This window comes from Ischnura elegans, chromosome 2 (genome assembly GCF_921293095.1).
Source record: "Ischnura elegans chromosome 2, ioIscEleg1.1, whole genome shotgun sequence".
Lineage (NCBI taxonomy): Eukaryota > Metazoa > Arthropoda > Insecta > Odonata > Coenagrionidae > Ischnura > Ischnura elegans.
Window position 1 is genome coordinate 132,794,582 of NC_060247.1, and position 288,358 is coordinate 133,082,939.

The 288,358-nt window shown below is 36.8% G+C and overlaps 2 protein-coding genes and 2 long non-coding RNA genes across 6 annotated transcripts; 3 read left to right on the forward strand and 1 right to left on the reverse strand.

Annotated features, from left to right (window-relative positions):
- Positions 1–4,589: 4,589 nt before the first annotated feature.
- On the reverse strand, positions 4,590–108,185 carry LOC124154652 (sortilin-related receptor-like). Of its 2 annotated transcripts, XM_046528505.1 has the most exons (34): positions 107,782–108,185; positions 107,328–107,570; positions 106,886–107,047; positions 106,552–106,803; positions 106,182–106,441; positions 98,978–99,185; positions 97,987–98,172; positions 97,503–97,776; positions 92,445–92,637; positions 90,533–90,736; positions 90,276–90,450; positions 89,957–90,195; positions 85,464–85,689; positions 84,943–85,095; positions 81,326–81,515; positions 78,149–78,255; positions 75,589–75,715; positions 71,025–71,168; positions 67,709–67,842; positions 65,834–65,968; positions 65,102–65,300; positions 63,811–64,026; positions 61,554–61,705; positions 47,488–47,773; positions 46,783–47,000; positions 39,045–39,279; positions 34,833–34,931; positions 34,584–34,739; positions 30,428–30,687; positions 26,308–26,612; positions 20,635–20,831; positions 19,508–19,708; positions 9,172–9,186; positions 4,590–5,405 (listed from the first exon to the last, which is right to left on the reverse strand). In XM_046528505.1, exons 1-34 carry the CDS (start codon positions 108,031–108,033, stop codon positions 5,344–5,346), a joined length of 6,465 nt encoding a protein of 2,154 aa, XP_046384461.1. In that variant the 5' UTR covers positions 108,034–108,185; the 3' UTR covers positions 4,590–5,343. The 2 variants fall into 2 exon arrangements, with proteins under 2 accessions (XP_046384461.1, XP_046384462.1); XM_046528506.1 differs by lacking the exon at positions 9,172–9,186.
- LOC124154654 lies at positions 51,614–55,006 on the forward strand. Its single transcript, XR_006863979.1, has 4 exons — positions 51,614–51,882; positions 51,969–52,150; positions 53,856–53,980; positions 54,077–55,006. It is a non-coding gene; the product is annotated as an uncharacterized LOC124154654 (long non-coding RNA).
- Positions 108,175–144,667, forward strand: LOC124154653 (thyroid adenoma-associated protein homolog). 2 transcript variants are annotated; one of them, XM_046528507.1, is made up of 10 exons: positions 108,175–108,257; positions 129,257–129,352; positions 129,455–130,243; positions 130,367–130,539; positions 132,482–133,644; positions 135,516–135,658; positions 136,148–136,486; positions 142,308–142,531; positions 142,628–144,378; positions 144,460–144,667. In XM_046528507.1, the coding sequence occupies exons 2-10, from the start codon at positions 129,260–129,262 to the stop codon at positions 144,627–144,629; spliced, it is 4,845 nt and encodes a 1,614-aa protein (XP_046384463.1). In that variant the 5' UTR covers positions 108,175–108,257; positions 129,257–129,259; the 3' UTR covers positions 144,630–144,667. The 2 variants fall into 2 exon arrangements, with proteins under 2 accessions (XP_046384463.1, XP_046384464.1); XM_046528508.1 differs by lacking the exons at positions 108,175–108,257; positions 129,257–129,352 and having other exon boundaries at positions 129,499–129,580; positions 130,117–130,243.
- Positions 144,668–180,159: 35,492 nt separating this feature from the next.
- Positions 180,160–181,934, forward strand: LOC124174148. Its single transcript, XR_006868884.1, has 3 exons — positions 180,160–180,264; positions 180,429–180,571; positions 181,578–181,934. It is a non-coding gene; the product is annotated as an uncharacterized LOC124174148 (long non-coding RNA).
- The last annotated feature ends 106,424 nt before the right edge of the window (positions 181,935–288,358 follow it).

Genomic DNA, 288,358 nt, shown 5'->3' on the forward strand with positions numbered 1-288,358 from the left:
AAAGATGAGCAGTGGGCTACCCACGAAAAGTGCCACGTGCTCCCTTTGACCTGCCAAATGTGCGATGAGCCTCACATGGAAAATGTTTGTGAAAGGTTGTGTGCAAATGGAATCCGACTTCCAGGGCTCACGACTCCAACACGCACAGTGTGCGCGAAAGGAGTTGTGAGCACAGGGAATCTTGACTTCGCCTCACACAATTCCAGCGCACATTGTGCGGGAATGGAGTCGGGTGTGGTCTGCGGAGGGGGAGTCCCAACTCACCAAATAAGACTCTCTCGCCTAACAGCTCCATCTGCTGAGTTGCACATTTGAACTGACTCACTTGCACGGTGCCAATCACCAGACGGTACTCTTCGTCCTAGCAACGGAGTATAAGGACCTATTGGGGCACTTCAGGTAGCATAAATTTAGGCGTTTTACAGTACTTTCCATCGGTAATATCTCGAAAAGTATTGAGCATTGGCAGCAGAAACAAAAACTACACCTCACGGGTATCCATTTCCTATCACCCAGCAAAATTTCAACACGAGACCTGGTGGTGACACTTGCGGTACATTCCTTGTTAGATACATATTTTATCCATACAGATTGGTACCAACAATTCATCGATAAATATGGCTCTCCTCCATCCCTGTCTCTTTGAGTTTCTCATCCCTCACTTCTCCTGCTGCCAATGCACCTCCATCCCCACTACCCAGCCCCTGAAAACAAAGCAATTGTTCCCCCCCCACAGCAGAGCAGCCTTTAGACTCCATCACCATCTCCCCGAATCACCTTACTTCCTCTTGCCAATACACCCCCTATCACTACTACCCACCTCCTATACAATCCACCCCCTAAAAAATTATTCCCCCTCACAGCAGTAACAGCCAATAGACTCGATCCCTGTCTCCTTGAGTCCCCTTCTTTTTCTTCACTTCTCCTCCTGCTAATAGATCCCCATCCCTACTACCCACTTCTGACACCACCCACCCCCTGACAAAACAGAAATTGTTCCCCCTCATACTAGAAACAGCTAGTACACTCTATCCCTGTCCAATTAACAACGAAGGAAAAGTTGATACATATAAACCTCAAAGAGGACGAGCAATGATGGTATAGTCAATGAAAGCCAGAATGTAGTTAGAGATTTGTGGCATTTTGTAGTATATTCCCCTCCCCCCAATATTTGTTGGTAATTTTCCCCAGAAATTTCTCTGACCTTCTCCTGCTAAGGACATTTCGCACTAAGGATTAACGTGCAAAGACCTGCGACTCAAAGGCTCAGAGACTAACACTTGGACCCTCTGCTCCGACACCCTGTCAGCAACCCTGCCATACCAGGAGTTCAACACTTAAATAGCAGTCCTGTGGCGAAATGCTTGGATTAGGAAATCCAGCAGAAAGTTGGTGCTGAGGCATAGTCTGCAGTTTGGAGTGACAGGTAGTCCACTTTTCACCCATCAAAACTCTCTCTCCCTCCGAGACCTCATCCTACCATGTCTTTCCCCTCCTTGGCTACCAATAGAGTGGTTTCCTATTATTTTTTTATTGCCTTAATCGAAAGATTATTACTCCTGGAGTACGTATTTCACGCTTTTAGATTTTTAAATGACGATGTCTATTTTTCGCGATTAAATGAAAAGTGAACATTTTCAAGCGCGCGAAAACGCGACGCGTAAGTAGGAATGATGGGAAAAAGTCCGTGTAACACATTTCTGGTTCCCCCTCCTGCCTTGTGAGGTGACCTTGGGCGACGCTCTGAGCGCTGATACGACGCAGGATGCTAGCGGGTAGCTGAGTACCATGCTATCTGGTAGCGCTTGGCTTAAAAAAGGTTTATTTATACCTTATCAAACGAAGAAAACTTTCGGACCTTAGCCAGTTTTAATAGGTTATTATTAAGACATGTTTCCCTGAGCTATGTGCCTCTTGCATGCATTGGTAACCTCAGACGATGTATAACTCCTATCCTCTCGTGTAGAAACTAGGTCCCTGTGACGTCACGTGGAGTGGCATTGCATGGGCGCCAGTCTGGCCTTTTTCAAATGAGGATAAAATTGACCCTTGCCATTCGTCCGAACTGGGATTTCTAAAACCAAATAATTTGTGTATTATGAATACACTAATGGTGGGTAACAAATCGCAATCAATGCCTTTCGTTTTCTTCGATGAAGGATACTACCCTATTGCCTATCTGAATGTCCCTCACCCCACCTGAGAACTTTGTGGAGACAGATGTCTTCCACACCGAGTATGACGTGTTCCCCTACCATGCTTGGAGGACGAGCACTGTTCTGGATTTTCCTGTCAACCTAGGCACTGCCGGGAAAATTTGAGCATGTATTGGAGTATATGGGCTGACCAGCATTTGGGGCCCCCCCTCACCTCACCTATAAACTACCGCCCCTTGGTTGGCAGTGGATTTCCCCTCCTAGCCCAGCGAACAGTTTGTCTCTATGTGTGCGGGCCCTCCCTCTTGAATTGGCTATCCTCAGAGTAACATCACTCACCCTTTGACAGATATTCTCAATATAGTTTTCAGTGCTGACACATTCACCGTTCTACTTAGGTTTCATGTGGTTGAGCTATATTTTTGGGAATATTAGTTGTTATTTGCTATTGCAGAAATACTTGTTATAACTGACAGATCTATTGAATTTCAAATATTTATGCCTCAAATACTAGGTAAATGAATATGACATATGTATACTTATGATATAATAGTTCTCTCACTTGTTATTATTCTTGTCATTGTGGAGTTTTTCCCTCACTTGATCAGAGGCAGATAAAAGGAGTTCCTGTTGTCTGGGCTTACTTTAAAAATTGCCAAGATGTTGACAATGTAACGCCACAGATTTATGGTAATTTACAAAGGACAAAATAAATTTCCAGCATGAGTTTGGAGCATAGAAAATAACAGAATCTCAAGGAAAGCACATTACAGACCCCCAGGGGAATACGTAGAAGTTGTTTCTGCAAAGAGATGGGGAACCTCACCAGGTGGGAAACCCGAAACAACTTCAACTTCATCATACGCAGGGAAAACCTCAGGTCTTTCTCCCCTGGGGAATACATAGAGACAGCCCATTTCTTTACCATAGAAAGTTGATTTACATCACCACTTTGGTCAATTTTTAATCAGTTTAAAAAAATGCAGTGGTGAGGGCAGAGTGATGCAATTTTTTCCTTATTCCACAGGATAGTATTTGCAATAGTAAGGAATAGCATAGAAATTTATCAATTTGTTAACTCATGCAATTACAAATATAAATTTTAGCTAACAACCCAAATAATACCTTATTTCTCTGAGAAATTAGGGTTCTCATTGCTTGTCAGTGATGCGAGAAGCAACTTTTGCCTACCCATTTATTTCAGATAGCATCTTTTGAAAAACCAGGCCCTTTGCATTATGGAAATTACTCAGCAAGACAGATGCTGACTATTAACCAGATATTGTCCTTTAAAACTATGTGTTTCTCTAAGTTTGATATGCAATTACTATATTCAGTATAAATGCTGCAGGATGCCCACTTGTAGCAGTAAATTTAGCACACCCTCTGGAGTGAAAAACCCCGCATGATCTTTACCATATACACCGCTGAGGTACTGACGTGATGGCGTGGTGCTCATGAGTAAGAAACGCAAACAGGAGCATCGTAAAAGTAAGTCACTATGGGAGAAACTCCCCTGCCAGCCATTTGTTTTTGACCAAGGGTTTAAGATGACTGACTCACACTGAAAACCAAGACCACTCAGTTCCCATTGGGCTTGCGACTGGGTATGGGGGGACGATAAGAAATTCGTGTATGAGACACACCCCCATTTTAAGCTGCAATTTCTGGAAAAAAAGGTATGTATCTTACACGCATTTATACGGTATATTCTAGATTCTTTAAACAAAACCTGTGCAACCGTTGGACTTTTTTAACTGGTGCATTTAAGATGCTAGATAATCGGAAATTGATTACAAAATTAGATAGTACTAGTCGATAGGATGGACTCACATATTAGTTTCGACAATTTTTTATCCATGCATTAAGGTTTGTCATGCTGTTTCTTGTTAATCACAATGTGGATTCTTCTATCAGGCTGCAGCCACTCCTCAGTCGTTTTTTTTTTTGGAAATATCAAATGTTAATTGTATGCCAATAACTCCAAATGGCTACTTTCGTTGACAAAGGATGCAATTTTAGAATGTAGGACTCCTTGCAATATGGCATACTCTTTACATGAATGCCTTTTTCTGTAAGGTGGGAGAAAACTGATTAGGTCAGGGTAAACATAAATTCGATGAGTTTTTGAGAGGCAGATATCCTCTGAAATTTTCCTGATTTTATTCTTCAGGTGATGGTACTTATTTAGCTCATGTGACTTGAATGACGTACTTGATACTATGGGAATTGAGCTCAAAGGTCTCTTAAATGCAATACGAAGTTAAAACTAAAACAGCTGTGGCAAAGAACTAAAAAGAAACAACAAACTTCAACACATACATACCAGGGAACACCAAAGACAAAAGCACTTGATATCCAAAATTGTAATTTGGTCCACAAAACAGTCCCTATGTAACAAAATGAAATAAAATGAAATGATTCAAGCCTGTATTCATAGACAAAATTTAAATTTTCCATAATTTAATTTCACAATGCCGTTGAAAATAAGAGTAAATCAACCATTTTTTACTATCCAGAGAACATAATAGGTATGGGACTGTACATGGGTTGGGAAAGTAATGCAACTGACAAACAACATCAAACATGGAAATTTAGAATACTTTTGCAACATTCACCAATCACAACCGATTCAAATACACATTAGAATATAACATGAAACATAAAGGTAATATATTTTGTACAAAACAAATAGGAACCCAATTTTAGCTTCCTGGACACACAATTAAGCATAAAAACTTTTGCGATTGCCGACTCCTGAAAGCTCGAATGCTCACAATTAAAAGCACATTTCTCAAGATTTAATGAAAAAAAAACAGCCACAGTGTAATAAGTCAACAGAAAAGTGTACAACAGTTAAAATCTTCACTCTAAGAGGATTGAATGGAGTAATAGATTTAAAAATTGATTTCCTGCATGACACAATGGTCACTAGTTGGAAATTGAATATATTACAAAAATCAACACTTAAAATATTTACAAAAATTTATGGCAATCTAGCATCAAACACAAACAAAAGTTTCCTCAATGACGGGCAACACAACACTGATTTTCAGCTCAATGGAATTAGACTGACCATAAGCATAGGAATACATAATATGCAGGAGTGCTGGTGGTCTGCCCAGCTGACCACGACATCCCAGTGCTCATGCACACTTTTATATCACAGTGACCTGGACGACAGCATTCAAGCAATCACCAGGGGCTCATCATCTGAGAATCCTCTGATCACAGGAGAGTCTTCCTCATCTGTAAGAGACAATTATTAATGAAATTTACACAATTGCACTCTCACCGCTCACGCTATTCACCATCGAACACACATTTCTAGAAGATATGCCACTAATGACTAGAGCATCAAGCTTTAGCTGGTGTAACACAATGCAGGATGGGATGCAGGGAGAGACATGGGATAATTGGTGGTGGCTTTGGCCATTTTAGGGTAGCAAAGACGTCTACCCACCACTTTCACCATTGGAATCTGGGAAGAAATTGTTTTAACCTCAATGGAAACTGAGCTCAGGCACTTGTCCAAACCATTTCTTTGCATTTGTTTCACCCATCAAACAGTTGAGCCCAACAACTAGTAAAGCTCCTTGTAATGAAGTGGACAGATATACGAGGGTGGTTTGAAAAGTTCTCGGAATCACCACGAGTCGTCACGGCTAGTGCAACGAACTTTTCACGTGATATCCATAGGACTGTTCACTGTAAACACATGCCACGTCAATGGTCGTGGAAAAGAACTGTGGCGGTGACGTGGTTTTTTTTGTTGTTCTCGCATAGTGATTTGCAAAGATGGAAAAAATTGAGATTCATGCAGTGATTAAGTGCTTCATAAAAATAGGTATGAAAGCAAAGGAAATTCATGCCGATTTCCAGAATACACTAGGGGACTCTGCTCCTCCATAGTCAACTGCTGCCAAGAGGAGAAAAGAATTTAAATTAGGTCGGGGGAGCTTAGATGATGGTCCGCGCAAAGGTTGGCCAAGAAGTGTCACCACTCCAGAAATCATTGCAAAAGTGCACAAAATGGTAATGGAGGATCGCCGATTGAAAGTGGGTGAAATTGGTCTTACTTGCCAGATATCATATAAAAGGATATATTATATTTGAACGCAAAAATTAGAAATGAAAAAATTATCTGCAAGATGAGTGCCGCGACTCTCGACGCTGCATCAAAAACGCATGAGAATGGAAATATCGGAACAATGTTTGACCCATTTTAGGAAAAACGGGCAAGTTTTTTTGCACCGGTTTGTGACCAAAGATGAAACTTGGGTCCATTACTATTCCCCAGAGGCAAAAAAACAGCCAAAGCTGTGGAAACATGATGATTATCCACCACCAAAGAAAGCAAAGACAATTCTTTCGACTGAAAAGGTCATGGCATCAGTGTTCTGGGATGTGAAGGGGATTCTCTTTATAGATTGTCTCCTCACTAGGCAAACAATTACTAGAAAGTACTATGCTAACCTCTTGGACTAATTTCAACAAAATATACACGAAAAAAGGCCAGGTTTAGCAAGGAAGAAAGTCATCTTCCATCAACGCAATGCGCACCTGCACACATGTGCTGTCGCCATGGCAAAATAATACGAACTATGGTATTAATTGTTGCCACTTCCGCTTCATTCACCTGATGTGCCTCCGTCAGACTTCCATCTCTTCCGAAAATTGAAATTTCTTGATGGTGGACCTGGTGCATAAAATGATTTACTTCAAATGAAGAACTGATAGCCGGAGGTGACAACTATTTTGCAGGCCTGGAGAAATCTCATTTTCTAGATGGGATCAAGGCACTAGAATATCGTTGGACCAAATGTAGTAATCTACTAGGAGACTATATTGAAAATAAAATAAGTTTCATTGATGTATGAACATTTTTTCTATTCCATTCCGAGAACTTTTCAAACCACCCTCGTAAGTCACACCTTGTTTGGCACAAGGGCCATGCTGTTTTTTGTGGTGCTTTCTAATTGGGGTCTATTTTAATGTTTCAGTGCCTAGCACACCCTACTCTATATTATCTGCTCCAGTCTATGAAAAAAGGAAAAAGAAATTTCCCTTTGATTTTAATCTAACATCTTTCTACTGGATTAAATTGAGTATGTATTCCATACAGATTAGTCTAGAAAACTAAATAAATACATAATGAAACATGCAATGGCTTTCTTCAATTTGAGTTCTTTGATCTCATTGGATTAACTCTATTGTCTTAATAATAGCTGGGATTAAAGAATTAAAAAATTAATTATTAAAATTAACACTTAAAAGTTAAGGCGAATACTTGAAGTAATCATTAATTTTTATAAAAGTTAAATTATAGCTTTAACTTGTTAAAATTTTACATAAACTGATTTTAAACTAACTTCAGTTTATTTTATTTGTTAAATTTTGGCAAACGACAATTTGTTATACGGGGAAAACGAATACCAGCAAAGCTAGTGCCGTCACTATTGGTCTGCGAGAACATCGTCTTCCTTTCTGATAACCAGTTCATCTCATTCCAAATTTGGACGTGGGAAATACAAACATATCACATTGTCTTCCTTCTTTCACCTAATTTTCTTACAAGTCGGGGGCAGAATACTTAAAGAATGCCTGCCCTGATTGTGACTTGTGATGGTCATCTGAAGATTGGCACCTTAGATAACCTTTATTGGATACCTAAGAAACTTTCAAATGAACACTACTTCCCTGCATATTTCCTCTTCCCTTCTTATACTTTCATACCTAGCATCTTCCCTTGTACATGGCTAAGATCCTATGAGTCACTTGTAACCTGCATAGTCTCATGTGCCATTAATGCAAGTCATGAACATCAACAGTCATCAACCCAAAGATTTCCTATTCGCTACTCTTTTAATATATACCTAAATAATTCTTCTGCTTTACATCCTTCATCACTTTCTAAATTTATTTCATCCAAGGCCTACCTATGCCGTTCTTTCCATCCATCTATCCTTCAACCATAATTTTCATTATTCCTGCGGTCAAAACTTATGAATTCTGACTATAGGTTATTTCCAGTATAAAGAATTGTTACTGATCCTTAATAAAATGAAAGTTATGTACTTGGAAATACAAATTCACTGAAATTTTCGAGAAGATGATGAATCTATCAGCAATGTAGCTCATGTTTTATTACAACATAAATCGCCTCTATGAAGAATTATTCCAGTTTTCTTCTAATACATTTTTTGTGCTTTGCTGCACTGGTCGCACAATGACACTAAGAATGTATAAAAAGTATGGATTGGGTACATTCCAATTCGTACGATGTCAACAAAAACCATTGAATATGTAGTATTAATCCGTGAGAGTACTTATAGTGATATCAATCCTTACCACAATAATAAGAACAAAATCTTTGTGGAAAGGATATTCATGCTACACCTAGGAATACCAGTATTAATAAATTTTCTTTTTAATACTTAATTTTTTTTACTTATTCAATATTAATAAAAGATAAGATGAAGGAAAAACTATTTTTGATTATCATTAAAAATAAATTGAAATTCCAAGCCAACGGCCAGTGTCTGCAGAATGTTAATTGGAATGTGAAAGCAGTCATTTTTGTACAGGGTAGCAGAAGTATACAAAGAGTAAAGTTAGCAGAAATATACAAAGTAGATTGCCCCTGCAATAAAGTGAATGTATCACTAAAGTATAAAAATACTTCTCTTACTCTCAATATTTATGAAAACTTATAGACAGTGGCCCAATCACCTGATGTAAACAATAGTATGTAGCCATATTTGTTCCGTTCTGTTTCCATTGGTTCAAATATAAAAGGCTATAAATTACAATTCCACTGCACATTTACAACAATAATTTTTTGTGATTACAACTGCAAGCTAGAGATGGGGGTCAATACAAACCCTTAGAGCCACCAAGTAACAATGCACACAACCAGTAAACCAAACCAATAACTACATCCCATGCAAGAAACACAAAGGCACACTCAAGTGAAATTTTTAGGGCACATAAGGATAATAGCAACAAAGCTTACCAATGAAATCTCCAACTTCAGGACGAGTGATAGGGATTGATAAAAGAAGCACCATTATTAATGGTTATCTTTACGTAAAATCCTAGGACTTCAAGGAGTCTTAAATGACAAATATTGATGCCAATTAGACCTTTGTTTGATAAAAGTTTAATGACAGCATCATTATTCAAAGTTTCCCATTCAGGTTTCCATTCAATAAAGTCAAAATGTAAAATTTAAGACTAATTCTTAGCATAAAAGGACAAAGTTCAAAAATCTGTCAGGTTATATTATCATGGTATTTACTTTAACTAATGTGACCTTTCAAAAGCTGTGTAAATGCGGTTGAGCACTTCGAATCTGGAGTTCCATAACCCGGAAAACAGCCAAAATCCAGCAATATTCCATATTCATATCCAAGATTCACTTCATAGGATACATAAATTTTTGCTGAATAATTACACTTGTCTCTGCCAGCTGAAACTGCTCACCATTCCAAACAAAAATTCTTTAGGTAGTATCAATCAGGAATACGATGCGCAGCTACTCTTATAAAAATCAATTGCCATGTCGGAGCTGCTATGCACAGAACAACTCCAATGCAGAGATGACTGGACTTGGCCCTTCCACAGGGGTGACAGCAGGTTGTTGCTTATTTTTTTTTTTTTTCGGATTTTTGATATCTACCTCTTAAAATATGCTATGGGGTGCAGAATGGATATCCTAAAAATTTCAGCTCCATTGTTTAACACTTAGATGTGGCTCTTCGAGCATAAATGCAATAACATTTAATTTTTCCGATTTTTACAAATAACATCATTTTCTGGGGTAATGCACAAGTTTGGCAGTTCTTTACGTCCAAAATCACTCCATTTTTATGTTCGCTAAACAGTTTTCCAGGAATATAATACTTTTCCGCGAGCTACTGCTACGCATCACACCCCTGACAGCGAGCTAGCCGCTCGCAGGTCGTATTTGCGGTCAGCGACCGCCATTGTCTTACTTCGTGCCTTCCCTAATGAAAGTCTGTGGAAGAAAGGAGGAGTTGAATACTATATTGTTGTTTTTCATACTGTGTGTTTGCTGTTGCATATCCTTCAAAATTATTACAGCACTGTTCTTCGAACCTAATATATGATTAAAAAAAGGATTTTCAGGTTGGAAATCCCAAAAAATATGATAGACCTAGAACCTAAGATATGAGAAGAGTTATTTACCTTTATGTATGCTTGTCAAATCAATTGAAAATGCTTTAATTATGTTTGCTAATTTCCACACCTCAACTCAGTCATGAACAAACTTAGCAGTGGCCCGCCCACTGGCAGTTCCAGTGAGTTTTGGAATCTATAAAGTTGTTTTTCTTTCATCAAGCGGCCATGAGCTTCATAGAACCATTTAATGATGTAATATGCAAAATAATATTCAAATTACTTGATTCAACGAATGAGTAACTATTTCCTTTGGTAGCCAGTAACCCCTGTTACTAGAACATAGTAGCAACAAGAACCTTTGCCACTCCTCTCACACTAATGCCCAACGCATCAAAGATCAGGGCAATTTGGGATGTAATAAGGATTTTCCTACGAATCTATCTTTTACTTGACGACTCGTTTGGCGTATCATCATTACAATCCGTTGCGGAAACATCCTCACCGCTTTAGATTAAAATATCGTCATTTCTTAAAAGAATAATGTATTATTAACAACAATGTCATTGCATGAAAAAGAAATCAATAGAGATTAAGTTTTACAAGGCCTAATTAGTTTCCTGATTATTCTTTAACTCAGACTTGCTGCGATATTCGTCATATCTTCTCTTCCTCTCCACTTGACACGCCGACTTCTATGCCTCCCCTCTTTCTATAAGTGCTAGATTAACGATCTCATTATTTGGCAAGCCAAAGGGGCATTACAGCTGTCCCGGTAAACTAAGTCCACTCCAACCAGCCAGTTTACATTACATTTCATATTATGTGCATTTGTCGGTGATGTCGGCGAAACATTTTGTTGGTGCTAGCAGAAAATTAAAACTAATAATTTTATAGAAGTCTTTCAGAAAGAAAAACATTTTGAACACTCTCTTTACAAGTGCTGGCTTAGGATCTTTTGAAGTAGGTACTTATACTACCGGGGCATCCCGGTCGCCTCTGTATTTTCAAGAACACTAAATCCACATAATTTTGAATAACTTCTAGAGCATTTACCGTGGGAATATCAAACAACTGATCCAATTTTCCCTTCAATTCCACATCATTCTTTAGCTGTTGCAGGGGTCGCTATCAAAAATTTATCTTGAATTTTAACAGCTCACTGCACAGTGCCTCCTATTTTATATATTCCATGTATTTCTTGAATAATTTGAATTCTCGACAAAATAGCCCGCAATGGGACCACAGACCTCATCGTTAGTCTTGTATTTGCACATACTCCTTGTTTCAGGATGAAGTGGTGGTGACGGAACACAGGCAGCACTTCGCAAATCAAAGGCAGCTTATTTTTCGCGAAACAAGTGGCTATAGTTCATTGGGACGCCAATTAGGAATTTGTACTTCACTAGACTTGCATGCGATAAATGACATTGTTTTTATCAATAGTCGACTCCAAAAATTTATTCTATGTACCGTATAAGCTTGTGTAAGAGGCGCACACGTGTAAGAGGCGCACCCCTATTTTGAGGATCGAAGCTACAAAGAGAAAAAAATTTGCGACATTTTTTTTATCCTATCGTGCGGTGTTGCAGACGTATGCCTGGAATTTCGACAGTTATCGAAATGTCCTCTTTCAGTACTATTTGAAAGAGGAAATTTTGATAACTGCGGCGGCATAAGAGGGAGTAGAAAGAGTTCCGATCCTCTCTTTGCATACGCCATCACTCCACGTTGCTTGTCCTACTCACGAACAATTTTGTTTAAAAGCTCTCGCAGGAGTATTGCAATAGAATTGCAGCCGTGGAAAATTTTAAGGCAAAACACGACAGGCAAATGGCATGAGCTTTGCCAAGAGATTAAACAACAATCGGGGCAATCTCAGCGCCGTAGGATAATAACCACGTCGTAGATTTAAGGCCCCTTGCACACGCACCGATTTTGGACGGCCGGTAAAATATCGGCCGTCCACATTCCAATAGTGAATAATGGGAGAGCATTGGAGCTTGCACACGTACCGACCACACGCCGGCACCGGCAAAATGCCGGTTAGCTGCCGGCTATTGCCACTGTGGATCGCCGACGCCGGCTCAAAAACTTAGCAACGTATCGTTTTACCGGTAAAAATCCGGCGTGTGTGCAAGCATCACTTCGCCGGTAAAATATCGGCCAATATTTTACCGGCCGTCCAAAATCGGTGTGTGTGCAAGGGGCCTAACGGAACTACACTCGGCTCTCCATCAGCTAATGCCTCTGCCGTTTTTTTCCTTTCCGAGACTCCACAGGAAAATATCAAGTTACAGGGGAACAATGGAAACGTGTTTCATCCCTACCCCATTCCACCAACTGACCTTTTTCGGTCTACCAGGTTCAATTCCCCGAGTTTCTGGAGGTCAAATGCTACGTGTGTCACCTTCTGAGCTCGAAGATATCTCGATATCTTTCAGCAATTGTATGACATGCACGAGGTTCTAAAAAGAATTAGACCTAACGAGAAAATTTTAAGGCAAAACACGACAGGCACATAGCATGAACCTTCCCAAGAGCTTGGACAACAATCGGGGCAATCTCAGCGCCGTAGGATAATAACCACGTCGTAGATTTAACGGAACCACACTCGGTCCTCCATCAGCCAATGCCTCTGCCGTTTTTTTTTCCTTTCCGAGACCCCACAGGAAAATAGGAAAACATCAAGTTACAGGGGAACAATGGAAACGTTTTTCATCCCTACCCCGTCTCACCAACTGACCTTGATCAATCTCCCAGTTTATGGAGGCCAAATGCTAGGTGAGTCATATACTGAGCCCGAAGATATCTCGATAGCTTTCAATAATTTTATGACACGCACGAGGTTCAAAAAAAGAAAGAGATCTAACGCGACGCATATCTGACAGAATTTAAGTTTTTTTAAGCTCTAATTGTTTGACACAAAGATTTATAGTTACAACAAGGCTACTAATATTCAAAATAGTCCAAACAGGACAATTTCGGAAGAAACAAGCGTAGCATAAGCGCATTCAGACAAGACGAGACGGACTGGAAACTTTAGGCAACGCAAACTGCGTATATCACATTGCTGCGCCTTCGCCCCTTCGCTTTAAAGGCAACGACGTCACATGCAATATCGGACGTGTTCTTCCCTTGTTCCTTCGCTCGTAGCTTTAAATACGGAGGGGAGGGAGCCCTCTTCCCCTCGACCTCTCCTTCAGCGCTCTTCACTTATAAGCATTTCCGATTTCTTCTACCCACCATTAAGTCCAACAATGAGCACACTCGTTCGAATTTTTTCAACCGCAGGTTTTGACACCAATATTACTATATGCAGTATAAATGCCGCGGGATGCCCACTCGTGGCAATAAATTTAGCGCGCGCTCCGGAGCGAATCACCCCGCGCGATCTTTTCAATGTTCACCTCTGGGGTACCGACGTGACGGCGCGATGCTTGCAAGAAATTCAAACAGGAGCATTTTAAAAATACGTCACTAAGGGAGAAACTCCCCTGCCTGCCGCTTGATTTTGACCCAGGGTTTCAGATGACTGACTCATGCTGAAAACCAAGGCCACTCAGTTCCCCTTGAACTTGCAACCGGTGAAGGGGAGGGGGGGAAGATAAGAAGTTTGTGTAAGAGGCGCACCCCCATTTTCGGCTGCGATATCTGGGAAAAAAGGTGCGCCTCTTACACGCGCTTATACGGTAATTCGAAATCCGACTGCGATGGAGCTAAAGGAGGTGTGACACACGCAAACTTGTGTAATAAGACATACACATGGTTGTCTCTAAACATCATTCTTAATGGTTCCATCTATTCTGGTTAATCGCAACGAAACAGTCTCCTGAATTCAGAAGAAAAATATAATAATGTAAAACAATGCAATTTTTTAAGTAACTCCACTCCTTCTTCCACCGAATCTCATTAGGGAAGGCACAAGGGGGGGCGTAAGACATAGAGGGGTGCAGGAATTATCAGTTGAGCGTGACTGCAACCTACAAGTGACCAGCTTGCCGTCAGGGGTGTGACGCATAGCAGTAGCTCGCAGACAAGTATTGTACTCCTAGAAAACTGTTGAGCGGACGTAAAAAATGGAGCGAATAGAGCTAGAGGGCTGCAAAATTGTGCATTACCCCTGAAAATGATGTTATGTATTTAAAAAAATAGGGAAAATAAAATGTTATTGCATTTATGCTCTTTGAGCGACCTATAAATGTTAAACAATCGAGCTGAAATTTTTAGGATATCCATTCTGCACCCCATAGCATATTTTAGCAACACCCTAGGCTACAGGTGCGGTGCACCACGGAGCAGATGGAAGACTGATATAAGCAACAGAAGGCTTTCTTAATGCTCGTTTTAATTCCTCATTACTTAGCATAAAAAATGATCGAAAGATTGAAAGAAAGCACAATAAAACAGAGATCTCTCCTATACGATTAAAAATGCAGCTCTGAATAGAATACTTCATCTCTGTTAAGACGCGAGAGTGAAGTTGCGGACATGGGCGGTAGAAGGTGAAGCAGTGAAAATGGGGAGAGTATGTTTGCTTGGACACAGCCTGCGTAAATGGATATTTGCATAGATGGAAGCACCCATGTGTCGGCATGTGTTGACGGAGCGGATGACATAGATAGCAGCTCATTGAATTATATGAAGGAAAGTGTATATGCATAGCGATGGACTTTCAAGACAATAAATGTGTTTCATTTTCTTTATTCTTTTTGACAAACAACATTTAATGTTTGATATTCTGCAATATTTTAACACAAAATGTTATTTGAATTCTTTTCACTCTGCCGTTTTGCGATACTACCTACTGGCAGAATAAAACTGTTTGTAAATTTAGAATCAATAAAAAATTATCATAAATTATTAGCAAGTTAAACACATTTCATTTGAATTTGAACTTATCCCATAAAAACTAATCAAATTTCTTCTTGCAAAACATTGCAGATCCCCAAATTATACTGGTTATTACCACAGCACCCAAAATCCCACAAAATTCCAAATCCGGCATCACTCAAGTCCAGGAAGTGTCAGATTCGTGGTGCTCAACTGTACACATTTTTCTGAACCAGATCCATACAAATATATAAATGAAGTGATGAAATAATTGTATAAAATTGGAAAAGAAATAGAATAGCAATTAGAAAATCAATAGCATCTGTAGTCTCTAGGCAATAAGTTTCAAAAAGGAGTTTCAAAGTTTCAAATAAGTTTCAAAGTTACGCCTCAAACAATCAATTTTTTCAAACAGGATTTTTGAACCCATGAGTATGTGCTCACATTATGCTCTGCTGCAAATATAACACTTGATCTGGGGATGGTGTGCTTGTATCATTCAACATTGATTATATTATGTCACAAAGAACTCACCAAAAAAAGCAATGAGCATTCAGGATTATTTTGCACTGGAATCAACCTTGAACAACCAAGCACTGCCCTCATTCATGAGAGAAAATAGACTCAATTACAATGTTAGATGTTTATGAAAGGCCAAAAGTAAAGTTAGATTACATCCAAACAATATAACCTTCTACGCATAATTCAACATTAAAACGCAAGAAAATTTGTCCTATCAGGTGACACTGGGCCCCAATTCTCACAAAGACTGTTAGGCATGGTTACAAAATGCATACATTTGTACATGCAATGTGGATTTCCTGCAAAAAATATTGATCATATTAAACTGTAACTACCGCATAAAAATCGGAAAAACAAAATTGGATCTGTAACACAGCTTATATGCAGCAATAAAACCATTCATGTAAATGTGAAATAATCACTCCTGATCAACAAATTGTACTTTGCCTACTTCCCCAATGTACGGCTAGTTTAAAACTAATGATTTTATGGGTATTTTGAGTAGACCTCTGTCAACATTTTCCAGTATCTGATATGTGAAAATTTATCTCGGGAGTTTGAGCGTAAACAGTATGAAATTCAAGACCTAAAGTAAAATTTTGATAAGAAACAAAAAAAGTAAAAAAAACTACTTTTCCTTGGTAAACGGAATTATCGGATATCATGGAGTGCCATGGAAGTTTAACGCTACACAAACATAAATGTGTGCATGAGAGATGAATACTACCATTCCTGGAAATAATTGTCCTCGCAAAACTCTCAATTGTGCATGGAGGGTGACTCACTACTAGGGGAGTGATATTTAAATTTGCAAAAACCTGAAATCCTAGAAAGGATTCTAGATTTTAAAATTCAAATCTGCGCAATTCTTTCTTTCATAAGAATCTTCCTAATCCTTTATAATGTCCTTTACCAAATCTGGCCTAAGAATTATAAAGGAAAATAATTCATCTACATCTACATCTATATCTACACCAACCAACAACATACTACCCAGCAAGCCGCCTAAAAAGCTGCCGGAATGAGGCAAGGGGTGTTAGGACACCAGCCGTCTACATATAAAATGGGAATGCTATAAAAAAATTAAGATTAGCATTTATTTAAGTCCTTTATGGTTTGGGGGAAAACTAATTGCCATATCTATTTGTTCGGCAAAATATCTCTCTTAATTTATCCATTTTGACGGATTATAATTATATGCAATGAATATACATGAACTCAAAACTGTAAAATATTGAGTTTTATCAGCATAACCAGCATCAAAAGCAGTGAGCAAAAAATGTGATAAGTTCAGTAAAAGTTCACTTTTTGATTGTTAAAAGGTACAGATGATCATAAATTGCATATGTTCTTACCAGGGAATTTGTAAGTAATAAAATAAAAACACAAGTATACACACACATTTTTTATAGATAATACTATTTTTTTTAAATTTAATATGTTTATGATGAGCTTGATTAGAAGAGCTTCATTTATTCCCGCAAGCAGAGATTATCATCCGTAGGTAACAAACGCATTACTCATAACGACCTTCGCGATGACCATTAGGTGACCTCAAGATGTCTGGATTTTCACCACATTGTTACATGTTTGTTGCTGACAGTTTTGCCAGCATCCTCAGGTCAGAAGTGGAGTTTGATGGAAAATGGGCTTGTATACATTAGCCGAAGTGGTGGTATAAGTGGTCATTTTTCAGTTCCGCCACTTCAGAATATATGCCTATTTTGCATGAAATTCCACTCCTGACCAGTAGATGTTGGTCGAACTCTTTCCACCACTCTATTCCGCAAATTTGATGTAGTTCGTCAACTTGCCTAAAACGGCGCTGCATGCACTAAAAGACTAAAGTTCTCTACATTTTTCTGAGTCAACTACCAACGACGTGCGTGCGACAGTGTATGACGTGAAATTCTAAGTATTCAAGATAGTACCTTTACAATAATTATTCGAGACCTCGAATATCAAATAATTCCTAGTATTCGAGGCATTCGAGTATTCGCGGATACTTTTCGCACATCTCTAGAAAAAACCATATGATTGGTTGGTTTCATCCAATTGTATGGAAAGTTAGAATCTGTCCAATCCATTTGGACCAAACTGAGTTTGATACAAACCATAGGACCAAAAGCTAGTTGGATGGAAAGTTGGCCGTGGGAGATGTTGCGTGTCCATTTATCAAAATTTGACAACAAATATTTTGATGAAAATTTGACCGTGGGACACAGCCTATACATATAAATCCTGGCATCACCTATGATTCCTAGAGCCCCATTTTGTTTGCAGCAAGTGAATATCAAAGCTCTCTCTTTCACTCCAGCTCTTGAATTTCAATGCATTCTGAGCACTTTTTTCTGTCATAATTTTCAGGAGCACTTACACAGGTTGCATGGTCTGCCAAGCATACATTGCTGACTGAATCATGATGCCTTACCTCTAAAATGGTCCCTCATGTGCTCACAGTCAATGCAAAAGCACAACTCACAAAGACACCTAAGCAATGGTTACCATGAAAATGACTAAGGAAATTTATACATACAGGGAAAATCCTACACTAAACATACAATTAAGTTTTTTCTGTATCGTCTCCGATAATTTTCTTTCTAAAACATACAGTGAAACCTCGATATAACGACACCCCACGGTGCACTAATAAACACTCGCTATAGCGAATTGTCGCTTTATCGGAGGTGGAGCAAATAATAGCCAATATACCTGTTGCAAACAGATATACAGGAACAGGAGTGGTGCGGCGACAGATAAACATCTATCCGATAACCATAAGCATAAATCCAGGCGAAAGGTGATGTTTTTTTGCATCACTAAATTTCCTTACTCAAATAACGACTAACTATTCAAACAATTTATAAGCGCCGCACTGAATAAAAATCATGCAAAGCATTGTTTCGTCATCATTATATTTATCGAACGACAGTTTACCACATAAATTTGAGACTGAGCACTCCATTAACTTCATTTCTAACAGATCGCTAGCAATTACAGAGGTTGAGGAGTCTTCATGAAAGTCTTCCAGCGGTGAAACCCTCGCTATGGCGAGAGCCAACACCGAAAGGGTCTCGTAAAAACGAATTCTTTAACACGCTTATTATAGGGTCAATTGACGGTGCATCGGCTATCTCTCGTAATAGCGGGGGTGTCGCTATAGCCCGCTTTAACGAGGTTCCACTGTAGATTAGTGTGTATCTAATTCAGCACATAGTAAAATGCACTCTTCACATTCCTGCATTTTCCACTGTTCCTGGTTTTTTACTGCCTTAACTTGTGACTTGCCCGTCTCATTTCATGTTATTTTTTCTTTAATGCTTAAGTTGTTCAACTTACTGAACACAAAGTTAATATTGGAAACCTTTAGGGCAAGCTTCATTTTAGATTTTTATTATATAATGATATTATGAAGATCTCATTATGTTCTGTATCAATACAATCTTTGAGTATGATCTCAGCTGACATATCATCAATTAAAAAAATGCAAGCCTCCACATATTAGTCCAAATGCAAGATCAGCCAGGGAAAAGGGAAGTATGGAGGTATGCAAGAGGAGGTGGAGAGAACAGTGTGCATGTTTGCGTTTGATGCTACTGCACTCGCAACAGCAGAGGAAATGGCATGCCAATTCAAAGGAGCACTAGCTGGCATTGGTAGCAGCAGCCAAGACATTGAAGGCTTCGCACGACCAAGGTAAGAAAGCCATCCTCCAGACATGAGGAGGGTAATAAGTCCCCACAGGGAAAGAGAGAGAGGGAGAGTCTGAATGGGAGAGGCAGGCCATTTAGACACACTTAGAGATGGAGAGAGGCAGTAGGGAACTGGCAGAAGAAAGCACCATGTTAACTCACCCAGGCCATCACCTCCCGAGAACGTGGCTGCTCCCGATCTCGTGTCGTAATGGCTGTTGGCAAAGGAAACAAAAGAGCGCTGCAGTCGTCGGTGACGCAGGGCAAGCAGGGCGATGACAGATGCCAGGACGAGAACAATGCATACAACTGGAACAACAACACTGACTAGGTTCCCAGTCGACAGGACAGCTGACCAAGTACCTGCAACACAATCACAAAAATAATATTTACACTTAAAATATTTAAGTAATACCCGTGTCTCAGATTAACAAAAGGCTGCAGGACTGCATTTCACTATGAAGTGTAGAAGCCACGAAAAATTCAAAATAATTGCATTTCACTTATGCCTGCTGACTATACACACAATATATAACAGCTAAATCAATAATAAACATCACAAAGTTTGTTAATTTCTGTGTTGATTGATAGCACTCTAACTATTTTAATGCTGATGGGAGAAATTTGAGAAGAGAGCTCATATCCTGCTGAAATGACATGGACTGTGGCTTGTTGTAACTATATTGTCTCTATAGTCTGTGATAACAATATAACAAAATTATTCTTATAATTATAATAGCAAGAGTGTAATGCATCTACCAGATAGTGATTTTTCATCACCACCCTTCCGTGATGATGCCCACACACCACCAAAACACCAAAAACATGGTTGAACACACACAGCAATACTCCATGTGTTCAACCATGATTTTCAACTTTTTATTACATCTATTTAAGCTTTTCCTTGACCATAACCTAATATCCCTGACTTCTAGAAACCCTGTAAATGTTACTTTTTAATTGCATCAAAGCATTGTTATGAAAACCCAGATTATATACAATAAAAAACTCTGATGGTCCCAACAGACGACTTTCTGTAACAAGTGATAGGCAAGGAAGCACAACTAAAACCTGAAACGATCCTAGGTGGAGAGATTAGACAATAGAATAATTTGAAATGGCAAAGTAGCAATGGACAGTTCCTCAATCGGTTACCACCCTATAGAGGGTGAGTAGAGTCCTGCAAACTGGTTTGATTAATGCCCGTTTCACTCAGGGAGAATAAGTGGATGAAGTTTGCATGCTTAAATAGATTAAATGCAGCCTGTCACCATCATGTGCACACATACCTGCAGGCATTTCCAAGGAGTTCACCTCCGAGAGTATAGAGTGGTATCCATCCATTGTGACGAGCTGCACAGCCACCGAGTAGATCGTACCCTCTTTCACATTGTTCAGAATGAATGGCGGACCCGAGGAATCATACTGCTTGGCTGTAGACATGTCAACGTTGTGACCCTCTGAGACGTAAACTTTGTATTTGTACCTGAAATGAACAGAGGGATGATATGGTAATGAGAGTTCACACTAAGGTCACAGTTGAATGATTCTCTCACCATCTTCAGCTTTCCAACGAGCTTCACTCTTACTGCTATAATATATGCTAAGGCCAGGCGAGTATTGACTTTTCCAGATTTGAGCAAGATTAAAGTGCTGCTTGACTCCTGCTTGATTTTGAGATTAATAGGCTCGAAAACAGAGTCTCGAGCTTATCCCTAGATGGTTCAACATCTCCATGGTAGAGGAAGTAAATTTTCCTTGCAATATCATGTGACATAGTAAAGTAATATTACTCCCCTTACATTTGTGAGACAATTTCATAATACCACATAATAATGAGAAATTTCTTAGTTCCACGCCTAAACTCGAAAATACAGTAGAATATTGGCCTCAGCATACCTACTAACGATGGACACAGAAAATTCGCAAGTATGTTCATGGGCTATTTCTAGCACACAACCAGTAAGTTAAAAGAAGATATTTACGTCATAATTTAGGCCTATTGTACACAAACGTCATGGGTGTATAACACAATTCCCATGGTTGACATTCTGACGTAAATCAAGGATAACTTGTTTTTGAAGCCAATGCACATTTGACTTCAGTAGACATACTACGGTTATCTCTTGCAATGCAGACGGTCTTCCATTTCCTATAACTTCCCTACTTTTGACATCCTCATATGTGAATGAGCCGCCATATTCAGCAGCATTAAAGCATACAGGAGTAATGAGGATAGAAATGCTTTAAGAGAGTTATCATCCAGTTTTTTTACCAAACTTTTCTTAAAAAAAAAAGGAAATACATTTCATCAATTTTAGGAAAAGATGAAGTAATTATGATAGGATGCCATACCATCTTTCACTGCAAAAACTGAATTCTATTTGTCTAAATTTGCCGTTTTTAAAGATGCGAGTTATACCCATATCATATATTTCATGAAGTCTCAAATTTGCTGAAATGCTTATACTAATTGGCTATTATAAATTTTAGCAAATTAAAAAATGTAGATTTATTTATTTTTTAATCTGTAAATCAAACATATTTAACATAAAAAAATATTGTACAGCAAGACACTGCATGATTACCATTCAATGACAAGCTACAGATAAGAGTTTAAACGAGTTATAGAAAAACAATCACTACTCTTGATGCTGCAATGAATTAAGCTAATTAATTAAATACATTACTGAACTACCTACATGAATGGGATGTGAATGGCCAAGAGTATTCATTTTTATCTAGACACAGTCATGTAATCATGAAAAATCTTACAGATTATGTAGCTGCTGATGCTACTGGAATAATTTAACCTGGATAATCAGTTAATGTAAGGTAATTCATGTGCATGCTTTTGAATGAAGAATAAACAGGCAAGAAGACTGTATCCATGATAAAAACACAAATGGTAATTTCCACACTTTTTAATTCAACACTCAATGACCGACCATGCTTTCAACACATTGTGTCATTTTCAAGGTATTACAAGCAACACACTCTCAGGATTTACAATAATAATATTTTTATCAACAACGTAGGGATACAATTATCCATGGGTTTCGTCAAGATACAGAGAGACATAAAAGAATCACAAAACACAGATTACAAAATATCATAAAAAAAAGAATTCTTGAACACTATAATAACATTTACAAAATATCATTAAAAATTTCTTGAGCACTAAAACATTTACAAATTATCATTAAAAAATTCTTGAACACTATAATAACCTTTGCTATATAGCAAGCTTCTCAATCTATTCTTAAAAACCTTTGATGAGGCAAGGGATTTCAAATCAGAGGGTAGCTTATTGTAGATTGCAGCAATCGAGTGATACGGTCCCTTCTGACATTGGCCAAATGAATACAGATAACTGCGAATGTCCTTTTTTGATCTAGTGTTGTGACTGTGAAAGTCAGAGTTAACTCGGAAGTAATAAGGATAAGACTTCACAAACATGGCACATGAGAGAATGTTATTACATGGAAGTGTGAGGATCCTGAGGGACACAAACAGTGGCTGACCACTTGTTCGGATTGGAACTTTACAGATGGCCTTAATGGCTTGTTTCTGTAAAGAGAAGGCTTTAGCTGCAGTAGGGGAGTTACCCCAAAACATGATACCATATGACAATAGTGAGTGTACTTTGGCAAAGTACACAGCTTTTACAACATATATAGAAACAAGAGGAGAGAGTTCCCTTATCATATAAATACCTACTGAAAGTTTCTTATTAATTTCAAAAATATGAGTTGACCTGTCAAGAGTGTCATCAAGCTGTAGGCCTAATAATTTCACAGTGGAAGAGGTGGAGAAATACGAATGAGGAGGCAGAGTAGGAATCTCATGAGAGAACTTGTTGCGAAAGAGAATACAAGTGGTTTTAGCCTCATTCAGAACCATTCTGTTAAGGTGGCACCACTGTAACATCTCATCTTTTGTAGTCGAGGCCAAATGATTCAAGAGAGGTAGAGTACTAGCGGATAAGAGATTAGAAGTATTGTCAGCATACATAACAGTGGAGCAATATGAGAAGTGTTTAGGAAGATCATTAATGAAGAGGAGAAACAGTAGAGGACCAAGGATAGAACCTTGAGGTACTCCAACCGGTACTTTCAAGGGACTGGATTTAATTTCCATCACTCCTGCAAGTGATTGATGAGTGTAACTCACAAACTGCGATCTGTCACTAAGGAATGAATCCAATTATAAGAGTTATTAGTGATTCCCAAGCACTGAAGTTTGGACTTGAGAACTTCATGATCCACACTGTTAAGAGCGTTTTTGAAGTCAAAAGAGATGCCTAAAATGTGATGTTTATTGTTCAGTCCAAGAGTAACATTATTTAGGAACTCGAAAATAGCAGAATTAGTGGACTGGCCAGCTCTAAAACCATGCTGAGAGTCAGAAATTAAATTAAATCTCAGGAGGTACTTAATTAATCTATGATGGAAGAGTTTTTCAAAGATCTTTGAAAATGTTGATAGAATGGAAATAGGTCTGTAATTAATAGACTCTGAAGGGCAGCCTTTCTTGGGAATTGGAATTACCCTGGCCAGCTTTAGGGCAGAGAGAAAGACACCAGTGCTGAATGAGAGATTGATGATATCAGTCAATGGGGGAGCAATTAAGTTTGATGAAGCGATTATAATACTATGAGGAATGCCATCAGGCCCAGGTGAGGAATTACCAAGGGAGATGATGGTTCATTGAACCTCATGAGGGTCAATGGGATGTAGAAAAATAGAGCGAGGAGAAGTCCTCCACTGCAAAATAGGTCGAGTAGACCAATTGGAAAGAGGCAAATAACAAAATTGCTGGTTAAATTTATCAGCAATATTTTCAGGATTATCTTCCAATATACCTCCAAAATCAATGCTAGTGCTGCCAGGGCAGTTAGAGGAGTTAGTATTCTCCTTAATTACTTTCCAAGTATCTCTAATAATGTTAGTTGATTTACTTAGAAAGTTATCGATGGCAGCCTTCTTCTCGCCAATAACACGGGACTTGAGTTGCTTTAGAGCATCAAGATATTCACTGCGAAATGCATTGTCAACAAATTTACTCCTGTAATGAAGTTCACGTACATGAGCAGATAGGGCTTTCAGCTCAGGGGAATTGAGCTTGAATCCACCATGAGGGTGTTTTTTTTCTAACTTTTCTAATGGGAAAACAAGCTTCAAAATATGACATGAATATATTTAAAAAGGCCTTAAATTTAGCATCAACATCAGAATTCTGTAATACATCCTCCCAAGACTCACTTGATAACTCACAAACAAACTCCTGGATGGCATCAGCAGAGAAAAATCGTCTGGGGACGAATTGAGCAGGCTTATTACAGGTTGAGGTATACCTCAGCAAAACATTAATACCAAGGTGATCCGAGAAACCTGGACATATGGTATCACATTATAGCGTTGCTTGTATTACCTTGAAAATGACACAATGTGTTCAAACCATGGTCGGTCGTTGAGTGTTGAATTAAAAAGTGTGGAAATTACCATTTATGTTTTTATCATGGATATGGCAAACTTCCACAAAATCAAGCCTGAAACCATATTATATGAAGACTGTGCTGGAGTATTGACGTCACATTTTGTCTACTTCAATCTCACTTTATGAGTCTGAACATAGGCGGCACAGAGAAATTACGTGACTATGAAGGGAGGCCCACAAAAGGAGACTCATATTTTAAGGAAAAAGCCTGAGTCGAGAAATTTTGCAGGAATAGTATTCCAGAGACTCACTTATTTCTTTTAAGTGGCCAGCACCCATGAACACCGTAGCAAAGAACGTTAATATTTCTAATATCATTTGATTACACATGCGATTTCCCCATGTTATAGCATTTCTTCTTTTGAGATGGCCCTGTATCCTCACAATCAGCCTCAGCAGTGCCTTCAACACACAAATTGATCACGTGCTCCTCCTTCAAAGAGGTTACAAGAGGATTCGTACACCTGGTGGAGTTAAATTGGCATGAAAAGATAAGCCAACATGCAATAGGGTGGTTTCGTATTATTTTTTTATTGCCTAAATCGAAAGATTATTACTCCTGGATTACGTATTTCCCGCTTTTAGATTTTTAAATGAAAATATCTATTTTTCGTGATTAAATGAAAAGTGAAAATTTTCAAGCGCACGAAAATGCGACGGCTAAGTATGAATGATGGGAACACTCCGTGTGACGTAATTCTGGTTCCCGCTGCCACAAGTGAGGTGACCTTGGGGCGAGGCTTTCAGCGCTGATATGATGCAGGATGCTAGCAGGTAGCAGAGTACCCTGCTAGCTGGTGGCGCTTGGCTTAAATAAGAATTATTAATACCTTATCAAACGAAGAAAAATTTCTGACCTTAGGCAGTTTTAATAGGTGATAATTAAGACATGTTTCCCTGATCTCTGTGCCTCATGCATGCATTGGTAATCTAAGACAATGTAAAACTCCTATCTACTCCTATAGAAACTAGGTCCCTGTGACGTCACGTGGAGTGGCATCGCATGGGTGCCAATCTGGCCTTTTTCAAATGAGGATAAAATTGACCATTGCCATTCGTCTAAACCGGTACATTTCTAAAACCAAATAATTTGTACATTATGAATACACTAATGGTGGGTAACGAATCGCAATCAATGCCTTTTGTTTTCTTTGATGAAGGAAACTACCCTATTGATGATGTGGCCGATACTTTTTGGAGCTCCATTTAATGAGATAAATTAAAAAATTAAATTACACCATGATTTTCAATGGTATTTATTCATGACTAGTTTCACTTCACATTACCAAGTGAGAAAAAACAAATTTCTTTTAAAGTTCTCAAAGTTATAAATACATTTAAAAAAGTTGGTGGAGAAATACCATAGATAACCATAGTGGAATGTTAAGTTTTTAATTAACCTTATATAAGTCAACACAGGAGGAGGTAAGGAGGGCATAACACAAAACTAAATATTTACTCACTTGCCGTCAGGCACTTGTTGAGTGACCGCCTTGTCCTCCTTCCAGTACACTATGTAGCTGCCATTTCGCTCTGGCAGCACTTGGATTTGGTGCGGAGGAAAAATGGGAGGGGCCGTGTATATGTATGGTTTACTTGGCATGGACAATCCAACTGTCTTCTCATCACTGGCCGCAGGCAACGTCTGCACTTTGAACTCATAGTGGCCCCCATAACGGCCCTCTATTCGATGCTCTAGAGCCGTATTTGCACTGGGGGCCAATGATATGTGTGCAGTCCGCTGAAGGCTGAGCTCCGTTACCGTGATCTGAAAAGGAAGATGGCACCATTGACAACAACTCGGTATATAATCTGCAAATAGCCACACTATGTTACAGATATACAGCAGATTCAAATGAAAACTCATTTGTTGCCGTCTTATTTTTAACGATTAGGAAAAGTTATGGTTTCTAAAATGATCGATGAGGAGGACATCTGGTAGAATATATTTTTAATGAAGTTGAAGGTCCCAACAATGCATTTTATAATAACTGCAAAGGTAATACAAGCAACCTCACAATTTTTTACAAACTCACGATCATTTACAAAGTTCTAATTGATGAAGTGACACTATTTTAAGAACTACTCTCTCAGATCCGATCATAGATATAAGGAAAGCTGTGAAACCTCAGAAACCTCCATTTTATTGTGCTATGAAGCACCTACTCAGTTACTTGGAGTGACATCACCTCCATTTCACCAAGTCTAGTGGTTCATCAATTGTCCATGGTAATGGAGGGAGCTGTCCCATTGGAAGATAAAGAGGTGCACGGCAAGATTATCAACATGCACAATGAAATTAGCCATCAATTTCCATCCTTACCTGAATCAAGCACAGGAAATAAATTGGGTTCCTACCCTTATTAAAAATGAATCCAAAGGGCTGAGCCTCAAAATTTTCAAAAGCACGACGTTATGCAAAATATCTAAGGCAGTTTTCAAGTGATGTGACTTTTTCAAGTCTACCACACATTTTGACACATCTCAACTCTACAATAGGAATTCCTTTGGATCTACAAGGTTTGGGCCGGCTAAATCTCTCCAATCCATTGGCTTAACAGTTATAAGGACTTGAGGAATTGAGCCACCAGAATTTAGAACATATTGTCTCACACTTTAAAATTTTAACTCATGTTATACTACCAGGTAGGCAGCGACTGCCCAACTGTAGGTCCAATTAACCCATTGACGTCACGTAGATAAATCAGCCAGATCCAAGATCATCATACCCTTGGCCAAAAGTATAAGAACCTTAGGTATGACCCTCTATACTGGCATATGTTTACTCAGCCACGTTTCTAACTAAAAACTCTAGGCCAGTAGCTACCTCAATTTCCATACACCTACGGGTATGGTGACCTTGGGTGCAGCCCTCTTCCGTGATAATAAGAGATTCCACAATCTTCTGCTCATCTAAATGTATATGTAGTTCTCAAAAATATCAAAGGCACCTTCCTAGTGATGCAACTATTTGCAGTCTGCCACAGACGACTCAGTGCAGCAACCTAACTGTGGGCCTGCCTTAACAGGTGCCCTCAGACATACGTTATTGCATCGTGGATGGTGCTGCCCTGCTGGGTGGATGACCTCAGTGCATGCCGAAGCACCCATCTCCATCTGCCATGGTGCAATGCCATTGTGAACATAAAATGTATAGGGGCTTCAAGTCACCCAGGCAATTGTTGGCAGTTGCTGAAGGACAGCAAACAACCTTCCATCCAAAAGTGACTCTCACACCCTCTTCCTCAGCTACTCAACCCCACTTCCGTGGCAACTCATCACCTCTTTCATGGCAACTCATCAACAGTTCCAGATGCACAACTTATTGTTTCCTGCACTTGAACTATAGTTCAACCATAATGAAGCTCTTTTGGAGCAGAAAGGTATTACTGTTAGCCACAGTGGTGGCATGGAGAAGGGAAAGGTGGCAAGGGAAATTGGGACAAAGGATAGCGGTGTTTTTTTGAGGAAGCCTATGGTCAATTAATTTAATGTAAGATAGTCATTACTGCGATATATTTTAATCAGTTTCATCTTCCATGACTTGGTCAATGCCCACAAGGCTAGTTTCAAATTCAATCTTAGTTGTTCACATTACTGACCCTCTAAATGTATAGGTATGCTGCAAGAAGAACATATTGATTGTATATTTAGGAATTTTGTTCCATAATGCTGTGTAGTGACCACGAATTTGGACACAATATTTTCGTCTAAAATTCGGTCACAGAAGTATTTACACCCACTCTAACGCGTGAGGGAGGCGGAGGGGGAGGATGACTTGAGGCAAGGAAAGCGAAAGCGGAATACGGCAACAGAGATACACTTAGAGAATGCGGGAGAAGAGACAACTCAACAACATGGAGTTATTGTAACAAACACTCTACTTCCTTGGTTACTCCTATAGGTCAACTTGGGGGGGGTAAGACCCAGGAGGCCAAGATTTTGGGTATAAAAACTCTCAAAATCTGAAGGAAGTCAGTTGGTGTTTGGGGAGTGACAACCGGGGCGTGTACCGCGAACGGTGGACAAGCAGTAATCTCCCGTATTCTCCGAGCTGTATTCCGAGACTCTGTCGGCCGAGGTATCTATTGCCTAGGGCGCAACCAGAATAGGAGAAGGCAAAAGAATTTACTACTCAGTTTGAGAATCGCAGCCCTGCCGCAAAGACATCCGCCACTCTGCCTTCGCGAGCATCGCACGAGCTTCTCAAGGAGACCCGAAGGTAAAGTGCCTTTTCACTTTATTCACAAAGTAGAGTTTGAACCAATTCATTGCTTCCTGCACCCAAAGGCAAGAACCCACATGGCAAAGCCGGGTTCGACCCTCCGTCTCACGAGAGAGACCGGGGCGGACACTACAGCTGAAATACTGACAATATAGTGTGAGTGAGGTGGTACTTTTATGGATAATCTCATACTAGGCTGGTGACAAATCCATACAACCCACAACACATAAATACGAACTCCATTTCATAAATCCTCTAATTTAAAAAAATGAAGAAATTTGGCACCCATGAACTTCATAAATGAATGGTTCCACTTCAGATTAAAACCAACCCCTAGATGCTATTGAAGTCTGTCAATATTCTATAAGTGTCTGTTTCAATAACAAAAAAAAATTGGAATATATGAAGCTATTACCCAATCTCATATATTTTACAAAACAGAAGTAAGTGAGGACTCAAAAAAAAAAAAAAAAAAAAAAAAAAAAAAAAAAAAAAAATCTTAAAAAAAGGTTAATAAGTACGGATGGACCAACTTTTAAAATGAACATGGTAAATAAAAAGAGAACTAAAAACCGAGGTAATGAAAGCCGTATATATACGTTTTCTAGCTCTCTCCCTTTTAGGACGGTCGCAGGTTTACATCGTCTTCGTCTCGGGACCCAACGCTGCGGGGCTTAAGATTTACCCTCGGAATCCAGGAGCAGGTACCCGGGACCCCTCGTCTTTTATAACCCCTCTTAGCGGTTAGGGAGAGCGGTCATACAATTGTTTATCCAGTCAGTTTTTGAAATAAATATTTGTTCATTTCTCAATTGTCTTTTGAGCAGCGTTTAAATTTTAAAACTAAATTCTATGATAAATATTAACTTATATCTCGAGTTATGTATAAACAACAACATGGAAATTGTTGCTGCATTAAATGCATTAATATTGACCTTAGAAATTCGTTTAAAATTTGAAAATGCTCAGAAAAAAATGAGGAATTCAATTCAAAGTCTGCAATTTACGTACAAGCAACAATTATCCATATGTTAAATACATATAAGCAATACATAAGTTGACCGCGAACCAATGCCGCAGGTATGGTCGTAAACCCGGAAAGGAGGGAGCACAACTACTCTCGGAGTCCAAGATAATGCGGAGTCCCAGCGGGGAGGGGTCAAAAAAGGTTCAGCGAGACCATTCTTAACGAATGTCCTCCAAAAATGCTCCATACCATGAGAAAGAAGAGTCTCTTGGGGCTTAGTACAGCAGTCATGCTAAGACGAAAACTCCGCCGTCTCGAAAGGGTTAAGAAGATATTCATTTAGCTGCACTGATCCAAAGTAAAAAATAGTGAAAGGAGAAATAGGAATTACCATGTAGCCTATCTTGTCCGTCATCTGGGGACAGGATGAATTCCATGAGACGACCATGACAGTCTCATTGTTGGCATCAGCAACCACTTTAAGATTTTTGGGTGGAGCGTAGACGTCAAAGTGCGTGACAATATTGAGGGGTTGGGTCGAGAGGGGACCCCTGCCAAGGGGACCAACCAGTGCCACATCAAACACATACGACTCGCACGCCTCCAGCCCCTTCACAGTTGCGCTCAGCTCCGATGTGGTGAGCTTGGGACCTGTAATCGCCACGGGATAAAGAGGATATTAGGCCAGGCATTTTCAGTTCAGGAGATAAGAGATGTCCAAACTAATTTAACTATGTACAAAAAGAGTTTCTCGTATTTGGGGCCAAAATTTGTATAATATCCTATACAATAAAATTAAATAAAACACAAATACTTGAGGTTGATTAAAATTGATAATAACTTGTGATGACATTGAAAGATTATTGTAAAAGGTCTCTGTATGTATTGCGTATATTTTGTTTAACTTCATCTGCATTGTACATTTTGCATTGATATTCATTTTACAGTCAAGTTTCCAGTCCATCCAGTTATCCAGTTTCGAAATTTTTAACGCACAAAATAACTTCATTGTTTTTCTCTAGGAAATGAGTATTTTTGGTTTCATGTTTTTTCTAGAGATGTGCGAATAGTATCCGCGAATACTCGAATACCTCGAATAATAGAAAGTATTCGATATTCGAGATCTCGAATAGTTATGCCAAAGGTACCGTCTCGAATACCTCGAATACTTAGAATTTCGCGTCATACACTGTCGCTCGCACGTCGTTGGTAGTTGACTCGGAAAAATGAGAACTCTAGTCGTCTAGTGCATGCAGCGCCGTTTTAGGCAAGCTGACGAAATACATCAAATTCACGGGTTCGAGCGGTGAAAAGAGTTCGACGTGGGGAACCGAAATTGATCGGATGAAAAAAATCTGAAAATCCCAGGTGTCCCCCATCAGGAGAACCTCCGTTCCGTGGGATAGCAACATTGGCGCATTTCCCACGATCCGCTATCCCCATCCATTCAGCGTTCGCCCCACCCCCTCAGACGGTTTCCTCTTCCCCGAAAACAAAAAAAGGTCCCGGCTCGTGCAGGGATCGTATTACGAAGACCTCAGCTTTGAAAAAAATATCAAGTTACCGGAAAATAATAGAATCGTGTTTCACCCTTCCCTCTTTCTCCCCACTGACCATTTTCCCGCATCCATCTTTTGATAAAATGAGAGGAGGTGTTTGCCGTGTGTCCTTTGAGGCTAATAATGACAGGCACTTATTTTGAATCTTCCCCAGGAGATGAAACTACTAGAGGGAGGAACTCAGTGCCGTGGGATAGTGATATTGGCGCATTTCCCACGATCTGCTATCCCCCTCCATTCAGCATTCGCCTCACCCACTCTTGACGATTTCCTCTTCTCCGAAATCAAACAAAAGATCCCAGCTCGCGCAGGGATTGTATTACAAAAACCTTAGCTTCAAAAAATATCAAGTTACGCGAGAAAAATAAAAACGTGTCTCGCACCCACCCCCTTTTCTCACCCACTGACCTTTTTCTACCTACCTGCTTCGAATTTCCCCCTTTCTCGAGGTCAACTGCTGCATGAGTCATCTACTAGCCCGAAAGGTGTCTAACAATGACTTTCGGCAATTGTTATTACACCTTTATTGGATTGAAATAATAGTAATGTGCGCGTAATTTAAAAAAGAATAAGACCAAACACGACATATTTCTGACTTTATTTAAGCATTTTGCGCAGGAAAATAAATACCGGGAAGAAGAAGAAATACAACGGAGGCGTAATGCTCAAATAGGGTGGTTTCCTATTATTTTTTATTGCCTAAATCGAAATATTAATACTCCTGAAGTACGTATTTAACGCTTTTAGAGTTTTATAAGACGATATCTATTTTTCGCGATTAAATTAAAAGTGAAAATTTTCAAGCGCGCGAAAACGCGACGGGTAAGTATGAATGCCGGGAAAAACTCCGCGTGACGTCGTTCTGGTTCCCGCTGCCGCAAGTGAGGTGACCTTGGGGCGAGGCTCTGAGCGCTATTACGACGCAGGATGCTAGCAGGTAGCCGAGTACCATGCTAGCTGGTAGCGCTTGGCTTAAATAAGGATTATTAATACCTTATCAAACAGACTGTGTGATTATAAAGACATGTTTCCCTGAGCTCTGTGCCTCATGCATGCATTAGTAACCTCAGACGATGTAAAACTCCGATCCTCTCGTGTAGAAACTAGGTCCCTGTGATGCCACGTGGAGTGGCATCGCATAGGCGCCAATCTGGCCTTTTTCAAATGAGGTAAAATTGAACATTGCCATTAGTCTAAACCGGTATTTCTGGATTGAAATAATTTGTTTATTATGAATACACTAATGGTGGGTAACGAATCACAATCAATACCTTTCGTTTTCTTTAATGAAGGAAACTACCCTATTGTTTACATAAAATTAAAATATTCCATTAATCAGCTAAATTCCTTGTTTGAATCCTTTAAAGGCAATCACAATTACTCGCCAAAATCTTGGGTTTCCTGCTGCATAGGCGACCTAGTCAAACATTTTCACATTCATCGTTTAGTATTCGAGGTATTCGAAATTCGAGGTATTCGAATATTCGAGCAATGATTTAATATTCGAATTCGATATTCGAATTCGAGAAATCTACTATTCGACCCATCCCTAGTTTTTTCATATCTGCATTTAAGAATTTTGAAGAATTGTCTTTTTCTTCTTAATTTATGTAAAACATTCTTTAAAAATCATCATATACATTAATTAGTTATTTTTTCCATAACCTTTGCTGTTAATTTTGCCTCAATCCAATTACTTATCCCCTCTCGCCTAGAGTCAACAGCATCTCTAAGGAAGGACTTATGTATTTCTCAATGCAAATATGCATAAAAGCATTTTGGAAGTTAGCTTGTCAGCCATAGTAAAGAAAATATGTATGCATTCAAACGAAACTGTATTCAAGTGTATAACTCATCAAATCTTCTAGTCAACTGTCTTTTTCTCTGAGGAAAAAAACTTCCTTCGGTCTTCTGTAGAGTATTTTGAGAAGAAAATCCATTTGGTGTTGTCGCTTGGTGGGGAAATGTGAAGTAGAATTCAAGGCAATGCTTCCGATGTGTACATGATGCCATCTAATGCAGTGGCGCAGCAAGGGTGGAGTTTTGGGGGACAAACCCCTCCAGAGCTCAGAGAAATTAAGCTTAATCCTTTTTACTTAATTGGATAAATATTACTTATAGAATAGTTCAAGTATTAATAAAATATCTTTCAGAAAGACGTAAAACTCACCATTTTGAACCATTTATCTTAAAATTTTTCTGGGGGAGAGCCCCCTAACCTCCTGCTTACCCTGGTGGGTATTCCATACCCCCAGCCCCCCTCATTATTAACTGCGACTAAATACCCTAGCCTTAATTCTTAGCTTCGCCCCTGTACTCTAAGGAGCTGGGGCGCATCAAGAGACACACTCAAGTGGAGGGACAACACTAATCCACCATATATTTAGATGATGAAAAAATGAGAGCTCGAATTTACCTCATATGCCAAAGAATAACAACCTGCAGTAGAACAAGCCTATTTTTCCATTGAGCAGTAGTGGTGGCACAAATTTTGTTGAAATACCTTTTTCCCCATCGTATATTGTCTTTCAGCTTTGCCTAGTTGGGCTCAACCACACTACATATCTCAGATAAGTTAAGTCATGCATCAGCAATGCAGGGGATTCATATCGTAACTTTGCAGAGCAGTAAAGCTTTATTTTACACACATTAATTTGACAAATTTCTTGATTTCAAATATAGGAATTCCCTGCTTAACATGAATTCCCTTAACATGGTATTAACTATAACATGATTTGGCGACAAAGAGCTCATTCTTTTATTCCATTCCCTTATCTTGACCGCAAATATTTATTTAACTAGATATTAAACTTCTTTATATTCAATGGAATATTCATAAATTCAATTGAAAATTTTGATTGAATCACCTATTTCTTCCAATATGGATACGGCCAATACATAAACAGAGACCTTCAGGACAGCAGCAATGTTTTCGACTGCCAGCAGGCATCTAGAGGCATGAGGATAGTGGAGGACACACAAACGTACCTTCAAACAAATCCTTTGGCTTGAGAGCATAGTAAACACCGTAGACCCACTTCTCCTTGCGACTGTCTTTGAGAGGGTCCCAGTTCAATTTTACCGAAGTCCTCTGCATTGTAAGGACACCTGCTTTGATATTTGTGACCGAGGGGAGCGGAGTGCCTGGAAAGCAACAAACAAGTATAAAACACTGGCACTGGTCATAATAGCAAGAGGAGTGTAGGAGGGCATGCACTTTAACACAACTATACGTACCATCTGTCTGGACATTGATTGTCCGAGTAGGTCCCGTGAAATTCTTTCTGAATGCACTGACCTCAAATGTATAGGAGATTCCTGGAGACAAATCTCTGACTGGAAATGAAAAGATATTTAAATCTCAAATTTGTGCACACACACATCTTTGGTTTCTAGGGGCAATCTTTGGAAGAGTAGTAATTTTCAAATATTAAAATAATTGCTGTTTTTGGTTAGTTGGCAATAAGGGATACCGAAGCCATCACTGTTCCCGAGTATGAAAGTTGGACCTTTTCTTAAACGAGCTAAGGTTTTCTTATACATAACAAAGGCACTTCTAGATAATCCTTTATACATAGATAATATTTTCCTTGCCTTGGCAAAGGATCTACTTTTCAAACCTAGGAACATTATTGCAATTGAGCTGCATGTAAATCATAGTCATGTATCTCAGCATGTTAATAAACATCTATTGCTTCTAATGATCTACCCTTTATTGATATTTTAAGCTTATTTGTTGGCCAAAAAATAATTAATTGATGCAGTGGCTAATTGATAAAATTTAATTTTTATAAATCGTTCAATTTATAATTACCAATAACTCAGTAACTAAAAGTACTACTAATAAGTAAAATAGTATATAATTATTATATAGTATATTATTATAATAGTATATAATTATATAATAGCATGTAAGTAAAGTAATATATTATTATTATTATTAATAACTCAGCGGATTAGCTGTGGTGCTTAATGAGAAGGCCAGTGTCTGAGGTTTCTCATTCTTTAGAACCAGTTCATTGGCAGAAAAAGTTGGAATATTCAGATAGGACAAAGTTAGAAGTAGTGTAGGTATTCAGATTACTGTATTCGTGAATAAAAGCACTATAATCAGCGTATGGATACTGGCAGAATAAAAGTTGGAAGCTTCAGTTAGGAAAACTTATAAGTAGTGCTAGTATCGAGGTCATTGGATTTGTGAATTTAAGTACATAGTATAACCAGCATAAAGTATGGATATATGGTATTCACAGATCCAATAACCTCAATACCAGCACTACTTCAAACTTTTTCCTATTTGAAGCTTCCAGCTGTTTCTTTGGTGATGGACTTGGTGGTGGTGTGTCCTTGCCTGCCTAGTCGAAGGTCGCAGGTTCGAGTCCTGCCTGGGTAATCCCTAACCAGGTCATGGGTGTTTGTTTTGTGGATTGTTAGTGGTGGCGCTCTAATTAGGGAAACTTGAATTAAATAAATTTGCAGGTGATGTAAGAAGGTAATTATTCATAATGAAAGGAAATAATAGAGGTCCAAGGGCTGAGCCTTGAGGGACTCAATAATTTGATCTCAAGGGTGCAGAAGGATTAATAGTGATAAAGACACACTGGGATTTTGGATATTGTTGACCGTTTCATACCAAAATTAGGGATGGTTGGATTGGATAACTTGGATCCAAATATCAGCAGAAACTGCCTTTCACCGGATACTTCGGATCCAAATTCGCTGAAGACATTGGATCTGGATCGGAAATTTTAAATTAATGCTTCAGCAAATGCAGCTTCCCATAAGCGGGAGTGGAAAGAGTTCCTATCATCTCTTCGCATGTGTCATCGCACTGCGATGCTTGCCCTACTCAGGAACCATATTGTTTAAAGGCTCTCGTATGGGTTATCCAACAGAATTTCAGCTGTGGAAAATTTTAAAGACAAAAGACGATAAGCAAATAGAGCGACTCCTCCCAAGAGATTGAATCGGGGGAATCTCAGGGCAATAGGGTAATAACCACATCAAAACTAACCACGTTGCAGATGTCAAAAATCCACCTTGGCCCTCAATCAGTCTGTGCCCCTGATAATTTTTTCCTTTTCGAGATCACACAGACCATAAATCATCATCTTTGAAGGAAAATATCAAGTTACACAAGAACAATGAAAACGTGTCTCATTCCTGCCATATCTCACCCACTGACCTTTTTCGTCCTACCAGCCTTTCTAGAGAACAAATGATAGGTGAGTAACTTACTTGGCTCGAGGATATCTTGATAGCTTTCAGCAATTGTATTACGTGAACAAGATTCAACAAGAATGAGACCAAACATAACGCATTTCTGAGAGTACTTTGTTTTTAAGCTCTAATCGATTGACACAAAGTTTTTTAGTTACAACAAGACTATTCCAATATTCAGCATTGTCCAAACAGCACAATTTTCAAAGAAAAGTGTAGCATTATAATCCTCAAACAAGAAGAGACAGAGAGGAAACGTAAATACATAGCTTGCCCAGCTTCGCTTTGAAGGCAACGACGTCATAAAATAGTAAGAACATCACACGTTCGTCCTTGATACCCTCATTCCTAGTCTTGTTTCTTGAAAGACGGAGGGAGCGCACTCCTTCCCCTCCACCTCTCCTTTACATGCTTATGCTGCCCACCCTTTCCTCTTGCTGAGCAGTCACCTCGTTCTGTTCCCGCACCTCTTCTCATGTGACGTCAATGTTGTTCTTAACATTGTTAATGGGGAACTTGCATGAATTTTTTTTATTTCACAGGCGGACAGAAAATTATTTTCTGATTACAACAAAGAAAACCGCATGTAAATCTGAGTTTTCCTTCGCGAGATATTCAATGATAAATATAACGAATTTTAAAGCGCAGGAAAAACTCCCTCACCCCCCAAGCCACTGCCGGCGAAGCCGCGATGACGTCCAAGGTGCCTAAACATCACACGAAGCTATTGTTGTGATTGTTTGTAATAGTTGCCAGCAGTTGTGAGAGCTTCGTTTGTTAGACGTGTTTATTATTTTCTATTTAAAGATAAATATCCAACGATAGAGGCTCGGATGCCCTCATATTTTGTTCTGTTTTTTAATATTAATATCTGAGTAAGGACATAAAATATAAAACTGGAGCAGTTCAACCAAAAATTTTATAATACCTAAATAACGCGATCTCACATGTGGATTGTGTGCAGACTGTTTTGCAGAGAATTCGTCCTAAAAAAAATTTCCTAACACCCCCCGCCACACGCCTTTTAGGCGGCTTGCGGGGTATTATGTAGATGTAGATGAATTTCAGGTGTAGTATTTGAACGAGCGGCAACGTTATCATCCATTTTTCTGATAACTAAAACATACGAAGTGGAACGCTTGAACCTACTTCATAATCCCGATGTCGCATTTTAATATCCCAAGTAAAAATCGTGGCACAATGGCAATAGGAAAACTTGCCCAAGAATAACAGAACAAAATAAAGTGACGATTAGCGGCTAAATACTCCCTCAAAACAAATTTTACATCATGCGCTCAGCGTATTTCCCAACTCCCTACGGTTGTTTAGGCACCTATGACGTCACGCCTGGCCTCGGCAACGCTTGGGTGTCTTCGCGCAGTGATCGGCTCAGAGGAATTTTTCTCGATTTTAAATGCAATTTTTTTATTTCTATTGATGTGGAATCGAGAAACTTAAGGTATTTTTGCGAGCTGATGTATCCATTTTACTTATTCAAAATAGTTTCTAGAGCAATCTACGACCCATGCAAGTTCCTCATTGTATTGCAGATTGCGCTGTTGCAATTTAATTCAATGAAATACAGATAAAAATGTCATTCGTAGTGTTGAAACATTTTTATTGGGATAAGGAGAACTCAATGTATGCCATGTCTGTGCACTGTGGTATGTAACCATCGCAAGGAAGGGAAAAATCCAGCTCACCACAGCTCAAGGATTTCCTTGGGAAACAGTTCAGTGTGTGATGAGAAAGTGATAAATTTTGGGGGAAATGTTTGTGAGGAAAATTAGAATACAGTCGATTGGTTTTTGCACAGATTGAAACCTACTTTCATTGCCAAACACAAGTGTTAAAGTTGAGATCCTGAGTGTGTAAAGATATTATTTTTTTTAATAACTTGAATCGTAAAACTGATTTTTTAATCATTATAAACATTAAAATTTGTAAGACAATCTAAAAAGCATTTTTAATAACTTGAAAGCTCGTAAAACTGATTTTTTAATCATTATAAACATTAAAATTTGTAAGACAATCTAAAAAGCATTACTTTATTCGTATGTACCAAGAAGAAACTTGAATAATTACTTTGCTTTATGGAAGGCAATTAAAAAAGCATTTGGATCAGAAAATATCCAAAGATCTGACACCTGAAATAAAGCATCTGATCTGGATCTGAAAAAATCCTGGATCCATCCATCTCTAGTCAAAATCTAACCTAAGAGATGATACCTGTGGTTTGGTTCTCTCCAGTCTTGGTTTTATTCATTTTCGGGTAAAATGCTGCCACTATGGGATACACATTGTAGCCTTCTACGTTGGAAATCTTCTTCCAACCAAGCGTAACACTTTTTTCACTCTTCTCAATGACTTTCAGATCTTCGACCGCATTGATCATTGCATTCTTGTCAAACGTCAAAATGACTACATTGGAGCTGTTGCTCTCCACAGTATTCATGGCTGAAACCTGCAGAAATAAAACAAAATTAAATTTGGAATGGGAGAATTTTATCAATCAGGACACAGAAGCACATAAACCAAGTAGCGAAGGTGGAAATCCTTACCAAGTTCTTAAAATACATAAATTACTTGTATTAGGGCCGTATTCTCAGTCGACCCTACATATTAGAGGTGGGTTAAACTGTTCATTTTTATGAACCGTTCACTTTGATCCTGTTCAGTAAAAAGAACAGTTCAAAATATCGGTTCATAGTGAACAGGTAGGGTCATTCGGTAGAAAATATTGTTTATCATGCGTTTAGAGTACATGAAAGCTTAGTGTGGTATCGTAAGGTTTGTGGAGAGTGTTATGGTAATTTCAAGCAAGTGCCCCGAGCCTTTACTTGGTTATCCACGCGCAAGAAAATATCTGCTGTCCACTTTAGAATATGCCAGAATTAATATTTACATATCAAGTCAGTGCCAGATGTTATTCGCATATCTAGCGCCAGAAAAGTTTTTATATTAATATTTTGAGTATACAGATCATTTGTGAATCTCTCTTTTAGACTCGTCGGTAAGATATCAATTTTTTCTCCTCGTTACAGCCTGTGCCTGCAAAGAAAGTTACTCGTAGCCTATGATAAGATGGAAAATTGTGCTTGATGTTATATAACAGATAAAACCAAATTAAAAACTTTGTACCTTTAGTAAAATTTGGCCTGCGAAAATGTTTCTATATAGACAGAAACAAGCAGACTATCGGAGATAAACGGAGTATCCTCACGTGTTCCAATATTCGATTTTTCCTACTGAATAGCCCACGAGTATTTGAAGTTACTAAACCTCCTAGTTTAACGATGGATAGAGGGGATCATATTCAACAAAAGTAATATCAACAATTAACTCATTAACTAGTGATTTAATATTTAATTTCACAATTTAAATATAAAGGTGGAAAAGGTGAAATTCTATTAACAAGTATTAAAAAAACGACATTTTACAATATAAAATCAAATACAATTATTGCCATACTTTTTCTGAAATACATGCCGTTATAATGCCACTGCGCAATTAATAGGTTATTACAAGCTTGCCAAAGTTTGCAGATACAAACAAGTAATTTGATGTAATTTGGAGCCAAATATGTTTTTCTCACTATCATCCACATTAAAAAATTTCAATATCCAAAAAGTCCAAATATCAACTTGGTAAAGGGACCAAAAAAAATTTTCCACAATCATGAGTTCAATCGTTTCCTAAGTTCATGAATCGCGTTTTAAACAATATTTTTGGAGATGCATCCACATTACAAAATTTCATCGTAGGCGCCAAAAACTAAGTCCAAATATCAACTTGGTAAAGGGACCGAAAAAAATGTTCCACAATCATGAGTTCAATCGTTTCCTAAGTTCATCAATCGCGTTTTAAACAATATTTTTGGAGATGCATCCACAAATCCACAAATGTTCAAAATACGAAATCAAAATGAACGCCATATCCCAACTGAACGCCCCGAGGATACTAATATTTGAACTAATATTTCGAACGGTTCGAAAGAACTGATATCTTAAATATCAGTTCAAATATTAGTTAGAACGAACCGTTCAATGGCTATCCTGTTCGTTTTCGTCGACGAAGGGGAGTAGTAGAGAAAGAAGGGGAGGGGCTCGGTCGTCTACGACGCACTTCGGCGGCCTTGGATGGCCTCCCTCGTAACCGCCATCTGCTGTACCCACAACGCACTTGCTCGAGTAAGCTGCAGTTCAAAATGCCTCTTGATGATCATACCTACTGTACCGAGTACGCTGCAATTGTGCAGTGCCGACATGAACAGTGAACAGGGTGTTTTAGAGAACGGTTAATTTTCGAACCGGTTCATTTCAGTGAACAGTTCGTTTTGGCAGTTCGGTTCTTTTTGACCCATCTCCACTACATATCCATCCCTATACAACAAGAGGCCCCTACATGCGTTTCTATGTCGACCATAGTGGTGGTGGGGGTGAATCCGTTGTCAAGTTCTCTGATATAATGTTTGTCATATCAGAGAACTTGACGAGAAGATGGCACAGCACCAATTTTCCACTCTGGTTGCATAATGGGACCTAACTATAGAACTAAGAAAAGGCATCCGATAATTTTTGAGCGTATTGTTAGGGCAAAGGCTAAAGGTAAATAAACAATCGGTGCCATCCACCAGGTCGAGTTGGTACATTAATTATCGCTACAAATACTCTCATATTGAGCCAAAAGTAGAACCATATTGCCTATATATTACTTCGAAAGAGGTCTTTACAAGACACTGATCAGTGCAGGGAAAATGTGATAATTGATGTGGGAACTTACATTGCATCATCAATGTCCATAATTCGTTTTTACCTTACGTAGTTCAGTTTATTATGTGGCAAATAGCGGCATGAAAATACATTTTCTATGGTTATACGTAAACAAAGTATTGGTTTCTCAAAAGCATACCAAGTGCCAAATTAGAAATATATTAATATATGTTCCCAAAAACAAGGTGCATGTATACCACTGTATATCTCTCTTTATTTCACTTACCTTTAATGTGCAATGATGAGGATATTTTGGGGAATTATACACATTCATATTATTTTACACTTGCTATAGTCAGCTACATATCACTTTTAAGGAATAGGTTTTTTAAATTTTATCGAGACCACTGGAAAATGTCTAAAAATGAAATCAAGTCCATAGTAATTTTCCGTTTGGGAATGCTTTCAAGTTAATGAATGCTACAATTTTCTTACAATATAATCCACTCATTGCTTTACTTGACTTCCCATTTTTTTAGCTCTTTCCTGAAAAGTGTTTTCCATTCTTCTTAGATGTGATGCCCATAAAGTGTGCTGCATGTCAACGGGTAACCTAAAATTTTGACTCATTTCTGCTGTGGGTTTTGGTTCAAAAACAGAGTGAATAGTAATCAACTGATTTGGGTGTTACTTGGTGGAACGATTAAATGCTCATGTTCATGAACAGAGTGAATAGTACTTTAAACTTATTTTTGGATCTATCAAATACTTTTTTATTACCTTTTAACGATCATTTGGATCTCGACTCCGGCCGATTGGGGAATATTATCTAAGTTCCGCACGGTACGTTGCTAAGTAAATATGTACATAAGATAGATTTTCAGCAATCAATGGATCTATTAAATCTTACCGGGCAATAAATTAAAATAAATATTTAAAAACGTTTGTAACATAATTTTTATTAATCGCCAATATTCATTATACTCCATGCTTCACGGTGGTGACGAAGAAATCACTGTTTTTCAGGAAATCCGTCACCATAAGGGAGTCGACCGAAGGTAAACTGTTGTATTGTGCCTTCTTAAAATACCTCTTAAGTCAATTTGTCCTTTGAGGAACTCCTATAAATCTCAGCAATAATTTTTAATTCGACGTCTTGCAATCAAGGCTATACTGCTCTACTCTTTTAGCAAAGTGAATGGTTTACCATACAAAGACGTCAGAAGTCGCTTCAGGTCACGTGATTTCAAGCGATATTCAAGCACTTTTTATTAGCATTTAATGACGTTCGTGGATTACTGGAGAGTTTTGGCTTATATATTTGGACTTGTGAGAAAATGGGGAACTTGCATGAATTTTTTTTATTTCACAGGCGGACAGAAAATTATTTTCTGAATACAAAAAAGAAAACCGCATGTATATCTGAGTTTTCCTTCGCGAGATATTCAATGATAAATATAACGAATTTTTAAGCGCGGGAAAAACTCTCTCACCCACCAAGCCACTGCCGACGAAGCCTCAATGACGTCAAAGGTGCCTAAACATCACGCGAAGCTATTATTGTGATTGTTTGTAATAGTTGCCAGCAGTTGTGAGAGCTTCGTTTGTTAGACGTGTTGATTATTTTCTATTTAAAGATAAATATCCGATGATAGAGGCTTGGAAGCCCTCATATTTTGCATTATTTATAATATTAATATCTGAGTAAGGGCATAAAATATAAAACTGGAGCAGTTAAACCAAAAATTTTACAATACCCAAATAACATCGATGTAGGAGTCTGAGCCACGGCTGTTGGAAGGGGGATACGTTAATTGTAAGTTGATGTTATCGACGGCATATCATTCATTTAAGTATGTAATTAGAACGATTTTGATGTTTACTAATGTCCGCTATGCTTTTATATACAATAACTTCATCCGTTTATTCGTAGGTACCGGAGAATTCGTCGTTTAGGACTGTCTGTGCCTGTATTATGGGGTGAGTTCCAGTCAATGCAACTTTTGCTCGCTGATTGGAGACATCTAGGAACATTTTTGTGCCAAAATAGTGTTATTTTCAACGTGACATCTCCCGTTAAGCTACTGCTAATAATCACAGTGCCAGTGGTTGTAATGCTCAAAGTTTGACAAGGTTAAAAAATGTCGGCCAAGAGTTATCAGTGTTTCATCGTGATTGATTTGTGAAAAGTGCTATTACGCTATCGATAAATGTCTAACAGTAGTGTAAAAATTGTCAGTGGCGTGTTAACCTCCGTTGTTCACCGTAGATATGACATTTCACGATCAAGCTATTGAAATAAAAACTGTGTGTGAAGTTTGTTATTCCATTATTTCAACGAATAGTAGTGAGAAAAGTCACCTGTGTCACTTGTGTGGGCTAATTTAAGGGTTTAAATTAGTGAATAAATACAGTGGAACTTGGTTAGTACGTTCCTCCTTAGTACGTTTTCCTCCTTAGTACGGCGATTTCCCTCGGTCCCGGTACCATCCGAACAAAATACAGGTAAAAGAATTTGGTTAGTACGTTTGAAAAAATTGCGCTTTCCTGGTTAGTACGCTCAATTTCTTGCCGTGACGCAACCCGCAATTCGTTCTCTAGTGTCTTCTTAAGGGTCGCAAACGTCTGAATTCATGATTTAATTTATTATTATTAGCCATTAACATTCTTCCATTCTTTCCACATCTCTTTCTTCTACCGTAATTTATCCAAATGCATTTCTGAATTCTTGTGACGTGATGAAAAATAAAATGCGCCCATTTTTCGGGAATGTCTGACTACGAAAAACTACAGCCAATAAGAAACCCCAATTTTCCCCACCCCGAGCTCCTCACCTTCTGTTGCCTTTGGAGCGCTTGGGAGTGCCCACTGCTGCGCACAAAGTTCGTGAGTGGGCAATTGTTGCTATTGCACGAGTTATCATGATGAAGGAATGAGTCTTAACGGTATTAGACAATTCCTACATTATCTAAAGCAGTACTGCTCCATAAACTCGACGTCGTGCGTATTTACTTGACTACTGTTGCGGGAGCAGACGGTCCTCTGGATCTCCACGCGAAGCTTAGCTTAAAAATACTTGATCTCGGAACGAAAGCAGACGACATTAGACAAATTTTGAAAGTAAATTTCAACTGTCTAATATAAAATTTTCTTGTAATTACGTCGTAATCTAATAATCTTGCGTGTCATCAGTCGATATATCGATCGATTTTACAATCGAAATGGTATCATTCCAGAAGCGAATGTCTACGGCTGTTGCCGTAATTTGAAAGTCAATATAATTTTGCCCAATTTTTATGATGTTTAAAAAACCAGTTGACTTACTCCGGGTTGTTGTTATATTCTCCGAGTACGCTTTGAGAAATAAAAATGGCTTGTCTGAGCTTCACTCGTCCTCGTTCTGTAAATATATATAGGATAAATCACGGGAGATAGACGCCGTAATCATGGAATCGTCTTCGGAAATCTATGAAAAATTGCGATTTTTATTCACATGGTATTGTTTTTCATGGTAGCGCTCATTTTCTTGATTTTAAATGTGAAAAGAGTTCAGGAAGGCGATCCTATGAGAACTACCGATAGTAATTGTAATTATGACGACTTTTTCACTGATTGCAATAACCCCGACTGCTATTATTTACTTTCCTCGTTAGTACGTTTTCCTGGTTAGTACGTTCATTTTTCGTGGTCCCTTCAGAAACGTACTAACCAAGTTCCACTGTAGTTGTATCCATCATAACGAGCTCTGTTGTTGTAAGTTGTACGTGATGAATATAAGAATGTGACAGTGACCTCCAGTTTTTGATAAGAGTATTTGCCTATTTCCCACTATATGTTATGGTATATGCTAGTATATTTTTTATGAATTTACATATATTATTGAAATAGCTTGTAGCTTGTGTGTGTGTTGGCAGCGGAACCGATTCCCGATCTCACATGTGGATTGTGTGCACACTGTTTTGCTGTGAATTCGTACAGTAGGACGGATAGGACTACCTTCTCCGCTAATTCGGCGTTGCCAAATTCAACAGCACAACTTACTCTAATGTCAACAGCACAGCTTACGATCGTTATCCTCTAGTATTACAAGTTTCTTTTACATCTCGATTTGCCGCCGACGTATAGCAATAATTTGTCTTAACAAATTCTATGGCATCAATTTTTGGTGTCCTAAAAAATAAAAGCTGGTGTCCTAACACCCCACGCCACACGCCTTTTAGGCGGCTTGCGGGGTATTATGTAGATGTAGATAAATTTCAGGTGTACTATTCGAACGAGTGGCCACGTTATCATCCATTTTTCTGATAACTAAAACATACGAAGTGAAACGCTTGTACTTCATCATCCCGATGTCGCATTATTAATATCTCAGGTAATAATCGTGGCACAATAGCAATAGGGAAACTTGCCCAAGAATAACAGAACAAAATAAAGTGACGATGAGCGGCTAAATACTCCCTCAAAACAAATTTTACATCATGCGCTCAGCGTATTTCCCAACTCCCAACGGTTGTTTAGGCACCTACTGTATGACGTCACGCCTGGCCTCGGCAACGCTCTGTGTCTTCGCGCAGTGGTCGGCTCAGAGAAATTTTTCTCGATTTTAAATGCAATTTTTTTATTTCTTTTGATGTTGAATGGAGAAACTGAAGGTATTTTTGCGAGCTAATATATCCATTTTACTCATTCAAAATAGTTTTTAGAGCATTCTACCACCCATGCAAGTTCCTCATTGTCTATTCAATGAGACTAACTAGTAAAATGAACAAATTTCATGCATGTACCCCATTCCTGGTAGGAAACCAGTGAAACCTTCTCAATCACAATAACCTGGGGAAAAGTCATGAATCTTAAAGAGTAATTCATCTCATGCAAAAAAGAGCCAAAAATCATATTTTGGCAGCATATCATACATTTTGTGTACTTAACAATTCATTGGGGTACGCAAACATTCAGTACCTTGAAACATTCATTTCTAATACACAAATCAAATCAACACATAAATCATTAAAACAACAGTCCTGGATAAATGCTCATGAAAAAGAATCTGTAGCGACGACATGTACCATTACTTCCAAAATCTAATTGACACAGATTGCAAACACAATTTCCACTGGAAAAGTGCACCTGCAAAAAAATCAGGAGCAACAACACGTACAACCAAATGTCACAGATCACCATTACATGCTTTCCCCTTTTTGTTTTCTCACGGAATATTTAATAATTAACTGGAGGGAAGAGATTATATGACCTACCCAGAATGAGTAATTGAATCCTCCAACAAACTCCGATGTGATGAGCACTCTATTATGAGCGGCGTGGTCAATATGCTTCTTCAGGGGTGGGATGGGAGGCGTCATGCTCACTACGTAGGCTGTGATCACGCCATTGGGGTGCAGAGGAGGCAGCCACGACACCTCCACCTCAGTGGCGCTCTTCTGCACCACCGTCACGTTCCTGGGCGGTGAGGGGACTGCAAGAAACAATTGTTCCATCACATACCCATCCACACATAGTGACCATACTACTTCAAAAAGCAATTACAAACAGCACATGCAAGTCACCATGAATTGTTGTATGGGGTTCATAAATACATCTGGCATGCACTAAATACATAGGGAGTTACAGAAGGAATCTGCAATACTTCAGGAGGAGCCAGGGGAGACAATTTTAAGTATTTTTTGCCTATAAACATGGGGTCGCAGCTCCTTAGTTACTGAGCCATGGCATTGCAAACAATTTTTGGATGCACTACGCAGTTACCACTAAAACAGTTTTTCTTGGGTATCCAGCCTTTTCAATATTTTTTTCAATACTCAGGATTTTTAAGGGCATTAAATAATTAAGGTTGGATGAAAATGTGTGATTATAATTGTCTGAAACAATCTCACAATAGGTGAGATTGCACAATCGTATGATTGATACTCAAACGCACAACAAATTACTAGAAATGGACTCACCATCTTGGGCAGTGGTGGCCCTGGCATAACTGGCCGGAGGGAACACCTCGTCATTATCCTTGACTTTCACGTACACTGTCATGTTGTAAGATGTGTAAGGAGTAAGATTGTCAAACTTGAATTCTAGCTCTGATATCCATTCAGTGTGATTAACCCACTTGTTGGAATCAAGAACAGAGTATGAAGGTAAGAACTCAAATTTGGTGTCCTTTGGAGTTGAGATCCACCAGAAGAGGAGTAGACTTGTTGGGCTAATGCTGTGTGGATCAACGCCTATTCGAAGAACCTGTAAGGAAGCACAAAGTGTGACTAACTGTTATGCACACAGCACAACAACAACCAGAATAGCACAAAAAAAATGTAATTTAATCCATAAATTACTTAAAACACCCTCAAAAAAATGTCAGTCAAAACAAAGCAATAGAGTTGTTTCAAACTTTTTTAATTGTCTCCATGGAAAATTTATTAGGTTGAAGCACACCATTCAATTTTAAACTGATACAGTAAAACCTCTTTACATCGTAATGGAGGGGACCAATATTTGGGCATTTTGATGTATGGAGGTTCACTATAGAGAGGTTTTAGTGATAGGCACCATTTTATTAATAAACCATAATATTAATATATTTAAACATACATGCATGCATTAGTGAACATATATTTACAATTTAATGATTACACAAATGTAAAAGTAACTTGTTCAAGAGGACTTTTTAGGAAAGAAATTAGTTATTGGGTTTGCTTAAACCTTTTTTAAAACTCTTTCGATATAATGTTTTCAATTCTATTGAATACAATCATATTATGATCTCATTCCTCCATGCTTAATAAAAGCCATTCAATTACGTTCAATGAATCCTAAACCTCTTTTTTGGTGGGAACTGTAACTGATTCCTCATTACCAACATCTTCCTCTAAATCCATCTCTTCCTGTATCCTGCAATATATATATATCTCCTTCACCACTATCTTCCAACTCATGTGGAGAACATATGAATAATTAATTATGAACATTTACAAGGTCTTCAAATGTTGAATTTTTGTCAACTATTTTGTTGATTTTATTGTACTCTGTAGGTTCATTCTCAAATATCTCACTTTCCTCCTGTTTGCTATCACCCGTAATCCCAGCCTTGATGAAGCATTTCTCAAAAATTGAGGACATTAATTCCTTCCACGAAAGGCACAGCCTGTGCATGGTCTGAAGGATGTTCCATGAGCACTTTTAATGTAGTTTTCACTATTCACTCTCCATAAAAATAATTCACTAGCTGCTTTCGATAATGCCTTTTGACCAAAGAAATAATTCCCTGGTCTAAGGGTTGTAATTTACGAGTAGTGTTTGGAGGGAAGTACTCAACTTTTATATTTCTTAACATAATTCCTTCATCCTCTTATTTTACTGCCCACGTTTTTTATTTGTGCAGCCTAGATATACAGTTTCTTCTATTTTTGCTCGGTTGTTTAAAATAGATGTCAGGGTGAATGATGGTATTCCAAAGGTCACTGCTACATCTTTCTTCTGCCTGCCCTCGGTGATGGCTAGGAAAATTCCTCGGAATGTGGTAATGTCAAGCAGCCGCCTTGTTTTATTTGTCGATTCCATCGTCAGCTTATAATTAATTAAGTAATTTTCGTATGTTTTCATATTTTATGGCAAATAATTGAAAATACTCCTTATAATATATTTTAGAAAATTGATTTATCATTCTTAGAACATATGACTTGTTAAAGATTATAAAAAATAAATAAACACGTGACTATTGCAAAAAATAAACAAGAAACTGAGCGTAATTTGGAAATTTCGATGATTCCCTTTCTCTAAAATACGATGCTCGTAGAGTTCCGTAGAAAAACTCTGTCAAGGGCACAAAGAAACGCTCGGTCTGCAAAACGACGTGATTTCCTTGTGAGAATGCTGGGCGAACTACTTCAGAATGCCGCGGCGACGGTAAAAAATTTCATTGCTCTACCGCGTATCAGCTAATTAGCTGTCTCCTTCACCTAACATTGTCGCGCATGGAGTGATGTTCGTTCAGTATTGCTAGAAATTGACGTCCCGGACTCCCAATGGAAGTCAGATTTCGCGGCATAAATACACACGCGAGACATATGACTGTCGCTCAGCGCAATAAATTGTAAACTACGATCGTTCACGAAAAAATTACCAAGGCAGCAGTGAGAAAGTGCTACACCGGGAAATATGGGAATAAAATAATTGCAAAACTGTATTTGATTTATTTCGAGTCGCAGTAAATTCATGAAATATTTTCATTTTAAAAATGGAAGTAGCAATGTGGTTGAGTAATTCTGTCTCCATGAATGGGAGTGAAGTTAGTTGAAATATTTCCGCCGGCAAGGGATTATAGGCTGCGCTGGTCGCCTCTTTTATTAACTGAACATAGTATGTAAGCACTTACAGGAAAATAAAGCCATAAGTAATAGAAAGCGAGTGCTATCGCGCAATTTTTACCATGATTCGAGAGAAAACGATGCGTTCTGTCTTCATTTAGTGTCACTTAAAATGATTAGGATAGTTCGTTGCCTTTTTCTTATTTACTGTTAGGTATGCTCTCATATGGAACAAAATGGACCTAGCTAATGGTAACGTGAAAATTACAGTAAAGGTGTAAAAGAGAAGAATAAGCGTGAAACATTTATTGCTGAAAATGTCATTCCATGTTCGTTATCGCGGCTGCATTAATGGCCTCTAGTTGTCTCGGTACGAAATGCGGAGGTAGTTAGGCCGTCTCGGGGGTCTCTCGTTGCTATGATATGTAGAGGTTTTACGATATAAAGAGGTTCACTATAGAGAGGTTTGCTTATAAATTTACATGTAAATCTGACGGGACCAGAGGGTTGGTACGATGTATAGAGGTTTACAATGTAAAGAGGTTCACTACATAGAGGTTTTACTGTATTTACCACTTTTTATAGCAACTTAAATAATGAAATTTTTTGCCCCGTGAAACACACTAATCTCTTCTGGAGGATTGCAGGTATTAATACATGTAATGAAGATAACAGTTAAATTTTGCTATAGTTGACAGCTTCGTCAGCAAATAAACGTTTTTACTGCTAATTCAGGAGCAGAGGTAATTAATGTATACAGTAAAACCCCTTATTTACAATTTTCTAGGGACCCAAGAAAAAGAGTGTAAATTGCGGGAAAATGCAAATCGTGGGAAATAGAGAATTTTCACTTTTATTCATATACTGGCTTTGGAAATGTTAATTTTTTAATTGTTCACTAAGCATTATTCCATAACACTGTTTCCCTCTGAAGCACAGTGTTTTTGCTGGCAGCAAAAATAAAAAAATAATCCTGTTTTGTCTGCACTGAAAACATCTTATGGGCTGTAACCTTCCAGAACTCTAATATATTCAGATTCTTTCCACTGAGTTGCTGTCTCTATGTTAACATCTTTGCTTTTACCACTCACCATCTTATATACAAGACTGTACCTATTTTTGAATCTGTCCAACCAACCATTATAGATGCCGTGGAATCTTCGATTCCCAATCTTGTGGGGAAATACTTTTTCTCAAGGGCCTTTGGGCCTGTTTACACGATACATTAACATGTACGAGTTAATTTCTGCTTGCATGAATGATTTTTGTGGACCGGAACGGGACATGTATGAATGTAGACAGGGGCAGATCCAGGATTTTTTTCTGGGAGTGGCACAGAGGGCCTGACAGGCAAAAGATCTTGTCTTAAGGTAGTTTGAGCGAGATAGATCCGTAGTCACAACAGCGACTGTATCTTCTCAAACTTTACAAGTATCAAGAGTTTTTAAGGTTTTCGATACAATTTTATAATTTTTTGTCGGGAAAATATTTGCATCAGTTGCTTATTTTTCTCGGTAATGAACAAAATATACGTATTTTAAACTCTATCTTGACTTATTACCAAAGGTACCAACGGTACTTTTAGTAATATAATACTAAGTTTCCTTAATATAGTATGGACTTAATCCCGACTTGGAGTACGATATCCTGGCATCTGAAATGTTCAAACATAAAAATTTAAGGGTTACTTATATTAGAAAGCTATTTTAAAGCATTGTATCGCTAGAAATGACATATGTCAAAGAGACGTTTGACTTGGCAACAACGTCAAATTTCTTAGGTTGGTGCGACTCTCAACTAGCAACTAGAAATTCAGAGAAACAAGTGAATGGCTTGAAGCGTTACAGGAGTGCAGAGATTTCGGTGTTGAAATATACTTTAGAAAGTCGAGTATTTCTCTAACTTTTTAGTGAAATATGCTAGTTTTTCAGCCTTCTCTGCTTTAACGATGAAGTCATCCACTAGTAAAGCGGGGCGGTTTGTGCGGAAGAAGGAATTTACGAAGGGACAGAAGAGTTCTTCTCGAACGTTCAGTGAATATAGGTAAGTGCTCTAGTAAATAACTCATTGCGAATTTAAGAATGGAAGTATGTTATTAGCTGAAAATAATTTTTTTATTTCATTTATAGTGTGCGTCCTGTCATGTGTTGGGAATGAGCAAATGAATCGGGTTTTGGCAACCCTAATTATTCCGTCTGTCGCCAATTCCACTTGGAAAAGGTAGGAGCGATCTGTGGGGTCAAAGGTTGAAGATGCAATCGAGTACGGAAGCTGTGGAGGTGGAGAAGCTTCTCACTTTGGCCTTAACACCGTAAGTTTCACCGCATCAGTTTAAAAAATGAGACTATAAGTAGTAGCGTTATTGGTCCCCCGAAACCCAATGTGAAAGTTAATTCTTTTTTTTAAAATGTGCCTTGTGGTTGCATTACGTTCTTTCATATCTCTTGGAAATATTCAGTCGGTGTGCTTTTTATTTCCATGTACATTGCATTCCAAGAACATTATCAGTAGTAGGTCCAATATATAAACTAAAATTTAGGAAATGCAGAGGCTTTAATTTTTTTGATGATTACTTTGTTCAAGTGTAATTTTAAATTAGTTTCATTTAATTTTTTATTGTCCTTCAATGCAATTTGTTATTGGTTCCTTTGGATGAAATCATTATCGATTAAGTGACTGTTGACTGGAATTTGGTGATGTGAGCTATATAAAGTGTTTGATATTTAGAACCAGAGAATTACCACAGATTTGCTGTTTTTAACATAGAAAATCAATAATTGCTGGATTGTGTTAATGTGGATTATAAGTTGATTAATTATGGTGATCTGTTATCAGGTCATAGGATTAGAAGTCTATCTAACATATATTTTCAACTATAGTATCCATATCTTAAGTATTTATTCAGCAATTGAAGACAATCTAATTTCTCCTTGATTATTATTCCTTAGTCATTGTTTCTTAAGGAGGTAAAGTACTCAGCACAGCCCTTTTACTGGTGTGCTCAGTGTTGCAACTATTACTCTATGTCATAATTTTACATGCTACTTATTTATCTAAGACTTTCAATATTTTTCGTGGATCAAAAACTTTTTCTTGATTTCTTAAAGGGATCACCTGTCTCCTCTAACAGCTATTTGCATGTGCTTGCCAGAAGAGGAGTATTAGTTATAATTCAATCAGCTTTGTTTCCGTGGCCATACCCTTTCCACTTATGATGTTCATCCTTCTCTCACAACCTGTTTTTTTATGCAATGTGAAGAAATGTTTTCTCTGTCGTTAATTTTTTAAAAGGCAAGGCTGTACATACTAATTGCATATGTACCCTTATTCATTTCAAATTCCTAATGTTGCATTGAGTGAATGCTAATGATCACATTGAACTTATCTTTCCAAAAGAATTGCATATAATCATATTTTACTAGTGGAAATAATATTGCAGGAAAATGTTCCTATCCATCGACATCATCTCCCTGTTGTTCTTGATGGTTCTGTCCTGATTGTGGTTGCTTTCCTACATTTATCATAATTACAACCTACTTCACTATATCTGGTATGATGTTGGGCACAATATGGTGGTCTTTAATATTAGTACAATTAAAAAGACATTGCAATATTTCCACTGAGTCTTATTATGACAACAACAATTGATAATGTTGTTTGTAGCAATGAAATGCGTTTTGTCATAATAAAACTCAGTGGAAATATTGCAATTTATAATTTTAGTAATACTTCATTATACATACTGATTAATGTTCTAGTTAGGCTAATGAGTTCCAAAGTGGCAAAATGTATTTGTGTCACATTAACCAATGATAGGGTATAAGTGTCTGACACATATACAATGTCCTCCCTAATGTTGAATCAAGAACATCATAAGTTAAGGGGTAGATTACCTCCAATGTTATCATACTATTTCTATTCCTTAGTTTTAATTCCACCCAGTCGCAGAAATCTAAGTGCAGTGCATTGGCTAATTAATATGTGGCCCCTCATTCAGTATACATAATTTATTTCAGTGGCATGACTCCCAGTGAAGAGTCTCCTATGCAGTGCAATGATGGAGCTGAGGTAGATATCATTGCCTCTTATGATTATGGATGGCAGAAGAAAGGCAATGGGTAATCATACGACAGTAAATCTGGTAAATTCCATCATATTTTCTGGGAAATAAATTATGCATAAATTGTTCCTCTTTATTATGTTAACAGTTAAAATGTCTTTCTTTTTACATTCACAGGGCATGGGTCTGTCAATGATTACCACTCCAAAAAATTACTTGCGTATGATGTATGCAGGACTATCTGTGCAATGTGTAGAAGACACAGAAGGTGGGAATGTTACAAACCCTGTGGAGTGTTATTTCAAGCTTAATGATTTCCCAAATGGCTACAGCTGGCATTAATATGGAGAAGCTGGTGTAAATACTCAGTATATGTGGAACTGAGGGAATAAGATTAAGTACACATGGGAGAGAGTATCAATGGTAAGCCCCATGTTACCATCCAAAGGAGAATAGAGTTTCACAAGTCTATTGAGGCTATTAGTAAATATTTTGAGGAGTTGAGAAAACTTAAAGAGTATGATAAATAAATAAGATGATAAATAAAAAGAGAAAATTAAAAAGAGTAAGACTGATAAATTATCTTATGCCTTATGTATAGCATGGTTTAAATGTACATAGTAGCAATGGTCATACTGTAAAGTCTATTAGAGATTTTTTAGCTTCTTTAAGATTCTCCCCACGTCCTCTGGCTTGTGGTAACAGGTGTCTCCTGAGTATTTTAACTAGTATCTTCAGGTTTGCTGCAAGGGTCTAAAGGTTTGCGTGACATAATATTGGGCAATTTTTCCATGTTTTCTTTTGGGTGATTATCTTGTATACTGGTTAATGCGTCAACGCCTTTGAGTGAGAATGACTCTTTAGAAACTCCCTCCTGAATTGTTAGTGGGATTTTGTCGATAGGGCTGATCAATTTCTTTGCACACCTTGATTGGCAAGAAAATTATGCTGTCCCTCCCAAGGGATTGTTGTTAAAAGGGTAGCAAGGATTTTATTATTATTTGCATCGGTGAAAGTTATTTTAAAGTACTGTTTAACTAATTGCCATCTAATTACTGAAAGACATTGTGTTCCACTCTATGTATATAAATATCTTTATATATAAAATTAACCTGAAAATGTCCACCAGCTTCTCCATATTATGTAGAAATAAGGTTAAGGCAAATCTGGTGGTCTCCATGTTCAATGCTATTGGCTCCTGAAGTTAAGCACAATCAAGATCAGCTTACATAGCTAATATTGGTAACATATTCCCTTTCGTATTATATCTTTTGCTCTTACAATGACTTCGGGAACAACCTAAGTTGCTTCACAGGGACTGTAACTTGCCTCCTTACTGTAGCCTTCATTTTTTCTTCTATTCTGCTAGAGTGAGGCACATGGCATATGCAGTGTTGAATGCTAACAAATAAATGTTTCTTTTTAAGACTAGCCTCTGCCCATTTCTTCAAAATTTACTGTGAATGCCTGAAGTGTATTTTTTTAACACTGATTTGAAGGAAAAAATCCCACTACTACATTGGAAATATGAGGGAACATTATCACAAGCAAGTTAGAGTGATAAGACAGCAGAGAAATACCTCATATACAAACAAACAAAGTATATAGTAGCCAATTTAATGTCTCTTGGGAGCCCTGGCTCTCCTTTTTATGTTCTTAGCCAACACTCAGTGAAACTGAAATGTGTATTGCTACATTTATGTAACACTGTAGAGTGCTTTTCTGAAAATATTTTGTAATTTTTGTTATGTATTAATAATAAATATGTATACCAGAAGTGTAGTAATATATCATTTCTTGTCTGATTCCTTCCTACAAACCCTAAGTTGGTAACTATGTGCATATATTTCCAGAATAGGGCCTTGAGATGAAAAGCAGAATATTGAAATTGTATCCAGTTTAACTAAAGGTAAGGGGTATTGCAGTAGGCATCAAGATGAATGGCAAGCTTCATTTAGAATAGTGTTATGGATATTTTAGTGGTTGAAGCACAATATTGTGATTTTTTAGCTTTTAGTATCTCTGTAATGATGTAAGCAGAAGTCCATTTGGTGTGAATTTCTTGTTCCTAAGGGATTGTCGTAAGGGAATGGCAAGATGCACTTCCTTTGAGACTCAATATGACTGTTATTGGAAGATTAATTTATATTTCGGTAACGTTCTATCTAAAGATTAGATTCGTTTGATTGCTTCGTGGTTAGTAGTCAGCTCTGCATTCATAGGTAATTTAAAATCGATGTCGACCAATGTTAATATATTGGGAGGGCTGGTTATACATTCATTTTTTCGATAGGTTTCCTCAAATTTGGTTAAGGCAACAAGATTTAGTAGGTTTTATGCATTGTGGGATGAATTCTGATTTCCAAAAGGGAGATAATTCAACAGAATTTTACCATAAACGAAATGTGTTGTTTGACTTAAGTGTAAACGCATGACTACACTCATAATATCTCGCCATGAATCCTGTCCTTTCGTTTATGCAAGGTTCGGACTGCGTTGACTTAAATATGAAAAGTACTTGTCAATAACTACCTGTTAACGTTGTTCAATAGGTTTCACGCACGGCTCATACCTAAAAGATGGTTTGAGCCACTCGATTTCATCACAAATAGCAAGTTCATTAATGCGGATGGAGAATCGTACTTGTGAAAGTAAATATGCAGACACCTTTAGTATGCGTAAAATCGGTAATATCTTTCCTCCCAAAGCATGCCAAATAATATTTACGTACACATAAGAAATCTCTTCATTCGAAGTTTACAGAAACCCAAATAGTATCAGGAATCGCGAGTCTCATATTTCACTTCCCAATGTCCACCACGAAGTAATTTTTGTACTTGGAATTTACTGCGACAATATGGAAAGTCAGTACACTAAACTCTTACGCAATCAATTATATCCAGTTATTCCTTTTCCAATTATTCCTTGTATGCGATCATGTTTGTTTACGTTTAATTCTAAAGCAGCGTTGCCAAGCCGAATCTTCCGGCATCCGGTCGTCTGCAGGAAATGCCTGTTCGACGAAAAGTTTTTCTTTTATATTTTAATTATACTACCGGTGACCTATAATTTTAATGCAACCAAAAATTCATAAATGAAGTTTACTACACTCAGTTAGTTTTTCGTCGATTTCTATGAACGGGAAATAATTCTTTTTAAATAAATACTGTCGCCAAAGCGCATGGCTCCTATCTATGCCATGTAAATCAGCTTCTCTTTGCTCACAAATATCTCTGAATTTAGCCCGGTAAGGGGTGTATATTATGATATTACTGGAAAGATCAAGACTTTTTCTTTACAATGAGATAAAAATCATAGAATTCTATGATGATTGATTTTTCGCTCAAACTACCTTAATTGAGATTAAAAACAAGATATAACAATGACTTTACAAAATTCTCTTTATTTTTATATCAAAGTATATAATATATAATTAATAATAATAATTATTATTATGATAAAAATATATAATTTTCATTTTCTCGTCAATTAAAAATGTCCGTTTTTCACCTCGAATTTCCATTTTCAAGCCGGATCAATTCTATTTCCCGTGCGAGTTGAGGGTAACTCGAGTTGCCGATCGGCAACACACGAGTATCTGACCTACTCCTCGGCGATCAAGTGCGTAGTACAAACTGTCATGGGACTTCATAATTTTTGAAAGTTACAATTGTTTGCGATACACTGCTATTTGAATGGGATAATTCAAGTTTAAATAAGTTTTTTTTTTAAGTATTTAATTAACCCATAATTGCTACGCAACTGTTGAATGAAGTCAGCGCAAATGATCCCAGTTATCGGTCAAGTTATATAGTTCCGGCATTTATCACGTCTGGTTCCCTTTCAAACTCTCGTATCAAATTATCGACTACATGATTATTGTCAACATTCCTTCAGGAGTTCTTGCATTATAATTAGAGATGGGTCGAATAGCAGATTTCTCGAATTCGAATATTAAATCATTGCTCGAATATTCGAATACCTCGAATTTCGAATACCTCGAATACTAAATGATGAATGCTGGAATGTTTGACTCGGTTGCCTATGCAGCAGGCAACACAAGATTATGGGGAGTAATTTTGATTTCCTTTAAATGATTCGAACAGGAATTTAGCTGATTAATGAATATTTTAATTTTATGGAAACAATTGGGCTTATAATTAATTCAACTAACATCGCTTTACCCCCACTCCTGCTGCCAAGTGCTAGCTGACAATCTGAGGCATTTGCAAAATACAAGCTCTTTTCCACCGGATTTTCTTAAATTATTTTCAGTCCATCTTTGGGAGTTTTCACAAGATAAGAAGATGAATTGGAATTGCTATCAGGGAGAAACCAAATATTCTGAGAAAATATCCCATTGTCTGGGACTGTAACAATAAATATTTATAGCCTCACTCATAAATTGTAACTTGATACATATATGTTTTCAAAAAAAAATACCACATCAACTTCGGAGAAGCTCTGCTGCTCATATCGAGTTTCGCCAGAATGCTAAGTCACCGTCTTGTTTTGACATTTATTTCTTTGCGTAAAATGCTTAAATAACCTCAGAAATACGTCGTGTTTGGTCTTATTCTTTTTGAAATTACGCGCACATTACTAATATTTCAATTCAATAAAGGTGTAACATCAATTGACGAAAGTCATTCTTAGACACCTTTTGTGCTAATAGATGACTCATGCAGCGGTTGACCTCCACAGAAATGGGGAAATTCGAAGCTGGTAGGAAAAAAAAGGTCAGTGGGGGAGAAAAGGGAGGGCCCGAAACACGTTTCTATTGTTCTCGTGTAACTTGGTATTTTTTCGAAGCTAAGGTCTTCGTAATATGATCCCTGCGCGAGCTGTGACCTTTTTTTTATTTCGAAGAAGAGGAAAGCCTCAGAGGGGGGGCTAGTGCTGAATGGAGAGGGATACCGGATCTTGGGAAATGCGCTAATGTAAGTATCCCACGGTACTCACACAGCAGTTGACCTTCAGAAATGTGGAACTTCGAAGCAGGTAGCCAGAAAAAGGTCAGTGGGTGAGAAAAGGGGGGAGGGCGTGAAACACGTTTTTATTGTTCTCGTAACTCGATATTTTTTTCGAAGCAGGGGTCTTCGTGATGCGATCCCTGCGCGAGCTGGGACCTTTTGTTTGATTTCGGAGAAGAGGAAAGCATCAGAGTGGGTGAGGCGAGTGCTGAATGGAGGGGGATAGCGGATCGTGGGAAATGCCCTAAGGTTGCTATCCCACGGCACTGAGGTTCTCCTGGTGGGGGAATCGGGGATTTTCGGATTTTTTCACCCGACCATTTTCGGTTCCCCTCGACCATTTTCGGTTCCCCTCGTCGAACTCTTTTCACCGCTAAAATCCACGAATTTGATGTAATTCGTCAACTTGCGTAAAACGGCGCTGCGAGCACTAAATGACTACAGTTCTCTACCTTTTCCCGAGTCAACTACCAACGACGAGCGTGCGATAGTGTATGACGCGAAATTCAAAGTATTCGAGGTATTCGAGGCGGTACTTTTCGCATAACTATTCGAAACCTCGAATATCGAATACTTTCTAGTATTCGAGGTATTCGAGTATTCGCGGATACTATTCGCACATCTCTAATTATAATTAATACATAGCTCGATTGCTCAATACACCTACTTTCATATCGTGAATCTTTTCGCCGCTGACAGAAAACGAGATGACGTAGTTCAACTTTCCGACGTTAGTGGCGTTCTGTCCCGCCGCATTCAAATTCTTCCCGAAAATAGTTCTCATTACGTCTTTCTCTCTTAGATTTTTAAATAAAAATGCGCGAAAGGAAGCCAAAAGACAGTTTTAAGGGCTGATATGCGCGATTAATTGTTTTACTACGCAAAAAAATTTTTTTAGTCGGCACGTCGTGATGCACATGGCGGGAAAACGAAAAAAACACGGCGTAAATACAGGGTTCTATTTACATTGGAGAGATAGGAAATATGACGGGACCCAGAAAAAAACTTGCAATTTGCGGGAAAACGCAAATTCCGATAACGCAAATACGGGGTTTTACTGTATAATGAACAAAAGAGTGCCGATTACGCTTCCTTGTGGAACACCTTATGTCACTTTAACTACATCAGAGCTGATTCCGTCAAGAACTACTTTCTATTTACGATCATTCACCAAGTCTTGTATCCAGTTTACCAATGTTTCGTTTGATCTGCATGACTGTAATTTGTATAAATGTTTATTGTGAGGTACTGTGCTGAAAGCTTTCTTAAAATCTAGAAATAATGCATCAACTTGTCTTTTCGATTCCCCAGATTTGAGAATGCCGTGAAGAAAGAGCGCTAGCTGTGCTTCGCATGATCTACCTTCTTGGAATCCGTGCTGACAGCCATGGAGGAAGTTACGACTGTCCAAGAAAGTCATAATACTGCTAACCACGATGTGCTAAAGTATCTTGCCTACAATCGATGTTAATGATATTCGACGATAGTTGCCTGGGTCATGTCTGTTTCCCTTTTTGAATATCGGTGTAATGCTTGCAATTTTCCAGTCTAGTGGTAACTTTCCTTCAGAGGGTGACTGCTTAAATATTATCTCTAAGTAAGGTGCGATCAGTGGAGCTAACTCCTTGAGGACATGCGTGGGTATTCCCTCCGGACCCGGAGATTTACTATTATTTATCGATTGAAGTTGTTTATTTATCCAATCGCTTTATATGGAGATTTCTTGTATAGTTTCCTCTGTTTCCTAAGGTCCCTTTTGACATCACTGTTGTACCAGAGTGGTTCTTAATTATCACTTTTCAGTTTTTGCGGGACATATTCGTTGATTCCTTGGTGCAGAATTAAGCTTAGAATTGGTGTGCTTAAAGCTTGTATCACATAGACTGGACTTATGACTTCCTCTAGGGTTTCTCACACCATGAAGTCCACTTTGCTGCTTAATTTGAACTTCTTTGAAAAAAGTAACCAGCAACTAACACTACTCATCCCAATCACAGTAAACCCTTTCATTTACAACCACGGGTGGGTAAAACTTTCACCACAATATTAGTGAAAAGAAACTGATAGACTATCCCAAACAGGAATAAAATTATGTGAAAAATGAGGTTTTTATTAGAAAGCTATCCAACCCAAGAGCCAAAAATAATGGACGGATCCAGGATTTTTTCGGGTTCGGATCGGATCCTTGATTTTCCGAGCCAGATCTTTCGGGTCGGATACTTTCGGATCCAAATCCATTTTCAAATTCCTGACCCTGAGATTCCCCTGATGATTGTTCAATCTCTTGGGAAGAGTCACACTATGTGCCAGTCGCATTTTGCTATTTTTATTTTCTATGGCTGAAATTCTCTTACGTAACCTCTGCGAGAGCTTTCAAACAAAACGGTTCATGAGTGGGACAAGAATCGCATGCAAAGACGCATTCGAAGATATAATCAGAACTCTTTCCACCCTTATGGGGCATTGCATTCACTGAAGCTATTATTCAAAATTTTGGATCCAGATGCGATGTCTTCCGTCACTTTGGATCCGATGAAGGGCAATATCCACGGATATTTGGATCCGAGGTATCCGATCCGACCATCCCTAAATAATACCAGTCCCAACTGGCTGGCAAATCAACTGGTAATTTTACCCATCCACCCCAATTCACACTGATGAAGAGGATGGCACATGAATACCTGGTAGACAGCAGGGGACTTGCTGCAGTCCAGCTCATCTGAGCCATCGACACAGTCTTGGATCCCATCACAGGATTTGGCCAAAGGAATGCAGCGGCTTCCAAAATCACACTGGAAGAATCCTCGCTGACAAGAGGAGGGTGATGCTGTGGCTGTGGATTGAAGTCAGAAGCATATATGAGTCTTCATTTTCCCTCTTCTCTCAATTCATTTTGATTAAATTGTTTGCCTTTAGGCATTGTGAGAATCAGTGAATGTATGAGTAACATATTAACAAAGTATGCTTCGCTAGTCACCGCCATGATGCACAACAAAGATAATGTCATTAATTAATAACACAGGGTGTGCAGTAGGGCGGATCGGAAAAATCTATTTTTTTCAAATCCATCTGGCCCAATGAAAAAAAGTTGTGGGACCGATCAAAAATAAGACCTGAAAAATTTGAGACCTCAACGAGAACCCCAGAGCTTTGGAATATTTTCTTCGTGGGCGCGGACTCAAATTAGGCATTTTGTGGCTAAAAGGTGGCAGGTACATCAAAATGCACAATATTTTGCCCTACAAGTACAGAAACTCGGCAAAATCTATTGGGAATGACCATTAAATATTACATTTTTAGAATTTTGACCTTCCCCCCCTAAATCACATTTGAGTGAGGGCCAGGGGTTCACCTAGGGGTCTCAAATTTTTCAGGCATTATTTTTGATCGGTCCCACAACTTTTTTTCATTGGGCCAGATGGATTTGAAAAAAATCTATTTTACCGATCCGCCCTACTGTACAGGCCAATCAAAGCTTAAAAAATTCAAGCATAGTAACTCTCAGTTTTCCAGCAAAATTTTGCAAAATTCCAGGTTAATCTTACCTGATTACTGCGATATAATTAAGAACTTTAAATCACCCTAAATTACTTCAATACTATTAAATAATATTAGATTTACAAGGATAATGAAAAGGTTAATTAGCACACATTGTATTTAAAATTAAAATTTATTCCATGCAAGCCAAGATGCTGCTTCAACCTCGAAAGTAGAGGTTGACATCACCTGGCATTCTATTCTTCGTGTTTTTGAGTCTTGATTGAGTCAAGAGTGCTAGAAATTTAGAATCGGTTGTGTTGTCTGAAATTCCACGTTTAAATGTGGCTGTAAAAATTCTACTAAGCTACTGCATTTAAAATTACGACAACCACATATCAGGCTAGAAAATGGGTGTTGAACTGGCAAAATTTTACGTGAAATGAATCAGAAAAAAAAAGATTTTGAAATTCCCCGATGGAGCAAAAAGTCATGAATAATATCGATGCGAAAACAATGCATATTAAATATTAATTATTACACAAACTAAGCAACAATTAATGCTGTTAATCGATAGTAATAGTATTTATGATACAAATATTTTATTGAATTAACTGCATTTCAATCGTAATCATCCCGCATGCAAATACTCTATTCCAGGGACTAAAAAGTCACGCACAGTTCTGAATTTTCCTTGTTTTCCTGGTCACTAGACACCCTGTGATATACGCTCAACAAAAAAAAAATAGAAGGAGCAAAGAAAATATTGTTGCGACAACAACTTTGACAGCTGAGTAGGATGGTAGATGGAATTACGCATCATGGGAAGAGGAATAATGGGATCGTATTCAGGATGATTTAGGGCATGAAATGGATGAATAAGCGTGTAAAATGTATAACCTCCTTCAATTTATGTTCTATGCTTTGTACAAATTTGTATCTTACTACACTGCTTTAATAATATCTTCATCTCCTAAGTGTTTCTCTCATTCTGTTGCTTTGTAATGCAAACGCATATTTATTCATTATTTTCTTTCGTTTCAAAGTATTTGCATGAAATTAAAATATCTCTTTGAAAACAAGATCATGAATATTAATAAACCTTTTCAAATTTAAACTATACTCCTTAAGATGTTTCTAGGCCACATAAATAAATCTTACTAACTAATAAATTAATACTTTTTCATTTGAACATTATTTGACCCCATAACCACATAGCATGACCATATGGTCCCTCCCCAAAACTCATCAATTTTTAGCGCTATGTAGCTAAAACTAGTGATATTTATACTACATTAACCTATATGATCATTGGTGAAAAGCAAGAAGATCAGACAAAAAAAAAATTCCTTGGCATTAAAGGGCTCATTGGAGTGGATACATTCCCATAAATAAGGATAGGCAAATATCACTCAACCAGAGAAAGGCAGAAAATTTGCTGAGGTGATCATAACAACTCACATGGCATGACACTGTCTTCACATCCAGCCTCGTCAGAAAAATCAGGGCAATTACTGATGCCATCACAAACTTGAGAGATGGGCACGCATGAGCGATCCGAGCGACACGTGAATTGACCACTCTTGCATCGCAGGGCATCCTTGCAGTTATCTTCATCCTCGCCATCCCGGCAATCCCTTGTATTGTCGCACACCCACGAGCTCGGAATGCATTCACCTGAAACAATTTTCCACAGGGGCATTAAAGCCAGACACAACTTCCCCCTAATTATAACCCATAACATCATAACCAGAGGTACATTTTCTTACTTCATACCAAACACACATCAACAGTTCCTAGTGTCAAACATTACACAAAGATTATTGATGAAAACTTCTTATGTGCTTAAATCCATTATCGAGTATGAAAATATCTTTCCTGATCATGAAATCCTTTCCACATGAACCCTTTAGCTGTGGGAGTACTTGAATTTAGCCACCAGCCTGTGCAGGAGAGAACCAAGAAATATACTTCCCTCTAGCCTGGCTGAATTTCTCACAAGGAGTGAATCCTTATCATCAGAGGCAACCTTTCTTTCTTACCAAAGGATGGGCTTACATTTGGGCACTTTTTGTAGGCATATTAATGGCATGGAGCGGCAAGGAAACAATACAAAATGGGCAGTGTGATAGGAAATGCCAGGAGGCACCCCCTGCCATGAGGGTTGGCCATGGAGAGTAAAGCATTAGCAATCCCTGCAGTGAGGGAAAGAGCACTTGGGTTCTACCTGGGTAGCAATAAAAATTTTGGGAAACTGGCGAAGGTAGTCGAGCACTGGTCAAACGTTGAAAAATGTTTTTCCTGCAGTCAGCGTACAACTTATTTAAAAACGTTCCCGCAGTCTAAGGGCTAAGTCATTCCTTTGCTGCTCGGACCAAACGTTTCTGAGCAAATGTATGGAATGATGATTTTGATCTTTTGAATAAGTGTTGAATGAAAACTCATGCAGTTGTTCATTATTACCAGGACTACAGTAGACATCAGACCTGCCAGATATTTTATGCATATGACGTAAACGAGGGGAAGAGAGGTAACTAAGTGGTACAAATCTAGCATGTTTAGTCGTCCTGATGACTTAAGTCATTCCCAGAAAATATGCAATTGTATGTTGCCCACCAGTCATCTAATTGTCTGTTGCCCACATCAAAGGTGTCTCTTCTTACATCTGACTAAATACCCCCAATCATAACAATAATACCAATCAATTCGTAGGCCCTCTTTTAAATGTAGGAGTGAGAAGCTGGAGTCTCACCTGATAAGCAACGGAACTGATCCTTGTGGCACACTTTCTGAGGGGTGGTTGCCGCCGTGGTTGATGTTGTGTTCTTCTGCCCATCGCCACAGCCAATCTCATCGCTGTTGTCCCCACAGTCATTGACCATGTCACACTTCCACCAGTATGGGATGCACTTGTGGCTACTGCAGCGAAACATCCATTCTGAGCACGTGTCCTGCAGCAGAAAAAAAGCGCTATGAGTACAAAAACAACAGAGAAGGAAACCCATTATGGATTTTTTTCCAGCTGCATGTACCTGAAGCACATAAATGGACACGGAATATGGCGGTTGACCGCAGCAACAGTGAAAGACAGCTGAAACTTATGCATTCCCTTCTTTCATCCCTACCATACCGAGCCTCTCACTTCAAGGTTTAATTTTTTCCATACCATGATGTAAGGCTCGGACCGTGGATTTTGCAGACTGCACACCCAAAAATGCAGTCTTCTTTTCTATCACTGCTTTAAATCATCATCAGCTGGCACGTTAATAGAAAAAACAAAACCAACTACATACTATTCAATGAATGTTTCCATCATAACACTGCGAAGGCAAAACAATTCCCTCCAAAACAAAAATGCAAATATTTTTTCACTTAGATTATAATTTTTACTGTAATAGAAATTACAAGAAAGCCTGATGACAGCCATAACTCCAAGGACATCCTTTGATATTTGAAATATGAACTTATGAAAATGTGTACATACCGTGGGAAGAAATGGAATGGGGGTTGTGGTCGTCACGTTCGTCGTGTGTTTACAGTTGACTTCATCAGAGTTGTCTTGGCAATCATCTTGGCCATCACACACCCAAGCACGGAATATGCAATGCTTATTTTGGCACTAAAAGAAAATAAAGCAAAGAGAGGTGATAACACCAATTCTTGTAATTTATAAATTGCTTACTCATTAGAGACTAAGACTTGGCAATAGGCATCGCAGTTGCTGATCTGAGACAAAGGAATTGAAGCATGAATAGAGTAAATTGTATAAATTGAGCTATTAAAGAGTTTAAATTGGCTAACAATCAAAGATACTACTTGAAACATATGGTCTGAAAAAAAATTTAAAGCCTGCATTATGAGGTATCACACAGCCTTGTTTAAACATGCCATGGGTTTTTGTCTGCCTTGTGCTTTACATCTGCAAGCAAACAATCCAAGTGAAGCCTGGCATATGTCTCACCAATTATTTGAAACATACATCTAGTCCTGAGATTTGTTCAACAATTCAGATGAAGGAAATTAGCTCTACATTATGCTAATAAAAAAGCCATCCAAGCTTGTAATAAATTAATGCTTTTAAGTGAGTTTGTTTTGGTGAACATAAAAATTTTTTACTATTCCACAGTTACATTCCCCTTAATTTCAACAAGGTAAAAAGATTGATTGAAAATAAAATATAAATCTAACTAAGTTTTTTAGGGTCTCAGGAGTGGAATGGGGGGAGAAAGGTGAAGGTGCACGTGATACCATCATCCTGGAACCTTTCTCTCCCCAGGGCCAAAGAAAGGACCATTTCTACCACAACCTTCAATCTTCCCACTTCCCATAACCCAAACCCCATCCTTCCTCTTACCCCCTCTCCTTTGGCAGTCGTGCATATTTAACAAGGAACTTGGCTGCACATGATGCACTTGAGAAACATTTCTACCTAATATGAATATGTCGTAATGACAACAAAATTTGTAGTGCAAAAATAAATTCAGTAAAAATATTGCAATGTCTTATTTCACTAATGCTTTCAGTGTCCTTCAAGATCTGCTAATCCATTGGAAAACCTCTACCCTTAACCATACATGGCTGCTCAATGAAAAATTCCTTGCTTGCCACGGAATACTAAAATTCTATGATGCTAAGCGTACTACAAATATTTGTGATTTACAGTAAAGTAAACATTTTAGAGCCCTTAGTGGGAGGATCACATTTTGTAACAATGCTATTTCAATGCTGTTGTGACCACAATTTAGGTTTGTAATTTCATAACATCAAAAAATTCATAGTCATTCATTCACAGCCATGTTTTTCTTTACATATGTTAACATATCCCTTTCATTGGGACCATGACTTTAATTCGTAACAACTAAAATTTCATAATAACATTGTTCATATTTAAGTGTGTCTACAGTATGTAAATTGATAGCATACTTGCATTTAAATGTCTTTAAATGGAAAAAATCAATTGTTTAAAGAGTAACATTATAATTGCCTTCAGAATATTATTATCTTAATTTTTTGCAGACAAGAGAAAATAGTTTTGAAAAACTACAAACCATATGTATAATAAGGAGCTGGCTAATTGAGAGTTAACTGAATCAATACTATTTAGTACTATTCCCTAAAGTTAATGAAGAGTGAATATTTGTGATTTTGTAAATAACATACTTGTCTTGACATGGTAAATTAATTTTTTAACATATTCTACAGTTTAGATTACACTCTAGGGTAATGTTCACTCCTCTGGGTGCAATCAATACACTCCTGTGAATAATTTGCCAATGCATTCAGCCACCTTAAACAAATGAACATGCAACACTCAAGCTCACAGCACAAGACAATCAACTACATCTGCATTATGTCTCACCGTGAACTGCCATGATTGGCAGGTGTTGTTCTTGCAGTCTGATTCATCAGAGCCATCAGCGCAGTCTGACTCGCCGTCGCAATGCCATGTCAACGGGATGCAGTGGTTCTGTTTACCACAACTGATCTCATCAGCTTCAAGAAGGAGGGAAGGGGTTATCACACAGAGGCATAGACAAAAATACCACACTTGCACAGGGCAAAATCCACATTGCCTTTTCATCAAATATTTAAAAAAAATGCTAATTTTTTGGCAGATGATTACCACAACTATTCAACCATTAATCCTTATGTGTACCTGAAGTAAAATTGATGTAGAAACTTTACTGTGTATAATTGTTCATGATTTATTTTGACTTTATACTTCAAAGAGCTTTGCAGCAAAGTTATAAAACTCCCTCCTAAACAACATTTACAATCATGAGAAAAGTAGCTAATATCATCAATTCCTACATAACATATATAAGCATTGATTATTATATTTCTGGGGCATGAATTCAATAATTAGCATGGTTAGGCATGAATTTGTGTATTGTTGCCATGATAATAATCAACCAATGCCGAAATGTTGCAGTACTTCGCACTAAAATAGCAGTGCTTTGAACTATAATAGGAAATCAGACATCTTTTTTTAATGTGATATAACTAAGGAAAGACATCCATGTATATTAACAAAGCCATTGATGATAAGAAAAGAATAGGGTAGTTTCCTTCATCAAAGAAAACGAAAGGCATTGATTGCGATTCGTTACCCACCATTAGTGTATTCATAATACACAAATTATTTGGTTTTTGAAATACCTGTTCAGACGAATGGCAAGGGTCAAATTTTATCCTCATTTGAAAAAGGCCAGATTGGCGCCCATGCGATTCCACTCCACGTGATGTCACAGGGACTTAGTTTCTACACGAGAGGATAGGAGTTATACATCGTCTGAGGTTACCAATGCATGCATGAGGCACAGAGCTCAGGGAAACATGTCTTAATAATCACCTATTAAAACTGGCTAAGTTCGGAAAGTTTTCTTCGTTTGATAAGGTATTAATAAACCTTTTTTAAGCCAAGCGCTACCATTCAGCAAGGTACTCAGCTATCCGCTAGCATCCTGCGACGTATCAGCGCTAAGCCTCGCCTCAAGGTCACCTCACCGGGCGGGAGGGGGAACCAGAAATACGACGTATGGAGATATTTCCCGGCATTCATACTTAAGCGTCGCGTTTTCGCGCGCTTGAAAATTTTCACTTTTCATTTAATCGCGAAAAATAGATGTTGTCATTTAAAAATCTAAAAGCGTGAAATACGTACTCCAGGAGTAATAATCTTTCGATTAAAGCAATAAAAAAATAATAGGAAACCACCCTATTGAATACTCATTAAATAGAAAAGAAATTTGCCCATACAACGATACAAACTTGGTTTACCTAATATCTTATGTAAGATATCTTCATGTCATTTGCAGATGGATGAACTTCGTGATTTTATATTTGATTCTGAACTCAAAAAATGCAGTCCCCTTCATTTAGAAATACAGTACACTTTCTTTATTACGAAGTTCACAGGACCGAAAAATGGGAGGTTTGCTATAACGAAGTTCATATGAACGTTACCTTTAGGAATCATCGCAAATAAAAACATATTTTCTCAAAATTTTTTGCATCTTAAATCTCTCGTTCATTAATTGGCACTGCAGATTAGCTTCAAGAATCATCTGTATAATATACACAGTTAAATTATGCACAAATATATAAAAACAAGCACATCTGTTTGTTTCATCAAAAGAAGAATATGGTATGATGCAATCTAAGGTTGATATCTTCCCTAATACAACAAGCTCTCAATATACAAACAAGATGGATTCCGAGACCTTGCTCGTAAGTTGATAAACCTATTCCAAGCATCGAGAAGTACGGTTATCCTGCAGAATGCAACACCACCTTACAAATGTGTGAAAACTCACAATTGTGACGAAATGATCTAGCTGGGTGTGCGACACAGCCAGAGCCGCAAAAAATTGCTGTCCACAGGAAGGAGGAATGGGCAAAACGCTGAACAGTTCCTGACGTTACAACGGATAAAATGATGCTTTGATCAGATTATGCCCAAAGTGGGAGTTCCTTTTAGGCCACACTGCATTGCATTGGCCAACTTTAAAGGCACCACATTTGAAATTTTGGGAGCACTTGAATCTGTCGAATGTTCGTACGTCTGAAAGTTTGTAAATGGAATGTTCGTAAGAAGAGCTCTTAATGTGCATCCAATTTACGAGTGGTAATGAGTGGGTCACCATGATTCCTCAGGAATGAAGCTTACTATAAGATGTTGCATACACACTGAAGTATCTCTTACTGAAGAAAGAACCATAATTGATGTTCTATGCCACAATGCACGAGGAGATCTTAAACGCAATGTTAATTAAGTAGCGTACTGAATATCAACCTAAATGCTGTTACTTATCCGTGGAACTTCGTAATAAAGTTCTTTCTGTAACCGCCAGGATCGGGACTGATATTTGTAATTTTGTAACAACAAAAATTCCGCAATAACGTTAATTTTACTATAGATTGGATTGGCCTTCTCGTCAGGACCAACGATTTGCTTCATAATAGTGAGAACTTCGTAATGACGTTGTTCGTATTAACTAGAGTCTACTATAACACTGCAGCAGCAAAAACCTTATCACCCCCCTTGGCCCCATTCTAGCAAAGGGGATGCATTCTATTCAATGGAGATGCAAGCATTTATGGCCCTAGAACAGGGGCAGTGCTGCCCTGAACTGGGCTCGGCAGGGAACAGAAATGTCCTCCTCCTGCTGGATAATGCCAGCTGGCACATACATTCAGAAAATCTAGAATGTGTGCACTCTTTTACGTCCTCCTAATGCCATAAGTAAAGCTCAATCACTGGATGAGGAAATTATCCACAATTTTTATATCCTATAAAAGAAGAGACTTAAGCATTACTATCTGTGGTGGATAAGTAAGAACACTTTTTTCACTAAAAAGCCAATGTGGAATTATCCTACTTCCCAACGCAAATTCACCACACCTTTCATGTCAAAGATGTAAGACCTCAGCTAGCTTCTTGGCTTGATGGTTAATTTGATTTGTTCATCATGGCAAAAAATTTTCTGAAGTTCATGGAGGCAGTTCCCTAACTTCACCCTGAATTCTCTGATTTCCCTGACTTGTGACAATAATGTGAGGCTTTTGAAAAATGGTCTGGCACACAGACTAGTCTGGTAGCGAGCAAACATATGACATTTAAGCAATAACAAAAACTCTGTGGAGTGATTTTGAGGTTGGGTTGGGTTACTCACCCTTGCAGGTGGATGGGCTGGCAGTGGGGCAGTCCGCTTCGTCTGATCCGTCACGGCAATCGTCCTCCATGTCGCACACCCATTTCTTCGAGATGCACCTCCCGTTGGTACAAGTGAACTGCTGCTCATTGCATGTGACATGCGCTGCAAAGGAGGAGGGAAGCAACAAGAAGGTCATTAACTGCACTTGGAACTTAATTGAGCATCACTCGAAAGAGAAGACTCTCGCCATCGGTTGACTCTTTAGTGATATGTGCTACTTCCTTTACTAAATGCGATACTTATTGACTGAGGTGAGATGAGGACAATTTATGATAAAGAATTAATTGCTTTATATCATTCAGAAAATTTTCTGCATGTCTCAAGTCTACCTCCACACAAATGACATGCTAAGCAACTCCTTGTCAAACTATCTCATTACTTTTACGCCAGTATTTAAAAATGTGAGGAATTTAAGATTTAATACCAATAATTATATTGTTTATTTGCACAAAGGTCTCATGCATCAAAAATAAATAAGGAAAACGGCACGTCAGAATATAAACTACCTAAATATGGTACAACATTACACACGAAATATCTTTACTAGTTAATGCAATTCATTGGGTTTGCTTAAACAGAAAAATATGTCTTAGTCATCAAATGATTCTACAATTTGAGTTTGAACAATTTAATGTTTTTTTTACAGTTTTGATAATGTTGTCAGTTCATTATACCTCAAACCTTATGCTCATTTCATTGGGTCCCTATTCGGCCACTTCAGATCTCATAATATTTTTATAATACCTTTTGTAACAATACTGCGAGGCTTCTGCAAAATGGCCTGACACAGACAGTCTTGTTGTGAGCAGTGTTCTTGTCAAGTGATAATGACAAACACTTTCCACGTTATCTGTTTTCCAAATTATTTTTTTACATGCATCACAGCTAAAAATATATACAGTAGAACTTGTTTAGTATGTTTCTGAAGGGGCCACAAAAACATGCCATCCAGGTAAATGTGCTGACCAGGCAAGTAGATACTAGCGATCGGGGTAATTGCACTCTGAGGAGAAGTCATCATAATTACAATTACTTTCAGAAGTTCTCACATGATCGTCTTACTAAACTCTTTCCACATACAAAATCAAGAAAATGAGCACTGCATTGTAAAAACAATACCATGTGAATAAAAATCACTATGTTTCATAGATTTCCTGAGACAATTACATAAAAACGGCGTCATTCTTTCATGATTTGTCATGTATATGTTTTAAGAGGACCAGTTAAGCTAAGCAATTTCTTCTTCATCACAGCTAACTCTGAGAATATGATGATAACTCTGAGTATGTCATTTGGTTGTTTTAAAACATCATAAAAATTGGCAAAACTTCTTTACTATAAATGCCAGCACCTGCATTATGCATTCGTTCTTTGAATGAAACCATTTCTATTGATAAATCGATATTGAAATGACGATTAATAATGCACTTAAAGATTATTACAAGCATATTTTTATATTTTAAAGTTTCAATTCACTTCAAAATTTGTCCAATGTAGTCTACTTTCTATTTCTTGTGCCGAGATTAAGTATTTTTGCATTAAACTTTGCGTGGAGATCCAAAGCATCGTCTACTCCTGCAAAACTTGTCAACTGATGACGCACGTACCCCTCTCATTGAAAAATGCATCACGGCAGTGGAAAGAGGGATGTGGGATGAAAGTAAGAAGGCCAATGGCTGATAATAATAAAATAACTTATGAATTTGAAGGTTTAAACACCTTCAGAAGATGTAGTAGAAGCCAGGTTTAACAAGTGCTCATAATCCTTCGGGAATTACTTGCTAACCCGAGCGCTCGTTGTATCCGAAGGTGTTGAATAAACCCACTTAAGTTTCATAATCGTTCCTGTTTAGTTTTTCTTTCGTTTCTGCAATATTTAATAAAGTTAAACAGCTTAAGAGTCATTATCTGGCACTAACTAGTTGAGTATCAACATATTTAAAGAAAGAAATGGGAGATTATCAATTTTTTAAAATAATTAATTCCCCTAGCATCGGTGATTTTATTCCCGTTCTTGTATTTTTTGATCGCCAAAGAAAGCTGTAAAAACATCGTAACTAGTCTGAATCAATATGCTTGGTATGCAGTGGAAGTATTTGGACAATTTTGCGAATACATCATGCCGACAATATCAGTTTTGTCGAGTTTTCGAATGTTTAACCAGTACGCCAGTCAGTTCGGAAAATTGGCTGAAAGGTTCACTGCAATATGGCATGATTCGATGGTCGAAGATATTTCTCCCCATTGGAAAAGCAGTCAGCTTTTGCCTTTAACATCACACCATTTATAGGCAGTCCTGCAGACGGTTGACAAAACCACCTGAATATTGCAGATTCCATTTGCAGTCCCATTCCACAAATGTTTTTGACTGCTAGGTGTTCCCAGTTTGTTCACTACTGCACAAATTTTATCTTTATTTAATATTGTGAACAACGTAAATGACGAGACACCAAACAGCCTCCCGATATCAGTCTCTAAAGTTCATCTAATTTCACACAAATCTATTACTTTACTTTTGGTATTAAGACCCAGATATTTATGTTTCCTGGACATGATGCACTTGCGCAAACCACCTGACACTACTACATCCCTGAGACTGAGTACGCTCCGTCCCTCCAAGCGAGTAAACTCCACCCCTTATCCATGATTAAAGCACAAATGGTAATATCCACACTATTTTATTATCACTTAACCGACCATGGTTTCGACACATGGTGTCATTTTCAAAGTAATCCAACAAAAAACTCTCTCGGTATATATACCCAGGCCAAGGTAGGAGGTCGGGGGCATATGGAATTGGAGTGAGGGGAGTGGGAGGGGGAAAAGTTTAGGTGAACAAATGAGTGAAGGCCGAAACCAGAAGACATACAACAAGAGGAGCGTGAAGGTCAGGGTTTTGACGTCATGGGGAAGCTTACCACCCCTTACCCAAACCCCAACTCTCCATTGCTGTGTGATTGGGTGCATCCAGTCGACGGGATGGTAGAAGTTTTTCAATCACTCTCTTCTGCTGAATGCTGAGGTCCCATGAGCCCTCTGCCTTGGATCATGCTCAAAGGATCGGGTGCATTGAGTTCACCCCTTTATCATGTCCAGCCACCGAGAATTGTCTGATGACAGCCAGAAGGGCCTAGTTCAGGGTAGGGGGTAAGGTTGCCAGATAAGAAAGGGAAATGCCCAAGTTATACGTAAACAAAATGCTTCCGTGAGGAGAGGAGCTAGAAGGGACGACGAGCGTGAAGGACCCAAAGGAACAATCCCTTGTTTAGGTGATTCGAAGAAGGGCTTATTTTGGTTTTTCAAGCTTGTTTCTTTGTTTCATATGCATGTGACAACGTAGTATGACTAGGCAAGGGTGCGAGGTGCATTATGGAGGCAGTGATTGGCCGCAATCCGTGCGGGGTTCTCCGCCCCTTCTGTTTGGCTGTCATCGGACAACTCTCACCAGCCGGACTGTTGTCTTGAGGATTTTCTGGAGAGCGATTGCGATGATATAAATATTTTACTCATTGTATAAAATCTTCAGTTCCTCTGAAAAAAAAGCCCTGATGAAACCAGCCAAAGAGGATGGGGGGGGGAACTAACTCCCTCTCCCACTGTCATCTTCCTTCCATTCCCCTCCTCATGATAACTGGGCAAAGAAGGAGGTAAAATGGGAGCATGCGGAGCGTACTCAAGGCCTCAAATCACATAAATGCTTGGATGTAACTGACTTTAGGTGTTGTAGATGTGACAAACATCTTGAATTTTTAGGTTAATAAACAGATAATGCAAAACATAATAGTTACTGCCTGCTCAGCGGATCATCACCCTCGAGAAATATCTGTTGCAATACCGAGCGTACGCTGTGGAAAAAACTTTGTGGCCTCTCTAAATCCAATTTATTATACATGTAAAACATAGGCCACTTGGCAGTACAAACACTATCACTCGCTAAATCATGATTCTCGTAAAATGCCATGCTCGCTAAACCATGCTTCCACAGTACATACAAGGAAATGATTTATGGGTTGCATCATGGCAAGCAATTAAGCATACTACCCAGGAAAGTGCTACTATTTGAAACGTACTAACCAAATAATTTTCCCTTATTTTGTTCGGATGTTACCAGGACCAAGAGAAATCGCCGTGTTAAGGAGGAAAACGTGCTAAGAAGGAACGTACTAACAAACTTCAACTGTATATACAAGAAATTGGAAGAATATTTAACTTTTTATGAATTGCTCAGAGAACTATTGCCTTTTAATACATGGAAGCAGAGATCGCTATGACACAGAATTAACTATGTACACCTTTAAACTGTTGATCTGCCTCTGAATGACAGAGCTTGAACTCAGTTTACATCTGGGGAAGTTGATGTGATCTACCCAGGATATTTCTTTAGTCCATGATTATCTCAAAAAAATTAGTTACTTCAATGAATTTATATTCCACTACCACAACAATGCAATTTCTCACTACCATTGAATTAAATATAATACTAATCACAATGAAAAGGAAATCAAGTATGGGAGTAACTTACTGCAATTTGCTTCATCACTTCCATCCACGCAGTCCTTGTCAAAGTCACACCTCCAGTAAGGAGGAATGCACTTTCCATCAGTGCACTGTATCTGGTTGCTGGGGCAAGTAATTTGGTGACACCCTGCCTGCAAATCAACGCAAACTATGAGTCTCTTCTCCTCCTCACCATGCATCTAGTCACACTAGTGCATGTCTGTCATAAACTGCACACTAAGCAAGTTTGAATCTCTTGAGGTTCACGAGACATATACACTCAAGTGAAGAGCTTTCAGTATGATTTATTTTCAGGTTAATAACTTGAGCTACTAGAGTAATAAAATATTCTAAATTTAAATTTACATTTATCATGTGCATTTATTTTTCTATAACTTCAACTCAATGATTTTGAAGCAAAAAGTAAAGAATAACCTGTTTCATGGTACTCCCAATCCTTTTCCCCCACATAAACTAACACCAGATCAATGTAATAAAACATTCAAAGATAGAGATCACATCAGGGGGAATGGTGCTGAGTTATTAAATGATGACAGCACTTGGACGTGCTGCTTGTACAGAAAGTGCTTCACTCCAACTTGAGCTTGCCTCCAAGGAAAACATGATCATACAACTATTACTTGATACGGTTTTTTAGCAAACCAAAAACTCATTGTTGAAGGCTCAGAACATAGTTGAAAGTTTCAATCAATTCTATTACACTGTAATGACAAAAGCCTGAATGAAACTCTCATGAATATTTTAATTTTTTTACAATATAAACCTGACAATATGCACTTGTAAAAATTTAAAATAGGAGATTTGAAATCTTTTATAGCTGCAGATGCTAGTTTTTTTTTCTTTTAATAGATTCTCTTTTTTGTTGACTCCCTTATTAACATACTTACCTACAAAAATTGGCATCGCAGGGCCATCCCTGGATCAAACTACGAACTTGTGAATTCAACTGGATTTTAACATTATTACTTCAACAGTTTAGGGTCGTATGATTTTTAAAATGATCTTTCACAGCATAAAATCAATAACAAAAAGCATTTTTAAAAATTTTAGCGTAATAACCACCGAAAACGTTTAAAAAAGGCCACCCAAGACAAAATAAATGGCGGTGCGTACAAAAGCAAACATTTTTTCGTGACTTACTGAAAAAGGTTCAAAATTACAAAACTCGATATTACAAAGTGCCAATTTTCCGGTCCAATGACTTTGTATAATTTAGAGTTTACTGTAATGTGTACCGAGTAAAATCAAAATCTTATAAAATGGATTTTAAATTAATGTTTACTTTGCCATGAATTCTACACAGTAGTTCCACACAGTTAAAACTTATACAGTGAGTCCTCGTTTAACGTTGTTGATTCGTTCCTGAAAAAGTCGACGTTAAGCGAAACAACGTTAAGCGATGCAGTATTTCCCATAAGAAACAATGTAAAAAATTTAAATTGGTTCCTAGCCATGTTCCTAACAATCCATTTCTTCGTGAAGAATCCAGAATTTCCCGGGCGAGAATCCAAGGAGGCCAATTATCGGAGCCGTAACTTTAAGGAGACTTCTTGACCAATCGGGAGACACCTGAATCAGGCCAAAATGAAAAAAATCTGAATCTGACACTCGGAAGCACGAGGACGAAGTTCTTTAACCCGGCGGAAATCGCGAGAAACATTCATTACCGATTATTCACTCCAGCATGATAACGATTCATTCGAAACGAATTTTCATAACGAAAAGGTTGGGAAGAAGGCATTATTAAATGAAATATAAAAACTAAAAAGAAAGTATTTTTAATGGCGAAACATCGATATTTTCAGTAACAGAAGAAATTTTAACTGTAAAAACTCGACCTGCAAACCTAAAACTCGACCGATCTCTCCAGAAGTTGCACCTTCTTCAATTCTTTTAATAATACCAAGTTTTTATTCTAATATCGCCGTTTTTTCTTCACGTCTGAAGAACCACCAGGATAGCCACTCTTCTTCGTGGACATTTTTTTCGGTTGGCATCAGAAAAATATACGGATAATGGGTAAATGAGGCGATAATTATTCGCTCAGATGCATAGTTAACATACGCTACCCACGCCAACCTTTTCTGTCGAACGAAAATTACCAATCGCATTAATATGGTAATATTTACTATACATCAGATGCGCTTGCGTTCTATTCGCCATTCATTTTCTTTTCGCCGCGCATAATTTGAACAACGTTATCGCGAAGCAATAACGACGTTAAATGATCAAGGGTTTCAATTTTTGGACAACGTTATCGCGAAACAACGTTAAACGGGACGACGTTAAACGAGGACACACTGTATAGGGATCTCATTGAAGCCCTAATTTCTCAGCCAGTTATTTATCAACTGGACAATTAGATGGAGTTTTGAATTCGAGTATCTAGAGTGATTGAACCAGCTCCTCTCGTACCACCCATCCCTAATACAGATGCAGTGCTCAAAAAAAGAGAATCAAAAGGCTAATATACAAAAAGTGACCCAATAAACACACAGATACATTCTTCACAGCTTTGGAGGCAGCAAACAAAGGGAGATGAAAGACGAAACGATCAAACGTACCTCATCACTGTTGTCTCCACAGTCATTGTCGCCATCACACATCCACAGCCTTGGAACGCACAATCCATTGGCACACTTAAAATATGCATGATCACAGGCATGGGAGGCTGCAAAGGAAATTTCAGACTAATTATTAATTACGCACACATTGAAATACAACAATGGAAAATTTGTAATGTTTTGAATATGTTTTTTGAGACAATAAAAAAAATACAGAGATGATAGAGGATGACGAAACATGAACAATGCAAAAAAAATTGAGGGCCAGATAATGCTTCATTTCCGAGATAAAAATTACCAAAGTTATTGATATTCAGCCAGCAAAAAAAAACCTGCCATTGAAAGGTGGCATGGTCAATTCACGTGTCTGACATCACTGCTGCCTCCATTCCAGCCTCTTCTTAGAGGATTCAGGACAGCCAAAAAGGAGTAAAAGGAGGCTGCAATGCTACGCTCAGGGAGGAGCATTTTAATAATGCTTTTACGAATGCATCTGTGTTGCTATTACTTCTAAAATTGCTACTTCTTTGAATGCTGGCATAACGGTAGCCATAATGCACATAATGCTTATTCTTTGATATTTAAACATGACCAGGTTATGAGCTACCACAACAATCCCTCTTGGACAGTTTCGCATAAGATTTCTAATGTGCAAACATTGGATTCATTCCTGTTTTCATTAAATAGCCGGAAATGAGTACACAGAGCATTATTTATTCCTTCTAGGAAGCTATATTCCCCATGTACACAGTTCCCATTCCTTATTTTCTATGTAACCACTGAAAACTTAAGTTTCCCATCAGATCAGATGTATCACTAATCACTGTTGATAAATCAGTCAGAAATACTGGTGACTAATATTAATTTCCCACTTGATACTCCTTTGGAATAATTCAATGTTAAAAAATTAGACAAACCACAATGCAAAACCACAGGAAGAACTTTGGACAACTCAAAGAACTCAGGTAGTTATCACTGAACGAGCAGCAAACAATGAAATTGGTGCCCAACATCAGCTATGACATATTGCACCTACGTATCTCCCAAAATGGTGCACTGAAGGCTACATTTGACAATATGCCTTGATATTCTTTGCTTTGGTTCGATTAATTTTAATTTTTTATCTTTGATTCTTCAGCTTAATAAATACAGGTCACTAGTTAGGAATGAAAGTATATTTATGGCACAAGCTATAAGATGCATGGGATGAAAAGGCTGTAGAAAAACCTATCAAGTTCTCAATTGATAAGAAATAAAGGCAAGGCTCGCAATGCTGCAGCAAGGACAGAATTGTTACTACAGTAGACTCTCGTTAATACGAACAACGTTTTTACGAAGTTCTCGTTATTACGAAGCAAACCGTTGGTCCCGTCGAAAAGGCCTATCCAAGCTATAGTAAAAGAAACGTTATTACGAAATTTTCGTTTTTACGAAATTACGAACTTAAGTCCCGGTCCCGGCGGTTACAATATGAACTTTATTACGAAGTTGCCCGCACAAGTCACGGCATTTAGGTGGATATTCACTACACTTAAGTTTCAATAATTGCGCCACGTTTAAGTTATTCTCGTTTACTGTGCCTAAGAGCGTCAATTATGGTTCTTTATTCAGTTTACATGCAACATCATATAATTAGCTTCATTCCTGTGTAGTCAGGGTGCCCTACTCATAACAGTTCGTAAATAGGATGTACAGTCAGTCCTCTTCCTATGCACATTCGATTTACGAATTTTCAGAGAAACGAGCATTCAAAATTTTCAAATTTCAAGTTTGGCGCCTTTCGATTTGGCCGATATTACGCTGGGAAACTCTCACTGTGATCATGATCTGAATAAGGTATCGAAGGTATCAATGAAAATGGTGTGAATGTAGGAACTGTTCAAAGTTTCGCCCGTTCGTCACCGCGGGGAGCTATTTTTTCGGCTCCGAATGCATCGCGGGCCCTGCTAGATCAGTTCGCCACAAGCGTGAGTAAGCGCATACGTGTAATGCAGTGTTGCATCCCGCAGGATAACCGTAATCTGCGATAAATTACATACAGTCCGGCTGACGAGGGTTGTCCGATTACGGCACAATAGGATTGGTGGATAATCCTGCGCCAGCACGGTTTAAAGCCAATCGCTGTCCCCCAAACGCACCTCACACTCGCCTAGTCATACAACGTTGTCAAATGCATAAACGAACACCGAAATAAGCCTGATCCACCAAAATAAGCCCATTCTTCGAATCACAGAACAAGTGATTATTCCTCTAGGTCCTTGACGCTCGTCGTCCCTTCCGGATCTTTTCTTCACGGAACACTTTGTAAGCGTTTCCCTTTCTTACCTGGCAGCCTTGCCCCCTCCCCGGACCTAGACCATTTGGTCTGTAATTGGACAACTCTCGGTGGCCGGACTGTAATTTTATCAACCTAGGAACAAGGTCTTGGGACGCATCGAGTTTGAATATCGGAGTTCATGTATTCGGGAAGATATCAACCCTCGATTGCGTCATGGCGCAGTCTTCTGTTGAAAAACTGAAACGAATTATCCTGTTTATATATATTTCCGCGTAATTTAGTCGCGTTTATAATACACTATTCCTTACGACGATCCCTATAAGAAACGTTCTTACGAACTTCGTTATTACGAACCTCCATTTTCTCGGTCCCGTGAACTTCGTAATAACGAGAGTCTACTGTATAGTAATGGGGTCATTCACTCAGACCTGAGATCAACATTCATTAAAATAGTGATTTGGTATGGAAAGATAAAACATGATGATTAAAAAGATCTACCCCTGTCAGCTATTCCCATTGAAGCTTAAAATAATTAAATAACGCAAAAGTTTTCCACCAAAATTCCAGAAATTGGTGTTATCACTTGAGATTCAGTTGATTTACTTGATCATGTAGAACCTTTCGATAAGAGATAGAATCACGGATAAGAGTGTAATCATGTAATCAAAAACAAATCACACAAGACCAATGCACAAGACTGAGGAGAAGCTTAAAAGTGGACGCGTGGCGTCATCAACTTATCAGCAAAATAGCCCAAGAAGTCGGTGATGGATCAAATAAAGGGAAATTGTGGGTCTCATTATTTTCAAAACTCCATCACGATGTACAACAGAAAAAAATGACCCCATTGCTGGGAATGCCCCTTTGGCAAACAGCTGTTGGAGGTGGTGCACACTTACCAGGGCACGTCCCATTCTCATACGGCTTCTCACCACCAGGGCAGAGGCACCCACCATCAGGGCCCTCAACCATGCTGTCAGGGCAGAGGCACCTGTGACCACCCCGTGGCATGCCCACGCAAATGTACGGACATGGAGATGGCTTGCGGGAGCAGGGATTCTCTCCCTCCTGCACACTTTCAGCAAAAATCTGGGAGAGAAGATGAAAATCGTGTTCAAACAATAGTGGCATGTCAGGTGAATAACTGGCAAGCAATTAGTTCACCAATAGGAAAAGAAAAAACCCTTCTATTCGAAGCAACACTGTGGCACATCGAAAACTACCAGTTGGACATAATGTTGTAGTGGCTGTTGTAGCCCTGGAGGTGTTTCAAGAAAGAGATGCTGAATGGATGAGGATGAAATGATGAAGCAGGTGGAATAACTTATCCAAGTAAATATACAACTCAAACACAGATGCAGCTCAAAAGACAACCCAAAATGGGAAAAATGTGGATTACAACTTAGGGTTTGATTGAGGATAGAGAGGATTGATCGTCTCAATTATCATTTTTAAGTAGAGATGGGTCGAATAGCAGATTTATCAAACTCGAATATCAAATCATTGCTCAAATATTCGAATACCTCGAATTTCGAATACCTCGAATACTAGGGTTGCACAGAGCATATTAAACGTACGTTTCTTCTTCTATTTCCCGTGATGAATGTATAAATAAAAAGGTATCCAGTGGAACCTCAATCTATCGTTATTCAAGAGGATGGACAAAAAAAAAACGATGAATGCGGGAATGTTTGACTAGGTTGCCTATGCAGCAGGAAACACAGGATTTTGGCGAGTAATTGTGATATAAAGGATTCAAACACGAATTTAGGTGATTGGTGGAATATTTTAATTTTATGGAAACAATTTGGGCTTATAGTTGATTAAACTAACATCTCTCTCAAACATCCTAAGGGGACACACCACCTCGCAAAAAAATGATTGCATGATGTCTTGGCTTTTACACTGCAACAATGGATTTGTCTGATGTATACATTCTTATCTACCAAACGCCATTTCAGCGGCACGCCCATTGGATACTCGGCTTCATCCAACTTCTTTTATTTTCAACAGGTAGCTCGCTTTACCCTCACTCCTACTGTCAAGTGCTAGCGGACAATCCGAGGCATTTTGCAAAATACACCCGCTTCTCCACCGGATTTTCTTCTTTTTCAATTATTTTCAGTCCACCTAAGGAAGTTCTCATGAGATAAGAAGATGAATTCGAATTGCCATCAGGGAGAAACCAAATATCCTGAGAAAATATCCCTTCGCCTGTGACTTTGACAACAGAGATTTAAAGGACAACTCATAAATTTTAACTTGATATACGTTTTTGGAAAAATATATCAACGTCCGAGAAGCTCAGCTACGAGGATATCGAGTTTCGCCAGAATGCTAAGTCTTCGTCGTATTTTGACATTTATTTCCTAGCGTAAAATGCTTAAATAAAGTCAGAAATACGTTGTGCTTGGTCATATTCTTTTTTACATTACGCGCACATTACTAATATTTAAATCCAATAAAGGTGTAATATCACTTGCCGAAAGTCATTTTTAGACACCTTTTTGGCTAGCGTCGGAGGAGGGGCCGAGGGCTGATGGATGGAGGGGGTAGCGGATTTTGGGAATTGTGCTACGTAGCTACTATCCCAAGGCACTGAGGTTCTCCTGGTGGGGGAAACCGGGGATTTTCGGATTTTTCCGCTCGATCATTTTCGGTTCCCCACGTCAAACTCTTTTCACTCCTCTAATCGGTCAATTACCAACGACGTGCATGTAACAGTGTATGACGCAAAATTCAAAGTATTCGAGATATTTGAAATGGTACCTTTAGCATAATTTTTCGAGATCTCGAATATCGAATACTTTCTAGTATTCGTGGATACTATTCGCACATCTCTATTTTTAAGTTTAAATCCAAGCAAATATCATAAATTTTAGGTAGTGGACAAGGAACAATTGATAAAATATTAATTCTCAGGTCACTGCAAAGACCACTATGCCATCCAGGTTTCTGCATTCCCACAGCAATCATATTTAATACCATGAGTTTTCGGTACAGGTACAATTTCTAAGGGAATTCAGGAACCTGGAAAGTTAAGTGATCTGCACAGGTGGTCCAGAAATTCAAGGCTCCATGGCTTGATTACTACGGAGGTCTGTTTGATAATTTTATTCATGGAAGAAAATCTGTGGGATGTTTGAGTCAAGTATGATAAAATTTCTATTTGTGACATTTTCATAAACTCTTTATAACTGACTGAAGGCAACCTCATTGAATGATTCATTAAAATAAATAGTTCACTCAAGGCTATTCACTAAACTTAACTAAAGCTGGTAGCTGTTGACGATGCTATTATTATTGAAAACAAAAAAGCTAGATCACTATAAAAGAAGCACTTTAGGTAAAAGAGAATGACAGGATATTCACAGGATACACAGAGCTGAAACTGCCAAAGCTTCCAGGATTCCATAAAAAAGGGAGAGATTTTTTACAAAAAAATCGGATTGTGTGGAAAATAATGAGTTAAATGATAATTTTTACCCCATGATAGATGTATGGCAGTGACTATGATCGCACATTTCGCAATATTTTAAGCAAGAACTCATTCGTAAAGCAGTACCAACAGGAATAGAAATTTAAATATAAATATTAGGACAATTGAAACAAGTTTAAACACTCAAAATGATATAATGGCTTGAAGTCATTACTGGAAACAAAAAAGTGTAGAATATACAAAGTTAAGATTCTTCCATTACAAACTCTGAATTAAAGAAATTGCAAATAATGAAAAAAAAACATAAATATATAGACAGGAGATTAAGAGTAAAAAGGAAAAGAAAGAGCCACTTAATTAATTGAAGTAAAATCTGATACTTTCCCGGCGAATATATTCGAAAAAGGCTATTCGGGCTTCCAGCTGGGTGGTCTCCCTCCATTCTGCCGACGTTTTGGAACTCGACTCATGTTCCGAAATGTCAGCAGAATGGAGGAAGACCACCCGGCTGGAAGCCCGAATAGCCTTTTCCACTTAATTAATTGCATGTAAAAAGTAATAATTGCAAACAGAAAAATTTTAGCCTATACAGGGTTGGCCTGAATCTTGAGCTTACATTGATGTAGCATTGTCTTTTGAGGAAACAACCACAGCAGCTATCCCACATGCAACAGCACAGACATGCTTTGATATTCCTACCAGTAGTCCAGAGCTACACTACTGCATTTCACTTGAATGCTTTACCATGTCCTGAGTGACACCAATACCATTGCAAAGCAGAAGGCCAGAAAATCTGTGAACAATGTCCCCAACTCATGGCACACAACTTAAATAGGCCCCAAATTGCAAAGGTGACTGATTTCCATAAAGGAATTTTTTTAGAACAGGCTAACATATGCTAGAAATGTGATCATTACTTCAAAATAGTGTGATAAAAGAGTATTTTCTTTAATTGTGGTAAAAGGCACCCAGTTGTCCAATAAGAGAGTAAAAGTGAAAAATAGAGTCATTGGTATTCCTTCATGAACTAAAAATTAATATTAATCTAGCAGTAAAGGAATATACTATGATACACACCTTGAGGTCCATCAAACCAGGCAACTTCTCAGCAATGGCCGTGATGCCAATGCCCAAGTCCTTGTCAGCCATGTAGATGGCATTCTGCCGCCAATCATCCCAATACATGTTATCCTTGAACACAGCAACAGCAAAAGGATGGGACACTCGACCCTGTGGAAACAAGAGAAGAGGAAACTATAGGGTCTGAATTTCGATAGACAGCAAGAGGAAAAAAAGCACATGCCATCTCTAAACCTGAATGAGAGAGGGGAGACCATATATATTACACAATTGGAAAATTTTTCCTTAATAATAATACTAACTAAGCTTTTTTAATCCAGTCACCTCCAGATGTTCGATAAACTTATGCCACCAAATTTGGTGCAGGGCAACTTTGGCAATTGATTGGTACAATACAGGGGTCTGGTTCCAGCTTAGGAAAGGGTTCACGATTCATCTCTGGTTTGGAGAGCATACACCATATAGTTGCCATCATTGCAATGAAATTAAGCACTACCAAGCAAAAAAAACATACTTACATCATTGGAAATCACTTTTCTGAACTTTTTGCCATCAAAGTCAGAAGAAGAGATGTAGTCCTTACGAGCATCGACCCAGTAAATACGCTCTGCAATGTGATCAATTGTTATGCCATTGGGCCATTCCACCAGGGGCACAGTGAATAACTTGCGAACATCACTGCCGTCCATGTTGGCTCGGCTCACGCTAGCTTCACCGGGAGACCAGTCAGTCCAGAAAATATAGCTGGAAAACAAAGACTTCACATGAGAGGGGGAAATATGTAGAGTCTTAGGAGAATGGGGATGAAGTTAGATAACATTGTCATTCTCCTTGTAGATATGTATACAACACCAGTCATGTAGAAGCACATAAAAAAATTTACGAAAATGCTGTTATTGGATGTAGTGAATCAAGCGCTCCTTCACCAATATTGCGAGAGGAAATGCCTATTTCATATAAACTGTGAAAAATTCTGTAATTTTCATTGCGTTACATGCTAAATATTGAAATAATTACATGGTATACTGATACTGGTAGTGCATGATACAGGTAGCTGACACAATAAGTAAATCTTCAGTTCTATAATAAAGAGTAAGCTTACCCTCTCACAAAGATTTATAGATAGATCATTAAACGCTCACCATTATCTGCTCTTTTCTTTTAATTGACTATTTACCATTAACTTATCATTTTAGTTTTGCCACCACTACCTTATATTTATAAGTTATTGAAGTACATTTTTCAACATCAATACATATTCGTATAAAATAAAATAGGACATAATTATAATGTGAGGGGGAAAATTTTTTACAGTATACCTATTCACCAATTCGAAGCTACTGAAGGTTCTCCTTTTCTTATGGGAGTGAAAATTTAAAACTGCAGGATAGGTAAATAAAGTGTCTTAAAAAGTGCATTGAATACAGACTTTGAAGTCCATGCTAATTGAAAAGTCTTATTACTTGATGAGTTTTTAAATAACGATTCATAATTTTATTACTGCATATTTATGTAATTTTGATGGTGGTATGCTATTAAATGTTTTTAATACAGTAGAAGATAATCCAAAATGCTACAGACCAGAAGCATTCCCGATTAACAATATGTCCAGTGAATAGATCAGTTACCTAAAGATACAGGCAACACTGCAATATGAAACATTTTATTTACAGAATGTGCACTACCAACGGTGAAAATCATGTGCTGTTGAATACTGGGTCGAGTTATAAGAAAATACCAATCAAATTCATAAATTATATGATTGATCATATGTATACCATATCATGTTATCATTAATAATGACCAAATGTGAAATTTAATTCTTAAATTTCACATTAGTAGTCGCAGCTAATCTTTTGAGTGCAGAGATTGTATTTTGGAAAAACTGCTTTACATTAACTTCATAAACAATCTTCAACTAGTTCACATGACGAATATGGAAAGAGGCCCTTCAGGCTGCTGGTTCCGCAGCAGGGGTCACCCGCCTAACAAATAACTTGCAAATGTAATGTACAGTGGCTTTTCACTCCTTTATCGAACCTCCTTCCAGGTTTCAATCATGTGCCATTAGGAAGTGTTAAATATGTTTTGAGATAGTCAACTAGTAAAAAGGGATTGACGTATCTGATATAAAAACTACTGGAAGGCTCCCGTGCTTGCAGCAACTCTCTCTTTCACATTTTCACTTCTGGATTTTCAAAAACAGAACTTCTGATTCGGGAAAAGAGAGCTTTCTCTTAGGAAAACAGCATCTGAAGAAACATGTTAGAACAAAATGCCGATTCTCACTGCTGCAAAATGATGAGAGGATGTACATAAAAATTTCGGTAGAATTCCTCTTTACAATTGTTGGAGCTCAATGAATGATAAAATAGGCAATGGTATTTCAAGGAGGAAAATAAACAATTATCATTCTTGTTCCAAGCATTTTTCATTAAACTGTAGACATGATCAAATAAAATTGATAAAATGGGCAATGGTATTTCAAGGAGGAAAATAAACAATTATCATTCTTGTTCCAAGCATTTTTCATTAAACTGTAGACATGATCAAATAAAATTTCAAGTACAGTGGAACCTTGTTAAAGCGAGTACGGGCTATAGCGACACTCCCGCTATAATGAGAGATAGCTGATGCACCGTCAATTGACCCTACAATAAGCGTGTTAAAAAATTCGTTTTTACGACACCCTTTTGGTGCTGCCTCTCGCCATAGCGAGGGTTTCACCGCCGGAAGACTTTCATCAAGACTCCTTAACCTCTGTAATTTCTAGCGATCTGTTAGATATGAAGTTAATGGAGTGCTCAGTCTCAAATTTATGTGGTAAACTGTCGTTCGATAAATAAGTAGTTAATTTTGGTGAAAATATTGTGGCATTAGCATTCGCGAATGCTTCATCTTCTTTTGTTCCTCGGACGGCAGAAAGCAGTCGGCAGCATACCCGCACGTCCGTGAGTTGCGTGAATAGAAAGCATTTGATGGCAGTCACCATGGCCAAAAAAACACCAAACACGTCTAAGTGAGAAAATAAAAATAAAGGAGTAATATGAGAGTGTCGAAATTAATTTATCTTCCTATTCGCTCTGCAAAATTATAAAAACACAGAAGCACCCAAGGAATGCAGACGATGAATAGCTAATTAAGGAGCTTTGTTCGGGTGGTTTTGCCCATTCCAATCTGCGGGAACTTCTGAGAAAGGGGCTACGCCCAAGCCTAAAGCGGAACATTTCAGGGATAGATTGTGAATCGAAAATTTTAAGAGTGCAGAAGGTTGATTATACTGGCGAAGCACCAAAGCGTTATCTCCCCTCATAATTGCTGGTCATGCCTGCGGTGTAAACTCGAAGTCGTGGAAGAAAGGACTCCGATCGTAAGTATCTTTAGAAGTATTCCCCGCGTCATGTAACATAGACGAAACGGAACTTTTTTACATACAACTCCTCGACAAAACCCTTGCAGTATGAGGTATTTCTTGCAATGATGCCTCTAAAGGTAGGTAGTGCGCCTTAGCGATGATGTAGAATGTACGAAGCAATGATACTCAGCGTGAATTGCCCGGATGGACGTATTTATTCTCCGTTGCGGATTTACAAGGGTGAACTATTCGCGTCAGTGGTCGGAGTCGTACTGGCGCTCTCTTTTGTCACGTGGGTAGCCGAGCATCCCCTGGTGGCCGCTGGAAGAACTCGCAGAACAACTAACTCTCGTTTGCAGTGCCGTGGTAAACTCGGTGTATTACTTCAAATACGTCGCGAGCGTAACACTCAAAAAGAAACTTTTTTTCAACAACGGCAATTTTAATCACATCATTTTTCAAGCTTAGCAAACTTTTTACCGTAGATTATGTAGGTATTACATTATATGATAGAAAAAGTCTTCCAAGGCGGGAACGTTATACTACCTTCCACCGTTTTCGCCTGTAGAAACAAATGTAATGCGTTATTTCACTTCACTGCCGCATAACGTACAGAAACAATAAACATACACCAATGGAAACATTTGAGGCATTAAATAACCGCGATACTGTTTTATCAATTAATTTTTGAATTTTCAGTGGAAAATACCAAAATAATAGAATGATCACGTAAATGAACTAATTAAGTGCATAGAAAAATGGCTTCGTCGGTTGCGCATTGGCATAATGATTGACGAAACAATGCTTTCCATGATTTTTATTCAGTGCGGCGCTTATAAATTGTTTGAATAGTTAGTCATTGTTTGAGTAAGGAAATTTAGTGATGCAAAAAAACATCGCCTTTCGTCTGGATTTATGCTTACGTTTATCGGATAGATGTTTATCTGTCGCCGCACCACTCCTGTTCCTGTATATCTGTTCGCAACAGGTATATTGGCTATTATTTGCTCCACCTCCGGTAAAGCGACAATTCGCTATAGCGAGTGTTTATTAGTACACCGTGGGGTGTCGTTATATCGAGGTTGCATGTAATTTGGACTTGTGGCGTGACCAATGTAAATTTTAACGCATTTCCATTCCTCTCCTCATTAAGTCCAGAAAGTTCACAAATGGATATCATAAATTGATACACTGAAAAACTGGCTTTTGTGGGCTTGGTGTGAAGACAGCAATTAAACCCCTGAGATAGCCTTATTTTCGGCAATGCAACTTTAAACAATAGAAATTTTGAAAAACTCAGGAAATCCTTCTGTTGTTACGATCATTATGCTATTTAGATTTCTGGATTATTGATCATCTACTGCACTTCACTTTTACTTCTATAACAACAAGGACAATTTACATGTAGCAGCAAATGATGCTATCAGCAGCAAAAGTTATGAGCCAAAATATTATAATAATTATTTAACAAAGATGCTCTGCTGTGCTGACCAAGTTAGCCATACCAACTCAATGACAGTAACAACTCCTAAACCAACAACAATGCAAAACAAACTCAAACACACCTTCACTGAGACCATTCACCCATTTGAAGCAGTGGAAGAGACAGAGAGGAAACAAAAGACCACATTTGATTGAGCACAAGATTGTAGTTACCCTTGCATGGGATGGACTGCGATCCCTCGAGGTTTCCTGAGGACGGTGGAATTGAGGATTGTCCTGCGCATCCAGCCGAGCCTATTTGTATCAATTCGGATCACCTCAATCGTGGACCTCATTCCATCGACGAAGAAGAGCAGGTTGCTCACCCAGTCAAGAGCCATGCCCTCAATGGAGTCCAGATCTGTTCCCACTAATTTCTCAGGCAATTCCTTCCCATCTGACAAGCACTGCCTCTGAAAATTGAGATGCAAAGTTAAAACAAAACAAAACAACATCAAAATATCCCTAAATATTCAAATGCTACAATACGTACTCCAATAACATCATCCTTGATATCCGCCCAATACACACAATTGTTTCTCAGGTCAAATTCAACGGCTATCACATTTTTAAGTTTTTCTACAGGAAGGACCTGAAGTTTACCGTCTTCGAGTCCAATGCGTACTATTTTCTCCCTTTGCGCGACAAGAATGAATTCCTTTTTCTTCCTGAAAAATGCAAAGAAATGGTTACAAAATGAAAATCCGAGCTAAAATTTATAGCTTAAACCTTGAAGGCATTTTTGATTACTTGAATGGGCAAGGAAGTTGATCTGGCAGGAAACGTGTTTCATAACCTCCCTCACAACTATCCCCAGGAATTTTGACGTAGCCCTTTGTCCTGTTGTACATTTGCCCTGGGCGGCAGGAGGTCGGAACAGCATATGGATCAAAGGTCAGGGACTTGATCCTGAGGCACTGGTGAAACTCAAGATTACGCTCAAATCCATCGTCACTGAAAGCAAAAATTGACATTTTACAGAAATGGGTCATAAAAAAATTCAGAAATGGCTTGCATAAAAATGTATACCAATCTATTTGAATAAATCTTGATAGTAAAAATTTGGAAAAAAAAACTGTTAAAAAGATAATTCTCAAAAAATAAAGGAAAGATGCTACATTAATTGGATTGGTAGAGCAGAACCATAGAATTCAACCATTAAAAAAAACTTAACAGTCCAGACTAAAAAAAATATGAGTTGTGCTGAAACTGATGGGATAACTTATTCAAGCCTTTACCCTTGTGTTAGGTGGTAAAATTTTGCATGATCACTGCTGTAAATAGTACATCCTATGTCCTCAGGAGATGAGGGGAATACCCAAGAAGGACGAAAAGGTTTTGAGCTATCAACGGATTTTTCCTGAGATTATGGTTGATTGTATTTGATAATCAATTAATTGTATTTTTTACTGGCAACACATTACAATATTTCATAGCCTTCCATGTACTGACAAAGGTATAGGTCAACAAAATTTTGTGCTGATCTTTTGAACATTTTAATTTTTGGAGACATTCTAAGATGGTTTAATTTTTACCTCAGTAACCAAGGGTAACAAAGAAAAATGTTACCCACACAAAGTGGACAATATTTTAGGCACGTGATAATCTTTTGAAAATGGATCGTATGGCTTTTTCACAACAAAACCTGTTAAAAAAAACTCCTACAAAAAACAACCTTTTGCAATATCTCCCACAAAGTGAAGGTAATGGGCACGAAATCACCTCAACATGCAACAGCAGAACTCTATAGGAGACCAGGGGGTCTATTCTCTAACTTGAAGCACGGTAGCTTTCTGGCGGAGAGATGCTTAATTAAGCTACTAGCTCCCACTTGTATTCTCTATTGTTGAGGCTCCGGCAAAAGAGCTAGCAGAAGCTACCGGTAGCTTATTTGGCTCCAACCCGTATCCTCTATGGGCTGTAAAGCTACTTCCGTAGCTTCAAACTAGCTACCATGGTAGCTTCGCGAAGCGTGCCCTCGGGACCCTGCGCTTCAGCTAGCTACCATAGTATGATTGGAAGAAAATTACTTTGCTTTTCTACAAAACACACACTTTATTGCCGACTAGTTTCGGTACACTGTACCATTTTCAAGACTAGTCATGTAGCTACCATAGGGCATTCCTATGAACCGCTGTGAATCAAGTGGCACGTGTCGCTAAATCGCTGAGTGACTGAGTGATAAATTTCATGACTACACATGTATGTTTCGGAGTGAGCTATCTATCTAAGAGGCACAAAGTTAGGAAAAACATACAATGTTTTCTATTAAATCTGAAATCAGACTGCTTTTTTGCAATGATGCATGCAAAATAACCACTACAAAATTACAAGAAAATGTTGATAAATGTATTTGCTTTCTTTAAGAACAACAACCAACCATTTCACATTCGTACTATAAGAGAAATTGAAAAATTAAAAAACCCATTCCGAAAAAGTGAAAAATTTCTGCCATTTTAACTTCATAATAATAGCAGTTGACGCAAACTTTTGGTTTTCAGAATCTGCCTCGACATGATTTTTGGTCTCCACCTTAGTGCCAAATTTCATCCCTCCAGCTCTTCCAGAAGTGTTCGGGGATTGATATGCGTGAGTGAGTCACACGTCTGGTTTTTTATTTAAGGGAGGATTCAGATGACAATATACCTCAGCCTGAGCTTACCACTGGAAATCTTCGGCATCACATTCACAGTTTTCAGTTTTGATAGGGCGGTCAAAGTCCCGACCATTGTAACAGTTGGAACGAGACATCCTCCGCAGGAAGACTTCTTTCTTTCCGAGGAGGCATGACATCTTGGGCCCGTCTTCACTGCTCGGAGACCAGTACTTGTAGTCATCCTTGGTGCATGGTTTACCTATGGCATAAACATTGCCTCATGTAATCAATCCAATCAATTCTATATATTGCACCATTGATAAATCAATCACCAGCCACCTACTGCAAATGTCATTTCAATGGTAATAGGTTTAACTCTAAATAACAAGATAAGATGATGTCTAACACTAGTACCATCACTTCATTAGCAGACACTTCAAAGCTTCACTGCCTATCAACAACTATTGCCTTGGCTGTCACATATTCATGCTTACATACAGTTAACATAAATGCAAAATGAATGCCAAATTGACTAAAGGTTAAACATAACACTACTGTAAATTATACATCTATCATTGTGATAGAAAACGCTACTGTTACACCAGAAGACTAGCAATATTCAAGGGCTCTTATTTACTATTCAACTCGACCCAGTTATGACCTCAATAATTGAACAATCGATCTGGCTGAGTAGTCCAAAGAATCAATCTTCAGAAACAAGGAAGCAGAAGTCCATCCTATGTCTTAACAGCTACTACAACGGAGCTATCCCACAATATCAAAAAGATTACCAACAAGGAACCAAGGGATACATCTGAAGATACAGACACCATCACCCAAAAGAAAACCATCCTTCCCTACATTAAAGTAACGACAGATTAGATCAGCAACATACTAGATTTTTCTATGTCAGCACTAAAAGTTAGTCATGCCATAATTCTACAATAAGTAGTAGTGTGGAAAGTACAAAACAAATACATAACTAATTTCTATTGAAAGTCTGCAGAGAAGAAGAGAGACAATTTTCTAATCGCAGTACCTCACACACAGCAGGTATCAACGGCATTGATGACGGTGGAAAAGTCTTCGATTGAAAAGTTGTCAGGGAGGTAGATGGAGTGCTTTACTCGAACAGACACCCGAGAAGAATTTATTCGATCATTATTTAGTTTTTTCTTTCTCCCTAACGTGGTAATCTTCATTTCCGTTCATGGCATGCCTACATCTTGCGCTAAAACTAAAAAATCTTTTTTTCTATATCAGTGTTACATAGCATCATTTTAAATACAGTGAAGAGTAAGGAGGGCAAGATATTGAGGTTTAATTTTAAAGAGTTTTCAAAAGAAACCAAAATTGCAAAATTTTAAATCTACACGATATTTAGAAATAATCAGACCAAAACACAACTAATTTCAAGCATCATTTAAGTTTGTTGATCATGTTTGTAGTGGATTAAAAAAATAAAAAAAAAGCTCATAATTTCAGAATGACGTCAGGTTTTCACTCAATCTTTTCAAATATTTCGTAGATTTGCTAATTTTTTAATCCCATGAACATAAAATAATGGATTTAAAAAAGTTGGTGTTTTGTTTAGTCAGCCCCAATACACGATTTGTGCTTCCTAACTTGGCGAAAATGACTAGGGTCAAGCGCGGAATTGGCAAGGCAGGTAGCCCAGCCGTATTTTTTTAGTTTTTATTCAGCATGAATCATAAACCCTGCTAAGTTACGCCAGATATCTTCTTATTTGTGAAGAAGCATCTCTTTCTCGATAGGTGTACTTTATAGCTTTAATCAGGCTGTATGAAAATGGTTAGAATTTAATGAATCATTCTAAGATTTATTTTTGTATCTTTGCGTGAACGGAGTGGGAGGGGATGCTAATCTGCCAAGTCTCATGGGAGCAAGTACATACTAAAAATACGTCAGGAAATGATAAACCATGTGTCGTAGCCAATAAAATGAATGTGGATAACAAAGTTTTCCTCTTCATTTCCCCAATAATGAAAAATACTTCTCCAGCCTCTCTCAGGTTAGAAACTTACCCCGGTTGCCAGTAGAGATGAACCATGAACTTCCACAGTCAGAGGGCATTCCAAGGAGGTGGGGTAAATACGAGTGGGATGGGTCCTGCCTGATTGAGGAAGTTAGGGCAGGATATAGAGAGGTGCGGCGGTTGGGAGGAAGAGGGGTGGGTAAAGGCCTTCAGCCTTGCCTGAGACTACATTTGGGGGCTGTGTTTTTTTTATGATGCACTCAAGCTCATAACAGGGAAATGCTAGGGAAGGGGAGAAATGCTAGTGGAGGGAGGCTTGGGGTGCATAAGCTGGGTGTCAGGAAGGTCAACAAAAGGCTGTAGGAGAGAGTAAACAAAGGTTTTGGAAAGAAAGATCTCTCGGAATGATGGAACGGGTAGGAGTGCTACAAGAAAGTTCATCATTAGAGTTGGAAGTGCCTCTTCATTATGATTAGCCTACAAAATTAATTGGTGGTAAACAGAGCCCAATATTTAAGATACTCCTCACTTTCATCTTTGCCTTCACTGCTGTCATGTATGTCCACTGCTTTTACTCCACTTTTTGCTGCTTAAACACTCGCTAGGCATCGACTGAAGCCCTTCGCATATTCTGTCATGAATTTTGTCCAAGCCCATACCTTACTACAATTCAGCGCTTCCAGGATGAAAGACAGCCAGACACAGCCTCTGTCATGGATGGACAGCTAGGTAATTACGCGGACACTTAATGCACAGGATCTTCAAAACCCTGTTTGAATTGGCAATAGAGGAGCCATTTCACCCTCAATATGGGCTTGCGAGAAAAGTACAATTAAATCATCAGTGATATCCTTACTATATCTCCCCAACTAGTCGTTGACAAACACTGTGTTTTCCCCAACCTTTCCCCCCTCCGAAATGTAACTTTGCATCTAAAATGAAACTTTAAAATGAAAATAATTCCTCCATCACTGAGTGTCTTAATTCTCTTAATTTCTCATATATCCTACTGTTGATTTAAAATTTATTGCTTCGAGGTTGTGTATTTACCGGCAAGAATGTTGAAATTTGAGCAATTTTATGGACTTGCACCATTTTCTTGGATATGAATGATTCAATTATGTAGGGTTTAAGTGGGAGTAAGAAATACCCCACCTGACCTTCCTCACATGTTAAATTACGAAGTATTGTTGACGCAATGTTTACGAGCATGCACGTAAATAGGGAAATTGTGTCAGCCAAAATATTTTTGCTGAACTCCTACTTCTCCTTGATTCCTACCATAAGTTTTTAGGCAAACCCTTTCCCTACCAAGTTGCACTATCATTTAAGATTTCACACTTTCATGCACCACAGTCAGAAGCATTGATTTTTTTGCTGCTTTCACCGGAATAACTAGTTTTGTAGACAAAGTTTTTGCTGTAGTTCGTATAAACAAATGCCATTTGCTCCTGGGGACCGAGCCTGAAGTTCGTAATTTCAAAAATTTTTGTATTATCGAAAACTTCGTAATATCCTTCCTCGAATAATCGAGAGTTTACTGTAGAAATTAAAGGACCAGGGAAATATTGAATATGAGCGACAAAATAGTAGATGATATTAGAACACAGCTTCTGAAGCCATAAAGGCACATGCAGCAAATGGGAAAGGATTCCTGAAGAAAATGAAGCAGTAGATCCCAGAGGGAAGGTGATGGAGACTCAGGCAAAAGAAAACATGGGGTGCAGGAAGAAATGGCTGACAGGGGATTAGATGAGGGATGAGGAAGGCATGGAGATTAGGAATTGGAAGACGAAGAATATCTAAACCCCTCAAGCGCGGCAGGCACTTAATTAAATCCCATCTCAGCGGCCGGATGAGATTTAAAAATCTTCGCCTTTTTGGTATACTATCATTCAATAATTTATATCTTTCTTAATATACGATCAGTATCGTTGAAAATTTTTGTAAACTTGCGTACTATAATGCGCTACTATATAATAATTTTTCGAGCGATTGGAAAAAATATTTATTGTTTTATGTATCTCTTTTTATGAACTAATGAATTAATTTTCAATTTTGAAATATTTTTATTTGGTTTCGAATAAGCTACGAGATCTCTAACATTCCATGCATTTAAAAAATACAATTACATGATGTAATTTAGTTATTTGGGGTTGAAAATTTCATAACAGATTGGATACTTTCGATAGGATTGCCCGTTTCGCCTACTTGAAAATTTACCACTTCGCCCACTTCTCTGACTTTGTTCCATTATTACCGTATCATTTCATATAGGTAATCACATGCTAATGTTTCAAACGTCAATATCCAAATATTCAAATCATTTACCTTAGAAAATCTGCTCTGACATGATTTGAAGCAATCCAAACATAATTCCACTGCACATTTTTCACAACAGTACACGCAAACTCTTCATTCCCCATGTTACGCACAAACTGCACACCTCCTTTGAGACTTTGATTTCTTCCCAGCTGCAGGAATTGTCTTTAGGAAATCAATTTTTGTGAGTCTTGGTACTAAATTGTGTAATGAGTGACGGCCAAGTCCAAACAGTTCGTATGACGTTGGATACTTCAAAAATATTATCTCGCCCAATGGCACGCGAAATGATAAGTCAAATTTTTATACGTGTTTTGACGACAAACGACGACGACGGTGACGACAAACAAGGAGAAGACGGAGAGATGGCATTGAGCTTAGAAGATACCGTATCTCAAGCTAAAGTAGCTGACCCTTCTAGACGTCTCTCAAGCAGAATAGGCGGAAGTTTTCATGATAAAACAGCTGAAAGAAGGCGATGAGTTTTTGGACCTAAGTGTCCAGGCGCTGGTTTAAAACGGAATTTTATCGAAGCATTTTTAAAAAATCTTGAAGGCATAAAACCGCTATGAATATTTTATTGGAAAGAAAAAAAATTTCTTCAAAAGATAGAGTAATTAGCTTTAATTTAACATACAATATCTGGCGGAGAAAAAATATTATAAACAGTAGGTCAGGAAGCGTACTGGGTACGCATGACGGCGGCATACGAAATTTAAAGGGCGCGTACTGGGTACGCATGACGGCGTTGAGGGGTTAAACCATAACATTACTTATAGTAGCAACTAAAGGAAATGATGACTCACTGAATGCATTGCGAAGGTCCACCTTGACAATGAGCCACTGGTGATGTCCCTTGGCTGAGCCAAACATCGTGAAGATGGTAGTATTCTCCCCTGGCTCTGTCATCAGTCCATAGACACGAAGGTCATCCCGGTAAAATTCATATGACTTCCACGTCACGCCCTCATCAGTGGAGTACATTAGTTCCCTAGTCTCGTCAAGGGATTTAAAGTACCTGACGGCCACCAGGACTCCTCCGTGATCACCAAAGTTAAAGAAATTATGATCCTTCAACAACTGGAAAGAGAAAATTACACACATGAATGAATGCCAGTATCACTCTGCTCATGAGCAAAGGGTTAGGAGGCAAATGAGCATGTGAGAAGGTCAGGATAACTTTGGCCGGAAAATGAAATAGATCAGGCCGTAGGTATGACATATTACACACATAATAATAAATAATAAAAACATGCATGCCATTTAGGCAGTGTGTGAAAGGGTCCTTACCTGATGCCATGTTAGTCCTGCATCTCTGCTGAGGAACACGCCAGGGTGGCCCTTGAGGGACTTACCGATGATGCCCGTAGCCATGATGAGGCCAGGTGCTGATTTGGACGACAGGATGGGCACCGAGCGAGTCACTGGGTACAGCTGGTTGAAGCGCTGAGACAGATGTAATGAGCACCCATCCGCCTACCACACAAGGAAGGTCAGTAAGGTAGAAGTAGTATGGTCTGACCATTATAATTTGATATTCTGATATTTAACCTACAGCCAATAGGATGTCGGCTTGCACTGGGTCTTAAATTGTGACATACATATTGTAGCCTCCATCCCAGGCTGGCACTGGCAGTACTCAAAGTTATTTTAATTTATCATAATTTTTATGTTTTTTCATACTTGCCATGAAAATAAGCATAAAAACAAGGCTTGAAGCTATGCAGAAAAACCTAAATTGTTTCAGTTTTGGCTTGTTAGAAGCATAAACCGATGGCATGCAAAATACAGTTCATGACACGGTTGATACCAATTAATACAGACAAATAAGTAGTGAGATATTCTATATATGTATTATCCAATCATCTATAATGCTCATAGATGTAAAATTATAATCAGCAGCAAAATAGGGCACATTTAGCAAGACATGTCTTTGATTAAAAATGCGTCTAGCACAAAGTATGATAGATATTTACGTTCATCATCACTCACATTGGAATGCTAAAATTTAACAAGAAATCTTGAAGCAGGGAATTTGCTCAGTAATTTCATAATAAATTGATAATAGATTCACAATAATATGCAAATGATTTAAGGCATTAGATTGATTATTGTCCTCAAAAATAGCTCTAAATATTATCATAGGCAATACATATCACTCAGTGAAAGACACAATACAATATAAAACAAAACAATAAAGAGTGCCCTAGAAGTGAATAGCAAGGAATCTAATAGAGGTGCCGTGAAATCTGTTTTGTTTCACAGTAGAGAAAGCCCTCACCATTGAACACTTAATTGGCTGCCCTTCGTTGTCAACTTTTGGAGGCTTGAGGGGCCTCCACTCACCACCCATGTCAAATGTGATGACGGTTGTCAGGTGCTCAGGTCTTATACCTGTCCCAGATATGTTTGAGATTTGAGAAGCTATATATATGCCCCTTAAACCTTCAACTTTGTGGAAATCAGCAAAAGATTCATCAGTCACACCGCTAGAATGCAATTAAAAAAAGGCATTAGTAAAAATTTCCTATGAAAAAAAAAGACTTAGTTATGGGCGAGGATAATTCGCTAAAAGTGAGACAAAATTATAGTTTTCTAAACTTGCATACATTTAACATTCTATATTAATCTTATTGTTCCAATTTTTGAGAAACAGTACAATTACCTTCACAACACATACATAATGGACTCAACGATTGCGCCGGCAAGTCAGAAGCTTGTCTAGGGAAGTGGGCGGCTGCAAATAAATATATTCTAATTCTTGAAAACCCCAATTCTAACCGCTATGCACTCGCATATTCTGCTATCCGCACTCTTCTATGCCTTTTATGGCTCTTATTAGCTCAAACACTGAAGGGCAACACAAGAAGCGGAGCACCATTAATCCCTATTGTGACCATAAACCTAACCTCGAAGTTATGATTTTTATCTAGTGTTTAAGAAGTTTTGTAATCGATACATAGCTTTTCATTTGTAGAAATGCTGCCTATTACTTCATTGCCTCGGTCTTGGGTTTTTGACTTTTGAGGATCGCTTCTCTTCGACATCAGTACAAGCGGTTTCTACGAAGTAGCCTGTACGGTTTTTTTCCACGAATGCTTCTTCCCAATTGGGTGAAAAATATTCCATTTCACGATTTTACCGACAAAATTAGTCATTTTATCTTCGTGAGTGTGAAAGGATCTCAGTACTTGTGCCACAGAAGTGAAGAACCAGGGTTCATTTTCCCTAGATCTTGAAATTTCAGTGTTGAGGCCAAAACTACCACTACTGGTAGAGAAGAGTATCTTGTAATGATAAAAACGTACATTTTCCACGTTAAATATCTCATTGACACTCTGTATCATCCAGGGAACGTTATTGTAATTTCGATTTACTTGTCAAGTGATTTAAACTGCTGATAATTCAAATGAGAAAAAAATGGAGCGCATGAAAGTAACCCGCAAAGAAATACATGATGTTTTTTGCTGATGAAGTCTCCATGGGAAATCAGCCAGGTAAGGACGGACATTGTTGCCAACGTTTCAATGGCCTTCTCTGCAATCATCTTCAGGGCAAAATTGAAGACGATGGCAGAGAAGGCCGCTGAAATGTTGGCAGTAATGTCCATCCTTACCCGGCTGATTTCCCGTGAAGACTTCATCAACAACATTTGCCGGGAAAGCTCCAAATCATTCTACATGATCTTTTTGTTAATGGAAGGGGAAATTCATAGTATTCAAAGCGTATATTGGCCCTTCAATCTCTTAATTATTAGTTAAACTTGGAAAAAGACGTGAAAACAAAGGAAATTTAAAAGAACGTCACAAAAAAATACTGTTTCCCATGTTTGAACAACATGGGAACATTGCTAGCATTTCTGGTACTAAGATTACTTCTGTTATCCACGAGAAATTTCGGAATGGTGACACTAAATGCTCGCAGAGAAGCTAATTTTCAAAAATATTCTCATTAAAAGCAGTTTTCAGGAAATCTGTTTAACCACCTGCAGACAAACAAAGATTGGAGATTGAAGAAATGAGGTATCTGAGGAAAGTCATCAAAATTAACCCCGTTAACAGGGAGCAAAATTTTGCTAAAACATCACAAAGGCTTTACACCCTGTGAGCCTGGGTTCAAGTCCTGGCAGTAGCAGAAACTTATCAGAGATGGCCCTATCCATAATTGAGTGTAATGTGGAGAGCACTTCCATTATACCACTCAGTCCAGCAGATGGAACGTTAAGTCTTGGTCCCTTTGGAGCCTATCATTACAACCTGGCTAATGACAACATAGGTTTCCTATCCTCCCAGCCCTTACTTCATGGCGCTAATGACCCCAGCTGTCGGTTACCTCCTTCCAAATAGCATACCATAGATAATACGGAGCACACAGGACCCGAAATATTCGGAAATTTAGATTTTTCCGGTGTTTAGATAACTTTTTTAAAGTGAGCTATTTAAATAACCGTGCAACTACCGTCATGCCGCCAGTGGTGAATAAAAAAAATGATTAATAGTCCGGAACAGTTTTCCCTCTATAATTTTTACGTATTAAAGAAGCATTTTCCAATGAAATTTTAGCAGTAGTAGATTGAATCTACCGGGGTATAGCTGTTCTGTCGGCATTCTTCCGCGAATTCAAATTTAAGTATACCGGGACTAGCCACGGTGATAACTTTACGGGAGTCACCCGCAATGCACAATTGTGCGAAAATTCCACAGAGAAAAAATCATTCGCCTTGACCGGGATTCGAACCCGGATCCCTCGATTTCCGGCCGAGTGCTTTAGCCAGTTAAGCTACCGAGGCGTCATTCTTCCCTGTGGAAATTGAAAAGAATGAACAGCGCACATGAAATCAAACGTTTCCAGATCGTAAAGCTCTACACTCCAAAGCCGGGACCTTCGACTTACAAGCCGTTTGACTCATCTTCACGTAATATTTTGCTTCCCCATATCTGATAAAAACACCTGACACTTTTTGTATTTCGATTTAATGGTGCTAAGCCATTCCTGAGTTTAAAGGGACTGCCTTATCACTCGCGTCTTGAATTTGACTTCAATGATTACATCATGATTGACGACGCGAGTTATTCTCCGAGGGCATTAAATTCTGCTCCGTTAAAAATAATCGCTTGCCTCCTAGCGGAGTTAAGCTATTAGCTATTCAAGTTCCAATCATGTTTAATTTAAACCCACTGACAATGAGATACAAGTTGAGTCGGTTCTGATAAGTGCGCCACGCAAGCAACTTTCCCTCGCCTCCATTCGTCCCGCAGATGTGGGGTTAGCCCGCGGAATGAGACAACGCATGCTGCTTTCACCATCGACTTACGTCCATACTAGAAGTACCACTATCTTTTTTGGATCACCTTGGAAGCAAAAATTTTGGCACAGGAGGATTTTTAACGGCTCATTACGCCATTATATTTCACTGGGGCGATGGAAATTCCAGATTAACGACCATCTACTGAAATTACAATAAATATGCTATAAACAGCGTCGATCAATAAGTCGAATTATATACAAAAGGTGATAATGTTAATATCTCCGGCGAGCATCTGTCTTAATCAAAAGTAGTTACACATACATGGCGATTGCCGTAAGTTTTAGGTTCCGATATCCTTCTACAGCAAATTTGAACAAAGAGCGATATTCGCGTTTGTAAAGGAGACTGAAATATTACTGAGAGGGTGCAGGGGGAAGCAATAATTAGATTCGCGATGTTTTTAGTTTCACGCTCAACAGCGCGACGCCATTTCAACCGTTCCTGTATTCATTTTTGCAACTCACTGAGACGAATAAATAACCTACCTTCATATTGCTCCAGTCGGGATTTTCAAAACAAGTCGAAAGACAACTGCGTAAAATCAAGATTAGCGGCATCTTTGGGGCTGGGGTTATGCTGTGCAAAATTGAAAAACTGCGTAAAATCAAGAAAAGATGTAAAATCGAAGTTTCACCATAGCAATTCCCTATGCTTTCCGGCCGGACTTGAGTGTCGCTGCGTAAAAACGAGACTTGATGTAAAATCAAAGTGTGTAAAATCAAAGTTTTACTGTACACCTATTTTCTTGAGAATATCTATTAACTTTACCCAGTTCACTCTATCAAATGCTTTTTAAAAATCCACAAAACAGGCATACTTGTCCTGGTCATATTCTAGGTTCCTCTCCATCAGGGATCTCATTATCACCATTGCATCACGAGTTGACTTCCCTTTTCTACAACCAAACTGATCTTCACCCAAATACTCGTTTGCCCTCACCTCCATTCGTCTGTACAATATCCTCAGTACCACTCTCGCCACGTGAGATATTAGGCTAATAGTCCAGTAATCTCCGCATTCCACAGCTTTCTTCTTTCTCAGTAGCAGAAATAAAACCGTCTTCACAATATCCTCTGGCCGACATCCTTCCTCACAGATCCTGCATACTAATTGGAAAACATGTGCTTACTATCCCTCCCTACACTCTTCAGAAGCTCACACGGGATACTGTCCACGCCCACTGCTTTCCTTGCCTTCATATCACAAAGTGCTCTCTCGATTTCCGAATCTAAGATCACCAGCCCAAAACCATCCTCCTCCACTGCACTTTCCTCCTCTAAAGTTAGTTTCTCTGGCCTGTTCCTTCCGTCACACAGATTTTCCATGTATTCCTTCCCTCTACTCTGCACCTCCTCTCGTTTGGTTAGCATCCTCCTTTCTTTAGCCTTAATTTTAGACATGGCTTGTCCTATTTTACCACCCCATAGCGACTTAACATTGGCATAAAATGCACCTACCCCTCCTTCCTTCGGGAACTTCTCCATTTCCTCACAGCCTTTTCCACCAAGCCTCCCTTGCCCTCTTAGTTTCATGTCGTAATCAATTATTAAGTTCCCTATACTTCCTTTTGCCCTGCTCTGTGTCCACGTTCTTCCACTTCCGCTCTCCTCCATTTGTTTTACCATTGCCTCAGTAACCCAAGGCTTCTTTATCCTTCTGCCGTCAGCGTAGCAAATTGACTTCTCAGCAGCTTTGACGATTCCCATTTTAATATTATCCCACACTTCCTCAACATTATGTGCATATTCAATCTCCTGGATACTTTTTTCCACAAGTTCCTGATGTCAGTGGCGCCAACTCCATGGGGTCTGAGGGGGCCCGAGCCCCCCCAAAAATTCGTTACAGATGTGAGGAAAAAATATGTCAGGCAAGTGAATTTTCCCCGGAGTGTCCAGATATCGAGATTCGAGTAATCAGGGTTCTAATGTTAATCATATGACTGTTATAAATGCTTAAAAAACTTCAAATTCACTCCTTATAAAATTTACCGGGGCAAGGTCCCCGGTTTGGGCCCCCCCAATATTTTTTGTAAGTCGGCACCCCTGCCTGATGTTCCCTCCTCATAGACCCCTTCAAAGCTTCTACATTCCATTTTTCTGCTGTGCTGCGGGGAAGCTGCATGAGTATTTCATACTATTCCTAAACCTTTGTCTTACCATGATGTAGTCCATCAGTTATCTCTCCTCATCCCCTGGATATTTCCAGATGTACCTTTGCCCTTCGTGATGATTGAACCACGTGTTTGAGATGGACAATTTGTTTCTCCTGCAAAATTCTGCTGCTTTCTCTCCCCTGTCGTTCCGCATTCCTAGTCCAAATTCCCCTATTTTGTGTCCATCCCTCCCCTCCCCGACTGAGGCGTTCCAGTCCCCCATCACTACCATAGTTTTCTTACTCAGAGTTTCTCTAATAGTAAGTATTTCCTCAAGATGTTAAAATACCTCATTTAATTTGCCATCTGTGTGATTACTATGGGGCATGTAAACTTGAACCAGAACAAGGTTGGTGGGTCGCGCCTCAATTTCTACCATCGGAATCCTATTGCTTACATGGTCTATACCTAGCACACGCTTTCCCATTTTCCCATTTAATACCAAAGCTACCCCTCACTGACTTTCTTCCCCACCACTTTATACAACCCCATACCCATCACTCCAATAGTCCCCACCATCCTTCCACCTCACTTCGCATAATCCTAAAATATCTATCCTCCCTTTCTTCATTTCATTTTTGATGTTTTCTGGCTTCCCTGCCCTCATCATTGTCCTCACATTCCATGTCCCTACATTTATTGCTGCCTTCTTCTTCTCCATCTTCTTGGTCTTCTTTCTTGATTGCTGCTGGCGATGTAGGGGTCTCTGCAAGGATTTCTCATGTTGACAACCCTGAGGACCTTGCCAACCTTGCTGCCGTGAATGACACCCACCCTTTGTGGAAGGGTCCCATTCAATGAATTTCCGAGGCTCATTTGGTTGTATTCCATGTTTTCAGGGAATAGATAGTTGGTAGGGTTTCCCACTTCCATTCCAGCAGTGTTTTTTTACGTGACACCATCACGTGGGCTACTTTTTGTCTGCCCCTACTCTTCGACCTATCTGGCATGGGTGGCCCTAACGGGAGTAATTTAGCATTAATCCCTACAGTGCAGCTCTAGGGGTCATAGGAACGCTCGAGCCTTTCCACAGCGACAAGGTTGTAGCCCAAGAGAATATTTCTCAACGTAGATTCTAAACATATTATTCTCTAAGTTTGCTAATATCAATCAACCATTAAAGTTTAACATCAAACTCCTATAATGTAAACAATATAATTCTGTTAAAAATTTGGAGATGCTTAGAACTCATATCAAGACTGCAGTTTTTAGCTATACATAATTTTTGATAAATGCAATATCTTTTTCGTTATTTTGGTGACACGTAAACAAAAAATTGACCATGAAAACCCATCTGAGGGGAAATTTTAGTATGGGAAAGTGTCAAGATAATCCCCATCGAACAATTAGGAAGGGTCGGACCTCTTGTGAGATGGAGTCCCTAATGATAACTGGTACCCTTTTGGCGTACATGACTGTAATGCCGTGTTTACATATTACATTCACTGGGAATGAAAAATTCACGCTCTATAAAAACACAATTCGTCCATATGTGACAGACAATTCATGCAGTGTTTAAACAACGTCCGCAAGCAAAGGGTTAAGGATGGGTCGGTCCTAATTTTATTCAAATCCAACTCCAGCTTGGTTCCTGGCATTGGTTCTCTGTTCCCATTTTCATTCATGTTTTTTGTTTTCATTGCTTACTTTTCAAAAGCTGTCAATGATTTTCGTTGGAGTGACATAAAAAACACATGGATCCATAACTTCAAACTATTAAAAGTATTTGATGTAAACTATGCTAAATAAAAGTTATGTAATTGATTTTTGAGCTAAAAATATTGGTACCACGTTTTTTGGCATCTCCTCTCACAGCTCAGGAAACAGTGATATCGAGAACAGAACAGTCATCATCATAATTTTATTTTACTATTCTTTGGAATTTGCAAAACTTTGAATCATGGCTCACTCATTTTCATGAGGAGCCCTAATGATCAGAAATAGCTACACAATAATGACCTCCCCACAGCTGAGATCTTTTGTACAGATAATTGCCCCACAATTCCAGCTGCTTAAGACACTTACTTGAGCCATGAGTCTTTCCAGGTGCTATGGGGGAAGAAGCAGAATATCTTCGGTAGAGAGAGGGTGAACAGCATACCATGCTCAGTGACTCTGTCAGACACATATAAATTGACTTGCCCATCACTATCATGGTCAACTGCCACAAAAACTTGCCCATCTGACACTTCAGCTACGTGATAATTTAAGTTATTCGTTTCAGAGTGAAATACAGCCTTCACAAAAGGTTTCCTCTTATGGGATATATAAAGGTCCAGATTTTTCTGAAAAGTGAAAAATTAACCATCAGCATATATTCGCCAATTTCAATTAGCAATTAACTCAAATAAATAAAATGCCATATTTTAATAATAATATGAATAACAACTCTGACCTCTCCAGCCTTTTTAGTAGCAAACATAAAATCTTCCCGAACTTCAAAGTCCTCCACATCCTTGAGGACAACCTTGGTGAGCTCCTCATCTTGAAAGTATGATGGTGAAGAAAGAACAGTTGAAGAGCCGGTGGGTTCCTCTCTTTCCACATACAAAAGTTGTTTCTCTCCAGGGAGGTTTGACCAAAAGTAGGCTTTCACATATTCTTGAACGAGGGTCCAAGTGCTTCCAAAATCTTTTGTGACCCACAGCTGTAACATAAGATTTTACAGATGTGTTGCAACAGACTCTCTTCCCAGCTTTTGTCAAGAAAACAATAAAGAATAACAATACCTTTTTCTGAGGGTCAATTTTGTCATAAGCCAGAAAAGTGAGTGGTTCTTCTTCATTAAAAGATATATCAGTGGGATGGAATTTCAACTTAACCATTTCAAAGTACTTTCCATGGTTTGTGGTTGAAAATATAACCTTGTTCGTGCTGTCTATAAAAACACACTGCAAATAACAATTTGAAGAACATTACAATTAGAGAATGGATTGGATTCAAATTCACAGTGTATGAACCATAGGGAGTCCTTTAGTGAATGCAAGTCCCATACTTCATAAAGTAGAGTAAGCTCGTATTCCAATACGTAATTGGACAAAACAGAACCTTTACCCTAACTTTTATCCATATGACAACACTGAATGGTTCACACACAGTATGAATTGAATTGGGTCGTACTGGAGAACATTTCTTCATGGCTAAACCTATTTAGATATTCTGTGCACTCACATGCGTATTATACTTGGGATGATTGTAGAATTTATCCAGAGTAGCGTAGTCACCTGACTGGTCTTGTAACGAAAAGAAATGGGTTTTATTTTCAAAATTAGTTCCGTAATCATAAGAAATAAAAACGGACGATGGTTTGCCGCGAACAGGAGTTGGGTCCCTGGCGAGACAAATGATGACATCAGATCCTTCACCAGCCCAATGCACCATTAGCTGCTGGTGACTGTCGTTCAGCTTATTGACCTGAAAACGATGCGGATAAGGGTGCCAATGGTAAATAACGACCAACCACTTCCCTTATGTCCATAATTATACACACACAATATGAAATGTTTGAGTGACAGCTGATCACCACACAACACTACGCCATTAGGAAATCCTATTTCTGGCAATATTCTAAGCATAATATTAGACATTATTATAGAACCTTGAGATACATTTTTAACGAACATACCACTGAATTTATCCCGTCAGAAAAGCTAGACGCTCTTTTAAAGCGCTCTAGCTGTGGCTCGACATTGTCCCCGTTTATGGGGCCACCCTCCGCAGAAGAGTCTCTATTGAAAATAAAACTTCGACCATGAGTGACCTTCGTGTTTTTCACATACAAATGTTTAATCCTCGGTCCTTCTAAATCTGCTACTGCCGACAATAACTCAATTGTCAAGAGGATGAAAATACATATCAACCTCCCGGGGGAAGCCATTTTTCCCGACTAAACACGACTAAATGACTAACGCAGCTCACAACTTCCGCAACAGAAAACTTTTAAACTTCAAGCCGTCGCTACCACTACTTTTTCACCACGCTTATTCATCATACACGCATGGCAGAGGGACAAAGACTGACATGACGATCAAGTTGATGACTAATGTCTGAAGCGCAGTCTGAACTCCAGTGGTCTCGTGACATTGACGTGTTACCATCAAGGTCGGTTGGTTGTTTACAATGTTATGATCGGTGATAATGGGGTGGTACTGGTGAAAAACATTACCCTGTAGCATATAATATTTACTCTAATTATATTGAATTATAATACGTGTTACAATATAGTACGTTTTAATTACTGCGTTGTTTAGGCTTTGTTTATTCATAAATAATCTACCAAATGCCTTCCTCATTTCATTTATAATTGGCATGCTGGATTCCCTCTCAACTTGTCATGCAAGCCAAAATCCAGCTGGAATAAAGCTTTCCGTTCCAACTGGATGAATGAAGGCTGGAATCTTGCATGCATCAAATATAGAGAGTTTTAATAATAATAGTTTTTATTTTCCTGAGGATCTATGCGCATACATGTTCCCTCATATGCTGTACGTAATTGTTCAATTGCTATACACAACATCCATACAAAACATGGTTTTAGTCAAAAATTCATCAATAGAATAAAATTAATGTATTATGTAAATTCCTTCTCTTTAAATTGAAAATTGGACATCTTTTCAACACTCATTGTGTCTTGAGGAAGCTTGTTATACAATATGAATGAATTCCATGTCCTCATGGGAGTAAAACTGGACTTGTTTGATCTTATAAATTTCATATGTAAATTATGACAGGTCCTAGTGTAATGCGGTTGTGGATGCTATCATGGGTAGCATATAAAGCAATATTGTGTTCATCTCAAGCAATTGTACTGAACATGTATACACAGGGAATCAGGGGAACAAAGTTTTATGAAAAGATGGCGAAATGGAGCCCTGAGGTGTACAATGCCCATCAGACTCAGTATCCTCTTTTGGATTTTAAAAACAACATGAGCACAGGGTAAAGGGCACAAAAAAAGGTTGCTAAAAATGAAATGGGCGCAAAACTCCTCAGTAAATTGACCATAGCACTTCATTACTGCCAGCCCTAAGTAGAACAATTTAGTCTTTGATATAAAATGATTGTGCCATTCACTCAACATGGAACTATTAGCTCTCTCATTGACCAATTATTTCTCTTTCTTCTGACTACCATGATTGATACTTGATTTCAAAGTGCTGTTTTCTTCAAAGTTAATAATTATTCAATGTAGATATCCACATTCTTGATAGTGAATCTCCACATTCCTTTCGTGGTGGTGGACCTCCAACACAAGAATTTGGATAACCATAGTCTTGTTGTGGATAACCACTAAAATGTGGATCTATCAATTATTTTTTGTTGGTTCATATACCAATAATCCGCAAAAAATGTGGATAACTATTACTCAAGTTAAGAGGATATGTCTAAGCATCCACTTACAAAGGTGGACATCCACATTCTGTGTAAATTGATCAACAAATGTATGGCAGACATCTGCATTAACTTTAAGTGGATCCACATTTGTATTGTGGACATCCACTATAAGCCATGTGGATATCCTCAAATAATAGTGGATATCCACAATATTTGCTGGATATCCACTAAAATTTGATGTGGACTTTTATCCATGAGTGGCGATTGACACACTCGAAGGTTTTGAAGAAATGCAATGGTAAAACAAGAGATTCTACTTTATTTTATTGGTCTGACAATATTTTGTTTATACTTAGGTATGTAGCTGTGATAGTGGACATGGATTTTCTAAATTCATATTGTGATGATCAATATTTATAATCAATGACTCATTGATTCATGAGTCATGTGACATTAAAACTTTCTCTAGTTAGTACATATACAGTTTACAATTGTCCAGAGGCAAACCTGTGGAAGAGAAAGTTCAGTCATAGATATTGCTTACTACTTAGGGCTCTGAATTTCCCTTTTTTCACATCCATAATATTTATTTCTAAAGTTATTCCTTGACTTAGTTCGTCAAAAGCATCTTTACAAAATTTGCCAAGAATGTGACACAGAGTAATCAAAGTGTAAATTAGATGTGCCATGGTATCGGTAATAGGGTAGTTTCCTTCATCAAAGAAAACGAAAGGCAGTGATTGTGATTCGTTTCCCACCAATAGTATATTCATAATATACAAATTATTTGGTTTTAGAAATCCCAGTTTAGACGAATGGCAATGGTCAATTTTAAGTCTTTGAAAAAGGCCAGATTGGCGCCCATGCGATTCCACTCCACGTGACGTCACAGGGACCTAGTTTCTATATGAGTAGTTAGGAGTTTTACATCATCTGTGGTTACCAATGCATGCATGAGGAAAAGAGCTCAGGGAAACATCTCTTAATAATCACCTATTAAAACTGGCTAAGGTCGGAAAGTTTCCTTTGTTTGATAAGACATTAATAATCCTTATTTAAGCCAGCCATTAAATCCTTATTTGATCACAGAGTGCAGTCGCGCACTGGGAGGCATTGGAAAACGGATACATGGAGTTCCTGTGAATGCAGCAAGCGAGCGATCGCGGCATCGTGCAGCAGCGGTTCTAGAGTATCCATGCCAGCAATTGTCTGGTTATGACTCATGCAATCTCTACTTCCTTCGTCTCTGCTTCCACTTCGCCCGCTGCCTTCACTTTTACAAATCCCTTCCTCTCCAGTCAGACCTTGATTAGTAACGGCGTTAACAAGCCTGAGCGAGACGAGATTTCCGGTTCTCTTGGGTTCTAATCAACAGCATGCGAGACCACGGCAATGATTGCGCATTTGCGATTGAAGCATACATTTAAAGATCATGGATAACATTTTTCTTGACTTACAATCGGTTATCTGTTGAAAATCTTTTCAATTTATCAAGAGTTTTTTCACCCGTCGCTTATCGTAATTTTCAATATTTGAGCAGATGACCAACTAAACTTGAAACATTCCTGGTCAGCAAGTAAATAAAATAATTCCATTATATGAAGGGGATTCTAATGAAAATAATAAGCCCGGTGGAGCCCAGCATTAAAATGCAGTCATTCTGGTGATTTTGCGTCGGATTTTATTTTTCATTAAGATCGCAGAAAACATTAAAAGAGAATGAAAATTGTGTACGGATAAGCTGCACCCAGATAATCAGGAGTCTGCTGTAATTTGAGGCAAAAATGAAAATTTGTTCTAGCACAAACAACTGAGATTAATGGAGAAAAGCATCATGAATAGTTAACATAGTTACAATGGTTAGTTTGTTACAATGAATTTTTTAAATTTGTTGTCATAATTAAGCATAGGAGACGAAATACATTAATGTAAATATTAAATATATTACATAACGTAACGGCAGAGATGGTAAGTTATATCACCTGTTGCGTACATATTGTGATTACAGAATATGTGATTAATACAATATAATACATAGTTATTAATATCGTATTCGTCTGAATATAGTCCCCCCTTTTTTTCCAAAAATACTTGTGGTAAAAGTAAAGGGGGGGACTATATTCAAACGCATTTTTTTAACTTTACCCGAAACTGAAGCCTCAAAATTAGGGGGGGGGGGGGACTACAGTCGGAGAAATACGGTATTTCAAATATTTATCTAGGAAATTTTGTAATTAAAATATCTGTTCAAAAGTACCTCACTCACCACCTTCCCTTACACCTCCCTCTTTCCCCCCACATCCGAGAAACGCTTTGCAGAGTCTCACTGTGCAAGTGGCTCTCCGAGGTGTGCTGTGAGCGGAGAGGCAGCTCACCTAAAATTCATTCATGCCATGACTAATGTTAAGGACTCAATCTATTTTTATTCGCACAGAAAATAAAATATCCAATCCTGATGGATTTTCTTGAATTTCCATTTGCTCAAACCTCTTGAGGGGAACCCCAAAGCATATATCACTCAATCAAGAGTGTATCACGATGATTAAAAAAGTGTTTAAGTGTATTAAAAAGCATCCTGTGACAATACTACGCTGTAGACCATGTCTGGGCAAGTTATTATGGTGCGAACATGTCGTAAGCAAGTTTGAGCCAAGTCGACATGCACACAGAGTAGTCACTCTGAATGCATAACCGATAGAACTTCACATTGAAATGAATAGGGTGGTTTCCTATTATTTTTTTATTGCCTAAATCTGCCTGAAAGATTATTACTCCTGGAGTACGAATTTCACACTTTTAAATTTTTAAATGACGATATCTATTTTTTGTGATTAAATGAAAAGCGAAAATTTGCAAGCACGCGAAAACGCGATCGCTAGGTATGAATGCTGGGAAAATCCCGCGTGACGTCATTCTGGTTCCCGCTGTCGGCGAGTTAGGTGACCTTGGGGCGAGTATGTGTGCACCGCTGAGATGCAGGCTGCTAGCAGGTAGTGCTTGGCATAAATAAGGATTATTAATACCTTATCAAACGAAGGAAACTTTCCGACCATAGACAGTTTTCATAGGCGATTATTAAGAGATGTTTCCCTGAGCTCTTTTCCTCATGCATGCATTGGTAACCATAGATGATGTAAAACTCCTAACTACTCATATAGAAACTAGGTCCCTGTGACGTCACGTGGAGTGGAATCGCATGGGCGCCAATCTGGCCTTTTTCAAAGACGTAAAATTGACCATTGCCATTTGTCTAAACTGGGATTTCTAAAGCCAAATAATTTGTATATTATGAATGCAGTAATGGTGGGTAATGAATCGCAATCAATGCCTTTCGTTTTCTTTGATGAAGGAAACCACCCCATTACTGTGAGTGTTTGGATTATCCATGTTTTCCGATCATTCGTCCCGCCTCTCGTTAGCCCGGATAATCGCTATTGTGCTGTATTTGTACGATGCAGGAAGTAGAATTATAATAAGGCTTTTATGGGATTCTTTAGAGCAACAATCAGAAAATGAATCAGGAGAATCTTTCGAGTGATGTGAAAAGGTGAACAGTGAGCTACCTGCAAAAAGTGCCATGTGCTCCCTTTGACCTGTCTAACATGCGATGAGCCTCACACTCCTAAATGCATGATTGTGTGCAGAGGTATTCTTGTGCGCATGGACTCCAACTCCTGCCGCACACTACTCCAACATGCACAGTGTTAAGGGGGAAGTCGTGAGAGCCGGGTCTCTCACTTGCACAACTTCAGCGCACAGTGTGTGTGGAGGGAGTCGCGACTCACCAAATAAGACTCTCTCGCCTCACAGCTCAATCTGCTGAGTCACACATTTAAACTGACTCACTCACACAGTGCAGCCCATCACTACTTGCATAACACTTTAAGAGCCAGCCGGCTGATCTATCGGCTGGAAGGGTATGTGCGAAGAATGCCACGTATTGATCTATTGGCCGGGTGTTTTTAAATAAATAGTGAAATTAAGTATTGTTCCCAAGTTGCACTGAAGAGATGACAACTTCAGTGAGTATTTAGTGGATTACAAAAGGTGAGTATAAAAAGTGAAAAATTAAAAAAAAAAAATTAGCTTCAACTCACTCATATGTATAGAAATTTTTATGAAATTCTGATTAGAATTGTCAAATTGGCCAAAAAATCCCTGGCATTCTTCGTGTGTACCAGTTTGAAGTGGGCAGTACTAAAAGAGACGAAGTAGATCTATATTCAGTGTTGTATCTTTGGTAGCCCACCTAGTATTTGCTACAAGATGGATCAATATAGGTAGGATGTAGGTACACATACTTACATATGAAAGGCTAACTGCAGAAAGCCATCATGTCTAAGTTGGACGATTTTTCTTTTTTTTCATTAAGTTGGTTCTAGGTACAAGAATCAATGCTTCCTACTTTAGGAAACATGTCATATTACGATGAAATGTTTCTTTTTAGTAGGAAATGTTTAGTCTTGCACCTAGTAACAACTTAAAGAAAAAAGTAACAACTTAAAGAAAAATGTAACAACTTAAAGAATAATGTAACAACTAAAAGAAAAAAGTAACATCGTCCAACTTGGAAGTGATACCTTTCTGCAGTTAGCGATTGAAATACTTAGTACTGTGGTGAAATTTCAAGAGACCGGGAAAGTAGATCCACATCTTTTGTCTTCATCTTTTTCTCAGAGCATATGTAGAGAACTCTTAATATATTGATTAATATTAATTAATGAAACTCTTAAGATATTATTTGTTGCAAAACTTTGTTTACTAAATATTTAATATAATTGTTCCTGGCTCAACTTTACAGAATCTTAACACTGATGGGCTGGGAGAGTAAACGAACATTTGTAGCATCCATGTAATTTGTTAATTGAACCTAAATGGTTCCAACGCTCTTGCATTGTTTTGATTAGTACTTAAAAAAAACTAACATACCTTGGAGTGACAGTTGCATTTGTACAAATTTTTGGAGGAGGTGGGGATTTGTTGAAAGGAGTGAAGGGAAGTATGACTGAATAGCAGAAGGAAGAGGGCTGACTGTATGGGGAGGGGAAAAATCAGAGGGTAATATGTTGAAGGAAGGCTCTGTGGAATATCATGGGACGAAACCATGGTGAAAGGAGAAAGTGAAGAATAATATAAATTAAGAATAATGAGACTCATTTAAAACAAACCCAACATTCTCCTCTTAGATATCACTTTTCCAAAGAGGAACTGAGCACAAAAAGTATCGCTCTGGATATTGGCAAAAATTTGCTCTCCCATCCCGCATAAAAGAAGAGCTGAAAATTCTTGCAACTTCTCAACACACTGTTTAACTCCCATTTAGATCAAGGGTAGATTTAGGGCATTTTTTTGGGGGGAGGGTTACATGTATGATGGGCCAAGTGGTCGATCACTGTTCACTTGAGTAAGCTAATCATGAATGGTCCATCGTCGGTCACTATAGTGATTCACATTGGTCAATCACAATTGATATCGGTCAGTACTAACGTCAATCAGGATCAATATTATTCAAAGTGCCAAATTACGTGGGATCTTAGAACTGCTGAAGAAAAAGTATAAAAAAACACTTCTTGTATTCTTTGATCATCTTATGCTTTTAATAATGTTTGCTGGAAAGATTATAAGTTGAAAAATTGCCATCTGAATTCATTCTTTGTATCTTTTAGCAAAATTATTCAATGGCAGCAAAAGTTTAGAGGGTTTATTATAGGAATTTAAAGTAATAAATGCATTTATAATGAATGAGATTTTGAATATCATGAAATTATAGTGCATCGTGGCCCATAAAAAGAGATAGTTCAACAAAAGAGTAAATAAATAATAGTTTCAGCTATTACACTTGTCACAAGCAAAAAAATATTATACAGCAAAATAGCAAAGCCTGAAATGTTGGATGACAAATTTAACAAAAAAGTGGCAATAGAAAAAATATTTAAAATAGAAAAAGTAATGACGAAACCAGAATATGAACTTGGAATCTTTTGATCCATAGGCACAAACAACTGCTGTTGTGCTGGCACCTGCTTGTGTTGCAAAGAATTAAATCCATGAAACTTACCGTGCTGCTGAGCTATTAATACAATTGTTAATTCCCTTTAAGGAAGCTCGTACTGCCTCTGAAGACCTAAAAATAGTGTAGGAATGCATGGTCACCCTGTTCTGAGAAGTACTGGAATTTTCAAGTCGATAGCTAATCAGGGAGTGGGTTAAATTTGAGTTGCAAGATTTTGGCTGGAAGGACCAACAAAAAATAAAGTGGGGTCATGAAAATGTGATAATTAAGGCTGTGCAAGAGGCCCTGGGTCTGATGAGGGTCAATGTAGGGGATAGCATATGCAATAAACTATTATTTTTGCTGTGGCTACCTATTCTAACCCACATGCCTTTGCCTGCCTCATTTTGTCACTGAACTGTATTTTCAAGGGCACATTCCCCAACCTAACTGACCCACATTGACATTGAATTACATTGGCCACCTCAAACTCAGGGCACAAAATGTTACGGGAATGGACGAGCAAATGCAAGGGGACCCATGAGACAGTCTGGGCTCTTTCACATAGAGGAAGTGATTGTACTCAAGGCCGTAGCCAGAAAATAATTTCGGGGGGGGGGGGCGGGGGGGTTTATGGAATAGTAGACAAACATAAAATTATTTTTATAAGATAAATAAAATAGTATATACGGTTAAATATACATATTTATTATAAACCCTTAAAGAAAAATATAAAAATATTATTATAAAATTGAATTTAGCCTTCTGGCTTTTTTTTGCAGCGACCAAATGAATTGACTCTTCGGTGTCGATGTCAATTCTGCGGTCCCTCAGGAGGCTCATAAGTCACTCACCTCTCTACTAATTCACAGCACTATTATTTCACACACTGCACTACAACTACACACACTACTCCTACTAATTCGCTTAGATAATTATTGACTTAAGTCGCATTAGACTACTAGATGTCCATGCACCACTAAATAATATCGTCGTGTGAGCAGCAAACGAGCATAAAGTATCTATGTATTTAATTTTTTTCATTTCGGGGGGGTCAATCCCCCTTGATCCCCCCCCTGGCTACGGCCTTGATTGTACTCAACAAAGATAAAACATTTTAGCAGAACATTTTTCAAATATACATATATGTATTGCTGGATACACTATCATAACAGCTATAAGGACTTTAATAAAACATTATACCATTTGTAAAAGTGTTGATTAGGATGGATATCATTCCTATGTTATGAGAAGGTTTTATGTTGTCCTTGTTAATAAAAGCCAAGTCAATCAACAGTGGGAAAATATTTACTAAGGTTTCATGACAGACGTATGCATACCTATGTACCACCAATAAGCTTTAACATTAGTTTAAACTAGAGATGTGCGAATAGTATCCGCGAATACTCGAATACCTCGAATATTAGAAAGTATTCGAATTTCGCGTCATACACTGTCGCACGCACGTCGTTGGTAGTTGACTCGGAAAAATGTAGAGAATTGTAGTCATTTAGTGCTCGCAGCGCCGTTTTACGCAAGTTGACGAATTACATCAAATTCGTGGATTTTAGCGGTGAAAAGAGTTCGACAAGGGGAACCGAAAATGGTCGGGTGAAAAAATCCGAAAATCCCCGATTCCCCCCACCAGGAGAACCTCAGTGCCGTGGGATAGCAACCTTAGGGCATTTCCCATCATCCGCTATCCCCCTCCATTCAGCACTCGCCTCACCCACTCTGACGCTTTCCTCTTCTCCGAAATCAAACAAAAGGTCCCAGCTCGCGCAGGGATCGCATTACGAAGACACCTGCTTCGAAAAAAATATCGAGTTACGAGAACAATAAAAACGTGTTTCACGCCCTCCCCCTTTTTCTCACCCACTGACCTTTTTCTGGCTACCTGCTTCGAAATTCCCCATTTCTGGAGGTCAACTGCTGTGTGAGTACCGTGGGATACTTACATTAGCGCATTTCCCAAGATCCGGTATCCCTCTCCATTCAGCACTAGCCCACCCCTATGAGGATTTCCTCTTCTTCGAAATAAAAAAAAGGTCACAGCTCGCGCAGGGATCATATTACGAAGACCTTAGCTTCGAAAAAATACCGGGTTGCACGAGAACAATAGAAACGTGTTTCCGGCCCTCCCTTTTCTCCCCCACTGACCTTTTTTTTTCCTACCAGCTTCGAAGTTCTCCATTTCTGTGGAGGTCAACCGCTGAATGAGTCATCTATTAGCACAAAAGGTGTCTAAGAATGACTTTCGTCAATTGATGTTACACCTTTATTGAATTGAAATATTAGTAATGTGCGCGTAATTTAAAAAAGAATAAGACCAAACACGACGTATTTCTGAGTTTATTTAAGCATTTTACGCAAAGAAATATATGTGAAAATACGACGGAGACTTAGCATTCTGGCGAAACTCGATATGAGCAGCAGAGCTTCTCGGAAGTTGATGTGGTATTTTTTTCCGAAAGTATATATCAAGTTACAATTAATGAGTGGTGCTATAAATCTTTATTGTTACAGTCCCAGACAAAGGGACATTTTCACAGAATATTTGGTTTCTCCCTGATAGCAATTCCAATTCATCTTCTTATCTCGTGAGAACTCCCAAAGATGGACTGAAAATAATTGAAGAAAATCCGGTGGAAAAGAGCTTGTATTTTGCAAAATGCCTCAGATTGTCAGCTAGCACTTGGCAGCAGAAGTGGGGGTAAAGCGATGTTAGTTGAATTAATTATATGCCCAATTGTTTCCATAAAATTAAAATATTCATTAATCAGCTAAATTCCTGTTCGAATCATTTAAAGTAAATCAAAATTACTCCCCAAAATCTTGTGTTGCCTGCTGCATAGGCAACCGAGTCAAACATTCCGGCATTCATCATTTAGTATTCGAGGTATTCGAAATTCGAGGTATTCGAATATTCGAGCAATGATTTAATATTCGAATTCGATATTCGAATTCGAGAAATCTGCTATTCGACCCATCTCTAGTTTAAACCAAATATTAATTATTCAAAACAATTATGAAAATAATATCTGAGGCTAAAAGTGTGTCCAATGCTTGTTGAAGGAATTCATTTCATAGTTTTCTACTTCTTGATGCTCCACAATTATTACAGCATTACTTTTTTTTGATGAATTTTATCTGAATATTTTACATAATTTTCATCCAAAACTACTAAGCTGGGTAGAAATTTACACATAACATTTATTTTGTCTATCAAATTATAGGTAATGAATGAATTTCCTATACTTTTGGCACTCATTTATTAACTTAAAAAATTATAGAGATTAAAATATATGCTAGTGAAGTAGATTATGATTCAAATGTAATGGCCCCTATGTTGTTTTCTGGATAGAACTCTGTAATTGATCACTGAACCCAGTAATTGAAAAAACCAGGGTTGACCGAATTTGGTGTAGAATTTCATTTGCAAGCTCTTGTATTGATCGAGTGAGGAAATCTAATGTTGATCAAGAACAACTGATTTTGGTCACCAATAATTCACGATCGACTAACCGAGGTTGTTGGTGATGTACGTACAGACTTCAGTTTCCAATGATCAATGAACGAAATGGGTCTCCAATGGCCAAAAAAATTATGTCCTTCTTCTGGGTGATACTGTTCGTCAATCAATCTCATAAAAGATCTCAATTGGGCCCGTTGGTTACTCAAGTCAGATCCATCACTATTTACTTTCTCCTGCCCCTTTAACACATTCAATGCGGATGATATTTTCGCCGTAACCTCCAATGACAGATGGGTGATTTTCCTTCATAACGGTGGTGTTGGAAGTAATACAACAGAATTTGCAATTTTTTTTGTTTCTATTTCTTGCAATTTGTAAAAAACGTTAATGACATACATGTATGCCACCCGTCACCAGTAATTGACAATTCACGTAACCCGCATTACACACATGCAATTTTACTTGTATGAAGGAGTAAACTTTTCAAATTTCTGTTTATAGTACTTCTTCTACCGTTGATGCCTTAGGTTAATGACAAAAATATCTTGGAATTAGTCTTTATGTGTAATTTTTTTGTTTCCAAGGCAGTAGATTTAATGTTTTCAAGTCGCAGAAGTAGAAGACACAATGAACGGCAAGAAAAATATAAAATTAAGGAATAAACATATTTTTAATCAAAGCAAATCTATGTTATCTCAGAGCTATTGCAAAATTGAAACATTTCAATAAAAATTCTTACAAATTTTTATGATATATTTGAAAGCAAGGCCTTAGACAGAGCCCGGGTTGGCCTTCACATTCTGGGCAAATCATAGTCACTGTCCTACGGATGCCTTCATGGTTAGCGGAGAAATGAAGAGCCTGCATAATTCCTAAAAACCTATCACGGCACATTTTCTCCCCGAATATTGGTACTTTCACTAACTCTGACCTCCTCCAATCGTTAGAAATCATGTTAACCCTAATTGCGCCCTTGTGGAGAAGAAGGCCCAGCCAAGTTTCCAGTTCTCCCTGCCCAATGGTCCAACCCATTATGCTCTTAGTGAAGGCCCTTGGTGAAGGATTTCGGAAGAAAATGCTTTCTGAATTTTTCTCTGACTACAAGAGGATTATTTCAAAGAAAATATCATTTGCAAGTTGAAATAATCCCTGGGTGTGCCGCTGGTAGGGAGGGACTCCAACCTTGAGCCTTAAAAATTATCCAGCAAAATAGTACAATTTGTGTAATGGAGTGTTGCATATGTGATTAATATGTTAGTTTTTATGAAAAGTAACTCTGGCCGTTTTCCAATTCGCAATTATTCACCCTTCGTGCACTTTTCGATCGTCAACTTACGGATGTGACGACAGCAAGGGTGGATCCAATTGGCGAGGGCGCAAGGGAACGAAGGGTAAGTGAGCAAGGGAACGCGGATGCTCCCTCGCTACCTTCCCCTCGTAGGAAGTGGACGTAAAAATGGCGGCAATGGAAAACTCAGAAATCTTGAACTGGAGTTTTAAGTAATTTTGTGTTTATTATGTGAGCTCTTCTACGTTACATTATATCGGCATTGTGAATTCTTGCTCTTCACATGCAAAAATATAAGTATAAAGATGAAATTGATTCTCAAATCAACCACTAAATGTCCTAACACTACCCCGCGCGTCACATTTCGTTACTGTCAACAGTTCGCATTATTTCCGTTCACACTTTATGGCGCCAGTAGAGCATTAGTAAGGGAGCAGGGTGCAAGGGATAAAGGGAACAAGGGAATGAGTGCATACTATGTGGATTGGAAAACGGCCTCTATCTGTACCTAACACTAGAACGTATTACTAAGCTACAAAATGAAAACGCCATAATGAATAGAGGACAAGTAATTGATGTGGAGCAATGACTGAGAAAGTATGTCGTAAAATTTGGAAAAAAACCCAAAATATGTAAAAAAAATGTAATTTGCAATAATGATTTTAAAAAATATGAATAAAGTATAAAATACGACCTTATGGACTGCATTGAAACATTTTGAAATGAAATAGTGAGGTTTGAGAAGGGAATACATGTTATTAACAAAAACTAAGCCTGATTATAATTCTTGTGGTTGAACATAAGATATGAATAAATAAAAAAATAAGATAAAAATACTATTTCAAGGGAATAAATAATGGTTAAATGCCGTAGATAATGCTTAAAATGCCTCTGAGTTTATCTATTCATTTCCGCAATTTCGTTTACGAAGCTAAGGAAATAAATACACGAGTAAAAAATGAAGACCAATACTGTACATAATGTAATGCAGTGTTGCATACGCGATAAATGTTATTTTTTATAAAAAGGAAGAAAATCTGCAATTAACCCCAAGACTAGGAATAACTCAGAAAATGAAATAAAAGCGAAATGAATAGAGGATTGGTAATTGACCTAAAGAAACGAATAAGAAAATATGCCGTAAAAGTAGGAAAAACACCCAAAAAAATCACCCAGGACTTACGTAATCTACAATAATAAAAAAAGTTCCTAGAAAATGAAATTCAAATATAGCATAATTAACTGAAGCACCGCACTAAGATCATTTTTTTTATAATGTAGTGAGTATGAAACGGAGATAAAATAAAAAGTTAGTCTAATCATAACTTTTGTGATAGGACATAAAATATGAATAAATTAAAAAGGAAGGTAAAAAAAGCAAATTTAAAAAAATAATCCATTTGTAAGACATGATGGGATATATACGATAAGAATAATGTAGAAGAGGTGAAGGAAATGAAAAGAAAAATCTCAACCTGCCAAAATTGTTTCAAAAATAGCACTAAAGTAAACATAAAAACACTAAAAATGAAGGAACACGTAGAACTAGAAACGGACTCTTCCGCAATGGTGTAAGGTTACTCCCGAACTACAGGAGGGTGAAAAAGTAACGCTATGCATGCTCGGAGCACCCTAGTGACCAGTGGAAAAACGAACTCCCGAAGACATACATTTATGTCTTCCGCCTGAGTGGAAAAGCCTTCATGGCATATATATATGTCATCCACACTGAAAGTGTTAAGTTTGCAATACCTCTCAATGATAATGTGTCAGAGGTCCGAAAGGCCTAGACAAGTGGCTTTTGGGCATTCATCAATTCTTCGTAAACATTTTTTTTAAGGTAGGAAAATAAAAACTTTCGTTGGGGAGCTTGCTTAATGATTACCACCTTTTAATTTTTACAATTATTACAAGGGATGGAAGCAGAACCAATTTCGTGGTTAGTCATCAGAATTTGATCAATTTTTTGATAAGAAACTCGAAAAGACGAACTCATCAAAGGTTCAATACCAGCTATCCAAAAAGTATTCTCATATCACATTTGTTAGAACCTACTGAAGGTAAAATGTGTAGTTGGAAGCATGTTGAAAGGGAAATAGCCTCGTATGAAAGCAAAGGAAAGAATACCTAGCCAAGAAAATGGATGCGTCGATTGACGTGGCCTATAGATTGGCATGGACAGGACTACATCAATTGAAATGCTCCTTACTGAATGTGTTAATCTGCCACTGATTTGATTCGCTTTGGAAATGTATAATTGGGACACTTCCATTCTGCTATTTCTTTCCTGGAAAGGTGTAACATTCTGCGTACTGAAAGAATATATACCGTGACAAATACAGTGTACATTAGGCCGGCCCTTATTTTTCAGAATTACGAAAAGTTATGTTTTCCTAGTCTTAAAATGATCCAAATGAGGTTTATATTCATATGTTAAAATTTGGTTACTTTAAAATAACAGCAACCCGTGCCCCAAGGGCCCTAAGTACTGAGGACCCTCAATTGAGTTTTTTGGAGCAGAAAAAGTGCTATCCCTATGTAAAACATAATTAAAGTTCACTAGGGCTGATTTTCTGTTTGTTTTGACCTATCTCTAAGCGTTTACGAGATATCATCCGTTGTAATGCAATCCACCCCCCAGGGTGCCACCCCGCACCGTGGCGCCACTGAGGTACGGGCCGCACCACTTGCTAGAGACTTCCCCTCCACCCCCTCCCCTCCCTCGACAAAGACTTTCCTCCTGATGACAATATTTACATGCTAGTGGTACAGAATTGAACAGGTTGTTCCTCTTGTTTCATGATTAATGTTTTTTAAGCCTACAATGTCAATTTTAACCCTTCAGTGCCATCCTATGCACTGGGTACCGACCCCTTAAACCTTAATTTGTTGCCGCCATACGGCCGCGAACCATTTTGCAAACAGCGGCCGCAAGCATTTTAGAACTTGCTGGAATGGTTCGCGGCCGTATGGGGGCAACAAATTAAGGTTTAAGGGGTCGGTACCCAGTGCATAGGATGGCACTGAAGGGTTAAAATTGACATTGTAGGCTTAAACAACATTCTTATTCCTAATTGGATGGATCTCTTTTCCAAGGCTGATCTATGAGCTGATGAAAATGTTGAAGGAATGCAATATCACCCGAGGAAGTATTTTTACTTTGGATAATCACTATTGGTGGGTTTTTCAAATTTGAATTTCTGGCAAGAATGGAGGTCCTATCCTGAACAGTGGAGCTCGTTTATAGTGTAGGTGATGGGGCTAAAAGTTATGCTGTTACATATAACCCAACGGCATTAAACATGAGCCAGTGGTTTTAACGTATAAAATCGTATCCGGCTCGATTTTATGGAAGTTCTTTGTATCCATGGTAAAAAGAAGAACACAATGGTAATTTCCACACTTTTAATGTCACAACTCAGCAACCGACCATGGTTTCAACACGTAAGTGTCATTTTCAAGGTGAAAAATCCAGTACTCTCTCGGTATATAAACCCAGGCCAAGGTAGGAGGTGGGGCCATATGGAATTAGGTGTGCGGAAGTGGGAGGGGAAATGGTTTTTGGTGAACAAGTGAGTGAAGGACGAAAACATACATCGAGTGGATCGGAGTGAAGGTCAGGGTTTTGACGTTATGGGGATGCATTTTAACAAAGGAGAGTCAGTATTAAATAAAACATCGTTACAAAGTCCATCCTGGCTATTGGCAATTTCGAATTTTTCCATAAAATCTAGTTTAAGCCCTTTGTCAATACAATGTAAAATATGTATGTCAAAATTGCTAAAATGGTTACAGAGGCATAAATGATTAGCGAAACAAGATTTCCCGTCATTGTATATAAAACTTCTATGTTCCTTCTCTCTGTCTTTGAACCTTCTTCCAGTCTGACCAACATAACAAATTCCACAATTGTCACATTTTAAATACTCCACTTTTATACATTCGATTACATTTGTCCTTAGAATTAAATAAAATCTTGTCAAGTGTCATAGGGTTATAAAATGATACATTGCCATTATTTTTAGGGAAGGCATTCTGGAGTTTATAGGAAATGTTTCTAATGAAGGGTAGTTTGACCCAGCGGGTGATTTTTGTCGGGACCATACACAGTGATGTCAGTAACTTTGTGGATCTTTTAGAGCGATAGCGTTTAAGCATCTTGTCTAAACACACGGTATTGAAGCCATTTCTTCCTGCAATGGTTTTTATAATTTGGAGTTCTTAATTGAAGTTGTGGACTGTCATAGGAATATTCATTAGCCGGTGGATCATACACCTCAATGAAGCTAACTTATGTGTGTGGTGATAAGAAGAATCTACAGGAATAATAGCATCAGTAAAGGTTTCTTTTCTATATATGGATAGATCATGCTTACCACCTTTTATGGAAACATTTAAATCTAAGAAATTGATATTGTCTCCTCCAAATTCAGTCGTAAATTTAATATTTCTGTGGATGGAATTTAAAATATTGTTAAAATTATTTAATTGGCGTGATGAGCCCGTCCATAAACATAAAATATCGTCTACATATCTAAACCAATAGAGTGCATTAGTCAAAAGGGGGGTTACCAGAGCTGAATAGTTTGTACTCCAGATTGTCCATGACTATTTCAGCAAGAATCGGGGAGAGAGGCGATCCCATAGCAAGGCCAGTGTTTTGTAAGTAAAAACTGCCGTTATAAATAAAATAGTTCTGTGACAGACACAAGTTTAGAAGCTTCTCAATCTCTTTAAGTATCACCGGGTCACATTTAGCGTCTTTGAATGAGTCTAGGGCCAAGTTAGAAGCTTCAGCAGTTGGAGCGGACGTGAACAGATTAGTCTTATTGAAAGAGATAAGTTTAGCGTTAGGGGGGGGAACTATATTAGATATTTTCTCTGATAATTCAATTGAATTTTTAACGCTATGCTTGGGTTTGAATATAAAGGCCTGGGTATATATACCGAGAGAGTACTGGATTTTCACCTTGAAAATGACACGTGTTGAAACCATGGTCGGTTGCTGAGTTGTGACATTAAAAGTGTGGAAATTACCATTGTGTTCTTCTTTTTATCATGGGTTACCAGTGGTTTTAAGCCCTATTTTGAAGCACACACAAATAATTTTGCTTTGATTGCGAAACAGTGTGCCACTGGAAAGGTAGAGGAATGATGGACAGCATCGATGATATTGGATTACATTCAAATGGCCCAAAAAAATAGTATTTTTTTCTTCAGTTTCACCTCCTCCATCTGTCCTAAATGGTCATATACATATATTACTTATACTTGGATGCTGCAGCCCCTCAAGCAGTCCAGCCTTCTGGTGGGAAGCTTGGAGTAAAATGTAGTGATATATTCAACAAAATGCCACAAATTATTCTTTGTAAACATTTGATATACATTTTTAGGTGACAGGTGAGTGATAGACAAATGTCAGTAAAAGAAACATGTTCACTATTGGAAAGAATATTCTCATCTGCATATTCAAAGGGACTACAAAAAGTGGGGCTCCAATCCATTCTATAGAAGCATGATAGATGTTGCTACTTGGGGTGCGTTTTGCTCATTGGTTGCCTAAGGAAGATATTCCCCTGGACCTGTATTTTTTTCCTATTGCAGTGATGTGCTTTTCACTGCCGTTCATGTGGAAATGAGTGCAGAGTGATCCATTTATTCTCTATATTTGCAATAGGGTAGTTTCCTTCATCAAAGAAAACGAAAGGCATTGATTGCAATTCGTTACCCACCATTAGTGTATTCATAATATACAAATTATTTGGTTTAAAAATACCGGTTTAGATGAATGGCAATGGTCAATTTTTATCCTTATTTGAAAAAGGCCAGATTGGCACCCATGCGATGCCACTCCACGTGACATCACAGAGACCTATAGTTTCTATACGAGTAGATAGGAGTTTTACATCGTCTGAGATTACCAATGCATGCATGAGGCACATAGCTCTGGGAATCATGTCTTAATAATCACCTATTAAAACTGCCTATGGTCGGAAAGTTTTCTTCGTTTGATAAGGTATTAATAATCCTTATTTAAGCCAAGCGCTACCAGCTAGCAGGGTACTCTGCTACCTGCTAGCATCCTGCGTCGTATCAGCGCTCAAAGCCTCACCCCAAGGTCACCCTACTTGCGGCAGCGGGAACCAGAACGACATCACACGGAGATTTCCCGGCATTCATACTTAGCCATCGCGTTTTTGCACGCTTGAAAATTTTCACTTTTCATTTAATCGCTAAAAATAGATATCGTCATTTAAAAATCTAAAAGCGTGAAATACATACTCCAGGAGTAATAATCTTTCGATTTAGGCAATAAAAAAATAATAGGAAACCACCCTATAGATTTTTCTAAAGTTATTCGCCGGGAAAGAGTAAAATCATATACACCCTATAGATTATTTGCACTCATGAGGAATAACATGTGAAAGTTATTCATTTGATAGATTATATCTTCAAAAATGTAAATTCTGTAAAAAGCTCTTTGGGATTATTTACCATGAAATTCAGATCGCTCTGCCATCAGGGATATGATCTGAGATACAGCAGACTTCTGATTATCCGGCTTCGGTTTATCCGGGTTGTGGATTATCTGTGCATGAGTTCACGGCCCTTCGACATTTTATGTGTTCTTTATGAACAAATAAAATAATTGTACATTTCAAATGGCAAATGTGCAATCATTTCCGGAGCATCGCATGCAACTGAATACGGCCCAAGGGAACCGGAGATTTCGTCGCACTCGGGAATGTTTATGCTGTTACCAGTCAAGGCCAAACTGGAGAGGAATGGAATAGTAGAAGTGAAAGCAGTGGAAGTATAGATAGCATGAGTCATAGCCAGGCACTCGCCTGCATAGGCAATTAGCCTTAAGTCCTGGTTTCCTTAAACCACTACTGTGCGATGGCGTAATTGTGTGCCCGTTACCTTCATGGGAGTTCTGTGCTTTTCGAAGCATTGCGGTGCGGGATCGAGTGATTACGGATCCGCGGCCCGCAGCAGTTGCATTCCGGTCAATTTGTGAGAAGCGCCTACTCGGCATGAAGGGTCCGACGTCGCTCAGTGGTTTCGAAGCATTCGTTCCAACTTTTCTGAATCCGTGACCTCGCAGCCACGTGCGTGAATTTCGGAAACCAAGTGTTACACGTAGCAGTAGGAATACGAGAGCAATTCACGTTATCACCGTGGAAAAGATCGTGGTCGGGAAGAGAAAGCTCTTAACGATTTCGGAAAGCAATCTAAAATAATTGACAATGTGCATAAGTAATAATAGACATGATTTGCGTAAATTATGAAAATTACAAGAAATAAAAGTGAAGTTTGGATTATCCGTGATGTCCGATTAATCGTGCCGCCTCTCCCCATCATTAGCCCGGATAGTCGGGAGTGTACTGCAATTTACAAGTTGCCACCCTAGTAGCAACTTGTAAATACATATGTACATATTTAAATGAGTGGTAGGTGACAATGCATCTCGTGGCAATTATGGAATTGTCTTTTGTAGTATTAGTGGGCATATTGATGATTTTTACAGGGGTTGGCCTCATTTTAGGCTATTTTTTCAAGCTATGCTCTACCTTTTAAACTTGTTCTTCTTGGAGATAGATATACATATGTGCAAAAAATATACAGCAACAATTGAGACAACCGTTAGTTTCATAACTGTTTAAATATGCAGACAAAGTATGTATGACTTTAAAATGTGTTTATTTAGTTGTCGCAGAACTTATGTATTTCTAGCATAACAGAGAACAGCATGAACCACCAGCAGATAGTAGGCTTATCATTTTTCTCCCATATACATATATTTGTTCAAAAAGCTGCATGCTCCTGAAACGTAATGAATGTGCAGTACGCATAGGGATGGATCAGATATCAAAATGTATATTTAGAAACATGAAGTCAGTGCAAATTCTGAGGAATTATTGATCTCATAATATGTACATAATACTATGTCTATATTATGGGTTTTCATTCATTTCCCTGCCATATTATTTGATAAAAAAATCACAGTACTCCATCCAGTTGATGTGCCAATTTCATTTAATGTAAAACACGAAGATTAATATTGGTTTTGAACGAGCTGGAAACTGGTGTCAAGGGTATAGAATTAGTAAAGATAATTTGGAAATTATGTATTCTCTTTGATTTTTCTTTGACACTGAAGTGGATGATACATGTAAAAATGGCTAAAAAACATAAACTTCTTTGCTGCTGTATAAGGGAAGAGTTTGATTTGATAAATGATAAGAAAGTGATTGAGGTTTCCTCTAGTGTTCACATTGAATTTTGGTATAAAAATTTTTTATGAAATGTGTGAATCTAATGCAAGGTGTCAGAAGTGCCGGTCAGAAAACACTACGAAAACTCTTTTCAAGACTTTTGAAAAGCTTATGTAGGGAATGCTCATTTCTCATAAATAAGGTAATTATTGATGCTGGAAATGAAGGCAACTGCTTATTTTCTGCATGCATTCATCATCAAAACAAACTTTTTCTTTTCTTGTCCACTTAAAATAATATGTTTTTTTCACTTTAAAAGTTTTCAGAGTTTGATCAGTATTTGAAAAAAACGAAAATTGCTGATTTAATGGTCTGCCAACAATTTTGGTAATCCTTCTAATGATGCTTTAAATATAAAGTGAAATGATGGCATGAAGAAAAGTTTAATCATCTAATTGGCAAGAAAAAAGTTTAATCAATTAATTACTTAAATTACTGACTGAACTCGGAAAACCCATGAAGTGAAAAAAATGGATATGTATGTAGCAAAGCGATGCTGCTTAAGTTGAAATTGTTTTTAATTGTATTTAAAGCTTTTAGTATTTAGTTTTTAATTTTAAAGATATTTTTAATTTTGTTAGGTTGTTTTATTTACTTTTTACAGTATGGCTGAAATGCTATCAGCTCAAATTTTTTTGATTTCTATTTTACTTCCAAAATTCACAATTCTTAAGGTATGCTATTGGTGTTCCTTATCCTCCAATAGACTATTTACCAAGTTAAATTTTTCAGAAAATGGACAAAGATGGAGACAAAGTCATGGCCTTCTCAAAGTATCTTATGGATCTTCAATCTAAGGAAAATTTTGTGGGCAAGGAAAAAATTCGGGTAAAAAACAAATATCTCATTGGAATTATGGTGTTATATATTTCTAACATTTGGTTTTATAGCTTGCGATCTTAACATTATTTTTATGCTACATACTTTCAGGAATTTGTGGTTTTTCTAAAGAGATCCTGCCGTGATAGTGTTCATGTGGACTCTGGAAGTAAATTTGAGCTCTTAAAGATAATGCTGGGTGTCTTGGCTAGTGGCAGCCTTCACTTAGAGGACCAGGTTTTACTCTCAACTGCTTTCTGTCTCTTTCTCAAAAGTAGTATTGAAACCAATGAGGGTTGTGATATTCTTAATGTCTGCACAAGTTGTAACAGCACCTTGCTGAGGCTGCCTCCTGTATTTCCTGGACTGGACAATTCAGTCCCCATAAAAGATGTAGATAAGTTCCGTATTGCACTGTCATTGTCAATTTTACAATGCTTTGACATTGATTCCATGGCATCATGTTATGATTCAAATTCTTCTGATATAACTGAGTCATCATTTAAAATTATATTTGACTGTTTAGAAAAACATTGTAATGCTTACACAGATCTTACTTATATCTCTTTCAAAATAATTCCAATTTGGTTAAATAGAATGGTTGAGATGTATATGCGCAAATTGCTTGATGAAGAATATTGTGTTTCTCACTGTAAGAGAGTTATAAATATTGTTTGTTGTAACTCAGAAAGTCCAGTTCCTGGTGTGAAAGATAAAAATGTCGAAATATTAAGGATGGTTTTTGTTGTTTTGTTGAAATTCACCTTCACCAGTGTATCCCAAGAAATTTCCATGAATCTGCATAGCTTCTTGGGTATAGTAATACAAGAGACACCATGGAGGATGAAGTCAAAATATTTGATGCTGACATCATTGCTTTGTCAGTTTGGAGTGAAAGAGGTGCATATTTTGTTAATCACTGAAACATTTAATGACCTTATATCCAATTCATGACTTGCAAATGGTTTTAGAATGCTATTTACTATGTATGTACTATGTGTACACAATCCTTTGATTTTCTAGGGGCTAAATGAATTTCCTTGCATCCCGGATGGACTGGTGTATAGTTTACCATATACTCACTTGGTGTCAGCTGGTGCAGATTGCTACCGGTGCCTTCTTAAGGGAATGGATGAGGCTCAGTGGCAGAAACATTTTTATTTGCCATTTAAATGTGTGTTGAAGGGCAAAGATAGGTGAGTCCCAGAAAATGCTGATGTACTGCGTTGATCATCTTCGTGCTGGAAGGAAATTATTTATTCCTCAACGTGGAATGAGAAAAATATGTGGCATCTGTAGCTGTAGACCCTAATCAAATTTGAAGTCTAGTACATGGTACATATAATGATAGTGGCAGAAGTGGAACAGAAAAACCATAGTTGCTTAAATACAGGACTGAAGGATCTAAAATGGTACACAGATTTATTCTCATGTAAGTATTTAATCATGGTATAAATACAACTATGTATGTGAGAGAAGGCTTTTTGGGCAAGGGTTTTCAAACCCTTTACAATAGGTATTAAAAAGGAAGTCATACATTGTGAAGGATAGTTAGTAAAATATCTAGGTTATTAACTTTAGTAGAAGCAAGGATAGCTGCACAGTGGAGGGCAGCAGCAAGTATCCATTGGAGCCATTTCTGGCTCCCTTTTTTTGTGAGTGAATGGTCTGTAGCGAAATTTCTTGAAGAATTGAGTGGAGAGCGCATGGCAAAAAAGTCTGCCGGCTATGAGGTCTTAGAACCAACTCCAGCTTTGGAGCTTATTTTGCTCCGAATCTTTTGCACTTGAGTTGACCTCCTTTAGCTTTGAATTCTTGTATTATCTTCTTACATCTAAGAGGTCTAAGACTTTATCCATTACCCATGGCTCTTTTTTTGGCAACTTTCTTATCCCTTGAACATCTTTTGCAGGTTCCTTAACAGTTATCTCTCCCATCTTAACATCTCGCTGAGATTTCAAGCCAAAATCCCTATTGTTTTATTTACAGTTATGTGGGTAGCTTTGCAGCAAAGCAGCATTCAAATGCTATGATTGTAATTATCTTAAGCCTTAACTTCATGGTGATGAAGTACTTATGAATTTTATGAGAATAATAACCTCTGGGGATCATAATCAGTGTAGTTTAGGCACTCTACAGTCATGGGTGCGATGAGGAAAAAGTGGAAATGCTGTACCAATGGTCACTGCTTCTATTTACGGATTTGTCCCATACAAAGGAGCAAACCGGAAGGGCTGAAGGCAGTGCATGCGATTGCTGGCTCTGAGTGATAGGAGAGTGTTTAAGGAAACAAGTGCTGCTGACCATGGGCAGATCCAGGATTTCTTTCTGGGGGGGGGCACAAGCAAGGCCATATCCAGGATTTTGTTCTGGGTGGGGGCACAAGGATACCCCATACTACAAAACAAACGCAATGATAACAGCACGGTATTAAAAATCTTGCATACTTTTTAAGGGTCTGGGGTGCGGGGCACGTGCCCCCGTGCCCCCCCCCCCCCTAGATCCGCCTTTGCTGCTGACAATGGAATGAACACCTAGCATATTATTTGTGTATGACAGTCCAGTCTCTGAAATGGTTCAATGAGGGACAAGGTATGGACCTGACTTCAAAGTTTCTCTGCTGACTGCATCATGCAAGTTTCCTTCTAAGGGCCCTGCATTAAATATGGGGAAAATTTCCCAACTTGAGAACCCTCAGCACTGATAGGGGCTGTGGTATTGACCCTTGCTACCACTGTTCTGAGTCCTTTATTCCTGAGATTATTTTATGGTGTTACTGCTAGTTATCTGCATAATGGAGATTTTCACTTAAAATCACATTGTATTTCCTTTTAATAATTTCAAATGGAAACAAATTAGGTACATCTTAAATTTGAATAAAATCAAAGTAAAAAAAGTAGCTTCAGAATCAATGCAAAAATACATGCTTATGCAGAGTTAAAGTAGTAAATACGTATTCTGACCACAATTAGTCTAAAAGGTATCTATGAGGGAAGTGAATTTTTCTTAAAAGATTTCTGCCAACTGAAATTATATGCTGAAAATCAGATAGAAGGTTCTGTGTTCTGAAATAAATATTTATTCTAGACTTAATCATTTTCATGATATTGTAGTACTGATACTGAAATTAATTTTCAGAGTATCCATGAATAACTTAATGAGCTACTGGATGCCAGTTACGTTAAAAACCCATCCTGTGGTTTTAAATCAATTGCTGCATGATGTTACTGGTGAAGTCAACCCTCCATCAATGTTTGCTGTGGCTGCACTCTATAAGCATGGCCGCAAGACTGGCCTTCTGCCTTGGGAACAGATAGATAGTGAACTGCTCAAGGGCTGTCTAGCCCACATATGTGACGATGTCCGAGGGGAGGCATTTGCCGCTGTTTGTGCCTGCACAAAGACAACATCCCTGCCATTTGAAAGTGAAATAGAAATGGTGCGCTTGTTTGTGGTTGAAAACGTCAATGTTGACAGCTCCAGCCTTCGACAGGTCATAGTTGTTTCCTTTAAGATATTTATTTGCCGCGTAAGGGATGTGCATTTTACATTGTGTTTTGGAAATCAAGTGAAAGCTCTGCCTGGTTCTGAGGGAGTGATAAATTTTTTCCATTGGCTGCTGAAATATATCATCGATAATTTTGTGCCGGGAGTCAATTATCAGAGACGAATAACTTGTTTACTTTTGTTGGGGGTGGTGCTTGATAGCATCAGTCATGGCGAAGGACGTTCTTTGGGTAGGACTGACTGGTGTGAGTGTTCATTCCGAGATGGAGTGAGTGAGCAAGACTGGAAGGGGCCCGAAGTCCACTCCCTCCTCTTGAACGCCCTCACTGACTCCGTGGCCGATGTGCGAGATGCTGCCAGTGCCATCTTGAAGAAGCACTTTGTAGAGCCTTCCGATAGCCTATTGATTGCATTGTGGGGCAAAGCTATGACCCTGTGTACCTCCTCATTATTTTATGAGGTAGAAAGTGGTGCCGTCTTGGTCGACAACCTCATGCATTGGAGATTGCGGAGGAGCAGCGCTGAGGGGGCGCTGGGTGCAGCTGGGATGGTGGATGACCTTTTATCCCAGGCTGAGCACCAGAGGCACCTGCTGGAAGCTAACATGGTGCAGGGTGCACTCCATGCTCCTGTGCATGGAATCTTGAGTGCTCTCCACCGAATAATCTCCTGTCCAGATGCCTTTGCCCGTCTGGGTTTGCGCAGGGAGCATGTGGCAACGCTCCTGGCATTGGTTGATGGTTTGAGTGTGTTTGCCTTGGAAGCCCTGTCCTCTAAACCCCACTCACAACTGGGTATGTATGTACAGATGTATGAAACATTTTGTTCTTTTAACCTGTTAGTCTTGCTGAGAACTCTGGTTAAGAATCTTTTGCAATGCATTTTATGGACTTTTCTCAGAAAATTTGGTCTCTGGTATGCATAGTTAAATCTTAAGTTTTTCCTGAAATTGCTGACTGCAGTATGAGGAATTAATCAATTTGAGCGTTGTTGAATGAATGCTTTGGAAATCAAGGCAAATGCTGGTTGGTGTATACATTTTAGAAATTTCCCATAGTGGACGATGATATGTACTTACTTACTGGTTTCCTGTTTGCTTGTTTCATATACCCTTAAGTTAAATGGATGTAAATGAGAATTTTACCCAAGAACTGAACTGATTGCAATTAATCCCTCAAAAAATCAGATAGGTAAAGATAAGGTTACTTTTCTGGGAAATAGTGGCTATAAGCTTAAGTTAGAATTTACCTATCAATTTTAAGTTAATTATTAACTTTTAAGTCACTTTGGGTTGGTTTTCTAAAATCAGAGGCATGCAATTAAATTTTTCTTTATCATTTTTCATTATTTTTTTATCCTTCCCTTCTTTACATGGTTAGATTCTTAAAATCTGAAATCTTAGAAAAGTGAAAATTCCGTTAAATAAAAGTATTTGTAGCTTATTTTGCTTTAATGCGTGTTCTCAAATTGGAATCTGTTGCCACAAATGGGTTATTGCTATAATATACCCAGTCAGCACAAAAGATAATTTAGATGGAAATTATTTGAGTTGTTTGGGGCAGTTTTACCCTTATCGTCATTGCCCTTTCTTTGCCCATTCATTACTCGCATGCCGAATTGCCAGCTGTGAACTATAAAAAATGTATAGTGAGGCATTTACTTAATTGTATGTGCTTAAAATAAGTTTAAAGTATGTAGAAAAATAAAGTTCAATATATGTATCCACAGCAAATATGCAACCATGTGGATTATGCTATGGAGGGTTATGATTTTGTTTACTTTTACTGATTATTGGGAGTGGGTGGTCATAGCATTTCTTAAGTAAGACAGGCAGGTCATACTCTTTGGTGAAGAAAGGAGGAGTGGTCAAGGAGAGCATATTGTGCATGTATGCGACACGACACGAGAGAGTATCAAACGAAATAAAAAGTGGACTGTGTATTTTATTATTATGCGCCGGGAGTCCCACACCATCCAAAATCACCACTCACCTGAGTGTCGGGCTCCCGTCGATGTCCTCCTCAGGCAGCGTTGGCTTGAGATCCTTCCTACACGATGACTCATTCACAACTGCCGTTCACGGCCAACAAACACGAAAACAATACTTAAAACAATTAAACTCTCGCCCACACGGGCGCCCAACAAACAACAAATCAGGTGAGTGGTGTTTACAGCATAGGACTTCCTATGGCGCGAACAGTGCATCTTTGAAATGCTTCTGGTTACTTTGATAAATTTAAAAATAATATGCAATAAATAATAAATGCTGGAGGTAATTAAGGATGATTGTGAAGAATAATTTACATAGTTTGTATTATCTAGTTGTAATGTATCAACAGGAGATTCTAAAGTCAGTAGATGTGTGCAAGATATGTATGAGGCATTAATTGTTGACTACATTGCTACTTAAACGAGTAAAAGACTGAGACATTGCTCCCTAAGAGCAAATGAGTTGGTACATGCGTCAGTAAAATGGCATAGCAGTTGAAGAATAAGACCATTTCAAATATAAAATTGGTCCAAATGACTGCGTTGGCCCATCTAGTGTTTAACTATGTGCTGTTCAGAGCAGGAATTTCTATGCCTTGCTAGGCAGCGCATAGATTGTTTCTTTTAATTCAGTGAATAGTATATTACTTATTGGCGTGAATACTCCTTCTTATAGAGGTGGCTCCATCTTTTGCTGAAATGGGCTTTGCCATTGACGTTGCTGTGAGTGAGAGCATCAAATGCTTGGGTATTTGTGGGGATGGGGTGGAGCCCAGTGTCTCAGAATTGGTTCTTAACTGCCTCTGGTTAAACATGAAGGTGAGTGCATTTTTAGACATTATCTATCAACTTATTTTCCTTTGAGGTTGATTTAATAGTTGCTTCTTGATAGATGTGGTTGCAACCCTGGATCGATGGTTTGTTTTCCATATTTTTCCATTTTCAATCATGGCTTGGTCAGCAATTTTGTGCGCTCAGGAGTACAAGGGTGTGGTTGAGCTTTTCTTTAAGTTCACCTCCTACAAGACTTGATCTCGAGTGAGTCCCGTTGTTACTCCAGAATCATTAATGTCAAGGAAAGGAGTTTTCTCGTGGCCCCGGGTGCATGTACCTAAAGGTTTAACCAACCGCCTTTCTTCATCCATGATTTTATACTTTCCTGGTGAATCAAATTTATTACGTTACATTGCATAGCCACTCCGGACTTGGTACAATGAAACATTGCTTAAGGAATGTAAGAATGTTTTTATTTTCTGCATTGAGTGAAGTGTTTTTTGAAAACATTCTTTGCATGGTTGACTGTTCCAGGTCTGCTGTGCCCTTGCAAGTACCCTGTGTGCTAGGAGTCTCTCAAGCTCGGAGCCTTTTCTGAGTGAGAGTGAGGTGGAGGGGTGCGGTCGGTTGCTGGTGCGGGTCTTGACAAAGTGCCGTCACAAAGGAGCCATTGAGTCGGCTGGAAAGTCCTTGTCATTGTTTGCCACATCATGTGCCTCTAGTCAAAATGCGAAGTTGAAGGATTTGCCCCAGAAGATGTTGATTGAGTGTTTGGAGAGAACGTTTGTGGCAAGAGATGCACGTGCCTCAATCACTCGCCGATCTGCCGGGCTCTCTATTTTAGTGCACCGGCTGATCACAGCTGATCCAAAGGTAAGGCTTTGATTGTGATACCTTCCGCTGCATGGTCGGCTGCATAGAGGGGCGTGGATGGGGATGGAGAGCAATAGTGAGGTGGTGGGGACAGCGCCTCTGATTGGCGACCAGCTCTTTCCGGTCCAGCCGCCAGGGGTCAGGAAAAAGGGTATAGGAATGATGAGAGAGGAGTCCCTGGATGAAGAACTTTTCGTAGTGCTGGCGGTATACACTCAAGGATATCGGAGAAACAACATGCATATCACTGGAGTAGTTTAGGTTGTATAATGGTTAGGATAAAAATCTTATATTTTTCTCTCCTCTTGCAACTGCCACAGGGAGAGAGGTCTGGGTCATGTCAAAGCCATGAATCCCTCATCTATGAACACACCAAGTCGCAAGGGTTGAAGCTCTCAGGGGGAATTCATAATCGTAATGCCACTGAGGAAGAAACTGAAAATCTAACATTTTCCTTAGGGCCAAAGTGAAAGGTTATTTCATATTTTAACCCATTAGTGCATAAAGTTATTTTTGTCAAATATTTATTTAAAAAGTTATTATTTTGGCTATTAAGGTTCATTTTAACTAATTTATGTAATTTTTAAATTTTTACAATCAATAGTTTAAATAATACAGCTCGTCCGATATATCGGACGCCATGCACAGGGGACAGTAGTGTGGGTTGCTGTAGTGCATTCCTATGGAAGTTTTGCAAAAATTATTTAATAAATGAGTACAATAATCATGACAGTGATTTGATGTAAAGAGATGATACAGAAAGAGCATATAAACTAGAAACATTATAAATTTTGATACTTTTACATGATATTCCTAGAAAAATTTTGGATGAAGGTTAACATTGCATTTATTACAAAAGGATTTTGCTTTCCCTTTACAGTCTACTCTTCGTCTTTAGATAACAATAAGTTGGGGCCATAGTTTTAGGCGACCAAATCTAACAGAATTAATGGGAACATGAGTTTGATTTCCATGGATAGATGATTTTCAAACATTTTTAGCATAATCAAGGTAAGTGACCGTCGATATTTCAAAAGAGACTTTTTTCTGTTCAGTTATTTTTCGATAAAGAAGCCACGCATTTAGGCTAACTTTAGCCACCACCATTTATTCTATCTTATTCTGGACCTATATGAAGCAATAAACTGGTCCAGCTGATCAACTCCACCCATCCCTAGGCTATGAGATGGGAAAACTGTTGGCTGAGCTACAGAAATCTTGCTTTTCTTCTCTCTTGACCATTTGTAGCAACGACGGAAAATGTTTCATAGTTTGATGCAATAGTGACGACACAATAACCTTTTCACCTGACAAGCAGAGCATTATAATAACTTTTAAAGCAATAGGCACTTCTTTCTTCCTTCTTCATCATTAACTTTATTTTGAGAGGGCAATTTTCTACTCTATTCCCCTGAATTGTACCACTTGCACAAATATTTATAGAAGCAAGGTGCCCAATGAGTTTCACCAAAGTGAGTTAATAATAAAAAATACTCCTATCCAATATCTTTTGGTACATTAGCAGCATTTAAAAGGGGTACAACAACGTTAGACCACTGCACTTAGACCAAATTGCCGAGGTTTATGGGCATCTTTACCGGAGTACACTTGAAATGTTAGCACTGGCACCTAAGGCCCAATTTTTAAAGCCAAATGAATTAGCTTTCCCTAATATATTGTTTTGCATAATGCTTCCTATAATAAGGTAGGTACCATGCTATCAACAATCGATCAATTTTCTTCCAGGGCACCAAAAAATTGGCAGGCAGTTTCAAACATCGTCAAAAATAGTCTGATTTTGAACAGACGTCACTTCCTTCACTTTTTGAGCTGTCATTCAAGAGTAAATGTCGTAATATAGTTTCCAAGCGGTTAAAGCAAATTCTTTCCGGTAAATGCATGGGCATATAATACTCTTTGGACCAGTACACGCGTTTATTAGGATACTAGCCGGCCACCCGGCGTTGCTCGGGAAGGTTAGCACCAGGAGACGGGGAAACTTAAATCTTTGAATTCATGGTCATATTGATCTCCCAATGGGAAAATATGAAAGACCATATGAAGAAACATGATTCATCGGAATGCACGGTCAAAAGGTCAGCAAGGATCTTCGTGGGCCATTTACCTTAGAACGGTGAAGTTGCGAGAAAAGGCAGTATAGGAATTGGAAGTCATATAAACATGGCAGGGTGAATGGGGATATTATTGAAAGGTGGGAGAGTAAGCATATGTGGGGAATGGGTGCTAGGTGGCGCTAAGCACACTTGCAAGGTTCGGTAATAAGAAAATGATACTAAGGAGGCATGGGATGCAACTAAAAGTAGCACTACGGGGTTTGGGAGCATGAGATGCACCTCTGTACAGACTTTGGCAGCAATCCATGCAGCCGTATGGAAATGGGTAGTGGACAGACAAACGGACATCCTCTTTTATATAAAAAAAAACGATTAAGCTTAGCCTGTAATTACCATATCACCGAGGAATGCCATAAATTCCTACTTCTCCAAAGCTAGGTTCACATTTTTATAGTTAGTATATATGCAACTAAGTCTGCAAGTATAAGTTTGCATCATTATTCATCTACGGAGGTGACATTGGGTGTTTATTTATTGCCAAGGCTGATAATCTTTTTATGGATAGTTACTTACAATATGCTAGTACTCCTCCATTAAATAAAATTAGTTTCATTTTACAATCATACATGCATACTAAAACAAAAATTTGAGGTTGTAATATAAGAGCAGCCATCTTTAGATTAGTTACCTCAACTGACCCCTGTGCATGGCGTCCGATATATCGGACGGTCAATTTTAATTGTTGATAAAAAATACAAAATAGTATACCAAAACTTGAGGACATAGGAAATAAAAACATCAACCTTTAGAATGAAAACAAGATAAAAGTTATCAACATATTGAGCAAAATACTTCAATAAAAGATAATTTAATTACCCCTTGTAAGTGACTGAAAATTTTTTCAATGCCATGTCTCACATAAATGCTTGCCAAGTAGATAAATTCAAGAAGGCAACTAAAATATTAGCGAAACGGTGAAGACAGACATCCATTTGAACTTAATAAACTATCACAATGTAGCGCATGTCAACTGGAGCCCAGAAAAAAAATTAAATACATGCGTCCGATATATCGGACGCTATGCACTAATGGGTTAATGGGCATCAAAGGAGGAAAACTGAAAATTTTCTATTTGGATTAATTTTTTGTTGATAAAACATGTAATAATGAGGCTACAACCTAAGCTTTTGGGCTCGAGTGAAGCCAAATACAGTGCAACCTCGATATAACGACACCCCACGGTGAACTAATAGACACTCGCTATAGCGAATTGTCGCTTTACCGGAGGTGGAGCAAATACTAGCCAATATACCTGTTGCGAACAGATATACAGGAACAGGAGTGGTGTGGCGACACATAAACATTTATCCGATAAACGTAAGCATAAATCCAGACGAGAAGCGATGTTTTTTTGCATCACTAAATTTTCTTACTCAAACAACGACTAACTATTCAAACAATTTATAAGCGCCGCACTGAATAAAAATCATGCAAAGCATTGTTTCGTCAATCATTATGCCAATGCACAACCGACGAAGCCATTTTTCTATGCACTTAATTAGTTCATTTACGTGATCATTCTATTATTTTGGTATTTTCCACTGAAAATTCAAAAATTAACTGATAAAACAGTATCGCGGTTATTTAATGCCTCAAATGTTTCCATTGGTGTAGGTTTATTGTTTCTGTACGTTCAGCGGCAGTGAAGTGAAATAACGCATTACATTTGTTTCTACAGGCGAAAACGGTGGAAGGTTGCATAACGTTCCCGCCTTGGAAGACTTTTTCTATCAGATAATGTAATACCTACATCATCTACGGTAAAAAGTTTGCTAAGCTTGAAAAATGATGTGATTAAAATTGCCGTTGTTGAAAAAAAGTTTCTTTTTGAGTGTTACGCTCGCGACGTATTTGAAGTAATACACCGAGTTTACCACGGCACTGCAAACGAGAGTTAGTTGTTCTGTGAGTTCTTCCAGCGGCCACCAGGGGATGCTCGGCTACCCACGTGACAAAAGAGAGCGTCAGTACGACTCCGACCACTGACGCGAATAGTTCACCCTTGTAAATCCACAACGGAGAATAAATACGTCCATCCGGACAATTCACGCTGAGTATCATTGCTTCGTACATCCTACATCATCGCTAAGGCGCACTACCTACCTTTAGAGGTTTCATTGCAAGAAATACCTCTTACTGCAAGGGTTTTGTTGTTAATGGGGAGTTGTATGTAAAAAAGTTCCGTTTCGTCTATGTTATATGACGCGGGGAATACTTCTAAAGATACTTATGATCGGAGTCCTTTCTTCCACGACTTCGGGTTTACACCGCAGGCATGACCAGCAATTATGAGGGGAGATAACGCTTTGGTGCTTCGCGTTAGTATAATCAACCTTCTGCACTCTTAAAATTCTCGATTCGCAATCTATCTCTGAAATATTCCGCTTTAGGCTTGGGCGTAGCCCCTTTCTCAGAAGTTACCGCAGATTTGAATGGGCAAAACCACCCGAACAAAGCTCCTTATAACTATTCATCGTCTGCATTCCTTGGGCGCTTCTGTTTTTTTATAATTTTGCAGAGCGAAAAGGAAGATAAATTAATTTCGACACTCTCATATTACTCCTTTATTTTTATTTTCTCGCTTAGACGTGTTTGGTGTTTTTTTGGCCATGGTGACTGCCATCAAATGCTTTCTATTCACGCAAGTCACGGACGTGCGGGTATGCTGCCGACTGCTTTCTGCCGTCCTAGGAACAAAAGAAGATGAAGCATTCGCGAATGCTAATGCCACAATATTTTCACCAAAATTAACTACTTATTTATCGAACGACAGTTTACCACATAAATTTGAGACTGAGCACTCCATTAACTTCATTTCTAACAGATCGCTAGAAATTACAGAGGTTAAGGAGTCTTGATGAAAGTCTTCCGGCGGTGAAACCCTCGCTATGGCGAGAGCCAGCACCAAAAGGGTGTCGTAAAAACGAATTTTTTAACACGCTTATTATAGGGTCAATTGACGGTGCATCGGCTATCTCTCGTTATAGCGGGAGTGTCGCTATAGCCCGTACTCGCTTTAACGAGGTTCCACTGTATGTAAACTATTTAATTGATAAAATCAGTTGGTATCATGGGGAGTTTTAAATTCAATTGCAGGTAACGTATGAAATTGTTTTAAAGCTGCTTTAATATTCCTTTTTCGGCAATAATTTCATTGCTGTTAACATTTATGTACCCAGCCTTGAAAAAACCAACTATATTTGCCAATATGAGAAAACTTTAAATGAATGCGACCATTGGTTCGTGTGTTTTAATGATTGTGTTGATATTTAATGAGTTCTCTTTTTATCTCATTCATATTATTTATAATTTTACGTACACCATCACAGCTTACAAACTTCAAACTTAAGGGAATGTGTGTTTAAATTTTCAAGTTTCAATCACTAATTTATTAGCTATGGGAGAGGATATGTGCATCCATTCACTGTATATTAAAATTGTGAGTTGTGGCCCCACAGTGAAGGCAAAAGTTAGGAGCTGGTCCATGTGGATTGCTGCAAGCTTTCCGGCACCTGCTTACGAAGACATTGGGTATATTCTGCCATCATGCCAGGAAAGAATGCTACTGATAATGTACACACTGTGCAAGCTCCTGTTTCCCACTAAAGCATCATTTTCTGTCAATTTTTTAATTTCACAGTAATGCTTATATTGGAACTCATGCTGCATATTTTGTGTAATTTCAGAATAATGTTCCTACATGTGTTCCAAAACTCTTGAGATGGGCAGAAATTGAATCGCCATTAGAAGAAAGTCAAGCTGAGGTGGAAGACATCCCCCAGGCGCAGGCGTTGCACTTCCTGAGGCCCATCGTCCAAGACTCCGCCATGCACCGCCACCTCTCCCCCTACATGAGCGACATAGCTTTAGTGTGCTTCAAAAATTTGTGCTCTAAAGTATGGGCAGTCAGGTGAGCAATGATCACTCTACAGTGCGGCTGTGATGGATTGATGGATAGAGATTGACGGAATGTGCACTAAATCATGTCTTTGGTTTTGCACTACAGGAATGCGGCCTTGCAGTTGTTTGGCGCTCTGACTCCCAAACTGATTGGGCAGAAAAAGGATGAAGTAGAAGATGTTGTCGGCAGCAACGTCACCATCGAAGAACTTCATGCTCATTACCCACAACTATTTGAATACATGCTGCAAGAACTCAAGGAGTCAGTGTTTAAACTCTCCCAGGAGTCGGCTTTGACTCCCGATAACCTTTTGCCCATTTTAACGTTGTGCTCGAGGATGACAAGGGGAGTACCTTCAATGCACTCTCCATCAATGGTGAATATCTCTTGTGAATTCCTCTCTCTGTTTCAAATTCTCCTCTCAAGCCGCTGCATTGCCATTCGAAAATCATGTGCTAGAGCTGTGGCTGCCTTCACCCCACTTGGTGAGCTTTCAAAAAGAATTGAATCTCTTGTGAATGAGCTTTCAGGGGATACTTTTACGTCTGAGAATGATATACACGGAAGGTTGCTTTGTATCAAAGCCTTAAAGGATAGGCTGGAAGTTGATTCTTACTCACTTAAAGAATATGCCCTTAGTTTCAAGGGAATTGAGAAACTTGTGCTTCAAATTAATATCTCAAAGGAAAAGTGTTATTTTTCAAGGGCTTTGTTGTTCCAGATTCAAGGATTTGCCCGTTGTGATGTGTTTCCAATGCTGAGAATGTACAGGCAAAAATCATTGTTGATCTATAATCCAGGGTGGATGCAGCTGGCTATTGCTTGCCTGGATTCCTATATTGTGACTTGCTCTGAAAATGGATTCATTCCTTTTTTGGAGGAATGCTATAATAGCGGTGCATGCTTCATGCAAGCAGGCTTGCATTCACTTAGTAGGCGGCTGGAAAAAATAGGGTTAGCCGAAGTTACTAAACAGGAATTGATGAATTTCCTTATTGTCAAGGTTTGCGACTCGGATGCTTCTACCAATGCCACATTGGATTACCTGAACGTGATGATGAGGCTCTGCTCAAACTCATCTGTTACTCTGCCTTTGCATCAAATGGAGTTGCTCTTCCAAAATGTTGCTGCTAATTCTAATCATGGCATAGGATGTTTATCAGCTGCACTGGCAGTTATTGCCATGGTGGTTGTGAGGAGTGGAGATGGCAAAGAAAGCAGGTTGATGGCTGCAAGAGTTGTGACTGCTGTTCATGGACTTTGTTTGCCTAACAATTTGGAAGAAATCAGGTTGGATGCAGTCAGAGTTTTGGCATCATTTCTACCGATCATTCAGTGCTGCCGGCATGATGTACAAGGAGGTAGGGCACTAAATCCGATTACAGCGGAAATAATTGCCTCTATTCTTGACTCTGCAATCATACTTCTTCAAGATGAAAATTCCATAGTCCGCACCAAAGCAGCAGAATTTGTGTCAGCCTTTATTTCGACGGATTGGAATGGTAAATCCACACATGTGGGTGTAAACTCTCAGAAGTGCATTAGTACTCTAATATCAGGGATCACATCATTTTTACCGGTACCTATGGCAGTGAAATTCCTGTGGGATAAATTAATGAATTCAATGAAACCCCTTGTTCTACGAGTACAGGATCGCATTCAGAGCCCATTTGACCATGGTGTTGAAAACTTTTATTCAGAAGAAGTAATCATTGCAAAGCTTTCAGGAGAGAGCTTGAAAATCTTGGCAAACAGATGTGGTGGTGAGTTTTGTGACTCAATGGGTCTCTCTGTTTACTTGTCTCAGCTGCAGCAGACTGGAGCAGATCTTTTATCACACATGGCAGAAAGAACAGGTGAGTGGCATCATAACATGATTTGCTACAGTTTCTACTTCAATGCTGAAGTGAGATCGTAAATGTATCATTATTTTTCAGGTGCCCCATATCTTGCTTACTCTGAGTTGTACCTCTCCGTGGTTAGCCTTAAGTATCTGTTGGAAACAGCAATTCTACTGGGCCTGGGAGATACCAATAATTTACAATCACTTCTATCAAAGCTGGAGAGCAGTTGCACTAAAGTCTTTGCTAGAGAATTGAACTGCTGATGAAATTTAATAAATAAATGACTGGAATGTAGTCATTTTATTGAGAAAAATTTATCCTCTTACTTAAGTCTTCCCTTTCGAAATACCTATCAGCTGGGTTACAATTTGGTTCCAAACGAGAATTAACAATCCCAGCACCCTCTGCACTTTGATGAGTCCACTTCCCAGGTAGCACAAAGTAAGAGAGTTATCCATTTCTTATGGTTTTCTAATGGAAAAAAATTGACAAGCAGCTTATCGTAAGCCAAGACTTACATTAGGCAAGGATAAGATTTTTAGGGAAGAATAGCTATGGAATGCCATCAAATATCCTCAGATTAGCATAAGTCGCTTCTGGTAAAGCACCAAAGGTAGCAGAACAGCGTACTACACTTGCTACACTGCTCAGCCTGACATGAAATTAAAGCCTATCGGTGAAATTCAGCGAGTCATTATAAGATTAGCTGAACAACTGATAACAGATTTTCCCGTAAATAGAAAAAAATGAACACCTACAAGCGACTGGCTGGTGAAGATGTAAAGCATAAATGCATATACTTTTTCTTTGTGGCGGATAGATAAAAAATTACATCCGGGAGAATCGAACTGTGATCACAGTTCAGCAGTTTTGTATGCTAACCATTATACTGTGGTACCTGTTAAGAGTGTGAGCGAACTGGATGCATTCCAATACCTTGTTCCTAAGCTGATAAACCTACAGTACGGCCGCTGAGAGTTGTCCGATAACACGCACAATGGTCGAGGTCGGGGTAGGGGGCAAGGTTGCCAGGTAAGAAAGGGAAACGCCTACAAAGGGCAAAGAAAAAAATCGCTCCTCCCGGTAAGGAAGAGCGGGTGAAACACTTAACAGTTACTAAATTCACACCGGATTCAATGATACTTTGTCCATATTGTGCCCGCAGTGAGAGCTCCTCTACGCCACACCGAGTAGCATCGGCCAAATCGAAAGTCGCCAAATTCTAAATTTGAAAATTTTGAATGCTCGTATCTCTGAAACTTTGAGAAGCGAATATGCGTAGGAAGAGGACTAACTGCGCGTCCAATTTACGGGCGTTTATGAGTGGGTCACCGTTGTGCCACCATTACCCCACAGGGATATGATTTTGCGTGTAAACTGTATAAAGAACCATAATCGACTTATTAAAAAGGTTTGAAATTACGAAACTCAAGGTTATAAAGTGCCTATTTTCTGGTCCCGCTGACTTCGTATAATTGAGAGTTTACTGTAGTTTAATTGCTCTACCTGCTAAAGTATTTCCCCACCTACTTTTATCTTCAGGTTGCAACTCATCCCACGCTTCTCTTACCATCTCCTCTGCCCATATGTTGTGATGCAGCGGTTATAAAGGACAACCTTGTCTCACTCCTCAGCCGATGCTTGCTCACCCAGATTCTCCGTCCGCTACCCAAACTTGGGCAGTCTGGACCATATACAGATTACGAATCAGTCTCCTATCCCTCCAATCTACACCTATTTTCTTGAGAATATCTATTAACTTTACCCAGTTCACTCTATCAAATGCTTTTTCAAAATCCACAAAACAGGCATACTTGTCCTGGTCATATTCTAGGTTCCTCTCCATCAGGGATCTCATTATCACCATTGCATCACGAGTTGACTTCCCTTTTCTACAACCAAACTGATCTTCACCCAAATACTCGTTTGCCCTCACCTCCATTCGTCTGTACAATATCCTCAGTACCACTCTTACCACGTGAGATATTAGGCTAATAGTCCTATAATCTCCGCATTCCACAGCTTTCTTCTTTCTCAGTAGCGGAATTAAAACCGTCTCACGAAATTCTCTGGCCAACATCCTTCCTCGCAGATCCTGCATACTAATTGGAAAAACATTTGCTTACTATCCCTCCCTACACTCTTCAGAAGCTCACACGGGATATTGCCCCCGCCCACTGCTTTCCTAGCCTTCATATCATAAAGTGCTCTCTCGATTTCCGAATCTAAGATCACCGGCCCAAGATCAACCTCCTCCACTGCACTTTCCTCCTCTGAAGTTAGTTTCTCTGGCCTGTTCCTTCCGTCACACAGATTTTCCATGTATTCCTGCCATCTACTCTGTACCTCTTCTCGCTCCGTGAGCATCCTCCTTTCTTTAGCCTTAATTTTAGACATGGCTTGTCCTATTTTACCACCTGTTAGCGACTTAACTTTGGCATAAAATGCACCTATCCCTCCTTCCTTTGGGAACTTTTCCATTTCATCACAGCCTTTTCCACCAAGCCTCCCTTGCCCTCTTAGTTTCACTTCGTAATCGATTATTCAATTCCCTATATTCACTTATGATTATCCGGGCGAATGATGGGAAGAGACGGCACGTATAATCAGAAAACATGGAAAACCCAAACTTTCACTTTAATATCTTGAAATGTTCACAATTTACGTAAAACAAACAATATATTATTATTTATGCTGTTATTCTGTTATTTTAGAGTGCTTCCCGGACTCATTGAGAACTTTCTTCGCCATTTCGCGATCTTTTTAGCGGCGATGACATCGTTGTACACGTATTATTAATGCACCATGAAAGGCCTAATTTCGAAAACTGCACATCCTTGGCTTTGTGATCACGGATACAGTAAAGTGGTTTGCACGAATGCTTCAAAACCACTGCTCGATGTCGGAAACTACACTGTCAAGCACCACGCCATGCAGTCGCCTCTCTCACAAGTTGCCTGGGTAGCAAATGCTTCGTGACGTTTATCCGTGATCATGGAGTGCGGTCGCGCGCTGCGAGGTTTAGAAAGCAGGAACACGGTGCTCCCGTGAATGCAGCTAGCCCACGATTGCTTCCGTTTTACGAAGGGGATTCTTAGAGAAATAATAAGCCCCCTGTATCTTAGCATTCAATTGCTGCAACTTCGGTTATATTGCGTCCGATTTTATATTTTATTTAAATATCGCAGAAAATATTGAACGAGAGTGATAATAATGCGTGGATAATCCACATCACGGATACACCGCAGCCGGATAATCGGGAGTCTGCTCTACTTTCTTTTGCCCAGCTCTGTGTCCACGTTCTTCCACTTCTGCTCTCCTCCATTTGTTTTACCATTGCCTCCGTAACCCAAGGCTTCTTTATCCTTCTGCTGTCAACGTTGCCAATTGACTTCTCAGCTGCTTTGACGATTCCCATTTTAATATTATCCCTACCTTCCTCTACATTATTTGCATTTTAAATCTTCTGGATACTTTTTTCCACTAGTTCCTGATGTTCCCTCCTCATCAACCAGAACAAGGTTGGTGGGTTGTGCCTCAATTTCTACCATCAGAATACTATCGCTTACCTGTTTTATACCTAGCACACGCTTCCCCATTTTCCCGTTTAATACCAAAGCTACCCCTCGCTGACTTTCTTCCCCACCACTTTATACAACCCTATACCCATCACTCCAATAGTCCCCACCATCCTTCCACCTCACTTCGCATAATCCTAAAATATCTATCCTCCCTTTCTTCATTTCATTTTTGATGTTTTCTGGCTTCTACATTCCATATTTCCACTTTCCTATGTCTTTTGAATCTTACGTTTAATTTTATAAGCACTAGGTTGTGATCTGAACCAGCATCCGCTGCGGGGAAGCTGCATGAGTATTTCATACTATTCATAAACCTCTGTAATACCATGATTTAGTCCATCAGTTATCTCCACACATACCCTGGACATTTCCATGTGTACCTTTGCCCTTCGTGATGATTGAACCATGTGTTGGAGATGGATAATTTGTTTCAAAAAAATTTTATTCAAGGTCAAAGGTCACAAAAATGAGTTTTTTTTGCATTTTTTGGCCCAACGGTTAGTTTAATGATAAAAATTGCTCAAACCAAAATTGTAGATGACAAAATTATCTACTAAATTGTCTGTTCACTTTTTTCTCTTAGATTTACAGTTTCTGAGAAAAAGCCATTCGAATGTAGGCTGGAGCTGTATTCTCCGTAATATGCAAGACTATATTGTTGCGCTCTCCGAACATTATTGAATGCGTAACTCGCTTATTGGTATAGCCAGGGATAAATTCTTTGCAACACAAGCATGTGCTAGCACAGTAACAGTTGTGTGTGCCTATGGATCAAAATATTCCAAGTCCGAATTCTGGTATCGTCGTTACTTTTTCTATTTTAAATATTTTTTCTATTGCCACTTTTTGTTAAAGTTGTCATCAAACATTTCAGGCTTTGCTACTTTGCTATGTAACATTTTTTGTTTGTGACCAGTGTAGTAGCTAAAACTATTATTTACTCTTTTGTTAAATTATCTCTTTTTATGGGCCACAATGCTAAACAAAAAAAGCCATGAATAGTTGGGTGTTATGTGGGTAGCCTGTACTGATACTCTTTTGTCGTCGCTTTGGAGGTCTCAGACAACGATACATTCGTTACAAACTTTTCAGCTACTTACCGATGAAATAATCTTTCAGCACTGTAACAATTCATTGATTACCTGAAGACATAATGAATTGTAGCCACATAATTTGAAAATTGGATTGCTGGAGGGCTTGCGCTCTTCTCAGCAGATGCGTTGCTGTCACCTCCAGAGGAAAATATGGGGGATATTTATGCCCCCAAAACTCCCCTATGGTTATAAAAAATTACGTACATTATTAAAAACAATTTACACTGATCAAGCATTACCTGTACTATTACACTTATTCACAAAATCACATTCCTACATTGTCATCCAATCTATTGTTAAAGCCCTACCTAAATAAATACCTGAACATGCACGCCTGAATTAATCTAATGCCATAATGTGGACTCATAGTCACGATGTCCGAAGGCCTGCCTAGTCTGAGGTATTTTTAATTGACAGCTTTATATAATTAATATATAACCCATATTCTCCTGTTCCAAATCTAAACTGTAGCCGGAAAAATACATGCTCCTAATCTTTTTGTGTAACAATGTCATATTATCATGGATTAACAATGTTAAAAAATTACCTATTTGCATACAATTGAATAAATTAAAATAATGTTATGCACATAAAATATGCCCAATGTAATTGCACCTTGATGGGTGCTTTCTGAATATGTTCACTTTTTTTTAGGTTAATTGTCAACCTATGAATGTAAAATTTTGTCAATACCTTACTGGATTTGTACCAGCACTTTAATTTTCACAAAAATTACTTGTAAAATGTTTTATTTTATGTCATCAATCTCAAAGATATGAAAATATTTTATTTTTACAACATCTGCTTAGTTGCATTGTCAAAGGTACATAGAAAATAGTTTTATTGCCTTTACTTGTACAAAGTAATAGGAATAAATTGCATGCCCACCATTTAATAGCATTTAAAATTATTAAATTATTAATTTCAAATGCTATTTAAATAATATCATTAAAAAATCGAGACGAAATATCTACAACAATAATACAAATCGACCTTAGCAATGGGTCAGGGAAGTTTGGATTTGAGGGGGGCATGCACTACACTACTTGCTACACTACAACCAAAATTAATAAGAATAAAAAAGTGCACAAAATATAATTAGCAATTCATAAAAATCAAGCACTAATACTACTAATATCATTCATCCATAAATCACATTCCAATCACTCATTCATAAAAATCATGACAAAATATCAACAACAATAATACACATCGACCTTAGCAATGGGTACAATTTATTCTGGTCACGGTGCTACTTAATTATATTTTCATGGTCGCAATATACGAAGGCCTGCCTATTCTGAGTCTCTTCTTATCAACAGTAAGATGCAATATTAAATCCCTAGTCTCCTGCCCCTAGTCTAAACTATAGCTGGAAACAAATGCATGCATTACTTACAAAAATAAAAAAAGGCTCTGTACAATATTATCAAAAGACATCACAAAAACAGTAATGCAAATTGTATTAAGCACTTGTATAAAGATCACAGCAACATATCATGTATTATATTCAATGGTTTCACATATTTAAATACAAATCACAAATGCACCAACTGTTTTAGCCAGGGAAAAGTCATATTTGCATTTTATCAAATAACCTTTAAAATTTGCAACTCATGCGGAAAGAACACAAACTTTGAAAGAAAAAATATTCCATCACATTTTCAATAAGTGTGCAATTTTGTAAGCATTTGGTGCAAATTAATGACTCATCCCTGTTACACCCCCTCCCCACGATGAGGGAACAGTTTGGATTTGAGGGGGGCATGCACTACACTACTACCAAAATTAATAAGAATAAAAAAAAACTACACAAAATATAATTAGCAATCAAGCACTACTACTACTAATATCATTCATTCATAAACCACATTCCATTCATTCACTCAAAAAATCACATTCCATTCACTCATTCATCAAATCACATTCCACTCTCTCATTCATAAAATCACATTCATCCATTCGTACAGCCCTGCCTACCTAAATACTGCTTTATATGCCTGAATTAATTGAACGCCTAAATACGCAATCGTGGCCACGATATACGAAGACCTGCCTAATCTTAGTTATTTCTACTCGACGGAAGGATGCAATATAAAATCCCTACTCTCCTGCTGCAAATCCTAACTATAGCTGGAAAAAATACATGCATTAATAAAAAATATACATACACCCTGTACAATAATTGCAAAAAAAAACAACTATCTTCAGGCTTTGTGTCTTCTTTCTTCCTATCTTCATTTTTCCTTTCTTCACGATAAAATCCTCAATTCTCTAGTAGTCGGCGCAGTAACCTTAAGGTGTCCATTTCATGGACCTCCAGAGTTGTCTCCAAAAGCAATCGCTGTCGTTGTCCACAAGCTTCACCTGTGGTAATGTAACAAAAAATTTCTCATAATCCAATGAAGGGGAGACCTAAAAAGTTAACTCTCAGTTCAGAAATATAATTTCGAGGAAATGGTTCAGAAAATATTATCTTTTTAATTGTCTAGAAATTTAAAAAAAAAAAAAAAATGCAAGAGTGGTTAATTCCAATTTATTAGACGCTTATCTAATCGGCGATATTTCAATGTATTTTATTATTCTTAAAACATTTTAAGGATATGATTGGGCAATATTAAAAAAATTCCCGGAAATCATTACAGTGAGTTGAGTATGTTATTTATATAACATTTTTTACGACTTACTTGGACCAAATATTACTAAAATTTTTCAAATTTTTTTTATATAATAAATAAAAATCAATACGATGGAATTATTTAAAAAGACGAAAACAGAAGTTACAAATATGTCATCCTTATTAAGCACACCTCACATATCCAGGATGATGAATTTTAATAATTTCTTGTAGGATGTAATTTAATAATTTAGTCTTCTGATATGAAAGCAATAATATAAGTTATAATTCTCAAGATCATGGAAAGAGCCAGAGGTCAAAGTATCACTTCAGAAACAAAACAGCCGAAAAAATAAAAAAAATACATAGTGATTTTTCCGACACCATTACCTTAATAAATATTTAATAGCAAGGAAAAATGCGTCACCGGAAATTAAGTACCCAAAATTAAACAAAAAAGAAGTATCAATCATTGTAACATTATTGTTGTGACTTTTTTTTAAATATGTCACTTATAGATACTTATTAAATTCACGTAAAATTTCAGAAAAGTAGAAAATATGACCGGAATCTCATGTTTCCTTCAGGTAGGGTCTCCGAGGAAGTAATTACTTGATCGCGCATGACGGTGGCTGAATTATCAAAAGCAATGCCAATATGGAAACCTCGACCTCCACATTACAATGAGAAAATTAAACAGCAAAGTAAATACTTATGATAGATTCACGAAAATTCCCATAACTGTTCTTCATTGGAATTATTAAATTTAATAGAAATGAAGTTTCAAATCAAATATATGAAAGCAAACGCTATCGTCGTCGTTAAACAATCAATGATTCAAGATTCAGCGCGGGATTTAAGTTATGTGAGTGTTGTAAAAAAAGCGCGAGATCTTAATTTTGGGTGCGATTGTATTAAATATTTTCGCGTTGGAAAAGTGAAATATTTATTTAATTTCTCACGCAATCATTACTTTTATCATCGAGGTTCCTGAAAGTAAAAATTATAATGTAACTATGTGATCACTAAAAAATGGTTCTGAATATAAATCAAAACTTGGAAGAGGAATGAAAGAAATCTTACCGTCTGCCTGCGGCAACGAGCTCTATTCTTTCCATCTCTTTGCTCATGCTTTCATCGAGGCCTCGAGTAGTTAACTCACACAACACGATCCAACGAACTCTGCAATTGAAAAGAACCGAACACTCATAAAGATACAAAGCCATGTCCTAGAAAATCGGCTTCATGGCCGAATCAATCAAATTTTCTTATCGCGCATGGACGTTACAGAGTGAATAGGTTCACCTTTTAAATAGATTTAAAAAACTTCATGTGAAAAAATAAAATTTTCCGTATTGCAGAGGAAATTAAAATAATAATCAATTAATTAATAATACTTATTCCAATTAAATGGAACTATATCTTTGTTTTAAATAGGAAAAATGAAGGATTGATTTTTAAGTGGGTAACCTTCCACAGGACAAAAAATAGTTCAATAATTCTGATTCAGAATGAAAAATCATCATGGAAAATAAAGTTTGTAATGAATAAATAGATAATTAGAAACTAATTATAAATGAAAGGTTTTCGGACTGCTTTATATATAATGTGAAAATATATATTGCGGAGACTGTTAAGGGAGGTGTTATTATGACTCGAAAACATTTGTAAAGAAAATACGTTGATGTGTGATTATGAGTCACCCAGAAAAATGTTGCACAAAAAAGTATTTCGCCAATTTGAATATTTTTTCATAACTTTTCAATTCAAATCAAAATTATTAGTTCAATGAAATATCACTTCCAGTTACTAAGTACGCTAGCATAATTTTCAAGCTACGTAGTCAATGACTAAATTGAGGGGGATATTAAGTTTATTTGTTAATTTTGATGGCATAATGGGCAAATTAGAAGTTCAGTACAAGCATGAGCACAATTGAGTTCCGTTAATGAATTCAAAATTGAACATTCTCAAGCAACTCGTTAATTAAAAAATGTATATGGGAAAATTGAACCTAATTTGAATGAATATAATGAGATCATACCGCTCCTTATCTGCTGCAACTCATGTAGAGCCGCAAGAAGGCGGCTCGGTGAGGTGCACCATCCCATCTTCTTCCGAGTGTCTTCTTTCTCCTTATCATCATGTCCAGCGATGACTTGTGCCTAAGGAGAGAGCGGGTTAGTGCATACACAAATAAATAACCCTTCCGAGGATTTGCACCACTCCAAAGCAGCACACAAGAACGTGTAAATGGCATCGATAGGAAATCATAAATTTCCTACCTAGCCACAGCCACATTCCTGCGTGACGCATTGGAATCCGTAATGCAAAGCCACGGCACAAAAAAACTAAAACTAACGCACGGAAAAAACGCCTAGCCTTACGCAAATTTATGTTCATTGGCCAAAAGGGCCCAAAGCTAAGATGTCGTCTTCTTCTGGTCCCGCGATGCCATCCATCTTCTGTCTTCTCTTCTTCCGATGAATCTTCATTCTTCTCTTCACATCCAGCGATGGCTTGCGGACCTAGGGAGAGAGCGGGTTAGTACATACACAAATAAATAACCCTTCCGAGGATTGCATCACTCCAAAGCAGCACACAAGAACGTGAAAATGGCATCGATAGGAAATCATAAATTTCCTATCTAGCCACAGCCACATTCCTGCATGACGCAATGGAATCCGTAATGCAAAACCACGGCACAAAAAAAAACTAAAACTAACGCACGGAAAAAACGCCTAGCCTTACGCAAATTTATGTTCATTGGCCAAAAGGGCCCTAAGCTAAGATGTCGTCTTCTTCTGGTCCTGCGATGCCATCCATCTTCTGTCTTCTCTTCTTCCGATGAATCTTCATTCTTCTCTTCACATCCAGCGATGGCTTGCGGACCTAGGGAGAGAGCGGGTTAGTGCATACACAAATAAATAACCCTTCCGAGGATTGCATCACTCCAAAGCAGCACACAAGATCGTGAAAATGGCATCGATAGGAAATCATAAATTTCCTGCCTAGCCACAGCCACATTCCTGCATGACGCAATGGAATCCGTAATGCAAAACCACGGCACAAAAAACTAAAACTAACGCACGGAAAAAACGCCTAGCCTTACGCAAATTTTTATTCATTGGCCAAAAGGGCCCAAAACTAAGCCGCAAATATCGCACACGTCTTCTAACGCTGCTCCTCTTCTTTCTTCTGTGAATACTTGCGTCTTCAATCTCCTCTTCTTTGTGCAGTCTTCACTCTTCCTTCCTTGAAGTGCAGCGATGGCTTGAGTCTGTGAAGAGGTAAGATTAGTGCATGCACAAACAAATAAATAAATAACACTAACATGCAAACCCTAACGCGACGCAACGGAAAAAAGACTCGCAGCACACGCAAATGTAAATCATCACACGCAGAAAAATATCACACGAAATCACACGATAGATAAAAAAACACGCAATCGGATTCTTGCCGTTCTTCGAGCTCAATTTGATGTCTTCAATCTTCATGGCTGGAAGGGAAAGAGTTACAGACATGTTACAATTAAGTACAAAAAAATTCACTCAGTTCATGCGAGGGATTATCAATATCCACTCATTCCCGATACACACACGCATTATCTTCTCTCTTCATTCTTCGAGGCCCCCTGCGATGTCTTCAATCTTCGGGGCCTCAGCTACGTCTTCTTTCTTCATGCTTCAATCCTGCAATAAATGGTGTTAGTACAAAACCCACCCGAATACCTTAAAAAAAACTACACACACAAAAATACCCACATGGATTTCCTGCCTAAGAATGCATTCTTTGTCTCCTAGGACCGGTCTCATTCGTAGTTAATAACTTTAAAGTGCACTTTCTGGTACCTTTTGTTTCAGCGATGTTTCGAAACGTTTTTTAACTTGCTCCTTCGAGCCGTTACCTTTCGTGTACTGTTGTTACCTAGAGCTCGAGCTTTGATAATCGAGGGTGAATTTACTTTCCACCAGGAGTCTCTCATAACTCCAGTTGTGTGGTTCAAGTCGGCCCTAATTTACCATTTAACGCTCAAGATACCCTGATGTAAATCTGACGAAAATATACGGCAATGCACAGCGTCCGAGGAAAACTGCAATCTTTCCAGCCTTCAACTTAAGTCGATGAATGGTGTTCTAATTCTTCAATGTTCATTCTGAAATTGAAAAAGCAAAATAAGGATTAAAATTGGAGTCAAATCTCTCCGAATAACATAAAAGGAATAAGCATTTGATGTCCTGCGACGCCATCGTCTTCTTCTTTTCTTCATTCTTCCTGCTCTACCCTTCATTCTTCCCCTCACGTCCGGGGATGGCTTGCACCTAAGGAGAGAGCAAAAAATTAAATTAAATTCGGGGGTTAGATTATTAAATATGGGCCACTCCACCTTAATTTAACAACCGTTTGTCCCTAAGAGAATCAGATTTTGATATCTGTATGGGTCCACATTAACCTCAAACTAAATACCCTGAGATATTTTAAAAAATGTGGTTTTAATACGTTATCGATAAAAAAAATTGCCGTAAATCATATAAATCCCACAATTTAACTATCAAATTGTCGTAGAGCCATTATTTATTGCTTACTTTTACAACTTAGTCCTTTCGGAAGTCACTCTGAGTAAAATATTTATCAAGTGCATTTCCCTATTATTGTTATATTTAAATGTTTAAAACAAATTAATCAACTTTTCTCGAATAATTCATCTCAGAATTGGCCAAAGCTATTCTTTAGAGTGTAGGCTCATTCATTACCATAGAATTACAAAAATAAAATTTAAGTCAACTCCTGAATGAAATTTTAAAAAATATTTTGACGTTTACTTTTATCCCGTGCGGCTCTCCGCTTACTTTTAATACCAATCTATGGACGTGCACCCATAGACTGGTAGTCTATATCATAGTAGTATGACCTACTGCTTCAACTATAAACTATCAACCATGAATTCATCAAAGTCTGAGACCCTACGGGACAAGCATTTTTGGAATTGAGGTGGAATGACTCAAGCTATCATACCCGTCTGTCTTTAAAAATCGTGGAAATGGATGCTAAAACAAAGGCTGTTTATTTAAAAAGGACACCGAAAAAATTCTCTAGCAATTCCAATATTTGTTCAATGACTTTTAAAAAACAGGCTATTTTTTAGGGAGCTTGCTAAAGTGATATTGAATAGGGTAGATATTGAGATTTTACTATAGTAAAATCTCTCGTAAACAGATTAAAATATTGTACTTTAATGTGGAATTCTGTTTATGCACTTGATTTCAGCAGTGAAAGATATGTATAAATATGTAAACTGACTTAGAAATATATAAATTTAAGTATTATAATAGCAACAGCTAGAGAATTCGTAGAATAAGCAGTACCAAAGAAATACATAGCAAACAAATATTTTGAGAAATATTAAACCGTATTAACTATTTGTTTTAAAAAATAGACAGACAACAAAATTTAAATATATAACTAAAAAATGAAGTTATAAACCACACGATGTTAGTACATTACAAGTTGAGCAAGATTCTTTAACTACATTGATTTTGTACAAATTGGAATTCAAAGTTGCTTTGTTCCACCGAGATCACGACTTAACTTTATCTAGTTTATTTTGGATAAATTAGTACGGAAGCTCATTTTCAATCAATAATCAGAGTCAGTATTTATATAAAAATTTCCCTCTCTCTTCACATAAATTGTTGAAATTGATACTGGAAACAAAAGAGGCAGTCAAGTAAACCTTACTTCTATATTTCACGGATTGTCTTAGTGGTAAAATGAAAAATCAATAACTTAAAACCATGACCTATAACCATGCGTTATTATCGTGACAGAATTTAATGCGTATTTTCAGTGTAAATACGTTAATCTAACCTTCATTCGTTAGATTTATTAAAAAACAATTTTTTATAATTTTTTATGAGAAGATTACGTGATACTTGCAAGGACCCCCTGGTCCCACTCATGGGATTGGGTGAGTTTCGACTTGACCCCCTCGCCCCTCCTAAACGCCGCTACTAACAAAGTAAATATTCGCCCGGACGGTTTTTGACACGGAAGGCGAAAGCAGTAAATTTTCGTCTCATATTTTCCTACGCGGGCGAACGAATGCCGCAAATATCCGTTTCGTTGCCCTTTTGTGCCGGTCGCAGTTACGCGAAGTCTTATCGGGACCCAACAAAGGGGGAACATAGGCCGTACCCTCGAAATCCGGGAGCAGGTACCCGGATACCTCGTCTTCTATTATTTATTTATTTATTTATTTATTATCAAATTCCCCTTGAACAGCACATGACGGCCTTTTACAAAGAGGGTTTCCAATATTAACAAAGTAACAACACAAACATCCATGCCCTGGATAAGGATCACCTACCCAGGCGGGATTCGAACCCACGACCTTCGGTTTGGCAGGCGAGGACTTTACCCCACCGCCACCGAGGCCGGCGAATTAGCCCTATTTGTGGTAAGGGATAGCGATCATTCAGTCAGTTTTTGAAATAAGCATTTGTTCCTTTCTCAAAAATATATAAACTAATAATTGAATTCTGTGTCTTTTAAGGAGCTTTTACAATTTTTAAAAGAAATTTCACCATAAATATTAACTTATATCTCGATTTCAACGTAAACATCAATATAAAAATTGTTGATGCATTAAATCCGTTAATTAGAACGGTATTGCTCCATTCAAAAGTTGACAATGCACGGATAAAAAACGAGGAATTGAATTCGAAGTCTGCAACATACGGGCAAACAACAAGTATCCATGTAGCTAATTCAGAAAAACTAATAATGAGTTGACCCGGAACCAATTCCGTTGGCAGGGCTATCAACTCGGAAAGGAGGAAGATCAACTATACTTTGAGTCCGAGATAATGCGGAGTCCCCGCCAGGAATAGTCGAGAAAGATTGGCACTGAGATAGTGTGGTTATTGACCCTTGGGGCTCAGTCAAACAGCCATGCTAAGGAAACAACCCCACTATGTTAAAGGGTTAGATACCCCCAAAGATGTAATATTCGTAAGAATTGGCTTTTATGATACAGAGTAAATACATAGTTGACTTACGAAAGTTGTATATTTTGCTTGAATGTTGAAAAAAATAAGGAAATAAAAATCCTTTCGGGAAATAAGGAAGGTGGAGTAGTAAACCAACGAAGCATTATTTTACAATTAACGTCCGAAAAATATGGCTCTGTTGTGCCTACAAGTCAAGGGGCAAGTGAAGGGTTTATCAATTTACAATGAGAGGAACTTTGAGAATAATATGATAATAATATTCGGTTCTCTTATTTTTCACCTGTATAAAGGCTTTAGTATCGAGTTAGGACACGTAAAAGATAAGCGTGAAAACTCCATCTGCGAAAAAATTATGAAATTGAAAGTATGAAATGCGAAAGATTGAATAAATATTTTATGATTTTTCAAACGTTTCAACTTCAGTGGTGAAATATATGAATAAAAAATAACAAAAAGCACGGTCTTACCCTGTAACTCATGTCATAAATGATAAGCCTCATTCACTGAATCGAATCACAAACTAGGTTTCTGTACGCGAGAGACTATTTCTACACTTAATCAGCTTCTTTGCTTCTCAGGAAAAAATTTTGCTTTCCAACTGTTTTGAAACCCTTTTGAAACTTTTTTGAAACACCAAAATCTGCCATGGAACTGCTGTGGAACTCATTTCCACTCGTTTGTACAAAAAATTTGAAATTTGAAGACGTTTGTAACTCATTTGTAATCCCCTTTCGAACTCCTTTGTACAGAGTGTGTTCGTGTAGAACTGCTTTCTACACATTTGGAACTCCTTTTGAATGATTCGGCAGGATTTCCAGACCTCATCATTCGTATTGTAGCTGTAGTGTACTTTTTGTTTTCTTGTGTTTCTATTTCTGTGAAAATTCTTGTGTAACTGCTTTCCATACGTTTGCAGTTTTTGTTGAAAGACTCCAAGCGATTTATAGACGTCATCATTTGTTTTGGAACTGTCTTCTACGCGCCAACATACCACGGTCAGGTTCAGTCTGATTCGTTTGGTCGAGAAAATCAAAATTCTTTAATATATATGCAACAGGAATGCATAAGCGGTTTAAGAAATAATCATAAGTCAGTTAATAGAAACGGAACTCCCAAATATTCACTCATATGAAGTTAAATAATAATTATTCTATTTTCCTTGTAGCTTAAATCGTTTTTTTGGGGATGTTTTGAAATGCGACACGGTTATCTTCACTAGGTACGTACCGAGAATCTTGGTTGCGTAATTTAAGGAATTCAATAGCAACTTCATGGCAACGTCGTTAATAATGGCGTTTTTTGTTTGCAAGTAGATTATTAACGAAAAAAAATCAAAGTATATGCCTTCAAAATATATTTCGCACATAAATGTTGAATTTTACGGTATTTTTTGCCAATTTTTTGTAAATGCTCTCGTTCTTTAATACATATTATTTTCGAAAAAGTAGTATTTTACATAGATTTATATACATAAAACAAACCGATCGACGTATTGTCTTCCCGATCCCCGGGCAATGGTTTATGTCCATCTTTTGTTCCGTATTTAAGGACTTTTTTTTTCGCAAAAAATGAAATCCTCCTTCGAAAATCTGTTTCAATGTCGCGGTATTGAGAAAAGTTCAGGTACCCAGAAAGGCCTTTTTTCGCATTTCGCATCGGATTTTCGGATATTTAACATGACGATTTCAAGAAGAAAAATTCAAAAACGGAAGCATTTCACTCAGAAATGAACACCGAATGATCCACGCCAACCAAGTAAGACCGGAGTTAAGCTCTCGATGTGGACTTTCTTGACCACCAAATTGAAATCCCCCCCCCCCCCAATTCCTTATGAGGTTGTACTCAGCGCTAAAACTGCGGCTGCGCGAAGACCTTCGAGAATTTTGTAATTACATCGGGATTTTTCATAGAATAGTGACTATTCCCTATAAAGGACCATAGTTACGGCCGCACTTCACTTCGCCATCGTCGCCTCGCCGAAATCCCGAAATTTTCCAAACTATCGCCATGAATTTTAAGGGAACTTTATCAGCCATCTTGAACTGCTACGAAGCAGTTTGCATGGTGTACAAATGAGTTGTAAAAGGGGTGACGACTGGTACAAATCAGTTCCAAAGTTAATTCCAAGTGAGTTCCAAAGGTTGAAAATTTGTTCCATAGCAGTTTCCAATGGAAATCCAAAGCAGTTCAAAATGTATTACGTATGAATTAGAAAGGTGTGCAAATGAGTTGATGACATAGTAGGACGCTATGACGTCATAAACTACTATGTATCGTGTTTCAATTCCACAGCAGTTAGAAAGCACACTACAAATCAGTGGTTACAAAGCAGATACATGACAGTTCCACATGCCTCACACAGCAAAAAAATTTCCCTGAGATTTATGCTTCATGTGACATTTTTCCGATGCCCTTTGAAGGTTTAGTTAAATTAGCGTGAACCAGAGTGAGACATGTATCCCGATGTCAAATGCTAACTCAGCATAATATCCAGCCAGCATTCTGCGAAAAATCCACGGAGAAAAAAATCATTCGCCAGGATTCGCGCCCGGATCCCCCCGAAAGATTTTATTTCTCAGTGGATTTAAGCTAAATTTGTGGGCAGTAGTGGATACAGAAAACCTCGAGGGGGGGGGGACGCAAAAGATATCTTGAGTTACCTTTACTTTTATCCCAATAAAAAATAATCAAGTCACATGCAGAGTTTAAGATAATTTCAATTAAATTTATTGCACACATATACAAGACAATGCCATTTTATGATATAAAAAAGTGATAATTATGGTTCTGCAATGTTTGGCAATACGGGCGGGCCCGCAAAGGGGGGACGCGCCCCCTACGCCCCCCATCTGTATCCGCCACTGTTTGTGGGTGACTCTCGTAAAGTTACCACCGTGGCTAGTCCCGGTATAATTATAAAATAAGAAACACCTATCCAGCCAGCAAACTGAAAAAGTGTTTGGCAGGGTTGACTTATCACAAGCATGTAAGCTACCTTCCATAAATTTTTACGAAACATGATAGTAATGGAAGAGGAGTTTGGTCCGTGATTTCAAATGAAACTATCGTTGAAAATGTAATTTACTATATGTTCCTTGGGTCCTAACTTCTTTTCTTCACAAAATTTATCGCTCACGGACACTATAAAATCAATCTGAATTTATTCATTGGCGGTATACAAAGAATTCAAATAAATTTTGTCATGTGGCATTATTCCAACAAATATTACAGTAATTTTCCTGGGCAATAATTAGTACTTCCCGATTCCCAATGAATTTATTCGAATGATAGAGCTTTATATTATTGTATCAGCTTTAAACTAAGCAGCCCGTTTTCATTTTTTCCGTAATAACCGGCACAAACTAATATTTCAGTTTTCTACGGACAAATAATGATTGAAAAGCTAATTTTAATCAAACAGAATCGCTATTACTATGTAGTTTCCTATCATTGTTCTAAGTGCATAACATATGACGTTATTTTACTTAACTTTCTTCTCATCGGCAACCATTATTATCCTCTGTATTGTGAAATTCTTTAGAACTAATATCATCTACTTCGATCACCGCAAACGAAAAGTTTCAATATTTCTGACTCTCGACAAGAGGGCAGGTGAAAAATTCTAACGGAATGACAAAGGAAGATAACATGCGTTCTTGTCAGCGTAAAGAAAAATATTAACTAGAAAGCACACAATAAATTTATGAGCGCATTTGTTAAAATTTATACACTAACGCATTTTATCAATAATTAATCGTTATTCGTCATCTGGGCGTTATTTAGACGGTGCGTTACCCTTTTACATAACTAATCCACAACATAATTTAAATTAATTAAAAATTATTTTGATCACCTTAATCTACATCTACATTCTAACCAGCGAGCCGCCTCAATAGGGGTGTGGCAGAGGGTGTTAGGTCACCTGCCGTTGACAAAAAGGATATGCTCTAACGAAATTACGCCCGGCATTTAGTTAAGTTCTTTATCGTCGACGGGGGAAAAACTAATTCCCATACCTATCCGTTCGGCAAAATATCTCTCTCAATTTATCGTTTCTGTCAGACCTGGAAATGTGGTGGGGCTCTTAAGACGAATTAAATCTTTCTGCACCGGATCCCATACGCTCGCTGCATATTCAAGGTGTGGCCTGGCGAGTGCGAAATAGCACCTCTCATTTACTTTCTCATCCGAAAATCCACCCATTAAACGCTTGACGAATCCCAGCTTCTTCAGGGCTCTGACAAAAATATTTCTTAAGGCCTATTTACACGGTACATTATCTCGTACGGGTCTAAATGTATGAACGCATAAATAAACGCCAAAATGCACCGTGTAACCACCCAACTTATGCGAATGCATGCACAAAAAATAGAATCTGTTCTAATTTGGTTCATGCCATCATACGTGTTCCGTTCCGATCCACAAAATCATTCATGGAAACAGACATTAACTCGTAAATGTTAATGTATCGTGTAAACAGGCCATTATATGCGTTCCCCAGGATAGGGTCGAGGTTATGGTAACTCCCAGATACCTTGCTTCATCTGTCGCCATAATGTTAAAAACATCCACAGAAAATACATTGAGATAGTAGGGCGACTCGAGCAAAAAAATCACCGTCCTGCACTTGATCAGATTAAGTTCGAGTCCCCACTCATGGACGTTGTTTAAATTCGTTGATGGAATTTAAAAGCCAGAGTGATCACTAATATGGCGGGATGGATGGCAACGTCGCGACGTTGCCATCTTCACTTCCTTTGTAGTCTTTATGTTAATACCATCCACAGCATTAGCGTGGTTATAGTTGGACGAACTCTGCAAAAAATTCACCAACATGAATTTGCTCAAATTAAGTTCGAGTCCCCACTCTTGGCTTCATAAATGAACCTTGTTTAACTTCGATTATAGAATTACAATGTCAGAGTGATCACTAATGTCGCGATAGATGACGGCGTCGTTAGCAAATAAGCGTATTTTACTACTATTGCTAGGGCATAGGCCATTTATGTATATGCCTAATGAACAAAACGGTGCCCATTACGCTATCTTGTGGGGCACCTTATGACACTTCAACTACTTCAGAGCTAATCCCGTATTGAACTAATTGTTACTTACGATTACTCAGAAAGTCGCGTATCCAGTTTACCACTGTTTCATCGAAATCCGCATGACAGTAAATAGCATATGAGTTAATTGTAAGGTACCGTGACAAATGCTTTCTTAAAATCTAAGAATAAAGTGTAATAATGTATTTTCGATTCGACGGATTGAAAGACATCGTGAAGAAAGAGCGCGAGCTGTGTTTCCGGAAGCCGTACATATATAAAACATTTTCTCAGTAATAAGGTAAAAGGATGAATTAAATCGAAATCCCTCCGTGAAGGGATTCAGGGCAAATTATTGGTTGGTGGCTCCTCAAGTTTATTGAAGCGTCCTGAATCATCTAGTTATGACAATTATAATATTTCACACAAACATTTTATTTTCGCTTCATATGTTTTCTTATAACTCATACCCCCGCCTGTCCTTCCCGTATTTCATTTATAGTTAAAGGGTTCCTAGAGCCCGTCCATATTACGATAGTAGTACTTACATTAAACTAAGTCATCAACAATGTATTCACAACAGCCTATCAGCATTCCACGCCTACTTGAACACCTTATAAAAACTGTAACAACTGTCATATAACGCCTAAATAGGTTTGAAAAAGGAGTACTGATATCCGTATAAATAATCGATTATAAACTAGGACTCAACAAAAGCTGTCAGCTCCGAGTTCTCAACGCGACTCAAGTTTACAGAAGAATAACCAGACCGAAAACCTTTTGCAGTACAGGACTTCGGAGCCTCTGATGAGCTCAGTTATACTCCTAGAACTTTTCCGTAACAACCGCGCACAGTATAGACGTGCTCGGCGAAGGAGCCATGCGGTAGTAAGAGACAAACGGTGATTCCAAATGTGAATCTCAAGATAGGCAAAACCTCGCCACGGAGCCCGAAAGAAAACACTGCGACGGCCCAACGTGAGTGTGGACGTGGGTTACCCCAGTACATTCCATCCGCTAATCTTAATTCTGATTGGGCTTATGCTAATGGAGTTTGACTCCAGATTCGGTGGCTAGGTCGCGTCCACCTCCGTCCTCGTCGGCTCTTGGTTGCTTACGAGGGGGATGCAGGGGATGTTGGGACTACGTGCCAACCTCTTAAGTTTTCACCGGCCCGGCTCCATCAGTTAAGTAGGACCACTGGGTGTATACAGACTTTGGAAAACGATAGTACTTACATTCTACGCATGAGGGAAGGATGGAAAACTTTACGAGAAGTAATCGCGCGATAACCGAATGAATCCTAATGTAAACCACCTCCTACATTTTCTTTGAAATGTATAAGGCCATCTTACGATTATTTGCGAGTGTATTGGAAATTCTGTGGCTTGGCAAGGTATATGACGGCGTTGATAGAAATTCCTAATATCAATAAAAATCGTAAATTACTCTCACTGCAGCGTTCATTTTATTAAAAATATATTAATATATGATGTTAGTTGTGATATCTATTTTTCGAAATTGAATTTAAAATGGTGTAGCTTATTTACACACATGACGACGTTGATGTAAATACCTATTCTATTTATCAATCGCTGATTGATAGTAATCGTGAAGTATTTCAAATTCGTGTCGTTATGGCGTGTTGTGAGACTTGGACATTGACAGCAGCAGAGAAGTCAAGAGTGGAATCATTCGAAATGTGGTGCTACCGAAGAATGATAAAGTTGATGAAGCGAATAGGTGCTATAGACGGATGATGAATATATGAAATGGATCGGCCGAGTAAGTACAATGAGGAAGTGCCAAGAAAAGTGGGAGAAAAGAGAAATATTCTAAAATCCTTAGGATGAATTGAAAGACGGGAGAATTGAGTTGGCAATAATATGAGCCATGATAATCTGATGAAAACAATCTTAGAAGGACAGGTGGAGGGAAAGAAGGGCATGGAAAGTCGTCGAATGGGGCATTTCGGATAACGGAATAATGTTTTTACATAAAGAATTATTTCCTTTGAAACAGAGAAAATTAAAATATCTTAATCGTTAAAAAATCATTTTTTTATAGTCTGTCATGGAACTTCGTTAAAAAAGGTGGATTTCTGAAAAATATCTGCATTTCTAGAGATAGCATTTAGTATTCTGTAAATATATATTGGCCCTTACGGATGAAGGCACAAGCATTCTTCTACTTGAAAATTCGCAGTGTGAATGTCTCGTCATCCGACCTATAAAAATCATTATCAGCCCGTTGCGTGCGAGAGGTGAATATGTCGTGTGCGAATTTCCACGTCCGCCTTCGAAAATAATTGCGCGCTATTTATGCCTTTAAGCTAATCTATTTAATGTTAACAGAGTACTTTGTTGTGTTTCACCGCTAGAAATTTGTGCATTGGAGTGCTTGGAACGGCAGAGCAAAACGTGTCTCATCTTATTTGGTACCTCAATTATGCAGTGAATAACCCAATATGGAATAATTACCTAAGTGTACCTCATCGGAGTTTTTGGCTGGTAATCGAGTAAAACTCATCGGATTTCTTCAAACGATTACTTTTGCAGTAATTTGTATTTGTAATAATTACTTTTTACGAAATGCAAGTTTTATTTGTAATTTACTACTTACGTTAGAAGAGGAATCGGTACTATCGATGTAATCGTTAATTGCTCCTAATCGACGCCAACATTAGAGATTTCACTGATTTTCCTAGGCCTACGTATAACTTCTAATCCTTGAGTGTCATAATTTCCTTGCTTAGGTTCAGCCACTCTTATGTTGTAGCCAACAACACAAATAGGTACAAAATACGACCGCAAGTGTCGTATTTTGTACCCATTTGTGGTGTTACAATAGTTATCATTGCATGTATCGCGAGTTAAAGTGCAACTTTAGCTATTTCTGACTTAAATATTCCATATTTTTACTCCAATATTCGACATTAAATGCCAAGTGGTCTTTAGAGTGGACAATTTTACAAAAAGTAAATATAATTTTACCGGTTACTTTTAAAATCAGTAATTTACACTCGTAAATGATTACCTTTTAAAAAGTAACTGCAATTGAGCCCAGTTTCTTTTTTCAGATTTTTTACTAACACTGCTCATTGGATAAATATACGATAAAGGGCAAGTGGTGGAGGGTTAATTTCACTGGCATCCGAGGAGGTGATTGATTACCAAGGAGCAATATGAAATATTTGACATCTGGTGAGACCTGCCTTCATTTTCCATTTCTCTGATTGTCATTTTGGTACCACTAGATTTGTACATCCGAGCTTCTTAACCAGGTGAGATTCTACAGCCTCCAATTAATATTGATATGACTCCCTTCATTCTGTGTAACGTAATCAATTACGTTCCAGTTTTTTTGTTACTCCCGTAATCAATGGTTCATTTCCGTTTCTGAATACTTTACGGTGCCTTTTCGCTTGATTAAATTGTGGTATTAACACTAAAGCAACGAGCGAAGTGAAGTAACTGGGGGTTATGATAACTTACAATCAATCGTGGGGAACACATATTAGGAATATTTCTTGCACAGCCCTGAGGAAGGTAAGATTCGTGAAGCGTATTGTGGGAAGAACTGAAAGAGAGGTGCTATTTTACGCTCGTCCTCACCACACCTTGAAATGCAGCAAGCATATGGGATGCGGTTCAGAAAGACATAATTCTTGATCTGAACAAAGTACAAATAAAAGACGCGCGATTCGTGCTAAAACTGCTACGGGCGTAAAGACAGCGTTACTCAAGGAATTAGCCACCGCAGACTCGGTGGCTGCGCGCTAGGCTAAGATTGTTTGAACAATTGAGAATAGATATCTTTGAAGTGACGTTGAGAACATAATATTAGAGCCCCTCTATATTTCCAGGTCCGAAAGAAGCTATAAATTAAGAGAGATATTTTGCCGAACGGATATATGTGTGATCCGTTTTTCCCCCGAACCATAAAGGACTTTTAAAAATGCTAGTCGTTATTTCGTGAGAGCATTTTCTTTCATATGTAAACGGCTGGTGTTCTAAAACCCCCTGCCGCACGCCTTTTTAGGCCGCTTGCGGGGTAGTATGTAGATGTAAACTAAAGGGAAGTGAGATCAACGAGGTCCGGTGCTAAGATCGGCTACATTCAGTTCGTGTTCCGCTCCCGTCGGGTATGGATGTGTTCTCACTACGTGTGGTTGACTCAACGCTATTAATCGCCTGTTGCGAGCAATTTAGTTTCCGGCTAAATGTGTGAAAATAGTTGCCTTCATTGAGTGGAAGCCTTATTTGTGTAAAGAAAGGTGTGCTAAATCGAGCTTACGGAAGTTATATCCGCCAGCCTACAACATCTTTCTGGCATTAGTTCGTGTGCAAAGTGTAACACATCTACACGGAATACAACTTCCAACAATAGCGATACCTGTCGTAAAACCTTCCATGGATTTTCTCTACAGTAGTCGCTGACATCGAAGGTATCGAATCAAGAGGACAATCCTGGAAATGTGTGGACTGCCAAAATTTACGAAAGACATCCCAGTTGGACAGAAGTAAATCGGAAGGTATATATCCCTTCTGGAAATACTTTATTTGTTCGTAGAGGTTATAAAATAACTAAAGATGACGGCACAAAAAACATGGGAACACTATTCATCAGCCATACAATAAATTGAAAGGCAGGTTAAAGTTAATTGCATGGCAGGGTAAAATATTAGAGAAATTTTTAGATCAAATATTTAAATTGCAAAGTGAAAATGTGGTTCTTAAGACGCTTCTGACGCATTAAACCGTTTTGATTGCCTTATGAAACGCATGTTAGTTATTGGCACGGAAATTCATGGCATCTCCACCCAATGTGATGAAAATATGGAAGTAGCAGTGAATAAAGTTAGTGCTGCATTACATGTAGAAATAAATGATAGCCAAATTGTCTACTACTACCCGGTTAAGACGAAATCTTGTTGGGAAACGGGAGGAATTCAACTCCGACTTCTGAATCAGCACGTAAATTATAACCTGATAGCCGAGTGCCAAGCAAAAATAATTTTTTTCGATTCGACTCTTGACATTGTAATCCGTACCTCCTAGTGATGTACTATGGGGGAAAAAGTATCCCAACAAAGTTTGTGCCGTCCCAATCGCTTCGCGAGATAGTGGGTTTCCTTACCAGAGGGTAGTTATTCTTTGGTCAGTGAGGGGAATTCAAACAAGGCAAACCATTTCCTTTCTTCGTTGTCCAAATACGCGACCGACTACTGAGTATCCCGCAACCCAGAGCATGACTCGCGATGAACTCCGTAGAATTGAGGTGCATTCGACGGCATCATGTGCGCACATTGGGAACGCTCCTATGAATTTTCCTTCGCGAATATCTCAACGAAACGAAAAAAAACCACTACGGGCCATAGCAAGCTTTCTCTTAAGGTAAGCAAGACAGTCAAAGAGAAGATTCAATGGGCCACGTATTTGAATGCAGTTGACTTTGACGCAGTTTTAGCTTTTCGGAATGACTGACGAGCACATTGCCAGAACGCGTTTTTCTTTCGATCGAGGAGGATGTGTTCCTATTTTGATTTAAGATGCCTAAGCAGGCGAAAGGGGAAAAGTAGTCTGCTTGTTGGAGGCAGGCTTATCAGTATCGGAAACGTAGCACAGGATGAATAAAAATTGAAGTACCGTGTACTACTCGGAGAAACGCAACAGGGAAGGTAATGAGGCATTGAAAAATCGGAGAAGACCTCCACTTGATCTCCATCTGAGAAGTGACCGATTAGGACCTAGGTGTACAACTGGAGATGTTGATGCTGACATATAACATATCGAAGTGCTGCTGAGCTTTCGAATTTAATAAAAGTAGAGATATTATCACATGAGTATATTTTTCGTTCTCCATTTTTTTGTCCACATTAATTTAGATATTTTATTTGACCTTTAAATATTGTCAAAAGTAATTTGACACCAAAATGACATGCATTGTTTTAATTTTACAAAATTCGTTTTCAAATAAATTGAAAAGAAAGTGAGGTATCAAGCTGCAGAAAATAAAAGTTTTTTTTGCCACTGGCTACGAAAAAGTCGAATGTTAATTTTATTTTACGAATTATGGAATTTAACTCGAAAAACGTCAAATAACGTCAATTAAATGTGCAGCAATCATGTGCATATCATTGAGGAAATTTTCAGTCGCAATTGACGCACTAAAACCTTTTAAAGTGATAATTGTTTAGGTATCACTGGTCAACATAGATTTTGTTCTGAAGACGTTGTTCAGTGATATTAAGCGTATTTTTAACGCTGATTCCGAATCTGTGATTAGATCTGATGGGCCTCATTTTATAACGCAAGAGGATTTTAATGATCGAGTGCACGATTTGAATTTTATCCAAAAAGTTGGGTGAAGTCTTAGGACCACGATTAAAGGGTGGGAAATTGCTGGATCCAAATACGAAACTTTCACGATATCGCCATGATGACTTTGATTTGATATTTTCTCCAGAAAACAATTTGCTTTTTGCAATGATGTTCTCTCTGTTATGGATACTCTTAATTTTGAATACAACACAAATGATTATCGTTTGTTCATTTATTCCTCCAGGGTTATTTTAAAGGCTAATCTCTTACATAATGGCAATGAGCTCCCATTAATACCGTTAACTCCTACAACTGAAATGGAAGAATCTTACGAGAATATGCAAATACTCTTATAAAAAAATCACTACCAAAAATATGAATGGAAAATTAGTGGCCACTTAAAAGTAATTATAATTTTACAAGGCTTACAGTTTAGCTATACGAAATGTTGTTGCTTCATCTGCGAGTGGCATATCAGAGACAGAAAAAATTATTACTTGAAAAAAAAAAAAATTGTCCGGAACGTAAAGAACTCGTTTCTGGATCCAAAAACATCCTTTTTCAGCCTTTGGTCGTTCCAAAAATATTCTTTTTCCACCCCTGCATATTTAATATGGAGATTTTAAATTTTGTTAAAGCCTTGGAAAAAAATGGTCCTGGTATTACTTATTTGAAGCAGAAAGTCCTTCAATTAAGTGAGGCAAAGGTCAAAGAAGGAATTTGTATTTAGCCACAAATTAGGGAAGCGTTGAAGGATTCGTAATTTCAACAGCAATTGAGGTAAAAGGATAAAAGCTCGTGGAACGCATTCAGAAATGTACCTGAAATTTTTTTAAGGAAATATCATGGCTGAAATTATCACGATCTGGTGGCTAATCTAATTAAATTGTACCAAAAAAATGGGCTGCAATATGAATTTAAAAATGTATTTTCTCGACTCACACCTAACCTTTTCCCACCAAACCGCAGCGCTGTTAGCGATGAACACAGTGACCGTTTCCACCAAAATGTTTTATATTTGGAAAAATTGTGCCAAGGAAATTTCAGCAACATGTTAGCAGATAACTGATGCACACTGAATAGGGACGTACCAGATGCTAAATGTACGACAAAATACTATGAAGGTACCTATTCTTTCACAGTTTTTAAATCACGATTTATTTGCTTAAATATCCTGGAACCCTTAATTAATTCGGTTGTCCTTAAGAAACTAGACGTGATAGGAGCCCAGCTTTGGAGTCAGGACGAAAAGCACCTCTAGGATTACCCAACAACATCTCTAGAACAGTAAATAAGTTTTTTGTTGACCAGTGTATTTAGAGTAATTCCTGATGTTCAAAATCAATCCTCACCATTGCTGCCTTTCAGATTACGTCTAGCGAATATTTATCCCGTAAATTTTCAGAAGTGAGAAAATGAAGAAGTGGAGATGGGCTTTAAGTGAATTTTATTACGAGTGCCAGAGTAGGTGCGAAGAAGGAACGGAAGGGAGGGATAGAGGGAGATAGCGGGTAAAAGGAAGGCACAATTCCTAAAGGTATCGAATGGGCCATCATTCATGAGAGGAGTAGGAAATACGTTCGAGCCTCGGTTCGAAGCAGGCAAATTCACCGTCACCATTATATATTCCAAGGATTATATACCGTTAGGAAGGCAATCCATTCTCCTGCGAAGCGATGGTGGCGGCTCAAACTCTGTTGGAATACTTTTTTCCCCCATAGTGCAATCGTTTTCAATAATATGTAGACATCCACGTGTCCCATTTTAGTGAGTTAAAATAATTTCCATACCATAGGGCTATAAAATGAATTCAACTACCAATGTATCTGGTTAGTTATTGAGTATTGTGGATACTGTAAGGTGGGATTTTACTCAACGGAGATTTGACAGTAATTAGCCGCAAGGTAATTAAGATACAACCACTGCCACTTCCCCTACTTCATTCACCTCAGTGATTTAATCTGTTTAGAAAGAAATGTGTTAAGGTAGATAGAGCCATTATTTTTATAAATGTAGTATCAACTCTTGTATACTCTATTATTATATTTTAGAAAATTAAAAAGAGAATAATTAATTCAAATTTAAACCCTCCCACATTTCACCGCAACGACCGCACATGTAATGAACCAACTAAGCTATGGAGCCACAACTTCGTAAGTCAGAAACGGTGAGTCACGTATGAATAAGAAAAGAGGATATACCATGCCGCAAACGCAACCTTTTTACGGGGAGATATCCCGGAACATTATAACAAAATATCGAATTGATGCAAAGATATCGTCTGTCCAATCACTGCCCACTAATTTCATTCCACTCCTCACAGCACATGTTTCGATTCCTATACAGTCATAATCGGGTACAAGCAATTTACTATTTCGGACAGAAATATATATCTTCAAAAGTAGCAGTGGGTCCCCCCTTGCGGGACCGACACCTAATTTCACAACCTAAATTGTAACTTTTTATAACATTAGGCATATGAGCATTGTCTAGTGTAAGCCATATGCGTATAATCATTTGGAATAAAACTATCTTAAACTTTGCATGTGACTCGATTATTCTTCATTACGATTAAAGTATAGGTAGCTGAAAATATCTTTTGCGCTCCCCCTTGAGTTTTTTCTATATCCGTAACTGAAAAGTAGTGAGGGATGTAGGGGGATGTAAGGAGTAGGGGGATGGATTAGAAGGAAGTAGGTGGAGGGGTGGTAGGAGGAGGCACAGACGGTAAGTCAAGAAGAGTTCATCATGCAGACAACCTAAATTCCGGACTTGCGTCATGTCACGAGGTTAAAAAGGTTTTGGGGAAGGAAGTGGGGTTAGGTAGTAATCAGGGGAGTACATATAAGATGGGGGAGTGACTAAAAACTCATGTCCGTTCAGTAAGTCAAATTTCTTCCTTTCCTTTTTCACTATTTCCCACTTTTCGGCCGCATCTAAAATAAGCCCTTTTTCTTGGAACGGAATAATTCTAACATCGAATATATGATGTATGTATATGTGCCTTTGGGAGTTTTGAAAAGTTGGGTCACGGTTCTCCAAGCACCTTTTGCGTTCGGACACACGAGTGAAGAAGTTCCTCCCAGTGTGGCCGATATACACCCCCTCAAGCGAGTCACATCATAGTTTGTACTTGCCGCTGAGCCGGAAAGAATACACTCCGACAGCCCAGCGTGTGCGTGAGTTTCCTCAGCGCTAGGGTTTTTGCCCCGGGAGTTCGACTCCCATTTCGCTAGCCAGGCTGCATCCGCGTCCGACCTCGTCGGCGACGTAAAGGCAAAGGAAGCAGCTTGCATTGAGTGGCAACCCTGTAAGTGGTTACCGACACGGCCCCATCAATAAAATGGGACTGGTGGGTGTCTACATATTATTGAAAACGATAAAACTTGATTATATTAATGAGACCCTTTGTGCTGGTAGAAAGGAGGGGTGGCGCAGAATGATAAGCACTGTAAGTATCTTTGGATTCGTGGAGGTAAAATTTATTTTAGAAAAGTAGAAAAGGAGCCAGCAATTGCAGATAGCATCATGGATGATGTAAAACATATTTGATCATTGCTTTTGTGATTCATACTTCAATGTTATAGAAGGTATACCTAGACTAGAAGCCAATTTTATGCGTATTAATATGACTATAAATGCGTTTTATGGAATGAATTCCCTATTGATCGTCCATTAAAGTATCCGAAGTGCTGCGCAGTTTTAATTTATTACTTTCACATGTAAATAGCAGCAGAGATAAGAGGTCTTACGCATTTATTGCGCCTAATTTGGGGGAAAGGAACCCTACTCATGTCTATGATAACAAGGAAGTAAGTGGTAGTCATGATGAGAAATACGAGAACAGGCCGGGTCGTAGTGCGCAAGTGAGTCGAAGTAAGCAAAAATCATGCATTGGGCAAGTAAAAATAAACGCCTCTTAAGACAGTTATTTGACTTCAATGCCTACCGACTGAGAAATTGAAAAATTTATCACGAAGTGAAAGGAGAGCCTGGACTGCCCAACAGTGAACCAAGCACTAGAGACCCACGCCGCTAATTGTAAGTATTTCGCTGCAGCCCTTAGAAGGCAAAATATCACAATAGGGTCGATTACTCAGGCAAGAAACCGCAATTAATTATGAGAATTCGGTTGATGAAGTGGGAAGATTAATTACGAGGAAAAATGATCTACTTCATTCAGCCATTCTCTGTTGAAATCTACGAGGTGCCTTTTAAGCCAATACTAAGGTGTGCGGCAGGGGGTGATTTCACACCAGCCATCCAGCACTCATCACAGCCTTAATCAGAAACGCGCCTGTTCGCCAGACATAGGCCAATCACACTGCACAACGACACGCAGTTAGACCGGAAATAAGGAGTGTGCTGAGGTCACGACAAAGCAAACATGTAAATAATTCAACAGTTAGTAATAGACGAACGAAAAGTTAGCGTAGCGAATAGTTAATGACAAGATTATAACATGCCTTATCACTCGTTCAGATAGTATTTACAAGTACAACAATTTGTAATTTATGCCTGAATAGCCTATTTTACTTATTCCGAGTCTAGAAATCCAGGAGCTGAATTATCGCAGGCATTGTGGTCTCCGAATATTCGCGGAAAAAGCGACATCGTAAATCTATCCGTTGTACTGTCTATATCCTTAATCTTTTCATTGAGATCGTTTCTACCATAATAATTAGGCTCTCCCGAAAAATCTTGAACATCAAGCAAAAAAGATTCGACTTGAAATTTCCGTAAAAGATTGAATCAAAATGTTACCTCTCAATCGGTTAGACTTTACAATTCTTAAGTCCAAATTATTCATTTGCACTACTAGGTATTTTAACACAATTATCCGCTCGCGTCTGATTTCTGTCCATACCCAAAACCATTCTTTTTTCACAAAAGTCCCATGAACTAGCGGCTCACTCCAAACGGCATCTCACGAGAGAATCATAACATCGTTCTTTTACTTTTTTAGTCGAATTTCCCAATAATGCGTTTAATAAATCCTAATCTACGATTTTCCCGCCGGAAAATTTCCTAAATGTGCTTTCTGCAGGATAAGTCCTGGATAAGAGTCATTCCTAAGTACTTAACCGATTCTACATTCAGTTACTTTGCTCGATTAATTGAACACGTTTCTTTGGTCTTCTTTTTTAAAAAAATCATCGTTAAAAATTTTAATATTTAACTCTAAATCCCATGTACCACTTCAATTACTTAAGGCATTGCGATCTCCTTTAAACGAAATTCTGTCGGACTCGGTATTGATAACCTGTCTACTATATGCAACTGTAGTGATATCATTAGTATGCAAAACTAATAAGAAGGGAATAATAACACCTCCCTAGGATACACCAGATGTGACCTTTGTCGTATTTGAACTAACGCCATCTAGAAATACCATTTTTCGCAGTTTTTTAAAGAATTTTTTTGAGTCAACATAAAATATCAGTATGTATTCCATAGGCTTCTAGCATAACTAATAATTTTGCGAGGGAACTTTTTCGAAGCTTTTTGTAAATTATAAAAATATAGCGTCTATTTCTACTCTCCAGTTGAAAGAATGTCATGTAGAAAGAGGGCTAGCTGAATCTCACACGACATACATTTTTGGAATCCATGCTAATTTTCAATTCTCAAGTTATCTCTATCTAAATACCACATTGCTGAGCTGATGACTACGTGATCAAGTATTCTGCATGAGATAGACGTGAGGGAGTTTGGACTATAAATACTATTAGGATCATCTTAACAACCATTCTTACATATGGGGACGGAATGGAATGATGAGTCTCGTGGGACACAATGCAAGTGATATTTAAATTATTAATCAAAAAAAGCGGTGCTATTCTAGTTTTCAGACCTTTATACAGGCGGGATTTTGATCGGAACACAGGGTGGATGGATTTAAGATGATTTTCAGTACCGTGACAAGAAATACTAATGGGCTGCATTGGATTTATGTACAGACTAACAAGGGTAGCGGTTTTTTTCTGAGGACAGAAGTTGAATGCGCTTTGAAAGGAGTTACGCATATTCGCTTGCAATAAGTTTTGAGACGCTGAAAATCAGGGCCGGCCTCAGGGCGGGGCGACCGCCCCGGGCCCCGCGTTCTTGAAAAAAATTTTTGAATATACGATAGTTTTGAATCAAGGTATCATAACGGCATAATTACGAAGTCTGAATTTGGGAGAGGAACACATACTTAGCCAGAGAGTGGTAGGGATTCAAAATGCTCGAGTTTGTAGATGGGGTAAAGAGTTTAACATTTTAAGTGAAGGGCCCCGCCCTGAAGATTCGCCCCTAGCCCCGCACCTGCTAGGGCCGGCACTGCAGGAAATGAAGTAGCAGAAAACGTAGATGAGGATATCTTGGAGGAAACCAAACAGGAACAAGGGTGAAGAAGTCCTATTCTATTGTGGGATAGGAATTGTCGGAGAGGGCCAAGAAGGAAGAGTAACGGGAAAATATGAATCAATATATATCGAAATAAAAGAGGAAATGCCCCTAGAAATCTGCACAGAACTACTATCAATTCTACTACTAAAATCTTGTGATAAAAATGATAAGGTACTTGCACAGCCGAAAATCGACAAAAAATAAGTCTAAGATAAGCATCAAACGAAAGGAGGATAAGAAAAACATTAAACTTATGAAACAAAGGCTTATGAGGTGAAGCAGCTCCGCTAACAAGGAAGTCGAGTAGCCAGCAATGGACGAAGCAAGCAGGAAATAATCAGTACGATAACTCAAGGAAAGAAGCCATTCAGCGAGGAGAAGAATATACGCAGAGATAAGAATTCAAGTATAATCACAAGGAAATAATTTATCACGTGCTACACATGGAGTTAATTTCTTTATGTGCGTTGAGCGTGGACGATGTCAGGGTGTCGAAAGAAGTCAGGGTGAAAGGATTCGTAAAGTGGTTCCAACGGAGACTCATAAAAATAAATTGGTTCGCTACGACAAGAAATGAGGAAATGTTCAGAAGAGTGGAAGCAAATAGAAGTCTTTCAAAAACCATATGAAGAAGACGTAGCAACTTAATTTTCCACATTTCGGAAATTGTGGCCAAATGAAGAGAATCATCGAAGGTCAAGTAGATGGGAAGAAAGGTAAAGGAAGACCTCGATTGAGTTACATAAGACAAGTGATTAAGAGTGTAAATAGGAGAACTGGGTAAAACCAATCTGCGTATCGATGATAATTATTCACGGGCAATTTTCTTTTAATATATGTGAATGAGTACTGATTTTTACTATAATAAACACCAACGCCAACATGTTCGATCAAAATCTGATATTCTATGCCTCCACTGAAGACATTTGTTCAAGACCCATGAAATAATCAAGGTTGAGATTCCGGTAAATTCAAGGAACAAATAATGGCTCTTGCGCGCAAACAGTAGGGGATAACTTTTCGGAATGTTTGCTATAGTCATTTGGAACTTATTGTAGAAAAAACAATATTTACTTATAAATTTCAGAAGCAAAAATTTCCGTTTGAATAACTTTGGAAAATAACAAATTAACGTTATTATGTGACCGAAGGGGTAAAATAAAAAAACAGCTGGATAAATCAATTAGGCGTCACACGGGCCTTAGGCATCTATAGCAAAGATATCCTAATTTTACGGATTCCTTAACTGAAGTTAAAACTAAATGCATTTGAAAGAAGTGACCGATTAAGTTAGGAGCCTTTTCCATACGCATTAGCATCCTTAATATAGCGGCACAGAAACATATCTAAAGTTGCTAGCGTTGCGAAGAAGGAGGTCATTTAAGTTAATAGATTTTTAGTAACGTTCTGCTAGACAACACTATTAAAATCATATTACAGTATCACGTTAAAATACTATCGAAGAGCAGCACGAGAATAAATATTATAATCTATACAAATGGGTTAATGTTGCAAAGGAACCAATTTCCTGCCGCAAAAAATAACAGCAGCGAAAGGAATAAGTTCGCCCATTCACCAAGGCCAATATACAGTGAAGATCACTCGTCAAGCTTATTCAAGGGACACTAATATTCACAACGAATAGTCAAGTGCAATTTAAGATTTTAGATGCCACTACGTGATATAATGTCAAACTTTGTAACAAGTGAACTATTCAAGCGTATGTAAATAAAAACTTCCGTCTCCTCCATGTCGCGAACAACGTCAAGAAAAACCTGAATGCAAAAAGTTATCAAAGATGTTATCTGAAATTTTATCTATGATTCGATTATATAAGAATTCTCGGAGGAACACGAAAAACAAAAATGTATCTGTTTGTTCCTACACCTAAGTATATAACCCTATATAAATAAAAAATCCTTATAATTGTTGTAAAGATTAAATATTAGCATACCAATGGGAAATATTTGGCATATAACATAATAAAATGTTGTATAATATTGAAAGAAGTTATTTTCTTACCATTCATTCCACACGATCTCATTCCGATGTAGAAGAATTCCAAGAATTATCACTCGTAAAATGGCACAGCACTACTTTCACATGAATCGACTGGAAATAATTAGAAAAAGACATATATTAATATAATGCTTTCGTATAGCACGAGACGAGGGTAAAAACTTGATCAAAGCTGAATAATAAAATGTTACCGAGGCAACATCCGGCTGCTACGGTTAGCGAAAAGTTATGATAGGAAATGAAATTAGTGAAAAATTATAGTTAATCCCCTAACTTATTCAATCATATTTCCTTATTCATTTCTAAGGACATCAAACTAAATCTACGGCCGAGATAAGAAAATAAAAGAAGAAAACTGATAGGCCTCGGTTGGATGAATTCAGACGGAATTCTCGAGTAATTGGTATAAGTTCAAGCAATAACATGCACCTGCCGATTACAGAAATAAGAGGCGTCGATTTCAACTCTCAAAGCGAAATATTAAGGAAGAATTCCGGAGTCCTTCATTACACCATCCGGCTGATAACATCAAGACAAGGCAATCTACGGTCAAATAGCGCAGTCATACAATAAGTACATTATAATGGCGACAAGGCCCCGAAGTATTTTTTTTCAGAATTTTCTTATGGCAAGAGTTACGAATACGAAAAAACTCGATCACAATCGCTTTAAACCAACGTAAGGGTAGAAATCATTATTTTCACTCAATTCAAGTAAAATTAATCAGAATCCACCTTAGTGACCATAGGATGACAATATGACCAATGCTTCGCTGCAAGGGACAATTTAAGACCATCCAATATGAAAGAAGCATTACGAAAACTAGAGCACTAGACATCGCAATCGATGATGAAAAATGTAGACGTAGCACGATTCACAATAGCAACCGGACCCCTTAAAGCGAATAAGCGGTGAATTTCTGGGACGTATTGGAAATCTAAAACAAAATATCCTCACTATCTTCGTATCTTTAGAAGCAACAATATAAGCATACATATCACAGGGAAAATATCACAAGAACACTACCTAAAAACCTTGAGGTAAATTGCGAAGGGTAAAACATAATTCTAGGCGGAATAAAACCTAATAAAGCATAAAACTATTGAATAAATATCGGCATTACTCCTAGCAAATTCACTTGCATCTTAGACACTCAAATATCATGTAATTGCAAAGGTGGGAAATGGGAAAACGATAACGTATTCGTAAATGGCTTGTTTACTTACCTCTTAACTCGACGCCGGTCTCCAACAAAATGACGAGGACAGAAGCTCCGACACCGAACAGTCTCGTGATTGAAGGACGTCTATGACGTCACGATTAAGTCCGTTTAAGCCTATCACGATTAAGCCTATCACGATAGGTCCGATATATTTTCGTAAAAACAATAAAAATAGAGTTTCAGCGTTAAATTAATAAATATAATTTCATTTAAATTTATTTTAAAATTAAATAATTTATATAAATTCATTTAAAATAATTTAGTTTTCCAAAACAATTTTTTTCCATTGCAGTTTCAGTGAATGGGCCATTTTGACTTTCCGACGGTTTCAATGCTCTATTCGACCAAGTATCAACGGTACAATGTCATTTCCACCCCCACCCCAGCTTAACGGTCATGTTATCCGTCACCTGACTATGAGTCGTTCTCTTGCGTCATTTCAAATTACTTCCGCACTGTTAGCGCAACAGTTGTGCACCAACGGACACCGTCCTGAAGATCATTAACATCGGTGTGACGTCCCAATTGATACATTGATGCAGGGACTTGAATCTTTGGTGGACATAGGGCATACGCTGGAGAAATGATAGGAAAGTGGTTAGTTGTTTATTGAATCATTTTATGAATCTATTCCCAGGATGAGATGTAGATGGCGATATAATTTTACATTTACTCAAACAATGGGATTCATACGATGATTAACAGGTTAACCAATTTCCAAAAACCTTTCTCATGTAGTTGTCTTTTGTGTTATTTTACAGTGACGTTGGATATTCTGGTCATTGATCCTGGTGTTCGTCGGGGCTGTTGTCACGGATTTGAGCATGAAGTGAGAAGAAGATTTGCGGAAACCTTATGGAAGCATGCCGGCGGAGCAGAAATTCACGGAACTACTCGGGATGACGTGAGTGAAAAAAATAATATTTTGTGTTTATTCAAGTGAAATTGTAATTTATTAAGTTGATCCAACCCCTTCTACCACGGCTCATTCTCACAAACCTGACGACGAAATCCTTAAAAAAAACATGTGCGACTCACTTTCCTTCTCCAAAAAAACATTAATTTCTTTTAAGTCGATTATGTCTCACGTACTACACACTGCATCCATCGAAAGTGGTATTTTTGGCAATATTTCACATTTTTAGGTGATTATCCTAAAATTAATCGGGGCGTCTAAATGGCTCAGTTGGATATGAGGACGGCGTAATAAGAGGTTAACTTTATAAGAACATGTGTGCGTAGGATTCCGTTTTGGGGAGGGCATTTGTGTTTAAATAAATTCTGTGTGTGACTATTTCCCTCGCTAACTTTCACCATTTCCCTCATTAATACTTAGGTGGGGTTTCAATGTTGACCTCTTGTTACGGTGATTGCCCGGTTCTTGTATATAATGGAAGAAAAAGATTGATATTTCAATTATAGTATTTTATAAACACACGTCCTCCACCGATGCGGCATAGAAGTGACAAGTAATATTCGGACCGACTACTTCCTTCCACGACCTTCAGTTCTCAGCACATTTATAAGGAACCGTTTGAGCCCCCACTTCCATTCTCGTTTCTTGAACATAGGTACCTTAACCGACGACCTGAACTTGGAAGTAATGACCTTGCCTCTTACTACTAATCCCTAACCCCCTTTTTTTCTTTCCAGCTGATTAAGTTCGTTCGAATAAAGGAATAGCGTCACTTATGCTAATTGCGACGGGAGCAAGTCTACATTATCCAATACTATTATGGACATACGAAAAGAACCGAAAGTGGTCGTTAGTTACCTTAAACATAAAAAAATATGTAATATTGAAGTTCTGTCTTTATGAAATTACAGCAGGTTGATGTAGCCATTTAATGTGAACTGGTTACACATTATTTCAATGAAATATTCTTATTTATGTTTGTTTGTCCCAATAGGTCAATTCATCTTATGTTCCGCGAGATAATTCACAGTATCAACGGTCCTGTGTTTTGGCGTCCAGGTTAAATATGCTGTACTGTATTTCATATCCCACAAATATTCTACTTCATTAGAAGTAAATTGTAGTTACTGAATTATAAAGTGAAGAAGATCAATTTATGTATTGAAGACTTTCAAGGTGCAACATAAACAACATGTGATAGAAATCAACAGTATGAATTATTTTTGGATTTTTAAGGCTGCCAGATACTCCTTTCACGGACTGCTTATAAGTCACGCTCATAATATTCATCTGAATACATGAATTTATATGAATTTACCATGCAGTGTATGAATAAGACATCAACTAGAGATTGTGCATGCAAATTATACTCATGGAAACGAATTATAGATGTTCTCATTAATGACGCTGTATTGTACTTTGATGCTAAAGCCTTTCCCAAAAAATAATCGAATGACGAGACTAATTATGGATCGGAACAAATCGCGCGTTAATTCAGAAATTGATTTGAGAGTACTTAATATTTCATTAACATTTTTTTATTAGTTAGATACATCTATTTCAGTTGTACCAGATAAATTCAAAAGAAATTTACCTCATATCAAATAATGACTATGGTTAGTAGAATTACAGAATTTTAGGTCAATGGGAACCGAAATACCCTCAAGAATATTTATTCCATGGCTAAATAAATAGAGAAGCATACCACGCCGGAATTACGAGCAAAATATTCCAGGCGAACCTATTTTGAACGGTAAAAAACCTTGACAAGGTAATAATTTTTCTGGGAAAAGTCTGTTTTATCTTTGACATCTAAAAGAAATTTTGCAGGTGTGGATGCGTGTGGAGATGATCGTGTATTATTTGTGTGTTTTATAAAAAAAAATAGATTGCGGAAGATACGATCGACGGAAAGCTTGGAGTAAGGAATGGTAGAGGGCGGATGATTTCATGACTTTGGTAAAACATATATCTCTAGGGCCAATACTAATGTGGTATTGCGTCACTAAAGTTGCATACAATAAGGGGCATGGTGGATAATTGCTGTGCAAATGAGGATAATTGATTATAATGCATATATAATAATTATTGGGTAAGTATTGGAGATTGGCTTTTGGTATAGAGGATTATAATGAATATATAAAAATAATTGGGTATTGAAGATAATTGTAATAATTAAAAGGTAATAAATGGAATAAGAAAATAATTGTTACTTGCCTGTTTCCTTGGATTTTAAGAAATTTACCTCTTGCCACGAGAATTAAGCCAAATCCTAAGATCCATTATCGTTTTTAAGGTTATTCCTCATCTTTAACTCTCGTGATAACACAACTAGCCACACATTGTAACATAATCACCACAATATGCTTCCACACATGTACCATGGAATGCACTTAACACTATGCCACGCGCTGATGCAGGGACTTCCATATTAGGGGTTTTCTTACTCCACATAGACCAGTGCACGTCTTCACAATGGCCGACGAACAATTAACGTGTTTTGGTTTAAATAGCTTCCTTCGTGTTCTTTGAAATTTGTAATAATTACTTCAGAAGACGGAAAAGGGACGCGACTCAAATAAAATTCAACGCACTCATCACACGGTTATCCGATAACTGAACTATATTCTGAGTGGCTTCTCTCCGATGCCAAACTTGATCCTCCGTCAACACTGAATTGCGTCATGTCTAAGGCATAAAGACTCGACCTCATCCATGTTGGGTTGGTATACGACCGCAGTTCACAGCTTGTTTTGTCCGAAAGAAATAAAGCAAATACGACCAGTTGAGTGGGCGTGATGTGTCGTTTTCAACCACGCGTGTAAAATGCTAGCGATTATTCACGATGGCTTTGAACGAAATTCAGAGTAATTCTTCCCTTCGAGAGCATTGACAAATACATCGTGAAGCGAGGGATAATAGACCAGCCCTCACCGCAGCATACGATTAAGTCGACTCACAATTAGAAGCATGAGGCGACAGAAATACTCATGAATACGAACAATAGAAAAACGATCGCAAGAAGAAGCGTAACTATGGCTAAGTTCTTACAACACGTATCTGGAATTCGGCCGGTTTGAGACGGGTATCTTAAACAAAGTGTAATAACGTCGAAAAAAATAAAATACAAGCGAAGGACAACTCTTTATTTGCAAATGAATGCTTCTTTTTCAGTTTTATAAACTTTTGGTTTTTAATTTCAGTGTGCAAGAAAAATAATTTAATCGTTTTTTTTGCTCTCCTGAAAAGTTGCTATTTTTGAGATACGTGTTGTTTGAACTTAGCCATCGATAGTCGCCCATGAGACGTACCAAGTGGACTAGGCGCAATTCTTTGGAGGTGCCTCGGTCCATTTACTTGAAACGGGAAAGCGTCGGCATATTCTAGTTTAAGAGGCACGCATATAACAAAATGTAGAATTATATATACTGCTACCACTCACCGCGCATTTAAGCGGTTTTACAAATGTAGAGCGATCCTAATTTCGCGGGGAAATAAGATGATATAATGGATGATAACCGAAATTAATATTCGAGACGATACGATCTGTGAAATTTAATTCCCTTTTAAGCTATTCCTCGCCATTCCTGATACTCTATTGCAAAGCCCATGGGAATAATCGATCACACTGTACTCAACGCTGCGTTACGAGCGTTTTCGAAATCTGTTTGAAATGCGTCCCAAGCAACAATGTAAACGAAGCGTCTATGAAGAAAGATTTTCGAGCATCAATTTTACTAAATAACAAAGAATACTTTCTGAACCAACGCTACATTTTTAAAATTTTCGGTACCGGAACTCATACCCACATATCTCTTCCACTCAGGGGCTCAGCCAGGAATTAAGGCAGGGGGGGTTTAGGTGCAACTAATACCGGGGTGTATGGGGGTATGGAATATCCTCTATAAGGGAGTAGTGTAGAGAACTGCCATCCAGAGGACTCTGAAGGAGGCTAACGTCGTGCTCGGCCGGCTGATTGAATGGCCTCGCGCGCCGAATAAACAAACGCCATTCAACTCCCGGGTGTGATGTTGTAGCTGGATATCAAGGCATGGCGTCTTGAGTCTCGCGTTGGTAGTCGCAGCCATGGAGTTTTCTTGATCTCAAAGAAATGATCCGGATCCTTGGGAGACGGGCTTCATAGCGTGAAGTTACCCGTACAGATATGACCCGTTATATTACATTTTATACTTTACTTATTACAATTCTCAGAGATAAATTAAATCATCCATCGTACTCCTCACGATGGGGTTTAACTGCGTCTTTTAATCGAATGATTACGATGAGAAATAAGGATTTCACGAAGAGTGATAAAATTTTTGCTTCCAGAGAATTGGCAATGCCGAAATAGTGGGAGGGGAAAAATCGATAGGAGCCTTAATCTCCCTCCCCCCCACTCCACATTTAAGCTGTGGGAGTCCGTAGAGTAAAACAAATGCACTTTTACGTCGCGTCGCGATATTAGGAATATTATATATATTCGTTCTTCTAGGAGTTATTTTCTACGGTTAACGATGGAGGAAGATATTTCTAAAATTTTTTAAATTTATCACAATTTTTAAAAAGTATATGATCCAACGTAGAAATAAGCCGTTTCACTTTTTTGCAATGGAATTTTTTGTTTTTTTTTGGACGATAGAGCTCCTAAAACAAAGGCGATTAGCTTTTTTCAATCAGTAGATGCTTTCTTCACATATTACTACTTTATTTTAAATTTATCGTTTCTGTCGGACCTTGGCGATTGGTCGCTCCCTGCCAAACACCCTAGAGGTGACACGACGGCTATTGTGTATAATTAAAATGCATTTAAACGATCAAGGGAGCGATGAGGAAGTCCTGAGTATATTAGGAGGGAAGAGAAGCCCACGAAAACATTGATATAAAGAGTGAACAACTGAATCGGCTATATCTTGATGCATGAACGCCTTATAAGTACAAACGTCGAGGGGCAAAATGGATGGCAAAAATGGAAAAGAAAGCCCGCTTGTAAAAAATATATGGATCATGTTAAGAAAAATTTGAAGGAGAAGGAATTCGTATGATCGAAAATATTACATGACAGGAGAATAATATAACAGGAGAATTGATTTGAGATCTGCATCAAACGAATATTAGGATTCTTGACGAGTGATGATGATTACGAAGTAAATTCCAGAAAGTTACGCCATAAACAATAATACATAAACATACATAAGTACTTACATAAACCCCGAATATGGAAATACATAAACTGCTATAACATTTGCTCTCATGCGAAGAAACTAATCATTATATCTTAAAAATAACGATAGAAATAAATATCAAGCTATTTACGATAGGCAGAAACAATGCATCGCAAAAGAAGTGCTTAATGAGTAGGGATCGTTGCCTGAGTTAATAACATGCGAAATCAAGATGATATTACTCTTGGTGATTGAACAGAAACCAATGTTGTTATGTAATTTTTTTAGGTGTCCCTTTTGTCCAGCTCTATTAATTTTTAATATTAATTAATTAAAGTAGTTCACATACTCATTGTTCTCATCACTCCTAATTTCATTTTTTATTTGGAATAATTTCTGCACATAAATTTTCATCAGTAGTTATTCATTGAGAGCAATAAATATATCTCTAGCGTGATAAAAATGCTGTATGAATTCATTTTCGCCTAAATACTTTGATATACTTGAGTACTATGTGTATACTCAATTTATATCACTTTCTTTGGATTTGCTTCAATTGCTTCCCTTGTAAATTTCTATTCTTACTATATGCAAGGTCTTCAGATTATACTTGTAGCTTGACTTTATTTCTCCCAACATTTATATCGTATGCAAAGGTCAAGTATGCATAGCCAAGTATTCCCGTCAGGATTGAATTGCGAAGGATTAATGAAAGCAGTTGACACAGTTAAGCGATAACATATTTTATTTAAGTAATCAATTTACATGGAATGATTTCAATTTTATTTACAATGAATAATTGTATTGTTTCAACATTTATTTGAGTAGGTACTCAATTTACATGAATTAACTTCAATTTTATTAGTGTTAAACAATTGCTTTGTTCCAACATTTGTTCAGGGCATTCAATGGAGGCCGCGCTGTCGCCTCGTTATCCTGTTTAATGTGATTCCACTTCGGTTCCAGCCAGGCCTAAACCTCTCACCCCCGAGTTCAGAGTAGGACTGTGACCCTCCTCTGGCCCCGTTCATCCTTATTCACTCCACAGCTTGCTGACCGATGTACCACTCGCGAAAGACCACCTCCATACTGGGGGATTTGGGGGTCCTCCCCTGGAAAATTCCACGCCTGGTTATGGATTTTGATGCTAATCTGATAAAAGTTAATAAAACTAGATAAAAGTTTATAAAAAAGGAGTTTCATAAGAAAAAATACTATGAAAAGCTTACTACTAGTCCAAGCTTATAAAATTTAAATAATGTACAGGTATTATGGTTCTATTATCTATTTAGTGATTTAGTTCGTTAAAAATGCATTGAAATAAAAAAATGCCTTAAAAATAACTTTTCAAAAAAGCATCAGGTTCTCTTTTATTTTCTGACACCTATATTTTATTTATTTTTTATAAGGTCTTTTAACTGTGTCTTAAAGTTTAAAGTAAAGTGTGTTTTAAAAATAAAGCAACAAATGAAAACATAGAATTTTATGATGGCAAAAACACTTTGGTTCGAGTAACATGAGTCTTTTTTTATTGCAACTCTGTATCGTATATACGCTTCAAGTTACGTGTTGTGGAGGCCCCCTAAGCTTATGGGGGCCTCAAAGTGCCAATCAGCTGACCTGGCCAGACCATCCCTGGGGACAAATGATTAGCAGAATGGCCGATGGGATGAGGGTGCATCAGGGTTGGAGGATGAGGGGAAGTTAGTTGGATTTCTTCCCCTCTTGGTTTCTCGAGCAGTCTGCTGTCTACGCCTGTGAGGATTGAGTAGAGGCACTGGGGAATACATGTAATTGGCCATTTAGGAGGGAAGAAAGTGGAGAAGATGGAAAGGAGATGCATCATTGGGCCCCCTTCTTCTCTAGGCATCTCAGGCTTCCCTGGAAAATAGATACATAGTAGGAAGAGAGCTTAATGGGTTTCCCACTTGGTACATCGATTAATTTCTTCCGATTTTTTGAGGATGTAATCTGCCATCATCTTCATGGTGATCGAGCAGCTACAACATCATGTTCAAATAAAGTGAATCTATGGTCAGGTGGGCTCTGATTGTTCCGTTTACTAGTAGGTTTGTTTTCTTACTTCTATAAGTTTTTCTTATATACACTCCAGATGGTTGGAGTGGTCACCATTTATTCCGCTTCTCCAGTGAAAACCATCTATGTATTTTATTTTAGGCACAAAGCCATTTTGGGCTAATATGTAGTGTTAGAATGAGTGTAACTTTGTTGTAAAGCCTCATCTCTTCCGAGCTTTCACCGTATGAAACCTCCAGTATCAGCAGAGGAAGGGCTTGCAACCCTTGCCGCTTGTAATTGCCACTGTCAGCGCCATTCAACTGATCCATAGGCTTAAGGTTGATTCTGGATATGTTCAGTTCATGCTTTTGGCAATTTGAGATATCATGTACGGCAACACTTTCCTGGGTTCCTGGAGGGTATGCAACATAAATACAGGATAAAGTGATTTAGTTGAATCTCCGTCAAGAACTTGATAGGTAAACATGAATTGGTATGCGTAATAATTGTGTGTTGAATATGCATGTGCTGTAACCTTCCAAAAGGTGGTTACACACGGTGAATGATCACGTGATCATTCACAGGATCATGCAGGTGAAATAGAACATGTTCTAATTTTCACTGAATGATCACGCCCATGAAGATTCATTCGCGAATTGTTCCGTTATACACGGTGAATGATCATGCTGAATGATTATGCGAATGAAATCATTCGCCGTGTATGGCGGCCTTAATGCTATAACCAACTTAACTTTAACTTAAGATAACCAACTTACAATTGTATTATTACCATTTTCAAGAAAGTATTCCTTAAGTGAAAACGTAAAAGGCCATTTCCTCACCCTTCTTTAATCCGCCACTACTGACGAAAACTCTGATATCAATGTCAGTTGATTGAAGGTCATTAAATGGGCAAAAACTTGCTGCGGGAACACGCGTAAATTAGTCTTGTCAGTTTGAATATGGCGAGGAAGATGGAGAAATAGCGCTGCGCGCAATCGTCCGCTAATCTACTCAAATCTACCCAAATCTACCTTGGTTTGGAGTAATTCTCGTCAATGAGGGGATGCTACTTTGTGAAGTGCTTGGGTTTACTTAAACCCCAAAAAAGAAAAGCCACATAGTGTAATTTACACGAGCGTGTTTTCAAATTTTTATAAACTCTTAATAAACCACCGTAATGTCTCAAGAATATGATTACGAGACCGTCAAAAAAGGAACTCTCCAGGACTTCGGCTCTCGATATGTAAGATTGGTATGACATTGGAGTCTGTTCTCATGTTAGACATTTTTATGTTTATTTTGCTATTTTTTGTTGGAGTATTTGAAAAAAATCTTATTAGGTTTCTTTACTCTTTATATTAATCTGTTTTTTTAATAGCTCCTCAAATGAAAATCAAAATACGAACGGCTCCAGGAACCTACATTTACTATTTTTATTGAAGTCGCACATTCCAGCTATCTTGATTTGAGAAAAAATGGAATTCATTAAGACCGGGGATTCAGCCCAGCTCATGGCCCCCTCAGTGAAGAGTTTCCCCTCCCCCCGGAAAATTTTAGGAAATGACATGCCCGTAATTGAGTTTTGACGCTATTATGGCTCTTAAAAGAGGATAAAATTTAAAAAAAATCACAAGAAGAAATAGTGTGAAAAGTGAGAACTTTACAACTTATAAAATTTAATTACCGTATTTTCTCGTGTAAGCCATGCCCTCGTGTATCCCGCGCATTACCACTTTTGGGCAGGCTCATGAGGGAAAAAAAATTCCTAGGGCTTTTTGGGTGCGGTCTAATTATAGGAAAACTCTATTCGTTGATACATGGATAAATTTACGTTGCCCTGATTACTATATAGGTTAGATATAATGTTAGAAATGTAATTCCATGCGAAGGTTTCCTAGTTTCACTGCTAAATTCTTTAGAAATAAACGAAAATAATTTGAGGGAAAATGGTACATGGCTTACATTAAAATTTGGAGGATTCGTTCAGCCCCTTTTTTGCACCGACATTTCCGAATAAAAGGTGCGTTGCTTCTGCGAGTCAATACGGTATGTATTATGGTTTCATTATGTATTCAGTGAAAATGTTCCCTGAAAATGCCCTGAAATCTTATGAGGCTTAAAAAAACCTTTTCGGATAACAATTTCAAAAAGCAAAAGTAAAAATTTAAAATATTACGAAAGCCTATTTTGGGGCCAGATAAAGACTTTTCGTTGCTTTGCATGGCATCAGTGGCGTAACTAGGAATATTCTTTGGGGGGGGGGGGGGGTGGTGACGCTAACCCTAGGCAACGGGGGATCGGGGAAAATTTCTGAATAATGACATGCCTGTAGAAACATTTGACATAATTTTGGCACTTAAAATTCAATTCTAAGCAGATGCAGCTTTTATAAGTCAAAACTAGACGATAGTTTTATATACCTCATCCCCCCAAGGTTACGCCACTGCATGGCATATAGATATCATCACAAGTACGGAGCTTTAATCCATACTCGTTGGTTGTTGTTTTAAATAGTAGAGAAAAACTTGTGCTATAATTGAGATAGGTTCTAATTTTGTGAAATTTAAGCCTGAATCAACAAAAATATCTCAAAACTATTTTTTAAGGAAAATGTGCAACAATTTTTTCGTCCGTATAAGTCAGTTGACTAATTAAAGCTGTCCTGTAGAGAAGAAAATATCAGCTAAAATATTCCGATACATTTTTTATTTTTTGGTTAATATTGATTTTGATCTTTATATGTATTAGAGAAACTGTTGTTGAAAAAGTATTTTTATCTGATAATGTCGAAAATTAATGGACTCAATCAATAATTCCATTATTTTTTGTGCTGTACTTATTAGTGATTATGTGTTCAGGGACTCACAATATAAATAGTTACAAATTAATTAATACTTCCAACTTTTATACACTTAAGGTAACAAATACGAAATAAGAAATTAAGGTTAACTCTAAGCTATTGAAGTTCTTTAAATATTGCTGATATTATCTTTTGTCCAGGGGCGCCGACTTATAAAAAATATTGGGGGGGCCCATATCGGAGGTCTTGCCCCGGGAAGAGGTTAAATTCAAAGTGTGTCGCAGCACCGAAACACTATCATGATTCACACCACTTGATTCAGTTAACCTGCTTAACCTTATAATTATTTGTTTTAATACATTGTTGATTTTATTTTAAAAGGTATCTATCGTCAAACATGGGAAATAAAAATTACCAATATATTTTTGTGATTTCACAAAGCATAATAAAACTTAATTATTTTCTTGAATTATTGAGGGGGCTCCGCCCCCCCAAACGAATCTTTGAGGGGGCTCGAGCCCCCTCAGGCCCCATGGAGTCGGCGCCACTGCTTTTGTCTGAATTGAATAAGTCTCTGTTGTTGGTCAATTAAACTTTAAAATTGAATAAATGCAGTTGTAGCCAAAATCCGCCATTTTTGAGTCTTGAAAATCCAAAATATCCTATATCTCCGAACCCCCTTCAGCAGAGGGGAATTGCCTAGACCCGCAGATCCTCCCCCCCCCTTATCGTCTAAACTTAGATCCGCCTCTGGTATCAGGCGTATCACTTAAGGCTTTGCAATAATAAATCGTTTCTCTTCTTTGTTTGCGTTCGGCGCAATATATTGAAAATAGAAACTAAATGCACAAAAAATTAAAATCTATGTACAAAAGTCGCTAAAAAATAAATGTGATTATAGAGAGAATAAAGAACCGCATGGCAAGTTAATTCGAAGCGCGTCACAACACGGTATTTTTGAAACTACTAAAATGAAAGACAAATATTCCAATGTACTTGAATCTGTATCTAAATTCCCACTTACAAGGAGACATCGCCAAAGTGATGTTTTGGATCTGCATGCGGATGTTATTAACTAAAACTATATAGGTAAGGTAAAAAAATTGTCACGGCTTTTTTCCACATAGGCCCGGGTTCGAGAGATATTCGCTTGTAAAGATTTCGCGCTGCATGACTTCCCTTGAGTAATCGCTACCTCTCAACTACGGCAATGTTTTTCTCTCTTGTAATGTTTGAAATCACTGTTACATTTTTCCCCATTCATTTTATTTAGTTACTTCGCGATTTTTTAAATTTAATATCAACTTATGGATTTTAAACGAAACTCCGAATTGCGCCTTACCACGGCGATTACTCAAGGGATGTCATATTGCGCGAAGTCTTTACAAGCGAATATCTCTCGAACCCGGGCCTATGTGGAAGAAAGCCGTGACACTTTTTCCACCTTACCTATATAGTTTTAGAAAATAATATCCGTATCCAGATCCTGAACATCACTTTGGCGACGTCTCCTTGTAAGTAGAGAAACGGTACAGGAACCGCTATTCTTCTTCTGCCAATAAAGTTTTTTGAGCTATTATTAACATGCACGAGTTTTTTCTTTACTTATCTTCAGCACACCGCTTTTGTTAACACGTTTCATATTAATGCATTAAAGAGGATGAAACTCTCTCACTAACCAAACCAGCATTCACTGAATTACTCAGGATTCCGCGATCTGACTGAGGAAAAATAGAGAATGGTTTTACTGCGCGCGCAACTTCATCCCTCCAATACCTCTTCCTTCCCGTCCGTTGAAGTGGTAATACATACCCTTTTGTCAAAGACTCAAACACAAAGAACATGTGAGATGTTCAATTATACTCATACATTGTAATCTGATATTTTTCTGGATGTCAACGGGGTATCAACTACCCAGAAACACCTGCGGGGATATCGGGTTTCGCTAGGTAAATGGAGACTTTGGAAAGAGAGAACGAGAAAAAATGCTTGTCACGTGATCCGTAGTAGTCCCCAAAATATACTGATGTCGGGCTAAAATATGTGTACTGATATATGTACACGGTTGCACTTGCGGTTGCCACCGCGGTCTCATCATCTCACGAGGGAGATTCACACCAACTCATCCTCGTTTTTTGCCTAAACGTGGGACAGGAAAGGATGAGAAAAGACGCGCCCAGCGCCCGAGCGCATGCCGGCCGCTTCGTGATTTACGCGAACGTTGTGGGGGCCCACGAAGCTCGGGGCCCTCGGCAATCGCCGAGCAGCCGATCTGGCCGGACCGCCCTCGCCGGAGATCCCCGGCCGTCAGACTATCCTTCAAGTAAATCAAAGTCAGATATAACTCAAAGTCCAATCAAATACAAGGGTGGCGAGCAGGGGAGGATACTGGATTTTTTCCTGAAAGGGGGGGATTTTTTCCGAAAGGTCTTCTCATATTTGAGATTAAAAACTAAATACAACAATTACTGCAGAAAATATTCTCTTCATTTTGAAATGAAAGTTGTTAATATTAAAATAAATGAATGAGGCCCCGCAATAAACAAAATAAAACTAACGTTATGATAACAGTATTAAAAAATCTTGCATACTTTTTAGCGTCTGGGGAGGGGAGGCACGATCCCCCGTGCCCCCTCCCCAAGCAACGGGAAAATCTTTGAAAGCTGGCATGCGTGGAAATACATTTTACACCATTTTGGCACTTAAAATTTGCGCTTCACTAGTAATTCTGCGGTAAATCATCACAGCAGGGAAAACATTAGTATGTATGCCATAAAATTTTCTGAGGCTTTCACATCCCCTAATCCCCCCAGAGTTACCCCACTGGTCCATTCAGACCCCACTGGTCTGAATGATCGGATTAATTGGCACAATAAGGGTGGTTAGCATTAACCGGAACATGGTACTGCCAAAATATTAGCTCGAGAGTGTTCATAAGTTACGAAAAGTTAAGGTAGTTCAGAATAATGTTTCGTTAAATCCATGATCTCCGAGGATTAGTTAACTCTAGTTTTCATTCTTCGAAAATTTTAACCAGAAATTGAAAAACCGGCTCTAACAGTGTTCTCTGACGCCGAGGAAATATTTAGAGTAGCTTTACGAAGGAAACGATAGAAACAAGAATGAATAGGAGAAACTTAAACCGACTTTCAGGCTTGATCATCAGTTGCTCTTGGAATAGAATCCTGATGAGAACACAAACGGAAAGCGGGACGTATTACTTCTTATTTTGCTGCCAATGTATTCATATGCCAATATCTTATTACCTTCATTATTACTTTTTTATTTGACTAATTGTTGTCGCTTTGAGGCATGAAATATGCCTCGTCAATTCGTGGAACATTCAGGTGTTATTCCTATTACTTCGGCCATGAGAATGCATATCTGGGCAATAAATTTACGACCAATAAAAAGCTGCTTTGATCCTCTTTGAGCGGAAGGAATTATGGGACGTAGAAATATGATAGGTCGAAACACCGCATTTTCATGAACCGAGATGACGTGGCGAATACGAAATATTTACTTGGTTCGGCTGAAATGTGTTTTTGGATCTATATCCATTGAAATTGTGAATATAACCTTTAAAATAAAAGCCTTGAAATTTGTTCTGGTGGTTACGCTACAGATGTAATAATTCATCTCTAAAAAAAATTAGTGATTGTAAAAACAACCGTTTTTGTTTCTGCGATTGATGTTTTTCCATAATTTACGTATTTTCCCATTACTAGTTCCTCTCTTCCCGCATTGTGATAAGATTTACAAAATTTGAAATTGTTCCCCATTTACGGAAGGCTGCGTAAAGATACATACATGGGTGAAATGGACGGCGCTTATATTTAAAAAATGATGTGATTTAAGAATCCATGGTCCCAAAATGTGCGATTGGGTGAGAAAATATTCCTGCGTTCCCGATGACAGAAAATAAATTTTTATTGTTTGGCATGAAAAGTAACGAGATCACATATAATTGTTCCAACATATTTACGTAGTGAAAATCCTAGTTTCCTCCCCCTTTTCGCTTGAAGTGTACTTTTTATAAAATTGCATTGAAAAAATGAATCATATTGCCCCCGGCTTATCATAAATACACTCTCTGCATCCACCCTGCCAGCATGTAATTGGAAGGAGGGATTATCCACGGGACTTAGGAGTGTCGCAAGAATCAAGAAACGTGCGGCAGGCGCCTTTGAGGCAGCGTTTCGGCATGAAAAAATCGAGGTGCGGTAAAACGGGTGAAAATTTTGCCAAGAGGCCTCTTAAACATCATGGGTAGCGGTAAAAAAGGCTTTATCCGGGCCAAAATCAGCAACATTCAAAATAACTGCATTTAGGCCATTTAGGCGCCTCAGATACGGGTATCCGTCGTCGCAAGAACCTGGCACTTCTTTGTAATTTTTCTCACCCATTCATTTTGAAACCACGAATTTTTAAATCGGATCATTATTTAAATATAAGCGATGGCCGAATCGTAGGGGTTCCATTATTTAGTGCGAGACGCAACAAAAATTTTTGGAGAAAACCTTTTGATGGGTACCGATGTGTCATCCTACTCAAATATAAGCACATTCAAACAATTTTTAATGTATTTCAGCTTATTCATTTGTGCTCTCAACCGGAATGACTCGTGTTCCTTGAAAATATATAGTAAAATATTCCAGTAAGCAAAGGAATTGTCAGTAAGACCGTGGAATGAAAAGATACCTATTTTGCTGCCAAAACGGCCACACTAGCTAATTATTTTTTATCGTTAGTGCCTGTTATAAAACTGACTTATGATCGTCGAATTTTTCATTCCTACCGTTGGTCCGCTAAAGTCCCACGAAGCAGCCTGGTTCCTCCCAAGCCTTCGAAGGCCTGCGCTAAATGAGTCATTATGTCCTCCTCATCAAACCAGGCACCTCACCATTTGTTTCTACTGTGTTCTCTCTCTGCACATAGTGGTAGCTATTAACATGAATCAAGGATTGTAGGCGATTAGGAAAGTGAAAGAGGGGAGATTAAATTCTCAAAATTTTGTCTAGAAGGTTCAATCTTCATCATTAAAATCAAATGAAAATACTTCAAATGTATGCTAATAAGCAAATCGATGATGAGAATAGGGGAAACTTTGAGGGGGGTGGGATGTTAGAGGATGGGGGAGTAGTCCTTTGGGAAAGGATTGCCAGAAAATTGGTTCTTACCTTCAATTTGTCCTTTGGTTAGTCTCCTATTTCAGGAGTGAGAATTCGCCGGTGAATGTGTTTTAGGAGATTTGTAGGTTAAGGTGCAATATCTGGGGATATGTCTTAGGCTTTGTATTGTAGTCCATCCTTGGAAGGGTCGCTTATCCGCAATCCTTTCTTCGAATCGCTTACCCTTGCTGGCTTCTGTCCGTGGCCCCCAAAGCGAAGGAATCCCCCCGAAAAACGACCTCTACGACTGCAATTTTAAAGTTTGAAACTAGGTAATGCAAGGGAAATGATCGTTTGCATCGTATTCCCGCCAATCGTGCTATCAATTATGTCTTTGAACCACCTTTCTGCGATAAAAATTAACCGTTATGAGAACCATGCTCAAATTTTGGCAAATGATATCAGCACTTACGAACGGTTGAGTTAGAGGGTTGTTTGAGTGAGTGTCGAGCATGATTTGGCTGTCTCATACAGTTCATTTCCCTGCAGAGGCGTCGGTTACTTTACCAGAGAAGAAGTGACAATTGCCGATTAGAAGTTGGCGTTCCTGGGATCAGTGAGTGATGGATTAGTACCGATAAAATGTGAATTGGTTATTAAATGACGTAACATGACGAGCTACAGTAGGATAGTTCGAAATACTTGAAGACTTTAATTCTTTCATACATTTCACGTCTAGATCTAATTGATTTAATTATTTCAATTTGCCTTTTGTGGCCCTACTTGAATTAGGATGCTAGGATTCACGAAGTTCTGACGTCTAGAAGTGGCTTAAGGTACTGTAAAAATGTATCCCTAACCCAGAGTATCCTCTCCACCTGTCATACCATTTACCATTTTTTCTGATAAATTCGTTACCTCGTACATGTTGGCTTCATCTTATTGCCCATTGTCTTGGTGATTGCATTCTCTTTTCATAAACATATGTGTAAAAACCCTTATGAGATTTCCACTGATCTACAACAACATAGTATCCTGCAATGCACCGCAAGGATATTTCTCAGGGGGTGACTATTCGTCATTGATAGGGAAAGGGATGCTCACATCACACTTAAGTACTTCCTATCACTCACATAAAACAGCTTTTTCACATCTCACTGAATTACATACATTCAAATTACGTACACAACATTCTCCTAGCATACTAAATTACAGACATTCACAATGAAAAACATACCCTGTAGACATGAAACAATGTCCTCTCAGCACGCGAAATCACAAACTCAATAATTCACAGTTAATTACAACCCAATATTCACACTATACAATGCAGTCCTCTAATAAAAAGATCTACAGAAATACAAGCAAATAATTCAGTAAATAAAAAAGAAAATATTTCCAAATGGTGTAAATTAGAAAAGTACATAATTTTTAACTCGCATTTCTCACAGCAGTAACTGTATACTACAATCTTATTAACATTTAACAACAAAATATATTTGCATTTAGTCTAGTCTGCAATTAATCATATTTATCAAGTTAAATTAAGTTACACTCAATACCCAAATCTGAAAAATAAAAAAATACATTAATAATAAAATTTATCTTCATACACTCATGCGGAGGTTAGTTTGGAGAGATGAGGGTGGAACTCGCCTATAAATGAGCTACAAGCATGTAAATTTCACATTTTTAGCGTAGGGGTCAATATTCTTTACATGGGCCATCTCACACTACAAATACTATTGATTGGGTATTCTAAAGGCTTCAGCCTGTATCTGAACATAGGACTCCCCGATCGGCAGCTAAGAGTTCTACCCACTGGGGTACTATTTGCCCCCCCTCTGTCAATGGTGTGTGAGCTAAATACGCATCGAAAGTTAAATTAAACACAATAAAGCTTACAAATAATAATAATAATAATTTATTCTTCCATACATACATATTTTTTACAGACTATTACATCCATCCAAGGAAGTAAGGTAGCCCATAAGGCAATAAGCCTGTGTTTAGGCTAACTTCAAATTTCATAAATTGCGGAAATGATAACCAAAATACACAATACCTTGTGATGATGTGAAAAAATGATAATATCAAGTTTTGGAGGGTGCTCCTGTTAAAAAATAATTATTACAGCAATTATTTCTCAAAATAGCGCAACCACTAAGTAGATAGTACTTCAAGTTTTATATGAGTACTCCATTCAATACTAATAAAAAATAGAAAACTACCAGTCAAAATATTAAAATATAAATAGAAAATACCAATGCATCACTAAGCACACATAATAAAAATAGGCGAATAGAATTTATATATTTTACAGCAATACATGATTGAAGTGTAATAGATGTTTAAAAATAAACATGGATGCATAATTTTATTCTATAGAAAATACAAAGGCAAAGTTGCATTGAAATGGATTCAATATTGATTTCAGAAAGCGCAGAAAAATAAAATTAAGCAAATTCAATTTTTCATTTCTATCATTGACTTGTAAATTATGTAGACATTAATAGTTAAATATATTAAATATAAAAAGATCTACAGAAATACAAGCAAATAATTCAGTAAATAAAAAAGAAAATATTTCCAAATGGTGTAAATTTGAAAAGTACATAATTTTTAACTCGCATTTCTCACAGTAGTAAATGAACGTAGCAGTTAAAAAAGTTGTAGATGGGCGTACCATATAATTTTAATGGAGTTGTAAAACCTACTATTAATGTTGAAAGAAATTTTTCCAAAAGACAAAAATAAAAAATGTGTCATCAAAAATTAATATTTTACAACAATACATGGTATACTTAGGTATTTGAAGTTAAATATGGATGTATAATTTTATTCATATAAAATACCAAGGTAATAAAAAAATGCCGTGTTAAATTTAAAAGGGAACAATATTGGTATATATTTGCAGCAGTAGAAAAATATAAATTTTCAAGTTTCTCGCAATTTCACATTTCTACCTCTCATAGTCACATGTTAACTAAGTATTCAACAAAAGTCAAATGTAAAAAGTGAATGTAAAAAGATCAACACTTCATAAAATCCAAAAAACATTGTTTCCAGAAGGAGTATTATTACAAAAATATGCAATTTTAAATTTATATTTCCCTCATTAGCAAATGGTCCAAGCAGTTAATCAAAAGTATGTGTGAGCGCATCAATAAATTAGTTGGAAATCAATACCTGCAAAAGGCAATTTCGCTCAATATCGCTTCGCATGGGATAAAACGCAAAGTTCACACGCATTTCGCATTTTTCTTCTTTCTTCGACCTCTCATCGTTTTCTTCTGTTACCCTGAAATAAATGTGGTTAGTACACGTGAACGTAAAATACAATTTCGCATGTTCTCCAGAAATGCATCACACAAACAAAGATAGTATTATCGCTCACATCATCTTACTCAATGTGGTAACTTTTTTTGCATGTTCATGTTCCCTACGCCGGCTTAATAGTTTGTGTAATAGGAAAATTTGTGTAGTGGAGTTCGTTGGTACCATATTTATTTTGTCTAATTTTGGGATATATAAGAATTGCCATGAGAAAAAATTCACCTGGACCGGGAATCGAATTATTACTACCTTATCAAACGAAGGAAACTTTTCGACCTTAGACAATTTTAATAAGTGATTATTAAGAGATGTTTCCCTGAGCTCTGTGACTCGTGCATGCATTGGTAATCTCAAACGATGTAAAACTCCTATCTACTTGTATAGAAACTAGGTACTTGTGACGTCACGTGGTGTGGAATCACATGGGCGCCAATCTGGCCTTTTTCAAATGAGGTTAAATTGACCATTGCCATTCGTCTAAACTGGGATTTATAAAACCAAATAATTTGTATATTATGAAAACCCTAAAGGTGTGTAACGAATCGCAATCAATGCATTTCGTTTTCTTTGATGAAGGAAACTACCCTAATAGGAAAATATTATCTGATAGGAGAAGGAATGGACTGCTGCGTCAAACAAATCTTCGGACTGATGACTTATTCTGATGGTGATAGCAGAGAAAACAATGTCGGCCCTTGTGCTTTGGTGTGTGTGTAAACATAGAGGTCAAGAGAAGGGGAAAAAAAGTCAATGTTGGTTTTAAGTTTACAATTAATTGCGTCAATGCATACGTATTTCCAGTCAATTGAGGTTTGTTTTTTTTGTGTTGTAATACTTTGTCAGCATAAATGCTTCCCTGGACATCTTTGCATAAGAACTTAGCGGATAGTAAGTGCTTTGGAGGGGTAATTGGCATTTACTTTGTTCAAGTGAAACTGCGGCAAAAACACCACTAAATAGATTTAATTAATTCAAAATGTCTTAGAAAACTTCACACCGATGATCGACTTTACATAAACCCATCATGACCCATATTTAGCAAATATCAAAATGCTATTATTTTTATTTTATGGTTATATTACTGGATCTGCCTCCAAATTGAATTAAACTTTTTACATCAACGGGCTAAGGTATTTTTTCAACGTAAATGTAACTGTATAATCTGATTTGATGGGATTCTATTTCAAAGTTAATCGAAAATAATAAATTCCACAATTCTAACTATAAAGGCATGAAACACGGCCCTAGTTACAACTTATTGTAACCATTAGGTACTCTCACGGTATTACTACTCTCCGCGGAAACTATGTAAAATTTAGCTTCGAAATTTTCTGTATTAAGTGAAAATTTATTATATTAGACATACGAAAATGCAAAAATGGTAGTCCCACCCTATTATTCTCTGAAAAGATCTAGATGACAGCGATACGTTTTAATCGAGTATACGTGGCCAAGAAAGACTAAATGCGACTGGTGGAGATGAAGGATATGCTTCCTCCTGAATTCATATTCGGTATGTTGCGATTTTTTGTTTCAAATGTGTGCCTTTGCGTAACTTTTAGCCCCAGCTCTTTACGCTAGGGAAATTGTCTACTGCGCAAGTTTTTCGCGCACCTGCCTATTAACCCCTCTGAGAGCTCCTTCGCACCCTCTCTCTCTCTCTCTTATGACCCCTGCTACTTACTCTGCGACATTCTCATCCGCTTCGCCTATTTTTCCTATTGGGATTAAACTTACTTAGAAGGAACTAACGTGCCTTTATTCTTCAGATTTGCGGATGAGAAAGTAAAAGAAAGGTGTTATTTCACTCTCGTCCGACCGCTCGTTGAACATGCAGCGAGCGTATGGGATCCGGCGCAGAAAAACTAATCCACGAACTGAACAAAATACAAAGGAAGGCAGTGCGTTTCGTCAAAAACCGCTACGGGCGTACAGACAGCGTTACCCAGATGTTAAGCGAATTAGGCTGGGAGCCGCTGGAGACTCGGAGGCTGCGCGCTTGGATAGTTTTTCCCATTTCGGTATCTCGCCGACTTGCGGTCGCGGGTTCGAATCTCGTCAATTTTATGTCGTAAGTTCTTTGATGGCTTTTAACTACAATTTATGTATCTTTTACTTTAAAATCATACTATTTTAACCTCTCCATGAACACCAAGTTATCGCCAATCGCAATGACATCTATATCGAGATTTTCAAAAAAATTGTTTAAATAATAACAGCTCAAAAAATGCTAAAATGAAGATGTGGCGTAAAAATAATGAAAAAATCAGATTTAGGCGATAAAAATAAGTATAGGACTTCCATTTTTGTTTCTAATATTGGTGAAATTACGACGTTATTAATTTTGGCCAGTTTTTTTCGATTTGGGACCACTGTGCGTCTCTTTCCTTTCCTTTTCTTTCCTTCTCCTTCCTCTCCAGCCTCTCCCCAGGTTGATCGGGCGTATAAGCCACTGGCTTGGTTCCCGGACACGGTGTGTTGTATTCCTGAAGAGTTCACCTTGAACCCTCATATTGTATGAAGGTAGCCTACTTGAAGTAGGTATCGTCGATAAATTCAACGACATGCACAGAGTTACTGAGGAACATAACTGCAGAAACTTAAGGAAATAATTGAAAATTTATTGTAGTTTTCAACTGTCAGTAATACCATTATTCTACTTGCAAAGATAATGCAAATATTTTTTAATGCTATAAAAGGGCTGGGCAGTATTTTAGCGCTCTTCAAAGACCCCAAACGAAGGTCAATTTTGCATGAACCTTCAACGTGTTGGTTAAGTTGTTCAAGGTATGATTGAGTGCTATGTTGCTATGTAAACACCGAAATGTGAAGAAAGCGGAAAATCTCTGGTACTTTGTAATGTTGGAATATAAAAACATTGGGTTCAGTACTGTGCGCCAAAGGTCAAAGTTTTTGGCGTTGTTTTTACGAATAGGATCCTCCAATTGAAGTTTATTTCCTCATTGAGCTGAGTGCAGCACACCGTATTTCTTTCAGGGCCATCGTATGGTACATTAAACTACAGGAAACAGGCATGCAAGAGGAAATATTGCGTATGCTGCGCATATATAAAGTGGGAAAGTAATTCATTGATTGTGTGATTGACACAAATTAGTAGCCAAAACTGTGATATTTGTGGGTATATGGAATATTGGACGTAAAAGTAAAAAAAAATTCATCGGGAGGAAAAATCTGAAAAGTTGAAAAAGTCGATTAGTTTTCGAGATATATCGACTTGGATTAACATGGGAGCCTTATGGGTCTACAACTTTTTCGCTTTAATTTTGTACTTTTAAATATTCGAGGAACATGATATTCAATGGACATGGATTAGATTTTTTGGTCAATTTTTTGGATTGGTTGCCATAGCGACGAATTGATATTTAGTATTTTTTATTACCGTTTGAATGCTCTCAATGCTTTTCTTATGGGAAAATTTTAGGAATTTTTTTGACCAACTTCCAATAATCGTACGACAAATTCCTTTGCCAAAAAGTTAGATAATTCTTTGGTTAATTTTTTGGCTATCTTGGAATTTTCGTGCGTCGAAACAATTCCGAGGAATAAACGATTTCGATTTTACATTGTCGAGATGGGTGAATTTTCAATCTTGGATTTCGGCGTTGAGACATGTGCCATATGAAAATTTGGAATCTCCAAGAAAAACCGTTAGAGGGTTCTCCGAACCCTCACGTTTGAGCTTACTTTCGCCGTATCCCTCTTGGTTAATTCATAATTAAATTCCGAAAAATGTCCTGCAAGCGAAAAATCATTGTCGCCATATTTTTGTGGAACATACAATCTTGAATATCTTAGCAACCGTTCCAGCTACATGAATGAAATTTTTAGGGTAATACTTTTATCAAAATGGCCAACTTTTGCAATGATGACCATTTCGCTCGATCGATTCATGTGCGAGTTATATCGATACCAATCTCCTTGGTTACGCTTAAATCGCTAATAACTTTTTTCTAAATCAAGGCATGAATGTGAAAGTTATATATAATACTACTGTTAATGTCTTTTCTTCGACAAAAGTTAAATCAAGCGAATCGAGCGATTACAGTCCAAGTTATGATCGATAAAAGGTTGCATTCGATTCAGCCATTTTTCAGACTTATTTACATAGTTACGGGGATAAAAATTATAAAAATATGTAAGGGAAGAAATGAATTATGCGTACACATAAATTATTTAGATGAGTATTGTTTCCTAACGAAGATATATCAATATGAATTTATATCTTTTTGTATAAGGTCCCCGTAAGAAATAAACGCATCGCCCTATATACGTCACTAATATAAGAACATAGGCGAAATTTTGAAAGCGGGGATAGTAGAGAAGAGAGGGATAAGGGTATGGCCATCGAATGGAGGGGTTATCAATAGGATGCGAATTTTTCAATACAGGTGGCAGTATAGTCGAATGTACGATTAGATTAGTATAGCAAATACGCAAATTGGCATAAAATGATAAGTGTATACGTTGGACCAATGAAATTTAGTGAATTGGTACATCATGGTATTCCTCACAATGCGCAATGGAAACATATTTTGTATATAGTCTCACGCTCGATACATATCGAATCTACTTTTTCTTAAAATATATCGAATTGCTATAGCATATAGGATTTTACATCTAAGGACATAGTAGACCAGGAAATATATAGCAGATACCTATAGACCAGAAATTAAACCAAAAACATTGCGAATTTTAAAGTACAGATGTCAGTATGATCGAAAAATCGATTCGATTATTATAGCAAATACGTTGATTGGCATAACTTCAATTGTGTTTCCGTTGGACCAATGAAATTTGGTGAATGGGTACATCTTTGTATTCCTCACAATGCCCAATGGAAATTTGTTTTGTATGTAGTCTCACGCTCGATATATATCGAATATAATTTTTATTAAAATATATCGAATTGCTATAACACACAGGATTTTACATCCAAGGACATAGGTGACCAGGAATTATATTGTAGATACCCATAGACTGTAAGTTAAACCAAAAGCAATGCGGATTTTAAAGTACAGGTGTCAGTATGATCGAAGAATCGATTCGATTATTCTAGCAAATACGTTAATTGGCATAACTTCAATAGTGTTTCCGTTTGACCAATGAAATTTGGTGAATGGGTACATCTTATTATTCCTCACTATGCCCAATGAAAATATGTTTTGCATGTAGTCTCACATTCGATATATATCGAATCTGCTTTTTCACAATTTATATCGAATAGCTATAACATATAGGATTTTACACCCACGGGCATTGTTGACCAGGAATTATATAGTAGATGACCATAGACTGGATATAAAAAAATGTCATTGCGGATTTTACATTACAGATGTCAGTATAATCGAAAGATCGAATCGATTATTGTAGCAAATACGCAAATTGGCATAACTGGATTAGTATATACGTTGGACCAATGAAAATTGGTGAATGGGTACATCTTGGTATTCCTCACATTGCCCAATGGAAATATATTTTGCATGTAGTCTCATATTCGATACATATCGAATCTGCTTTTTCACAAATTTTATCGAATAGCTATGACATTTAGGATTTTACACCCACGGGCATTCTTGACCAGGAATTATATAGTAGATGACCATAGACTGGATATAAAAAAATGTCATTGCGGATTTTACATAACAGATGTCAGTATAATCGAAAGATCGAATCGATTATTGTAGCAAATACGCAAATTGGCATAACTGGATTAGTATATACGTTGGACCAATGAAAATTGGTGAATGGGTACATCTTGGTATTCCTCACATTGCCCAATGGAAATATGTTTTGCATTAAGTCTCACATTCGATACGTATCGAATCTGCTTTTTCACAAATTATATCGAATAGCTATAACATTTAGGATTTTACACCCACGGGCATTGTTGACCAGCAATTATATAGAAGATGACCATGGCATGGAAATAAAATCAATATCATTGCGGATTTTACAGTGCAGATGTCAGTATGATCGAAGAATCGATTCGATTATTCTAGCAAATACGTTAATTGGCATAACTTCAATAGTGTTTCCGTTTGACCAATGAAATATGGTGAATGAGTACATATTTTTATTCCTCACAATATACAATGAAAATATGTCTTGCATGTAGTCTCACATTCGATATATATCGAATCTGCTTTTTCACAATTTATATCGAATAGCTATAACATATAGGATTTTACACCCACGGGCATTGTTGACCAGGAATTATATAGTAGATGACCATAGACTGGATATAAAAAAATGTCATTGCGGATTTTACATTACAGATGTCAGTATAATCGAAAGATCGAATCGATTATTGTAGCAAATACGCAAATTGGCATAACTGGATTAGTATATACGTTGGACCAATGAAATTTGGTGAATGGGTACATCTTGGTCTTCCTCACAATGCCCAATGGAAATATGCTCTGCGTGTAGTCTCACGATATATATATATTGAATATGCTTTTTCTTAAAATATATCGAATCGTTATTACATACAGGATTTTCTATCCACGTACATAGTTGACCAGGAATTTTAGGGTTCATGATCGAAGAATGGAACAGGATTGCGAATTTTCAATACACGTGTCAGTATACTTGATAATTCGATACGATAATGATAGCAAATATACCAAAGCTATTTTTTTCAAAAAGGAATATCTTGAGAATAACTATTTTTTAGTACCAAAGAAATTTGGGGAATCGTTACAATTTAGTATTTTACACACTGCATTATGGACATATGTTTTGCGAGTGGTACATCTTTATATATTTATCTAAGGAATCTGCGTTTCATTTTCAAGTTTCGCTTATCACAACGCTTTTGGACTTTAAGAGTTGAAAAATAACCACAAAATCATCACTGTCTTGAAATTTTAAAAACCTTATTCCAATTATGTCTCAATGCTAAACTTAGCCTATTCAAATAATGAACTATCCGTCAAATGAAATCATATTGAAAATAACAAATAATTTTAAAAGTAAACAATTAAGTTCCTTACCCTTTCAAAAACCGGCAGGGAAATTTTTGAATATTTTTAACACTTATGGACACAATGCTCGACAACAAGTGACACAACAATATTCCCACCCTCCTAATTACCCGCTTGAAGAATTCAAGCACCCAATCGACTCGTTACATATATAAAGTGGGAAAGTAATTGATTGATTGGGTGATTGACACAAATTAGTAGCCCAAACTGTGATAGGTGTGGGTATATGGAATATTGGACGTAAAAGTAAAAAAAAATTCATCGGGAGGAAAAATCTGAAAAGTTGAAAAAGTCGATTAGTTTTCGAGATATATCGACTTGAATTAACATGGGAGCCTTATGGGACTACAACTTTATCGCTTTAATTTTGTACTTTTAAACGTCCGAGGAACATGATATTCAATGGACATGGACTAGATTTTTTGGTCGATTTTTTGGTGTGGCTGCCATAGCGACGAAATGATATTTAGTATTTTTATTACTGTTTGAATGCTCTCAATGCTTTTCTTATGGGAAAACTTTAGGAATTTTTTTGACCAACTTGCAATAATCGCACGACAAATTCCTTTGCCAAAAAGTTAGATAATTCTTTGGTTAATTTTTTGGCTATCTTAAAATTTTCGTACGTCGAAACAATTCCGAGGAATAAACGATTTCGATTTAACATTGTCGTGATGGGCGAATTTTCAAACTCGGATTTCAGCCTTGAGACATGTGCCATATGAAAATTTGGAATCTCCAAGAAAAACCGTTAGAGGGTTCTCCGAACCCTCACGTTTGAGCTTACTTTCGCCGTAACCCTCTTGGTTAATTCATAATTAAATTCCGAAAAATGTCCTGCACGCGAAAAATCATTGTCGCCATTTTTTTGTGGAGCATGCAATCTTGAATATCTTAGCAACCGTTTAAGCTAGAGAAATGAAATTTTCAGAGTTATACTTTTATCACAATGGTCAACTTTTGCAATGATGACCATTTCGCTCGATCGATTCATGTGCGAGTTATATCGATACCAATCTCCTTGGTTACGCTTAAATCGCTAATAACTTTTTTCTAAATCAAGGTATGAATGTGAAATTCATATATAATACTACTGTTAATGTCTTTTCTTCGACAAAAGTTAAATCAAGCGAATCGAGCGATTACAGTCGAAGTTATGATCGATAAAAGGTTGCATTCGATTGAGCCATTTTTCAGACCTATTTACATAGTTACGGGGATAAAAATTATAAAAATATGTAAGGAAAGAAATGAATAATGCGTACACATTAATTATTTAGATTAGTATTGTTTCCTAACGAAGATATATCAATATGAATTTATATCTTTTTGTAATAGTTCCCCATAAGAAATACACGCATCGCCCTATATACGTCACCAATATAAGAACATAGGCGAAATTTTGAAAGCGGGGATAGTAGAGAAATGAGGGATAAGGGTATGGCCATAGAATGGAGGGGTTATCAAAAGGATGCGAATTTTTCAATACAGGTGGCAGTATAGTCGAATGTACGATTCGATTTTTATAGCAAATGCGCAAATTGGCATAAAATGATAAGTGTATACGTTGGACCAATGAAATTTAGTGAATTGGTACATCATGGTATTCCTCACAATATGCAATGGAAACATGTTTTGTATATAGTCTCACGCTCGATATATATCGAATCTACTTTTTCTTAAAATATATCGAATTGTTATAGCATATAGGATTTTACATCTAAGGACATAGTAGACCAGGAAATATATAGTAGATACCCATAGACCAGAAATTAAACCAATAGCATTGCGGATTTTACAGTACAGATGTCAGTATGATCGAAAAATCGATTCGATTATTATAGCAAATATGTTAATTGGCATAACTTCAATAGTATTTCCGTTTGACCAATGAAATTTTGTGAATGGGTACATCTTTGTATTCCTCACAATGCCCAATGAAAATATGTTTTGCATGTAGTCTCACATTCGATATATATCGAATCTGCTTTTTCACAATTTATATCGAATAGCTATAACATATAGGATTTTACACCCACGGGCATTGTTGACCAGGAATTATATAGTAGATGACCATAGACTGGATATAAAAAAAATGTCATTGCGAATTTTACATTACAGATGTCAGTATAATCGAAAGATCGAATAGATTATTTTAGCAAACACGCAAATTGGCATAACTGGATTAGTAAATACGTTGGACCAATGAAAATTGGTGAATGGGTACATCTTGGTATTCCTCACATTGCCAAATGGAAATATTGTTTATGTTTAGTCTCACGTTCGATATATATCGAATCTACTTTTTCTTAAAATATATCGAATTGCTATAACATATAGGATTTTACTCCCACGGGCATTGTTGACCAGCAATTATATAGAAGATGACCATAGACTGGATATTAAAAAATTGACATTGCGGATTTTACATTACAGATGTCAGTATAATCGAAAGATCGAATCGATTATTTTAGCAAATACGCAAATTGCCATAACTGGATTAGTAAATACGTTGGACCAATGAAAATTGGTGAATGGGTACATCTTGGTATTCCTCACATTGCCCCATGGAAATATGTTTTGCATGTAGTCTCACATTCGATACATATCGAATCTGCTTTTTCACAAATTATACCGAATAGCTATAACATTTAGGATTTTACACCCACGGGCATTGTTGACCAGCAATAATATAGAAGATGACCATATCGTGGAAATAAAATCGATATTTTTGCGGATTTTACAGTACAGATGTCAGTATAATCGAAAGATCGATTCGATAGTTATAGCAAATGCTGAAATTAGCATATTTTGATTAGTATATACGTTGCACCAATGAAATTTTGTGAATGGGTACATCTTGGGAATCCTCACAATGCCCAATTGAAATATTGTTTATGTTTAGTCTCACGTTCGATATATATCGAATCTACTTTTTCTTAAAATATAATGAATTGCTATAACATATAGGATTTTACATCCAAGGACATAGTTGACCAGGAAATATAGAGAAGATTTCTATTAACTGGAATTAAAATCCACGGCTTTGCGGATATTACAGTGCAGATTGCAGTTTTATCGAAAGATCGATTCCATAATTGTAGCAAATACGCGAATTGGCATAACATGATTAGTATTTACGTTGGACCAATGACACTTGGTAAATGCGTACATCTTGGTATTCCTCACAATGCCCAATTGAAATATTTTTTGTTTATAGTCTCACGTTCGATATAAATCGAATTTACTTTTTATTAAAATATATCGAATTTTTATTACATGTAGGATTTTACATCCGAGGACATAGTTGACCAGGAATTATGTAGTAAATACCCATACACTGGAAGTTAAACCAATAGCATCGCGGATTTAACAGTACAGATGTCAGTATAATTGAAAAATCGATTTGATTATTTTAGGAAATATTTAAATTGGCATAACTTGATTATTGTATCCGTTTGACCAATGAAATTTGGTGAATGGGTACATCTTGGTCTTCCTCACAATGCCCAATGGAAATATGCTTTGCGTGTAGTCTCACGATCTATATATATTGAATATGCTTTTTCTTAAAATATATCGAATCTTTATTACATACAGGATTTTCTATCCACGTACATAGTTGACCAGGAAATTTAGGGTTGATGATCGAAGACTGGAACAGGATTGCGAATTTTCATAACAGTATACTTGATAATTCGATACGATAATGATAGCAAATATGCCAAAGCTATTTTTTTCAAATTGGAATATCTTGAGAATAACTATTTTTTAGTACCAAAGAAATTTGGGGAATCGTTACAATTTAGTATTTTACACACTGCATTATGGACATATTTTTTGCGAGTGGTACATCTTTATATATTTATCTAAGGAATCTGCGTTTCATTTTCAAGTTTCGCTTATCACAACGCTTTTGGACTTTAAGAGTTGAAAAATAACCACAAAATCATCACTGTCTTGAAAATTTAAAAACCTTATTCCAATTATGTCTCAGTGCTAAACTTAGCCTATTCAAATAATGAACTATCTGTCAAATGAAATCATATTGAAAATAACAAATAATTTTAAAAGTAAACAATTAAGTTCCTTACCCTTTCAAAAACCGGCAGGGAAATTTTTGAAAATTTTAAACACTTATGGACACAATACTCGACAACACGTGACACAACAATGTACCCACCCTCCTTATGAGATAAAAATTTTAACAATATGTAAGGAAAAAAATGAATTATGCGCACACATAAATAATTTAGATGAATTATGTTTTCTACTGAAGATACATCGATTTGAATTTATATCTTTTTGTATTAGGCCCCCGTAAGAAATACACGCATCCCGTCCAATTACGTCACCAATATAAGAACATTTTGAAAGCGGGGATATTAGAGAAGGCAGGGATAAGGGAGTGACCATAGAAGGGATATCAATAGGATTGCGGATTTTACAGTACAGATGTCAGCAGTGTCTAAAGTACGATTCGATTAGTATAGCAAATACGCAAATTGGCATAACTTGATAAGTGTGTGCGTTGGACCAATGAAACTTGGTAAACAGGTACATATTGGTATTCCTCACGATACTCTATGGTAGTATGTTTTGTATTCAGTCTCACGTTCGATATATATCGAATATACTTTTTCTTAAAATATATCGAATTGCTATAACATATAGGATTTAACATTCAAGGACATAGTTTACTAGGGATTATATAGTAGATACCCATAGACTGGATTTAAAACCAATAGCATTGCGGATTTTACAGTACAGATGTCAGTATGATCAAAAAATCGATTCGATTATTATAGCAAATACGTAAATGGGCATAACTTCAATAGATTTACCGTTGGATCAATGAAATTTGGTGATAGGGTACATATTGGTATTCCTCACGATGCCCAATGAAAATTTGTTTTGTACGTAGTCTCGCATTCGATATTAATCGAATCTACTTTTTCTTCAAATGTATCGAATTGCTATAACATGTAGGATTTTACATCCAAGGACATAGTTTACTAGGGAAATAAATAGTAGATACCCATTGACTGGATTTTAAACCAATAGCCTTGCGGATTTTACAGTACAGATGTCAGTATGATGGAAAAATCGATTCGTTTATTATAGCAAATACGTAAATGGGCATAACTTCAATAGATTTACCGTTGGATCAATGAAATTTGGTGATAGGGTACATATTGGTATTCCTCACGTTTCCCAATGAAAATTTGTTTTGTACGTAGTCTCACATTCGATATATATCGAATCCACTTTTTCTTAAAATATATCGAATTGCTATAACATGTAGGATTTTACATCCAAGGACATAGTTAACTAAGGATTAAATAGTAGATACCCATTGACTGGATTTTAAACCTAAAGGATTGCGGATTTTACAGTACAGATGTCAGTATGATCGAAAAATCGATTCGATTATTATAGCAAATACGTAAATGGGCATAACTTCCATAGATTTACCGTTGGATCAATGAAATTTGGTGATTGGGTACATATTTGTATTCCTCACGATGCCCAATGAAAATTTGTTTTGTACGTAGTCTCACTTTCGATATATATCGAATCTACTTTTTCTTAAAATGTATCGAATTGCTATAACATGTAGGATTTTACATCCAAGGACATAGTTTACTAGGGATTAAATAGTAGATACCCATTGACTGGATTTTAAACCAATAGCCTTGCGGATTTTAAAGTACAGATGTCAGTATGATCGAAAAATCGATTCGATTATAATAGCAAATACGTAAATGGGCATAACTTCAATAGATTTACCGTTGGATCAATGAAATTTGGTGATTGGGTACATATTGGTATTCCTCACGATGCCCAATGAAAATTTGTTTCGTACGTAGTCTCATATTCGATATATATCGAATCTACTTTTTCTTAAAATGTATCGAATTGCTATAACATGTAGGATTTTACATCCAAGGACATAGTTTACTAGGGATTAAATAGTAGATACCCATTGACTGGGTTTTAAACCAATAGCTTTGCGGATTTTACAGTACAGATGTCAGTATCATCGAAAAATAGATTCGATTATTATAGCAAATACGTAAAAGGGCATAACTTCAATAGGTTTACCGTTGGATCAATGAAATTTGGTGATTGGGTACATATTGGTATTCCTCACGATGCCCAATGAAAATTTGTTCTGTACGTAGTCTCACATTCTATATATATCGAATCTACTTTTTCTTAAAGTATATCGAATTGCTATAACATGTAGGATTTTACATCCACAGGCATAGTTGACCAGGTATTAAATAGTAGATACCCATAGACTGAAAATTAAACCAATGGGATTGCGAACTTTACCGTACAGATGTCGATTTGTGTACATGCTATAATAATCGAATCGAAAAATCGATTCGATTATTATAGCATGTACACAAATTGGTATAACTTGAAAAGTATACCCGTTGGACCAATGAAATTTGGCGAATGTGCACATCTTGGTAATCCTCACATTGCCCAATAGAAATATGCTTTGTATGTTGTCTAACGTGCGATATATATCGAATATGCTTTTTCTTCAAATATATCGAACCGCTATAACATATAGGATTTTTCATCCAAGGGCATAGTTGGCCAGGTATTGTATAGTAGATACACAGACTGAAAATTAAACCAATAGCATTGCGGATTTTGCAGTACAGATGGCAGTGTAATCGCAAGATCGATTCGATTATTCTATCAAATACGCAAATTTGCAAAACTTGATTAGTTTATACGTTGGACCAATGAAATTTGGCAAATGGGTACATCTTTGTATTCCTCACAATGCCCAAATGAAACATATTTTGTGTATAGTCTCACGTTCGGTATTAATCGAATCTACTTTTTCTTAAAATATTTCGTATTGCTATAACATATAGGATTTTACATCCAAGGACATAGTTGACCAATATAATTATGTGGAAGATAGCCATAGACTGTAAGTTAAATCAATAGCATTGCGGATTCAACATTACAAATGCCAGTATAATCGAAGAATGGATTCGATTATTATAACAAATACATAACATTGGCACAAGTTGAATAGTGTATCCGTTGGACCAATTAAATTTGGTGCTTGGTACATCTTGGTATTCCTCACAATTCCCTAAGGTAATATGTTTTGCATGTAGTCTCACGATTGATGCATATCGAATATGCTTTTTCTTAAAATATATTGAATCGTTATAACATAGGATTTTGCATGCACGTACATAGTCGACCAGGAATTTTAGTGTTGATGATCAAAAATTGGAAGGTAAATCAATCGGATTGCGTATTTTCAATGCACGTGTCAGTATACTTGATAATTCGATACGATTATGATAGCAAATATGCCAAATCTTTTTTGCAAATTGGAATATCTTGAGAATAACTATTTTTTAAGACCAAAGAAATTAGAGGAATCGTTACAATTCAGTATTTTACAAACTGAATTATGGACATTCGTTTTGCAAGTGGAATACCTTTATATATTTAACTAAAGAATCTGCGTTGTATTTTCAAGAGTGGCTTATCACAATGCTTATGAACTTTAACAGTGTAAAAATAACCACATAATAACACTCTCTTGAAATTATTAAAACCTTATTCCGATTATGTGTCAATGGTTAACTTAATGGATCAAAGAATCAATTATCCGTCAAATAAAATCACATTGAAAATAACAAATATTTCTAACAGTGAAAAATTTAGTTCCTTACCCTTTCAAAAAACGGCGGGGAAATTTTTGAATATTAAACCACTTATGGGCACATGACTCGAAAATATGTGACACAACTATGTTTCCACCCCCCCTAATTACCCGCTTGATGAATTCAAGCGCCCAATCGACTCGTTACATATATAAAGTGGGAAAGTAATTGATTGATTGGGTGATTGACACAAATTAGTAGCCCAAACTGTGATATTTGTGGGTATATGGAATATTGGACGTAAAAGTAAAAAAAAATTCATCGGGAGGAAAAATCTGAAAAGTTGAAAAAGTCGATTAGTTTTCGAGATATATCGACTTGGATTAACATGGGAGCCTTACGGGACTACAACTTTTTCGCTTTTATTTTGTACTTTTAAACTTCCGAGGAACATGATATTCAATGGACATGGACTAGATTTTTTGGTCGATTTTTTGGTGTGGTTGTCATAGCGACGAATTGATATTTAGTATTTTTTATTACTGTTTGAATGCTCTCAATGCTTTTCTTATGGGAAAACTTTAGGAATTTTTTTGACCAACTTGCAATAATCGCACGACAAATTCCTTTGCCAAAAAGTTAGATAATTCTTTGGTTAATTTTTTGGCTATCTTAAAATTTTCGTACGTCGAAACAATTCCGAGGAATAAACGATTTCGATTTAACATTGTCGTGATGGGCGAATTTTCAAACTCGGATTTCAGCCTTGAGACATGTGCCATATGAAAATTTGGAATCTCCAAGAAAAACCGTTAGAGGGTTCTCCGAACCCTCACGTTTAAGCTCACTTTCTCCGTATCCCTCTTGGGTTATTCATAATTAAATTCCGAAAAATGTCCTGCACGCGAAAAATCATTGTCGCCATTTTTTTGTGGAGCACGCAATCTTGAATATCTTAGCAACCGTTTAAGCTAGAGAAATGAAATTTTCAGAGTAATACTTTTATCACAATGGTCAACTTTTGCAATGATGACCATTTCGCTCGATCGATTCATGTGCGAGTTATATCGATACCAATCTCCTTGGTTACGCTTAAATCGCTAATAACTTTTTTCTAAATCAAGGCATGAATGTGAAAGTCATATATAATACTACTGCTAATGTCTCTTCTTCGACAAAAGTTAAATCAAGCGAATCGAGCGATTACAGTCGAAGTTATGATCGATAAAAGGTTGCATTCGATTGAGCCATTTTTCAGACCTATTTACATAGTTACGGGGATAAAAATTATGGCAATATGTAAAGGAAGGAATGAGTTATGCGTACACATAAATTATTTAGATGAGTATTGTTTCCTAACGAAGATATATCAATATGAATTTATATCTTTTTGTATTAGGTCCCCGTAAGAAATACACGCATCGCCCTATATACGTCACCAATATAAGAACATAGGCGAAATTTTGAAAGCGGGGATAGTAGAGAAGAGAGGGATAAGGGTATGGCCATCGAATGGAGGGGTTATCAATAGGATGCGAATTTTTCAATACAGGTGGCAGTATAGTCGAATGTACGATTCGATTTTTATAGCAAATACGGAAATTGGCATAAAATGATAAGTGTATACGTTGGACCAATGAAATTTAGTGAATTGGTACATCATGGTATTCCTCACAATGCGCAATGGAAACATGTTTTGTATATAGTCTCACGCTCGATATATATCGAATCTACTTTTTCTTAAAATATATCGAATTGCTATAGCATATAGGATTTTACATCTAAGGACATAGTAGAACATGAAATATATAGTAGATACCCATAGACCAGAAATTAAACCAAAAACATTGCGAATTTTAAAGTACAGATGTCAGTATGATCGAAAAATCGATTCGATTATTATAGAAAATACGTTAATTGGCATAACTTCAATTCTGTTTCCGTTGGACCAATGAAATTTAGTGAATGGGTACATCTTTGTATTCCTCACAATGCCCAATGGAAATTTTTTTTGTATGTAGTCTCACGCTCGATATATATCGAATATAATTTTTATTAAAATATATCGAATTGCTATAACACATAGGATTTTATATCCAAGGACATAGTTGACCAGGAATTATATAGTAGATACCCATAGACTGTAAGTTAAACCAAAAGCAATGCGGATTTTAAAGTACAGATGTCAGTATGATCGAAGAATCGATTCGATTATTCTAGCAAATACGTTAATTGGCATAACTTCAATAGTGTTTCCGTTTGACCAATGAAATTCGGTGAATGGGTACATCTTTTTATTCGTCACCATGCCCAATGAAAATATGTTTTGCATGTAGTCTCACATTCGATATATATCGAATCTGCTTTTTCACAATTTATATCGAATAGCTATAACATATAGGATTTTACACCCACGGGCATTGTTGACCAGGAATTATATAGTAGATGACCATAGACTGGATATAAAAAAAAATGTCATTGCGGATTTTACATTACAGATGTCAGTATAATCGAAAGATTGAATCGATTATTGTAGCAAATACGCACATTGGCATAACTGGATTAGTATATACGTTGGAACAATGAAATTTGGTGAATGGGTACATCTTGGTATTCCTCACATTGCCCAATGGAAATATGTTTTGCATGTAGTCTCACATTCGATACATATCGAATCTGCTTTTTCACCATTTATATCGAATAGCTATAACATATAGGATTTTACACCCATGGGCATTCTTGACCAGGAATTATATAGTAGATGACCATAGACTGGATATTAAAAAAATGTCATTGCGGATTTTACATTACAGATGTCAGTATAATCGAAAGATCGAATCGATTATTGTAGCAAATACGCTAATTGGCATAACTGGATTAGTATATACGTTGGACCAATGAAAATTGGTGAATGGGTACATCTTGGTATTCCTCACATTGCCCAATGGAAATATGTTTTGCATGTAGTCTCACATTCGATATATATCAAATCTGCTTTTTCATAAATTATATCGAATAGCTATAACATTTAGGATCTAACACCCACGGGCATTGTTGACCAGCAATTATATAGAAGATGACCATAGCGTGGAAATAAAATCAATATCGTTGCGGATTTTACAGTGCAGATGTCAGTATAATCGAAAGATCGATTCGATAGTTATAGCAAATGCTGAAATTAGCATATTTTGATTAGTATATACGTTGGACCAATGAAAATTGGTGAATGGGTACATCTTGGTATTCCTCACATTGCCCAATGGAAATATGTTTTGCATGTAGTCTCACATTCGATATATATCGAATCTGCTTTTTCACAATATATATCGAATAGCTATAACATATAGGATTTTACATGCAGGATATAGTTGACCAGGAAATATAGAGAAGATTTCAATAACTGGAATTAAAATCTACAGCATTGCGGATATTACAGTGCAGGTAGCAGTTTTATCGAAAGATCGATTCGATAATTGTAGCAAATACGCGAATTGGCATAACATGATCAGTATATACGTTGGACCAATGAAATTTGGTGAATGGGTACATCTTGGTCTTCCTCACAATGCCCAATGGAAATATGCTTTGCGTGTAGTCTCACGATCTATATATATTGAATATGCTTTTTCTTAAAATATATCGAATCGTTACTAAATACAGGATTTTCTATCCACGTACATAGTTGACCAGGAATTTTAGGGTTGATGATCGGAGACTGGAACAGGATTGCGAATTTTCAATACACGTGTCAGTGTACTTGATACTTCGATACGATAATGATAGCAAATATGCCAAAGCTATTTTTTTTTAAATTGGAATATCTTGAGAATAATTTTTTTTTAGTACCAAAGAAATTTTGGGAATCGTTACAATTTAGTATTTTACACACTGCATTATGGACATATGTTTTGCGAGTGGTACATCTTTATATATTTATCTAAGGAATCTGCGTTTTATTTTCAAGTTTCGCTTATCACAACGCTTTTGGACTTTAAGAATTGAAAAATAACCACAAAATCATCACTGTCTTGAAATTTTAAAAACCTTATTCCAATTATGTCTCAGTGCTAAACTTAGCCTATTCAAATAATGAACTATCCGTCAAATGAAATCATATTGAAAATAACAAATAATTTTAAAAGTAAACAATTAAGTTCCTTACCCTTTCAAAAACCGGCAGGGAAATTTTTGAATATTTTAAACACTTATGGACACAATACTCGACAACACGTGACACAACAATGTTCCCACCCTCCTAATTACCCGCTTGAAGAATTCAAGCACCCAATCGACTCGTTACATATTTAAAGTGGGAAAGTAATTGATTGATTGGGTGATTGACACAAATTAATAGCCCAAACTGTGATAGGTGTGGGTTTATGGACTATTGGACGTGAAAGTAAAAAAAAATTCATCGGGAGGAAAAATCTGAAAAGTTGAAAAAGTCGATTAGTTTTCGAGATATATCGACTTGAATTAACATGGGAGCCTTATGGGACTACGACTTTATCGCTTTTATTTTGTACTTTTAAACGCCCGAGGAACGTGATATTCAATGGACATGGACTAGATTTTTTGGTCGATTTTTTGGTGTGGTTGCCATAGCGACGAATTGATATTTAGTATTTTTTATTACTGTTTGAATGCTCTCAATGCTTTTCTTATGGGAAAACTTTAGGAATTTTTTTGACCAACTTGCAATAATCGCACGACAAATTCCTTTGCCAAAAAGTTAGATAATTCTTTGGTTAATTTTTTGGCTATCTTAAAATTTTCGTACGTCGAAACAATTCCGAGGAATAAACGATTTCGATTTAACATTGTCGTGATGGGCGAATTTTCAAACTCGGATTTCAGCCTTGAGACATGTGCCATATGAAAATTTGGAATCTCCAAGAAAAACCGTTAGAGGGTTCTCCGAACCCTCACGTTTGAGCTCACTTTCGCCGTAACCCTCTTGGATAATTCATAATTAAATTCCGAAAAATGTCCTGCACGCGAAAAATCATTGTCGCCATTTTTTTGTGGAACATACAATCTTGAATATCTAAGCAACCATTTCAGCTAGATGAATGAAATTTTCAGGGTAATACTTTTATCACAATGGTCAACTTTTGCAATGATGACCATTTCGCTCGATCGATTCATGTGCGAGTTATATCGATACCAATCTCCTTGGTTACGCTTAAATCGCTAATAACTTTTTTCTAAATCAAGGCATGAATGTGAAAGTCATATATAATACTACTGTTAATGTCTTTTCTTCGACAAAAGTTAAATCAAGCGAATCGAGCGATTACAGTCGAAGTTATGATCGATAAAAGGTTGCATTCGATTGAGCCATTTTTCAGACCTATTTACATAGTTACGGGGATAAAAATTATAAAAATATGTAAGGGAAGAAATGAATTATGCGTACACATAAATTATTTAGATGAGTATTGTTTCCTAACGAAGATATATCAATATGAATTTATATCTTTTTGTATTAGGTCCCCGTAAGAAATACACGCATCGCCCTATATACGTCACCAATATAAGAACATAGGCGAAATTTTGAAAGCGGGGATAGTAGAGAAGAGAGGGATAAGGGTATGGCCATCGAATGGAGGGGTTATCAATAGGATTCGAATTTTTCAATACAGGTGGCAGTATAGTCGAATGTACGATTCGATTTTTATAGCCAATACGGAAATTGGAATAAAATGATAAGTGTATACGTTGGACCAATGAAATTTAGTGAATTTGTACATCATGGTATTCCTCACAATGCGCAATGGAAACATGTTTTGTATATAGTCTCACGCTCGATATATATCGAATCTACTTTTTCTTAAAATATATCGAATTGCTATAGCATATAGGATTTTACATCTAAGGACATAGTAGACAAGGAAATACATAGTAGATACCAATATCCCAGAAATTAAACCAAAAACATTGCGAATTTCAAAGTACAGATGTCAGTATGATCGAAAAATCGATTCGATTATTATAGCAAATACGTTAATTGGTATAACTTCAATTGTGTTTCCGTTGGACCAATGAAATTTGGTGAATGGGTACATCTTTTTATTCCTCACAATGTCCAATGAAAATATGTTTTGCATGTAGTCTCACATTCGATATATATCGAATCTGCTTTTTCACAATTTATATCGAATAGCTATAACATATAGGATTTTACACCCACGGGCATTCTTGACCAGGAATTATATAGTAGATGACCATAGACTGGATATAAAAAATATATCATTGCGGATTTTACATTACAGATGTCAGTATAATCGAAAGATCGAATCGATTATTGTAGCAAATACGCAAATTTGCATAACTGGATTAGTAAATACGTTGGACCAATGAAAATTGGTGAATGGGTACATCTTGGTATTCCTCACATTGCCCAATGGAAATATGTTTTGCATGTAGTCTCACATTCGATACATATCGAATCTGCTTTTTCACAATTTATATCGAATAGCTATATAATTTAGGATTTTACACCCACGGGCATTGTTGACCAGCAATTATATAGAAGATGACCATAGCCTGGAAATAAAATCAATATCGTTGCGGATTTTACAGTGCAGATGTCAGTATAATCGAAAGATCGATTCGATAGTTATAGCAAATGCTGAAATTAGCATATTTTGATTAGTATATACGTTGCACCAATGACATTTTGTGAATGGATACATCTTGGGATTCCTCAAATTGCCCAATGGAAATATGTTTTGCATGTAGTCTCACATTCGATACATATCGAATCTGCTTTTTCACAAATTATATCGAATAGCTATAACATTTAGGATTTTACACCCACGGGCATTGTTGATCAGCAATTATATAGAAGATGACCATAGCGTGGAAATAAAATCAATATCGTTGCGGATTTTACAGTGCAGATGTCAGTGTAATCGAAAGATCGATTCGATTATTATAGCAAATACGTTAATTGGCATAACTTCAATTGTGTTTCCGTTGGACCAATGAAATTTGGTGAATGGGTACATCTTGGGATTCCTAACAATGCCCAATTGAAATATTGTTTGTGTTTAGTCTCACGTTCGATATATATCGAATCTACTTTTTCTTAAAATATGTCGAATTGCTATAACATATAGGATTTTACATCCAAGGACATAGTTGACCAGGAAATATAGAGAAGATTTCTATTAACTGGAATTAAAATCCACGGCATTGCGTATATTACAGTGCAGATTGCAGTTTTATCGAAAGATCGCTTCGATAATTGTAGCAAATACGCGAAATGGCATAACATGATTAGTATTTACGTTGGACCAATGACACTTGGTGATTGGGTACATCTTGGTCTTCCTCACAATGCCCAATGGAAATATGCTTTGCGTGTTGTCTCACGATCTACATATATTGAATATGCTTTTTCTTAAAATATATCGAATCGTTATTACATACAGGATTTTCTATCCACGTACATAGTTGACCAGGAATTTTAGGGTTGATGATCGAAGACTGGAACAGGATTGCGAATTTTCAATACACGTGTCAGTATACTTGATAATTCGATACGATAATGATAGCAAATATGCCAAAGCTATTTTTTTCAAATTGGAATGTCCTGAGAATAACTATTTTTTAGTACCAAATAAATTTGGGGAATCGTTACAATTTAGTATTTTACACACTGCATTATGGACATATGTTTTGCGAGTGGAATGTATATCTTTATATATTTATCTAAGGAATCTGCGTTTCATTTTCAAGTTTCGCTTATCACAACGCTTTTGGACTTTAAGAGTTGAAAAATATCCACAAAATCATCACTGTCTTGAAATTTTAAAAACCTTATTCCAATTATGTCTCAGTGCTAAACTTACCCTATTCAAATAATGAACTATCCGTCAAATGAAATCATTATGAAAATAACAAATAATTTTAAAAGTAAACTATCAAGTTCCTTGCCCTTTCAAAAAACGGCGGGGAAATTTTTGAATATTTGAAACACTTATGGACACAATACTCGACAACACGTGACACAACAATGTTCCCACCCTCCTTATTACCCGCTTGAAGAATTCAAGCACCCAATCGACTCGTTAACGTCCCTATTAAAGCTGGAAAGTAATTGATTGATTGTGTGATTGACACAAATTAGCAGCCAAAACTGTGATATGTGTGGGTATATGGAATATTGGACGTAAAAGTAAAAAAAAATTCATCGGGAGAAAAAATCTGAAAACTCAAAAAAGTCGATTAGTTTTCGAGATATATCGAATTGAATTAACATGGGAGCCTTATGGGACTAAAACTTTTTCACTTTTTTAATGTATTTCTAAATATGTGAGGAACATGACATTCCCTTGACATAAACTAGATTTTTTTGTTGATTTTTTGGTGTGGTTGTCATTGCGATGAATTATTATTTAGTATTTTTTATGATTTTATGAAAGTGCCCCATGCTTTTCTTATGGCACTACGTAAAGAATTTTTTTGACCAACTTGCAATCATTGCTGGACAAATTCCTTGAAACGCAAGATACTAGATTTTTTGGTTGATTTTTTGGCTATCTCGGAATTTTCATATGTCGAAACAATTCCGAGGAATAAACGATTTCGACTTTCCATTGTAGAGGTGGTCGAATTTTCAATATTGGATTTCGGCGTTGAGACATGTGCCATATGAAAATTTGGAATCTCCAAGAAAAACCGTTAGAGGGTTCTCCGAACCCTCACGTTTGAGCTTACTTTCGCCGTATCCCTCTTGGTTAATTAATAATTAAATTCCGAAAAATGTCCTGCAAGCGAAAAATCATTGTCGCCATTTTTTTGTTGAGCATACAATCTTGAATATCTTAGCAACCATTTCAGCTAGATGAATGAAATTTTCAGGGTAATAGCATCATTAAAATAGTCAACATTTGCAATGATTGCCATTCCGCACGATCGATTCACGTACGAGTTATATCGATACCAATCTCCTTGGATACGCTTCAATCGCTAATAACTTTTTTGTTGATCACATTTTGAACATGAAAGTATTACACAATACAACAGATAATGTCATTCATCCGACAAAAGTTAAATCAAGCGGATCGATTGATTAGACTCGAAGTTATGATCGATACAAGGTTATATTCGATTGAGTCATTTTTTGGGCTTATTGACATAGTTACGGAGATAAAAATTTTAAAAACATGTAAGGAAAATAATGAATTATGCGCATACAGAAATTATTTAGATGAATTATGTTTCCTAATGAAAATACATCGATTTGAATTTATATCTTTTTGTATTAGGCCCCCGTAAGAAATACACGCATCCCGTCCAATTACGTCACCAATATAAGAACATAGGCTAAATTTTGAAAGCGGGGATATTAGAGTAGGCAGTGATAAGGGAGTGACCATAGAAGGGATATCAATAGGATTGCGGATTTTACAGTACAGATGTCAGCAGTGTCTAATGTACGATTCGATTAGTATAGCAAATACGCAAATTGGCATAACTTGATAAGTGTGTACTTTGGACCAATGAAACTTGGTAAACAGGTACATCTTGGTATTCCTCACGATACTCTATGGTAGTATGTTTTGTATTCAGTCTCACGTACGATATATATCGAATCTACTTTTTCTTAAAATATATCGAATTGCTATAACATGTAGGATTTTACATCTAGGGACATAGTTGACCAGGAATTTTAAAGAAGTTACCCATACACTAGATTTTAAACCAATAGCATTGCGGATTTTACGGTACAGATGTCAGTATGATCGAAAAATCGATTCAATTATTATAGCAAATACACAAATTGGTATAACTTGAGAAGTATACCCGTTGGACCAATGAAATTTGGCAAATGTGCACATCTTGGTATTCTTCAATATGCCCAATAGAAATATGTTTTGTATGTTGTCTAACGTGCGATATATATCGAATATGCTTTTTCTTCAAATATATCGAACTGCTATAACAAATTGGATATTACATCCAAGGGCATAGTTGACCAGGTTTTAGATAGTACATACCCATAGACAGAAAGTTAAACCAATAGCATTGCGGATTTTACAGTACAGATGTCAGTAGGATCGAAAAATCGATTCGATCATTATAGCAAATACGTAAATTGGCATAACTTCAATACTATATCCGCTGGACCAATGAAATTTCGTGAATGGGTAAATCCTGGTATTCCTTACAATGCCCAATGGAAATATGTTTTGTATGTAGTCTCATCTTCGATATATATCGAATCTACTTTTTCTTAAAATATATCGAATTGCTAAAACATATAGGATTTTACATCAAGGGATATAGTTGACCAGGAATTTTAAAGAAGTTACCCATACACTGGATTTTAAACCAATAGCATTGCGGATTTTACGGTACAGATGTCAGTATGATCGAAAAATCGATTGAATTATTATAGCAAAAACACAAATTGGTATAACTTGAAAAGTATACCCGTTGGACCAATGAAATTTGGCGATTGGTCACATTTTGGTATTCCTTACGATGCCCAACAGAAATATGTTTTGTATGCAGTCTAACGTGCGATATATATCGAATATGCTTTTTCTTCAAATATATCGAACTGCTATAACAAATAGGATTTTGCATCCAAGGGCATAAATGACAAGGTATTATATAGCAGATACCCATAGACTTTAAGTTAAACCAATCGCATTTCAGATTTTACAGTACAGATGTCAGTATGATCGAAAAATTGATTCGATTATTATAGCAAATACGTAAATTGGCATAACTAATATACTGTATCCGCTGGACCAATGAAATTTCGTGAATGGGTATATCTTGGTATTCCTCACAATGCCCAATGGAAATATGTTTTGTATATAGTCTCACGTTCGATATATATCGAATCTACTTTTTCTTAAAAGATATCGAATTCCTATAACATATACGATTTTACATCCAAGGACATAGTTGACCAGGAATCATATAGAAAATACCCGCAGACTGGAAGTTAAACCAATAGTGTTGCGGATTTTAAAGTACAGATGTCAGTATAATCGAAAGATCGATACGATAATTATAGCAAATACGCAAATTGGCATAACTTGATTGCTATAGAAGTTGGACCAAAGAAATTTTGGGAATGGGTATATCATGATATTTCTCACAATGCCAAATAGAAATATTTTTTGTATATGGTCTAACATGCCATATATATCTAATCTCCATTTTCCAAATTATATCGATTTGCCTTAACATTTAGGATTTTACATCCACAGGCATTGTTGACCAGGAATTATGGAGTAGATGACTATTAACTGGAATTATAATATACAGCATTGTGGATTTTACAGTGCACATGGCAGTTTAATCGAAAGATCGAATCGATTATTGTAGCAAATATGCAAAATGGCATAACTTGAATAGTATATGCATTGAACCAATGAAATTTGGTGAATGGGTACACATTGGTATTCCTAACAATGCCCACTGGGAACATTTTTTGTATGTAGTCTCTCATTCTATATATATCGAATCTGCTTTTTCTTAAAATATATGGAATTGTTATAACACATCTGAATTTACATCAATGGGCAAAGTTGACAAGGAATTATATGGTCAATGGCCATGGACCGGAATTAAAATCAAAAGCACTGCGAATGTTACATTACAGATGGAGTATAATCGAATGATCGAATCAATTATTATAGAAAATACGCAAATTGGCATAGCTTGATTCGTATATCCTTTGGACCAATGAAATTTGGTGGATGTGTGCATCCTGGTATTCTTCACAAAGCCCAACGGAAATATGTTTTGCATGTAGTGTCTCATTAGATATATATATTGATTCAGCGTTTTCTAAAAATATATCGAATTGCTATAACATGCAGGATTTTACATTCGCGGGCGTATTTGACCATTAAATATAGGGTAGATGACCTTACGGGAAGATAAATCCATAGGATTGCGAATTTATATTTCCACATGTGAGTATACTTGACATTTCGTTATGATTATGGTAGCAAATATTCTAATTTGCGTATGTTTACTACTATTGATGTTAGACCGAAGAAATTTTATGAATATGTTTATTAAAGCATTGTTCATGCTGCACCAATGAAATATATTCGCTTTTTATGATCCCATTCGACACATATCGAATCTACGTTTTTGTGAAATATATCGAACTGCTATTACTTACCGAATATAACATTAACGGGTACAATTGAACATTATTCGGTTCTTTCTCCAATTCAAGTTTTATAACCATATTAATATAATTATTGTAATCAATGCGTTCTGTTGTTATAAACCTTCCTTAGATATAACAAAATGACAGCATTGGGAGACACACATCGTTGTAAAATCCTAACATTTCTTCATTATTCGAGACATATTTATTCGGATAATCATTTCATTAGTCTCTGTTCGTTTATTTTTTAATAAGGATGTATTTAATATCATTAAGTCTGATGTATTCAAACGTTAAAAATCAAAAAAGGTGGTGATACAATCCTATGGTAAGGGCTAAAATAAGAAAAATCGGCTACATTTCATAAGTTCATCTATCGTACACTATATATTTTTCTATATTGCGTAAATCATTCATATCAAAACGGTTCAACGAAGCATTTATCACTGTGGTTACCAAGAAGGTCTTAAGTATTGTTGACAGTGAATGAGCGTATTGCCCGCATATTTCACTCATTTAAACGATATTTGGGGTGTTTCTTTCGCTTTTTGAACCACTTATGGGCACTTGACTCGGAAACATGTGACACAACTATGTTCCCACCCCTCCCTAATTACCCGCTTGATGAATCAAGCGCCCAATCGACTCGTTAACGTCCCTATAATAGCTGCAAACTAATTCACTGATTGGGTGATTGATACAAATTAGCAGCCCAAACTGTGATATGTGTGGGTATATGGAATATTGGACGTAAAAGTAAAAAAAAATTCATCGGGAGGAAAAATCTGAAATCTTAAAAAAGTCGATTACTTTTCGAGATATATCGACTTGAATTAACATGGGAGCCTTATGGGACTAAAACTTTTCCGCTTTTTTAATGTATTTTTAAATATGTGAGGAACATGAGATTCCCTGGACAAAAACTAGATTTTTTGGTTGATTTTTCAGTGTGGATGTCATTTCGATAAAATGATATTTAGTATTTTTTATGATTTTTTGAAAGTGCCCCATGCTTTTCTTATGGCACTACGTAAAGAATTTTTTTGACCAACTTGCAATCATCACAGGACAAATTCCTTGAAACGCAAGATACTAGATTTTTTGGTTGATTTTTTGGCTATCTCGGAATTTTCATATGTCGAAACAATTCCGAGGAATAAACGATTTCGATTTTCCATTGTAGAGGTGGTCGAATTTTCAATCTTGGATTTCGGCGTTGAGACATGTGCCATATGAAAATTTGGAATCTCCAAGAAAAACCGTTAGAGGGTTCTCCGAACCCTCACGTTTGAGCTTACTTTCGCCGTATCCCTCTTGGTTAATTAATAATTAAATTCCGAAAAATGTCCTGCAAGCGAAAAATCATTGTCGCCATTTTTTTGTGGAGCATGCAAACTTGAATATCTTAGCAACCGTTTAAGCTAGAAGAATGAAATTTTCAGATAAATAATATTATTAAAATCATCAACTTTTGCAATGATGATCATTCCGCTCGATCGATTCATGTGCGAGTTATATCGATACGAATCTCCTTGGATACGCTTTAATCGCTAATAACTTTTTTATTAATCAAGTTTTGAACATGAATGTCATACAAAATACGACTGAAAATGTCATTCATCCGACAAAAGTTAAATCAGGCGAATCGATTGATTAGAGTCGAAGTTATGATCGATACAAGGTTGTATTCGATTGAGCCATTTTTTGGGCTTATTTACATAGTTACGGAAATAAAAATTTTAACAATATGTAGGGAAAAAAATGAATTATGCGCACACATAAATTATTTAGATGAATTATGTTTCCTAATGAAGATACATCGATTTAATTTATATCTTTTTGTATTAGGCCCCCGTAAGAAATGCACGCATCCCGTCTGTCTACGTCATCAATATAAGAACATAGGCTAAATTTTGAAAGCGGGGATATTAGAGAAGGCAGGGATAAGGGAGTGACCATAGAAGGTATATCAATAGGATTGCGGATTTTACAGTACAGATGTCAGCAGCGTCTAAAGTACGATTCGATTAGTATAGCAATTACGCAAATTGGCATAACTTGATAAGTGTGTACGTTGGACCAATGAAACTTGGTAAACAGGTACATCTTGGTATTCCTCACGATACTCTATAGTAGTATGTTTTGTATTCAGTCTCACGTTCGATATATATCGAATCTACTTTTTCTTAAAATATATCGAATTGCTATAACATGTAGGATTTAACATTCAAGGACATAGTTTACTAGGGATTAAATAGTAGATACCCATAGACTGGATTTAAAACCAATAGCATTGCGGATTTTACAGTACAGATGTCAGTATGATCGAAAAATCGATTCGATTATTATAGCAAATACGTAAATGGGCATAACTTCCATAGATTTACCGTTGGATCAATGAAAATTGGTGATTGGGTACATATTGGTATTCCTCACGATGCCCAATGAAAATTTGTTTTGTACGTAGTCTCACATTCGATATATATCGAATCTACTTTATCTTAAAATGTATCGAATTGCTATAACATGTAGGTTTTTTTATCCAAGGACATAGTTTACTAGGGATTAAATAGTAGATACCCATTGACTGGATTTTAAACCAATAGCCTTGCGGATTTTACAGTACAGATGTCAGTATGATCGAAAAATCGATTCGATTATTATAGCAAATACGTAAATGGGCATAACTTTCATAGATTTACCGTTGGATCAATGAAATTTGGTGATTGGGTACATATTGGTATTCCTCACGATGCCCAATGAAAATTTGTTTTGTACGTAGTCTCACATTCGATATATATCGAATCTACTTTTTCTTAAAATGTATCGAATTGCTATAACATGTAGGATTTTACATCCAAGGACATAGTTGACTAAGGATTAAATAGTAGATACCCATAGACTGGGTTTTAAACCTATAGGATTGCGGACTTTACCGTACAGATGTAAGTATGATCGAAAAATCGATTCGATTATTATAGCAAATACGTAAATGGGCATAACTTCAATAGATTTACCGTTGGATCAATGAAATTTGGTGAATGGGTACATATTGGTATTCCTCACAATGCCCAATGAAAATTTGTTCTGTACGTAGTCTCTCATTCGATATATATCGAATCTACTTTTTCTTAAAGTATATCGAATTGCTATAACATGTAGGATTTTACATCCACAGGCATAGTTGACCAGGTATTAAATAGTAGATACCCATAGACTGAAAATGAAACCAATGGGATTGCGGACTTTACCGTACAGATGTCAGTATGATCGAAAAATCGATTCGAATATTATAGCATATACACAAATTGGTATAACTTGAAAAGTATACCCGTTGGACCAATGAAATTTGGCGAATGTGCACATCTTGGTAATCCTCACACTGCCAAACAGAAATATGCTTTGTATATTGTCTAACGTGCGATATATATCGAATATGCGTTTTCTTCAAATATATCGAACCGCTATAACATATAGGATTTTACATCCAAGGGCATAGTTGGCCAGGTATTGTATAGTAGACTGAAAATTAAACCAATAGCATTGCGGATTTTACAGAACAGATGGCAGTGTAATCGCAAGATCGATTCGATTATTCTATCAAATACGCAAATTTGCAAAACTTGATTAGTTTATACGTTGGACCAATGAAATTTGGCAAATGGGTACATCTTGGTATTCCTCACAATGTCCAAATGAAACATATTTTGTGTATAGTCTCACGTTCGGTATTAATCGAATCTACTTTTTCTTAAAATATATCGTATTGCTTTAACATTTAGGATTTTACATCCAAGGACATAGTTGACCAATATATTTATGTGGAAGATAGCCATAGACTGTAAGTTAAATAAATAGCATTGCGGATTCAACAATACAAATGCCATTATAATCGAAGAATGGATTCGATTATTATAACAAATACATAACATTGGCACAAGTTGAATAGTGTATCCGTTGGACCAATTAAATTTGGTGAATGGGTACATCTTGGTCTTCCTCACAATACCCAATGGAAATATGCTTTGCGTGTAGTCTCACGATCTATATATATTGAATATGCTTTTTCTTAAAATATATCGAATCGTTATTACATACAGGATTTTCTATCCTCGTGCATAGTTGACCAGGAATTTTAGGGTGGATGATCGAAGACTGGAACAGCATTGCAAATTTTCAATACACGTGTGTGTATACTTGATAATTCGATACGATAATGATAGCAAATATACCAAAGCTATTTTTTTCAAATTGGAATATCTTGAGAAAAACTATTTTTTAGTACCAAAGAAATTTGGGGAATCGTTACAATTTAGTATTTTACACACTGCATTATGGACATATGTTTTGCGAGTGGTACATCTTTATACATTTATCTGAGGAATCTGCGTTTCATTTTAAAGTTTCGCTTATCACAACGCTTTTGGACTTTAAGAGTTGAAAAATAACCACAAAATCATCACTGTCTTGAAATTTTAAAAACCTTATTCCAATTATGTCTCAGTGCTAAACTTAACCTATTCAAATAATGAACTATCCGTCAAATGAAATCATATTGAAAATAACAAATTATTTTAAAAGTAAACAATTAAGTTCCTTGCCTTTCAAAAACCGGCAGGGAAATTTTTGAATATTTTAAACACTTATGGACACAATACTCGACAACACGTGACACAACAATGTTCCCACCCTCCTAATTACCCGCTTGAAGAATTCAAGCACCCAATCGACTCGTTAACGTCCCTATTAAAGCTGGAAAGTAATTGATTGATTGTGTGATTGACACAAATTAGCAGCCCAAACTGTGATATGTGTGGGTATATGGAATATTGGACGTAAAAGTAAAAAAAAATTCATCGGGAGGAAAAATCTGAAAACTCAAAAAAGTCGATTAGTTTTCGAGATATATCGAATTGAATTAACATGGGAGCCTTATGGGACTAAAACTTTTTCACTTTTATTATGTATTTCTAAATATGTGAGGAACATGACATTCCCTTGACATAAACTAGATTTTTTGGTTGATTTTTTGGTGTGGTTGTTATTGCGATGATTTGATATTTAGTATTTTTTATGATTTTTTGAAAGTGCCCCATGCTTTTCTTATGGCACTACGTAAAGAATTTTTTTGACCAACTTGCAATCATCACAGGACAAATTCCTTGAAACGCAAGATACTAGATTTTTTGGTTGATTTTTTGGCTATCTCGGAATTTTCATATGTCGAAACAATTCCGAGGAATAAACGATTTCGATTTTCCATTGTAGAGGTGGTCGAATTTTCAATCTTGGATTTCGGCGTTGAGACATGTGCCATATGAAAATTTGGAATCTCCAAGAAAAACCGTTAGAGGGTTCTCCGAACCCTCACGTTTGAGCTTACTTTCGCCGTATCCCTCTTGGTTAATTAATAATTAAATTCCGAAAAATGTCCTGCAAGCGAAAAATCATTGTCGCCATTTTTTTGTGGAGCATGCAAACTTGAATATCTTAGCAACCGTTTAAGCTAGAAGAATGAAATTTTCAGATAAATAATATTATTAAAATGGTCAACTTTTGCAATGATGATCATTCCGCTCGATCGATTCATGTGCGAGTTATATCGATACGAATCTCCTTGGATACGCTTTAATCGCTAATAACTTTTTTATTAATCAAGTTTTGAACATGAATGTCATACAAAATACGACTGAAAATGTCATTCATCCGACAAAAGTTAAATCAGGCGAATCGATTGATTAGACTCGAAGTTATGATCGATACAAGGTTGTATTCGATTGAGCCATTTTTTGGGCTTATTTACATAGTTACGGAAATAAAAATTTTAACAATATGTAGGGAAAAAAATGAATTATGCGCACACATAAATTATTTAGATGAATTATGTTTCCTAATGAAGATACATCGATTTAATTTATATCTTTTTGTATTAGGCCCCCGTAAGAAATGCACGCATCCCGTCTGTCTACGTCATCAATATAAGAACATAGGCTAAATTTTGAAAGCGGGGATATTAGAGAAGGCAGGGATAAGGGAGTGACCATAGAAGGTATATCAATAGGATTGCGGATTTTACAGTAAAGATGTCAGCAGTGTCTAAAGTACGATTCGATTAGTATAGCAAATACGCAAATTGGCATAACGTGATAAGTGTGTACGTTGGACCAATGAAACTTGGTAAACAGGTACATCTATGTATTCCTCACGATACTCTATGGTAGTATGTTTTGTATTCAGTCTCACGTTCGATATATATCGAATATAATTTTTCTTAAAATATATCGAATTGCTATAACATGTAGGATTTAACATTCAAGGACATAGTTTACTAGGGATTAAATAGTAGATACCCATAGACTGGATTTAAAACCAATAGCATTGCGGATTTTACAGTACAGATGTCAGTATGATCGAAAAATCGATTCGATTATTATAGCAAATACGTAAATGGGCATAACTTCCATAGATTTACCGTTGGATCAATGAAAATTGGTGATTGGGTACATATTGGTATTCCTCACGATGCCCAATGAAAATTTGTTTTGTACGTAGTCTCACATTCGATATATATCGAATCTACTTTATCTTAAAATGTATCGAATTGCTATAACATGTAGGTTTTTTTATCCAAGGACATAGTTTACTAGGGATTAAATAGTAGATACCCATTGACTGGATTTTAAACCAATAGCCTTGCGGATTTTACAGTACAGATGTCAGTATGATGGAAAAATCGATTCGATTATTATAGCAAATACGTAAATGGGCATAACTTTCATAGATTTACCGTTGGATCAATGAAATTTGGTGATTGGGTACATATTGGTATTCCTCACGATGCCCAATGAAAATTTGTTTTGTACGTAGTCTCACATTCGATATATATCGAATCTACTTTTTCTTAAAATGTATCGAATTGCTATAACATGTAGGATTTTACATCCAAGGACATAGTTGACTAAGGATTAAATAGTAGATACCCATAGACTGGGTTTTAAACCTATAGGATTGCGGACTTTACCGTACAGATGTAAGTATGATCGAAAAATCGATTCGATTATTATAGCAAATACGTAAATGGGCATAACTTCAATAGATTTACCGTTGGATCAATGAAATTTGGTGAATGGGTACATATTGGTATTCCTCACAATGCCCAATGAAAATTTGTTCTGTACGTAGTCTCTCATTCGATATATATCGAATCTACTTTTTCTTAAAGTATATCGAATTGCTATAACATGTAGGATTTTACATCCACAGGCATAGTTGACCAGGTATTAAATAGTAGATACCCATAGACTGAAAATGAAACCAATGGGATTGCGGACTTTACCGTACAGATGTCAGTATGATCGAAAAATCGATTCGAATATTATAGCATATACACAAATTGGTATAACTTGAAAAGTATACCCGTTGGACCAATGAAATTTGGCGAATGTGCACATCTTGGTAATCCTCACACTGCCAAACAGAAATATGCTTTGTATATTGTCTAACGTGCGATATATATCGAATATGCGTTTTCTTCAAATATATCGAACCGCTATAACATATAGGATTTTACATCCAAGGGCATAGTTGGCCAGGTATTGTATAGTAGACTGAAAATTAAACCAATAGCATTGCGGATTTTACAGAACAGATGGCAGTGTAATCGCAAGATCGATTCGATTATTCTATCAAATACGCAAATTTGCAAAACTTGATTAGTTTATACGTTGGACCAATGAAATTTGGCAAATGGGTACATCTTGGTATTCCTCACAATGTCCAAATGAAACATATTTTGTGTATAGTCTCACGTTCGGTATTAATCGAATCTACTTTTTCTTAAAATATATCGTATTGCTTTAACATTTAGGATTTTACATCCAAGGACATAGTTGACCAATATATTTATGTGGAAGATAGCCATAGACTGTAAGTTAAATAAATAGCATTGCGGATTCAACAATACAAATGCCATTATAATCGAAGAATGGATTCGATTATTATAACAAATACATAACATTGGCACAAGTTGAATAGTGTATCCGTTGGACCAATTAAATTTGGTGAATGGGTACATCTTGGTCTTCCTCACAATACCCAATGGAAATATGCTTTGCGTGTAGTCTCACGATCTATATATATTGAATATGCTTTTTCTTAAAATATATCGAATCGTTATTACATACAGGATTTTCTATCCACGTGCATAGTTGACCAGGAATTTTAGGGTGGATGATCGAAGACTGGAACAGGATTGCAAATTTTCAATACACGTGTGTGTATACTTGATAATTCGATACGATAATGATAGCAAATATACCAAAGCTATTTTTTTCAAATTGGAATATCTTGAGAAAAACTATTTTTTAGTACCAAAGAAATTTGGGGAATCGTTACAATTTAGTATTTTACACACTGCATTATGGACATATGTTTTGCGAGTGGTACATCTTTATACATTTATCTGAGGAATCTGCGTTTCATTTTCAAGTTTCGCTTATCACAACGCTTTTGGACTTTAAGAGTTGAAAAATAACCACAAAATCATCACTGTCTTGAAATTTTAAAAACCTTATTCCAATTATGTCTCAGTGCTAAACTTAACCTATTCAAATAATGAACTATCCGTCAAATGAAATCATATTGAAAATAACAAATTATTTTAAAAGTAAACAATTAAGTTCCTTGCCTTTCAAAAACCGGCAGGGAAATTTTTGAATATTTTAAACACTTATGGACACAATACTCGACAACACGTGACACAACAATGTTCCCACCCTCCTAATTACCCGCTTGAAGAATTCAAGCACCCAATCGACTCGTTGGATATATTAAAGCTGCATTCGGATTGATGACTTATTCATTGACACAAATTCACAGCCCAAACTGCCGGGCCGATCGAGTTGAAATTTTTGGTGGTGAAACTAAAAAAAAGTTCATCGGGAGGAAAAATCTCAAAATCCCGAAAAGTGCGATACATTTCGATATATATCGAGTTTAATTAACATGGCAGCCTTATGGGACTAAAACTATTTCCTTAATTACGACTGAACTTGGCGTCTTAGGGTAATCCTCTCCCATTGACGTAAACTAGATTTTTTGGTCGATTTTTTGGTACCTTCGTTTTTCATCGAACTCTTTCGATCACTGTCGAAATAATTTTTGAAAATCGACAATGCTTTTCTTATGGACCAACTTTGGTATTTTTTTTGACCCACTTGCAAAAGTAGTTGGACGTTCGCCGCTTAATACATTGTTTCTAATTTTTAGCCTGATTTTTCGGCTATCTCGGAATTTTCGTATATTAATAACATTTCGAGTTATTAGCATTATCGAAATAACATGGTCGAGATAGGACAATCGAAAAATTTCGATTTGAGAGCTGGCGAACGAAAATTAAGCTATCTAGCTCGCGAAGTTGTTGGCACAAGCCTAACTATTCGTTAGACTTTGGGTTTTCTTTTTTAATTCGGTTTCGTAATAGTAAATGATATTTTTCATTTTGAAATTTACCCAAATTATTTTTTTTAGCCCCCGGCAATCGCCGCCATTCCTACCCGCCAAACGGGCGGTGGTCGGTGCCCGTAAGATATACACGCATTTCCTCATCTCATTCATGCATGACGGCGGTCGAAATTTGCGGAGGGCTGACATTGGACTATACCCAGTAAAGCCTCACGGTATAAATTTTTAAAGTATTGATTTTTTCATTACGAAACCAGTATCGCATAGGCGACACTCATTTGTTATGTATACGAATTTTGCATTGACATGGGCCCATGCTTTAGAAGGTGACTTTACTGCTAAGGTGAACCGGAAATGAGCATAACTTCCAAAGTATTTCATCTAGGCCTATGAAATTTGGCGAATAGGTACATCATTGTATTGTTAATATGACCATATTAATTTTAGTCCAGTAAGTGCCATCACATTCGATATATATCGAAACTACGTTTTCTTGAATTTTATCGAATGCTACTACCTTATTGGAATAATCATCTCCGGGGATAGTTGTGCCAGAATAACATGCGAAACGACCAACCAATGAAAAAAAAACAAATGACATGCGTATTTCAGACCACCGGAGTCAGTATAGTCGAATTTTCGATTCGATTATTATAACTAAAATGAATATTGAGATAACTTGATAAGTATTTGTGGTAGATGAATGAAATTTGGTAAATTGGTACATATTAGTATTCCTCATAATGCAATGGGGAAATATGTTTTGCATGTAGTCCCATTTTCGATATATATCGAATCTGCGTTTTCTTAAAATATATCGAATGGCTATAACACATACGATTCGGCATCCACGGGCATATGTGCGATGGTAATAGATAGTGGATGACCATAGAATGAATTTCCAATCAATAGCTATGAGTATTTTGCCGTACAGATGTCAGTGTAATCGAACTTTCGATTCGATTAATATACTAAATAGGATTATTGACATAACTTGAGAAGTTTTTAAGGTAGATGAATAAAATTTGGTAAAAAGGTACATATTGGTATTTGGCATAATTCACAGGGGATAAATGTTTTGTATGTCGTTTCAAATTCGATATATATCGAATCTGCGTTTTCTTCAAATGTATCGAATTGCTATACTACGAAAAATTAAGCATCCACGGGCTTAGTTGTGATGGTAATAGATAGCGGATGACCATAGAATGAAATTTGAATCAAAAGCTATGAGATTTTTACCATACAGATGTCAGTATAATCGAAGTTCAATTCGATTATTATATGAAATACGAATATTGACATAACTTGAGAATTATTTGGGGTAGATGAATGAGATTTGGTAAATGGGTGCATATTGGTATTCCACATAATACAATGGGGAGATATGTTTTGTATGTAGTCTCACATTCGATATATATCGAATCTGCTTTTTCTTAAAATATATCGAATTGCTTTAATGTACAGGATTTAATATCCACGGGGAAAGTTGAAGGCGAATAATATAGTGAATGCCAGTATAATGGAATATGAATCAATAAAATTGCGCATTTTACCATACAGGTGTCAGTTTAATCGATAGTTCGATTACATTATTATACCAAATACTTAAATTGTCGTAACTTGATAAGTATTTCCACTGGAGCAATGAAATTTTAAGAATGGGTAAATATTGATATACCTTATAGTATCCTATGCAAATATGTTTTGCATGTAGTCCCTTATTCGATATATATCGATTCTGCGTTTTCTTAAAATATATCGAATTGCTATAACACATACGATTCGGCATCCACGGGCATATGTGCGATGGTATCAGATAGTGGATGACCATAGAATGAGTTTCGAATCAATAGCTATGAGCATTTTGCCGTACAGATGCCAGTGTAATCGAACGTTCGATTCGATTTTTATAAGAAATATGAATATTGACATAACTTGAGAAGTATTTCAGGTAGACGAATGAAATTTGGTAAATGGGTATAGATTTGTATTCGTCATAATGCACAGGGGATATACGTTTTGTATGTCGTCTCACATTCGATATATATCGAATCTGCGTTTCCTTAAAATGTATCGAATTGCTATAGCACGTAGAATTTAGCAGCCACGAGCATAGTTTAGAAGGTTATAGATAGTGGATGGATAGAATGAATTGAAATGAGTAACATACTGAAAATATGAAATCATTAGCCTATTTTTATATGCAGATGTAACTTTACTCATAAGTTCGATTGCATTATTGTAGCAAATAATCAAATTTACATATCTTCAAAACTATTTCAGTTAGAACAATGATATTTGTAGTGTGGGTACGTGTTGGTATGCCACGGACTTCCTAATAGAAAACAATGAAGATAATGGGCTAACTGTCGATATGTATCGATTATGCGTTTTCATAATTTATGTCGAATTACTTCAACTTGACATGGTGGAATTTTCAAACTTTTTACCAACTTATGGACCCAAGACTAGGCTACACGTGACACTATAATTTATCAACACCCTTTACACACCTGCTTGATATATTCAAGCATTATATACTCGTTGGATATATTAAAGCTGCAAATTCATTGATGACTTATTGATTGACACAAATTCACAGCCTAAACTACCGGGCCGATCGAGATATAATTTTTTGTGGTAAAAGTAAAAAAAAATTCATCGGCAGGAAAAATCTCAAAATTCCGAAAAGTGCGATACTTTTCGATATATATCGAGTTGAATTAACATGGCAGCCTTATGGGACTAAAACTCTTTCCTTAATTACGACTAAACTTGGCGTCTCAGGGTAATTGTCTCCCATTGACGTAAACTAGATTTTTTGGTCGATTTTTTGGTACCTTCGTTTTTCGTCGAACTCTTCCGATCACTGTCGAAATAATTTTTGAAAATCGACAATGCTTTTCTTATAGCCCAACTTTGGAATTTTTTTTGACCCACTTGCAAAAGTAGTAGGACCGTCGCCGCCTAATACAATTTATCTAATTTTTTACTTGATTTTTTGGCTATCTCGGAATTTTCGTATGTCGAATAGATTCCGAGGTATTAGCAATATCGAAATAACATTGTCGAGATAGGACGATCGATAAATATCGATTTGAGAGCTGGCGCTTCAAAATTAAGCTATTCAGCTCAAAAAAGCATGCCTACAAACGTACCTCCGGTACGTCCAGGTTTTCATTTTTATTTAGATTTCGTAATATTTAACGAGTTATTTCATTCCGAATTTTTCCCAAATTATTTTCTTGAGCCCGCGGCAATCGCCGCCATTCCTCTCCGCCAAACGGGCGGTGGTCGGTGCCCGTAAGATATACACGCATTTCCCTATCTCATACGTGCATGTATACGGATGAAATTTGGAGAGGGCTAACATGGTTATGATCCCAGTAAAGCCTCACCGCCTAACTTTTTTGAGTATTGATTTTTTCATTACGTATTCGGTATCGCATATGCAACAGTCATTTGTTATATATAGGGATTTCCCATTGACATTGGCCATAGGCTTAGAAGGTGAATTTACTGCAATGGTGTAACGCAAAAGAGCATAACTTCCAAAGTATTTCACCTAGGCCAATGAAATTTGGCGAATAGGTACATCATTGTATTATTATTATGACCATATAAAATTTAGTCCAATAATGTCCATCACATTCGATATATATCGAACCTACGTTTTCTTTCATTCTATCGAATGTTAATAACTATTTGAAATACATATCTTGAGAGTTACTTATGCCGGCATAACATGTGAAACGACCAACCAATGGAAAAAAAACAAATGACATGCGTATTTCCGAGAACCTATGTCAGTATAATCGAATTTTCGATTCGATTATTATAACTAAAATAAATATTGAGATAACTTTTTAAGTATTTGCGATAGATGAATGAAATTTGGTAAATTGGTACATATTGGTATTGCTCATAATTCAATGGGGAAATTTTTTATGTAGTCCCATATTCGATAAATATCGAATCTGCGTTTCCTTAAAATATATCGAATTCCTATAACACATACGATTCGGCATCCACGGGCATATGTGCGATGGTAATAGATAGTGGATGACCACATAATGATTTTCGAATCTATAGCTATGAGCATTTTGCCGTACAGATTTCAGTGTTATCGAACGTTCGATTCGATTATAATAAGAAATAGGAATATTGACATAACTTGGGAAGTATTTGAGGTAGATGAATGCAATTTGGTAAATGGGTAGATATTGGAATATGGCATCATGCACAGGGGATATACGTTTTGCATTTTGTCTCGCATTCGATATATATCGAATCTGCGTTTTCTTAAAATATATCGAATTGCTATAACACATACGATTTGGCATCCACGGGCATATGCGCGATGGTAATAGATAATGGATGACCATAGATTGAATTTCGAATCAATAGCTTTGAGCATTTTGCCGCACATATGTCAGTGTAATCGAACGTTCGATTCGATTATAATAAGAAATAGGATTATTGACATAACTTGAGAAGTGTTTGAGGTAGATGAATGAAATTTGGTAAATGGGTACATATTGGTATTTGGCATAATGAAAAGGGGATATACGTTTTGTATGTCGTCTCACAATCGATATATATCGAACCTTCGTTTTCTTCAAATGTATCGAATTGCTATACTACGTAAAAATTAAGCATCCACGGGCATAGTTGTGATTAAAATAGATAGTGGATCACCATAGAATGAAATTCGAAGAAATAAATATGAGAATTTTTCCATACAGATGTCATTATAATCGAAGTTCGATTCGATTATTATATGAAATACGAATATTGACATAACTTGAGAATTATTTGAGATACATGAATGAAATTTGGTGAATGGGTACATATTGGTATTTCTCATAACGCATAGGGGAAATACGTTTTGTATGTCGTCTCACATTCGATATATATCGAATCCGCTTTTCATTAAAATATATCGAATTGCTATATCACATGGTATTTAGCATCCACAGGCATAGTTGTGATGGTAATAGATATTTGATGACCATAGAACCCAACTTTAATCAATAGCAATGAGTATTTCACTGTACCGATGTCAGTATAATCGTAAGTTCGATTCGATTAATATCGTAAATACGAATATTGATATAACTTGATAAGTATTTCAGGTAGATCAAAGAAATTTGGTAAATGGGTACATATTGGTATTTCTCATTATGCCAACGGGAAATACGTTTTGTATGTAGCCTCACATTCGATATATATCGAATCTTCGTTTCCTTAAAATGTATCGATTTGCTATACCACGTAGGTTTTGGCATCCACGGGCATAGTTGAGAAGGTGAGAGATAGTGGATGACCATATAATGAATATTAATCAATATCTCTGAGCATTTTACTTTATGTGTGTAAGTATATTCGAAATATCGATTCGATTATTATAACAAATACGAATATTGACATAACTTTAAAAGTATTTGAGGTAGATGAATGAAATTTGGTAAATGAATAAATATTGGTATTCTTCAAAATGCACATAGGACATATGTTTTGTATTTAGTCTCTCATTCGATATATATCGAAAATGCGATTACTTAAGGTGTATCACATTGCTTTACAACATAATATTTTGTATCCACGGGAATATTCGAGAAGGTTTATAGATAATGGATGAATAGAATGAATTTGTATGGATATTTTGATGAAAGTATGAATAGATTTGTGTATTTTTCAATACAGATGTCACTTTATTCATAATTTCGATTCGATATTTGTAGCAAATATGCAAATTGACATATCTTAATAACTATTTCAGTTAGAGGTATGAAATTTCGTGTGTGAGTACATATTAGTATTACACTTGCTGTCAAATAGAAATTAATGAAGACAGTGGCCTAAGTTCTTATAAATATCAAATATGAGTTTTCATAAAATTAATCAAATGGTTTTACCTTTGACATGGCGAATAGTCGAACTTTTCAACACCTTATGGACCCAAGACACAAATACTTATGACACAACGATACACACTATACCCTTCACTAACACGCTTGAAGACTTCAAGCATTATATACTCGTTGGATATATTAAAGCTGCAAATTCATTGATGACTTATTGATTGACACAAATTCACAGCCTAAACTACCGGGCCGATCGAGATATAATTTTTTGTGGTAAAAGTAAAAAAAAATTCATCGGCAGGAAAAATCTCAAAATTCCGAAAAGTGCGATACTTTTCGATATATATCGAGTTGAATTAACATGGCAGCCTTATGGGACTAAAACTCTTTCCTTAATTACGACTAAACTTGGCGTCTCAGGGTAATTGTCTCCCATTGACGTAAACTAGATTTTTTGGTCGATTTTTTGGTACCTTCGTTTTTCGTCGAACTCTTCCGATCACTGTCGAAATAATTTTTGAAAATCGACAATGCTTTTCTTATAGCCCAACTTTGGAATTTTTTTTGACCCACTTGCAAAAGTAGTAGGACCGTCGCCGCCTAATACAATTTATCTAATTTTTTACTTGATTTTTTGGCTATCTCGGAATTTTCGTATGTCGAATAGATTCCGAGGTATTAGCAATATCGAAATAACATTGTCGAGATAGGACGATCGATAAATATCGATTTGAGAGCTGGCGCTTCAAAATTAAGCTATTCAGCTCAAAAAAGCATGCCTACAAACGTACCTCCGGTACGTCCAGGTTTTCATTTTTATTTAGATTTCGTAATATTTAACGAGTTATTTCATTCCGAATTTTTCCCAAATTATTTTCTTGAGCCCGCGGCAATCGCCGCCATTCCTCTCCGCCAAACGGGCGGTGGTCGGTGCCCGTAAGATATACACGCATTTCCCTATCTCATACGTGCATGTATACGGATGAAATTTGGAGAGGGCTAACATGGTTATGATCCCAGTAAAGCCTCACCGCCTAACTTTTTTGAGTATTGATTTTTTCATTACGTATTCGGTATCGCATATGCAACAGTCATTTGTTATATATAGGGATTTCCCATTGACATTGGCCATAGGCTTAGAAGGTGAATTTACTGCAATGGTGTAACGCAAAAGAGCATAACTTCCAAAGTATTTCACCTAGGCCAATGAAATTTGGCGAATAGGTACATCATTGTATTATTATTATGACCATATAAAATTTAGTCCAATAATGTCCATCACATTCGATATATATCGAACCTACGTTTTCTTTCATTCTATCGAATGTTAATAACTATTTGAAATACATATCTTGAGAGTTACTTATGCCGGCATAACATGTGAAACGACCAACCAATGGAAAAAAAACAAATGACATGCGTATTTCCGAGAACCTATGTCAGTATAATCGAATTTTCGATTCGATTATTATAACTAAAATAAATATTGAGATAACTTTTTAAGTATTTGCGATAGATGAATGAAATTTGGTAAATTGGTACATATTGGTATTGCTCATAATTCAATGGGGAAATTTTTTATGTAGTCCCATATTCGATAAATATCGAATCTGCGTTTCCTTAAAATATATCGAATTCCTATAACACATACGATTCGGCATCCACGGGCATATGTGCGATGGTAATAGATAGTGGATGACCACATAATGATTTTCGAATCTATAGCTATGAGCATTTTGCCGTACAGATTTCAGTGTTATCGAACGTTCGATTCGATTATAATAAGAAATAGGAATATTGACATAACTTGGGAAGTATTTGAGGTAGATGAATGCAATTTGGTAAATGGGTAGATATTGGAATATGGCATCATGCACAGGGGATATACGTTTTGCATTTTGTCTCGCATTCGATATATATCGAATCTGCGTTTTCTTAAAATATATCGAATTGCTATAACACATACGATTTGGCATCCACGGGCATATGCGCGATGGTAATAGATAATGGATGACCATAGATTGAATTTCGAATCAATAGCTTTGAGCATTTTGCCGCACATATGTCAGTGTAATCGAACGTTCGATTCGATTATAATAAGAAATAGGATTATTGACATAACTTGAGAAGTGTTTGAGGTAGATGAATGAAATTTGGTAAATGGGTACATATTGGTATTTGGCATAATGAAAAGGGGATATACGTTTTGTATGTCGTCTCACAATCGATATATATCGAACCTTCGTTTTCTTCAAATGTATCGAATTGCTATACTACGTAAAAATTAAGCATCCACGGGCATAGTTGTGATTAAAATAGATAGTGGATCACCATAGAATGAAATTCGAAGAAATAAATATGAGAATTTTTCCATACAGATGTCATTATAATCGAAGTTCGATTCGATTATTATATGAAATACGAATATTGACATAACTTGAGAATTATTTGAGATACATGAATGAAATTTGGTGAATGGGTACATATTGGTATTTCTCATAACGCATAGGGGAAATACGTTTTGTATGTCGTCTCACATTCGATATATATCGAATCCGCTTTTCATTAAAATATATCGAATTGCTATATCACATGGTATTTAGCATCCACAGGCATAGTTGTGATGGTAATAGATATTTGATGACCATAGAACCCAACTTTAATCAATAGCAATGAGTATTTCACTGTACCGATGTCAGTATAATCGTAAGTTCGATTCGATTAATATCGTAAATACGAATATTGATATAACTTGATAAGTATTTCAGGTAGATCAAAGAAATTTGGTAAATGGGTACATATTGGTATTTCTCATTATGCCAACGGGAAATACGTTTTGTATGTAGCCTCACATTCGATATATATCGAATCTTCGTTTCCTTAAAATGTATCGATTTGCTATACCACGTAGGTTTTGGCATCCACGGGCATAGTTGAGAAGGTGAGAGATAGTGGATGACCATATAATGAATATTAATCAATATCTCTGAGCATTTTACTTTATGTGTGTAAGTATATTCGAAATATCGATTCGATTATTATAACAAATACGAATATTGACATAACTTTAAAAGTATTTGAGGTAGATGAATGAAATTTGGTAAATGAATAAATATTGGTATTCTTCAAAATGCACATAGGACATATGTTTTGTATTTAGTCTCTCATTCGATATATATCGAAAATGCGATTACTTAAGGTGTATCACATTGCTTTACAACATAATATTTTGTATCCACGGGAATATTCGAGAAGGTTTATAGATAATGGATGAATAGAATGAATTTGTATGGATATTTTGATGAAAGTATGAATAGATTTGTGTATTTTTCAATACAGATGTCACTTTATTCATAATTTCGATTCGATATTTGTAGCAAATATGCAAATTGACATATCTTAATAACTATTTCAGTTAGAGGTATGAAATTTCGTGTGTGAGTACATATTAGTATTACACTTGCTGTCAAATAGAAATTAATGAAGACAGTGGCCTAAGTTCTTATAAATATCAAATATGAGTTTTCATAAAATTAATCAAATGGTTTTACCTTTGACATGGCGAATAGTCGAACTTTTCAACACCTTATGGACCCAAGACACAAATACTTATGACACAACGATACACACTATACCCTTCACTAACACGCTTGAAGACTTCAAGCATTATATACTCGTTACATATTTAAAGCTGGAAAGTAATTCATTGATTGGGTGATTGACACAAATTAGTAGCCCAAACTGTGATATTTGTGGGTATATGGAATATAGGACGTAAAAGTAAAAAAATATTCATCGGGAGGAAAAATCTGAAAAGTTGAAAAAGTCGATTAGTTTTCGAGATATATCGACTTGAATTAACATGGGAGCCTTATGGGACTACGACTTTTTCGCTTTTATTTTGTACTTTTAAACTTCCGAGGAACATGATAATTAATGGACATGGACTAGATTTTTTGGTCGATTTTTTGGTGTGGTTGTCATAGCGACGAATTGATATTTAGTATTTTTTATTACTGTTTGAATGCTCTCAATGCTTTTCTTATGGGAAAACTTTAGGAATTTTTTTGACCAACTTGCAATAATCGCACGACAAATTCCTTTGCCAAAAAGTTAGATAATTCTTTGGTTAATTTTTTGGCTATCTTTAAATTTTCGTACGTCGAAACAATTCCGAGGAATAAACGATTTCGATTTAACATTGTCGTGATGGGCGAATTTTCAAACTCGGATTTCAGCCTTGAGACATGTGCCATATGAAAATTTGGAATCTCCAAGAAAAACCGTTAGAGGGTTCTCCGAACCCTCACGTTTGAGCTTACTTTCGCCGTAACCCTCTTGGTTAATTCATAATTAAATTCCGAAAAATGTCCTGCACGCGAAAAATCATTGTCGCCATTTTTTTGTGGAGCATGCAATCTTGAATATCTTAGCAACCGTTTAAGCTAGAGAAATGAAATTTTCAGAGTAATACTTTTATCACAATGGTCAACTTTTGCAATGATGACCATTTCGCTCGATCGATTCATGTGCGAGTTATATCGATACCAATCTCCTTGGTTACGCTTAAATCGCTAATAACTTTTTTCTAAATCAAGGCATGAATGTGAAAGTCATATATAATACTACTGTTAATGTCTTTTCTTCGACAAAAGTTACATCAACCGAATCGAGCGATTACAGTCGAAGTTATGATCGATAAAAGGTTGCATTCGATTGAGCCATTTTTTAGACCTATTTACATAGTTACGGGGATAAAAATTATGGCAATATGTAAAGGAAGGAATGAGTTATGCGGACACATAAATTATTTAGATGAGGATTGTTTCCTAACGAAGATATATCAATATGAATTTATATCTTTTTGTAATAGGTCCCCATAAGAAATACACGCATCGCCCTATATACGTCACCAATATAAGAACATAGGCGAAATTTTGAAAGCGGGGATAGTAGAGAAGAGAGGGATAAGAGAATGGCCATAGAATAGAGAGGTTATCAATAGGATGCGAATTTTTCAATACAGGTGGCAGTATAGTCGAATGTACGATTCGATTTTTATAGCAAATACGCAAATTGGCATAAAATGATAAGTGTATACGTTGGACCAATGAAATTTAGTGAATTGGTACATCATGGTATTCCTCACAATGTGCAATGGAAACATGTTTTGTATATAGTCTCACGCTCGATATATATCGAATCTACTTTTTCTTAAAATATATCGAATTGCTATAGCATATAGGATTTTACATCTAAGGACATAGTAGACCAGGAAATATATAGTAGATACCCATAGACCAGACATTAAACCAAAAACATTGCGAATTTTTAGGTACAGATGTCAGTATGATCGAAAAATCGATTCGATTATTATAGCAAATACGTTAATTGGCATAACTTCAATAGTGTTTCCGTTTGACCAATGAAATTTGGTGAATGGGTACATCTTTGTATTCCTCACAATGCCCAATGAAAATATGTTTTGCATGAAGTCTCACATTCGATATATATCGAATCTGCTTTTTCACAATTTATATCGAATAGCTATATCATATAGGATTTTACACCCACGGGCATTGTTGACCAGGAATTATATAGTAGATGACCATAGACTGGATATAAAAAAAATTTCATTGCGGATTTTACATTACAGATGTCAGTATAATCGAAACATCGAACAGATTATTTTAGCAAATACGCAAATTGGCATAACTGGATTAGTAATTACGTTTGACCAATGAAAATTGGTGAATGGGTACATCTTGGTATTCCTCACATTGCCCAATGGAAATATTATTTATGTTTAGTCTCACGTTCGATATATATCGAGTCTACTTTTTCTTAAAATATATCGAATTGCTATAACATATAGGATTTTACACCCACGGGCATTGTTGACCAGCATTTATATAGAAGATGACCATAGACTGGATATTAAAAAAATGTCATTGCGGATTTTACATTACAGATGTCAGTATAATCGAAAGATCGAATCGATTATTTTAGCAAATACGCAAATTGGCATAACTGGATTAGTAAATACGTTGGACCAATGAAAATTGGTGAATGGGTACATCTTGGTATTCCTCACATTGCCCAATGGAAATATTGTTTATGATTAGTCTCACGTTCGATATATATCGAATCTGCTTATTCACAAATTATATCGAATAGCTATAACATTTAGGATTTTACACCCACGGGCATTGTTGACCAGCAATTATATAGAAGATGACAATATCGTGGAAATAAAATCAATATCGTTGCGGATTTTACAGTACAGATGTCAGTATAATCGACAGATCGATTCGATAGTTATAGCAAATGCTCAAATTAGCATATTTTGATTAGTATATACGTTGCACCAATGAAATTTTGTGAATGGGTATATCTTGGGATTCCTCACAATGCCCAATTGAAATATTGTTTATGTTTAGTCTCACTTTCGATATATATCGAATCTACTTTTTCTGAAAATATATCGAATTGCTATAACATATAGGATTTTACATCCAAGGACATAGGTGACCAGGAAATATAGAGAAGATTTCTATTAACTGGAATTAAAATCCACGGCTTTGCGGATATTACAGTGCAGATTGCAGTTTTATCGAAAGATCGATTCGATAATTGTAGGAAATACGCGAATTGGCATAACATGATTAGTATTTACGTTGGACCAATGACACTTGGTAAATGGGTACATCTTGGTATTCCTCACAATGCCCAATTGAAATATTTGTTGTTTATAGTCTCACGTTCGATATAAATCGACTTTACTTTTTCTTAAAATATATCGAATTGCTATAACATGTAGGATTTTACATCCATGGACATAGATGACCAGGAATTATGTAGTAGATAACCATACACTGGAAGTTAAACCAATATCATTGCGGATTTTACATTACAGATGTCAGTATAATTGAAAAATCGATTTGATTATTTTAGCAAATATTTAAATTGGCATAACTTGATTAGTGTATCCGTTTGACCAATGAAATTTGGTGAATGGGTACATCTTGGTCTTCCTCACAATGCCCAATGGAAATATGCTTTGCGTGTAGTCTCACGATCTATATATATTGAATATGCTTTTTCTTAAAATATATCGAATCGTTATTACATACAGGATTTTCTATCCACGTACATAGTTGACCAGGAATTTTAGGGTTGATGATCGAAGACTGGAACAGGATTGCGAATTTTCAATACACGTGTCAGTATACTTGATAATTCGATACGATAATGATAGCAAATATACCAAAGCTATTTTTTTCAAATTGGAATATCTTGAGAATAACTATTTTTTAAGACCAAAGAAATTTGGGGAATCGTTACAATTTAGTATTTTACACACTGCATTATGGACATATGTTTTGCGAGTGGTACATCTTTATATATTTATCTAAGGAATCTGCGTTTCATTTTCAAGTTTCGCTTATCACAACGCTTTTGGACTTTAAGAGTTGAAAAATAACCACAAAATCATCACTGTCTTGAAATTTTAAAAACCTTATTCCAATTATGTCTCAGTGCTAAACTTAGCCTATTCAAATAATGAACTATCCGTCAAATGAAATCATATTGAAAATAACAAATAATTTTAAAAGTAAACAATGAAGTTCCTTACCCTTTCAAAAACCGGCAGGGAAATTTTTGAATATTTTTAACACTTATGGACACAATGCTCGACAACACGTGACACAACAATGTTCCCACCCCCCTAATTACCCGCTTGAAGAATTCAAGCACCCAATCGACTCGTTACATATTTAAAGTGGGAAAGTCAATTTAAATTGCGTGATTGACCATAATTAGCAGCCCAAACTGTGATAGATGTGGATATTTGGCTTATTGGACGTAAAAGTAAAAAAAAATTCATCGGGAGGAAAAATCTGAAAACTCGAAAAAGTCGATTGGTTTTCGAGATATATCGACTTGAATTAACATGGGAGCCTTATGGGACTAAAACTTTTTCACTTTTTTTATGTATTTATAAATATGTGAGGAACATGACATTCCCTTGACATAAACTAGATTTTTTGGTTGATTTTTTGGTGTGGTTTTCAATGCGATGAATTAATATTTAGTATTTTTTATGATTTTTTGAAAGTGCCCCATGCTTTTCTTATGGCACTACGTAAAGAATTTTTTTGACCAACTTGCATTCATCGCAGGACAAATTCCTTGAAACGCCTGACACGAGATTTTTTGGTTGATTTTTTGGCTATCTTGGAATTTTCGTGCGTCAAAACAATTCCGAGGAATAAACGATTTCGATTTTACATTGTCGAGACGGGCGAATTTTCAATCTTGGATTTCGGCGTTGAGACATGTGCCATATGAAAATTTGGAATCTCCAAGAAAAACCGTTAGAGGGTTCTCCGAACCCTCACGTTTGAGCTTACTTTCGCCGTATCCCTCTTGGTTAATTCATAATTAAATTCCGAAAAATGTCCTGCAAGCGAAAAATCATTGTCGCCATTTTTTTGTGGAGCATACAATCTTGAATATCTTAGCAACCGTTCCAGCTACATGAATGAAATTTTTAGGGTAATACTTTTATCAATATGGTCAACTTTTGCAATGATGACCATTTCGCTCGATCGATTCTTGTGCGAGTTATATCGATACCAATCTCCTTGGTTACGCTTAAATCGCTAATAACTTTTTTCTTAATCAAGGCATGAATGTGAAAGTGATATATAATACTACTGTTAATGTCTTTTCTTCGACAAAAGTTAAATCAAGCGAATCGAGCGATTACAGTCGAAGTTATGATCGATAAAAGGTTGCATTCGATTGAGCCATTTTTCAGACCTAATTACATAGTTACGGGGATAAAAATTATGGCAATATGTAAAGGAAGGAATGAGTTATGCGTACACTTTAATTATTTAGATGATTATTGTTTCCTAACGAAGATATATCAATATGAATTTCTATCTTTTTGTATTAGGTCCCCATAAGAAATACACGCATCGCCCTATATACGTCGCCAATATAAGAACATAGGCGAAATTTTGAAAGCGGGGATAGTAGAGAAGAGAGGGATAAGGAAATGGCCATCGAATGGAGGGGTTAAAAATAGGATGCGAATTTTTCAATACAGGTGGCAGTATAGTAGAATGTACGATTCGATTTTTAAAGCAAATACGCAAATTGGCATTAAATGATAAGTGTATACGTTGGACCAATGAAATTCAGTGAATTGGTACATCATGGCATTCCTCACAATGCGCAATGGAAACATGTTTTGTATATAGTCTCACGCTCGATATATATCGAATCTACTTTTTCTTAAAATATATCGAATTGCTATAGCATATAGGATTTTACATCTAAGGACATAGTAGACCAGGAAATATATAGTAGATACCCATAGACCAGAAATTAAACCAAAAACATTGCGAATTTTAAAGTACAATATGTCCGTATAATCGAAAAATCGATTCGATTATTATAGCAAATACGTTAATTGGCATAACTTCAATTGTGTTTCCGTTAGACCAATGAAATTTGGTGAATGGGTACATCTTTGTATTCCTCACAATGCCCAATGGAAATTTGTTTTGTATGTAGTCTCACGCTCGATATATATCGAATATTATTTTTATTAAAATATATCGAATTGCTATAACACATAGGATTTTACATCCAAGGACATAGTTGACCAGGAATTATATAGTAGATACCCATAGACTGTAAGTTAAACCAAAAGCAATGCGGATTTTAAAGTACAGATGTCAGTATGATCGAAGAATCGATTCGATTATTCTAGCAAATACGTTAATTGGCATAACTTCAATAGTGTTTCCGTTTGACCAATGAAATTTGGTGAATGGGTACATCTTTTTATTCCTCACAATGTCCAATGAAAATATGTTTTGCATGTAGTCTCACATTCGATACATATCGAATCTGCTTTTTCACAAATTATATCGAATAGCTATGACATTTAGGATTTTACACCCATGGGCATTCTTGACCAGGAATTATATAGTAGATGACCATAGACTGGATATAAAAAAATTTCGTTGCGGATTTTACATTACAGATGTCAGTATAATCGAAAGATCGAATCGATTATTGTAGCAAATACGCAAATTGGCATAACTGGATTAGTATATACGTTGGACCAATGAAAATTGGTGAATGGGTACATCTTGGTATTCCTCACATTGCCCAATGGAAATATGTTTTGCATGTAGTCTCACATTCGATACATATCGAATCTGCTTTTTCACAAATTATATCGAATAGCTATAACATTTAGGATTTTACACCCACGGGCATTGTTGACCAGCAATTATATAGAAGATGACCATAGCGTGGAAATAAAATCAATATCGTTGCGGATTTTACAGTGCAGATGTCAGTATAATCGAAAGATCGAATCGATTATTGTAGCAAAAACGCAAATTGGCATAACTGGATTAGTATTTACGTTGGACCAATGAAAATTGGTGAATGGGTACATCTTGGTATTCCTCACATTGCCCAATGGATATATGTTTTGCATGTAGTCTCACATTCGATACATATCGAATCTGCTTTTTCACAAATTATATCGAATAGCTATAACATTTAGGATTTCACACCCACGGGCATTGTTGACCAGCAATTATATAGAAGATGACCATCGCGTGGAAATAAAATCAATATCGTTGCGGATTTTACAGTGCAGATGTCAGTATAATCGAAAGATCGATTCGATAGTTATAGCAAATGCTGAAATTAGCATATTTTGATTAGTATATACGTTGAACCAATGAAATTTTGTGATTGGGTACATCTTGGGATTCCTCACAATGCCCAAGTGAAATATTGTTTGCGTTTAATCTCACGTTCGATGTATATCGAATCTACTTTTTCTTAAAATATATCGAATTGCTATAACATATAGGATTTCACATCCAAGGACATAGTTGACCAGGTAATATAGAGAAGATTTCTATCAACTGGAATTAAAATCTACGGCATTGCGGATATTACAGTGCAGATAGCAGTTTTATCGAAATATCGATTCGATAATTGCAGCAAATACGCGAATTGGCATAGCATGATTAGTATTTACGTTGGACCAATGAAATTTGGTGAATGGGTACATCTTGGTCTTCCTCACAATGCCCAATGGAAATCTGCTTTGCGTGTAGTCTCACGATCTATATATATTGAATATGCTTTTTCTTAAAATATATCGAATCGTTATTACATACAGGATTTTCTATCTACGTACATAGTTGACCAGGAATTTTAGGGTTGATGATCGAAGACTGGAACAGGATTGCGAATTTTCAATACACGTGTCAGTATACTTGATAATTCGATACGATAATGATAGCAAATATGCCAAAGCTATTTTTTTCAAATTGGAATATCTTGAGAATAACTATTTTTTAGTACCAAAGAAATTTGGGGAATCGTTACAATTTAGTATTTTACACACTGCATTATGGACATATGTTTTGCGAGTGGTACATCTTTATGTATTTATCTAAGGAATCTGCGTTTCATTTTCAAGTTTCGCTTATCACAACACTTTTGGACTTTAAGAGTTGAAAAATAACCACAAATTCATCACTGTCTTGAAATTTTAAAAACCTTATTCCAATTATGTCTCAGTGGTAAACTTACCCTATTCAAATAATGAACTATCCGTCAAATGAAATCATAATGAAAATAACAAATAATTTTAAAAGTAAACAATTAGGTTCCTTTCCCATTAAAAAAAACGGCAGATAAAATTTGTGAATATTGGAAACACTTATGGACCCATTACTCGACAAAACGTGACACAACAATGTTCCCACCTCCCTAATTACCCGCTTGAAGAATTCAAGCACCCAATCGACTCGTTACATATTTAAAGTGGGAAAGTAATTGATTGATTGGGTGATTGACACAAATTAGTAGCCCAAACTGTGATAGGTGTGGGTATATGGAATATTGGACGTAAAAGTAAAAAAAAATTCATCGGGAGGAAAAATCTGAAAAGTTGAAAAAGTCGATTAGTTTTCGAGATATATCGACTTGAATTAACATGGGAGCCTTATGGGACTACAACTTTATCGCTTTTATTTTGTACTTTTAAACTTTCGAGGAACATGATATTCAATGGACATGGACTAGATTTTTTGGTCGATTTTTTGGTGTGGTTGCCATAGCGACGAATTGAAAATTAGTATTTTTTATTACTGTTTGAATGCTCTCAATGCTTTTCTTATGGGAAAACTTTGGGAATTTTTTTGACCATATTGCAATAATCGTAGGAAAATTTCCTTTGCCAAAAAGTTAGATAATTCTTTGGTTAATTTTTTGGCTATCTTGGAATTTTCGTATGTCGAAACAATTCCGAGGAATAAACGATTTCGATTTAACATTGTCGTGATGGGCGAATTTTCAAACTCGGATTTCAGCCTTGAGACATGTGCCATATGAAAATTTGGACTCTTTAGGAAAAACCGTTAGAGGGTTCTCCGAACCCTCACGTTTGAGCTCACTTTCGCCGTAACCCTCTTGGTTAATTCATAATTAAATTCCGAAAAATGTCCTGCACGCGAAAAATCATTGTCGCCATTTTTTTGTGGAGCATGCAATCTTGAATATCTTAGCAACCGTTTAAGCTAGAGAAAAGAAATTTTCAGAGTAATACTTTTATCACAATGGTCAACTTTTGCAATGATGACCATTCCGCTCGATCGATTCATGTGCGAGTTATATCGATACCAATCTCCTTGGTTACGCTTAAATCGCTAATAACTTTTTTCTAAATCAAGGCATGAATGTGAAAGTCATATATAATACTACTGTTAATGTCTTTTCTTCGACAAAAGTTAAATCAAGCGAATCGAGCGATTACAGTCGAAGTTATGATCGATAAAAGGTTGCATTCGATTGAGCCATTTTTCAGACCTATTTACATAGTTACGGGGATAAAAATTTTAACAATATGTAAGGGAAGAAATGAATTATGCGTACACATAAATTATTTAGATGAGTTTTGTTTCCTAACGAAGATTACATATTTAAAGTGGGAAAGTAATTGATTGATTGGGTGATTGACACAAATTAGTAGCCCAAACTGTGATAGGTGTGGGTATATGGAATATTGGACGTAAAAGTAAAAAAAAATTCATCGGGAGGAAAAATCTGAAAAGTTGAAAAAGTCGATTAGTTTTCGAGATATATCGACTTGAATTAACATGGGAGCCTTATGGGACTACAACTTTATCGCTTTTATTTTGTACTTTTAAACTTTCGAGGAACATGATATTCAATGGACATGGACTAGATTTTTTGGTCGATTTTTTGGTGTGGTTGCCATAGCGACGAATTGAAAATTAGTATTTTTTATTACTGTTTGAATGCTCTCAATGCTTTTCTTATGGGAAAACTTTGGGAATTTTTTTGACCATATTGCAATAATCGTAGGAAAATTTCCTTTGCCAAAAAGTTAGATAATTCTTTGGTTAATTTTTTGGCTATCTTGGAATTTTCGTATGTCGAAACAATTCCGAGGAATAAACGATTTCGATTTAACATTGTCGTGATGGGCGAATTTTCAAACTCGGATTTCAGCCTTGAGACATGTGCCATATGAAAATTTGGACTCTTTAGGAAAAACCGTTAGAGGGTTCTCCGAACCCTCACGTTTGAGCTCACTTTCGCCGTAACCCTCTTGGTTAATTCATAATTAAATTCCGAAAAATGTCCTGCACGCGAAAAATCATTGTCGCCATTTTTTTGTGGAGCATGCAATCTTGAATATCTTAGCAACCGTTTAAGCTAGAGAAAAGAAATTTTCAGAGTAATACTTTTATCACAATGGTCAACTTTTGCAATGATGACCATTCCGCTCGATCGATTCATGTGCGAGTTATATCGATACCAATCTCCTTGGTTACGCTTAAATCGCTAATAACTTTTTTCTAAATCAAGGCATGAATGTGAAAGTCATATATAATACTACTGTTAATGTCTTTTCTTCGACAAAAGTTAAATCAAGCGAATCGAGCGATTACAGTCGAAGTTATGATCGATAAAAGGTTGCATTCGATTGAGCCATTTTTCAGACCTATTTACATAGTTACGGGGATAAAAATTTTAACAATATGTAAGGGAAGAAATGAATTATGCGTACACATAAATTATTTAGATGAGTTTTGTTTCCTAACGAAGATATATCAATATGAATTTATATCTTTTTGTATTAGGTCCCCGTAAGAAATACACGCATCGTCCTATATACGTCACCAATATAAGAACATAGGCGAAATTTTGAAAGCGGGGATAGTAGAGAAGAGAGGGATAAGGGTATGGCCATCGAATGGAGGGGTTATCAATAGGATGCGAATTTTTCAATACAGGTGGCAGTATAGTCGAATGTACGATTCGATTTTTAAAGCAAATACGCAAATTGGCATAAAATGATAAGTGTATACGTTGGACCAATGAAATTTAGTGAATTGGTACATCATGGTATTCCTCACAATGCGCAATAGAAACATGTTTTGTATATAGTCTCACGCTCGATATATATCGAATCTACTTTTTCTTAAAATATATCAAATTGCTATAGCATATAGGATTTTACATCTAAGGACATAGTAGACAAGGAAATACATAGTAGATACTCATATCCCAGAAATTAAACCAAAAACATTGCGAATTTCAAAGTACAGATGTCAGTATGATCGAAAAGTCGATTCGATTATTATAGCAAATACGTTAATTGGCATAACTTCAATTGTGTTTCCGTTGGACCAATGAAATTTGGTGAATGGGTACATCTTTGTATTGCTCACAATGCCCAATGGAAATTTGTTTTGTATGTAGTCTCACGCTCGATATATATCGAATATATTTTTATTAAAATATATCGAATTTCTATAACACATAGGATTTTACATCCAAGGACATATTTGACCAGGAATTATATAGTAGATACGCATAGACTGTAAGTTAAACCAAAAGCAATGCGGATTTTAAAGTACAGATGTCAGTATGATCGAAGAATCGATTCGATTATTCTAGCAAATACGTTAATTGGCATAACTTCAATAGTGTTTCCGTTGGACCAATGAAATTTGGTGAATGGGTACATCTTTTTATTTCTCACAATGTCCAATGAAAATATGTTTTGCATGTAGTCTCACATTCGATATATATCGAATCTGCTTTTTCACAATTCATATCGAATAGCTATAACATATAGGATTTTACACCCATGGGCATTCTTGACCAGGAATCATATAGTAGATGACCATAGACTGGATATTAAAAAAATGTCATTGCGGATTTTACATTACAGATGTCAGTATAATCGAAAGATCGAATCGATTATTGTAGCAAATACGCAAATTGGCATAACTGGATTAGTATATACGTTGGACCAATGAAAATTGGTGAATGGGTACATCTTGGTATTCCTCACATTGCCCAATGGAAATATGTTTTGCATGTAGTTGCACATTCGATACATATCGAATCTGATTTTTCACAAATTATATCGAATAGCTATAACATATAGGATTTTACAATCACGGGCATTATTGACCAGGAATCATATAGTAGATGACCATAGACTGGATATTAAAAAAATGTCAATGCGGATTTTACATAACAGATGTCAGTATAATCGAAAGATCGAATCGATTATTGTAGCAAATACGCAAATTGGCATAACTGGATTAGTATATACGTTGGACCAATGAAAATTGGTGAATGGGTACATCTTGGTATTCCTCACATTGCCCAAGGGAAATATGTTTTGCATGTAGTCTCACATATGATACATATCGAATCTGCTTTTTCACAAATTATATCGAATAGCTATAACATTTAGGATTTTACACCCACGGGCATTGTTGACCAGCAATTATATAGAAGATGACCATAGCGTGGAAATAAAATCAATATCGTTGCGGATTTTACAGTAAAGATGTCAGTATAATCGAAAGATCGATTCGATAGTTATAGCAACTGCTGAAATTAGCATATTTTGATTAGTATATACGTTGCACCAATGAAATTTTGTGAATGGGTACATCTTGAGATTTCTCACAATGCCCAATTGAAATATTGTTTGTGTTTAGTCTCACGTTCGACATATATCGAATCTACTTTTTCTTAAAATATATCGTATTGCTATAACATATAGGATTTTACATCCAAGGACATAGTTGACCAATATAATTATGTGGAAGATAGCCATAGACTGTAAGTTAAATCAATAGCATTGCGGATTCAACAATACAAATGCCAGTATAATCGAAGAATGGATTCGATTATTATAACAAATACATAACATTGGCACAAGTTGAATATTGTATCCGTTGGACCAATTAAATTTGGTGCTTGGTACATCTTGGTATTCCTCACAATTCCCAAATGTAATATGTTTTGCATGTAGTCTCACGATTGATGCATATCAAATATGCTTTTTCTTCAAATATATCGAATCGTTATAACATAGGATTTTGCAAGCACATACATAGTCGACCAGGAATTTCAGTGTTGATGATCAAAGATTGGAAGGTAAATCAATCGGATTGCGTATTTTCAATGCACGTGTCAGTATACTTGATAATTCGAAACGATTATGATAGCAAATATGCCAAATCTTTTTTGCAAATTGGAATATCTTGAGAATAACTATTTTTTAAGACCAAAGAAATTAGAGGAATCGTTACAATTCAGTATTTTACAAACTGCATTATGGACATTCGTTTTGCAAGTGGAATATCTTTATATATTTATCTAAAGAATCTGCGTTGTATTTTCAAGAGTGGCTTATCACAATGCTTATGGACTTTAACAGTTGAAAAATATCCACATAATCAACACTCTCTTGAAATTTCTAAAACCTTATTCCGATTATGTGTCAATGGTTAACTTAATGGTTTAAAGAATCAATTATCCGTCAAATAAAATCATATTGAAAATAACAAATATTTCTTACAGTGAAAAATTTAGTTCCTTACCCTTTCAAAAAACGGCGGGGAAATTTTTGAATATTAAACCACTTATGGGCACATGACTCGAAAATATGTGACACAACTATGTTTCCACCCCCCCTAATTACCCGCTTGATGAATTCAAGCGCCCAATCGACTCGTTACGCTATTTAAAGCTGGAAAGTAATTCATTGATTGGGTGATTCATCAAAATTAGCAGCCCAAACTGTGATATGTGTGGGTATATGGAATATTGGACGTAAAAGTAAAAAAAAATTCATCGGGAGGAAAAATCTGAAAACTCGAAAAAGTCGATTAGTTTTCGAGATATATCGACTTGAATTAACATGGGAGCCTTATGGGACTAAAATTTTTTAGGTTTTTTTCGGTATTTATAAATGCGTCAGGAACATGAGATTCCCTGGACGAAAACAAGATTTTTTGGTTGATTTTTCAGTGTGGTTGTCATTTCGAAAAATTGATATTTAGTATTTTTTATGATTTTTTGAAAGTGCCCCATGCTTTTCTTATGGCACTACGTAAAGAATTTTTTTGACCAACTTGCAATCATCGCAGGACAAATTCCTTGAAACGCAAGATACTAGATTTTTTGGTTGATTTTTTGGCTATCTCGGAATTTTCATATGTCGACACAATTCCGAGGAATAAACGATTTCGACTTTCCATTGTAGAGGTGGTCGAATTTTCAATCTTGGATTTCGGCGTTGAGACATGTGCCATATGAAAATTTGGAATCTCCAAGAAAAACCGTTAGAGGGTTCTCCGAACCCTCACGTTTGAGCTTACTTTCGCCGTATCCCTCTTGGGTTATTCATAATTAAATTCCGAAAAATGTCCTGCAAGCGAAAAATCATTGTCGCCATTTTTTTGTGGAGCATGCAATCTTGAATATCTTAGCAACCGTTTAAGCGAGAGGAATGAAATTTTCAGATAAATAATATTATTAAAATAGTCAACTTTTGCAATGATGACCATTCCGCTCGATCGATTCATGTGCGAGTTATATCGATACGAATCTCCTTGGATACGCTTTAATCGCTAATAACTTTTTTATTAATCAAGTTTTGAACATGAATGTCATACAAAATACGACTGAAAATGTCATTCATCCGACAAAAGTTAAATCAGGCGAATCGATTGATTAGACTCGAGGTTATGATCGATACAAGGTTGTATTCGATTGAGCCATTTTTTGGGCTTATTTACATAGTTACGGAAATAAAAATTTGAACAATATGTAGGGAAAAAAATGAATTATGCGCACACAAAAATTATTTAGATGAATTATGTTTCCTAATGAAAATACATCCATTTGAATTTATATCTTTTTGTATTAGGCCCCCGTAAGAAATACACGCATCCCGTCCAATTACGTCACCAATATAAGAACATAGGCTAAATTTTGAAAGCGGGGATATTAGAGAAGGCAGGGATAAGGGAGTGACCATAGAAGGGATATCAATAGGATTGCGGATTTTACAGTACAGATGTCAGCAGTGTCTAATGTACGATTCGATTAGTATAGCAAATACGCAAATTGGCATAACTTGATAAGTATATACGTTGGACCAATGAAACTTGGTAAACAGGTACATCTTGGTATTCCTCACGATACTCTATGGTAGTATGTTTTGTATTCAGTCTCACGTTCGATATATATCGAACCTACTTTTTCTTAAAATATGTCGAATTGCTATAACATATAGGATTTTACATCTAGGGACATAGTTGCCCAGGAATTTTAAAGAAGTTACCCATAGACTGAAAATTAAACCAATAGCATTGCGGATTTAACAGTACAGATGTCAGTATGATCGAAAAATCGATTCGATTATTATAGCAAATACGTAAATGGGCATAACTTCAATAGATTTACCGTTGGATCAATGAAATTTGGTGATTGGGTACATATTGGTATTCCTCACGATGCCCAATGAAAATTTGTTTTGTACGTAGTCTCACATTCGATATATATCGAATCTACTTTTTCTTAAATTGTATCGAATTGCTATAACATGTAGGATTTTACATCCAAGGACAAAGTTTACTAGGGATTAAATAGTAGATACCCATTGACTGGATTTTAAACCAATAGCCTTGCGGATTTTACAGTACAGATGTAAGTATGATCGAAAAATCGATTCGATTATTATAGCAAATACGTAAATGGGCATAACTTCAATAGATTTACTGTTGGATCAATGAAATTTGGTGAATGGGTACATATTGGTATTCCTCACAATGCCCAATGAAAATTTGTTTTGTACTTAGTCTCACATTCGATATATATCGAATCTACTTTTTCTTAAAGTATATCGAATTGCTATAACATGTAGGATTTTACATCCACAGGCATAGTTGACCAGGTATTAAATAGTAGATACCCATAGACTGAAAATTAAACCAATGGGATTGCGGACTTTACCGTACAGATGTCAGTATGATCGAAAAATCGATTCGATTATTATAGCATATACACAAATTGGTATAACTTGAAAAGTATACCCGTTGGACCAATGAAATTTGGCGAATGTGCACATCTTGGTAATCCTCACACTGCCCAACAGAAATATGCTTTGTATGTTGTCTAACGTACGATATATATCGAATATGCTTTTTCTTCAAATATATCGAACCGCTATAACATATAGGATTTTACATCCAAGGGCATAGTTGGCCAGGTATTGTATAGTAGACACACAGACTGAAAATTAAACCAATAGCCATGCGGATTTTACAGTACAGATGGCCGTGTAATCGCAAGATCGATTCGATTATTCTATCAAATACGCACATTTGCAAAACTTGATTAGTTTATACGTTGGTCCAATGAAATTTGGCAAATGGGTACATCTTGGTATTCCTCACAATGCCCAAATGAAACATATTTTGTGTATAGTCTCACGTTCGGTATTAATCGAATCTACTTTTTCTTAAAATATATCGTATTGCTATAACATATAGGATTTTACATCCAAGGACATAGTTGACCAATATAATTATGTGGAAGATAGCCATAGACTGTAAGTTAAATCAATAGCATTGCGGATTCAACAATACAAATGCCAGTATAATCGAAGAATGGATTCGATTATTATAACAAGTACATAACATTGGCACAAGTTGAATAGTGTATCCGTTGGACCAATTAAATTTGGTGCTTGGTACATCTTGGTATTCCTCACAATTCCCAAAGGTAATATGTTTTGCATGTAGTCTCACCTTTGATGCATATCGAATATGCTTTTTCTTAAAATATATCGAATCGTTATAACATAGGATTTTGCATGCACGTACATAGTCGACCAGGAATTTTAGTGTTGATGATCAAAGATTGGAAGGTAAATCAATCGGATTGCGTATTTTCAATGCACGTGTCAGTATACTTGATAATTCGATACGATTATGATAGCAAATATGCCAAATCTTTTTTGCAAATTGGAATATCTTGAGAATAACTATTTTTTAAGACCAAAGAAATTAGAGGAATCGTTACAATTCAGTATTTTACAAACTGCCATATGGACATTCGTTTTGCAAGTGGAATATCTTTATATATTTATCTAAAGAATCTGCGTTGTATTTTCAAGAGTGGCTTATCACAATGCTTATGGACTTTAACAGTTGAAAAATAACCACATAATCAACACTCTCTTGAAATTTTTAAAACCTTATTCCGATAATGTGTCAATGGTTAACTTAATGGATCAAAGAATCAATTATCCGTCAAATAAAATCATATTGAAAATAACAAATATTTCTAACAGTGAAAAATTTAGTTCCTTACCCTTTCAAAAAACGGCGGGGAAATTTTTGAATATTAAACCACTTATGGGCACATGACTCGAAAATATGTGACACAACTATGTTTCCACCCCCCCTAATTACCCGCTTGAAGAATTCAAGCGCCCAATCGACTCGTTAACGTCCCTATAATAGCTGCGATTTGATTCACTGATTGGGTGATTGATACAAATTAGCAGCCCAAACTGTGATAGGTGTGGGTATATGGAATATTGGACGTAAAAGTAAAAAAAAATTCATCGGGAGGAAAAATCTGAAATCTTTAAAAAGTCGATAAGTTTTCGAGATATATCGACTTGAATTAACATGGGAGCCTTATGGGACTAAAACTTTTTCACTTTTTTTATGTATTTCTAAATATGTGAGGAACATGACATTCCCTTGACATAAACTAGATTTTTAGGTTGATTTTTTGGTGTGGTTGTCATTGCGATAAATTGATATTTAGTATTTTTTATGATTTTTTGAAAGTGCCCCATGCTTTTCTTATGGCACTACGTTAGGATTTTTTTTGACCAACTTGCAATCATCACAGGACAAATTCCTTGAAACGCAAGATACTAGATTTTTTGGTTGATTTTTTGGCTATCTTGAAATTTTCATATGTCGAAACAATTCCGAGGAATAAACGATTTCGACTTTCCATTGTAGAGGTGGTCGAATTTTCAATATTGGATTTCGGCGTTGAGACATGTGCCATATGAAAATTTGGAATCTTTAAGAAAAACCGTTAGAGGGTTCTCCGAACCCTCACGTTTGAGCTTACTTTCGCCGTAACCCTCTTGGGTTATTCATAATTAAATTCCGAAAAATGTCCTGCAAGCGAAAAATCATTGTCGCCATTTTTTTGTGGAGCATGCAATCTTGAATATCTTAGCAACCGTTTAAGCTAGAGGAATGAAATTTTCAGAGTAATAATATTATTAAAATGGTCAACTTTTGCAATGATGACCATTCCGCTCGATCGATTCATGTGCGAGTTATATCGATACGAATCTCCTTGGATACGCTTTAATCGCTAATAACTTTTTTATTAATCAAGTTTTGAACATGAATGTCATACAAAATACGCCTGAAAATGTCATTCATCCGACAAAAGTTAAATCAGGCGAATCGATTGATTAGACTCGAAGTTATGATCGATAAAAGGTTGTATTCGATTGAGCCATTTTTTGGGCTTATTAACATAGTTACGGAAATAAAAATTTTAACAATATGTAAGGAAAAGAATGAATTATGCGCACACATAAATTATTTAGATGAATTATGTTTCCTAATGAAAATACATCCTTTTGAATTTATATCTTTTTGTATTAGGCCCCCGTAAGAAATACACGCATCCCGTCCAATTACGTCACCAATATAAGAACATAGGCTTAATTTTGAAAGCGGGGATATTAGAGAAGGCAGGGATAAGGGAGTGACCATAGAAGGGATATCAATAGGATTGCGGATTTTACAGTACAGATGTCAGCAGTGTCTAATGTACGATTCGATTAGTATAGCAAATACGCAAATTGGCATAACTTGATAAGTGTGTACGTTGGACCAATGAAACTTGGTAAACAGGTACATCTTGGTATTCCTCACGATACTCTATGGTAGTATGTTTTGTATTCAGTCTCACGTTCGATATATATCGAATCTACTTTTTCTTAAAATATATCGAATTGCTATAACATGTAGGATTTAACATTCAAGGACATAGTTTACTAGGGATTAAATAGTAGATACCCATAGACTGGATTTAAAACCAATAGCATTGCGGATTTTACAGTACAGATGTCAGTATGATCGAAAAATCGATTCGATTATTATAGCAAATACGTAAATGGGCATAACTTCCATAGATTTACCGTTGGATCAATGAAAATTGGTGATTGGGTACATATTGGTATTCCTCACGATGCCCAATGAAAATTTGTTTTGTACGTAGTCTCACATTCGATATATATCGAATCTACTTTTTCTTAAATGTATCGAATTGCTATAACATGTAGGATTTTACATCCAAGGACATAGTTTACTAGGGATTAAATAGTAGATACCCATTGACTGGATTTTAAACCAATAGCCTTGCGGATTTTACAATACAGATGTCAGTATGATCGAAAAATCGATTCGATTATTATAGCAAATACGTAAATGGGCATAACTTCAATAGATTTACCGTTGGATCAATGAAATTTGGTGATTGGGTACATATTGGTATTCCTGACGATGCCCAATGAAAATTTGTTTTGTACGTAGTCTCACATTCGATATATATCGAATCTACTTTTTCTTAAAATGTATCGAATTGCTATAACATGTAGGATTTTACATCCAAGGACATAGTTGACTAAGGATTAAATAGTAGATACCCATAGACTGGGTTTTAAACCTATAGGATTGCGGACTTTACCGTACAGATGTAAGTATGATCGAAAAATCGATTCGATTATTATAGCAAATACGTAAATATGCATAACTTCAATAAATTTACCGTTGGATCAATGAAATTTGGTGAATGGGTACATATTGGTATTCCTCACAATGCCCAATGAAAATTTGTTTTGTACGTAGTCTCACATTTGATATATATCGAATCTACTTTTTCTTAAAGTATATCGAATTGCTAATACATGTAGGATTTTACATCCACAGGCATAGTTGACCAGGTATTAAATAGTAGATACCCATAGACTGAAAATTAAACCAATGGGATTGCGGACTTTACCGTACAGATGTCAGTATGATCGAAAAATCGATTCGATTATTATAGCATATACACAAATTGGTATAACTTGAAAAGTATACCCGTTGGACCAATGAAATTTGGCGAAGGTGCACATCTTGGTATTCCTCACAATTCCCAAAGGTAATATGTTTTGCATGTAGTCTCACGATTGATGCATATCGAATATGCTTTTTCTTAAAATATATCGAATCGTTATAACATAGGATTTTGCATGCACGCACATAGTCGACCAGGAATTTTAGTGTTGATGATCAAAGATTGGAAGGTAAATCAATCGGATTGCGTATTTTCAATGCACGTGTCAGTATACTTGATAATTCGATACGATTATGATAGCAAATATGCCAAATCTTTTTTGCAAATTGGAATAACTATTTTTTAAGACCAAAGAAATTAGAGGAATCGTTACAATTCAGTATTTTACAAACTGCATTATGGACATTCGTTTTGCAAGTGGAATATCTTTATATATTTTTCTAAAGAATCTGCGTTGTATTTTCAAGAGTGGCTTATCACAATGCTTATGGACTTTAACAGTTGAAAAATAACCACATAATCAACACTCTCTTGAAATTTTTAAAACCTTATTCCGATTATGTGTCAATGGTTAACTTAATGGATCAAAGAATCAATTATCCGTCAAATAAAATCATATTGAAAATAACAAATATTTCTAACAGTGAAAAATTTAGTTCCTTACCCTTTCAAAAAACGGCGGGGAAATTTTTGAATATTATACCACTTATGGGCACATGACTCGAAAATATGTGACACAACTATGTTTCCACCCCCCCTAATTACCCGCTTGATGAATTCAAGCGCCCAATCGACTCGTTACATATTTAAAGCTGGAAAGTCATTTTAAATTGCGTGATTGACCATAATTAGCAGCCCAAACTGTGATAGGTGTGGATATTTGGCTTATTGGACGTAAAAGTAAAAAAAAATTCATCGGGAGGAAAAATCTGAAAACTCGAAAAAGTCGATTGGTTTTCGAGATATATCGACTTGAATTAACATGGGAGGCTTATGGGACTAAAACTTTTTCACTTTTTTGATGTATTTCTAAATATGTGAGGAACATGACATTCTTTTGACATAAACTAGATTTTTTGGTTGATTTTTTGGTGTGGTTGTCATTGCGATGATTTGATATTTACTATTTTTTATGATTTTTTGAAAGTGCCCCATGCTTTTCTTATGGCACTACGTAAAGAATTTTTTTGACCAACTTGCAATCATCGCAGGACAAATTCCTTGAAACGCCTGACACGAGATTTTTTGGTTGATTTTTTGGCTATCTTGGAATTTTCGTGCTTCGAAACAATTCCGAGGAATAAACGATTTCGATTTTACATTGTCGAGATGGGCGAATTTTCAATCTTGGATTTCGGCGTTGAGACATGTGCCATATGAAAATTTGGAATCTCCAAGAAAAACCGTTAGAGGGTTCTCCGAACCCTCACGTTTGAGCTTACTTTCGCCGTATCCCTCTTGGTTAATTCATAATTAAATTCCGAAAAATGTCCTGCAAGCGAAAAATCATTGTCGCCATTTTTTTTGTGGAACATACAATCTTGAATATCTTAGCAACCGTTCCAGCTAGAGAAATGAAATTTTCAGAGTAATACTTTTATCAAAATGGTCAACTTTTGCAATGATGACCATTCCGCTCGATCGATTCATGTGCGAGTTATATCGATACCAATCTCCTTGGTTACGCTTAAATCGCTAATAACTTTTTTCTAAATCAAGGCATGAATGTGAAAGTGATATATAATACTACTGTTAATGTCTTTTCTTCGACAAAAGTTAAATCAAGCGAATCGAGCGATTACAGTCGAAGTTATGATCGATAAAAGGTTAAATTCGATTGAGCCATTTTTCAGACCTATTTACATAGTTACGGGGATAAAAATTATAAAAATATGTAAGGGAAGAAATGAATTATGCGTACACATAAATTATTTAGATGAGTATTGTTTCCTAACGAAGATATATCAATATGAATTTATATCTTTTTGTATTAGGTCCCCGTAAGAAATACACGCATCGCCCTATATACGTCACCAATATAAGAACATAGGCAAAATTTTGAAAGCGGGGATAGTAGAGAAGAGAGGGATAAGGGAATGGCCATCGAATGGAGGGGTTATCAATAGGATGCGAATTTTTCAATACAGGTGGCAGTATAGTCGAATGTACGATTCGATTTTTATAGCAAATACGGAAATTGGCATAAAATGATAAGTGTATACGTTGGACCAATGAAATTTAGTGAATTGGTACATCATGGTATTCCTCACAATGTGCAATGGAAACATGTTTTGTATATAGTCTCACGCTCGATATATATCGAATCTACTTTTTCTTAAAATATATCGAATTGCTATAGCATATAGGATTTTACATCTAAGAACATAGTAGACCAGGAAATATGTAGCAGATACCCATAGACCAGAAATTAAACCAAAAACATTGCGAATTTTAAAGTACAGATGTCAGTATGATCGAAAAATCGATTCGATTATTATAGCAAATACGTTAATTGGCATAACTTCAATTGTGTTTCCGTTGGACCAATGAAATTTGGTGAATGGGTACATCTTTGTATTCCTCACAATGCCCAATGGAAATTTGTTTTTTATGTAGTCTCACGCTCGATATATATCGAATATAATTTTTATTAAAATATATCGAATTGCTATAACACATAGGATTTTACATCCAAGGACATAGTTGACCAGGAATTATATAGTAGATACCCATAGACTGTATGTTAAACCAAAAGCAATGCGGATTTTAAAGTACAGATGTCAGTATGATCGAAGAATCGATTCGATTATTCTAGCAAATACGTTAATTGGCATAACTTCAATAGTGTTTCCGTTTGACCAATGAAATTTGGTGAATGGGTACATCTTTTTATTCCTGACAATGTCCAATGAAAATATGTTTTGCATGTAGTCTCACATTCGATATATATCGAATCTGCTTTTTCACAATTTATATCGAATAGCTATAACATATAGGATTTTACACCCACGGGCATTGTTGACCAGGAATTATATAGTAGATGACCATAGACTGGATATTAAAAAAATGTCATTGCGGATTTTACATTACAGATGCAGTATAATCGAAAGATCGAATCGATTATTGTAGCAAATACGCAAATTGGCATAACTGGATTAGTATATACGTTGGACCAATGAAAATTGGTGAATGGGTACATCTTGGTATTCCTCACATTGCCCAATGGAAATATGTTTTGCATGTAGTCTCACATTCGATACATATCGAATCTGCTTTTTCACAAATTATATCGAATAGCTATAAAATTTAGGATTTTACACCCACGGGCATTGTTGACCAGCAATTATATAGAAGATGACCATGGCGTGGAAATAAAATCAATATCGTTGCGGATTTTACAGTGCAGATGTCAGTATAATCGAAAGATCGATTCGATTATTATAGCAAATACGTTAATTGGCATAACTTCAATTGTGTTTCCGTTGGACCAATGAAATTTGGTGAATGGGTACATCTTCGGATTCCTCACAATGCCCAATTGAAATATTGTTTGTGTTTAGTCTCACGTTTGATATATATCGAATCTACTTTTTCTTAAAATATGTCGAATTGCTATAACATATAGGATTTTACATCCAAGGACATAGTTGACCAGGAAATATAGAGAAGATTTCTATTAACTGGAATTAAAATCTACGGCATTGCGGATATTACAGTGCAGATAGCAGTTTTATCGAAAGATCGATTCGATAATTGTAGCAAATACGTGAATTGGCATAACATGATTAGTATTTACGTTGGACCAATGAAATTTAGTGAATGGGTACATCTTGGTCTTCCTCACAATGCCCAATGGAAATATGCTTTGCGTGTAGTCTCACGATCTATATATATTGAATATGCTTTTTCTTAAAATATATCGAATCGTTATTACATACAGGATTTTCTATCCACGTACATAGTTGACCAGGAATTTTAGGGTTGATGATCGAAGACTGGAACAGGATTGCGAATTTTCAATACACGTGTCAGTATACTTGATAATTCGATACGATAATGATAGCAAATATGCCAAAGCTATTTTTTTCAAATTGGAATATCTTGAGAATAACTATTTTTTAGTACCAGAGAAATTTGGGGAATCGTTACAATTAAGTATTTTACACTCTGCATTATGGACATATGTTTTGCGAGTGGTACATCTTTATATATTTATCTAAGGAATCTGCGTTTCATTTTCAAGTTTCGCTTATCACAACGCTTTTGGACTTTAAGAGTTGAAAAATAACCACAAAATCATCACTGTCTTGAAATTTTAAAAACCTTATTCCAATTATGTCTCAGTGCTAAACTTAGCCTATTCAAATAATGAACTATCCGTCAAATGAAATCATATTGAAAATAACAAATAATTTTAAAAATAAACAATTAAAAGTCTTACCCTTTCAAAAACCGGCAGGGAAATTTTTGAATATTTTAAACACTTATGGACACAATACTCGACAACACGTGACACAACAATGTTCCCACCCTCCTAATTACCCGCTTGAAGAATTCAAGCACCCAATCGACTCGTTATATATTTAAAGCTGGAAATTCATTAAAATTGCGTGATTGACCATAATTAGTAGCCCAAACTACCGGGCCGATCGAGCTGAGATTTTTTGTGGTAAAACTAAAAAAATATTCATCGGGAGAAAAAATCTGAAAATGCCAAAAAGTGCGATACTTTTCGAGATATATCGATCTACTTTAACATGGGCTCTTATGGAAAAAAAATAAATTCGCGATATGACCGACTAAATATCGCCGCACGCGGACGAGATCCAAATGGGAAACATTAGTTTTTTGACCGATTTTTTTGACATGCGAAAAAAGCACCTAGGTCGAACCGTTTTCGAGATATCGATTTACACGCGTTCTTATGTGATTTCGATTTGAGAGCTGGCGAACGAAACTTAAGCTATGTAGCTCGCGAAGATGTTGGCACAAGCCTAACTATTCGTTAGACTTTGGGTTTTCTTTTTTAATTCGGTATTGTAATAGTTTATGAATTATTTCATTTTGAAATTTTCCCTAATTATTTTTTTGGCTTCCCGGCGATCGCCGCCATTCCTCCCCGCCAAACGGCTTGAGGTCGGACTCGGTAAGAAAGACACGCATCGCCTCATAGGAGGGAGCATGGCAGTAGACGGGAGAAATACGATAAGTATGGGACGATACCCAATCAACCATCGCGGTCCATTCTTCGAAATGCATTGCTCTTTTGTTTTCAAATTATTATCTTAGGCCTCATGCACCATGGGTGGGTATATGAGTTTGATATAAGGGCCGCCATTGCCTGTTCGCCTAACCTATGCTGCCATTGAAAAACGCGAATTTGCACTACTTGGTTGGTATTACAGGTAGACCAATGAAATTTGCAGGAATGGTACATCTTGGTATTCTTCACGGAGCAATGTTAAACATACTACTGCTGGTGGGCTAACCTTCGATATATATCGAATCTACGTTTTATTGTATTTTATCGAATGCTAATAAGTACTTGGAATATGCATAAATGGGGACAGATTAGCCAGCCTAACATTGAGAAAGACCAAGAAATGGAATATCAACCAATGAAATTGCGTATTTCAGAGTTCCAGGGTTAGCATAATCGAAAGTTCGATACGATGATTATACCAAATACGTAAAATAGCATAACTTCTTAAATATTTTTGATAGACCGATAAAATTTGGTTATTTGGTACATCATAGTATTCCTCATAATTCACTGAAAAAATATAATTTGTATGTAGTCTCATATTCGATATATATCGATTCTTCGTTTTCTTAAAATGTATCGAATTGCTATAACACATAGTATATAGCATCGAAGGGGTAAGTTGAGGTGGTATTAAATAGTTGATGAGCGTAAAAAGAATTCTGAATCATTAGAATTGCGCATTTCACCATACAGGTGTCAGTGTAATCGAAAGTTCGATTCGATTATTATACCAAATAAGTAAATTGGCATAACTTGATAAGTATTTTCGTTACACCAACGAAATTTGGTAAATGTGTACATCTTGGTATTTCTCATGAAGTACACTGGGAATAAGTACTGTATGTAGTCTCACATTCGATATATATCGAATCTGCGTTTTCCAAAAATATATCGAATTGCTATAATACTTAGGATTTAACATCCACGGGCAAAGTTGAGGAGGAATATTGTAGTGTAAGACCACAGAATGCAATTTGAATCAGTAGCATTGCGCATTTTACTATACAGGTGTCAGTAAAATCGAAAGTTCAATTCGATTTTTATAGCAAATGCGAATATTGGTATAATTTAATAAGTATTACTGTTAGACCAATGAAATTTGGTGAATTGATACATCTTGGTATTACACATAATGTGTTGCGTAAATATGTTTACTATGTAGTCTCCTATTCGATATATATCGAATCTGCGTTTTCTTAATATATATCGAATTGCTATAATACATGGGATTTAACATCCACGGGCAAAGTTGAGGGGGAATATTATAGTGTAAGACCACGGAAGGTAATTTGAATCAGTAGCATTGCGCATTTTACTGTACAGGTGTCAGTATAATCGAAAGTTCGATTCGATTATTTTACCAAATACGTAAATTGCCATAACTTAATAAGTAATACTGTTATACCAATGAAATTTGGTGAATTGATACATCTTGGTATTACACATAATGTGTTGTGTAAATATGTTTACTATGTAGTCTCATATTCGATATATATCGAATCTGCGTTTTCTTAATATATATCGAATTGCTATAATACATGGGATTTAACATCCACGGGCAAAGTTGAGGGGGAATATTATAGTGTAAGACCACGGAAGGTAATTTGAATCAGTAGCATTGCGCATTTTACTGTACAGGTGTCAGTATAATTGAAAGTTCGATTCGATTATTTTACCAAATACGTAAATTGCCATAACTTAATAAGTATTACTGTTAGACCAATGAAATTTGGTGAATTGATACATCTTGGTATTACACATAATGTGTTGTGTAAATATGTTTACACTGTAGTCTCACATTCGATATATATCGAATCTGCTTTTTCACAATTTATATCGAATAGCTATAACATATAGGATTTTACACCCACGGGCATTCTTGACCAGGAATTATATAGTAGATGACCATAGACTGGATATAAAAAAATGTCATTGCGGATTTTACATTACAGATGTCAGTATAATCGAAAGATCGAATCGATTATTGTAGCAAATACGCAAAATTGGCATAACTGGATTAGTATATACGTTGGACCAATGAAAATTGGTGAATGGGTACATCTTGGTATTCCTCACATTGCCCAATGGAAATATGTTTTGCATGTAGTCTCACATTCGATACATATCGAATCTGCTTTTTCACAAATTATATCGAATAGCTATAACATTTAGGATTTTACACCCACGGGCATTGTTGACCAGCAATTATATAGAAGATGACCATGGCGTGGAAATAAAATCAATATCGTTGCGGATTTTACAGTGCAGATGTCAGTATAATCGAAAGATCGATTCGATTATTATAGCAAATACGTTAATTGGCATAACTTCAATTGTGTTTCCGTTGGAGCAATGAAATTTGGTGAATGGGTACATCTTGGGATTCCTCACAATGCCCAATTGAAATATTGTTTGTGTTTAGTCTCACGTTCGATATATATCGAATCTACTTTTTCTTAAAATATGTCGAATTGCTATAACATATAGGATTTTACATCCAAGGACATAGTTGACCAGGAAATATAGAGAAGATTTCTATTAACTGGAATTAAAATCTACGGCATTGCGGATATTACAGTGCAGATAGCAGTTTTATCGAAAGATCGATTCGATAATTGTAGCAAATACGCGAATTGGCATAACATGATTAGTATTTACGTTGGACCAATGAAATTTGGTGAATGGGTACATCTTGGTCTTCCTCACAATGCCCAATGGAAATATGCTTTGCGTGTAGTCTCACGATCTATATATATTGAATATGCTTTTTCTTAAAATATATGGAATTGTTATTACATACAGGATTTTCTATCCACGTACATAGTTGACCAGGAATTTTAGGGTTGATGATCGAAGACTGGAACAGGATTGCGAATTTTAAATACACGTGTCAGTATACTTGATAATTCGATACGATAAAGATAGCAAATATGCCAAAGCTATTTTTTTCAAATTGGAATATCTTGAGAATAACTATTTTTTAGTACCAAAGAAATTTGGGGAATCGTTACAATTTAGTATTTTACACACTGCATTATGGACATATGTTTTGCGAGTGGTACATCTTTATATATTTATCTAAGGAATCTGCGTTTCATTTTCAAGTTTCGCTTATCACAACGCTTTTGGACTTTAAGAGTTGAAAAATAACCACAAAATCATCACTGTCTTGAAATTTTAAAAACCTTATTCCAATTATGTCTCAGTGCTAAACTTAGCCTATTCAAATAATGAACTATCCGTCAAATGAAATCATATTGAAAATAACAAATAATTTTAAAAGTAAACAATTAAGTTCCTTACCCATTCAAAAACCGGCAGGGAATTTTTTGAATATTTTTAACACTTATGGACACAATGCTCGACAACACGTGACACAACAATGTTCCCACCCTCCTAATTACCCGCTTGAAGAATTCAAGCACCCAATCGACTCGTTACGCTATTTAAAGCTGGAAAGTAATTCATTGATTGGGTGATTCATCAAAATTAGCAGCCCAAACTGTGATATGTGTGGGTATATGGAATATTGGACGTAAAAGTAAAAAAATATTCATCGGGAGGAAAAATCTGAAAAGTTGAAAAAGTCGATTAGTTTTCGAGATATATCGACTTGAATTAACATGGGAGCCTTATGGGACTAAAACTTTTTCACTTTTTTAATGTATTTATAAATATGTGAGGAACATGACATTCCCTTGACATAAACTAGATTTTTTGGTTGATTTTTTGGGGTGGTTGTCAATGCGATGAATCAATATTTAGTATTTTTTATGATTTTTTGAAAGTGCTCCATGCTTTCCTTATGGCACTACGTAAAGAATTTTTTTGACCAACTTGCAACCATCGCAGGACAAATTCCTTGAAACGCAAGATACTAGATTTTTTGGTTGATTTTTTGGCTATCTCGGAATTTTCATATGTCGAAACAATTCCGAGGAATAAACGATTTCGATTTTCCATTGTAGAGGTGGTCGAATTTTCAATCTTGGATTTCGGCGTTGAGACATGTGCCATATGAAAATTTGGAATCTCCAAGAAAAACCGTTAGAGGGTTCTCCGAACCCTCACGTTTGAGCTTACTTTCGCCGTATCCCTCTTGGTTAATTAATTATTAAATTCCGAAAAATGTCCTGCAAGCGAAAAATCATTGTCGCCATTTTTTTGTGGAGCATGCAATCTTGAATATCTTAGCAACCGTTTAAGCTAGAGGAATGAAATTTTCAGAGTAATAATATTATTAAAATGGTCAACTTTTGCAATGATGACCATTCCGCTCGATCGATTCATGTGCGAGTTATATCGATACGAATCTCCTTGGATACGCTTTAATCGCTAATAACTTTTTTATTAATCAAGTTTTGAACATGAATGTCATACAAAATACGACTGAAAATGTCATTCATCCGACAAAAGTTAAATCAGGCGAATCGATTGATTAGACTCGAAGTTATGATCGATAAAAGGTTGTATTCGATTGAGCCATTTTTTGGGCTTATTTACATGGTTACGGAAATAAAAATTTTAACAATATGTAAGGAAAAAAATGAATTATGCGCACACATAAATTATTTAGATGAATTATGTTTCCTACTGAAGATACATCGATTTGAATTTATATCTTTTTGTATTAGGCCCCCGTAAGAAATACACGCATCCCGTCCAATTACGTCACCAATATAAGAACATAGGCTAAATTTTGAAAGCGGGGATATTAGAGAAGGTAGGGATAAGGGAGTGACCATAGAAGTGATATCAATAGGATTGCGGATTTTACAGTACAGATGTCAGCAGTGTCTAAAGTACGATTCGATTAGTATAGCAAATACGCAAATTGGCATAACTTGATAAGTGTGTACGTTGGACCAATGAAACTTGGTAAACACGTACATCTTGGTATTCCTCACGATACTCTATGGTAGTATGTTTTGTATTCAGTCTCACGTTCGATATATATCGAATCTACTTTTTCTTAAAATATATCGAATTGCTATAACATGTAGGATTTAACATTCAAGGACATAGTTTACTAGGGATTAAATAGTAGATACCCATAGACTGGATTTAAAACCAATAGAATTGCGGATTTTACAGTACAGATGTCAGTATGATCGAAAAATCGATTCGATTATTATAGCAAATACGTAAATGGGCATAACTTCCATAGATTTACCGTTGGATCAATGAAATTTGGTGATTGGGTACATATTGGTATTCCTCACGATGCCCAATGAAAATTTGTTTTGTACGTAGTCTCACATTCGATATATATCGAATCTACTTTTTCTTCAAATGTATCGAATTGCTATAACATGTAGGATTTTACATCCAAGGACATAGTTTACTAGGGATTAAATAGTAGATACCCATTGACTGGATTTTAAACCAATAGCCTTGCGGATTTTACAGTACAGATGTCAGTATGATCGAAAAATCGATTCGATTATTATAGCAAATACGTAAATGGGCATAACTTCAATAGATTTACCGTTGGATCAATGAAATTTGGTGATTGGGTACATATTGGTATTCCTCACGATGCCCATCGAAAATTTGTTTTGTACGTAGTCTCACATTCGATATATATCGAATCTACTTTTTCTTCAAATGTATCGAATTGCTATAACATGTAGGATTTTACATCCAAGGACATAGTTTACTAGGGATTAAATAGTAGATACCCATTGACTGGATTTTAAACCAATAGCCTTGCGGATTTTACAGTACAGATGTCAGTATAATCGAAAAATCGATTCGATTATTATAGCAAATACGTAAATGGGCATAACTTCAATAGATTTACCGTTGGATCAATGAAATTTGGTGATTGGGTACATATTGGTATTCCTCACGATGCCCAATGAAAATTTATTTTGTAAGTAGTCTCACATTCGATATATATTGAATCTTCTTTTTCTTAAAATATATCGAATTGCTATAACATGTAGGATTTTACATCCAAGGACATAGTTTACTAGGGATTAAATAGTAGATACCCATAGACTGGATTTTAAACCTATAGGATTGCGGACTTTACCGTACAGATGTAAGTATGATCGAAAAATCGATTCGATTATTATAGCAAATACGTAAATGGGCATAAATTCAATAGATTTACCGTTGGATCAATGAAATTCGGTGAATGGGTACATATTGGTATTTCTCACAATGCCCAATGAAAATTTGTTCTGTACGTAGTCTCACATTCGATATATATCGAATCTACTTTTTCTTAAAATATATCGAATTGCTATAACATGTAGGATTTTACATCCACAGGCATAGTTGACCAGGTATTAAATAGTAGATTCCCATAGACTGAAAATTAAACCAATGGGATTGCGGACTTTACCGTACAGATGTCAGTATGATCGAAAAATCGATTCGATTATTATAGCATATACACAAATTGGTATAACTTGAAAAGTATACCCGTTGGACCAATGAAATTTGGCGAATGTGCACATCTTGGTAATCCTCACACTGCCCAACAGAAATATGCTTTGTATGTTGTCTAACGTGCGATATATATCGAATATGCTTTTTCTTCAAATATATCGAACCGCTATAACATATAGGATTTTACATCCAAGGGCATAGTTGGCCAGGTATTGTATAGTAGACACACAGACTGAAAATTAAACCAATAGCATTGCGGATTTTACAGTACAGATGGCAGTGTAATTGCAAGATCGATTAGGTTATTCTATCAAATACGCAAATTTGCAAAACTTGATTAGTTTATACGTTGGTCCAATGAAATTTGGCAAATGGGTACATCTTGGTATTCCTCACAATGCCCAAATGAAACATATTTTGGGTATAGTCTCACGTTCGGTATTAATCGAATCTACTTTTTCTTAAAATATATCGTATTGCTATAACATATAGGATTTTACATCCAAGGACATAGTTGACCAATATAATTATGTGGAAGATAGCCATAGACTGTAAGTTAAATCAATAGCATTGCGGATTCAACAATACAAATGCCAGTATAATCGAAGAATGGATTCGATTATTATAACAAATACATAACATTGGCACAAGTTGAATAGTGTATCCGTTGGACCAATTAAATTTGGTGCTTGGTACATCTTGGTATTCCTCACAATTCCCAAAGGTAATATGTTTTGCATGTAGTCTCACGATTGATGCATATCGAATATGCTTTTTCTTAAAATATATCGAATCGTTATAACATAGGATTTTGCATGCACGTACATAGTCGACCAGGAATTTTAGTGTTGATGATCAAAGATTGGAAGGTAAATCAATCGGATTGCGTATTTTCAATGCACGTGTCAGTATACTTGATAATTCGATACGATTATGATATCAAATATGCCAAATCTTTTTTGCAAAATGGAATATCTTGAGAATAACTATTTTTTAAGACCAAAGAAATTAGAGGAATCGTTACAATTCAGTATTTTACAAACTGCATTATGGATATTCGTTTTGCAAGTGGAATATCTTTATATATTTATCTAAAGAATCTGCGTTGTATTTTCAAGAGTGGCTAATCACAATGCTTATGAACTTTAACAGTTGAAAAATAACCACATAATCAAACCTTTCTTGAAATTTTTAAAACCTTATTCCGATTATGTGTCAATGGTTAACTTAATGGATCAAAGAATCAATTATCCGTCAAATAAAATCACATTGAAAATAACAAATATTTGTAACAGTGAAAAATTTAGTTCCTTACCCTTTCAAAAAAAGGCGGGGAAATTTTTGAATATTAAACCACTTATGGGCACATGACTCGAAAATATGTGACACAACTATGTTTCCACCCCCCCTAATTACCCGCTTGATGAATTCAAGCGCCCAATCGACTCGTTAGCATATATAAAGTGGGAAACTAATTCATTGATTGTGTGATTGACACAAATTAGTAGCCCAAACTGTGATAGATGTGGGTATATGGAATATTGGACGTAAAAGTAAAAAAAAATTCATCGGGAGGAAAATTCTGAAAAGTTGAAAAAGTCGATTACTTTTCGAGATATATCGACTTGAATTAACATGGGAGCCTTATGGGACTACGACTTTTTCGCTTTAATTTTGTACTTTTAAACTTCCGAGGAACATGATATTCAATGGACATGGACAAGATTTTTTGGTCGATTTTTTGGTGTGGTTGCCATAGCGACGAATTGATATTTAGTATTTTTTATTACTGTTTGAATGCTCTCAATGCTTTTCTTATGGGAAAACTTTGGGAATTTTTTTGACCAACTTGCAATAATCGCACGACAAATTCCTTTGCCAAAAAGTTAGATAATTCTTTGGTTAATTTTTCGGCTATCTTAAAATTTTCGTACGTCGAAACAATTCCGAGGAATAAACGATTTCGATTTAACATTGTCGTGATGGGCGAATTTTCAAACTCGGATTTCAGCCTTGAAACATGTGCCATATGAAAATTTGGAATCTCCAAGAAAAACCGTTTGAGCTTACTTTCGCCGTATCCCTCTTGGTTAATTAATAATTAAATCCGAAAAATGTCCTGCAAGCGAAAAATCATTGTCGCCATTTTTTTGTGGAACATACAATCTTGAATATCTTAGTAACCATTTCAGCTAGATGAATGAAATTTTCAGGGTAATACTTTTATCAAAATGGTCAACTTTTGCAATGATGACCATTTCGCTCGATCGATTCATGTGCGAGTTATATCGATACCAATCTCCTTGGTTACGCTTAAATCGCTAATAACTTTTTTCCCGATCAAGTTACGAATATGAAAGTCATATATAATACTACTGTTAATGTCTTTTCTCCGACAAAAGTTAAATTAAGCAGATCGAGCGATTAGAGTCGAAGTTATGATCGATACAAGGTTGCATTCGATTGAGCCATTTTTCAGACCTATTTACATAGTTACGGGGATAAAAATTATAAAAATATGTAAGGGAAGAAATGAGTTATGCGTACACATAAATTATTTAGATGAGTATTGTTTCCTAACGAAGATATATCAATATGAATTTATATCTTTTTGTATTAGGTCCCCGTAAGAAATACACGCATCGCCCTATATACGTCACCAATATAAGAACATAGGCGAAATTTTGAAAGCGGGCATAGTAGAGAAGAGAGGGATAAGGGTATGGCCATAGAATGGAGGGGTTATCAATAGGATGCGAATTTTTCAATACAGGTGGCAGTATAGTCGAATGTACGATTCGATTAGTATAGCAAATACGCAAATTGGCATAAAATGATAAGTGTATACGTTGGACCAATGAAATTTAGTGAATTGGTACATCATGGTATTCCTCACAATGCGCAATGGAAACATGTTTTGTATATAGTCTCACGCTCGATATATATCGAATCTACTTTTTCTTAAAATATATCGAATTGCTATTGCATATAGGATTTTACATCTAAGGACATAGTAGACCAGGAAATATGTAGTAGATACCCATAGACCAGAAATTAAACCAAAAACATTGCGAATTTTAAAGTACAGATGTCAGTATGATCGAAAAATCGATTCGATTATTATAGCAAATACGTTAATTGGCATAACATCAATAGTGTTTCCGTTAGACCAATGAAATTTGGTGAATGGGTACATCTTTGTATTCATCACAACGCCCAATGAAAATATGTTTTGCATGTAGTCTCACATTCGATATATATCGAATCTGCTTTTTCACAATTTATATCGAATAGCTATAACATATAGGATTTTACACCCACGGGCATTGTTGACCAGGAATTATATAGTAGATGACCATAGCGTGGAAATAAAATCAATATCGTTGCGGATTTTAGAGTGCAGATGTCAGTATAATCGAAAGATCGATTCGATAGTTATAGCAAATGCTGAAATTAGCATATTTTGATTAGTATATACGTTGCACCAATGACATTTTGTGAATGGGTACATCTTGGGATTCCTCACATTGCCCAATGGAAATATGTGTTGCATGTAATCTCACATTCGATACATATCGAATCTGCTTTTTCACAAATTATATCGAATAGCTATAACATTTAGGATTTTACACCCACGGGCATTGTTGACCAGGAATTATATAGTAGATGACCATAGACTGGATATAAAAAAATGTCATTGCGGATTTTACATTACAGATGTCAGTATAATCGAAAGATCGATTCGATAGTTATAGCAAATGCTGAAATTAGCATATTTTGATGAAGATATACGTTGCACCAATGAAATTTTGTGAATGGGTACATCTTGGGATTCCTCACAATGCCCAATTGAAATATTGTTTGCGTTTAGTCTCACGTTCGATATATATCGAATCTACTTTTTCTTAAAATATGTCGAATTGCTATAACATATAGGATTATACATCCAAGGACATAGTTGACCAGGAAATATAGAGAAGATTTCTATTAACTGGAATTAAAATCTACGGCATTGCGGATATTACAGTGCAGATAGCAGTTTTATCGAAAGATCGATTCGATAATTGTAGGAAATACGCGAATTGGCATAACATGATTAGTATTTACGTTGGACTAATGAAATTTGGTGAATGGGTACATCTTGGTCTTCCTCACAATGCCCAATGGAAATATGCTTTGCGTGTAGTCTCACGATCTATATATATTGAATATGCTTTTTCTTAAAATATATCGAATCGTTATTACATACAGGATTTTCTATCCACGTACATAGTTGACCAGGAATTTTAGGGTTGATGATCGAAGACTGGAACAGGATTGCGAATTTTCAATACACGTGTCAGTATACTTGATAATTCGATACGATAATGATAGCAAATATGCCAAAGCTATTTTTTTCAAATTGGAATATCTTGAGAATAACTATTTTTTAGTACCAAAGAAATTTGGGGATTCGTTACAATTTAGTATTTTACACACTGCATTATGGACATATGTTTTGCGAGTGGTATATCTTTATATATTTATCTAAGGAATCTGCGTTTCATTTTCAAGTTTCGCTTATCACAACGCTTTTGGACTTTAAGAGTTGAAAAATAACCACAAAATCATCACTGTCTTGAAATTTTAAAAACCTTATTCCAATTATGTCTCAGTGCTAAACTTAGCCTATTCAAATAATGAACTATCCGTCAAATGAAATCATATTGAAAATAACAAATAATTTTAAAAGTAAACAATTAAGTTCCTTACCCTTTCAAAAACCGGCAGGGAAATTTTTGAATATTTTAAACACTTATGGACACAATACTCGACAACACGTGACACAACAATGTTCCCACCCTCCTAATTACCCGCTTGAAGAATTCAAGCACCCAATCGACTCGTTGTTATTAAACTAAGATACCAATTAACTATTTTGTCCTCTAGCAAATATTGTTTCCAAGAATAAATTAATGGTTCTTTCACCGCATACGGAATTCACCCTTTGTGTTTCTCTACCCAAGTTGATAACTACCCTTAAGCACACAAAAAATGCAATTGAATGGGGATAGTCACTTTTAGTTTGAAAAGAAAGATCCATTTAGAGCCAGTTTTGTTAGCACTTACCCACTTCGACCTTTGATGATATAACCATAGATTGTGCAAATGGCGTGAAGCGAACGGATGAGGATAATCGAATATTGGAATGGAGGACCTTTTTTTGTCACCAGTCGAGAAATTCCCTTCGTTCTTTGAAGCCATATTTCAATTAACTTTGAGAATATTCATATACAATCTTAGAAAACGGAAAAAATGCTTTCATTGGATTTGCAGAGGTCATACTTCAAGTAGTCAACTCGGAGAAGGAGTTAAGTCGAATCCTTGAAATTCTAAATGATATTTTACCTAGACCAACTATTAAAATGAACACCAAGAAAACAAAAACCATGGAGGTAGAAAAAAACAAAAGTGGAAAGATAACGAACATATCTTTGAGCGGAATGAAATGGGAAGAATTTAAGCAGTTCTATTACTCTGGTCGTACACTAGAGATTGATAACAAATGTTTTTCTGAAGCAAAAAATAAGTATAGCGTTAGCCAAGAAAACCATTCGATTTAAGAAAATCGTCAGAGTAAACATCAACGTTAGTGTTGTCTCTAACAATAAGATGAAATTCGTGAGTTGTTTTGAATGGAGTGTGTTGACCCATGGATGTGAGACATGACCTAAAGAAGGACGAGATGACCAAGAGCTGACATGGGATTTAGTGCAATAACCGAATGGACGGACAGAATTATAATTGAGCACGTATCAAATGACGCCCACGCAGGAAAAGGACTATTTAAAAATATTAAAATAAGAAACTTAAGTCCATCGGACAGTACTGCACAGCACAACTGCATAAAGGATCTTATAGGAAGAAAAATTCTTTGCAAAAGGAAGAAACGACGACCGTGACCTTGTTGCATCGAAGTAGTATTGGCGATTGAATCGGGATGCACACATCTAACAATGACACGAAGAGAGAGGATGAAGATAGAGATTGCTGGAAGTCATGGCCGCAGCATTTATAAAAAGAAGGATTAAAAGAAAAAGAGTCTTTGTGTGCGCCAAAGGTTTGCTGAAGAGTAAATTCAAGTCATTAACTCTGATTATCAACGTATCTATTCCGTAAAATTTGGGAAGCAGAATTTAGGAGTAAGCAGCTATGATACAATTATTTGATCGTATTTGAAATCGTATGTTACGCATCATTGTTTAATTTTATTATCACGGAGGCAATTACTCCAGTGGAAATATTGCGAGTCAAAAAATATCCGTTTGAATAATACAGGAAAACAATAAAGCGACTGTGATAGGTGCCCTTAAGGGTACAAGAAAACAGCTTCTTATATTTTTGGTCTTACACGTGAGTATCAACAGCAAATATCTCCTAACTGCACGGGATCCTTAAGTGAAGTTATAGCTAAATTCATTAAGAAGAAGTGAACGGTTAAGTTAGGGGCCTTTGCCATAGGTTTCAACTTAGACCATATATATATGGTATAAAGGTTTTAACATCCTTAAGATGCCAACGCAAGAACGAATCAAAAGCTGTTTGCGTTGTAAAGACGAAAGCTCGTTGAAGGTTAATAGATTTTCAGTAGATTTTTAAGAGTCAATACTATTAAGTGCCTAAGGGTAAAAAAAACCAGCTGGATAGTTTTTAAGCCCTACACACGAGTATCAATAGCAAATATCTCCTAACTGCATGGGATCCTTAACTGAAGTTATTGCTAAATTCATAAAGAAGAAGTGAACGATTAAGTCAGGAGCCTTTGCCATAAGTTTTATTATCCTTAAGATACCAACGCAAGAGCGAATCAAAAGCTGCATAGATGAAAGCTTATTGAAGATTAATAGATTTTCAGTAGAATTCAAGGAGACAATACGATTAATCCTCTTAGTGCCATCGAAATTTGGTGGTACTAGCGAAAAGTGCCAACCTAAATTTAAGAGTTCTGTAGCACTTTATGAAAAAACACAATATGAAGTTACTATTTTAGATATCAATGTAGTGTTTTTTATTTCACTAAAAAGAGATTATTTGTTGATTATAATATTCTAATACATTGGATAAAGGATAAATTTAATTATTACAACAATATTAGTTTGAAAGTCCGGTCTACGCTCAAGCCGATATGTCGGCTCGTGGCAATTTTCGCCCGTGGAGCAAAAGCCGATACATCGACCCGTGGCTCTAAGAGGGTTAAGTTTACTTTACGAGGTTAAAATACTTTCGATTTACAGCAGCAATATTAATAATAAGTAAAATTTACTTACAAACGTGTAATGTCATAAACTAACCAACCTACTGCCCAAAAAATAACAGCACCGAAATGAACAAAGTCAACCTTGCACCAAATGCCAATATACTTGGGAGATCACACGTCAATACGTAATCAGAAGACACTAATATTCGTAACGAAAGGTTTGATATGCCAATACGAGGCCTAATGGCAAATTTTGAAACAAGTGAACTATTCAATAGAAAAAAAAACACAAAAATCTGTCACTTCCATCTCGCGATCTGCATCAAAGAATCCTGAACGCAAAAAATTCCGTGATCTTATTTGGGCTTTTCTCTGATGGTGTTCGAATGTTTTTTAGAATTCACGGAGGAACAAGACAAATAAAAATAGAACTGTTTGCTCGTAAGCCTAAGTATATGAATTAAAAAATCCTTCTATTTCTAATAAAGATTAAAGATTAGCTTAGCAGTTGCAACCTTTTGGCAGATAACATAATTAAATAATGTATTGTATTGAATAGAGAAATTTGCTTACCATTCATTCTGCGCGATCTCTTTCCAATGTAGAAGACTTCCAAAAAAATATCACTCGTAAAATGGGACACCACTTATTTTACACGAACGGGAATTGCTGGAAATAATTAGAAAAAGGCATTTTAACATAATGCTGTCGTTATGCACCAGTCAAGAGTAGAAAATGCATAAAAGCTGAATTAAGGCCTGTTTACACGATACATTAACTCGTACAAGTTAATGCATAAATGTATGAACGCGTGAATGAACACGAAAATGTCTTGTGTAACCACCCAACTTGAGTGAATGCATGAACAATAAATAGAACCTGTTCTTATTTAGTTAATGCATTCGTACATGTTCCGTTCCGGTCCACAAAAGTAATTCACACTAACAGAAATTAACTCGCACATGTTAATGCACCGTGTAACCAAGCCTTTATAAAATGTTACCTCAGCTACATCCTACTGCTATGATTCCGTAAAGGCTTTGATAGAAAATGAAAATAGGGAAAAGTAACAATTAATTCACCAACTTATTCAATCACATTTCCTTATTGATTGCTAAGGCCTTGTAAATCAACGCCCAAGAAGTTGAAAATGGAGAAATCTTGAAGGTGCTGTTTGGTTAAATTCAGATGGAATTCTCGACTTATTGTGAAACGTTTAAGCAATTACAAGCACTTGCCGACTGCACCAAGGAGAGGCGTCTATTTCATCTCTCAAAGCGAAATATAAAGAAATGAATCCAGCAGGCTCTCTTCATAACGCCATATGTCCGGTACCAGCTGGACAAGGTATCTTGCAGTCAAATGGCACAATATTACGAAAATTAAAATTTTCTTGACGACTAGCCTCCGATTTTTTTTTTCAGAATTTCTTTCGGCGAGAGCTACGAAAATGCGAACACTCGATCACAATCTCTTTCAGCCAACGATGGGATACAAATGATTACATTCACTAGCACTCAATTCAGGTGAAATTAATCAGAATCCGCCTTGGTGACTGAAGGATCACAATATGAACTACAGTTCGCTGCAAGGGACAATTTACAATCGTGCAATATGCAAGCAACATTACCGAAACTATAGCACTAGACATTGCACTTGGTAATCAACAATTTGGACGCATCTCGTTTCACAATAGCAATCGGACCCGTGAAAGCGAATGAACTGTCACTATCGCGGACGGATTAAAAATCTAAAACAAATCAGCCCCACTATCATCGTATCTTTGGCATGAACAATGAAAGCACACACATCACTAGCGGAGATATCACGAAAATACTACCTTCAAACTTTGAGGTTCTTTGCTAAGGGTAAAACATGAATCTCTGCGGAATAAAACTTGATGAAGCATAGGACTATTGAATAAATATCGGCGTTAATTGCAGAGAGTTAAAGCGTATTTCAAACACTAAAATGTACGGTAATTTCATGGGTGTGAAACAGGAACACAATAACTAATTCATGTTTGGCTTCTTTACTTACCTCTTAACGCCACGCCGGTCTCCAGGAAACTGACAAGAATCGAAACTCCGAGACCGAATGGTCACGTGCGTGAAGGACATCTATGACGTCACGAAAATAAGCCCGAAATATTTCGTAAAATAAAAATAAAAACAGAGTTTCAGCGTTAAATGAATAAATATGATTGCATTTAAATTAATTTTAAAATGTAATATTTTACATTAAACATATTTACATTTTACTCTATTAATTTAAAATAATATAGTTTTATAAAGAACCTCCATTGCAGTTTCAGTGCATGGGCCCTTTTGACTTTCCACCGGTTTCAATGCTCCGTTCGACCAAGTGACAACGGCATAATGTCATTTCCACCCCCACCCCTCATGTTAACCGTCACCTGACTTTGAATCGTTCGCTTGCTTCATTTCGAATTACTTCCGCACTGTTAGCGCAACAGTTGCACACCAACGGACACCGTCCTGAAGTTCATCAACATCGGTGTGACGCCCAACGTGACTGACGGACTGAATTATATGGGCATGCTGGAGAATTTTGAATGGAGTGAAAAATGTGGGCTTTTATTGGAGTTACTAGATAACTTGACTCTAACAGTGGCTTGCTGGGACGAAATTCACGCGATTGATCGTGATTAAGTAAGTAAAGTATTATTCATGTGAATTTTAATTGCCATCGTTTCATTCCATTACTGATTGTGAGTGTGCCGGATGTCGGCAAATGTCTATCAAAATACAACGAAAGGGTTGATTGGTAGCATTTTCAGATGAAATTGCATTAGTAAGCAATTCTCTCAATATCTCCTTAGCGAGTGATATAGGTAAAAACTGATGTTCCTTAGAACTTAGGGATTCTTGGATGGTTTCTATAGAATTCGAAAGAAACCTTGTTAGTGTATTCCTCTTATGTGCATTTTTCGGAAGACGTCTTCATTACCATATTTCAGTGGTCCCAATATCGAGTCTGATTTTCTGCTTACAGAGATCGTGAGTACGGAGTAATGGGAACGATTCGGCACGGACGTACGCGTGTGGCAGAAATTCAATGGATTGATCGCGATTAAGTGAGTATTTTCAAGTTCAAGTACTATGCATCAAGTGTCGTCATCCTTTGTGATCGGAGAGCGTTCTGGCGTAGTTTTCCACTGCGTTCTCCTATCGGCTATTCTATCCATATTTACGTCTATTCAAAACAACCTTCGGATTGAACGAGCGATGAATATAACTACATTTTCTTAAGCCCCTCAAATAGAGTTCTACGCCCCACTGCAGATTTGCTATAATGCTCAAATAGTCACAGCACCCCTCATTAATATTCCCTGAAGTCATCAAGTTCCATTAGATGGATTATTGGCATTTATTCAATCCTTAGCCCTATTTAAGTCGATAAGTATTTTTTCAATTTCTCCGATTACTTCCCTGTTTTTCAGATAGAGTTATTTAGCATGTATTGTGTGGTCAGTTATTGACATTTTTCGTTACCAATTGTGTATTAAATCATCGTGTCAATACATTCCCAAGATGTGATACAGATGAGGATAATACTTAACGTTAATTCAAACCATGGAATTCGTAAAGTCATTAGCCGGTATACCTTTTTCCAAAAACCTTTATCATACCTTCGTATTTTGTGGAATTTTGCAGTGGCGCTGGACCTAGAGTTCGTCGTGGCTGCTGTCACGGATTTGGCCATGAAGTGAGAAGAAAGAAAAACTTAGCACACCTTGTGGGAGAATGCCGGCGGAGCACAAATTCACGAGAAGCATCGAGACGTCGCGTCGTGAGTGAAAAACATTAATTTTCATAATCATTGAATTGAAATTGCAATGTAGGAAAGGGTGCCAATCTCCTTCCTGCCTATACTACGGCTCACCCCCGAAAATCTGACCTAACTAAATCCTGCAAAAACAGATCTGACTCACCTCAAACTCTCGTAACTTTGAATTTGTTTTTATCTAGACTTCTATTTCTCACGGACGCCACTATGCACCTCTCGTGCGTGATATTTTTGACAACATTTCACATTCATGGGTGATGATTCTTAAATTCGTCTGGACCGCTAAATGGCTCCGTGGATCTGAGGACGGGGTATTAAGATGATAACTTTAGACGGACATGACTACGAAGGGTTCCCTCTTGGGGAGGGAATTCCTCTTTAAATAAATTCTATTTATGACCATTTCCCTTGTTACCTATATCTCTTGCTCCATGTTATGGCAATTGCGCGGCCCATGTATATCATTAAAGAAAAGGAACGATATTTGAATCATACTGATTTTTACATATGTTCTCCGTTAATGCAATCTATGGGAGTGGCAAGCGACTATCGGACCGATTTTCTACCTTCAACGACCTTCAGTTCTCAGCACATTTATGAGGAATCACTTTAGTCCCATCCTCCAAACTCCTTCCTCACACCTACCCATACCGTCGACCTAAACTTTGAATGAATGCGTCCAACTATGAATACTCAATCCCCCGTTTCTTTCCAGCTGATTTATACTCGTTATAAGTACAGAATAGCGTCTGTTATCTTAATTGAAACGGGATCAAGTCCACATTATCAAATATAATGGATATACTAACGGAATCAAAAACATATATTATAGCAGGTTATTAAAAACCATTTAATATGAAATTGTAACGCAGTATATCAATGAAATATTCCTGCATATGTGGTTATGTACTTCGCAGTCACT

What these genes read in the sequence shown, in the direction of transcription:
- LOC124154652 (XM_046528505.1), bottom strand. Translation starts at nt 108,033, where the DNA reads ATGGCTTCCCCCGGGAGGTTGATATGTATTTTCATCCTCTTGACAATT. An exon ending in GATGCCGAAGATTTCCAGTG is followed by an intron (nt 90,737 to 92,444) that starts GTAAGCTCAGGC and finishes TTTTGCTTTCAG; the next exon opens with TGACGATGGATTTGAGCGTA. An exon ending in AAGTGATGAAGCAAATTGCA is followed by an intron (nt 71,169 to 75,588) that starts GTAAGTTACTCC and finishes CCTCCTTTGCAG; the next exon opens with CGCATGTCACATGCAATGAG.
- LOC124154653 (XM_046528507.1), top strand. Translation starts at nt 129,260, where the DNA reads ATGGACAAAGATGGAGACAAAGTCATGGCCTTCTCAAAGTATCTTATG. An exon ending in TGGGCAAGGAAAAAATTCGG is followed by an intron (nt 129,353 to 129,454) that starts GTAAAAAACAAA and finishes ACATACTTTCAG; the next exon opens with GAATTTGTGGTTTTTCTAAA. An exon ending in ACACATGGCAGAAAGAACAG is followed by an intron (nt 144,379 to 144,459) that starts GTGAGTGGCATC and finishes ATTATTTTTCAG; the next exon opens with GTGCCCCATATCTTGCTTAC.